Raw genomic sequence first — 264,392 nt, 5'->3', positions numbered from 1 at the left:
GATCATAAACGAAAAATCACGATTTAACGGTTATTTTAACTCCGATTTTGATGATTTTTTAGAGCTACACTCCTTGACCCTATATGAATACAATGACTGAATTTTGAATTATAAAATACAAAGTAATAATAAAAACTCAATTTTGTTCATAGAAAAATCCGATGGAAATGAGAAACCCCTCAAAAATAGTCAAATAATTCCGACGTAATGAGAAGCTCCTCAGAAATAGTCAAACAATTCCGAGGGAAAGAGAAGCTCCTCGGAAATAGTCAAACAATTCCGACAAATTGAGTAGCCCCTCGGAAATAATCATCTTATTTCCGACTAAAATGTTTTTTGTCGTTACTAAAGTTGGCGCAAAGTTTTCCCGCCAAATAAATTACATTTCCGACGACCTTAGAGACTTTTTCCGAGGGTAGTTTCTTTGTCGGAAATAAATTTCAGCCCCGTGACGTATTTCCAACGGACAATATTTTTTGGTCGGAAATATCACTTTTACTGAGGAAATTTCGAGGTCCTCGGAAAAAGTTCGTCGGTAATGACCATTTTTTTTGTAGTGAATAGGGAAGTTCTCTAAGCTTGTAAACACACCCCAAGGGGGGGAGCTCTCAAACACTTCTCTAGAGCTCCCTTCCCTTCTCTCCCTCAAATTCTCTTAGTTTTGCTTTCTAGTTCTCAATTCTAGCTTTCCTTTTGCTTCTTAGTTGTAATTTATTTTTCTTTGTTATGTAAATTCTTTTCTTAAGTTTTCAAGTTGAATTAGTTTCCAAGTTTCAATTATGGTTTTTGTTCTTATTCATTATGCTTATAAGTTAATATGCTAGTTTGAATGATTGATCACCATTTAGGCTTGCATGTTAGCTATCTTGGTTTGAATTAAGAGTGTACACCATGCTTTAATTCGAATTGAACTATGAATAGGAAGAGTATGTATGGACATTCGACAACAGGGATTAGATACATACTTGGTTGTTTAAAATGTTCTTCTATGCTTAATGGGTTCCTAATGCTTAATTTTAGGTTAGACAACAAATGATCAAATTAGGGAATTAGGAACACAAGGTTATGACCACACACCATGGCTTAATCATACTTTAGCTAGAATCAATCCATTAATCTAAATTGAACTTGGGAACTTATTTGCTTGAGTTACTTATTTCTTTCTTCCTTGTTTTATGTTCTTTGTTTTTGTTTCTATTTTGTGTAGGGAAACTAAATTGGATCATTCAATCACCAATCCCTGTGGAATCGACCTCGCACTTACATATGCTATACTACCAACGGTTCGTGCACTTGCGAGTATCACAAGTTGAGGATGCAGCTTAATCCATTTTGGTGGAGCTAAATCTACACAACAAGTTTTTGGCGCCGTTGCCGGGGATCGGTAACATTGTTTGATTCTATTTGGCTTTCCTACTTTATTTTTTTTCTTAACTGGACAATTTCTTGTTTTAAAGTTAATGACGTTAATGGACAAGTTGTGTTTGTAGTCCAACAGAAAAGGACAATTACCCAACAAGCAAGAGAACTGGGTTTAAGTCCCAACTTACACAACTCATTGGTGCTTGTTGCTTTGAAACATGGAATTGGATGTGTGTTGATTTTCCTTTTCATTTTAGTTTTTATTTCCTCATTCTTTTAATTCTATTTCAAATTTTTGTGTGTGTTTGTTTTAGCAATGTAAATAGCTCAATAAAAATGGAGAGAGATGGCAACTTCAAAGATAGGAAGTGTGGAGTAGTGGGAGAAGTCGCGACCTCCAAATGCATCACGCTCGACCTAATCGCTTGAAGGGGGAGCATTTCAATCCTTTCTCTTTACTTGTTATTATTTTAAATTTCTGTTTCTTTTTTTTAAAAAAATTTAAAAAAATAAAAAATTTAAAAATTTAAAAAGATTTTTCATATAAGCTGACTTATGGTAACTCCAGTGAGCACTTCCGTCAATACAGTGTCTAGGAGTTCTTTAGGCGACACCTTCGGTGTCTAAGAAGTTTGGGTTTTAAGCGGGACCATTGTGACACCTCCAACCTTCCCGGATCCCCTGGCTGTGTTTTCTGAGGCCCTTAACTGGTCATCCGTGAGTTGCTTATATATTCGTTTTTTTTTTCTTTCTAAACCTTCTTCTTAACTTTTCCCCTTATCATTTACATGTTCTCAATCATCTTTACTTTGCTTTAACATTGAGGACAATGCTTCATTTAAGTTTGGGGGTGCTGGAAAGTTTTTTAGTTTGTGTGTTTGTGTTTGAAAACGTAGGCTTCTTCATTGCTACAATTTTTTTTTCTGCTACTGTTTTGAAAGTTTGGTCCGCGTTGTGTTCTTCATTTTTTCATGCTGAATCCAACGACATAAAGAACGTTAAATTTGACCAAGTGGTTTGAAAGTTACATGTCAAAACAAATTATATGTTGAAATTGAGCAAAACAGCAATTTGAAACCTCACGTTTTTCTTTTATGTTTCTTTTCTTTGAGTCATTTTCAGTTTTCCTTCCCACACCAATGATAAATCTTGTGTCTAACTTCTAATATGGCTCTTAGGAATTTGATAAGCATTGTGTTAGGTCTGAATCTTATTCTTTTGCTAGCTAAGTCTCACATAATTATGCTTGAGCTTTCTATGCACTTTAGCCATGATTATACAACTCTTGCATGTCTTACCCAATTGTATGCATTTTTGCTTGTGTGATTCACTGGAATGTCAAGTTTATAACTAAGATATGATTTAGGCCATCTTTGTTAAGCCTCTTTCTTTTTCCTCCATCAACCCATACAATACATATTCCATTGTAAACCCTTTTGTGCCCAAACACTTAGCCATTTCTTTCTATCACCTTACCATCCATTAAACATCCTATCATCTAGGGGACATGTAGAGTATGATTGTATTTCAGATTGTATTCAAGGCAATAAATGAGCTATTAAAAAAAAAAAATTCAAAGAAAAAGAGAAAAGAAGTGTGGCCAATGTAGTCACGACCCTAGGGTGATATAAGGAGAAATCAAGGTGATCTAGGGTAAAGAGCCGCAAAATTGGGCCAAATATTATACAAAGTGTGTAAATGTCAAAATCAAATTGTGAAGTGATTCAATTGCAAAATCTGGTATTGTGAGCTTTTCAATTTATGTGCCTTACATTTCAAATGTCAATGATCTTGTTTACATGATATGCTCTACTTTGTTCCTTAGACTTTGTGTTCCAATATCCATTCCTTTTCTAACCATTACATTACATCCATGAGTAAAGTCCTATTGATTTTGGTTTAGCTTGGCAAACTTGTGTTCATTCTTGCAGGAATTCATATCGTTGTTTGAGAAGCATGAGTTGTATCTTCATGGCTATTTCACACACAGACCTTGAGCATGATTTTTGTGAGATTGTGGTAGCACTTGAATAATGTTTAGAACTTCCTTAGTGCTTGTTTTGTTCCTTGTTGAGCCATGTCTCCGAAGTTAAAATTTCTGTCTGGTTGGAAGGTTAACGTTTTTGTATTTTGTTTTGTTTTATTTTGCTTAAGGACTAACAAATCTATTAAGTTTTCTAACCATTTTGTTTTGTAGAGTTAGAAAAACGTTTGTGGGTATCGTATCTGTTAAACCCTCAGGAGACACAACTCCTCCTACTAGGGATGCCTAGAGGTTTAAAGGCTTGTTGCATACGCTCGATGCAATCGAGTTACCTACGAAAGTGGTCTAGTTAACTTCTTGTTTTGTTTTTATTTTTTTTGTTTTTATTTTTATTTTTATTTTTATTTCTTTTGTTTTGCTCGAGGACTAGCAAAATCTAAGTTTGGGGGTGTGTTAAGCTCAAAATTTCATACATATACATGCCCTATTTACTTACTTCTTTTGCTTAGTTTCTTAGATTTCTAAGTTATTTGCCTCCCTTTGTGTGTTTTGTAGGCAAATAGAGCAAAAGAGCATAATTCATGCAATTCAAGCATGTTAAGGCCTAAATTGGATGAATGGATGAAGAGCTTAAAAGACAAACTCATTTTGGCTACAGCCCCCTGCCAGTCCAGTTCCGTAGGTCATATTGCAAGCTTTGTTTCAGCAACCTACACAGCTCGGATGAGGCAGCATTCTTCATGAAAGTTGTTCCAATGGGTGTGTACTATAACATATCCACAATTCAGCCCCATTGGATAAATCCGGAGTCCGTTACCTAGCAAACACAGAACCATGCTCAGGATGGATCTTATCAGCGCGGAAAATGAGTTAGCAATTTGTTTCGGCCTTAACTTCTTCCTCCGACCTTGGATTGGCCCAAATAACATATGGATGGAAAGAAGACATTCTGAACTTCAATTTCGAGTGCTTAAAGTCCTAATTTGATTAAGAGAAGCCCAAGTTGTAAGCCCTTGAAGTTGCTAGTCATGCTGACCTCAGCATGTGCTGGTTGGATGCTTGGTCATGGTGAGCTAGGTATGAGCTATCATTTCTGGTTGGAAGCTTGGTCATGGTGACATGAAGATGAGCTAGGGCTGCTGGTGGGATCTATTGGTGAAGTGCATCAACCAATTCAAGATTTTCTAATACAAGTGCATCACCCAATTTAGATTTTCTAATACAAGTGCATCAACCATTTCAGATTTTATAAAACAAGTGTTGTATGCATTAGCCATATTGAATTCAGATTTTCACTTCCCCTAGGCCTATAAATAGGGAAGTTCTCTAAGCTTGTAAACACACCCCAAGGGGGGGGAGCTCTCAAACACTTCTCTAGAGCTCCCTTCCCTTCTCTCCCTCAAATTCTCTTAGTTTTGCTTTCTAGTTCTCAATTCTAGCTTTCCTTTTGCTTCTTAGTTGTAATTTATTTTTCTTTGTTATGTAAATTCTTTTCTTAAGTTTTCAAGTTGAATTAGTTTCCAAGTTTCAATTATGGTTTTTGTTCTTATTCATTATGCTTATAAGTTAATATGCTAGTTTGAATGATTGATCACCATTTAGGCTTGCATGTTAGCTATCTTGGTTTGAATTAAGAGTATACACCATGCTTTAATTCGAATTGAACTATGAATAGGAAGAGTATGTATGGACATTCGACAACAGGGATTAGATACATACTTGGTTGTTTAAAATGTTCTTCTATGCTTAATGGGTTCCTAATGCTTAATTTTAGGTTAGACAACAAATGATCAAATTAGGGAATTAGGAACACAAGGTTATGACCACACACCATGGCTTAATCATACTTTAGCTAGAATCAATCCATTAATCTAAATTGAACTTGGGAACTTATTTGCTTGAGTTACTTATTTCTTTCTTCCTTGTTTTATGTTCTTTGTTTTTGTTTCTATTTTGTGTAGGGAAACTAAATTGGATCATTCAATCACCAATCCCTGTGGAATCGACCTCGCACTTACATATGCTATACTACCAATGGTTCGTGCACTTGCGAGTATCACAAGTTGAGGATGCAGCTTAATCCATTTTGGTGGAGCTAAATCTACACAACAACCACACCCTCCTTAGAGGTCACAGGGATACCCGGCGGAGGATCCATATATATTTCTTCCTTGAGGTCACCATCGAGGAATGCATTTTTGACATCAAATTGTAGCAGCGGCCAGTCATGGTTAGCAGCTAAGAATAAGAGTACGCATACAGTGTTTAGCTTAGCTACTGGAGCAAAAGTCTCTGTGTAATCCACTCCATATGTCTGAGTATACCCTTTTACTACCAATCTTGCCTTGTAACGGTCAATGGAACCATCAGCCTTGTGCTTCAAAGTAAACACCTATCTGCACCCAATTGCCTTTTTTCCTTTTAGTAAAGGAACTAACTCCCAAGTAGCATTCTTGTTCAAGGCTTCCATCTCAACATGCATTGCATCTACCCAGTTTTGATCAGAAAGAGCATCCTGCAACTTAGTTGGCACACATACACTAAATAATTGACACAAATATGATGCATATGACTTAGATAAACGATGAGTTGACATATAATGGTTAATGGGATATTTAGACTTGGCATGTATATCAGGAGAATATTGCACTTTAGGTTTCCCACGGGTAGTACGTGGGGGTAAAGAATAGGTAGGCACATCACTAGAAAGTACCTCTTTATCACAACTTGATTGAGGCAATGGTAGGGCAGAGGGGGGTCTATTATCAATTTCATGTGTACGAGTGTCGCCAATATCACTGTTATGTCCTTCTGAGAGAGGCTCGAAAACACCAAAAATATTGTCTGGCGACCGGTCGTGACTTTCCTCGCGACCGGTCGCGTCACTCGTATCGGTACTGTCGTCGCTCGTCGAGGAAAGCGACCGGTCGTTTCCTATGTGTGACCGGTCGTTTCCTAGGCAAATTCGTTCGCGACCGGTCGTGAGATCACTGCGACCGGTCGCTTCGATCGTATCGGTACTGTACTGTTTCGTCGAGGCAGGCGACCGGTCGCTTCCTATGTGCGACCGGTCGTTTTCATCACAGATTCGTTAGCAACCGGTCGCGTCTTCCCTGCGACCGGTCACTTCCTGTTCGCCAGAAATTCCTTCTTCAGTTCCAAAAACTTCCATATTTTCCACTCCAAAACTCTTCAATTCACTCCCCCTCTCCCCCTGAATTGGAGAGGAGAGAGAAACATAATAGGGTACTTCTTCATGAAATGTGACATCCAAAGTGACATGTACCTTCTGAGTAGGCGGGTGATAACACTTATAACCCTTCTGAGTAGTAGAATAACCAATGAAGACGCAGCGGAGAGCACAAGGATCAAGTTTACTCCGTTGATGGGAGTAGACATGAACATACGCAACACACCCAAACACCTTTGGAGGTAACTTAGAGACCGAAACCGGAGGAGTAAAAGCACACAACACATCAAGTGGAGTCTTGAAATCAAGAACCCGACTAGGGGTACGGTTAATCAAGTAGGCAGTGGCCAAGACACCATGTCCCCAAAGATGATGGGGAACAGACATATCCAACATCAGAGAGCGAGCAACTTCAAGTAACTGACGATTCTTCCTTTCAGACACACCATTCTGTTGAGGTGTGAATGGAGTGGTAGTTTGGTGAATGATACCTTGATCACGAAAGAACTGGGCCAAGGTATGATTCACATATTCACCGCTATTATCAGTGCGAAAAACTTTAACACGAGCATAGAACTGAGTAGACACCATGGCACAAAAGTCAGGAAGAATAGAGGCAACATCATGTTTATTCTTTATCAAATACACCCATGTTAAGCGAGTGCAGTCATCAATAAACGTAACAAACCAACGGAAACCATGAGAAGTCACACGAGCAGGACCCCAGACATCAGAATGTACTAACTCAAAAGGCACAGCAGCTTTATTATTACTTAAGGGAAAAACAGTACGGTGGCTCTTGGCCATTACACAAGTCTCACATTTGAAACTAGACTCATCACACGAACTAAATAACGAAGGAAACAAATGTCTAAGATAACCAAACGACGGATGTCCTAAGCGACGATGCCATAACCAAAGTTGTTGCTTGTCTTTGACACTGCCACTCAAAGCTTTATTAGCGACACAATCACGAACTGCTGCAGCCGGCAACTGTAAGTAATATAACCCCCCTATCCGTTTACCATGCCCAATCTTCTCGTGAGTTCTGAGATCCTGGAAAAAACAATGGGTAGAATAGAAGGTAGCAGAAGCATTAAGTGTATCAAGTAAACGTCCAACAGATAATAAATTGCAATGAATATTGGGAACCAAGAGGGCATGAGACAGAGGTAAAGAAGGGGTGAGATGAATGGTACCTTCACCAGTAACTGGGGAAGGTAAATCATTAGCACTAGTAATATAGGGGTCACGGGGGTTATGTGACAACTCATCAAACATATTATCATTATAAGTCATATGATCAGAAGCACCAGTGTCAATTATCCATGTAGTAGAACCCATACCTGGCATAGTATCGGAAGCACATAGATTTGAAGATGGAGCCAGAGGACGGGCCTCATCAGGAGTCACAGTGTTAGTGGCCTTGGGGCCATACATACGAGCTTTGTAGTCAGCAAACCAATCAGGATAACCATGCTCCTTAAAACACTTCTCGGAGTAATGATTCCCATTACAATGGCGGCACTTAAGCGGACCTTCAAGAGAGGTAGAGGTAGGGGCGGAAGGGCGAGATCTAGCAGAAGATCCAAACTTCCTAGACGAAGAGCGACCGGTCGCGTCGTGCTGGGCGACCGGTCGTTGACGTGCTGGGTCAACCTTGAGAGCCAGCGATCCCCCTCCAAGCATAGCGGACTGACGAGTATCTTCCTCCATGAACATGGCATAGGCTTCGAGAGGATGTGGAACAGGACTAAGAGCAAGAATACGGCTACGAACACCATCATACGGTGGATCAAGCCCGCCAAGAAAATCATAAACTCGATCGGCTTCAATTTCTTTCAGACGACGAGCCCCATCAGTAGAACAACTATACTCATGCGGACATAGACAATCAATCTCTTGCCAGATAGCATGAAGTTTTTCATAGAACACTTTCACGGATTCACCATTCTGACCTATAAGGATGGATTGTCGTCGGAGTTGAAACAAACGAGAACTATTCTGAGTCATAGTATAGGTCTTCCGAGCAGCCTCCCATATATCATAGGCAGTATCACCATGTTCGAGCAAGGCACGAACTGGTTTAGTCATGGAATTGAGAAGCCATGACTGCACCAGACAATTATCTTCCTCCCATTCAGCATAGGCAGCGGAATTTTGAGACGGAACAGGCTTCTTCCCATTGATCCAACTTGCCATACGACGACTAGTAATCGTAATACGCGCACCACGAGACCAAGAGGCATAATTGGAGCCATCCAATTTGTCAGACGCAATCGGGGTAGAGTAATCACGCGAGGGACGTGACTCCGTCGGTGTAGACGCACTAGTACCAATCACAACCTTGGAATCATCACCCATGATAGCAGCGGAAACAAACACAACACAAAGCAGATACGATAAACACAGCACAGGCACGGGCACAAGAACCCTAAAAGGAAATTAGGGCACAGAGTAGAACACGGCACAAGAACCCTAAAAAGAAATTAGGGCACAGAGTAGAACACGGGTGGGCACAACACACACAGGTCACCAAAAAGTCGGCTCTGATGCCAAGTCAAACAATATGGGTAGAATATTTTCAGATATATTTCATTCTCCAAGAGGAGGTATTTATAATACAGGATGTAAACCCTAGTAGGATTAAACTAGGAAAATAAGTGGTATCCTAATTACATAATATCTATACAAAGAGAAATAAATAAAACAATATCCTAATAGAATAGGGATATCTCGCTAACAATCTCTAATGGAGCAGTGAAACCACAATAGTAATCCAATCTGAGATCAAAAGAATCGTAGCAGCACAGAGGGATTAACAAGAAATTTATATATGTATATATAGAAAGACACATATGCAGACGAAAGACATGCATTACTGGCATTTTGAGAACTACACAGTCAGGCAATGGAGCACACACCAATGGATTGTCTGAGATGTTCATATCGAATATTATCCAGTGGTTTTGTGAAGATATCAGCAAGTTGTTTATCTTGTACTATACCATAGTCACACAACATCTACTTCATCCATAACAGTTGTGTGCAGCAGCTACCAGCAGCTATATATTCAGCCTCGGCGGTGGAGAGTGAGACACAGTTTTGTTTCTTACTATGCCACGCAACTAGGTTGTTTCCTAGATAAAAACAGCCTCCAGAAGTGCTCTTTCTATCATCTATATTACCAGCCCAATCTGCATCTGAAAATCCTGCAATTTCCACATTTGAGTCAAAGGAATAATGAATTCCAAAGTATAAAGTCCCACTTATATATCGTATTATTCTTTTAACAGCAGCCAAATATGATTGTTTAGGACATGCTTGAAATCTTGCACAAACACCAACACTAAAGGAAATGTCAGGACGACTAGCAGTAAGGTATAGTAAACTCTCTATCATGCTTCTGTACAACGTTTGATCAATTGGTTCTCCAGTAGGATCTTTGTGGAGCTTCGCTGTGGTGCTCATGGGATTTCTCACGGGTTTGGCACTTTCCAAACCAAACTTAGTGACAAGATCCTTTGCATATTTTGTTTGGGACAGAAACATTCCATCTTTCAATTGTTGAACCTGCAAGCCAAGAAAGTAATTCAATTCTCCACACATACTCATCTAAAATTCATTACTCATAATATTAGTAAATTCAGAAACTAGAAAATTTGAGGTAGAACCAAACACAATATCATCCACATAAACTTGAGGAACAACGAAATCACTTTTAACCCGTTTGACAAACAAAGTTTTGTCAATTTCTCCTCTGGTGTAGCCATTTTGAAGCAAATAAGATGACAGCCTCTCATACCAAGTCCGAGGTGCTTGTTTCAAACCATACAATGCTTTCTTTAGTCGGTACACATGATCAGGATGAGAATGATCTTTGAATCCAGCTGGCTGTTCCACGTAAACTTCTTCCTGTAAGACCCCATTCAGAAACGCACTTTTGACATCCATCTGGTACAACTTGATCCTGAGATGGCATGCAATTGCTAGCAGTAATCTTACTGATTCCAATCTTGCTACAGGAGCAAAAGTTTCATCAAAGTCAAGTCCTTCCACTTGAGTGTAACCTTGAGCAACCAATCTAGCTTTATTGCGAATTACCTTCCCTTTCTCATCAGTCTTGTTTCTAAAAATCCACTTTGTACCAATAACATTTGCATCCTTGGGCCGTGGAACTAAGTACCAAACATCATTCCTTTCGAACTGGTTTAACTCCTCTTGAATAGCTAAGATCCAATCATTGTCAACTATGGCTTCTTTGACATTTTTTGGCTCAATTTGAGAGACATAACACAAGTAGCTTATTTCTTCAACATCTTGACTTCGAGTTCTCATTTTATCATTAAGCTTCCCAATGATGTTTTCTGGCTTGTGATCTCTTTTTACTTGCTTAGCTCCAATTCTAAGTGTTTGATATGATGTGTCATGGATGTCTTCTGAGTTTGTGATACTTAAAGCGTCATTCGCTGCTTGAACTTGATCACACCTACTTTCTGTTTGTATTCCAGTAAGATCATCATCATCATTTATCTGTTTGACCTGCTTCAAATCAGAATCATTAATCACAACATTTATGGACTCCATTACAGACTTAGTTCGAGTGTTGTAGACCCTATACGCCTTGCTAGTTAAAGAATAACCAAGAAAAATACCAATGTCACTTCTAGAGTCAAATTTTGCGAGATGTTCCCTATCCTTATATATATAACATGTACTCCCAAAAACTCTCAAATGACTCACATTAGGCTTCTTTCCTTTCCAAAGTTCATAAGGAGTTGCTGTTGACTTTGGTCTTAAATAAACTCTGTTAGCAGTATAGCAAGCAGAACTTATTGCCTCAGCCCAAAAATGTTTTGCCAAATTTGCAGAATTAAGCATTACTCTACTCATGTCAAGCAAGACTCTTTTTCCTTTCAACCACCCCATTTTGTTGAGGTGTAATAGGAGCAGAAAACTCATGTGAAATGCCATGTTCATCACAAAATTCAGAAAATAGATGATTCTCAAATTCTATCCCATGATATGTCCTTAGTCTAATGAGGTTATCATGTTTTTCATTCTGAATTTTCATGCATAAAACAGAGAAAGATTTAAATGCTTCAGATTTATCATGCAAGAAAGCAACCCAGGTAAAGCGAGTGAAATCATCCACAAGAACCAGTATATACTTTTTACCTCCCAAACTTAATGTTTGCATTGGACCAACCAAATCCATATGCATAAGTTCCAACGGTTTTGATGTGGATGAGAAGTTGGTGGGATTGTGTGAGCTTTTGGTCTGCTTTCCTATTTGACAATCACCACAAACTCCTTCTTGTTTTCCACTTAATGTGGGCAGCCCCCTTACATATTCTTTCTTTGAAATTTTGAATAGATCTCTGAAATTCATGTGTCCTAATCTTCGATGCCATAGATTAGTGATATTGTTTTCAACCCTGTAGGAAACATTCAAACCATTAGCCATAGCACAATAGCAATTATCATCAGACCTTGGTCCACGAATGACCTTTTCACCTGTTTTTGTACTTACTATGCATTCAATTTCGTCAAATGTAACCTTACCAAAATCATCACATAGTTGACTAATACTCATAAGGTTTGCAGTAACGTTTTCAACAAGTAAAACATTATGCAAAGTAGGTAAACCAGGGGCTGTAATCGTACCTTCACCCGAAACCTTGGCTTTCTTACCATCACCAAAGGTTACTGTGCCTCTTACCTTTTTATCTGAGAACGTTTGAAACCAACGTTTATCACCTATCATATGCCTTGAACAGCCACTGTCAAAATACCACTTGTTAGGGTTGCAAGAATCCAAGGCAGTAAAGGCAACAAAGCATTTGAAATCATTGGACTTAATTGAAGAATGAGCAAGTAAGCAGCAATGTGATTCATTCACTGATTTAGTCCTTTTCTTTTCTCTCCACACAAGTTTCATCTTAGGCAACCATGAATTTGGAATATGAACAAGTTTAGGCAGCCTATTCGCTTCTCTCAAGAGATTTGAGAGATGTGTACGTGCTGCACCAATAGAAAACTTATCAGAATGATTCAAATATTTTTTGTCACAAAAAGGTCGAATATGACCTACCTCACCGCAAGCATGACAGGTAAGAACACAAGTCTTAGGCATAGCACACGTACCTGAAGCTTTCACAAATTTTGTTCCTAAAGAACTATTGGTAGAGCCATCAAAACCCAAACCAGTTTTATCTTCACTAGATTTTCCAATACTGAGCATTTTGTCAATCTTTTCTGTGCCAATGGTTAATCTTATGATTTTTTCTTTAGAAGCCTCAAGTTGTGAAGTCAGTGACTTGTTTTCTTTCTCAAGTTCAGACAATCGAGATTGAAACACAGTTTCGATCTTACTTTTCTCAGTTTCCAGATTTTTCAATTTTTCTTTCATATCAGAATTATGCTTTCTAATTTTGACAGAGACATGATAAAGTTCATTATATTTTTGAAGTATTTCTTCGGCATCAAGCTCCTGACTATCAGATTCCTCTATATCAGCAATATTTGCAAATCCCACAAATGCAACTATCTCACTGTCAGAATCAGAATCTGATTCACTATCACTCCAAGTACTCTTCATGGCTTTGTTTTTTTTTCAGATTTTAATTTCTTCAAGGTATTAGCACATTCTTTTGCCTCATGTCCAAAACCCTGACATTCATAACATTTTCGACCCTCTTGTTTAATAAGTCTGGAACCTTTTTCAGAATTAAAATTGTTGGACTTAAAGGGTTTCGATCCTGAACTTGTTCCTTTTCCCTTAAAGTTTTTACTCTTGAGAAATTTTTGAAACTGTCTAGTGATTAGAGCAAATTCCTCACTTTCTTCACATTCTTCTTTTACAGCTTTTAGAGCAATGTTTTTACTCCTTTTCACAGTAGGAAGCTCCATTTCATAGGTTTTCAAAGACCCAACTAATTCAACAATTTTCATTGTGTTTAAGTCTCTAACTTCTTCAATTGCAGTTTTCTTAGGTTGAAACCTAGAAGGTAGTGATCTAAGTACCTTTTTGACAACTCTAGATTCAGGAATTTTATCTCCAAGATTAGCACAAGCATTGACAATATTATTTAACTTAGCATAGAAATCGGAAAAGGTTTCATCTTCTTCCATTCTAATAATTTCAAATTGAGTGACATACCTTTGAAGCTTTGACTCTTTAACAGCATTTGTTCCTTCATATGTGACCTGCAAGATATCCCAAGCCTCCTTGGAGGTCTCACAATTTGAAATATTAGAGAATTGATCAGGAGATAAGGTAGTAAATAGAGCATTCAATCCTTTTTTATTATTCATGGAGTGAATTTGATCAGCTAGTGTCCATTCTTCATGAGGTTTGAGAACAACTTCCTCAGTGACAACATCACCATCTCCCTTACCTTCTTCAGACATTTTCTTTGATTTGTGTATTATAGTTTTGGTTGGAGGAGAGTAACCAAAAACTACCGTATTCCAAACACAAGCATCTAGTGACCAAAGAAATGCCTTCATCTTTGCTTTCCAAGCACCATAGTTCTCACCATCAAAGTATGGTGGATGTGAGATTGATCCAGCTGCTCGATCCATCACAGTAGTCCCTAGGATCTCTCTAAATAAGTTCAGAGGACCGCTCTGATACCAATTGTAATTGTAAACTTGGATGGATCAATGTTAAAATGCAATATGCAAGATTGATATGTGATTCAATCCTTGTACTACACAGCAAAATAAAAATTAGAACACAACAAACTGAGAAAATAAACGACGACAAAGTATTTGTACGAAATCTCGCACAAGGAAAAAAACCCTCCACACAGGAGAGAAAAACCTCAAGGCACACAGCCAATTTCACTAAAAACTTGAGGACATATACAAGACTCAATTGATACTGTCTTACACCACAAAAGAAGATTGATCAAATACTCTTGTCTTGTACGAACACGTCCACTTCACTTTCTCTTGGATGAACACCAATTCACGCAGGTTGATCTTCCTCACAAGCAAAGCTTCCACGAAGTTCCACGATGAATGAATGATATGTTATGCTCTCAGACTATCACCTAGATAAATCTAAGAACCTAACAACCTTTTACCTCTCTCCCTTGATCTTATAAAACAATCTCACGATTTTGATTAGAGTGCAACAAAGGGAGTAAAGAAAAACGTCCAGCCCAACCCTTTCTATACTAGGTTAACTCTTTTACCTAATAAACAAAGAGATTGGGCTTATTTAAAACTCTTCCTTATTTAAGACTCGTATAGAATTTATACCAAACCAATCTTTAATTAGGAATACAAATCCTATATGAATGCAAATGATTCTTACCAGAAAAGAGCTTTGTCGTGTAACACTAGTCAATCATGCTCCTCATGTGCCGCAAGCTCCAACGTCGTAAGTTACAATTAATTCTAAAACTAGGAATAACCAACTTACAGACTCTTTACATTTGCTAGGAAATAGCTCAAACGTCGTAAGTTACAATCATGCTCCACATGTTGGATTATTGATTCAGGAGCCACAGATCATATGACGTTTGATCCAACTGATTTTCTAAGTACAACTACACCACAACGAACAAGTATTGCCAATGCAAATGGTGTTACTTCTCCTGTGATCGGTGCTGGAACCATTGGCCTCTATCCATCTCTTACTCTTCAAAATACTTTGCTTGTCCCATCGTTGTCTAATAAATTGATGTCTGTTGGCCAAGCTACTGAGCAACTAAATTGTTGTGTACTCATGTATCCCGACTTCTGTTTATTTCAGGATATTCTCACCAAGGAGATCATGGTCGTGGTACTAAGAGAGGGGGGTTGTACTATGTGGATGATTTCAGTATGGGAAAGGCACATAGTGTGAAGCACTCATCGACTTGGAAGGATCGACAACTTTGGCTATGGCACCGACATTTGGGGCATCCGTCTTTTGGCTATATGAGACATCTATTTCCAGATTTGTTTTCGAGTTCCTGTACCACTGATTTCCAATGTGATACTTGTATCTTAGCCAAGAGCCACAGAGTCTCTTATCCATTAAGTACAAATAAAAGTGTTACTCCATTTGCTTTGATACATTCTGATGTTTGGGGTCCTTCACCTATCTCTACAACTTCTGGCTTCCGGTGGTTTATCACCTTTGTAGATGATTGTACCCGCATGACTTGGCTCTTCATGATGAAAAATAAAACTGATGTGTTCCCTATATTTCAGTCATTTCACACGCAAATTGAAACTCAATTCTCTACCAAGATTCAAGTCCTTCGTTCTGACAATGGGGGTGAATATATCAACCATGATTTTCAGACTTACTTCCAAATGCATGGCATCATCCATGAGACCACTTGTCCTCAAACCCCCCAACAGAATGGTGTTGCAAAACGAAAAAACCGACACCTCCTTGAAACAGCACGAGCCCTTTTGATTGGAGCTCATGTTCCTCGCCACCAATGGGATGATGCTGTAGTTACCGCAGTCTACCTCATCAACCGAATGCCTTCCAAAGTTTTAGACTTCCGGACACCATTACAAGCACTTGCCCAACATGGGCCCTTGCCCTCCGTTCAGATGCTTCCTCCCCAAGTCTTTGGTTGTGTGGCATTTATCCACCTCCATAAGAATCAACGTGGCAAACTTGATCCATGTGCTCTCAGATGTGTTTTCGTAGGCTATGCCGCTCATCAGAAAGGATACCGGTGTTATCACTGTTGCATTCCAAAAAGGACACAAATTAATGTGCAAACAACCAATTAAAAATACCCGCAAGTGCACGAATCTATCGAAGTATAAATTATGTAAGTACGGGGTCGATCCCACGAAGAACTTGTCGGCTTCCTATAAGTTCTAATTTGAGTACGTAAAGAACACTTATTTAACACACTACAAATGTACAAATGCAAAATGGAAACTAGAAATGAGTAAAGAAGTGTAAAAGAAATGGAACAACACAAGAAAACTACAGAAAAACACAAACAGCATTTTCTATCACCATTTTATCACCTGTGAACAGTGCCGTGAACAGTGAAAAATGAACAGTGATGACCGGTCGTGAACAGTGACGACCGGTCGTTTTTGGGCAGATTCGTTTCTCTGTTTTTCCAGTTTCGACCTCTGTCCAGTGTTTTGCCTATAACTTTCCAACCGTTTATCCAAATTTTACGTTTTTATACGGTTGGATTCAGCACACAAAAACGAAGAACACAGCGTGGACCAAAAGTCCAAAACAGTTACGACAATAAACAGAATTCAGTAAACAAGACACACAACGTATCAAACACACAACTCACACACACATTGGGGGGGGTTGATTTGGTTCAAGTGACCTATTTCTATTGCATGAAAGTAAATGGACTTTGAATTTAAATGAGAATAGCAGAGATGAATTATCAAATTGTGAAATTAAAATGTAACAAACACTAGGGTTTCGAAATCCACCCTAAACAATTCTACCTATGTTCATGAATACTCAAGTGATGAACTCTAAACGTGTTGATGAAAATGTTCGCAATCAAGACCATGGGTCGTGGCTCAAGACGCATTGATTCTCTCTAATATACGTAAAGTGCATGGTTCGTGCTACAATACTTGTGCCCTCCCCATAACCGAACCTAGGTATGGTTCGTACTTCGATTCAATTACAAGGAGAACCCATTAAGTTCAAAGAGAATATGAACATCACAAGAATCCTAATAGCATGGTGTTTACATTAGGTATTCAAGAAACCAATTCACATGGATGATTCTTACTTCATCCATTTATTGCTTAGGATAACATGAAGATACACATAATCCCAACAATCTCAAGAAGCATGCTTTCAAAGATGGCCAACCAAGGAAAAACACACATCAAGGATAGATTAATTTGGTGAATTGGAATTCATCAACAATATCTAGAAATTCATACACTCAAGTATCAAAACAATAAGGTAATCATGTTTAGGGCTTCAACCTAAGCCCTAGCTATGGAGTTTAGTTGCTCATACTTATTCCAAATACAAACTCAAAATAAAATTAGAAAGAGTTTTACAGATTTTGAGAAAATTGTGAAAGCTTCAAGGTCATCAATGGTGGAAGCTTTCTTCTCCACTTTGCTTGGCTGCACTTTGGCTTTCTCCTAGCTCTCAGCTCTCCAAAATCTGCTCTCAATGTGTAGAATGATGGAATGACTTCATTTCCCACGTTCAAGACCTCTCCCACTTCAGATTGCACTCCCTTTGCTTCCCTCTCTCCTCCTTTCCAGCTTTACTTTTAGTATAAAACTCATTCTTTTCTCTAAAGCCTTTGCCCATTGTCCCCTTTCCATGATGAAGCTTTGACTTCACAAAGATGCCAAAAGCTTCAGAAAATATCTCATTTACAAAGGTAATTCCTTGTTACCAAGAGTTATGGTAACAAGAAATTAAGATGACACAAAGGAGGTAAAAGCTGGCCAAATTCGGATTTCCAGAGCTGTGGTAACATGCTGGATTGGTTGGATAGGCAATACTTGTCCAATGGAGCTCAAATTTGGATATGTTGTAGTTAACATCCATTGGAACAAGTCTCATGAAGATCATGACCTCATCCGAGCACCAGAGCATGTTGATCCCAGGCCAAGAAGTTGACCTACGAAAATGAACAAAAACAAAATTTATAACTAATAATGCACTTTTAGCTCATTTTCATTCCAACCAAGGTAAAATCTAAGAAAACACAAAAAGGAAGTAAAAAGCTATAAAATGTCAAGAACTAACTCAAAATAGTGGGTGAATCACATGAAAAATCATGTGTAAAAATGAACCGAACAATCACCCCTCCAGCCGTCGTACGTATGTCACTTTGGATGTCACCTTTATGGAGTCTGAGATGTTCTCCCATGATCCGATGTCCAACTCTCCGCCTCAAATAGGCACACAAACAGTAACAATGAACAAGGAGGCTTTGGAAATTCAAGGACCTGAAGATTGGAGCAAAACAAACCAAAGCAATGAAGTTGAGTTTCGGAACTGGAGCCAAGCGACCGGTCGCCAGAAAATCCTGAAGCAGAATTAAAACCTGCCCAAAAACGACCGGTCGCCAGGAGCCCATCGACCGGTCTCTAGCATGTCCTGAAGCAGAATTTCGAACCTGTCCAAAAGAGACCGGTCCCCAGGAGCATAATTGTATACATGGATATCTGATCGGTTCATAATTGTATATCATTTTGTACCCTTCTAGCTTATGATTTGGTTATGTTTTTGAGTTAAACTTGTGCTTTTAATCCTTTTTGTGTTTATCTTTCAGTTCATTGAGCTTTAGGTAATAATGATGGCTTTAGAGAGCATAATTCATGCAATTCAAGCATGTTAAGGCCTAATTTGGATGAATGGATGAAGAGCTTAAAAGACAAACTCATTTTGGCTACAGCCCCCTGCCAGTCCAGTTCCGTAGGTCATATTGCAAGCTTTGTTTCAGCAACCTACACAGCTCGGGTGAGGCAGCATTCTTCATGAAAGTTGTTCCAATTGGTGTGTACTATAACATATCCAAAATTCAGCCCCATTGGATAAATATGGAGTCTGTTACCTAGCAAACACAGAGCCATGCTCAGGATGGATTTTATCAGCGCGCAAAATGAGTTAGCAATTTGTTTTGGCCTTAACTTCCTCCTCCGACCTTGGATTGGCCCAAATAACATATGGCTGGAAATAAGACATTCTGAACTTCAATTTCGAGTGCTTAAAGTCCTAATTTGATTAAGAGAAGCCCAAGTTGTAAGCCCTTGAAGTTGCTGGTCATGCTGACCTCAGCATGTGCTGGTTGGATGCTTGGTCATGGTGAGCTAGGTATGAGCTATCATTTCTGGTTGGAAGCTTGGTCATGGTGACATGAAGATGAGCTAGGGCTGCTGGTGGGATCTATTGGTGAAGTGCATCAACCAATTCAAGATTTTCTAATACAAGTGCATCACCCAATTTAGATTTTCTAATACAAGTGCATCAACCATTTCAGATTTTATAAAACAAGTGTTGTATGCATTAGCCATATTGAATTCAGATTTTCACTTCCCCTAGGCCTATAAATAGGGAAGTTCTCTAAGCTTGTAAACACACCCCAAGGGGGGGAGCTCTCAAACACTTCTCTAGAGCTCCCTTCCCTTCTCTCCCTCAAATTCTCTTAGTTACATTTTCTAGTTTTCAATTGTTGTAATGAAATATTTGTGCTGAAATTCTCTTTAAGTCTTTCCAAGTTCTACTTTAATTTTCATTGTTATGTAAATTCTTTTCTTTAGTTTCAAGTTTGATTAGTTTCCAAGTTTCAATTATGGTTCATGTTCTTATTCATTATGCCTATAAGTTAATATGCTAGTTTGAATGATTGATCACCATTTAGGCTTGCATGTTAGCTATCTTGGTTTGAATTAAGAGTATACACCATGCTTTAATTCGAATTGAACTATGAATAGGAAGAGTATGTATGGACATTCGACAACAGGGATTAGATACATGCTTGGTTGTTTAAATTGTTCTTCTATGCTTAATGGGTTCCTAATGCTTAATTTTAGGTTAGACAACAAATGATCAAATTAGGGAATTAGGAACACAAGGTTATGACCACACACCATGGCTTAACCATACTTTAGCTAGAATCAATCCATTAATCTAATTGAACTTGGGAACTTATTTGCTTGAGTTACTTTCTTATTTTCTTTTTTTTCCTTCTTTCATGTTCTTTGTTTTTGTTTTTGTTTTGTATAGAGAAAATGAATTGGATCATTCAACCACCAATCCTCGTGGGATCGACCTCGCACTTACATATGCTATACTACCAAACGGCTCGTGCACTTGCGAGTATCACAAGTTGAGGATGCAACTGAATCCATTTTGATGCAGCTGTATCTACGCAACAAGTTTTTGGCGCCGTTGCCGGGGATTGGCAACATAGTTTGGTTCTATTTCTTTTCCCTACTTGTTTTATTTTTATTTTTCATTTTCATGTTTTTCTAGACAATTTCTTGTTTTAAAGTTAATGACGTTAATGGACCAGTTGTGTTTGTAGTCCAACAGAAAAGGACAATTGCCCAACAAGCAAGAGAACTGGGTTTAAGTCCCAGCTTACACAACCCATTGGTGCTTGTTGCTTTGAAGCATGGAATTGGACTTGTGTTGATTTTCCTTTTCATTTTAGTTTTTAATTCCTAATCATTTTAATTCCATTTCAAGTTTGTGTGGTTGTTTTAGCAATTTATGCCAGCTTAATAAAAATGGAGAGAGATGACAACCTCAATCATAAGAATGGGAAGTGTGGAGCAATGGGAGAAGTCACGACCTCCAAGTGCATCACACTCGACCTAATCGCTTCAAAGGGGAGCATTTCAATCCTTTCTCCTCTTTGAATTCTGTTTATTTCCGTAGTTGTTTTTGCCTTTTGGTCTGGGTTGAGTTCTTTGTTTTTCTATGCTGAATCCAACCATATAAAGAACGTAAAATTTGGACTTACGGTTGGAAAGTTATAGTCTAAAAACTGAACAGAGGTCGAAGCTGAAAAACATAGAAACGAATCTGTCCAAATGGTGATAAATAGGTGATAGAAAATGCTGCTTGTTTTTTTTTCTTTGGTTTCTTGGTTTGTTTCTTTTAGTACAACAATTTATGTTGTTTGTTTGAATTTGTTTACAGTACTTAGTTCATTTTTGTTTATGGTTTGTTGTTTCATTTTATCTTAATTTGTTTTTATTTCTTATCTTAAAAATTTTAAAATTAAAAAAAAAAAAAGATTTTTCATATGAGCCGACTTATGGTAACCCCAGTGAGCACTTCCGTTAATACAGTGTCTAGGAGTTCTTTAGGCGACACCTTCGGTGTCTAAGAAGTTTGGGTTTTAAGCGGGACCATTGTGACCCCTCCAACCTTCCCGGATCCCCTGGCTGTGTTTTCTGAGGCCCTTAACTGGTCATCCGTGAGTTGCTTGTATATTTGTTTGTTTTAAAAACAATAATAATAAATATAAAAAAAAAATTGAAAATTAAAATTTGGGTTTTTATTTTTCCTTGTAAATTGCAATTTGGAACTTCTTTGTTGTTTTTTTTTTCTTTGTGTGGTCAGTTAGTTGTAAATAATAATAACAAAAAAAAACAAAAACAAAAATTTTAAAAAATTCAATTTGGAACTTCTTGGTTTTCTTTTATGTTTTTTTTGTTTTATTAGGTTAGTTTATTTATTTACGTGGTGTGGTTAGTTAGTTTATTTCTGAGTGTTAAAAACACATTTTTATTCAAACATTGCATTCAAAAAGATAAAAAGTTTAAAACAAAAAAACAAAAAAAAACATTCAAGTAAATTAAAAATAAAAACAACTTCTTCATCTTCATGGCATGCCTCTGTTTTCTCTTACTTGCAGAATCTGCAGCAGCTCCACATGGTCCTCATTTTTTCTCTGCAGTGCTTCCACGTGCTGATTGGCACAATAGAGCCGCTTCTGCAAGTCCGCCACCATAGCCTTCAAGGAAGCTATTTCCTCGCTCATCGCGGCACACTCCCGTGTTCTCGCCAGCAATCGCATGCCCAAATTGGTAGGCGAGACCGCGTGGAGTACAGTTAAATTGTGGGACTCCTCCACCGCTGCCTTGTCAGACCTCTGTGCCACATGCAGATGATCTGTCGGTGTGAGCTTGTTACCAATCATGCCTCCCAGCAGCGCTGCTCTGTTCGGCATTGCCTCAGAAAAGTTCGGTATTATCTCAGCAAAGTTTGAGGCCGTACCGTGATGATATGTGGAGTTTGGGAAGACATGGTTTGGAGGAACCCTTATCTACGCATTCGGTGGCGCAAGGGACAATTCAAGGTTAAGATCATCAAGGTGAGTGCATGAGGATGCCATTGTTTTGTTTTTGGATTTTTTGATGTTTTTCTCTGAATTTGCAGGAAGAAATGCGGGGTGCTCTTCTACTTCACCGAGATGAGTTTAAATAGACTTATACAGACGAGGGAGCCGAAAGCACTTCGGATTTCGAGGGTGCTATCCTGTGCTCTTTTCTCTCGGATCCCTTCATTTCCGGCGCAAATTGCGAGCACGTTTTTTTTTTTAAAGGGAGCATGCTTACACTTTCACTTACTTTTGCCTCCCTGTTTTCTGATGTTTGTGTTTTTGCTTTTTTCAGTTGTTATTTTATTTTATTTTTTTTCAATTGTTTTCTTCTTGTTTGTCAGGTTTCTCAAGAATTTAGTTGGAAGAAGAGACAAAATTAAAGATGCGTCTTGGACACCTGGTGCAAGAATCCCATCTCTTCTTTTAAATTCTTGTTTGAATTGCGTGTTTATTTCAGTTTTTATTTATTTATTTATTTATTTTGTTTTTATTAGGTTTTATAATTTAAAACTCATAGGATATTCTTTGAATGAGCTAAATTTTTGGTAACTCCAGTGAGCAACCACAGTCTATACAGTGTCTAGGAGTTCTTTAGGCGGCACCTTCGGTGTCTAAGAAGTTCGGGTTTTAAGCGGGACCATTGTGACCCCTCCAACCTTCCCGGAACCCCTGGCTGTGTTTTCTGAGGCCCTTAACTGGTCATCCTTAAGTTTTTCTCTTAAAAGAAGAAGCAGCTATTTGTGTGTTTACTTAACTAATAAAAATTTCATGTTTGGGTTTTCGTGTTTTTGTTTGATTGTCATTCTTTAAATTTAGGGTCAATCGTCTCTTTGAGATAGCATAACATTTTTATATATATATAAAAAAAAAAAAAAAAAACTTTAAAAATAAATAAAAACTGAAATTATTTCTTCTTGGCGCTCGGTGTCTCGACCATAGGAGCTTTTAGTTTGGCCATCTGGATGTCCACTTCTGGGTTTTCACGCATAGCCTCTTGGGGCTCATCACTTGAGCTCCCAAAGATCGCAATCTTAGCTTGAGCGTAACTACTCTCGTGATCTGCTTTCTTGCGTTTACCCGGTCGGTCTAGGTCCTCCAGTTGCTTTCGCATGTCGCGAGAATACAACTCTACCATCTTTGATAGGTTTTTATTCTCGTCCCGCAATACTTCTAGCTGGTGTCGATTCACCTCCACTATCCTTGACCTTTCCCTTTTCAAGCTTTTTATAGCACTCTGACAATCTTCAACCATACTTCGCTCCGCCGCCAACTGAGCTTTGAGCACCTCCACCTCATGGGACTTCGCAAGTAGGCGATGACCCAAACTTGCGACACATGCTGTACTCTGCACGCTCAGTGCCAGGGCATCACTCGTGACCCGGTTGTCATCCCTTGTCCCGAACACACGTATATCTTTGGGAGTCACTAAATTTCTGCCAACTCCAATAGCAACATCGTTGTCTAGGAGTATTGAGTCATTGACAGACACAGGCCCCCGGGAGGAGCCAAAGTAGGGCATCCATACTGGTGCCGCTGCTTGGCCCAATGTCTGAGTCGGTGGAGCTAGGTTGAGATCCAACGAAAATGGGTAGGAAGAGGCCATTTGATTTCTGATTTTTTTTCTTCTTTTCTCTTTTGTGTTTCTGAGTTTGTGGTTTTGTTTTTATCCCCATCTTTTTCCTTCTTATATACATAGTCTTTGACAAACCCTAGCCATTGCAGCGTCTAAGCATTTCTGAATCTCCAGCATTCCTCGAGTCCCACAACCTTCTCGCTTTCCAACCATACCCAACTCATTTATCACGACATGTCTTTTCTGAACGGACGCGTTCAGTAAAGCCTTCGCGCCTTTCCATGAGCCCGTAATTTCTGCTTGTGAAATCTGCGGCGCTTCTATCTGTCAACACGTGTCTCGCTCAGTCTGCCCATGACTATCCATGAGACGACATCAGGGACCACATTCCCTCTTTTTAGAAATCCCGCTTTGCGCTCATAATTCACGTTTTATCTTTTTAAGAAAAAATTAAAACGTGTGGCCTTTGGATTTCATTGTGGGTCGGGTTTTCACCATTGTTTTGGTTTCAAAGTGAGTTAACTTTCTTTGGGGTTGGGCTTTCAAACGTTTGGGTTTTAGTTTGCGTAAGACTGTCTGTTTAGGGCTTACTGTTTTGAGTGTTTTATTGTTTCGTTATTTATTTATTTGTTTGTTTGTTTGTTTTGTAATTTTTATTTTTATTTTATTTTATTTTATTTTATTTGTGTATTTTAATTCAATTGTGTTTTGTGATTTATATTTACTTTAGTACCTTTCATTTCTTGTTATGACATTGTTTGTGGCTAATTTTTAAACATTGAGGACAATGTTCATTTCTAAGTTTGGGGGTATTGGAGTTTAGCATGTAAATTTGGTTTTTCCTTAATTAATTTTTTTTTTTAATTTTATTTAGTCTTGCTTTTATTTTTTTTATTTTTTTATTTTGATTTTTTTTAGTCACTTTCCGAATACATATGATGAGATTGTGATAAATGTTTGCATGACTTAAATGAAAATTGGATTTCATATAAATAAATAATAATAATAATAAAAAAATTGGCATTGTTCTAGCATGATATGCTTGAAACCTTCTTTACACTTGCCATTTGTTTCATAATTTTCCAATTAAAGGATTTGCATGATCTAAAGAATTGTATGAAGCATAAATTAGACTTATATAACCAACCATATAAAGTGAGCTTTTGAGCCTTGTACTTCAATTCATGAGTGTTATACACATACTCTTAATTTCTTGTCATCTAAGTTGTTGTTTGATCTCATTATTCATTGATTTGGTTGAACACTTAAAAGTCATTCATTCTTATGCAATTTGACTTCACGACATTTAAGAAGTGATATTAAGGCCCTCTTTGGATCGTTTGTGCCTTTCAAGCTAACCTTATGCATGCTTAAGCATGATTTTCCGTTGTTAACCACTTTGAGCCTACATGTAAACCTTTTCTTTCATTTACCAATTATATTTCCTCGCCTTAGCCCGAAAAACAAATATTTACCTTTCTAAGGAACTCATAGGGAATGGGTGTTACATTTCGAAAGAAAATATATATATATATATATATATATATATATATATATATATATATATATATATCACACAATTGGTGAAAGAAAAGAGAAAAGTTGTGATTAAGTGGTGGTTGAATGAAATTTCATTTTTGGGTTTCATTTTTGGGCCTTCAAAATAAATTGGTGGTTGTTCAGGAAAGGAGTGAATCAATGTAAATGAAGGTATAAGGAGTTTTGATCATGTAAAAGAAAAATAAATTCTCATTGTGATGATTCGAAGTCTTGTAAACAATTGTTTTATGCTCTTATATTTTGAGTTCCTTGGACTTTGTTTTATCCATACCTTTCATTTCTTACTCACCTTACACCCTTGGCCCCATTACAACCTATGTTAAGGACCTAAATTGATCTTAAATGTCATGTGGTTGAATTGCATTCATTTTTCTACTTTTAAGTGTTTGGCATCCTTCTTGAGATCATATTAATGCAAGTTCTTCATCTTTCTATTTCGAGTTAAGTCTTTATGGTTTAACTCTAATCTCATGTTTATATGTTGCATTATAGCCCTCTTCCGAGTGATTCATTTGTGAGAGGACAACTTTGGTGAGATTTGAAGTTGAACTTGTGCTTTGTATGATTTTTGAAATTGTGTGAAAACTAAGATTGGGGAATTTGTTGCATTTGGCTATCACACTACCACACTTTGAGCATATTATGTTTTGAACTTTGCCGCTTTGTGAATAATGTTTAAAATTGAGCTTTTATTGTTTAAACTTTTGAGTCATGTGCATGAGTCATTTCTCTTCAGAAAATGTTCGGAAAGATTGTTTTGAGTTCTTTTTATTTTTTTATTTTTTTTGTTTTGTTTTGTTTTGTTTTGTTTTGTTTTGTTTTGTTTTGTTTTTTTTGTTTTGTTTTTGTTAATGTAATTATTTTTTTTTGTTTTTGTTTTTTATTTTGCTTAAGGACTAACAATCTTTTAAGTTTTCTAATTACCTTGTTTTGTAGAGTCAGTAAAACGTTTGTGGGTATCGTATCTGTTAAACCCTCAGGAGACACAACTCCTCCTACTAGGGATGCCTAGAGGTTTAAAGGCTTGTTGCATACGCTCAATGCAATCGAGTTACCTACGAAAGTGGTCTAGTTAACTTCTTATTTTGTTTTATTTTTCTTCGTTTTCCTTTTGTTTTGCTTGAGGACTAGCAAAATCTAGGTTTGGGGGTATTTGATCGGTTCATAATTGTATATCATTTTGTACCCTTCTAGCTTATGATTTGGTTATGTTTTTGAGTTAAACTTGTGCTTTTAATCCTTTTTGTGTTTATCTTTCAGTTCATTGAGCTTTAGGTAATAATGATGGCTTTAGAGAGCATAATTCATGCAATTCAAGCATGTTAAGGCCTAATTTGGATGAATGGATGAAGAGCTTAAAAGACAAACTCATTTTGGCTACAGCCCCCTGCCAGTCCAGTTCCGTAGGTCATATTTCAAGCTTTGTTTCAGAAACCTACACAGCTCGGATGAGGCAGCATTCTTCATGAAAGTTGTTCCAATGGGTGTGTACTATAACATATCCAAAATTCAGCCCCATTGGATAAATATGGAGTCTGTTACCTAGCAAACACAGAGCCATGCTCAGGATGGATTTTATCAGCGCGCAAAATGAGTTAGCAATTTGGTTTGGCCTTAACTTCCTCCTCCGACCTTGGATTGGCCCAAATAACATATGGCTGGAAAGAAGACATTCTGAACTTCAATTTAGAGTGCTTAAAGTCCTAATTTGATTAATAGAAGCCCAAGTTGTAAGCCCTTGAAGTTGCTGGTCATGCTGACCTCAGCATGTGCTGGTTGGATGCTTGGTCATGGTGAGCTAGGTATGAGCTATCATTTCTGGTTGGAAGCTTGGTCATGGTGACATGAAGATGAGCTAGGGCTGCTGGTGGGATCTATTGGTGAAGTGCATCAACCAATTCAAGATTTTCTAATACAAGTGCATCACCCAATTTAGATTTTCTAATACAAGTGCATCAACCATTTCAGATTTTATAAAACAAGTGTTGTATGCATTAGCCATATTGAATTCAGATTTTCACTTCCCCTAGGCCTATAAATAGGAAAGTTCTCTAAGCTTGTAAACACACCCCAAGGGGGGGAGCTCTCAAACACTTCTCTAGAGCTCCCTTCCCTTCTCTCCCTCAAATTCTCTTAGTTACATTTTCTAGTTTTCAATTGTTGTAATGAAATATTTGTGCTGAAATTCTCTTTAAGTCTTTCCAAGTTCTACTTTAATTTTCATTGTTATGTAAATTCTTTTCTTTAGTTTCAAGTTTGATTAGTTTCCAAGTTTCAATTATGGTTCATGTTCTTATTCATTATGCTTATAAGTTAATATGCTAGTTTGAATGATTGATCACCATTTAGGCTTGCATGTTAGCTATCTTGGTTTGAATTAAGAGTATACACCATGCTTTAATTCGAATTGAACTATGAATAGGAAGAGTATGTATGGACATTCGACAACAGGGATTAGATACATGCTTGGTTGTTTAAATTGTTCTTCTATGCTTAATGGGTTCCTAATGCTTAATTTTAGGTTAGACAACAAATGATCAAATTAGGGAATTAGGAACACAAGGTTATGACCACACACCATGGCTTAACCATACTTTAGCTAGAATCAATCCATTAATCTAATTGAACTTGGGAACTTATTTGCTTGAGTTACTTTCTTATTTTCTTTTTTTTCCTTCTTTCATGTTCTTTGTTTTTGTTTTTGTTTTGTATAGAGAAAATGAATTGGATCATTCAACCACCAATCCTCGTGGGATCGACCTCGCACTTACATATGCTATACTACCAAACGGCTCGTGCACTTGCGAGTATCACAAGTTGAGGATGCAACTGAATCCATTTTGATGCAGCTGTATCTACGCAACAATATCCCACCAGGATATGTTACATCTACTCATGCTAATGTGGTGTGTAGATTACGAAATGCATTATATGGATTGAAGCAGTCTCCCTGGGCATGGTTTGGGTGTTTTACCTTGGCAATGAAGACTTATGGTTTTATGCAGAGTAACTCTGACCATACTTTGTTCTTAAAACACCAAGGAGGGAAGGTAACGGCTCTAATCATTTATGTTGATGATATGATTATTACTGGGAATGATACACAGGAAATCTCTCAACTACAAAAATGTTTGGCAAAGGAATTTGAAATGAAGAACCTTGGTGGACTCAAGTACTTCTTGGGCATTGAAGTTGCTCGATCACAGTAAGACATATTTCTCTCCCAAAGAAAGTACGTTCTAGATTTATTGGCAGAAACAGGGATGCTAGATTGCAAACCTGTGGACACTCCAATCGTTCAGAAACAGAAGCCGAATTTAGAGGAATGACCAAAGGAATTTGCGAACTCCTTTGGTTAAAGCAATTGCTTACAGAGATTGGATTTGCACCTACATTAGTGTTCGGTTCATTTTTACACATGATTTTTCATGTTATTCACCCACTATTTTGAGTTAGTTCTTGACATTTTATAGCTTTTTACTTCCTTTTTGTGTTTTCTTAGATTTTACCTTGGTTGTGATGAAAATGAGCTAAAAGTGCATTATTAGTTATAAATTCTGTTTTTGTTCATTTTCGTAGGTCAACTTCTTGGCCTGGTATCAACATGCTCTGGTGCTCGGATGAGGTCATGATCTTCATGAGACTTGTTCCAATGGATGTTAACTACAACATATCCAAATTTGAGCTCCATTGGACAAGTATTGCCTATCCAACCAATCCAGCATGTTACCACAGCTCTGGAAATCCGGATTTGGCCAGCTTTTACCTCCTTTGTGTCATCTTAATTTCTTGTTACCATAACTCTTGGTAACAAGGAATTACCTTTGTAAATGAGATATTTTCTGAAGCTTTTGGCATCTTTGTGAGGACAAAGCTTCATCATGGCAAGGGGACAAGGGCAAAGGCTTTAAGGAAAGTATGAGTTTTATATTATATTTGTGAGCTGGAAATTGATGGGCAATGGAAAGGAAAGTGCAATCAGATTTTGGGAGAGGTTTTGAACGTGGGTAGCCAATTCATTCTATCATTCTACACATTGAGAGCAGATTTTGGAGAGTTTGGAGCTAGGAGAAAGCCAAGGTGCAGCCAAGCAAAGTGGAGAAGAAAGCTTCCACCATTGATGACCTTGAAGCTTTCACAATTTTCTCAAAATCTGTAAACTCTTTCTAATTTTATTTTGAGTTTGTATTTGGAATAAGTATGAGCAACTAAACTCCATAGCTAGGGCTTAGGTTGAAGCCCTAAACATGATTACCTTATTGTTTTGATACTTGAGTGTATGAATTTCTAGATATTGTTGATGAATTCCAATTCACCAAATTAATCTATCCTTGATGTGTGTTTTTCCTTGGTTGGCCATCTTTGAAAGCATGCTTCTTGAGATTGTTGGGATTATGTGTATCTTCATGTTATCCTAAGCAATAAATGGATGAAGTAAGAATCATCCATGTGAATTGGTTTCTTGAATACCTAATGTAAACACCATGCTATTAGGATTCTTGTGATGTTCATATTCTCTTTGAACTTAATGGGTTCTCCTTGTAATTGAATCGAAGTACGAACCATACCTAGGTTCGGTTATGGGGAGGGCACAAGTATTGTAGCACGAACCATGCACTTTACGTATATTAGAGAGAATCAATGCGTCTTGAGCCACGACCCATGGTCTTGATTGCGAACATCTTCATCAACACATTTAGAGTTCATCACTTGAGTATTCATGAACTTTGGTAGAATTGTTTAGGGTGGATTCCGAAACCCTAGTGTTTGTTACATTTTAATTTCACAATTTGATAATTCATCTCTGCTATTCTCATTTAAATTCAAAGTCCATTTACTTTCATGCAATAGAAATAGGTCACTTGAACCAAACCAAAACCCCTCCCCCCCAATGTGTGTGTGAGTTGTGTGTTTGATACGTTGTGTGTCTTGTTTACTGAATTCTGTTTATTTTCGTAACTGTTTTGGACTTTTGGTCTGCGTTGTATTCTTCCATTTTCTGTGCTGATTCCAACCGTATAAAGAACGTGAAATTTGGATAAACGGTTGGAAAGTTATAGGCAAAACACTGGACAGAGGTCGAAACTGGAAAAATAGAAAAACGAATCTGTCCAAATGGTGATAAAAGGGTGATAGAAAGTGCTGTTTGTGTTTTTCTCTAGTTTTCTTGTATTGTTTCATTTCTTTTACACTTCTTTACTCATTTTTAGTTTCCATTTTGCATTTGTGGTGTGTCAATTAAGTGTTCTTTACGTACTCAAATTAGAACTTATAGGAAGCCGACAAGTTCTTCGTGGGATCGACCCCGTACTTACATAATCTATACTTCGATAGATCCGTGCACTTGCGGGTATTTTTAATTGGTTGTTTGCACATTAATTTGTGTCCTCTTAGGAATGCAACAATTAGGAATGCATCTATTGTGTGATAACAAGGCTGCCATAACCATTGCCCATAATCCAGTTCAGCATGATCGCACTAAACATGTTGAAGTGGATCGACACTTCATTAAAGAGAAACTTGAAAACAAAGAAATTCAGCTTCCGTTTGTCAAGTTCGAAGACCAGCTGGCCGATATATTGACAAAAGCAGTTTCTAGCAGAGTATTCCACAACTCACTGGTCAAGTTGGGCATTGGCGACATCTACACACCAACTTGAGGGGCAATGTTAGCCTGTAATAGATTAGTTAGTTGGTTACCTTTTTTACCTTGTCATCTTGTGTGTGAAATACAAAGTCCTTATTTTATGGTTACCTTGTTTTAGGGAACTTTGTTTTCTTGTCTTAGGGAAACTTTGTTTTCTTGTCTTAGGGATGCCTTGTCTACTTCTTGGCTTGTAGTTATAAATGTGTTGTAAGTAATACAAAGGAAAACAAGTTGAAATCTGAAAATATGTTGCAGCTCCAATTCTCTCTATATTTGACAGGTTCTTGACTGACTTATGAAAGCTTGAAAGTAGTATTTATGATTCCCAATTGTTTTCCTTTGGACTTTGGATCCAAATGTTTTGGAAATTTTGACAGGAAAAAGGTCTCTTGTTATTTACAAATCTTATGATTATACGCTTGCTAAATGATGAATGACTGCTTATATATCATCAGCAACTTCTGTTGCGTTTGACAGGAAAACTCTCATGTTCTGAAATTCGAATATGTTGGTGATAAATAATATATTTCTGGGAGCAATTGCAGCGTAACAGGTGATCTTTCTCGACCCGATAGGATTCATTTTGCAATTGTTAGGAGTGGACAGGAAAACTCCTTTTTAGTTTCTTTCCACAAGATTTGGATCTATGACCTTACTATCCATCCGAATCCATCGTTAGCATCACTGGGATATTACCCCATTGAATAACTATTCGATCTAGATGCAATAAATACGATGTTATTGTGTCAAATAATTAAACAAAAGTGGCTGTAATCTGTTGGTTGTGCCTATCATGATTGGGAGAGGAGGTCTAGTGCCAGATGTTTGAATGAAGTGGGAAAGCTGCATAGTGTAAATGCAAAACAAATTGCGTGGATACTATACACAAGTTTATTGCTTTCTGTCAACCCAGTTAACTTTTTGTCTGATTACGTGGTTTAGTTCCCATTACTTTCTGATGACTAAATCAAAGACTTTCATTGCATGTTATATATTTGGCACTAATCTAAATGAAAGATTTTCCACAAATAGAAGATAGTAGACTTTGACTATCATAGGGTAGGCTGTAGACTAAGTGTCAACACTGTTTTGTGGGGTGTCTTTCTTTGTGGTTCTTGTATCTTGCATCGACTGGGCTGAGGGATCTGGGCAAGTTTGTTGTTTTGTGTTAATTTAGTCAGCATTTACTTGGTAATTTGCTCATTGTTTTCTGATGTTTGAATCAAAGACCTGCATCTCAAATTTGAGCAGTTTGTCTAAGCACCCACTTTGCTTAATTCCTTTTAGGGTAGACGCAGTGGACTTGAGTAGTTAGTTAATCCTTAGTTATATTACTTACTGGTAGAAATGAACCGTAAAAATATATACCATCGTTAATCATAATTGAAAGATTTTTTCTTCAAAATTTGTAAGTTCTTGTTCTAACTACCATTCTTCTTCTTTTTTTCCCTTTTTTGTGGGGGTCAAATTCTAACTACCATTCTTAGGCGTAGTTATGCATTTGTAAGGGAGTCGGTCGTACGCGTGTTTGGATTCTTACACCGCTCTCAAATTTGGAAAAGTTTTTTGTTTCAATTGACTCTCAGCTCTCTATCGATGAACACCACAAATCATCCACATCCACATGACAAACATCCCGTGGAGTATTTGACGGGTGTTGTAGACTGACTATATAGAATTTGTACAGAGATTAACTAGAGATGTGAAAGGAAAACAAACTAGGACCACAAACACTACAGTCGATTGAAATAAAATTGATGGGGCAGAGGAATATCTTGGCGAGATATTATTGTGGAACTTGGTTGTGTGTGGGAATTGAGTTACTAGACAGCGGAATGGCTGTCTCGTTTGATATTTTCAATGATTTCAGCGAAATGGCACAAAAGACTTTTAGTTTTAGACTCGTCCAAACAAGCTGCGACCCCCCTCGCATTTGCATGCTTGCTTGCTTCTTCATGTTTGAATGTTTCATGATTTTACGTGCAGGATGCAGCCAGGGAAAAAAGTTAAAAGAAAGACAAAAAAGTTACTAGACTTCTCAGTCAGTCGTTGAAGTCGGTAGTATTCTGGGTCCAAATACCCGAAACTGCCTTTCACCAAGGTGCTGATGTGGGTCTTGGATGTGCCGGTGGTGCCCATTTTCGATAACCCGAAATCTGAAACCTTGGCCACCCATTTCACGTCCAACAAGATGGTGTGTGAGAGCAAAATTTACTCCATAAGCAATAACCTACTACCCATGCATTCTAAACTTGGGAGAGTGGAGAAAATCAAGTAACATGATATCCATTATCCTGAGTCATGGAGAAAAATGAGGAATATGAAAGTTGGAGCCCTAGACTCTACTGACTATAAAAGGCCAATTAACACAACATCCCACGGGATGAGAAAATCAGGTATAATACTATTTTAAACTCTCCTACGATTATACTTTTATGTCAAAAGATCACTTTTGGTCTCTGTAGTTTGTCACTTTTACCACTTTGGTCCCTGTCATTTCAATTTGGTCAATTTTGCCTAGTTTCAATTTGAAGTAATTCAAAGACAATTCTCAATTTCTGTCATTTCTGTCAAATTTGTTTAATTTCTGTTAGTGGTGAAGGGGCAATTCAGTCAACAAATTATTATTTTCTTTAAAAATAATTTTAAAACATTAAAATCAAATATATAAAAATAAAAAATAAAAGCTAACCCCCTCCCCTCCTAACCCCACCCCTTAACCGTCACCCCAACCCAGCCATCCCCATCCCCAGCCAACCTCCCTCTCTGCACATCTCTATCCCCAACAAACAATAACCACTTTCATAGAATATGTATACCGACCCCAGCCATGAACAGTAACCTCATGAATATTCATGGTCCCAACCTTTTAAATTGAAACAGTAACCTCCACATAACCACCATTAATCCCGATTCGAACCACCACTTAAACAGTACAAAGAAAACCCAGCCACCACTGCAACATAAACAAGAAAACCCAGTCGTAGAGTTGACGCCGGCGCCATTTCAGGTGATGTGAAAGTGAAGGTGGTGGTTTGAAGAAGCAGAGAAAAAAAAATATATAAAAAACGAAAAGAAAAATCAAAATATAAAAACATAGAAAGAAGAAGAAGCATATAAATGGTGGGTTGGGTTCATCGGAGGAGGAGGGGGGATGAGGTTAGTTGGGTCTGGGGATGGCGGTGGTGCTGCTGGGTTTGGAGGTGGGGTGGGTGATGGATGGGATGAGATAGGGATTAATGGTGGGTTGGGATTTTTTGGTTTTTTATTCTTTAAAAAAAATGACATGTCATGTCAACACTTATTCTTTAATATTTATTTAATAAATAAATTTTTAATAATTTGTTGGCCGAATTGCCCCTCCAAAATTAACAGAAGCTAAATAAATTTGACAGAAATTGAGGATTGTCCTTAAATTGCTTCAAATTAAAATTACAAGGATAAAATTGACTAAATTGAAATGACATGGACCAAAGTGGTAAAAGTGACAAACTACAGAGATCAAAGTGACTTTTTTTAGGTGAGACCCAAGGGTATCCACCGCTGACAGCAGTGACTAATCCCTTTCGCTGCGGGAGCTCTCCCAATGGAGGTAAACGGCTGGCCACGAAATGCGCTCCATTATCAAAGTGACTTTTTGCATAACAAAGATGAGGTTGATTTCTTTGGTGGATCTTGGCTCTGATGAATCTGGAGGAATTCCTTACAGTCTTATCAGAGATACACTTCGGGTTAGATTGGTTTACCTTTCTGGTTCTAAAGGTTTTCCATTCACGCCTTGGTTAATTATATGCTTATGCACGTGTTTTTGGCAGATTACTGATGAGGAAGTCGAACTTTGGGTGGTCAAAGCGATAACTGCTAAGTTAATGGACTGTAAAATGGACCAGATGAATCAAGTGGTGATTGTGAGGTAAGTTTGTGTTTCATACCTTGTGCGCACACACAAACAAACATATATTTATTTATTCATTCTTTTATGCTTCTTTGTTCTTGAACTGATTTAGCCTTTGATCTGCAGCCGCTGTACTGAGAGAGTATTTGGGCAGCAACAATGGCTTACACTTAGATCAAAGTTAGCAACTTGGAGGGTAAGTAACTGCCTACATCTAGTGCTTCATGCTTTATTTTTCATTCTTGTTTAAGAATTGCCAAAGAAACGAGAATTGATTCATTGTACTGTATGAAGACCCACTCTTTTTGTTGCGCTATCCATAAATCTCATTATTGAATTTGTATATTGACAAAGTTCTCATTGGCAGGGTAATGTTGCAAATGTTATCAGCACAATTCGAGCTAACAGGATAGCTGAAGATGGCTCGCAGGCAGTGCAAGGCTGACTTATGAAAGCTTGAAGTAGTATTTATGATTCCCAATTATTTTCCCTTTTGGACTTTGGATCCAAATGTTTTGGAAATTTTGACAGGAAAAAAGGTCTCTTGTTATTTACAAATCTTATGATTATACGCTTGGTAAATGATGAATGACTGCTTATATATCATCAGCAACTTATGTTGCGTTTGACAGGAAAACTCTCTTCTTCTGAAATTCGAATATGTTGGTGATGAATAATATAATTATGCCAATTATTTTCCTAATAACAAATTTTGTTTTATGTAATTTTTCTTGATTTTTCAAGGTTTTTCATTTTCTCTGAACTGAAAAGTATAAAATGATGTTGATATAAACGCCCTTCTTATTTCGTTTGATTTGAACCTTATTTTCTTAATTAAAACTAGGCTTGGGATCTTGGAGTTGGAGGGTGGATCTTCTTCTCCTTGCGGTTCTTATAACGCAGCCGTCGTGATAAGATAGAGACTTGAGTTAGTTACTTGATAGCGGAATGACTGTCTCGTTTCATATTTTCCATGATTTCAGCTAAATGACACAAAAGGCTTCCAGAATGCAGCCAGGAAAAAAGATTTAGAGAAAGAAAAAAAAAACACCATGAATGGATTAAAAAATGTTTCAAATAGCGTGAGTCACTACACGTAATTTCTTAATTTGCATTCAATATTATTGGTTTCAAATACTACTACATTTCTTGGGTAATTCAAAAATGTTGCCCATTATCTCCCATTTGGATCATTGATCTCAGAAAAGATCGTCTCAGATATACATTGAATGGATTCATTTGTAGCGCAACCTGGCTCAACACTTCTAATTTCTGCAGCTCTGTCATTGTTGAAGGCAACCTCATTGCTCCTTTCAACGCCGTTGCGATGGAGCTTCAATGCAAGCTCAAGTCCCTTCACAACGTCATTCATTGACGGTCGTTCGATTCCACTGTCATTCATGCAACTCATAGCGATCTCAACGAACTTATTCAGAGACTGGATTTCAATCTCACCCCTAATGCTTGGATCAATAATTTGATCAAGTTCCCCATCGCGATGACAGCTCTTGGCCCACTCAGCCAAATTTATTTGCCTCAGCTCCACATTATGCATCACAGCCGGCCTTGCACACAGTACCTCACACAACACTACACCAAATGAATACACGTCTGACTTCTCAGTTAGCCGTTGACGTTTGTAGTATTCGGGGTCCAAATACCCAAAGCTGCCTTTCACAATCGTACTAATGTGGGTCTTGGACGTGTTGATTGTGCTCATTTTTGACAATCCAAAGTCTGAAATTTTGGCCACCCATTTCTCATTCAATAAAATGTTTGTGCTCTTCACGTCACGGTGGATGATGGTACCCTTGGTGCCGCTGTGAAGGTAGTGCAAACCTATTGCAGCGCCGATACAAATTTGGAGACGCTGATCCCAAGAAAGAGGGGGGTTGTCAGTGTGGTAGAGGTGGCTGGCGAGGGTCCCACGTGACATGTAATCGTACACCAAGACCATCTCATTGCCGTCCTTACAATATCCGATGAGAGACACCAAATTGCGGTGGCGGAACTGAGAGAGCAGCTCGATTTCCGTCTTGAACTCGTGGGCGCCTTGTGATGACTCAGATTTTAGCCGTTTGATTGCAACGAGAGTGGCCCCATCATCAATGCATCCTTTGTACACGTTACCAAACCCTCCAACTCCAATAATAAAACTGTCATCTAAGTTTCGAGTGGCGGCTTTGATCTCACCCAGTGTAAAGTAACGACACAAATAAGACGGTCCATATGTTATGTGGGTCGCCGGAAAAGAAAATGGACCCCACTTCATTCCCTGGTTGGAGCTCGAATACTTGTTTTTTCTTCCTCGCCTGAACACCAAGAAAAACCCAAGAACAGAGCCTAAAACAAGCACGCCGGAAACTAGACCAGCAATGATAGCAATTAGAGAAGTTGAACTCTTATTCGAAAATTTACGGCTTTGCGGTGGAGCTATCACTCGTGGGGTTATTAGAAGAGGTGGGTCGGGATTGGGTCCGGCAAGATTCCCTTTTGTGTCACTGACTTTGAAGATCTCGAGCCCATTCAAGATTGCATCGTTGAAGTTGGTCATAAAATCTTTTGGGTTTGCTTGCAGTGCGAGAGAGAGATTAACTTTCTTCTGGCTTGCAGGGCCTGCAGGCATGAACACAACGTAGTCCTTGTAAATTGGTCTTCCATTTCCACCACTCCACGAGATTATGTCCCAGGCTTCTTCAGCTGTTTGATTGGCGATGAAGATCTGAAACTGTTGGTCTCTGGGCTTGGTAATATCAGAATCAAACTCACAAAAATGAAGCCTAACCAGGTACAAAAACTTGGGATCAACAGGGAACTCCCAGGTGAGATTATAACTCTTGTTTATGGTCTTGTTCTCGCCCATTGACCGGCCAGTTTGGTAAAGTTTTTCTGGAGCAGAGTACTTTTCTATTACAGTAAAGTTGAGTTCAATGCTACTGTTTTCCCGTAAAATACTAAACTTTTTACTTGAATAGTCTAAGTACTTGTACTCATCTTGCTCGCCATCCCACTTTCGGTACATACCAGTGTCCTGATCGACAAACAGTGATCTTCCACCGACGTTGAATCGGTACACCATCTCCAGCGCAGTGTTATTTTCGATCCGAAATGGGTTTTCGCTGCCAATATAATTAACTCCATCTGAATTTTGAGCAGAGGTGTGGTAAAGATTGTTGGGCATGGACACAATTTCAATTCCGTTGATAAAAGCATACGTATGTTGGGTTGCTCTGCTTGGAGTGAAAGCGATGGTCAAGCTCTCATCCGACTCAACGTTGAGACAGAACTCTCTGTAAATTGTATCCAACCCAAAAGCATCAGCAGTGACTGAAGCATTGAAGTCTTCGAGAAGGGTGAAACCACCTGCTGTGACTGAGAAGAGGGCTTTGGATCGGTCGAAGTCAGGGCCATATGAAACTGGGTTGAAATACAAACGGACGAACTTTTGGCCGCTGGTGACTGGAAATCTGTAAGTAAATTCAGAGCGAGAAAGCCTCGCGGTGCTGTAAGGTACTTCGCTTACAGAGGAGGAAGAAGGTGCTTGTCTGGATATGGAGGGGCTGCCAGCTGCTTGGTTTTCAAAGGGGGAAAACGTTGAGTTGATATCTCCAGTCCAAAATCTGTCGTCGTCTTGATTGAGTTGGTCACCGGAAAAGCCACATTGAAGGATGAAATAGTCCACCGGAGTGTAGATAGGAGAAATGTCTCCGGCCACTTGTAGGGTGATGATATGCAGAAACAGGGAAAGGAACAGAGGAGTGAGAATGGGTTTCATGGTAATGGACTTATGAAGACGTTTGCTGCCTGCTTGGGTTCTTCATGATTGGAAGAGAAAGATGAGAGGGAGGGTGAGGTGAAGGTGATTGAGAGGAGGGTCGACTCGGAAACAGGGAAAGTTACTGCAACTTATTATTGTAAGCATAAGGAGAGTAAGCTTTGCAAAACTAAGTTTCAGAACTTGGAATTGGAGGGTGATCTTTGTAAGTCCAAAGCTTTTTTGTGTTTAGTTTTTTCTACTGAGAACGGTTCAGTTGAAGGTGCGTGCGTGGTATGTAAGGCTTTGGTTGTCGACGTCATGTCAATTGCATAAGTGAAGGTTTCATTTTATCAAGGACAATGAAACTCAGGATCCAAAAAGGATAGAGAGCACAAGTTGGACAGTGTCAAAGAAGCTAAAGTTGTTGGACAGTGGCAGCCAAGTAATTATACTTCTAATGACTTGTAAAGTCTTTCATTTATGCGAATAAAACACCAGAGTCATTGACTCATTACCATACATAATGACTGATTTACTTTGTTGATACATTAATTTGCAATGTGACTTGCTAGATATGCCTGCCTGCCATTTCTGTAGGGAAATTTATGGGAGAAGATTGTGTAATTAGCATTGTCATATTGGAGATCTTTCCGACTCAAAATCTGGATGATTAATTACTTAGAGTTTCAGGCTGCAAATTCTGGTTTCCTCAAAAGCTTTTTTTTTTTTTTTTTTTTGGGTCAAATGTACTTTCCTTTATACAACAGACAATACATCAAGATGAAACATGGCTACCAACAGCCAGACACAGCAAACATGGTTTTCTCAGAAGCTTTGGTACATAAAATTTTGTTTTCTTTGCTTTCTCTAGTCTATTTTGTTTCCTTTTTCTCCTGGCTGTTTGGTTGCAGGAGGTGTTTCCCGCCTTTCTTTTGGCTTCATGTCTATACTGTTTGTTTGCTTTCATCTTATGGATAATCTCTTTGCCCAAAAAAAAGAGAGACTCAGATGGCTTACCTTCAGATATCTAAACAATAATTTCAGATATGTTGCTTTCAATAGTTGTTCATATTATGCAATATGCATGCATTTTTCTCAATAGATTTTCGGCTCATTTATTTCCTTCGATTTATTTGTCTTTCTTTAGTCAATTTGTGGAATCAATTTGAGTGACAAGTGTTCTGTACTAGTATCATGTCATAGCTGGACCATTTTGACTTGTTTTCAGCTATCTAGTTTCTTATTTGAATTGATTCAATTAACTTGCCTGTTGTAATATTTAAAAGGAAAAAGTACAGTAAACCCCCAACCTATAGGGTCATTTACGAGTACATCCCAACCTATGAGATATTTACGAGTACATACTCAACGTCACAAAAAATTACAAGAGTGCCCCCTCTGTTAGCGAGACTGTTAGTGAGTCTGTTAAATGCTAACGTGTCAAAAGTGGGATCCTTTTTTTGATGATGTGGACTTCCATGTGGGCAAAATATATAATAAAAAATTATATACATTTCAAAAATAATTTTAAATCATTAAAATTATTTCAAAATTGAATTTAAAAACAAACAAACAAACCCAGAAGAACCCACCACCCTCCCCCGTCGCAGCCCTCCCTCAAGACCTCCATGGCAGCCCAAAACAAACAGAAAAAACCCATCTTCTCTAATATCCCCCTCCCTTCTCAACCGTCATCCTCTCTCCCCTCCTGCCACCTTCTCTGACCCAACCCAACCCACAACATGAATCCCGACTAAACCCCTCAGCCATCACCAACTGCACCCCCAAACCCAGCACATGCGAGGCTGCGCCCCCATGCCAACCTGATAAATTGCTACAGGGTGTGCTGATTCATTATCATGGAATTCAAATGGGCTGTGATTCTGACATTTTTGTTGTCAATGCCCTTATATTAATGTATTCCAGGTGTGGTGATATACTTTCTTCTAGATTTTTATTTGATGGCATGTCAAATAGAACTTGTGTTTCATGGATTGCTATGATCAGTGGGTATGCTGATGAAGGAGATTTGAATGAGGCGCTGAGATTGTTTCATGCTACGGAAGCAGCTGGTGAGAAACCTGATTTGGTTACTGTGCTTTCTCTGGTTTCACGTTGCAGCCAAATAGGAGCACTTGAGCTTGGAAAATGGATTCATAACTAAACAGACCCAACAAGGAAAATCATAATAAATAAATAAAATCGATCTGGTTATTTTAATCTGGTTATTTTAATTCAAGCAATCATTCTAGTTTTGGTTCCAGAAAGAAAGAAAGAAGGGGGTTTGAAGAGTGAGAGAGAGAGAGAGAGAGAGAGAGAGAGAGAGAGAGGAACTGATCCTGTAGCATCTGGATCTGTCTCGTCGCTTTTGAATCCCTAAGAATTTTCAGTGAGAAAGGGGAAAAAAAGGTTCGAAGGTGAAACCGAAACATGGGTCAGTTTCATCTCCTTCGAATTCCTCGAACTCCTCTCTAAAAAGGGTAATTTTCTCACCATCCAAACAGAACCCCGATAAGAAGCACCGTCCGAAACCCAGATCAAATTCTCGATCAATTTCTTCTCCATTTGGTTCTTGTAACTCTTAGATAAATTACTCTCACACAAAGAGTAAAGAAAATGGGGTAAGTGAAGGAGGAAGAGAAGGTTTGCAGAGAGGTTGAGAAAATTGTGAAGTCTGTTGGAGACGAAGAAGATGGTGTTTTTTGTTTTTTTGGTTGTTGTGGGTTTTTAGATTTTTTTAAATGTTCTCTTTTATTTTATTACTTTTATTTCTTATGTGGAGTCCATCTCAGTTAAAAAATGGGTCCCAAAAATGCCACATCATCATTTAACAGATTAACTAACGGTTTGGCTAACGAAGGGGGCACTCTTGTAATTTTTCGTGACGTTGAGTATGTACTCATAAATATCCCATATGTTGGGATGTACTCGTAAATGACCCTATAGGTTGGGGGATTTACTGTACTTTTTCCTATTTATAAATTCAATTAATTCAAGATTTTTCCTTCTTGTAGCTTGTTCCTATGTCAATTCCCAGTTCCAGACAAAGTTTTGTATCCAAAACTTAATACCTGCATGGCATGGTTTTAGTTTAATGATAGTTATGTTTGAATTTTGGGACCATTATGGTTTTAGCTCTAGAAGAGGATGATTTGAAGAAAGCCATACATGACAGATAGTAATGATAACTGAGCTAAGATTGGTGTAACTTCAACTTTCTGTTTCTTTAAAGGCTTGGCATCCTTTAACTAATGGAGGGAAGATGGCTAACCCGAATCCAATCCACACTTCAGTGAAATGTACTTTGGAGAATACAAGAAAGTCCCAAGTGAATTAAAATCATAAGAAAAATCATGGAATTATAAATCATGTTGAAATCTATTACATTAAAATCATATAATTAAAATCTATTAAAATTTTAATTGAATAAGGGCCCGTCCATCAAAACCACAAGTCTTCAATAAGGGCCCGTCCATTCACATCCATCCACATCCACTGGAGTATACCATAGTTAATCATGGTTGAAAGATTTTTTCTTCAAAATTTGTAAGTTCTTGTTCTAACTACCTTTTTTTTTTCTTTTTTCGGGGTCAAATTCTAACTACCATTCTTGATAATGAATTTGTCACATCCTGGGATCGCTCCGTCGTAGCACGATATTGTTCTCTTTGGGCCCCCCTCTCTGCCATTACGGTTTTGTTTCTGGGAACTCACGAGCAACTTCCCAGTGGGTCACCCATCTTGGGATTGCTCTAGCCCAAACTCGCTTAACTTCGGAGTTCCTATGACTCCAAAGTCAGTGAGCTCCCAAAAGGCCTCGTGCTAGATGGAGTCGGACATGTACATATAAGGCACATCACCCCTTCTCCGTTGGTCGATGTGGGATGTTACAATCTACCCCCCTTAGGGGCCCGACGTCCTCGTCGGCACACTCGCATCACACGACAGAGTGGCTTTGATACCAAATTATCACATCCCGGGATCGCTCCGTCGTAGCACGATATTGTCCGCTTTGGGCCCCCCTATATGCCCTCACGGTTTTGTTTCTGAGAATTCACGAGCAACTTCCCAGTGGGTCACCCATCTTGGGATTGCTCTAGCCCAAACTCGCTTAACTTCGGAGTTCCTATGACTCCGAAGCCAGTGAGCTCCCAAAAGGCCTCGTGCTAGATGGAGGCGGGCATGTACATATAAGGCACATCACCCCCTATCTGTTGGTCAATGTGGGATGTTACAGAATTTGGAACTCTTGATTCAAAGCTACTAAATAATGTATGTTTTGGAACTCTTGATTTTGGACTTGAGTGTTAAGAAAGAATTGAAGTGAAACTGAGGGATATATACTCAAACTCTTGAGCAGTATATATCGCAATATTCTTCAAACAAGTTGAGGATAGAACAAGTTGTTGACTTTGGAAGTACACTAAGTCAAGTCCGCCGCCAGCTTATGAAATAGGGTGAGGTGGAGGTTAATATGATCTCATCTTTTATTTCTTGTCCTTTTCATGTACACTAAGTCAAGGAGTATTGACTATTCTGTTTCTTAAAAGTCATGAAGAAAACGACATGCAATAAATTCCATCTTTGCAACTTGGAAGGCAAGACTACTCTGTTTCTTAAAAGTCAAGAAGAAAACGACATGCAATAAATTCCATCTTTGCAACTTGCAAGGTAAGACTACTCTGTTTTGAAGAAAACGACATGCAATAATCATGAAGAAAACGACATGCAATAAATTTCATCTTTGCGACTTGCAAGGCAAGACTACTCTGTTTCTTAAAAGTCATGAAGAAAACGACATGCAATAAATTTCATTTTTTTATGTAAGGATGAGCAGAAAATCCAATCTCATTAGTTAGCATCATACAAATAAAAAATCCATGTGGTCCTTCCCAATCTTATAAATTTTTATGATATAAATCTTTAAAATCCAAACATAAAAAAGAGTAAATACCAAACAATCTACAGTCCAGGTACTACCACGCAACCTGCAAAACATAATCACAAACTATTCTCAAAAGAACATTGGACATATTAGCATAAGGAACCAGTAAGCAAAAAGTATCAAAAACCTAAACAATAAAAAATACTTGGAAGGCATGTGCTGCAAACTGACGACAAATTGTGAAATTATGTCAAACGCTTTATTGCTTCTGAGGGCTCAGGTAATATCTATAATATTGAACCCTAATTTGAAATAATTTCAACTCTGCATTGAAAAAGCAATAAATCAGCAAAGATTGGATTGAAAAGAGCATGATTCTTGGGATACGTCTGCTGTATTTGCCGTTTATATTCAATTGCACACATTGTAAATTTCTAATTATTAAGATACAAATCAATCTTACCCGATTTAAATCATAGGGATGCATAATTGGAACAAAAACAATAATTTTAAACATAAAAAATATAATTATATCATAAAATTAAAAAAAGAATGTAATCTTATGTGGCATAAAAATGAAAGGACTTAGATCAAAAACACAAAATCCGAGTATTAAACTCAACTCTTAATTGGAAATTTGGATCGTAACCATCAAGGTATCTCTGATAAGACAATACACAATTGTGGCTCTAATAGCAAAGCAACACAAAATTTCATTTCATTTTTCAGCTGCTGAAAAGGCCACACAACTGTTAACTTGGAGGACTTCAATATGAGCATGCAGCCCTCACTCCTATTAGCATGACCAAAAACCACAAAGAGGCAACACTATTCATTTAACAAAAAAAGCTAGTCATACTACATTTAAATTTAATTTTGTAATTTTTGTGTTGAAATTTTTCTGAGTGTTTGTTTGTCTCACGTTAAAATAAAATGGATTGGGTTTGGGTCTACGGGGACTTGGCCATGCGGGTTAAACCACGGTAGGGAATTGGTTTCAAAGGAACATAAATATAAAGCCCCAACAAACAATTAGGTTTCAAACTCAGAAATTTAGAGTGACCATTAGTAGGACAATGAGGAGGAGAATGGGAAGATTAAGCCAAGTGACCAATAGCACCGCAGCATCATCACTTGCCCTCGATCAATTATCAAGAAGAAGCTAAGCTAAGCTAAGCTAAGCTAGTTTTTCAGAATCGAATTGGATAAGACAGCTAAAGCCAAAAGCGACACTTGGTACGTGCTAGTCTATAATCTCAGGTTTAATTTTAAATGAAACAAGCATCCCCTCCCCTCCTGATTGACAGACATTAATTTATAAATTATTCAATGGGTTGGTCCATCCACTATCCCTTCCTTGGCTCGTTTTACACGGTATATAATATATAATTATGTTATGCAATGTAATTAATTTACGGTGCAATCCATGTTCCGTACAATTATTGGAGAGAGAGAGGGGTTGTTGAAGAAGAAACTAAGAAAAACATATGCAGAAGAATCCGACAGAGAAATCAGAAAGAGATGCAGAAATTGACCATGGAAAGAAGAAGTAAAGTAATGATGGCCTTTATTTTGGTAATTCTTGTTTTGTGGAATAAATTATCAAAAGCAATGATAAATTGAAGGAAGAATTTTACCATTATCACCTCAAATTTAGGCCATTATGGTAAAGAATCTTTGTATTTAGCATCCGTACATTTACACACAATTTAAAGGATGTTAACTGCTTAGTGAGGGGCAGCGGCAATTGGCAGGCAGTTATAGGGGCTGGATGGGGGAGGGAGGTGGTTGTTGCCTAATGGGAGTTTTTTTTTTCTGTTTTTTTTATTTTAAAGGTATTAAATCAGTTTTTTCTCATCATAATTGTATTATACTAAAACTCCACCATAATTTTTTTTGTCTTCAATTATTATTTCTTGAACTAAAATTGTTTGAACAATATTGTGTGATGTATTTTTCTTACAAATGTTTTACTCACTTGTTTTTAGAAGGCATTAATATAAGAAAACTAAACCTAATTGGTTTCGACTTTTATGATGTGATGGTTTTGGCTGTGGCCCCATATACTACGAAAAAAGAAAAAGAAAAAAGTTCAATTATCAGTTCATCAGGTCTCCCACTATCTCACTTTAATTAAGAATATTAAAAGACCATGTGATTCCCCAACTTTTGCACAACGAATAGCATATCGCATGCATAAAAATCCAAAACATTTGGTCATCCTCATCGAAATAAACAATTCATGCATCTTGTACATTCCTTGGAATTTTAAGAAATAACAATCACAAATTGAGTTAAAATTACAAGCTTACAATAATATTAAAACATACCATACAATCCAAATGAAGCTTCTGAGTTTTAGCAAGATATATTGTTCTCTTTAATTTTATTACAAGTGCTGCCCATGATCGTCACGCATCATCTTCCACTGGGATCTTTGATCTCAGAAAAAACTGTCCCGGACATTCCTTTAATGGAATTGTTGGTGGTCGAACAACTTTGGTCACTACTGGTGTTGGTCACCCTACTACTGTTCTTCGAATCCGACGACTCTGTCCAGCTGGAACTAAAACCTCCGTCGCTCTCATTCATAATTGCAGCCTCCTTCGTTTCATCCTTGATTTCATCATCCTTGTCCATCTTATCTCCGTTCTGCTGAAGTTTTAATGCTTGCACAAGCCCCTCCACCACTTCGTTCATCGACGGCCGTTGTTTCCCATTCTCATGCATACAACTCACCGCAATCCCAACGAACACTTTGAAGCCCTCGTCTTCAATTTTACCCTTCAAGCTTGGATCGATGATTTGATCAAGTTCCCCATTCTGATGGCAGGCCTTGAACCACATAGCCAAACTCATTTCCTTCTTCTCCACTGTACGCATCACGGCTGGCCTTGCACATAGCACCTCACACAACACGACGCCGAATGAGTACACATCCGACTTCTCAGTCAATTGATTTCGGAGCATGTATTCTGGGTCCAGATACCCATGACTGCCCTTCACTAATGTGGTAATGTGGGTCTTGGACATGGTCATCGAGCTCATTTTTGACAACCCAAAATCCGAGACTTTGGCCACCCATTTCTCGTCCAATAAAATGTTTGTGCTTTTCACATCACGGTGAATGATGGTGCCTTCCATACCACCAGTGTGAAGGTAGTGCAAACCACGCGCTGCGCCAATACAAATCTTGAGCCGTTTTTCCCAAGAAAGTGGTTGTGCATTTGGATCGGATTTTGGGTTCATTAGATGATCAGAAAGAGTCCTATTTTCCATGTACTCATACACCAAGATCATTTCCCTTTTATCTTTACAGTACCCGATGAGAGACACCAAATGTTGGTGGCGGAGTTGGGAGAGCATATCGATCTCCGCCCTAAACTCCCGGATCCCTTGTTGTGACTCGGGTTTAAGCCGTTTGATTGCAACAAGGGTGCCCTGATCGATGCTCCCTTTGTACACGTGGCCGAACCCACCAACACCGATAATGGAACCCTCGTTGAAGTTTCTGGTGGCGGCTTTGATCTCCGACAATGAAAACTCACGACACAAACCTGAATGTACAAATGGTTCATCATCGGTGTCCTCGTCTCTTCTTCTTCGCCTGAAAACCAAGAATCCGAGGACACAGAATAATACGAGTACGGCGGAAACTGCACCAGCAACGATGGCAAGCATAGGAGTTGACTTCTTCTTCGACTGTTTTGAGGGGGTTTTCGGCTGCACCTGCTTTGGTGGAGGTGGGTCGGGGTTTGGTCCGGCGAGATTTCCATTTGTATCACTGAGCTTTAAGAGTTCAAGGCCGTTCAAGAGTACATCATTGTATTTAGTCATCCAATTATTTGGGTTTGCTTGCAGTGCAAGAATGAGCTTAACTTTCTTCTGATCAGGGCCTGCCGGCATGGACACGACGTAGTCCCTGTAGATTGGAATCCCATTTCCACCACTCCACACGATTATGTCGGCTGGTGACTCAGCAAGTTGGTTATCCACATAGATTAGAAACGATCGGTCCCCGGTGTCCATAATTTCAGGCTCAAACTCACAGAAATGTAGCCTTAGCAGGTAAAGAAACTTGGGATCTACGGGAAATTCCCAGGTCAGGTTCTTGTAGCTCTTGTTTTTGGTGTTGTTGTTGCCCATAGACCGGCCCGTTTGGTAAACTAAGTCTGGAGCAGAGTAGTTTGGTGTTTTCACAAATTTGAGTTGAAGGCTAACGTTTTGTGGAAGAAGGCTCTGCCTGGAACTCAAGTACTTTTTTTGCTCCTCTACAGAACTGTCCCAATTGCGGTACATCCCAGTGTCTTGGTAGAAAGAGAGTGCACTTCCACCGACGTTTATTCGGCACACCATCTCCATCGCGGTGCTGTTTTCGATACGATATTTGCCTTCGTTGCCTACATAATCAACTCCATGGCTTTCGGATGCAGTGTAGTAAAGATTGGTGGGCATGGACACAATCTCAATCCCATTGATAAAGGCATAAGCATCTGGGATTGCTCTGCTCGGAGTGAATTTGATGGTCAAGCTCTGTTCTTCATCAATGTTCAAACAGAACTCTCTTCTTAGCGTCTCAGTCTCACCAGCATCAGCAGTTACAGAAGCATTGAAATCATGGAGAAGTGTAAAGCCACCGGCTTGGACAGAGAAGAGGGCTTTGTATCTGTCGAAGCCAGGGTCATATGAAACTGGGTGGAAGTATAAACGAATAAACTTCTGCCCGGTGGTGAGGGGAACTTCGTAAGAAAATTCGGAGTGAGAAAGCCTAGCCGTGGTGTAAGGCACTGGGCTGACAGAGGAGGAGGGAGGTGCTTTTTTGACTTGGGATGAGGTGTTGGTGCTAGCTTGGTGTAATTTAAAGGGGGAGAATTTTGAGTTGATATCTCCAGTCCAAGTCCGGTTGTCATCCACGTTCAATGAGGTTCCGGAAGAGCCACAGTTGATAGTGATGTCTTCGACCGGAGTGTAGATAGGTGCAGAGAGTAGGGTGGCAATTTGCAGAAACAGGGGAAGGAGGTAAAGAGGCAGAGGAGGGAGAAGGAGTTTCTTCATGGTTATTGTTTTAGAAAGGTGTTTGCTACTAATTGGGTTCTTGATGATATCTAAGAGAATAGGAAGATTAGAGGGTAATTAAGGTGTTGATGAAGAGGAGGATGACGATGATCAAGTGAGAAACGGGGAAGCTGCTGAAACATAACAGAGTGATTGCCCTGTTTAATTTTCAAATGTGAATTTGAAACTTCTGATCAAGAAGTATGCATTCACATGGAGAATAAGCTACACAAGTGGTGTTCTCTGAGCTGCTTCTTTTCCATCTTTTTGGCGGAGGAAAATTAAAAAGCTTTCAGCTTTCTTCTTTTTGGTGTAAACATTTTCTCTGCTTTTTTATTTTTTATTTAAAAAAAAATTAGGTTCGTCATTTGAGAATAATTCAGACATAAGCTTTCTATAGTTTCAGTGCTACCATATCTTTGTCATGTGTTGATGGGTCTGGTAGGTAGGCCTATGGTTGTCATTTCAAATGTGTTAGTGGAGGTCTCCTTTTATCATTGAGATATATATATTTTTCTGAGAAATTGCGTGGAAATGTAAAAGAAAGTTGTTTCTGTTTTCTTTTCTGAAAAGCACAAATCAAAGCACAATCACTCTGATTTCTTTCGAATGGAAGCTTATTTGCCGAAAATTGTTTTAAAAACCTACACTTACACAAGGGGACAAAAGCGTCCTATTATTTTTAATCAGCTAGTCTTCTAGTTGTCGCTGCATTATTGTTTACATGCTTGTATTGAATTTCTTAAGCATAAGTGGGACATGGATCAAAGACTTGCTTTTCTCTGTCTGGTCCAACATCAAAGACTTGCGTTACCAAAAAAAACAAAACATCAAAGACTTGCTTTTGGTTATGCTGATCCTATAATAATAAAAAAAGATATATCACATATGCTTTTCTTTCCTCTTTTAATCTTGACCGTCTGACTTTGTTAAAGTAAATTCAACGGCTGCCAATATTGACCCCACAGTGTATGTACGAAGCAATGTGTTATAAATAGTATTATTGTTTTCTTTTTTTAAGATGATGCTTGATTCAGTTGATATTTGGAGGAGACCATCTTTTTTTACCACCTTATCAGACCACATGAAGAGGAATCTATTAAGCATGATCAGTGAGGAATAAATTTTTATTTAGGCAAAATAAAATAAAATTGAGGAAGTAATTTTTGACAGTAACAAAATTACAAGTAGTGTTGGAATCTTTAATCAACAATTCCAATTTGGTATGCAATAAGAAATTGCAAGACTATATGGAAGTTTTAATTTCGCAGAATATTAAAAACAAGGAGAAAATTACAAATATATTTATATTTGCATCATATGGATATACAACTCCACGCAAGCCCTATACCATATATGATTAAGAATATTAATTTGCACAGATAATCATCATCGTCCATTGGGATCGTTGATCTCAGAGAACACAGTCCCAGACATTCCTTTCATGAATTCGTTAGTAGAAGAATTGTGCTGACTACTAGTTTTTGTGGTCACCCTGCTCTCCTTCATCTCCGATGAGTCTTCCCAGCTACAACTAAACCCTGCATCACTCTCACTCTTTAGCCACACCTCATCTTCACCCTTCATCTCATCGCTCAAAATCGAATCTCCTCCCCCGCTATGTTGCGACTTGGGTTTGTGCCCTGATCGATGCTCCTTTTGTACGCGTGGCCAAACCCACCAACACCGATAATGAAATCCTGGTTGAAGTTTTTGGGGGCGGCTTTGATCTCCGACAATGAAAACTCACGACACAAACCGGACAGTACAAATGAGTCATCATCGGTGTCCTTGGATCTTCTTCTTCGCCTGAAAACCAAGAATCCGAGGACACAGAATAATACGAGTATGGCGGAAACTGAACCAGCAATGATGGCAAGCGTAGGAGTTGACTTCTTCTTCGACTGTTTTGAGGGGGGTTTCTGCTGCATCGGTTTTGGTGGAGGTGGGTCGGGGTTTGGTCCTGCGAGATTTCCATTTGTATCACTGAGTTTGAAGAGTTCAAGGCCGTTCAAGAGTACATCATTGTATTTAGTCATCCAATCTCTTGGGTTTGCTTGCAGTGCAAGAAAGAGCTTAACTTTCTTCTGATCAGGGCCTGCAGGCATGAACACGACGTAGTCCCTGTAGATTGGTCTCCCATTTCCACCACTCCACACGATTATGTCGGCTCGTGGCTCAGCAAGTTGGTTCTCCACATAGATTAGAAACGATCGATCCCCGGTGTCCATAATTTCAGGCTCAAACTCACAGAAATGTAGCCTTAGCAGGTAAAGAAACTTGGGATCTACGGGAAATTCCCAGGTCAGTTTGTAGCTCTTGTTTCGGGTGTGATTGCTGCCCATGGACCGGCCCGTTTGGTAAACTACTTGTGGAGCAGAGTACTCTGGTATTTTCACGAAGTTGAGTTGAAGGCTAACGTTTTGTGGAAGAACAGTCCACCTGGAACTCAAATCATCCAAGTAGTTTTGCTCGTCTACTACACTGTCCCAATTGCGGTACATCCCAGTGTCTTGGTCGAAAGAGAGTGCACTTCCACCGACGTTTATTCGGTACACCATCTCCATCGCCGTGATGTTTTCGATGCGATAATTGACTTCGTTGCCTACATAATCAACTCCATGGCTTTCGGATGCAGTGTAGTAAAGATTGGTGGGCATGGACACAATTTCAATCCCATTGACAAAGGCATAAGCATCTGGGATTGCTCTGCTCGGAGTGAACGTGATGGTCAAGCTTTGTCCTTCATCAATGTTCAAACAGAACTCTCTTATTAGCGTCTCAGTCTCACTAGCATCAGCAGTTACAGAAGCATTGAAATCATGGAGAAGGGTAAAGCCACCTGCTTGGACAGAGAAGAGGGTTTTGGATCGGTCGAAGCCGGGGTCATATGAAACTGGGTGGAAGTATAAACGAATAAACTTCTGCCCGGTGGAGAGGGGAACTTTGTAACTAAATTCGGAAAGAGAAAGCCGAGCTGTGGTGTAGGGTACTTGGCTAACAGAGGAGGAGGGAGGTGCTTCTCTGACTTGGGATGAGGTGTTGGTGTTATCCTGGTGTAATTCAAAGGGGGAGAATTTTGAGTTGATATCTCCAGTCCAATTCCGGTTGTCATATATGTTGGGTGAGGTTCCGGAAGAGCCACAGTTGATGGTGATGTCTTCGACCGGAGTGTAGATAGGTGCAGAGAGTAGGGTGGCGATTTGCAGAAACAGGGGAAGGAGGTAAAGAGACAGAGGAGGGAGAAGGAGTTTCTTCATGTTTATTGTTTTGGAAAGTTGTTTGCTGCTAATTGGGTTCTTGATGATATCTAAGAGAAGAGAAAGATTAGAAGGTAATTAAGGTGTTGATTAAGAGGAGGATGATGATCAAGTGAGAAACAGGGAAGCTGCTGAAACATAACAGAGAGATTGCCCTGTTTAATTTTCAAACGAGAATATGGAAAGTCTTCTTCTGATCAAGTGTTGTTGTATTCATGTGGAGAATAAGCTTACAGAAGTGGTGTTCTCTGAAAGTTCAGAGGTTCTTCTTTTCCATCTTCTTGGTGGAGGAAAGTAAAAAGCTTTCAGCTTTCTTCTTTTCGGTGTATACTTTAAGCTTTCTTTTGCTTTTTAAATTTTTTTCTTTTAAAAAAAATATTTAAATTATAAATTATGTTCGTCAACATAAAATAATTCAGGCATAAGCTTTCTATTGTTTCAGTGCTACCATATCTTTGTCATGTGTTGATGTGTCTGGTAGGTAGGCGTATGGTTGTCGGTCTCCTTTTATCATTGAGATGCATGATATTTTCTAGTTAACAAAAAAAAAAAATATTTAGTCAAATACTAATTTTGTAGCACTAAAACTATAAATAAACACTACACCATTTAATTTCTATAAACAAACCCAAAAAAAATTCAAAAAATGACAATTGGCCCTATTGAATTTAGTTTTGATTATTAAATTACTTTGATGCCTTATTGAGTGTTTTGGACTTTTTATATGTTTTGAGGTTGGGTTTGTTTTAAGAAATCAATGGCAGTTTTGTAATTTAAAAGAAGTTAAAAGCCTTTTTGTTATGTTGTAAATGAGCTTTGGGTGTGTTTCTAAAGTCCATTTCATATAGAATATTTTTATAATTTGGGCTCCTATATTGAGTATAATAGTGAATCTCCCAAAAAATAGAGGCAAAGAGATGCATATTTTTGTGAGAAATTGCGTGGAAATGTAAAAGAAAGTTGGTTTTGTTTTCTTTTCTGAAAAGCACAACTTGACCAAAATGATTTTAATCAGCTGAGCTGGTCTTCTAGTTGTCGTTACATTATTGTTTGCATGCACAACTTGAGTACAAGTGGGATAGTATTATGAATTAAAGACTTGCTTTTTTTTTTAGGGAGATTCACTACTATACTCAATATAAGAGTCCAAGTTATAAAATAAAATAAAATAAAACTACATAAAATGGACTTAAAAAATACACCAAAAGTCCATTTACAACATAATAAAAAAGCTTTTAACTTCTTTTAAATTACAAAACTACCATTGATTTCTTAAAACATACCTAACCTCAAAACCTCATAAATAAAAAACCCAAAACACTCAATAGGGCATCAAAGTAATTTAATAATCAAAATTAAATTCAATAAGGCCAGCTGTCATTTTTCAGTTTTTTTTTTGTTTATTTATAGAAATTAAATGGTGTAGGGTTTATTTATAGGCTTAAATGCAAAAATGATCCCTGTGTTTTACTACATTGGCTAATTTAGTCTCTGTGTTTTTAATTTGGCCAATTCGGTCCTTGTGTTTAGGATCGTTAGCCAATGTTGTCCATTCCATTAAATTTGTTGTTAAATACACATAATAAACATTTTTGTGTCTTTTAAAAACCTATAAAACTTTTTAAAATTAATCTAAAAATATTTAAAATTCATTAAAAGTAAATCATAACATGAGAAAAGATGAAACTTGAAGAAAAAAAATGTTGTCGGGGAGTGGATGGATTGCCCAGCGAATGCAGAGGTGGGAAGGAGAGTGATGAGTTGAGGGGCAAGAACAAGAGGGAGAGAAACAAACGAAACCAGAAACTAATACAAGGAAAACCCCACAGGGCACTACCTACTGAAACATTCGAAAACGTGAAGGTAAGGATTGTTCTTAAGAGAGAGATAGTGAGGTGGATCGGATCGGAGTTGGGGTGGTGGGTTGTTGTTGGGAGAAAGAGAGAAGAGAGAAGGGTGGTGAATTGTGGCTGGGATTGGAGATGGTGGCTGGTGGGTGGGATTGAAGGTGGTGGTGGCGGTTGGGATTAGAGTTGGCGTCTTTCTTTTTTTGATTTTTTTTTTTAGAATTTTAGTTTTTTAAAGTTTTGCTCTTATTTATTTAACTTTGTGGTGAAAACCAAGGTATCCCCCGCGCGATTGCGGGGACTAACCCTCGAGGTACTGTCAGGCGCAAAGCGGGGACCTCTCCCAACAAAGTCTGCTCTATTCGCAAGCGCCTGGGATCGAACCCAGGACCTTATTTAACTTTAAATTGTATTCAAATAGTTATTTTTTTAATTTAGTTTTTAAATGTTTTAACAAAAATTGAACGGAATTGACAACATTGGCTAATGATACTAAACACAGGGACTGAATTGACCAAATTGAAAACACATGGACTAAATTGGCCAACATAATAAAACACATGGACCATTTTTGCATTTAAGCCTTATTTATATTATTAATGTTAAGAATGGGTATAAGACTAAATACCTCTTTTATATCTCTTTTCTTTTTTCATTGCAAGCATCAAAGACTTGCTTTCGGGTATACTGATCCTATAATATTTAAAAAAAAATATCACATCCTTTTCTTTCCTCTTTTAATCTTAGCCGTCTGATTTTGTTAAAGTAAATTCAATGGCTGACAATATAAATTCAATGATGCATGGATATGCTCTTGTCTTGTGGAAGACTTCCATGGTCTAATGGTCCTGGAAGCTGAACTATGGGGGCTATCTTTCCGTCGAGGAAATTACTTCCTCTGAAGAAACATATATAAAATGAGATATCAAACCGTTAAACACAGATAACAAGCAGAATACAATTGTTGTTATACAAACTCCATATCCTTACTAACACTGGTAATAAAATCATTTATGGTGAAAGCAACGACGACATAAAAGACAAATGGCAATTTCTATTAATTGGTTCAAGAAATAAACTTGAAGGAGTGATCGCTCGTTTAGCAACCTTTGACGTACGGGTTTCTACATAGGATCGCATGCTTATTGTCTCTGAGAGGAGCGTTGCATGCTGGATACCTTTTTCTGTCACATGGAAAAACCGGGGGAAAATGTAACGTATTCATAGTATAAGAATTCGGTGACGACAGCATTCTGTTGCTAGTTTCGTAATTCGAATTATCCACCGGCATATGCTTCATGATCATATTCATCGGCTCCAACTCCAAGTCATCAACGCCCTCCTCCTCATCCTGTGGAATAATAAGCTGCTGGCAATATTGGTGGGTGCTACCATTAATGCACCAATTAGAGGAGGCCGTGCTGCTGCTGCTCTTGTTCATCAGGCAATGGCTTGTGCTGGGCAGCTGAGACATCATCGCCGTCGCCAGCATAATCACAAACACACCCACGACGACTGATGAACCCATTAATTCGCGGTGAATTGATTAGAGTGTTTTTCTTCTTCCTCTTATTTCTTGTAATGGATCCTCAACACTCTAGGACTATATATCCAATCCAAGAGTGGTACTCTTCTTCTTGGCCTAGCTAGCTGTTGTAATCAATCTACTTATTTGGAAAATGCAAGTTGCCAGCTATACTTTGTATTGATTGTAGGGATAGTACAAAGCCACTTGAAAAGTTAAAAGCGACTAGCGAATATTGCATGTTCTATGGTTTCAGCTCAGCTTAAAGCATATATAGTCTCTTGGCCCCTTCCTCCTTGGATATGTAATAATATCTGTATATGCCAGTACTCTCTACTTGTGCCCTGGTACCTACGTTTTCTCTCTACCTCTGCACTGCACAAACTTGAAACCACTCATTTATTTGGTTGGTCCATCCACATCATGACTCTGCTTGTGCACAACTTAATTCATCACGATCCACATCATGAGTCTGCTTTTGCACATATAATTCATCACCACACAAGTTAATTTAGTTCAACAATCATACACCTTATCACTATCCACATCATGAGTCTGCTTGTACACATATAATTCATCACCACACAAGTTAATTCATCACTATAGCAGCCCTATGGTGACATCACCTCCACCATCACCATCACCACTAACACACATATCTGTCTACCACTCCATTTCAATTATACATTGATTTCCTTGAAAAAGATAAACATTAAATTAATTATGTGTTTAAATCCCATCTTATTTTAGGTGAGTAAAACAAAAAATTTACAAATTCTAGGGATTAGATGCGAAGTCATATTATAGAAAGATGCTGCTTGTTTGATATATGAGTTCGCATCTAATTCCTTAATGTTGTATAGAATTTGTGTTTATATTTGGAAGTTTAATTAATGAATTTACTGAATATAAGAAACAACCAAATTACTTAATTGTAAGTAAGGCATGCACGTAATTGTAATAATATAGTAACTTGGATTGAAGAGGTTCCTTTTGGCTGGAGCCAATTGTACAAGATGATATTGTTATATCGTCTTAATTGTTATCAATGATTTCCTCTTTCACCCCAAAAAAAAAAAAAAAAAAAAACCAAATTACAAGCACGATGAAAAGAAAAAGGACAAGCTGAGTTGAGATGGTTGGTAACATATATACATATTTTTATTTATTTATTCTCATACTTTTATTTATTTATTCTCATACTAGCAAATACAAATAAATATCATAGTCCAGGCCCTAGCCTGTGATTGTTCTGCCTAAAAATGTTGATCACCAATCATCATCTCCCATCGGAATCGTTGATCCCAGAAAACACTATCCTAGACATCCCTTTAATTGATTCGTTAGTTGTAGAGTTTTGCTCACTACTTGTTTTGGTCAGCCCGCTGTTCAACGTCTCTCCTTCCCAACTACGACTAGTAGTAAACCCTGTAGAATGATTATCATTCATCAACGCAACCTCATCTTCACCCTTGTTTTCAAGGTCTAAATCTTTCTCTCTCTCCTCTCTTTGATGAAGTTGCATTGCATACTCCAGCCCCCACACCACGTCATTCATCGACGGCCGTTCGATCCCATTATCATGCATACAACTTATCGCCATCTCAACAAACTTATTCAAGCACGCGTTTCCAATCTTACCCTTGAGGCTCGGGTCAATGATTTGATCAAGTGTCCCTTTGCGATGACAGCTCTTGACCCACTCGGCTAAACTCATTTGCTTCTTCTCCACAGTTCGTAATAAAGCCGGCCTCGCACATAACACCTCACACAACACCACGCCAAACGAGTACACATCAGACTTCTCAGTCAACTGGTTACGACGGTAGTATTCTGGGTCCAAATACCCGAAACTACCCTTCACCATCGTGCTGATGTGGGTCTTGGACATGGTAATGGTTCCCATTTTTGAAAGCCCAAAATCCGAGACTTTAGCCACCCATTTCTCATCCAACAAGATGTTGGTGCTCTTTACATCACGATGGATGATAGTGTAGTGAGCACCCGTGTGAAGATAGTGCAACCCTCGAGCTGCACCGATACAAATTTGGAGCCGTTGATCCCAAGACAGAGATGGATTATCTGTGTGGTAGAGGTGGTCACAAAGGGTCCCACGTGCCATGTAATCATAGACCAAGATCATCTCACCATCGTCTGTACAGTATCCTACGAGAGACACCAAATGCTGGTGGCGAAGTTGTGAAAGCATTTGGATCTCCGTCTGGAATTCGTGGGCCCCTTGTGATGACTCGGGTTTCAGCCGTTTTATCGCAACGGGGGTGGCCCCATCGTCAAGGTATCCTTTATACACGTTACCAAACCCGCCACGCCCAATAATACAAATTTCGCTGAAGTTTCGGGTGGCGGCTTTAATCTCCGACAAGGAAAAGTAGTGACACAAATCGGACGGTAAGGATGAGCCCCGGCTCTTGGTTGACTTGGTCGCTTTGCAAGTGGAGAGATCATTGTCATTCAGTTTCTTTCGTCGCCTGAAACCCAAGAATAACCCTAGAACAGAGAGCAGTGCGATTGTGGTGGAAACTACACCAGCAACAATGGCAAGCAAAGGAGTACTCCTTGACTTAGGTTTTTCTGGGCCTGCCAACGACGTCTTATTTGCTGGGTCCATAGGAGGTGGATCGGGGTTGGGTCCCGCGAGATTCCCGTCTGAGTTGTTGAGTTTGAAGATTTCCAGACCATTCAACATTGCATCGCTGACTTTAGTACGCAAATTTGGGTCTGCCTGCAGTGCAATGGTGAGATTCACTTTCTTCTTGCTTCCAGCGGAGCCTGTACGCTGCATGAACACCAAGTAGTCTCTGTATGTTGGAATCCCTTTCCCATGAGCCCACATGATTATGTCCGCTCTTTGTTCAGCCACTAGATTATTCATGTAAATTAGAAACACTTGATCTCCCATCTGCGAAATTTCACCCTCAAACTCACAAAAATGAAGCCTAACTAGGTAACGAAAATTGAAATCAACAGGAAATTGCCATGTAAGTTTGTAGCTCTTGTTTATGGTTGTGTTTCTGCCCATTGCTCGAGCGGTTTGGTAAACTTCTTTTGGAGCAGAGTACTGTGGTTTTGTGGTAAAATGGAGTTGAATACTAGAATTTTGTGGCAAAACACTATGCTCAAGACTTAACTCATCCAAGTACCTTTGCTCGTCTACTACACTGTCCCAATTGCGGTACATGCCAGTGTAATGGTCGAAAGAGACTGCGCTTCCGCCCACGTTGATTCGGTAAACCGTCTCCAGAATAGTGCTGTTTTCAATGCGAAAGAGGTTGTTTTCACTGCCTTCGAGTTGAATCCCATGTGTATCTTCAGGTGCAGTGTAGTAAAGGTTGGTAGGCATGGACACAATTTCAATTCCGTTGATAAACGCATACGCATCTGGGATTGCTCTGCTTGGACTGAACGTGATGTTCAAGCTCTCTTCTTCTTCTTCCTCCCCAATGTTCATACAGAATTCTCTGTATACCGTCTCCTCCCCAGAAGCAGCAGCAGTGACTGACGCATTGAAGTCGTGGAGAAGGGTAAAACCACCGGCTTTGACAGAGAAGAGGGCTTTGGAGGGATCGAAGTCAGGGTATGAAGCTGGGCAGAAATACAGACGGACGAACTTTTGGCCGGGGGTGAGGTTAAAAAATCTGTAGGTAAATTCAGAGTGAGAAAGCCTCGCTGTGGTGTAAGGCACTTGTGGGACGGTGTACGAATGAGGTGCTTTTTTGCATATGGATGTGTTGCCAATTGCTTGGTGTTCAGAGGGTGAAAATTTTGAGTTGATATCTCCAGTCCAATTTCGCTGATCATATGCATTGAGTATGTGGCCGGAATAGCCACAATTGACGGTGATATCTTCGACTGCATTGTAGATAGGTGGAGAATCGCCGGCAACGAATATGGTGACAACGATCATGTGCAGAAACAAGGAAAAGTATAGATGAGTGCTGAGAATTGGTTTCATCATGGTAATTGTATCAAGGTGTTTGTTTGATGCTTGGGTTATTATATACATGTTCATGATACATGTATATATATATATACATAGGGAGAGTTAAAGATATGTTATGTGTGGGTGTGTGGATCTCTTATTGGAATTTCTATTGCACAAATGGGGACATACACATAAGATCATCCAAGACTTTTCCAAGTCAAGCTTTTGGCTGCATCTACTCTAAATTCAAGATTCTTGATCAACATCAGTCAATTTAATAGAGACTTTGATAACAACTTAAACTTCGTTTTTGGGTTGGCCGTGGACTTGAAGAATTAACAAGTCTTTGGATTATTGCACAAGATAATAAGGAGAACCAACTAGGGATTGTGAATGTACACGTTGTCTTATTTTCAAGCATGCGCCCATCCAAAACGTGCCTAGTTAGTATTCTTGAGGCATGATCTTGTCTAATTTAATATGTTTGCAAAGTACCAATTAAGCACTTGTATTCGACAAAGAAACATAAAAGCATTTGCATAAGGATCCACAAGGATGGTATTCCCATATATATACTTGGAAATAAATGCACTCATTTCAAACTTTTATTTTTGTTGACCTAAAATCGCAAGCTATGGTTGATAAGAATAAGTTATCCTAATGGTTGATAATTTGAACTCCAAACTAGTGCACTGCAAAATATAATTAATCATATATTTATTCAAAGGACAAAAATCAATATTCTAGTTTAATTAAAATATATATTAATTTTTTTAAAAGCTGAATATCTAACTACCCAAAGAAAATTTAAGTTCAATTCATTTCCAACTATTTAACAAATGCTGATTTTGTTCAAATTGATTTATTTGCCAGAAGCAATTAAATCCCTAGCAGCCATCCGCCCCATTGGCGTGGCAGCCTCCCTTCCCCACTCCAATTCATTACACATGAAGCATGTGTGAGGATATGAAGAATTACCTTATATCGGAAAGTTAAATAAGTTTGTGAGGGCTCATAAGGCGTTGGGTCACTAACCCTCATTATCAATTGGTTCAAAATTCCAACCCCACAACCAATTTGCAATAGTTGGAAGTTGTGGAGTGCAAAAGCACTTTGCTAAAGAGATATCGCACTGCAGACGTACCCAAGTTGGATAGAGCATATGTGCTCCCCACTCTGCACCCGAGTTCGAATTACATTCCTCGTTGTCAATGGCAGAGCCATGAATTGATGTTAGAGGGGGCCCAAAAGAATTCTTTCATAATACTTTCATAATAACATCAAATAAGCCACTTTGGTAAATTATTCAATTGGTCCAAAGAATTTTAAACAGATCAAGTTTGTGTATAACAAACATAATTTCTTTTAATACTTTAAAAGAACATAAAGCCACCAGCCAAAACATTGAATGAGTCAATCAATCCTTGTGTTTGTTAATGTATTAAAAAAAATACAACAATCATCACTTAATTGAATCAAACTCAATAAACAATTTGGCGATGATTTTGTAAACATCTACATTTTCCAATCAGAAAAAACATTGAAAAACAACCTTCAAAAAACTCTTGACCTGTTGGTTAGTACCAGCATGATAATTGTGCAGAACAACAGATTGAAAAATAAAATTTATGCTCTCAATTGAATTGTTTCTTTAAAACAACTAGTTTCCAAGCAGCTGGTTAGACAAAAATAAATAAAAAAATTAATCATGTGATTTCAAGGTTTTAATTGTTAGGCTCTGATACCACATGTAAGCATAACTGAAGTTAAACACAATAAACGCATGAATAAAATCAGAGTTATCGATTGCTTTATACTCAGCGAAGAACATGGCAACTATGGGAATGATCTATCAATAGGTCAAGCACGCTATAGAACTCGTGTATTATGAGAGGAATGACCAATTCTTTTATATTGAACAAACCTTAACACTATCTCTCCTATTATAAATAGAGTAAGAGTTTAAACAAAATTAATATACTTAAGTGATTGATTAGGCCAACTCACATAAGTCATCTTACATAATCATCTCCCATTAATTGTGGCCAGATTATTCTAATTTCATTAAAAATGTTGTTGCTCATCAATCATCTCCCATCCGGATTGTTGATCTCAGAGAAGATTGTCTCATAAATCAATTTAATGGATTCGTCGGTCGCAACCTCATCCTTGTCTCAGAAATCAATTTAATGGATATCGCACTGCAGACGTACCCAAGTTGGATAGAGCATATGTGCTCACTTTTACCAGACCCTTCCTTGTCTTTGATGAAGGCAACCTCATCTTCACAAATATTGGTTTCAACAATATTGAAGTCCATATCGTTGTCAGCACTCCGTTGAAGCTTCAAAGCAAATTCAAGCTCCCTCACAACGTCAGTCATCGACTGCCGTTCAATCCCATTATCATGTTGATGCCCAATGATGATCGCTATCAATTCTAACATTTGTCATGTTGATGCTCTGTTTTTATCAGTTAACACTTATGGGCACATTATGGTTCATTTGGCCACTGAAAATGGAGGATTGAGAAGACAAGATTACGCATATTCTAACTTAGATTATTTTACTTGTTAATAACCACGCTCACTTTAAATAATGTCACAAACTATCATACAAATACATTTAATGTTTTGTATAACCAATTGCAAGAAAGTTTCATTTTCATGGAATTTAGAATTCCAAAGCTGTTGAAGAGGCTGTTGAAAATGCTCTTAGTAGGTCATTCACTGCAAAGTACCAATTAAGCACTTGTATTGTATACGAAAGAGAAACAGAAAATCACGTGCATATGATACAAGAATGGTATTTCTACATATATAGGAAAATGACAACCCAATTGATGCACTTTAGTAAGATCAAAGTTTTATTTTTGTTTACATGTTGTGTCATGTTTTTAACATTTGGGAACCAAAAGGATGGTCATTTTGATAAGATACAAGCATATGCATTCGGTCATGTTTGGTAAGTAAGGCTGGATTAGATTAGTAGTTGGATTGGTATGGGGTCAGGAGTTGAAGTAGCAGGATTAAGTTTTGATGAGATACGTTATCATACAAAATTGCATATAATGGTTAATACTTTTTTAACCAAACCACAAGGGTGTAAAATGTAATTAACCATATATTTAATCAAAACAGAAAATTGAAAATCTGACCACCCTAAGAAAATTGAAGTTCATTTCATATTCAACTATATATATATGTACTTTCTAACAATTCCAAGGAAAAGGAATCTATTACGCTATGATATTGTAAAAAGAAAAAAAAATGAGGAATAAGTTTTTGACAGTAACAAAACCACAAATAGTGCTAGGATCTTAATGCACTCGCAACTTCCAAGTCACATATTGATCGTATGTAAATTTGTACATTTCAATAAAAACGTTGTTGATCATCGATCATCTCCCATATGAATTGTTGATCTCAGAGAAGATTGTCTCGGAAATCCTTATAATGGATTGGTTAGTTGGACAACTTTGCTCACTAACCCCATCCTGGTGGTTGATGAATGGAACCTCATCTTCAATATTGGTTTCAATAATATTGAAGTCCATATCATCCTCAGCACTCTGTTGAAGCTCCAAAGCAAACTCAAGCCCCCTCACAACGTCATCCATGGACGGTCGTTCAATCCCATTATCATGCATGCAACTCATCGCGATCTTAACGAATTTATTAAAGCATAGGGCTGCAATCTTGCCCTTCAAGCATGGATCAATGATTTCATTAAGTGCCCTATCGCGATGACAAGTCTTGGCCCATTCAGCCAGGCTCATCTGCCCCCTCTCCACTGTACGCATTAAAGCTGGCCTCCCACACAATACCTCGCATAATACTACACCGAATGAGTACACATCAGATTTAACAGTTAGTTGCCGACGGCGATAGTATTCTGGGTCCAGGTATCCGAAACTGCCCTTCACCACCGTGCTGATGTGGGCGTTGGACATGGTGGTGGTTCCCATTTTCGACAACCCGAAATCTGAAACCTTAGCCACCCATTTATCGTCCAACAAAATGTTTGTGCTCTTCACGTCACGGTGAATGATGGTGCACATTGCTCCCTTGTGAAGGTAGTGCAGCCCACGCGCTGCCCCGATACAGATCTCAAGTCGTTGCTCCCAGGTAAGAGATGGGTTATCTTTGTGGTAGAGATGGTCGCTGAGAGTCCCATGATCCATGAAGTCATACACTAAGATCATCTCACCTTCATCCGCACAATATCCAATCAGCGATACTAAATTGTTAGCTTGTAATAGATTAGTTAGTTGGTTACTTTTCTATCTTGTCCTACACAAAGTCCTAGTCCTTATTTTATGGTTACCTTGTTTTAGGGAACCTTGTTTTAGGGAGCTTTACTTTACTTTCTTGTCTTAGGGAAACTTTGTTTCCTTGTCTTAGGGATGCCTTGTCTACCTCTTGGCTTGTAGTTATAAATGTATTGTAAGTAATACAAAGAAAAGTAAGTTGAAATCAGAAAACTTGTTGCAGCTCCAATTCTCTCTACATTCTCCACTTCCTTCAATTAATCTTCTCTATGTTTTGACATGGTATCAGAGCAGCGATCTTGGAATTGCTGACTCTTGTTCTGAATCTTTGCTACCTCCATGGGGGAAGATGTTTTTTTCCCTGCTAGAAATAGCACCACCAACTCTTCTCAACCTACCTACCTAGAAGCATTGAAGACACCGATCCCGACCCAGACACCGACCCGACCGATTGGCCTCACTTGGACTAGGTGTTGCCGCCAACCCAACCGAACAACCCCGACTGAAACTACACGATATGAAAAAGATCAAAAAAGATATGAAGCTGCAAGTAGCGACTCTGGCTATGTATTCCATACTTTGGATGATAGAAATTCAACGGGCTGGATAATTGATTCTGGTGCAACCGATCATATGACATTTGATCCTGATGATTTTCTGAGTACCAGTCAACCCAGACGAACTAGTATTGCTAATGCCAATGGAGTTACTTCTCCTGTGACAAGGGCCGGCACTGTGGCTCTCTCATCCTCTCTTTCATTATCTAATACTTTACTTGTTCCATCTCTATCAATTAAGCTAATGTCAGTTAGTCAGATTACTGAACAACTAAATTGTTGTGTACTCATGTATCCCGACTTCTGTTTATTTCAGGATATTCTCACCAAGGAGATCATTGGTCGTGGTACTAAGAGAGGGGGGTCGTACTATGTGGATGATTTCAGTATGGGAAAGGCACATAGTGTGAAGCACTCATCGACTTGGAAGGATCGACAACTTTGGCTATGGCACCGACGTTTGGGGCATCCGTCTTTTGGCTATATGAGACATCTATTTCCAAATTTGTTTTCAAATTCCTATACCACTGATTTCCAATGTGATACTTGTATCTTGGCCAAGAGCCACAGAGCCTCTTATCCATTAAGTACAAATAAAAGTGTTGCTCCATTTGCTTTGATACATTCTGATGTTTGGGGTCCTTCACCTATCTCTACAACTTCTGGCTTTCGGTGGTTTATTACCTTTGTGGATGATTGTACCCGCATGACTTGGCTCTTCATGATGAAAAATAAAACTGATGTGTTCCCTATATTTCAGTCATTTCACAAGCAAATTGAAACTCAATTCTCTACCAAGATTCAAGTCCTTCGTTCTGACAATGGAGGTGAATATATCAACCATGATTTTCAGACCTACTTCCAAATGCATGGCATCATTCATGAGACCACTTGTCCTCAAACTCCTCAACAGAATGGTGTTGAGGAAAAAAAAAATCGACACCTCCTTGAAACAGCACGAGCTCTTTTGATTGGAGCTTATGTTCCTCGCCATCATTGGGATGATGCTATAGTCACTGCAGTCTACCTCATCAACCGAATGCCTTCCAAAGTTTTAGACTTCCGGACTCCATTACAAGCACTTGCCCAACATGGGCCATTGCCCTCTGTTCAGATGCTTCCGCCCCGAGTCTTTGGTTGTGTGGCATTCGTACACCTCCATAAGAATCAACGTGGCAAGCTTGATCCATGTGCTATCAGATGTGTTTTTGTAGGCTATGCTACCCATCAGAAGGGATATCGATGCTATCACCCCTCCAGTCGTCGTACATATGTCACTTTGGATGTCACTTTTATGGAATCGGAAATGTTTTTTCATAATCCGATGTCCAACTCTCCGCCTCACAGAGACATACAAAGAGAACCACTGGGCAAGGAGGCCCTGGAAATTCAAGAACTTGAAGATTGGAGCAAAACGGATCCCAACAGTCCAGAGGAAAATGTAACCTGCCCAAAAGCGACCGGTCGCCAGGAGCCAAGCGACCAGTCGCATAGAAGTCCTGAAGGTGAAATTCGAATCTGTCCAGAAACGACCGGTCGCCAGGAGCTCAGCGACCGGTCGCATCAACGCACTGAAGCTGAAATTCGAATCTGTCCAGAAAAGACTGGTCGCCAGGAGCCCAGCAACCGGTCGCTTCCAAGCACTGAAGCTGAGGATCGAATCTGTCCAGAAACGACCGGTCTCCAGGAGACCAGCGACCGGTCGCTCCACAGCAGAGAGCACAATATTTTTTCATACTTCACTGACGATGATGATGAAGACCCCCCCTCACATCTCAGTACCAGCTGATCAATCTCCTGAGAATACTCCTGAGGTACGTGATTCTACTCCATCTACTGTTTTAGTTGATGAAACTGTTAGATATCAATTACCCAATAGACAGAACCGTGGAAAACCACCAATTCGGTATTCACCGGATAATGGCAAAGCATCGAAGTATCCAATTGCAAACTATGTTTCTGCGGAAAAATTATCTGCACCCCTCCAAGGCTTTGTACACCAGTTATCTGCAATTCATATTCCAACCAAAGTGAGTGAGGCATTGAAGGATCCAAAATGGGTTCACGCAATGAAGGAAGAGATGCATGCTCTGGAGAAAAATCACACATGGACACTGGAGAATTTACCTCGAGGAAAAAGGACTGTCGGATGCAGATGGGTTTACACCTTGAAATACAATGCTGATGGGTCAATTGAACGTTACAAAGCACGACTTGTGGCAAAGGGATACACACAAACATATGGTATTGACTATGAAGAAACCTTTGCCCCGGTTGCAAAACTTAACACTGTTCGTGTGCTATTGTCCCTTGCAGCAAATCTTGATTGGCCTCTCCACCAATTTGATGTGAAGAATGCCTTTCTCCATGGAGAACTCACAAAAGAAGTCTACATGGATATCTGTTGCGTAGATACAGCTTCACCAAAATGGATTCAGTTGCATCCTCAACTTGTGATACTCGCAAGTGCACGAGCCGTTTGGTAGTATAGCATATGTAAGTGCGAGGTCGATCCCATGAGGATTGGTGATTGAATGATCCAATTTATTTTTCCTACACAAAACAGAAATGAAAAAGAAAGGAAATAAATAAAACAAGGAATAAAGAAATAACTAACTCAAGCAGATAAGTTCCCAAGTTCAATTAGATTAACGGATTAATTCTAGCTAATGTATGATTAAGCCATGGTGTTTGGTCATAACCTTGTGTTCCTAATTCCCTAATTTGATCATTTGTTGTCTAACCTAAAATTAAGCATTAGGAACCCATTAAGCATAGAAGAACAATTTAAACAACCAAGCATGTATCTAATCCCTGTTGTCGAATGTCCATACATACTCTTCCTATTCATAGTTCAATTCGAATTAAAGCATGGTGTATACTCTTAATTCAAACCAAGATAGCTAACATGCAAGCCTAAATGGTGATCAATCATTCAAACAAGCATATTAACTTATAAGCATAATGAATAAGAACAAAAACCATAATTGAAACTTGGAAACTAATTCAACTTGAAACTAAAGAAAGAATGTACATAAGGAAAAGTAAAGTAGAACTAAGAAATACTTAAGCAGAATTTCAGCACAAATATTTCATTACAACAATTGAAAACTAGAAAATGAAACTAAGAGAATTTGAGGGAGATAAGGGAAGGGAGCTCTAGAGAAGTGTTTGAGAGCTCCCCCCCTTGGGGTGTGTTTACAAGCTTAGAGAACCTCCCTATTTATAGGCCTAAGGAAGTGAAAAATCTGAATTCAATATGGCTAATGCATACAACACTTGTTTTATAAAATCTGAAATGGTTGATGCACTTGTATTAGAAAATTTGAATTGGTTGATGCACTTCACCAATAAATCCCACCAGCAGCCCTAGCTCATCTTCATGTCACCATGACCAAGCTTCCAACCAGCTCAATAGCTCATGCCTAGCTCACCATGACCAAGCTTCCAACCAGAAACAATAGCTCATCCTGAGGTCAGCATGACCAGCAACTTCAAGGGCTTACGAATTGGGCTTCCCTTAAGCAAATTAAGACTTTAAGCACTCAAACTTGAAGTTCAGAATGTCTTCTTTCCAGCCATATATCATTTGGGCCAATCCAAGGTCGGAGGAGGAAGTTAAGGGCACAACAAATTGCTAACTCATTTTGCGCGCTGATAAAATCCATCCTGAGCATGGCTCTGTGTTTGCTAGGTAACAGACTCCATATTTATCCAATAGGGCTGAAGTTTGGATATGTTATAGTACACACCCATTGGAACAACTTTCATGAAGAATGCGGCCTCATCCGAGCTGTGTAGTTTACTGAAACAAATATTGCAATGTGACCTACGGAACTGGACTGGCAAGGGGCTGTAGCCAAAATGAGTTTGTCTTTAAGCCCTTCATCCATTCATCCAAATTAGGCCTTAACATGCTTGAATTGCATGAATTATGCTCTCTTGCTCTATTTGCCTACAAAACACACAAAGGGAGACAAATAACTTAGAAATCTAGGAAACTAAGCAAAAGAAGTAAGTAAATAGGGCATGTATATGTATGAAATTATGAGCTTAACAATATCCCACCAGGATATGTTACATCTACTCCTGCTAATGTGGTGTGCAGATTACGGAAGGCATTATATGGATTGAAATAGTCTCCCCGGGCATGGTTTGGGCGTTTTACCTTGGCAATGAAGAATTATGGTTTTAAGCAGAGTAATTCTGACCATACTCTGTTCTTAAAACACAAGGGAGGAAAGGTAACAGCTCTTATCATTTATGTCGATGATATGATTATTACTGGGAAAGATAAGCAGGAAATTTCTCAACTCCAACAATGTTTAGCAAAGGAGTTTGAAATGAAAAATCTTGGTGGACTCAAGTACTTCTTGGGCATTGAAGTTGCTCGATCAAAGCAAGGCATTTTTCTCTCACAAAGGAAGTATGTTCTAGATTTATTGGCAGAAACGGGAATGTTAGATTGCAAACCTGTGGACACTCCAATCGTTCAGAATCACCGCCTTGGGGAATATCCCAATCAAGTACCCACTAACAAAGAAAGATATCACAGATTATTGGGACGACTGATCTACCTATCCCATACCCGACCCGACATTGCGTATGCTGTAAGTGTTGCTAGTCAGTTTATGCATTGTCCAAGTGAAGATCATATGGATGCGGTTCTTAGAATTCTTAAATATTTGAAGTCCGCACCGGGTAAAGGACTTCTGTTCTCTAAAAATGGTCATCTAAATATCAGTGGCTATACATATGCAGATTGGGCAGGGAATGTCACTGATAGACGATCAACATCAGGGTACTTCACATTTGTTGGTGGTAACTTGGTTACTTGGAGAAGCAAGAAACAGAATGTTGTTGCTTTGTCTAGTGCAGAAGCCGAATTCAGAGGAATGACCAAAGGAATTTGCGAACTCCTTTGGTTAAAGAAATTGCTTACAGAGATTGGATATGCACCTACATTAGGAATGCATCTACAGTGTGATAACAAGGCTTCAATATCCATTGCACACAATCCAGTCCAACATGATCGTACTAAACATGTTGAAGTGGATCGACACTTCATTAAAGAAAAACTTGACAATAAAGAAATTTAGCTTCCGTTTGTCAAGTCCGAAGACCAGCTGGCCGATATTTTGACAAAAGCAGTTTCTAGCAGAGTATTCCACAACTCACTGATCAAGTTGGGCATTGGTGATATCTATGCACCAACTTGAGGGGGAGTGTTAGCTTGTAATAGATTAGTTAGTTGGTTACTTTTCTATCTTGTCCTACACAAAGTCCTAGACCTTATTTTATGGTTACCTTGTTTTAGGGAACCTTGTTTTAGGGAGCTTTACTTTACTTTCTTGTCTTAGGGAAACTTTGTTTCCTTGTCTTAGGGATGCCTTGTCTACCTCTTGGCTTATAGTTATAAATGTATTGTAAGTAATACAAAGAAAAGTAAGTTGAAATCAGAAAACTTGTTGCAGCTCCAATTCTCTCTACATTCTCCACTTCCTTCAATTAATCTTCTCTATGTTTTGACATAAATGACGGTGCCGTAAGTGGGAGAGCATCTTGATCTCCGTCTTGAATTCGTGGGCCCCCTGTGATGACCCAGGTTTCAGCCGTTTGATTGCGACGGGAGTGGCCTCACCATCAATGTGCCCTTTATACACATTACCGAACCCACCACGCCCAATAATACAAATATCGCTGAAGTTTCGGGTGGCGGCTTTGATCTCCGCCAGGAAAAAGCAGTGACACAAAGCGGACGGTAAGGATGATCCTGGGCACTTGGTTTTGTTGGTCGCTTTGCGGGTTGAGTGGCCATAATTACGTTGTGTCCTGAAAACCAAGAATAAACCCAAAACATATAGCACACTTCCCAAAACAAATAGCACTAAAAGTGTGCTGGAAACAATGGCAACCAAAGGTGTACTCTTTGACTTGGGGTCTCTTGTTCTCGATTGCATCGCCGTATGCGGGGTCGTAGGAGGTGGATTTGGGTTGGGACCAGCGAGATTTCCCATTGTATCATTCACTTTGAAGATTTCAAGCCCATTCAAGATTGCATCCGATGTTCTACTCATCCAAAGTATTGGAATTGCTTGCAGTGTGATGGAGAGATTGATTTCTTCTCGCTTCCTGCAGGCATGAACACAAAGTAGTCTTTGTACATTGGAATTCCATTTCCACGACTCCAACTGATTACGTCCATTAATTCAGCTTTTATATTCGCTATGTAAATTTGAAACTGTCGAGTTCTGGGTTTGGTAATTTCGGATTCGAACTCACAGAAATGAAGCCTAACCAGGTAACTAAAGTTCGGATCAACAGGAAATTGCCAGGTGAGGTTGTAGCGCTGGTTCCTGGTGATGTTGTTGCCCATTGACCTGGCCGTCTGGTAAACTTGTTTTGGAGCAGAGTACTCTGGTATTTGACTTGAATCCCAGTTGAGTTGGATGCTAACATTTTGTGGCAAAACACTCCACCTTAAACTTAACTCCTCCAGGTACCATTTCTCGTATGTATAATCATACCAATTGCGGTACATGCCGGTGTCTTCATAAAAAGGGGCTGTGCTTCCACCCACGTTGATTCGGTACACCATCTCCAGAGCAGAGCTGTTTTCTAGGCGAATCGTATTTTCTTTGCCGATATATATAATTCCATCAGCGCTTTCTAGTGCAGTGTAGTAAAGATTGATGGGCATTGATACAATTTCAATTCCGTTAATAAATGCGTAGGCATCTGGGATTGCTCTGCTTGGAGTGAACGTGATGCTTAGACTCTGTTCTTCTTCTTCCTCAATGTTCATACAAAATTCTCTGTATACCGTCTCCTCCGGCCCAGAAGCAGCGGCAGTGACTGACGCATTGAAGTCGTGGAGAAGGGTAAACCCACCGGCTTTGACAGAGAAAAGGGCTTTGGAGGGATCAAAGTCGGGGTATGAAGCTGGGTAGAAATACAGACGGACGAACTTTTGGCCGGCTGTGAGGTTAAAAAATCTGTAGGTAAATTCAGAGTGAGAAAGCCTCGTTGTGGTGTAAGGCACTTGTTGGACGGTGTACAAATGAGGTGCTTTTTTTAATATGGATGTGTTGCCAATTGCTTGGTGTTCAGAGGGTGAAAATTTTGAGTTGATATCTCTAGTCCAATTTCGCTGATCATAAGCATTGAATATGTGGCCGGAATAGCCACAATTGACGGTGATATCTTCGACTGCATTGTAGATAGGTGGTGAATCGCTGGCAACGAATATGGTGACGACGATCATGTGCAAAAACAAGGAAAAGTGGAGATGAGTGCTGAGAATTGGTTTCATCAATGGTAATTGTATCAAGGTGTTTGTTTGATTGTTGGGTTATTATATGCATGTTCATGATACTTATATATACACCAGGTCCGTTCCTGAGATTTTGAGGGCCTTGTGCGAAACTTGAATTGGGCCTCACATAATCTAATACAAAAATACTATAAATAAAAATTTAACATAACTTAATGTCATAAACAATTTTTTTTTGTAAGTAAAAGTCACCATCAATAAACATGTCATGACAATCCGAAATCAAATTCATAAAAATTTAAATGTTTCCATTTGATAAAGTTAAATATTAGTATATTTGGTACAAAAATAAGCTCCTTGTGCCTCTACAAAGTCCCTTGCTGCCTCCAATAAGCAATCTATGTTTAATAGGAAAAAAAATTGGCAATCACAAATTAAAGAGTAGTTGCACACAAATGTCATTAACAGAGAAAAATTCCAAACCCTTATAACCTGGAAGAAAACCCAGCAAGAAATGAATAAATATTTCTAAAAACTATATTCTCATATAACCAATCACCAACATGATAATAATTTAATAAAATAAGTCATGTAATATATAGAATAGATTGAAATTTTAGATATATACTTGAATTTGAATCGAGATTTGAAGCTGACTATTTGATTTTGATGGTCTTTATGAATTTAGGAATTAGGGTTTTCTTTTTTTGGTGTTGAAATTCCTGAAATTGAAAGAATAACAAAAATTGTCACAGGATTGAAAAAATAACCAAAGAGAGATTGATGAATGATGATGATTACGTACTAGAGAATCAGAAGAAACTATGAAGTTTTTGTTTTTGTTTTTAAATGAAGAGAGTACTTTTCTTGGAGGAGAAAACTTACCTTTTTTTAATTTTTTATAAAAGAATGATAGGCGGAGTAGAAAGTGTTTGGGGTATATATATATAGAGAGATTTTCTATTTAAACCCTACACTTCTCTTAGTTCACCCCAATACTTAAATCATTAAGCTGTAAGTTTTATTATTGTGTAAAAAGACAAAAAGGGTCATCCAACTTAATAATTAACCCTAGTACATCTATACACACACCCCACCACTCTTCATATTAAGTTTTAGAAAAATACAAACTCATCTACATCCTATTGCCAGATTATTATCCCCTACCTTCCCCAACCACAAGCTCCTTCCAACTTCCTGTTTACAAACTCTCTCTCTCTCTCAACAATACCCAAGTGTTGGAATTCCAGTTATAGTTCTTGGAGAGAGGTAAAGTTGTTCTTTTTCTCTAGAAAGTATTAAATTTCAGGTTTTGGGTTCCATTTGTTTGGGTTTTTTTCGGCTAGGAACAAAGAAAATTGTGGGGTTTAAATAGAAAATCTCTTTTATTTCTTATTTTTTCAGTTTATGATGTATTTAAAGGTAGTTTGGGAAGATAGTGGGGTCTTCTTAGAAATTGTGAAAATTTAAATTAAAAGATGGGGTGAACTTAACATGAGGTGAACTAAGAGAAGCATGAGGTTTAAATAGAAAATCTCTCTATATATATACTGCTTATGTGGTTAGCTAAGCTTCGATGTTTCCTTTTTTTCTTTTTTTTTAAGGCTTTTTGTTTTTATTTATCTATATATATATAAAGCAAAAGACAAAGAATGGTGAAACATTCAAAATACCAAAAAATGTCCTTGGTTAATCCAAATATTAAAAATTAAAATTATTAATTAAATAAGCATAATATGGTAAATTCACACTTTTTCATATTTAAAAAAATATAAATTAAAAGAAAATTCAGATAATGAATTCTATTTTAATGGAACACAACTACCCATTATCTTTTTAAATTCTAAAATAGTATTTTTTTTAAAAAGGCAAATAGATGGACTTCGACGAAGTCATGCGCTTTTGTTAAATGAATATGCGTTGCAGCCAACTCCACTATACGCACTCTTGTGCAAATGTTTAGCATGCTGTAATATATATACAATTTATATAATATTAATATATATATATATATATATAATATAAACAATTTTTTTTTTCAGGGGCCCTCAAGAATTCGGGGCCCTGCGGTGACGCCACTTGCGCCACCCCAGGGCCACCCCTAATATACATGTAGGGAGAGTTAAAGATATGATATGTGTGGGTGTGTGGGTGTGTGGGTGTGTGGATCTTTGATCGGAATTTCTATTGCACAAGTGGGGGATTACACATATGATCATCAAAGACTTTTCCAAGTCAAGCTTTTGGCTGCATCTACTCTAAATTCAAGATTCTTGATCAACATCAGTCAATTTAATAGAGACTTCGATAACAACTTAACTTCTTTTATGGGTTGGCCGTGGACTTAAGAATTAACAAAGTCTTTGGATTACAATTTGCACAAGATAATAAGAGAACAAACTGGGGACTGTAATGTACACGTTGTCTTATTTTCAAGCATTCGCCCATCCCAAACGTGCCTAGTTAGTATTCTTGAGACATGATCTTGTCCAAATTAATCTGTTTGCAAAGTACCAATTAAGCACTTGTATACGACAAAGAAACAGAAAAGCATTTGCATACGGATCCACAAGGATGGTATTCCCATATATATACTTGGAAATAAATGCACTCATTTCAAACTTCCTATTTTTGTTGGCCTAAAATCGCAAGTTATGGTTGATAAGAATAAGTTAGCCTACGAAATTGCACATAATGGTTGATAATTTGAAATCCAAACTAGTGCATTGCAAAATATAATTAATCATATATTTATTCAAAGACACAAAATTAAGTTCAGTTCATATTCAACTATATAACAAAGGACACAAAATTAAGTTCAATTCATATTCAACTATATAACAAATGCTGATTTTGTTCAATTTGATCTATTTGCCAGAAGCAATAAAATCCCTAGCAGCCATCCACCCCGTTGGCGGCAGCCTCCCTTCCCCACTCCAATTCACCACACATGTAGCATCGTGTGAGGATAAGAATTATCTTATATCGGAAAGTTGAACAATTTTGTAAAGGCTCATAAGGGGTTGGGTCACTATCCCCCATTATCAATTGGTTCAAAATTCCAACCCCACAACCAATTTGCAATGGTTGGAAGTTGTGGAGTGCAAAAGCACTTTACTAAAGAGATAATGCACTGCAGACGGGGGTTTATCCAAGTTGATTAGAGCATATGTGATCCTCACTCTGCTGCCCTTTCCATATCTCGTCATTGATGACGTGGGTAGAGAGACACAGAGATAGAAAGGTGAAAAGGTTGGGAAGTTTCTCTTGTGGAGCTTGAGATAACAACAAAGTGGGAATTGTAATAATTGTACCCTCCTGTTGTCTTGATTAGTAGAAAAGTCTGCGAGCAGCTGATTCTATCAGCCTCAAATGACTAGGGACAGATGACTTGCAAAGTCTTTGTCTTAGATATATAAAAGGCCAAGAGAGAAGACTTTGTTTGATGGTGTTTGATTAATTCGAACTTGGAATGGAATACATGTATAACAACTTTCATATTTTGATTTGTTGGAAATTTTTTTTTTTAGTTTTTTTTTTTTATTGAATTCAAATAGGGGGCACTTTCTTATTTGTTTTGTAAACTTAAGTAAATAGAGTAATATAAAAATAAATTAAAGTAAAAGGACAAGACATTTACTTAAATGTTTAGAATGAAAATAAGACAATATAAGGGGAAATAAAAAACAACAAGGTAATAAGTGGGCTTACTTGGGCTGGAACATGGGCAAACCTTATCAGGTTAAGCCGAGGGTTGGTCGAAGGTTTCAAAACCTAAGACTAAGCGCTACCCAACCTTAAAACGGGTTAGGTTGAGTGGGTCTAACCAACAGGCCAAACCCAACTTTGGCCCATCCAGCCTCGAGCTACCCACTTCAGCTCGTAGGCCAAATGATGACCCCTTACATTGTCCATGTATAGTTGCAACCAAATAATTTCAAGCATATGCATTTCATCCTCTAGGTAAGTAGCTAATATTGTTGCCCAAGTTGCACTTTCATCAAACTTTTTTTTATTTTGTGTGTGTGGTCGTAATGCACTTCCTTCCAACTTAATTTTTGTTTGTGTTGATGTGAAATAGTGAGTTGCAACTGCCATTCTCAATGATGATCACCATCAATTCGAACATTTGTCAAGTTGATGCCCTGTTTTTATCAGTTGGCTACTGAAAATGGAGGATTGAGAAGACAAGACTACGCTTATCAAATTTAGATTATTTTATTTGTTAAAAACGATGCTCACTTTATATAATGTCACAATACTATCACACAAATACATTAATGTTTTGTATGAATTTTTAAAAAAGAAAAACAGCAATTGCAAGAAAGTTTTAAGTTCACGGAATTTAAGAAACAACAAAAGTTACAAATTGAGTTGCAAATTGTAGCGTATATACTATCATACATATACATGAATTCCATTACAAATTGTTGGGCAATCATCTTCCATTGGGATCGTTAATCTCAGAGAAGACTGTCCCAGACATTCCTTTCATGGACTCGTTGGTTGAAGAATTGTGATCACTACTACTGTTGGTCACCCTACTAACCTTCAACTCCGATGACGAGTCTTCCCAGCTACAACTAAACCCTGCATCACTTGCAGCATTCATTAACGACTCCTCATCTTCACCCTTCTTCTCCTCGCTCAAATTCAGAACTCCTCCTCCGCTCTGTTGAAGCTGCAATGCAAACTCAAGCCCCCACACCACGTCGTTCATCGACGGCCGTTCAATCCCATTATCTTGGAGGCAGCTCACCGCGATCTCAACGTACTTATTTAAACACGCATTTCCAATCTTACCCATCAAGCTCGGATCAATGATCTGATCAATTTTCCCATTCCGATGACAGATTTTGGTCCACTCAGCCAAGCTCATTTGCTTCTTCTCCACCGTACGGATCAAAGCCGGCCTCGCGCACAATACCTCACACAACACTACCCCAAATGAGTACACATCAGACTTCTCCGTCAGCTGTTGACGGCGATAGTATTCTGGGTCCAAATACCCGAAACTACCCTTCACCACCGTGCTGATATGGGTCTTGGACACGGTGGTGGAGCCCATTTTTGAAAGCCCGAAATCTGAAACCTTAGCCACCCATTTCTCGTCCAATAAGATGTTCGTGCTCTTCACGTCACGGTGAATGATCGTGTACTTCGCGCCCGTGTGAAGATAGTGCAGCCCACGTGCCGCGCCAATACAAATCTGGAGCCTTTGATCCCATGCAAGAGGTGGATTATCAGTGTGATAGAGATGGTCGCGGAGGGTCCCACGTGCCATGTAATCATACACCAAGATCATCTCGCCTTCATCCGTACAATACCCGATGAGCGGCACCAAATGGTTGTGGCGGAGCTGCGAAAGCATCTCGATCTCCGTCTTGAACTCGAGAGCCCCTTGCGATGACTCTGGTTTCAGCCGTTTGATCGCAACGGAGGTGGCGCCACCGTCAAAGTTGATGTTCCCTTTGTACACGTGGCCGAACCCACCAACGCCAATAATGAAAACACTATTGAAGTTTTGGGTGGCGGCTTTGATCTCTGCTAGTGAGAAGTAACGATACAGATCCGACGGTAGAGACGAGCTGCGAGTCTTGGTTGACTTGTTCGTCGAAAAAGAAAATGGACCCCACTTTGTTCCGTGGCTGGAGCTTGAGTCCTTGACTTTTCCTCCTCTCCTGAAAGCCAAGAAAATTCCGAGAACAAAGACTAAAACAAGTACGCCGGAAACTACACCGGCGACGATGGCAATCAGAGAAGTCGAACTCTTTTTCGAAATTTTAGGAGACATCTTTGGTGGGGTTAGAGGAGGTGGGTCGGGATTGGGTCCGGCAAGATTCCGATTTGTGTCACTGAGTTTGAAGATCTCGAGCCCATTCAAGATTGCATCGTTGAAGTTGGTCATAGAATCTTTTGGGTTTGCTTGCAGTGCGAGAAAGAGACTAACTTTCTTCTGGCTTCCAGGGCCTGCAGGCATGAACACAACGTAGTCCTTGTAAATTGGTCTTCCATTTCCACGACTCCACGAGATTATGTCCCAGGCTTCTTCAGCTGTTTGATTGGCGATGAAGATCTGAAACTGTCGGTCTCTGGGCTTGGTAATATCAGGTCCAAACTCACAAAAATGAAGCCTAAGCAGGTACAAAAACTTGGGATCGACAGGGAACTCCCAGGTGAGATTATAGCTCTTGTTTATGGTCTTGTTTGTGGTCATTGACCGGCCAGTTCGGTAAAGTTCTTCTGGAGCAGAGTACTTCGCTATTTCAGTAAAGTTGAGTTCAATGCTACTATTTTGCGGTAAAACACTAAACTTTAAACTTAAATTGTCTAAGTACTTGTTCTCATCTTGCTCGCCGTACCAGTTTCGGTACATACCAGTGTCCTGATTGAAAAACAGTGATCTTCCACCGACGTTGAATCGGTACACCATCTCCAGCGCAGTGCCGTTTTCGATCGGAAACGTGTTGTCGCTGCCTATATATTTAACTCCATCTGAATTTTGAGCAGAGGTGTAGTAAAGATTGTCGGGCATGGACACAATTTCAATTCCGTTGATAAACGCATACGCATCTGAAGTTGCTCTGCTTGGGTTGAAGGTGATGTTCAAGCTCTGTTCTGACTCAACGTTGAGGCAGAATTCTCTGTATATTGTAGCAGACCCAGAAGCATCGGCAGTGACTGAAGAGTTGAAGTCTTTGAGAAGGGTGAAGCCACCGGCTTTGACTGAGAAGAGGGCTTCGGATCGGTCGAAGTCAGGGCCATATGAAGCTGGGTTGAAATACAAACGAATGAACTTTGGGCCGGTGGTGACTGGAAATCTGTATGTAAATTCAGAGCGAGAAAGCCTCGCGGTGCTGTAAGGTACTTGGCTTACAGAGGAGGAAGAAGGTGCTTGTCCGGATATGGAGGTGCTGCCAGCTGCTTGGTTTTCAAAGGGGGAAAACTTTGAGTTGATATCTCCAGACCAAGTTCTGGTGTCGTCTGGATTGAGTTTGTCGCCGGAAAAGCCACATTGAAGGGTAATATCATCGACCGGAGTGTAGATAGGAGAAGTGTCACCGGCCACGTGCACGGTGATGATGTGCAGAAACAGGGGAAGGAACAGAGGAGTGAGAAAGGGTTTCATGGTTATTGATTTATGAAGGTGTTTGCTGCTTGGATTCTTCATGATTGTAACAGAAACAAAGGAAGCTGCTGTTTATTATTGTAAGCATAACAGAACTTGCCTGTTTAATTAATTTCTAATTGGAAATGGAAATTCTAACGATGCTGTGTTCTATACTAATTAGCCACAAGGAGAATAAGCTTTGCAAAACTGGGTTTTAGATCTTGGGGTTGGAGAGTGGATGTTTGAAAGATCAGAGTTTTTTCGTAATTTTATTTTCTACGGAGGAAAGTTCAAAGCTTTGTAAGTTGCTTGTGTGTATGGTATGTAAGGCTTTGGTTGTCATGTCAATTGGGAAAGTGAAGATTTCATTTTATCAACGAGATACACATATTTTTTGGAAAAAAAAAAAAAAAAAGTGAGTGAAGAAATTGCTTGGAAATGCAAAAGAAGTTTGTCATCTTCTGCTATTTTCCAAAGTTTTTTCTTTTTCTCTAAATTGAAAAACTATTTCTTAAAACACCCTTGCGATTTCTTTTGAATTGATAGTGTGTTTATTAATCGGAAATTGAAATTCTCATTATGAATTGAATTTCATTTATGGAGGATTCTTGTGTTTATTTCAAGGAATTAAAAAATAAGTGAGACTCACACAAAATTAGGAATTGAATTCCTGATTTTAGAGGGATTCTCATGTTTTTAAGCACTTGTCCTGTGTAACATAAGACTGTTTCAACCATGCAACAGGGCCCAAAATTTCTGATGATTAAATCAGCTTTGTCTTCAACTTTGAGTTGTGATATTATTGAACTTGTTGAGCAGAAGTGAAGGCATGGATCCAAGACTTGCACGTCAAACTTTTGTCTGCATACGTTTTCTAAATTAAAAATTCTCGATCAAAAACAGTAGCAGCAAGGCAGTGGACTTGACGAATTCAGTCGTTTGCAGAAGTCTCCATGCATACTTCACTTTCCAAACAACAAGTAGTGGAGATTCTTTCTTTAGTAGAAAAGTCTCATTCACTACTAGTAAACAACCCGTTAAATGGTCTCCAGCTATGAGTTGGTAAACGTCGTTTTAAACATGCATCTCCCCAATTTGATTTCTTCTATTTTCTTTTGGCGGGTCAGGCGATCTCGGGTTATTAAGTTTGTCATCTCTTACTTTTAAACTGAACAATTTCACAGGGTAAAGAATGTTTGCTTTTCCGTGAGAAGCCAACAATTTCCTTCTTGTTTCAGATTTGATCGCCTGACCGATCAGTCAAATTAGGCCACCCTTTTTCAAATTACAGTTTTGTTTCTCCGTTTTTATACAATGGATTTTTCATCTTTATTATGATTTGGATCTTGTTTTAATGTCTCCAAAATTTGTCAATCATGCTCATCTTTATTATAGAGCACATAAATTGTGTGCTCTGTTGATTTTTGGTTGGGGGTGGTTTGCATTCTTGATACCATCAGGTTCAGACATACTACAGCAGGTTGAGGCCACTAAGCTATAGAGTTGCAAACATATTTGTGTTAGCTTTCTCTTTAATTAGTAGGGCAAGCTATGAGAATTTTCTCAAGAAGGTACTGATTCCATGGCCAATATCATTTCCTTTTTATGATTCCTGTTACCTTTTGGGTTGGGTGGTCTTTCAAATTGGGAAGATGAATAATGTTTCATCAAGTATTGAGTTTTGTTTGTCATATGCTTGGATTTGGTGTTTCACTGACTAAAGTTCATCCACTCTAATATATTTCTCAGTGGATGCCTAAACTTCTTCGATTTTCACCTAATGTCCTAATTGTTCTTATTGGGACAAAGCTAGGTAGGCATCAACTTTGGCAATTTTGTTTCCCCAATAATGCTTTAGGGTGTTCTTAACTCATGATATCATTTTGTGATGATATTGTGTTTATAATCAAAATCACGTTGATCAACTAGCTACTAGTTTAGTGGAACTTTTCTTTTACGTGATGAGGAGTTTGAATGCGTCCTCTTCCGTTAATAAAAGAACAAAAACAAAATCGCATTGTTTTGATAAAATTTATGTTCATCGATTTCGAACTAGAACCTACTAAATGCATGACATTTTTATATAATTTATGATTAAGTGTTTTTATTTGTGAAAATACGAATTAAAAGCAGGTTACCTAGTTCATGAATGGCAAGCGTAATAAAATTGTGTAAAGTTAAATGTTCTGTTGTATTTTCCTTCACCATATCAAGATGTTCATGTGTTGAAGAATACACAATACCAAATCGGAAACTTAACAAAATAGAAAGTCTCATATAATAAATGGTTTCACTCCTAATAACATTGAGGCCTTTTGTATAAAACCTCACACCTGTTAAATATGTGGTTAAGTTTGGAAACAATATCGATGTTATTAGTAGTGGACCAAGAATCCGTCCCTTTGAAATCTTAACATCTTGAACATTACCAAATTTTATTTTTTGTTTTATTATTCGTGCACAATAACTTCTTCTTCTTGTTCCAATTAATAATGGAATGTACAATACATGCATGCATGTACTCTCCTTCTCCTAAGACAGTAGTGTAAATAATTCTCTGTTGTCTTGATTAGTAGAAAAGTCTGCGACCAGCGGATTCTATCCGCCTCAGATGACTAGGGACAGATGACTTGCAAAGTCTTTGTCTTAGATATATAAGAGACCAAGAGAGAAGACTTTGATTTGATGGTGTTTGATTTAATTCGAATTTGAAATGGAATATTCTTTTTTTGAGTGTTGAATTTTCTGAGGGCCAACTAGGCCCAAATGGCGACAAACTTTCTTGCAATTCATGCTTTTACAGTTCAGTCAATTCAAAGTGGTGGAGAGGGACAGGCAATGGGGCGTCCTGAGCTTAGAAGCTACCTCAGGGCCTTTGGATATCTAAACGACGACGGTTTGGAAGACTTAAACATAACCGTTGGATATGATGAGCTTTTAGAATCTGCACTATAAATATTCCAAATAAACTTTCATTTTTGAATGTTACAGGTAAGCTTGAATCAGAGACCATGGATCTAATTACCACTCCAAGGTGTGGTGTGGCTGATAATGTCACCAGTCAACATTTGGTCAACGCAAATGTAATGGTCAACATGGGCATGGGATTCAGATGGATTCTTCACACTATGCCTTCTTTGCTGGAAATCTGAAATGGCCACCCACAAAGCATCATCTCACGTACAAATTTGAGCCTGGACCCCAAACCAAATCTGGGCCGTTGGCTTTGACGCTGGCATGTAACCAAGCATTTGGATCCTACGTGCCATGCTCTAATTGGGTTCTACATCACAATGTTTTAATTTGACTGTTGATGCCTTTATGTATGCAGTTCTTGATCATAGACTAATCAAAGATGGTATTGCCTATTGCCTCATGTGAAAATAGCATGACTTTAATTTCAAAATCCAACCCCAAATTTGTTGGGCTACTTTATGTCTACTTGCCCAAGGGCTAAATTGACCTCATGAAATTAGTCCATATGGCCTCAAATCAACCCAAAACCAAAAACCCCAAATCATTTTCAGGGCAGCCTCCTCCAAACTCACCACGCATGAAGCATCTTGTGAGGATATGAAGAATTACCTTATATCATAAAGTTGAATAATTTTGTGAGGGCTTATAAGGGGTTGGGTCACTAACTCCCCTTACCAATTGGTTCAAAATTCCACAACCAATTTGCAATAGTTGGAAGTTGTGGAGTGCAAAAGCACTTGCTAAAGAGATAACGTACTGCAAACGTGGGCTTATCCAAGTTGGCTAGAGCATATGTGCTCCCCACTCTACACCCGAGTTTGAATTTCCTTCCTTGTTGTCAGTGGCAGAGGGGGCCTTCTTGCAAAATAAAAAAATAAAGGGAATGAGAGCATAAGCATTGCAAGTTCTTGTAGAGCTTCTTCCACATCATTTTTTGACCTCTAGACTTATATCCCCTAAATTAAAAATCAAGAAATAAGCTTTTAGATAACATATTTTACACATCAAGTTCTGATTGTTGTATCATACACACAATTAAATTATTTACACAGAGAAAGAGGGAAAGAAAAAGAGAGTGAAATGGTTGGGAAGAGAGAGAGAGAGAGAGAGAGAGAGAGAGAGAGAGAGAGAGAGAGAGAGAGAGAGAGAGAGAGAGAGAGAGAGAGAGAGAGAGAGAGAGAGTTGAGAAGGGGTCTGGCTCCGCCATTGCATGTAGTTTAGATTAGATTAATATAGAATATTGTTTGTATAAAAAAGAGAAAGTACTTTCATATTTATGTTTTTAGGGTAGGCTCTCATTGTAGCTAGATTGTTCTCATTTCATTAAAAATGATGTTGATCATTAATCATCTCCCATTAATTGTGGCCAGATTATTCTAATAGAAAATTTGGTATAAGTCCAATTATGAGGAGAGACTTTGGGTGCAATCCACGCAGAAATTGTTGTTGATCCAAGTCCTTTGACTTTTGCGCCACATAAGATTACATGCCTATTTCAATTTATTGATATTTACTTTTTTTTATTTTTTATTTTTTGTTCTAGTTATGCACCTAAAACATAAATAAGGTAAATTATGAATTCCTAAAACTGGTAAGTTAGTGATTTGTAGGATATTAATTATCATATTTGATTTGAATTTAATTGCCAATCTATTTATTGAATTCTGAAATTTTCCCAAGGTATACCGACATCAAAATTTGTAATAAGAGTTCATAAAAACTTCTTACCTTAACAATAGGTAAGGTACCTATGCATACACCTCGTATGCTGTATGCAGGTAATTAAACCCATAAATTACCTCTGGTCCAGGTAATTAAATCCATAAATTACCTCTAGTCTATGTAGTTATACCCTCTAGCCCAGCTAATTGAACTCATATAATATCTTGGTATGGATCTTTATGTTAGAAATGTGCCCTAAGAGCCAATACATTTGATGTAATCTCCTTAGAATACATTTCGTATATGATATATAAAAGGGCAAACTAATTTGTTATCTTTTACATCGTGTAAAGAAACAAATGTCCAGGGTATGCTAAATAAGAGATAAAGTAATCTAAAGAGGATTAGATTCAGGAGACCTTTAATCTCTAATTATAGCATCCCAAAATGTTCCTAATCATAGGTTATCAAATGGGCATTGATAAACCGTCAAGATTAGCACATATTATGTATGCTCAATTGGGAGGATGGTTAGTCTCAAACCATTTGTGTAGTTGACACTAATACAAGTATGTGGGTGCTCATTAGTGAATGAGTACACTGAACGCGATCAACTGTAGTTCTCATATGGAGTATTTATCTACATGTCAAATGAGAACTCATAGTTGCAATAATGCAAATTAGTCCTTAGACCTGAGGCATCATGGTTGTCTTGTGATGCGTTATTGATCTTTGATAGCTCTTAAAGGCAAGCCGTAAAAGATTTGTCTTAAGTGTTGTTGGGATCTCTTAATTCATCATAGGGGCATGTGAATGTACAATAAGGAATCTCTACTTTCGATAAAGAAGGAGAATGTTTCAAGATGTGATTCAGTAAATCTTTGGCCAAAGTATTTTGAGCTTGATTTAGAAAGTTGTTCTTAATCATGTTCTTTTGAATCACATGAGGTTATAAATCATATTAGGGGTTTGACATAAACAATCCGTACCCTAATAATATGATTTGAAACATTGTATAAGAGAAGGACCGTATTGCATTGCAATTCCAACTGAATAGGTTCTTCATCTATTCTGGTTAGCTTGGGTAGCCTTGATATATTGCTAGATGTCACTCTTGGCTTGTGGAAGTCCTAGGATTGATTGTGATCGATCCAAATAAAGGAAGAATTAAAAAGGGGTTTTAATTCCAGTTGGTTAGAAAGAGTTCTAATATTTTCCCACTGCCTTGCTAATTAGAACCTAATGGATCGCACACCTTAAATGGTTAACTTTGAGTAATACAAATGAGAATGAGGAAATCAATTTGATTGATTTGATGTGGATGATTTACTACGTGTAAAAACATATTTGGGCCTCGGTAATAGTTAACGGGAAGCCCAAATGGTTGGGTATTAAGCCCAAGGGCTTAAGACAACTAAATATTATGATTTAAGTGTCATAAGGCCCAATTTTGGAAGCCCAATGGGTTTTGGCCGAAAATGCTTAAGTGAATGTGTATGGGAATTGTTTCAATAAGCTCATTAATACACAAACACAATCCAACATCAACCAAATGGGTTTGGGAGATCAAAGAGAGATAAAAGAGAGTTTTCAAAAGTGAAACACTTTCATCTTTCAAAGTGGTTTAGATTGAAACCAATCTTGAGAATCTTGCACTAGCATCCAAGTATTCTCAAGATACTTCTTCTCATCTCAAGGTTCCATTGGTGTGGAGACTTAGAGGCCATATACTTTTGTGGCTCACATGGAGGAGAAAGATCAAGGAGCAAAGATCAAAGATCAAAGAGGAGATCAACAAAGAGGAAATCATCAAGAGAAGACCAAACACAAATTGGTTCATATAATTGCTTCAAGGGTAATTAGATCTTATTCTTTCTCTTGAATTTTCATTTATGAAAAACATATCAATGTTCATGGCTTAAGATACTTGGAAGAAGTTTTGTTTTTGAATTTAAACAACCACCTTAGACTTCCGCTGCAATTAATTTGATTAAATGCATGTTTAATATTCAAATGAACTTTGGAAAAATGTTTTGAAATTCCTACACTTTAAACTCAACTGAGATAAAAATCCATGGAAGACATGTACGTATGTATATAAATATGAACCTTCAGAAAAAACTGCTTAAGAAAACTCAAGAAAAAAACACTTACCTGTAAGGCAGGTACATATATACCTATAAGGTAGGTACATATATACCTATAAGGCAAGTACATATATACCTGTATGTATTAACATTATTTACCTGTATGTCAGGTACATACTTTAATGTGGGTTCTTGTCTGATCGATTGGTATAATATGTGAGTCTTTACTTTTTATTGATTAAATTGTATTTTATCTATATATTAGGAATATTATCAAGGAAAAAAAAATTCAAAATTCAAAATTTGGAATTCAATTTCAAGGAAATAATGCATTAAATTTAGATTTTCAATGTGTTTTCCTTATTTATATTAAAGGGTAAAATCGACACAACAAAAAAGTAATAAATGTCAAAGGACCTATATCTAAAACAAAAAACAGAGGACTATACCTAATGACAACTAATCGTTTTGGATCTAGATCTAAGAATCCCTTATTCTAATTTCATTAAAAATGTTGTTGCTCATCGAGATCATCTCCCATCTGGATTGTTGATCTCAGAGAAGATTGTCTCAGAAATCAATATAATGAATTTTTCCGGAAATAGCATGAACATTCATATTAGTTCATATGCATGTTCTTGGTGTTCTTGATGTTCTTGTTATGGGATCTTTTTGATCCATAAGTTAGGTGGCTAATTTTGATGATTGTGTTTAGTGGAATTTTCCACCAAGATAGGTCAAAAGATGATGATGATGTTTATTATAAAATTAAAAGTTTTTCAAAAAATGTTTCCACTCAATAAACATTTACCCACCACACTAAAATTAATAAGATTACTTTGGTGAGTGTGTGGGGACTATCTAGATGTAAATGATGGTGATTTGATATAAAATGCAAAAGTTGATCAAATTATTCCTATCACTAATTATTTACCTACTACACTAAAATTAATTTTGATTACTTTGGTGAGTGTGGTTGGCCTACCTAGTCACATTCATGATTATTCACTTGTTGGAAAAATCATGATCACCACTTTGTATTTTACAAATGCATGCTTTAACCCCACACCCTAGTGGATCAACTTTGGATCCATTATTAATTGTTGAATAGTTTTAGACCTAGTTGCAATATATGATAAATGTAACTATGCCTAAAAGGTTTCCACAATTACATTTACTATTGTAGTAAAATGTTTTCACTCCATGGTAAATTTATTTTATTTGAATATGGTTACCACTTGAATTAAACCCATATATATGTATGCAACCCAAGAGCATGTTTTTACATTGCTAGTTTAATTATTTAAAGCGTTTAAATAATTAAAGGATGGTTATGGACTTAGACCAAACAATTGAGCTATGTGATTGGCCGCTTATTGGATATGTATTCGATTTTGATTGGCTATGTAATAATGAAATGGCTTTCATGCCTAATTTATTTTTATGCGCGCGTAATTAAAATGAATCACCATCCAAGACCATGATCCAACATGGTGGCTCATGTTGGATCAACAAGAAAGTCCATAATCATCCTACAAGCCCAATGCAATTGGAATGTTCGGTAATGATGATAATTAATCAATTAGTAGTATCATGTATTTCCACTATCTTAAGCAAATGGTTTCTAAAACATTTAGTGGGAGTATTATGTGCTACTAATATATTGCAATGGGAACCATTTAATGAGATTAGATAAGTAATTTTAATAGGATTAAAATTGGATTAAAATGAGACCAATTTAACTACCCTCAAAGCAATATTAAGTTGATAAGCGAAATGGCACTTTGAATGCTATTTTGTGGCCTTCCACCGTGGTAGTCTCTTATTGGGTGGCACATTTACACATTGTTGTACCTCAGTGAGGCAACATCCAGTACTTGTAACCATCCAAGGGAAGCCTATTACACATACTTGATGTAGTGCGGATAGATAACGAGTGTGGCCAACAAACTGTTAGGTTGAGGTCATACTTGAAACCCTATACCCACAAGCATGGTGGGAATAACTTAACTAAGACGAACGAAACCAACAAACTGTTAGGTTGAGGTCTAGTTCTCTAGAGGCCATAGTGATGGGTATTCACATTAATGATGTGATTGGATAAGAGTATCCTCTCATTAGTATCATAGCAATCCAACAAACTGTTAGGTTGAGGAAAACTATGTGAAAGTGAGACTCCCATCCCCACTAAGAGTTTCAACGGAAACTCTCGGATTTCAGGAGGGATATGAAATTTGCCAAAAATAGTGGGAGCTACCATCATGACTTAAAGACCCTAAGTCCTTGGTAGAAGATTAATCTAAATTAAAATCTATTTACGTTTTGCAGAATTTCAAATTAACCATCACAAACCCAATCTCAAAGATACTTGACTCAAACGTCCAAGATGACACGAACTATCCGGTTTGATGCACAAACACCAAGTTGTCCTATAATTGGATAAGATTAGTTGTGTATAAGAAAAACCCCACCATATACCCCTCTTGGTCCATATGCCATTGAGGAGAAGACAAAGGCTTATAAGAAGCATGTGTCGGATGACAACCGAGGTAAAAGTTACATGTTGGCATCCATGAAAAGGTGAAGCTACTCATAGCTTACATTACCATATGTGAACTTGTTATGACAAGAATGGTAAGTGGGTTCCCGGTTAATCAACATGATCTCAATGTAATATCATTACATAAGATATTGGAAAATATGGATTTTTCTTTGATGTTGAAGTTCAACAAGATTCTTTCTTTCATCCCTATCATTAGTTAATCCCAATATGTTATGAACTATAATATGGGAAAGATGAATGATACCATATATGAGCTACTCAATATGGCTATAGTAGCTTAAATGAATATCTCAAAAGATAAAGGGTTAAAAGGATAGTTGCAATTTTAGAAGGGTTCTTCTTCTTCCAAATCCAAACAAAAGGTAAGGATAAAGGAAAGAAGAAGAAAAGTTTTCTAAAAACCCAAGAAAGAAAGAATACAAAAGAAAGACAAGTAACTTAAAGGTACTTGTTTTCACTGAGGCAAGGATGGACATTGGAAGAGAAATTGCAAGAGATGCCTTGCAAGCCTCAAGAGAAAAACCTTCGGAAGGTCACTCTCTTGTTCTAAAATTAGTAATTACAGTTAAAGCTTCTAAACTGAATAGTTGATTCAGGAGCTAGTCAACATATATGCAATTGTGTGCATGGACTAGTGGGAGTAGAAGACTTGGAAAATGAGAAATGGTGCTGACTGTGGGAAGTAGCACTAATGTAGTTGCCAATGCAATAGGCACCTAACATCTCAGACTACCCTCTGAAGAAGACCTGAATTTGAAATAATTGTTATTTCATTTCTGGATGTGTAAAGAACTTAATATCCGTCTCTATATTTTAAGAGATGGAGTTAATGTTTTGTTTGACAAAATTCTTTGTTCTATTTCACATATCAATCATATCGTTGCTTATGCAATTTTGATTGATGGTCTCTTTTCATTTAAGAAATGAATGGTAGCATTAACTGTATATGGATAAAGATGCAACTAGACCTGAGAGGCCTAGAGATGTGGATACATCAACTAAATTGTGACACCTTAAACTTGGAGGCATTAGCCAAGATAGAATTCACCGGATGGCAAAAGATGGAACCTTTTGGATCATTTGATCATGTTCATATGCCTACTTGTGAATCTTGTCTACATGGTAAAATGACCAAGTCTCCTTTCACTGGTAAAGGAGAAAGAGTTACAGAACTGTTGGGATTAATTCACTAAGATGTTTGTGGATTTTTGTATACAAACACAGATGGCGGTTATTCATACTTCATTACCTTTACCGATGATCATTCACGGTTAGGGTATTTATACTTAATGAAGCATAAATATGAATTTTGAAAAGTTTCAGGAATTCAGAAATGAAGTTGAAAACCAAACAAGCAAGAGTATTAAAATCCTTAGATTCGATCTAGGATGTGAATACTTAAGCACATAGTTTCTTGATTACCTCAAGGAACACGGCATCTTATCACGATGGACTCCACCAGGAATTCCACAACATAATGGAGTTTCTAAAATGAGTTCCATGAGCTGTACTAATTTACCTATATCCTTTTAGGGATATGCACTTGAAACTGCAATTCATTTCCTAAATAGAGTGCCTTCCAAATCCATTCCACAAACTCCATTTGAAATGTGTTTTGGGAAGAAACCAAGTCTTGATTAGATCAAGATTTGGGGTTGTCCAGCATATGTAAAGGCAATATGCGGATAAACTAAATGCAAGGTTAGTGAAGTGTAGATTTATAGGGTATCCAAAAGGAAACTATGGGATATCACTTCTATCACATCGACGAGCAAGAGTTGTTTGTCACAAGGTCAGCTACCTTCCTAAAAGGGAATACACTCTTGATGGGAAAAGGGGGACATGAGATAGAACTCAAGGAATTGTCCAATGAGCTAGAAATCAACACTGAACTAAGTGCAATCCCAGATCCACAAACTTGTTGTAACACAGACTCCACGTAGTTCAAGAAGGGTTAGCAGAATGCCTAAAAGGTATTATGGTTTCCTTCATGACAACAAAGGAGAGTTGAATCTCCTAAGTGATTGTAAGGATATCGAAGACCCTTCGAACTACAATGAGACAATGTCAGACATTGACTCATAGAAATGGCTTGGAACCATGAAATCCGAAATGGATTCTATGTATACCAACAAAGTCTAGACTCTAGTTGATCCTCTTCCTGGTATTGTACCAATATGGAATAAATGGATCTTTAAGAGGAGATAGGCTCAGATGGGATAGTAGAAACCTACAAAGCAAGGCTAGTAGCAAAGTGCTACAAGCAAAGAGAAGGGATTGACTATGAAGAAACCTTCTCTCCTGTCACTATGACAAAGTCTATTCGGATTTGGCTTGCAATAGCTGCATACCATGATTATGGGATTTGTCAAAATGGATGTGAAGGCGGCTTTTCTGAATGGCCACCTTCAGGAAGAACTATATATAGATCGACCTGAAGGCTTCATTTCTAAAGTTGATAAGCATAAGGTATGCAAGCTACATAGATCCATTTATGGGTTGATGCAAGGTTCTTGGAGTTGAAACATCCTATTTGATGAAGTTGTCAAAACATTTGACTTCATACAAAACATGGATGCCCAATGAGTGTACAAAAGGTCAGTGGGAGTTTAGTAGTATTCCTAGTGATGTATGTAGATGACATACTACTTATCGGAAATGATATAGGAATGATATCTTCAGTGAAGCTGTGACTCATTAAAATCATTCTTAACGAAAGATTTTAAAGAAGCATCTTACATACTTGAGATAAAGATTTATCTTGATAGATCTAAGAGAATGATTGGATCATCTCAATCCTTGTATGCTGATAAGATACTAAGGAGATTTCATATGGAACAGTCTAAGAAAAGTTTACTTCCAGTATGACATGGACTTCACTTTTCTAAGAGAATGTGTCCAAAAACTCATTATGAGATACATTAGATGAGTAAAAATCTCTTATGCATATGCAATAGGGATTCTCATATATGTCATAGCATGTACAAGACATGATATCGGTTATACGAGTATAACTAGAAGATATAAATCAAGCCCATGATTGGATCAATTGGGAGCAGTCAAGTATGTTCTTAAATACTTAAGAAGGACTAAGGACATGTTCCTCATCTGGGAGGAACATCAGAGTAGCAAGTGGAAGCATTTACTGATTCGGATAATGTATCTAATATCAACAATTGCAAATCCACCTAAGGGTACGTCTTCATTTTGAATGGACACGTAGTTGTTGGAGAACAACTAAAGTTGATTACACTGTCGCTTTAGAAGCTACAATAAAATCTGTTTGGATAAAAGGTTCATTACCGAACTAAATGAGGTTCAAACCATAATGTCACAAGTACCTTTACTGTGTGATGACAATGGGGCGATAGCTCAAGCCAAGGAACCTAGGTCTCATCAGAGATCCAAACACATAGAAAAATGTTACCATTAGATGGGGCATCTGCAAACAACGTAACAGATACACGCACTAAGCCTATGTCACAGTCACAACTGGATAGACATACAGACATAATGGGTATGAGATACATGGCTATGTGGCTCTAGTGCAAGTGGGAGATTGTTAGAAATGTGCCCTAAGAGCCAATACATTTGATGTAATCTCCTTAGAATACATTTCGTATATGATATATAAAAGGGCAAACTAATTTGTTATCTTTTACATCGTGTAAAGAAACAAATGTCCAGGGTATGCTAAATAAGAGATAAAGTAATCTAAAGAGGATTAGATTCAGGAGACCTTTAATCTCTAATTATAGCATCCCAAAATGTTCCTAATCATAGGTTATCAAATGGGCATTGATAAACCGTCAAGATTAGCACATATTATGTATGCTCAATTGGGAGGATGGTTAGTCTCAAACCATTTGTGTAGTTGACACTAATACAAGTATGTGGGTGCTCATTAGTGAATGAGTACACTGAACGCGATCAACTGTAGTTCTCATATGGAGTATTTATCTACATGTCAAATGAGAACTCATAGTTGCAATAATGCAAATTAGTCCTTAGACCTGAGGCATTATGGTTGTCTTGTGATACGTTATTGATCTTTGATAGCTCTTAAAGGCAAGCCGTAAAAGATTTGTCTTAAGTGTTGTTGGGATCTCTTAATTCATCATAGGGGCATGTGAATGTACAATAAGGAATCTCTACTTTCGATAAAGAAGGAGAATGTTTCAAGATGTGATTCAGTAAATCTTTGGCCAAAGTATTTTGAGCTTGATTTAGAAAGTTGTTCTTAATCATGTTCTTTTGAATCACATGAGGTTATAAATCATATTAGGGGTTTGACATAAACAATCCGTACCCTAATAATATGATTTGAAACATTGTATAAGAGAAGGACCGTATTGCATTGCAATTCCAACTGAATAGGTTCTTCATCTATTCTGGTTAGCTTGGGTAGCCTTGATATATTGCTAGATGTCACTCTTGGCTTGTGGAAGTCCTAGGATTTATTGTGATCGATCCAAATAAAGGAAGAATTAAAAAGGGGTTTTAATTCCAGTTGGTTAGAAAGAGTTCTAATATTTTCCCACTGCCTTGCTAATTAGAACCTAATGGATCGCACACCTTAAATGGTTAACTTTGAGTAATACAAATGAGAATGAGGAAATCAATTTGATTGATTTGATGTGGATGATTTACTACGTGTAAAAACATATTTGGGCCTCGGTAATAGTTAACGGGAAGCCCAAATGGTTGGGTATTAAGCCCAAGGGCTTAAGACAACTAAATATTATGATTTAAGTGTCATAAGGCCCAATTTTGGAAGCCCAATGGGTTTTGGCCGAAAATGCTTAAGTGAATGTGTATGGGAATTGTTTCAATAAGCTCATTAATACACAAACACAATCCAACATCAACCAAATGGGTTTGGGAGATCAAAGAGAGATAAAAGAGAGTTTTCAAAAGTGAAACACTTTCATCTTTCAAAGTGGTTTAGATTGAAACCAATCTTGAGAATCTTGCACTAGCATCCAAGTATTCTCAAGATACTTCTTCTCATCTCAAGGTTCCATTGGTGTGGAGACTTAGAGGCCATATACTTTTGTGGCTCACATGGAGGAGAAAGATCAAGGAGCAAAGATCAAAGATCAAAGAGGAGATCAACAAAGAGGAAATCATCAAGAGAAGACCAAACACAAATTGGTTCATATAATTGCTTCAAGGGTAATTAGATCTTATTCTTTCTCTTGAATTTTCATTTATGAAAAACATATCAATGTTCATGGCTTAAGATACTTGGAAGAAGTTTTGTTTTTGAATTTAAACAACCACCTTAGACTTCCGCTGCAATTAATTTGATTAAATGCATGTTTAATATTCAAATGAACTTTGGAAAAATGTTTTGAAATTCCTACACTTTAAACTCAACTGAGATAAAAATCCATGGAAGACATGTACGTATGTATATAAATATGAACCTTCAGAAAAAACTGCTTAAGAAAACTCAAGAAAAAAACACTTACCTGTAAGGCAGGTACATATATACCTATAAGGTAGGTACATATATACCTATAAGGCAAGTACATATATACCTGTATGTATTAACATTATTTACCTGTATGTCAGGTACATACTTTAATGTGGGTTCTTGTCTGATCGATTGGTATAATATGTGAGTCTTTACTTTTTATTGATTAAATTGTATTTTATCTATATATTAGGAATATTATCAAGGAAAAAAAAATTCAAAATTCAAAATTTGGAATTCAATTTCAAGGAAATAATGCATTAAATTTAGATTTTCAATGTGTTTTCCTTATTTATATTAAAGGGTAAAATCGACACAACAAAAAAGTAATAAATGTCAAAGGACCTATATCTAAAACAAAAAACAGAGGACTATACCTAATGACAACTAATCGTTTTTGATCTAGATCTAAGAATCCCTTATTCTAATTTCATTAAAAATGTTGTTGCTCATCGAGATCATCTCCCATCTGGATTGTTGATCTCAGAGAAGATTGTCTCAGAAATCAATATAATGGATTCGTTGGTCGCACAACTTTGCTCACTTTTACCAGACCCTTCCTTGTCTTTGATGAAGGCAACCTCATCTTCACAAATATTGTTTTCAACAATATTGAAGTCCGTATCGTCGTCAGCACTCCGTTGAAGCTTCAAAGCAAATTCAAGCTCCCTCACAACTTCAGCCATCGACGGCCGTTCAATCCCATTATCATGCATGCAACTCATCGCAATCTCAACGAATTTATTAAAGCAAAGGCCTGCAACCTTGCCCTTCAAGCATGGGTCAATGATTTCATTAAGTGTCCCATTGTGATGACAAGTCTTGGCCCATTCAGCCAGGTTCATTTGCCTCCTTTCTACCATACGCACAACCGCTGGCCTTCCACACAATACCTCGCATAGTACTACACCGAAGGAGTACACGTCAGACTTCACACTCAGCTGCTGACGACGATAGTATTCTGGGTCTAGATACCCAAAACTACCCTTCACCACCGTGCTCATATAGGCGTTAGACATGGTGGTGGCGCCCATTTTTGACAACCCGAAATCAGAAACCTTAGCGATCCATTTCTCGTCCAACAAAATGTTGGTGCTCTTCACGTCACGGTGAATGATTGTGCACATTGCTCCCGTGTGAAGGTAATGCAGCCCATGCGCTGCCCCGATACAGATCTCAAGCCTTTGCTCCCAGGGAAGAGATGGTTTATCTTTGTGGTAGAGATGGTCACTGAGGGTCCCACGGTCCATGAAATCATACACTAAGATCATCTCTCTTTCATCCACACAATATCCAATCAGCGACACCAAATGACGGTGGCGTAATTGGGAGAGCATCTCGATCTCTGTCTTGAACTCGTGGGCCCCTTGTGAGGACTCGGGTTTCAGCCGTTTGATTGCAACGGGAGTGGCCCCACCATCGATGTACCCTTTATACACGTTGCCAAACCCGCCGCGCCCAATAATACAAATATCACTAAAGTTTTGGGTGGCGGCTTTGATCTCCGCCAGGGAAAAGTAGTGACACAAAGCGGACGGTAAAGATGAGTTGGTTGTTCTGTTGCTGTTGTGCCAGGAGTCTTTGAGTTTCTGTTGTCGCCTGAAAACCAAGATTAACCCAAGAAACATTACAATTGTGACGGTGGAAACTACACTGGCAAGCATAGAAGTCCGCGTTGAGTTGGTGTTGGTTGTCTCTGGGCTTTGCGGCAATGACTTTTTTGGGGTCGACATAGGAGGTGGGTTTGGGTTGTGTCCGGCGAGATTGCTATTTGTGTCATTTAATTTGAATATTTCGAGCCCATTCAAGATTGCATCGTTGAAAGTCGTCATAAAATCATAAGAGTTTGCTCGCAGTGTTATGGAGAGATTTACTTTCTTCTGGCATTCTGAAGCTGCAAGGCATGTCATGAACACAAGGTAGTCACGGTACACTGGTATCCCATTTCCGCCACTCCACTCGATGATATCTGCATCTTCTTCAACGAGATCGTTGGCTATGTAAATTAGAAAATTTCGGTCTCTGTAATTGACAATGTCAGGTTCAAACTCGCAGAAATGAAGCCTAACCAGGTAATAAAACTTCGGATCAACTGGGAAATTCCAGGTGAGTTTATAGCTCTTGTTTATGGTCTTGTTCTTGCCCATAGACCGGCCCGTTTGGTAAACTTCTTTTGGAGCAGAGTACTCTGCTATTCCGGTAAAGTTGAGTTGAATACTAGCGTTTTGTGGTAAAACACTAAACTCAACGCTTAAATCGTCTAAGTACTTGGGCTCTTCTTGTAGGCCTGCCCAATTGCGATACATGCCTGTGTCTTCATTGAAAGATAATGACTTTCCACCGACGTTTATTCGGTACACCGTCTCCAGAGCAGAGTTGTTTTCGATGTGAAAATTGAATTTGTTTCCTACGAGTCCTACCCCATAGCTTTGGGATGCAGTGAAGTAAAGATTGGTGGGCATGGATACAATTTCAATGCCGTTGATAAACGCATACGCATCTGGGCTTGCTAGGCTCGGACTCGGAGTGAAGGTGATGTTCAAGCTCTGTTCTGATGATTCCATGTTGAGACAAAACTCTCTGTATATCGTCTCTGTTCCGTACGCATCTGCAGTGACTGAAGTGTTGAAGTCGTGGAGAAGGGTAAAGCCACTGGCTTTGACTGAGAAGAGGGCTTTGGATCGGTCAAAGTCAGGACCATATGAAACTGGGTTGAAATACAAGCGGATGAACTTTTGGCCAGAAGTGAGTTTAAAACTGTAAGTAAATTCAGAGAGCGAAAGGCGCGCTGTGGTGTAAGACACTTGGTGGACGGTGTACGAATGAGGTGCTTCTCTGAACATGGATGTGTCACTGCCAATTGTGGGGGAAAAGTTTGAGTTGATATCTCCATGCCAATATCGTTGATCATATTCATTTAATAAGTTGCCGGAATAGCCACATTTAACGGTGATATCTTCCACCGGAGTGTAGATAGGTGGCGAATCTCTAGCAGCCACGAGTAGGCCGGTGATAATGTGGAGAAACAAGGAAAGGTAAAGTTGAGTAGTAAGAATTGGGACGTTCTTATTCATGGTAAGAAAGACAGGGTGGTTTCAGGTGTGTTGTGTTGGTGGTGGATGAAGTGGGAAGGCTGCTGCTCTGCTTTATAGCAAGCTGGATGGGTTGGGTTCTTTTCAATCAAAGAATTATTATTAGGCGGCTAGCTGGCTACGTACTTCAAATTATTAAAGATTATGTTGGATCAACATATCAGTCAAGATATAGTAAGTCTTGTGCATGAAAAATTTGTGTCACTGCTGCTGCCCTTTCCATATCTCGTCATCAATGACGTGGGTGAGACACTCAGAGATAGAAAGGTCAAAAGGTTGGGAAGTTTCTCTGGTGGAGCTTGAGATAACAACATGGTAATTGCATCAAGGTGTTTGTTTGATGCTTGGGTTGTTATATATATATATATATAGGGCTTAAAGATATGTTATGTGTGGGTGTGTGGATCTCTAATTGGAATTTCTATTACACATATGATCATCAAAGACTTTTCCAAGTCACGCTTTTGGCCTCATCTACTCTAAAATTCAGGATTCTTGATCAACATCAGTCAATTTAATAGAGACTTTGACAACAACTTAAACTTCTTTTTTGGGTTGGCCGTGGACTTGAAGAATTAACAAGTCTTTGGATTACATTTTGCACAAGATAATAAAAGAAGAGACTGGGGACTGTAATGTACACGTTGTCTTATTTTCAAGCATGCGCCCATCCAAAATGTGCCTAGTTAGTATTCTTGAGACATGATCTTGTCCAAATTAATCTGTTTGCAAAGTACCAATTAAGCACTTGTATACGACAAAGAAACAGAAAAGCATTTGCATACGAATCCACAAGGACTTGTATTCCCATATATATACTTGGAAATAAATGCACTCATTTCAAACTTTTATTTTTGTTGGTCTAAAATCGCAAGTTATGGTTGATATTAATAAGTTAGCCTACGAAATTGCACATAATGGTTGATAATTTGAAATCCAAACTAGTGCATTGCAAAATATAATTAATCATATATTTATTCAAAGGACAAAAAAAAAAAAGTTCAATTCATATTCAACTATATAACAAATGCTGATTTTGTTCAAATTGATCTATTTGCAGCAATTATATCCCTAGCAGCCATCCAACCCATTGGCGGCAGCCTCCCTTCCCTACTCCAATTCACCACACATGTAGCATCATGTGAGGATAAGAATTATCTTATATCGGAAAGTTGAACAATTTTGTAAAGGCTTATAAGGGGTTGGGTCATTATCTCCCATTATCAATTGGTTCAAAATTCCAACCCCACAACCAATCTTCGATAGTTGGAAGTTGTGGAGTGCAAAAGCACTTTACTAAAGAGATAATGCACTGCAGACGTGGGTTTATCTAAATTGATTAGAGCATATGTGATCCCCACTCTGCTTCCCTTTCCATATCTTGTCATTGATGACGTGAGTAGAGAGACTCAGATATAGAAATGTGAAAGGTTGGGAAGTTTCTATGGTGGAGGTTGGGAAGTTTCTCTAGTGGAGCTTGAGATAACAACAAAGTGGGAATTGTAATAATTGTACCCTCCTGTTGTCTTGATTAGTAGACAAGTCTGCGACCAGCTGATTCTATCAGCCTCAGATGACTAGGGACAGATGGCTTGCAAAGTCTTTGTCTTAGATAAAATACCAAGAGAGAAGACTTTGATTTGATGGTGTTTGATTTAACTCGAATTTGAATGGAATATTCTTTTTTTGAGTGTTGAATTTTCTGAGGGCCAACTAGGCACAAATGGCGACAAACTTTCTTTTCAATCTTGTGAGAGTTTTATTTTCCCTTCTTGCAATTCATGCTCTTAGGGCATTTCCAGCAGTTGCCCCTTGTCATGGCAAGGGGGCACTAGGGCAGCCACTATTCATGTGAATAGTGGCTGCTCTTGCAAAAAGCAATGTTGGTTTCCAGCAGTTGTCATGGCAAAGGGCAAATACTATTCATTTTTTTGTTTTTTTTCACAAATTTGTTTACCTAAAATATTAATTTGGACAATATTTTTGTATAAGATTTTTGGGTTTCTACGCATTGGCGGACCCAGAAATTTTTTAGCGGAGGTGCAATATTGACTAAGTATGAAAAATGATTTTTCAGAATAATCATTTTCTCAAGATAATTTTTGGTAGCTTTTGTTCCTTACACATCAAATAAGAAAACTTGATTTTATGGGATTTTAGTATGAAGTATATATTGACTTAATGAGCCATCATTTTTAGCCTAAATCGTATTTTGCACTAAAACCGATTTTTCATATTTTGATTTGGTGGGAATTTGATTTTCTAGTATTTTTATTTGAATCCAAATGGGAGGTACTTCCTTATTTACATTGTAAACTTAGGGGGGTGTATTCAATTGAGATTTTAAAAGACTATTTATGGATAAATAAGTCCAGTGGATTTTAAAAGACTATTTAGGAACATAATGACTTGGAAGGACTTTTTTAAAGATTTTTTATATTCAGGATTTTTTATGTTTGGATTTTAAAGATTTATATCATAAGAATTTATAAGATTGGGAAGGACCACATGGATTTTTTATTTGTATGATGCTAACTAATGAGATTGGATTTTCTGCTCATCCTTACATAAAAAGATGAAATTTATTGCATGTCGTTTTCTTCATGACTTTTAAGAAACAAAGTAGTCTTGCCTTGCAAGTTGCAAAGATGAAATTTATTGCATGTCGTTTTCTTCAAAACAGAGTAGTCTTGCCTTGCAAGTTGCAAAGATGGAATTTATTGCATGTCGTTTTCTTCATGACTTTTAAGAAACATAATAGTCAGTACTCCTTGACTTAGTGTACATGAAAAGGACAAGAAATAAAAGATGAGATCATATTAACCTCCACCTCACCCCATTTCATAAGCTGGCGGCGGACTTGACTTAGTGTACTTCCAAAGTCAACAACTTGTTCTATCCTTAACTTGTTTGAAGAATATTGCGATATATACTGCTCAAGAGTTTGAGTCTATATCCCTCAGTTTCACTTCAATTCTTTCTTAACACTCAAGTCCAAAATCAAGAGTTCCAAAACATACATTATTTAGTAGCTTTGAATCATGAGCTGAACCCTCCCACCTGCTAAGAACGTACATGAATTCCAAATGAAAATTACAAGCTGCTAATACATTTTGTGATATCTTTCCATGACGATTACGATAACTGCTTACATCTCGTCCCCTCACCATTGCCAGAATATGTGTACCATCAATAGCTCCGATGCAATCCTAAAATTATTCATATATCACAATAACCATATTATGAAAAATACATATTATAATAACAATATTATTATAATTAGATAATTATCACATACCTTGAAATCAGGGTAAAACCTTGTGCTTTCCCTTATTAGACTTGGGTGGGACTAGCAAAGAACAAATTATTCATTATTAATATATTGCAATAATATATTGTACTAAACTAGTAAGCTATTAATATATTTAAAAGATTATGAACTAAGCTCACCTTCAAGTAATCTTTCCACACTTCATCACTAGCAGTGAACGTCTTTGCAATTGGGTCCCACCCAAAGCCAGAGTTGTTACGCATAAGCGTAGACATCTTGTTATATTGCTCCTTAAACCACTTCATTCGGCTCAAGTAATTATTATAAGTTTTTGGGAACGTAATTTTCGCATTAAGACGAGGAAGTATCAGTCTTTCTACATTTTGCTTGCTAAGTGACCCATTAGCATCACGCAATCCACTATTGATAGCATCCACCAAGAGGTGCAACAACTCATTGGTATCGTCCATGGTCCAAGATTCATAGTTCTCTTTCTCTTTGCCCTTTCCTTTGTTATTTCCTTGTTGTGAATCCTCCATTAAATTACTACTACAACATATGTAAGAAATTTATTAGTTATTTCACAAGAATACATATCATACCAAACAAGAAAAGAAAAGAAAAGAATTTCACTCATGTTTTCTATTTTCTATTTTCTTTCTAATTGTCCATATATATGCCGGGTGTTATATTCCTAAACGAAAACTATTGTTTTCAATTTATTTCTAATTGTCCAGAAACTAATCTCTACAACAATAATAAGCATATGAGTTTCAACTAGTTGCTACAATAATAAGCATATGTTGGTCTGGATGAAGGATGATAAAATACACCCCCCTAAAACTCGAAATAAAAATAAAAGACAATCTTGTTGGTCTGCTACAATAATAAGCATATGTTACTGTTGAACTGAAAATACTAACATATGTTGGCAATCCTTGTGGGGGTTAATCTTCGAATTGGAAAATACTGATTTCCTAGAAACTCATGTATTTGTCGATGAGAGTATCAAACTACTGTATTGGTCTGGTCATTCTTGAGTGCTATTATAAAGTCATTGAAGAAATATGAATTCTATTATATTGGACCAGACCTGTTTTGTTCATGCAATAGGTAGCAACAATTGTTGCGAGACACAGACCCACGAAGCATGGAAAAGATAGCAACAAACCCACGAAGGGCCATAGACACAGATCATATACAAACATGGCATCTAACAAATATATAGACAATAAACGCAAGCAGACATAGCACGAGAAGGAAGCAATACCTTGTTGAAGAGCTGTTTATCTTCACGAAGAGCTGTTCGTCTTCTCTAGCAGACAAAAAAAAATCTCACGTGAAAAGTCTGATGGGTTAGGGTGGGATTTTTTTTATAGGGTTTGGTATTTATACCTCCCACTAAAAAGTCACACCAATTCCCTATTTTAAAAAAATCCTTCGAAATTAGCAAGTTTTTGAATACCAAAAGACTTTTTATTACTTGTTTAAAGTCTTGATTGAATACCACTAGATTTGGACACCCTCTTTAAAAAATCCTAATAGTCCTGATTGAATACCACAAGACTTGTTTAGATTATTTAAAAGTCTTAATTGAATACCACAAGACTTATTTATCCCAAAATAGTCTTTTAAAATCCTAATTGAATACACCCCCCCTTAAGTAAATGGAGTAATATAAAAATAAATAAAAGTAAAAGGACAAAGACATTTACTTAAATGTTTAAAATGAAAATAAGGTAATCTGTACACCAGTTGAAAGTGAAGAGTTTTGGTAGGTATTGATAGAAAAAAATTTCGGAATTTTTGGGTATATATATATTTTTTTAAATTTCAATTTTTTTTCAATTTTTTTATTACACAAAAATTGGCTGCCGTTTGATTGGAGGAAATTTTTTTATCGGAGAGCCCAGAACGCGACACTTGGTAGAGAGCCCAGAATGCGGCACTGTAGCACGCTGATGTCCGCCTTGCCCTCAGGTTGGAGCTCGGGCCAGTCTTGCCCTCAGGCCAGCCCAGTCTGCTGGGTCCCACCATCAGCCCTGGCTGCACTGCTGGAAGTGCCCTTACAGTTCAGTCAATTCAAAGAGGTGGAGAGGGACGGGCAATGGGGCCTCGTGAGCTTAGATGCTACCTCAGAGCCTTTGGATATCTAAACGACGACAGTTTGGAAGACTTAAATATAACCGTTGGATATGATGAGCTTTTAGAATCTGCACTAAAAATATTCCAAATAAACTATCATTTGAATGTTACATGTAAGCTTGATTCAGAGACCATGGATCTAATTACCACTCCAAGGTGTGGTGTGGCTGATTTGGTCAACGCAAATGTAATGGTCAACATGGGCATGGGATTCAGATGGATTCTTCACACTATGCTTTCTTTGCTGGAAATCTGAAATGGCCACCCACAAAGCATCATCTCACCTACAAATTTGAGCCTGGAGCCCAAGCCAAATCTGGGCCGTTGGCTTTGACGCTGGCATGTAACCAAGCATTTGGATCCTACGTGCCCTGCTCTAATTGGGTTCTACATCAGAATGTTTTAATTTTACTGTTGATGCCTTTATGCATGCAGTTCTTGATCATAGACTAATCAAAGATGATATTGCCTCATGTGAAAATGGCATGACTTTAATTTCAAAATCCAACCCAAAATTTGTTGGGCTACTTTATTTCTACTTGCCCAAGGGCTAAATTGATCCTATGAAATTAGTGGAGAGGCTAGAATGAGGAGGTTGAATGAGGAGCTTATTTGAGGAGGTGAAATCTCACCATCAACAATTAAAAACAAAGCACATGGGGGGGTGCATTGGGGGGTCCACACCCCTTTTGATGGTGAGATGAGCCTCCTCAAATAAGCTCCTCACTCAACCTCCTCATTATAGAAGCTCCCAGAAATTAGTCCATATGGCCTCAGATCAACCCAAAACCAAAACCCCGAATCATTTTCAGGACAGCCCATATCCAAATCGAATTCGGGTCAGGAAACCCAAATTTTAAATCGGGTTAGTCTTCTCTGCCTTCCCTAAAACCCTAGAGTTTCTTCTCTTTCTTTTGGTTTAGGCATATGAATTGAATTTCTGCAACTCCCAAAACTCAGTTGATTTTGCTTTGCATTTTCAAAATCGTAAACTGTATTTTCTCTGAGAAGTGTAAGGAATTATGATGAACGGTAGGCACCAAAACAAATTCGCATGGAAGCCGAACCTGGGCGTCAAAATCAACGAAACGGAGGTCGGAGGCCGGTTCAGGCCGCTGTCGGAGATAACGGGGGTTTGCCCTCGCTGTAAGGAGCAGATCGAATGGAAACGCCGTTACGGCAAGTACAAGACCCTAACGGAGCCAACCAAGTGCCAACGTTGTACCAAGCGCGCCGTTCGTCAGTCTCACCATAAACTCTGTTCTGCTTGCGCCAAGGAACAAGGTGTTTGTGCAAAGTGCTGTTGCCGTGTCGAACGCATCGTTGGAAAAGACCCTTCGGAAGTGGAAGCTGAGCAAAAAAAGCTTCAGGAGGTTTGTTTTTATTTTTCATTTTTAATTCTCTAAGTGCGTTTGCATTACAAAATGGGATTGATGGGTTTGTTTTGTTTTATCAACTTATAATGTGCAGGCCATAAAAAATGCTCGAGAAAGAGATAGGAGGACACTGATACGTGCGGTATGTTCTCTAAAGGAAACCCATTTGTTTTTTTTTAGCTTCTTGTATTGTCTACGAATAAAGTTACATACTTTGTAAGCTCAAATTGTACTGCAACAGATGAACGCAGGCAAAGCTACTGGTTTAGCGAAAGCGGCAACCGACAAAGATGACAAGGCTGGGGATATGTTCCCCTCTGCATCACTTGAAGAATATGCAGAGGCAAGCAGAGATGATAATGATGATTATGAAGAAGGTGAAGAAGAAGAAGATGAGGACCATGTTTGTAATTAATAGAGGTAGTATTTCAATAGCTTTTGCTGTGTGGATTCTTACATTTACTAATTACAAACAATGATGATGATAAGTTACAGACACTGATTTGTTGTCTTTGTTTTGGGCAGTTTTGATGCATCTCTTTGTGCTATCAGTCGCAATTTTGGACAAAGATATTTTTCCATTACTCTGGAAGTGGAAGTCAGCCATCTTCAACCCCTATGAAGAAGGTCGTGAAGAGTTTAAATGACCAACATCTTTCTTGTTTTCATCTTCTTCTTTCTTTCTTATAGCGGTTGATTCTTCGTTTTTGTACCAAGTGCTTTATGCACAAGAACCCTCAAATGTTGTTTGAGTTTATGTATTAATTGAGTTCCATATGAGAAACTATTATAAAGCGCTCTCGTTCTTCCAAGTTCTATAGTTGAGAAATCAAATGCTAATTCCACCTAATCTGGCCATTACCCCTATTCAATCTGTTTATTATTGAATAAAACCAAAGATTATCTCAATTTATTTCACTTAATATGTAAAAAAACTTCAAATTTTATGCAGATTGTGTACAAAATTCTCTGCATGGGGAAAACTTATGTGAAAGTTGGCAAAAAATTTAGTTTAATATTATCATAGATCAAGATGGTTTGATACGAGGGGTGACTAAGGTTCAAAGAAAACTGACTATAAAGTATGGTACGATGCACCTGGGGATTATTGAAAACGCAATAGAAAATTAAGAGAATTAAATCCAACTTCACTCTTCCAGTCAACAGCTTGAAAGATTGAATGACAGTTCAAATGGTTGTTATCCCCAGAAATGCAAGGAAGAAAAATAACCCATCTTAGAAATGCAGAAGGAAAGCTCCTCTCAGCCAGTCAGATGCCTTCTTGCCGCAATGTTATGTGCTATTCTCCTTGTCAGCCCCCTCACAGTATTCATTTTTGGCTTCAATGTTTCATATCCACAATCCATTTTTGCTACTTCTGCCAGTACTTCCCATGACCAAATTGTTTTGCCTCATTCCCTGCACGGAGATATCTCTCGTTTGCAGATCCAACTGGGGGTTTTACTGGAGCAGCTGCATAATGAAAGTTCAGACTCAAAAGCAATTGCGAAATTTTCGGATCAGGTGCTTCACATTGCCATTTCTTTGGACAAACTTGCAGATAGCTTATCAAGGCTCTACAGGAATTCTCCCCTGGATAAAGCTGAGATGAGCAATGTTGATGAAGATTTCAGTGATCCCGAGGAAGCTGAAGAACAGTTTATGGGTAAGAAGGTCTTCAGTTCAGGTGAGATTCACAATTACACTTCACCAAAACAAAACAGGCTAATTGGGAAGAAGAATTTTCTTGGGGTAGAAGCAGTAACTCCATCAATGGGGTTGGCTTGTGCCAATATGGCCACCAATTTAGACCGGTTTATGAGTTATAAGGTTCACAGTACATGCCCGGATGATTGGGGAATAGCTCAGAAGCTTATAGTTCATGGATGTGATCCATTACCAAGAAGAAGATGCTTCACAAAATCACCCCCACACTACACCAAGCCATTTCCTATAAACTCCTCCCTTTGGACTCAACCTAGTGGTGCTAACATCTTATGGAGCAATTACAAGTGCAAAGACTACTCTTGCCTTGTCTCCAAAGAAACCAAGGACCGAAGAGGCTTCTTCAAATGCTCAGACTGCTTCAACCTTTCAAAAAAAGGGTGGGATACTCCAACAAACGAGTCTGGATCAGCAGAGTTCACCATTGATGAAGTTCTTGCGTTAAAGCCGGAGGAGATAAGAATCGGCCTAGATTTTAGCCCGACAACGGGAACATTTGCTTCTATCATGAGGGAAAAGAATGTTACCATTGCTTCAAGTACCTTAAACTTAGGGGCTCCTTTCAATGAGGTCATTGCCTTAAGAGGCCTTCTTCCTCTTTACACATCAATTGGCTCAAGATTGCCTTTCTTTGACAATACCCTTGACATGATCCACTCTACTTTGTTCTTGGATGGCTGGATAGGAATTGAACTCCTTCAGTTTGTGTTGTTTGATTGGGACCGTGTCCTTCGGCCAAAGGGTCTTCTTTGGATAGACCGCTTCTTCTGTCATAAGGAGGACATTAAGTTGTATTTGGATGAGTTTAACAGGTTAGGCTACAAGCCATTACTATGGAGGGTTGTACCTAAGACTGATAAGCTTGGAGATGAGCTCTTCTTCTCAGCTGTATTGGAGAAACCCGTCAGAGTTTAAGAAAACCAAGACCAAGAATTTGAAGCCACTAGATTTAAATGGTATCTTGAGGTGATTTTCATCCATGTATTGGTGTAAATTCACTCTCACTACTTTATAAAGTTCTGTCATCCTTTTGTTATCTTTGGGTTTTTTTAACTTCACAAAATTCATAAAAAGCTCAATATTGACATCCATGTCAAGTTTACAAAGCATATCTTTTGGTATCTTTGGGTTCTCTCACAAAATTCATAAAAAGCTCAATATGCACACCATCTAAAGTAAATTTGCCAATGATGATGAATCTGAAGTACTTAATTCTACTGCACTCGTTGCAGATGATTCTGCTAAGTTTTCGTAACCAAGTGGGGATTTGTTGAAAGCTTTGGTGTCAATTTCACCATGGGAAGTGGAAACTACTATTTTGCCACACCATGGAGTTTTAAGTTCATTATATCTTTTGATTTACTCCATAACTAGTTTAACAAGTAACAATCATCAATAATTTCAGGGATCAAACATTTCAACTATAAAAAAGTACATTTACAATTACAATCATTTCTGGTGAATGAATTTGGTGTTCTAAATTATTGAGAATTACACCTAAAGGAGACAATATAGCCAAAAAAACAAATTTTATAAAAAGAACTGTGTTAATAAGTTCAAATTCCTTGCTCGGGGTGAAGATACACTTGCTATAGAAGAAAAAATTGGCACTTCCTACAGCTCAAATAAATTCAATTACCCGAAGAATGATATCACTACTATCTAGTAGAGAAATTACTAAAAGAATTTGAGGACTTCTCCAAAATTTAGTAAGTAAAGCATAAAATAATATCAGGACCAATCGCCCAATCAAAACTAACGACAAAAGCTTCAGTGTCCATAATCCCAATTTTGAATTTACCAGTCTAAAGCCTTCATCAGAAATGCTCAATACCAGCCCACGCCAGAACAAAATTCCTATCATTCCATGCTAAGTGGACCGAAAGAAGAATGACCTCTATTCATCTTTTGCACACAAGCGCTCTGAAAGAACACAAGGAAACAACAATAGAAATCAAATTTCAAATTTTGGGTTTTTGCAAGTATCATGAGAAACCACATAGCAGGACTTTTCAAGTCGGGCAAAAATGAAGAAGAAGAAGCCAAATGGGAGGAATTCATCATTCCTGAATATATAGATTGCGTAAGTGTTCTCCCTTCACAGAGTGTTATATATGACTTTTAAAGAAACTTGGGCCTAGAAGTTGAATCTTAGGTAAGGAAAACATGATGTGAAAGAAAGATCATGAAAAGACCCAAAATATACGATAACGAAGCATAATAGGTAAGAGTCCATACTCAGATATTCGTAAGCCAATATCATTGACGTGCCCCAGGCTGACATGCTGAAAAATCTTGGACCTAGCCCTCTGTAGAAACCTTTCCAGCCATCATCTCTTATCAAGCCTTTAACAACTTCTCTTGCAGTGGGTCTCTTTTCGTGTCCCATCACCTATAGTGCAGCAATAATTATTTATTTAAAAAAAACACATATTAACTTGGTCAAATGAAGATGAGCACGCTACAAGCTAGCAAAGTAACCACATACATTAATTGGTTATGTGAATACCTGTAACCGAGTCTTTATGGTATCCAATGGGGTTGTTATGCAGGATGCTGTTGCACCTGCAACAATTCCTCCAGCAGCTTGAACCAACACTATTTTCCCCACGCCAGGAACATCTTCATCAGAACCACTTCCATGGCCTAAGAAACTGCTTAATGAACCAGAATAATGCAACAGTGAGATATTTTGACAAAAGGGTATGATTCACCTAAACTCCTTCACCTTAGTTCTTTCTCTAAAGGGAATGAAGTCCATTGCCCTTAGAAGTAGTAATTATAGAAGTTCATTGGCTTAATGAACTTTAGACTTCCTATACAACTGGATCGTTTATCTAAGAATAAAGCATAACAGCCAACAAAGTCACAGTACCTGATGATTACTTCCAACAACTCGTACTTCCTAATTTTCCCAACATAACTATCATGTTCCACTAACGCACTCAACTGGAAACCACCTAAAACAACCATCAAACTGATGCATCTCCAAAGTTTTAATGTGTTTGTCATGGCCACAGGGCAAAGAAACTCATATCATTAAATGAAGATTGCTGCTTAAGATAAAAATAGAATGTCCAACAGAAAATCTCAATTACACATTGCTGACACTCATTTAAAAGATCTAAATTTACTGAAACTTACTTGGCCTAGTCTTAGAATAAAAGAGCTCTATCAACACAACTAGAGTCAATAGATAACAGATTACCATGTCTCACCTCCAGATTAAGCGCTGGCTTGAACCATAACTAGCCCACCATACAGCGCTAGATGGAGAGTAAGTCATAACAGAAAGTCCAAACCCTCTATACAATCCCCGGATGCCATCTGACTTTATAACCTTACGAGCAACATCCATCCCCCCGCTGTACTTTGCATGGCCCGAATACCCTTGCACCATCAATCTTTGACTAATCTAAAGAAAACTCAAAAATTAGTTATCTCAAACCCCTAACTACAAAAATGCTCAAACAAGACATGTGATAGAGCCTGTTAAGGTATTTACCACATCAATAGGGACAAACACAGCCTGAGAGAAAAGTGAGGCAGTCATCCCAGCTAGTCCATTAGCCAAAGCTGCCTCTGTAGGCTCAGATAACTTGAAGGGCTCAACCATCTTGAAAGCAGCCACCTTGGTGGTCTCCAAAGCAGTGAGAAATATAATCCTAGCAGGAATTGCACCAGTGATTACTGTGCCAAAACCTCTGTACAAACCAGGAATACCATCTGCTTTCAAAATGCCTCTAACGACAGAAAATGTATCCCTCTCTAGAGCATCTTTGGAAGCAACTTGAAGCCTGGTTTTCACAACAGAAACCGGGTACAGTGCCACTGTGACCCCTGTAAACAAGCCAGCTCCAACGACATAAAATTTAGTCTTATCAAGCCTGCATAAGTAGGGATACAAACTTATGAGTTCAACAGCACAGAATATTCACTAAATTGAGAAAAAAATCCATATTAATCAATCTGTGGGTAGGTTTTAGATTTCCTTTCTAATTCCTTAATCAATCCAACATTTCACAGCATAAAATTTAGTCTTATCAAGCCTGCATAAGTAAAGATACAAACTTAATGAGTTCAACAGAGCACAATATTCACTTAATTGAGAATCAAATCCATATTAATAAATATGGGTAGGTAGGTTTTAGATGTCCTTTCTAATTCCATAATCAATTCAACATTTCCCAGCAATACAGTCAATCAATCTACAGCACCAATTTCTCTACAAAATATAACAGTTATAACCCAAAAGATAACAGATAAAAAGCAAGCAATGGGATTTGTCAATGAATCAAACAAAAAGTGAAAATCGAAACAAAGAACATACTTGTCCCAATTGATTTCGGTGTTGCCAATGGAGTTGGGCGCAGCCATGGGGTCGTCGAAATTGAACACAACAAAGAAAGCCGAATCTTGGGGGCGAGTCAAGAACTCATCTTTCGGAAGCTGAAATGTCCCAAATTTTGGGAAACGGGATCCGTTAAGCAAAACGGTGTTTGGTCGAAGCTGTTAACGCGTGAAAACGAAACAGCAAGAAATGACTTTTCCCGAGTTTTGGAATAATTTTTGGGAGAATTTCGATTGCTTGGAGGTGGCGTGAAGTCAATTCGCTGACTTTTCTGTGTTTCGGCGACTCATGCCCTGCGGTCAGGAGGACATAGTTACAGTGTAGATTTGCAGGGTCATAGAATAAATTTTTATTATATTTTCTTTGGTCAAATTAAATTTTTATTATCATTTAACCTAAATTTTGTATGTGTATTTTTTGGGTCAAATTTTTTAATTTTTATTTATGGTCAGTCAATTTCCTCTTTTGTTTTCAGAAGGGAATGCTTTTGTTGGATTTTTCCACGCATGTTTGTCAAAGTAACAGTACACTTTTTGGCAAAAAATATAAATAACAGTAAACATGAAAAATACAAATGTATGTGTACAATACGAGTATTAAACGTGAAAAATATTAAATTTATGGATAATAACTCTGAAAAAGTAAAAACTTAAAAATGGAGAATAGAGACTTGGGTAACGGCCTAATAGTTATGGATAATGTTCTAAACTACTCTTTTATCGATAAACAAAAATGAGGGAAAAACAATTATTAAAAAGATCACAGTATCTAAAGCATATAGCCGTGCGGCTATACTATTTATAAAAAAGAATTAAAAAAAACAACCCCAGTAAAGCCGTGCGGCTATACTATTTATAAAAAAGAATTAAAAAACAACCCCAGTAAAGCCGTGCAGCTATACTCTTTCTATATATAAAAATAATTCGACGTATAGCCGCGCGGCTATACTATTTAGAAAAAAATATAAATAAATAAAAAGAGGACCCGCTTGTAATTAGTTTCAAGGAATTGCTTGCGTAAATATCCTTACAATGAAAAGTTTCCGTGTGGTGTGGGTCACTATGTTGTAAAGGGTAGAAATAAATTTTAATTGTAAAGGCAACTTTGGAAGTTGGAGCACTTGTAGACAAATTGACTACAACAATGATAATGGGTAAAATGTGTCATCCAGTTTCAGTTTCTACATGCTTCTTCAGATTTTGCGAATAATGTAGACTACTTGCTTGTGGGATTTGTCTATTTTGTGGTTCTATACTTGCTGCATGCATACTATATTCAGATGTATTTGTGAATTCTGATTTATGTGTTGCTGCATATGAATCTTTTGAATATTCAGTTCTTTGGGAATGTGCAAGAGATGTGGTAATCTGAGGATGATAGCATGCTCAAGCTCAAGATGCAAAGGAGTTGGATTAATCAAAGAAGGTGGACTGTTTGGTTTAAATCAAATTCATGACCGCTATGAATCAGTTGGAGGTGGTGATTCGAAAGTAAGATCCATTTCTTGCACCAACTCTAAAACATCTGTTAGAATTTGTTGAAGTCATCTAAATTAAAATTTTCTTCAGCTAGTTAATCAATGTCACTTGCTCAGTCACACTACTTGTTTGGTTTGGTCCAATTATATAGGGGAGGGAAGTTTATGAACCAACTTTAGACAGTAGACAGTAGAGATATAGTTTCCATCATATATACATTCCAAAATCTTTTTTATATTTTGATATCGTGGTTCATACTACTTCTGCAATCTACCCATTACCCGCTCTCTAGCCAGATTAATGCCCCAATTGAACCGTATTCATCCTTGGTAAATCTGATGTAATGCTTATGGTCTTGCAAACCCAGAACACATAGGTTTGAAAGTCAAGAAGTCTAAAACCTTCTGATAGATTTCCATGGTATGGAGCCTGGGGTGGGTGGCTCTGTCGTTGAGGGAGGTGGTTACTGGGTATATTTTTTCTTTCAAGTTTTTTTATATTTTTTTAAGATAAAAATTAGGGCTAAATTCAGCTGTAACGAGGCAAATTTTAAATGGAAGTATCATCAGCTGACGTGGGGATACAGTGCCATTCTATAATTTCTTTGTGATTTGCATGCTAATTGATGATGATTTTTTACTTTAAAAAATAAAATTGTTGTATGTCACGGTGTAAGTTTGTGTTAGATTATGTGAGAGCCTCAGTTTAAGTTTTGTATAGGGCAGCCAAAATCTCAAGGCCGGCCCTGGCAGGTACTGACGGTCTACAATACTCCAAGACACGACCCCCAATACATAGGCTCAAGGTCCGCTATGTGCACATTCATAGTCGGATATAGGTCGCTAAGTCACAGAACCATTGCCCAAAAATAATAATCAAAAGTATAGAAAGTATGAAGGTAGAAGAAGAGAAAAATAGATTGTGGCGTATCGTATTGTGGTATTTAGTAGTATCTCAAATATGAAGGAGGAGTGACCTTTTATAGCAAACATACATGTAACGGGGATAACACTGTTTTGCTATCCCCGGCCAATAACACAATGATACGTGGAAAAGTCATCCTACGTGTCATCACATTATTGGCCGGGGATAGCAAAAAGTACCATCCCCGTTACATGAGAGTTTCTCTCCTTTTATAGGCATCCAAGAAGATGTAACCTCCACTACATTAAACTAGAACATTAAAACATTCAATATAGAAATAAAACCTAAAAATTGAATATTTATAACCCCACAATAAATAAAATAAAACAACCAAAATAATTAAACAAATCAAAACAGTAAATTGTTTAAAACCTTTTTTAAAATTCCAACATTAGCAATATGAAATACTGCTACTCTTTCTTATTAAGAAAACCTAAGAGACAAGGGAGAAAGAGAGAGCTTAGTTAATCGATTATAATTTTAACAAAGCAAAGCAATTGTCAATGTTTTTGTTGAGAGTATCCCACAGAACAACAATATAGAAGGGATGAGATGAGGATATCCCACTGAATAACAGATCGAAACATGTATACCAGATGGCAGATATGAAAATTGGAAAATGTGTTGTTCATCCCAGAATCCTAGTTGGAAATGTGCCGTGTTTATATTGACCAAAACGTACCAACACTCTCCCACTATTGTGCGCGGCAGAAGCGGATTTCACAAGATGACTGAATATGAAACATGTCAATTAAAAACAAATATGCAAATATAGAAACCCAATAACCAAAAATGTAATTAACTCTATTTTAAATTGGATTAATTTCAGTAACATTTTGGTATCTTAGAGTTGTACCCTGTTTGTCCATGAAATCATATATTTTTACATTAATAAGTACTGGTCACACTAGCTAGACTGAATCAAATTATTTAAATTGTTTTGTAATGTTAATTTAAAACAATTCGTATCATTTTGACAAATGAAGCAACGTATTAAACGGTAAATCTTCACTCTTCCAATGATTGAAAAAAACACAATGAAAAGAAAAACGATTCATATTCAGAAATTAATACGTCCATGAGAATGCACTAAATATAATAGAATATTATTACTCAGATCAAAATTGATCTTCTTTATTAGTACTACAAGCAGAGAGCTGAAGTGTTTTTGAATTTGAGCAAGTTACAAGCTCATCAATCATTGATGTCTTTTCAGCAAGAACAAAGACAAGCTCCGCCCACACAATTATTGCAGTTAGGAGGATTACAACCAAAGCACTGGCTACTAGATTCACATTCTAGATGATAGACTTCCGACGACGGGGAAGGGGATGAAACCTTCTTCGCATGTTCAAATTTCCCATTTTTAACTCCATCTCGCAAACCTGAATATATGTATATCCAACAATTAATTTGAAGACCGACAACAATATAATATAGTATGCACATTACCAAGATATTTATAAAAGGGATGAGATGAGGATATGCTTACCATGTGCCACAACAAGGAGGAGAAGCAAGCACACTGTTATGGAGGAAGCCTTCACCATTTTTCTAAGTAGAAGTAATTGGTTTCTAATTTAGTACTGAAATTCTCCTCTCTTAGATTAGTGGTGGTATTGGTTGTGAGTCTACAGGTCAATATTTATAGGGGTTTTATATTCATTATATTAATGATCATATCTGTGTCATTCTCTAAATAGCATAATAGTGATTCTCTAACCGTTTGTGCGTATATGCAATTTTTTTTATGGCCACAAATTGTTTTTTTTTTTTCTTCTTTGTCGAGCTGATTTTGTACATGATGACATTAAATTTTCCGTTTTCATTGAAAAATTTTCCGTTTTCATTGAAAAATTTTCCTTTTTTATTGAAAAATTTCCTTCTAATCATAATTCACTATTATTGTAACCGTTGGACATTCCTTTTTCCAATCTTTTTTTCCTCTCATTAAAAAAAAAGTACTAAAATGCACAATCAACAACAAATCCAAATGCTTATGAGTATTTTGATTCATATAAGGATCAACAAATATTTGCGGAAAATGTGCCTATGTGCCTATATATACACGTGAACGCTAATATGCATTTCCTAAAATATGTTTGAAAATATAAGGATGTGTGGCTTTCGGGTCGAGCCTAGTGTAGTGGTATGGTCTTGCAGATTAGTGGTCTTACATTCGAACCTCCGTGACCCCTTGGCAATATGCGTGTAAGAAAACACAATGATTCTATACTCTTTAAATATATTATGTTTTAACTATTATTTAATATAAAACAAAATCTACAAAATAATTTAAATTAATTAATTACTATTTATTCAGTCATTTATGAAATCAGTAACATATTTAAATATTCACTAAAAAATAATAACTAAAACATAATTACTAATTAAAATAATTCAAAAAGGCTAAGATATTATTTAATTACATATATTAAATTAAAGAAGTTGGATGAAAAAACAAAAGTAAAGAAATTAATTTTATTTTTTTGAAATTAAAACAAAAAGACACAAACACTTCCTGACGAAATTTCGTCGGCACATGTCTATGTAGGCAAATATTTGCCGGATTAAACCTCTCTCGATGATAGCAAACTTCACCGAGATAAACATGTCTAGACGCAATTTCGTTGGAGAATTTTTTTTAAAATATATATATATATATACTTAGTATGTTTAGGTTAATTAAATTTTTTTCAATTTTATTTTTAGTGATTAAATAATATCTTTGACTTATTTAATTAGTTAAATTAGTAATTATATTTTAATTATCATTTCTTTAGCGAATAATTAGTATTAAATATTTTAATTAACTTCATGAATTATATTACTTAATAAATAGCAATTAAATTTTTCTATTTTTTCCTTTAATAAAATATATAAATACTAATAATTCACTAAGTAAATAATAAATAAAACATAACTACTAATTAAAGTAATTAAAAAAGAGAAATTCATATTATGCTACTCAAAGGGTACAGCTGTGCTACTATACTTATAAAATATTCTATTTGTGGGGTATAGCCGCGCGGCTATACTTTTAACATATTCTATTTATCGAGTATTGCCGCGTGGCTATACTTTTAAATATTAGATTTTTGGAGTATAGCCGCTTCGCTATACATTTAAAATATTATATTATGGCGTATGGCTACGCAGCTATACATTTAAAATATTATATTTATTGAGTATAGCCGCTCAACTAGACCTTTAAAATATTCTATTTATGGAGTATGGCCGCGCGGCTATAAATACATTTCCACCTTGCACCAACAATAAAAATATGGACTAAATAAATTGATTTAGTGTGACGTAAAATCATGTGCGATAAATCTTCTAAATTTAAAATAAACAGAGAGGGAGGGTGCGACAGAGGGGGACAACGATAGAGGTGGAGGTTGTGGCACAGTTATTTTTTTCTCTTTTATTTTTCTTTTGAAGGGTAAAATTGGAACCCAATGTATAGTTAGAAAAACAATTTAACGATTTTTTTAATTATAAAAGACATATGGCAATATCTGAGTGGAAGTATCACCAGCTAACATGGTGATACCATACCATTCCGTAATTTCTCCATAAAAAATATTAAAATGCAAAATCAACGACAAATCCAAATGCTTAAGGATTAACAAATATTTGCGTTATATGCAATTATATTAGCTTAAGGTTGCAATGCTATTACTTTTAGGATCCCAAACCTCTGCATTTAGCATCCATTCATTTACACACATTTACACGTGGACGCTAATTCGCATTCACAACATATGTTTGAAATATGGACGTGTCAATTTGTCAAATACTAGAATTAGGCAACACTACAGTGCGCGTTTTGTATCTTCTTCTTCTTTTTATTTTTCAACCTTTCCTGGTTTTCAAAAGCTTTACCCGTCCAAGCCCTAGCTAGTCCATGATGAATCTTTTAACTCTCTCAATGATAGAAATCGTAGAACAAAAAGAAATACTATATTCAGTAATTAAATCTCCCGGATTGGATGGGTCTGCCCGTTGTTTCTTTGTTTCTCAAATGGCGGTGCAAAGGGGTATTTCTTATGTTTTGCCTTTTATGTTAAATCTCCACCGCCCATGACATCTAACTGTTCCAACACTACTAGAAAAACGCTCAACAGGGACCCTTTTATTGGAGACTAAAATAAAAACAGTCTCAATAGAATGCTATTAGGGACTGATAATAGAAATGGGTGCATTTTTGCTCACCACCCTTAACCATGGTGTACCCTCACCACCCCTCCTAAAAATTGACACATGTCTAAAAATTGACACATGTTAAAAATATATGATTTTATGGACAAACATGCGTTAAGGGTACAATTCTAAGATACCAAAATGTAATTGAAATTAATTCAATTTAAAATAGAGTTAATTACATTTTTGATTACTGGGGTTTCTATATTTGCATATTTGTTTTTGGTGATTGACATGTTTCATATTTGGTCATCTTGTGAAATCCGCTTCCACCGCACACAATAGTGGGGGAGTGTTGGTACGTTTTGGTCAATAAACGTGGCACATTTCCAACTCTCCCATTGTTGGGATTCTAGGATGAACAACACATTTTCTAACTGTTGGATTTTTCATATCTGTTATGCATGTTTCGATTTGTTGTGGATATCCTCATCTCATCCCTTTTATAAATATCTTGGTAATGTATGCATACTATATTGTTGTTTTGTGGGATAATCTCAACAAAAACATTAACAATTGCTTTGATTTGTTAAAATTATAATCGATTAACAAGCTCTCTCTTTCTCCCTTGTCTCTCAGGTTTTCTTAATAAGAAAGAGTAGCAGTATTTCATATTGCTAATGTTGGAATTTTAAAAAGGTTTTAAAAAATTTACCGTTTTGATTTGTTTAATTATTTTGGTTGTTTTATTTTATTTATTGTGGGGTTATAAATATTTAATTTTCAGGTTTTATTTCTATACTGAATGTTTTAATGTTCTAGTTTAATGTAGTGGAGGTTACATCTTCTTGGATGCCTATAAAAGGCCACTCCTCCTTCACATTTGAGATACCACTAAAATACCACAATACGATACGCCACAATATGTTTTTCTCTTCTTCTACCTTCATACTTTCTATACTTTTGATTATTATTTTTGGGCAATGGTTCTATGACTTGGAGACCTATATCCGGCTGCGAACGTGCTCATAGCGGACCTTGAGCCTGTGTATTGGAGGTCGTGTCTTAGAGTATTGTAGACCGTTAGTACCTGCCAGGGCCGGTCTTAAGATTTTGGGGGCCCTGTGCGAAACTTAAATTAAGGCTCTCACATAATCTAATACAAACTTACACTGTGGCATACAACAATTTTATTTTTTAAAGTAAAAAATAATCATCAATTAGCATGTGTTTGGGCCCAAATTTAGCACGCCAAAAACAAAAGCCCACACCATCTCCTAGGCCGCTTGTATCAGACGACCTCAAGCCCATCAGCACGACCCAGCCTATTAAATGAGTGGACAGGCCAAAAACACGGCCCAAAACATTAAAGGGCTTGTGAACAATAGGAATCAGAAAAAACTTGGGCCTCGAAGAAATCCAAAGTTAGGCTCAAAAGCAAACTAGACTCAAGCTGGCCTTCAAAACGGAACAGCCCCACGTGATCCCTGACTTGGAGGAGTCAATAATTTCGGCTGAAAACTGGAAATAGAACAGGAGCAGGTATGAAAGAAGAAAAAATCTAAAGTAGCTTGCTGCCAGAAGATTAGAACCCGCTTAGTTTATCTAAAAGATATTCTGATATTTTGGAGGAATACCATTTTCGAGGATAAGCAGACTCTGTTTTTATAAAAAGAGAGATAAGCGGGAAACATGAAACTGTCCAAAAGCTGAGAGCCAGCCATCTCCAAGACTCCAGACCCTTTGCAGAAGCAGGTGGAATGGAAGAACAGGCAGGGCACTCCATCAAAAATACAGAAGTGGTCACCTCAGGAACTAATCGTTGAGTGCTTACTCGCAAGAAAATGGATAGAACCCCTGTTTATTTCATTTTAAAAATTAAAAGATCTTTTGATTACTTGCCGCCCATTCCCGGAGGAACACTTCCTATATATACAAGAGAGGGTGAATAGAGCAAAGGCACAATCAATCAACCAAAACTCAGTCAAAAGACAAACACTCAAATGATCACTTGATCACAAAATCCTAAACAAGTTCCAACAGACTTCGAGCCTGAAATATTCAAAAGCTTGCCAACAAGCTTGCAGAATCATCCTGTCTTCTCCCAGCAAAGACAAGTTTAAATCGCTACCTCTGGTTTGAATCCCAGTTCACTAGTCAACAATAACGAGATTTCTCTCGTTACAAATTTGGTTTAGTACAAGCCAAGCTAAGCAGAGTTTCGAGTTTTCTCAAATATGAAAAACTCAACAAATTTGTGAAGAGCCCTGACTAAGCAGCACAGGTATTACAGCCCACTTCCAGCTCGAGTCCAGCCACTTCTGCCCCTTTCAGACTGGAGAAGTCCCAGTTCTGCCCATCCAAAAACCTTCCAGGGTTCGAAATAGATTAAAGCTCTGCCAAACTCAAGCTTTGGTATCGATTTACAGCTGAAGCCTAACAGTTGAAGTTGTTAAAAGTCCAGTCCAGCACAGGCGTATCTAGTCCAGCCCAGAACAGAGGCAACTATCCAGACAGAAATGGAAGCGCAGCCCTCTCCTTGTCCTTGTATAGTCAGTTTTTCCCTTTTTGAGTCTTGTAAAAGGGAGTTCTGCCTGAAATTGGTTCAATCTGTCATCTTTCATTCTGGCCAGAACTGCCGGTTTTTATACTGAGATAAATTGTAAAAGTCCTTACCAGTCTAAGGCATAGAAAAGAACTTACTTGGGAGATATTCCTCACCCAAATTCACAATCGTTTGGTAAAAATTAATAACTTGGGGCGCAAGTTATTTTACCATAAGTCTGTTAGGGTTGAAAAATTGCTAACAGTGGCACGCTCAACACATAAAGAAAGTTAATTCACAGACCAAAACATGGTCTTTGAATTAATGAGGAACTTTGCCCTGTCATCTCAGGAAGTAAATTAAAACGGGTGAACAGCATGCAAATCACAAATCAAATTTATAAAAAATTTGACGTTTCAATTCAAGAAACTTAAATACCAGTATGTTCAGCATAAAGACTTGTATATATATATATAAACTATCAAATATATATGAACTATATGCAGTGCTCGTTATCTTTCATTATATAATCAATCAACGTGATGAGACAGGCGGGCCTCGAACCCACACTCGTCCTCGTGTAAATGTCCTACATGGGCTATATATAATAATATACGTTAAAAAAATTTGGGGGTCCTGTGCGGTGGCACCACTTGCACACTCTCGGGGCCACCTCTACCTACACGTAGGGAGGCGGCAAAGGTTTTAGGATAGCACCATACCAAGCTTGCTTTCTTAATCTTAATTTATTTTTTTATGTGTTTCTTTAGTTTTACTTTACCTTAAAAAGCTTTCTATTTTATTCTATATATTATTTATAACATAAATATTTTTGCATATGGCTTTACAGAAAAAAATAAAAACTATAATTTTTATAACAGCTAACTCCTCCATGTTCTGTTTCCATGCAGTGTAATCAAAATTGGTACATAGTTTTGTTGTGCTAGTTTCCTACTCTCTTTTGCAGTTGTTACGTTTACTTTTGGGATATTTCTTTCCCTCTTTCTAGGAAAGAATGGCAAATTTAAACATGGGTTCTTTGTGCCTTGTATTTTGTAAAGTAAAATACATTATATTTATACGTGCATATTGCTATATAGTAATCAATAATGCTCTAAAATACTCTTATCGATAAAAAATAATATGAATTTCTCTTTTTTAATTACTTTAATTAGTAGTTATGTTTTATTATTATTTACTTAGTGAATATTTAGTATTTAAATATTTAAATATATTTTATTTTTAATCAATAATATGTGAGCATTTTGTGAATAATACTTGAATTTTGTGTGTATTATTGAAAATTTGTAAAAAACAAGTGCATTATACATGAAAAATACATACGTGCGTGTACAATATGAGTATTAAACGTGAAAATGCTAAATTCTTTATACGGGTAATAACTCTGGAAAAGTAAAAACTCGAAATGGGACAATAGAGACTTGAATAATGGGCTAATAGTAATGGATAATGCTCTAAACTACTCTTATCAATAAACAAAATTCTGGGAAAATCAATTATAAAAAAAAGATCACAGTATGTAAAGAGTATAGCCGCCTGGCTATACTATTTTTAAAAAAGTATTTAAAAAAACCGACCCCAGTAACACCGTGCGGCTATACTCTTTTATATAAGAAAATAATTCGGCGTTTAGCTACGCGGCTATACTATTTATAAAAAAAAAATTTGTGAAACGAGTATAGCCGTTCGGCTATACGCTATAAATAGAATATTTCAAACGCATAGCCGCTAGGCTATACTCTATAAATAGATTTTTTTTTAACAGTATAGCCGAGCGGCCTTCAATTAGTAGTTATGTTTTAATTATTATTTATTTAGTAAATAATCAGTATTTAAATATTTAAATATATTTTATTTTTAATCAATATGATGTTAACAATACGTTAATTTTGTGTATATTATTGAAAATTTTGTTAAAAATAAATGTATTAAACATGAAAAAAATATATACATACATGTACAACACGAGTATTAAACGTGAAAATGCTAAATTCTTTATACGGGTAATAACTCTGGAAAAGTAAAAATTCAAAAAGGGAGAATAGAGACTCAGGTAATGGCATAGTAATGGATAATTCTCTAAACTACTCTTATCGATAAGAGTTATATAATAACTACTTTGGTAGTAGGGTGTACTCAGTTTAAAAAATCACATTGCTAATGAATGGGTATAGCCCCACGGCTATATTATATATACAAAAGAATTACAAAAAAAAAAAAACGACTACAGTAAAGCCGTTTGGCTATACCATTTTTATATAAAAAGTAATAATTTGGTGTATAGCCGCGCAGCTATACTATTTACAAATAAAAAAATAAAAAAATAAAAAGAAGGACCCGCCTAGTGCTCGGAGGGTGTTTTTGTGACAAGAGTATAGCCCAGCGGCTATACTATATAAATAGAATATTTCAAACGTAGAGCCGATATTTCAAATGTATAGTTGTGCGACTATACTCTATAAATAGAATTTTTTTTAAAGTATAGCCGTGTGTAGCCTGATTTGAATTTCTTTTTTTTAATTACTTTAATTAGTAGTTATGTTTTAATTATTATTTACTTAGTGAATAATTAGTATTTAAATATATTTTATTTTAAATCAATAATATGTGAATATTTTGTGAATAATACTTGAATTTGGTGTGTATTATTGAAAATTAAAAAGGGGAGAATAGAGACTTTGGTAATGGTTTAATAGTAATAGATAATGCTCTAAACTACTCTTATCTATAAACAAAAATTAAGATTGAGATTTTCGGGGGCCTGTGCGAAACTTAAACTGTGGTACTCACATAATCTATAACACAAACTTACACCGTGGCATACACAATTTTTATTTTTTAAAGTAAAAAATCATCATCAATTAGCATGCAAATCACAAATCAGATTTATAAAAAATTTGACGTTTCAATTTCAGAAACTTAAATACCAGTATGTTCAGTATAAAGACTAGGTTTTCCTTTTAGTGCTTGTTAACTATATGATTATGAAGACTTGTATGTAGTATAATTATATATATATGAAGTATATAAATCAATCATCACCCCACAACCAAATATAATATTATATATATAAACTAGCAAATATATATGAACTATATGCAATGCTTGTTATCTTTCATTATATAATCAATCAGCGTTATGAGATAAGCGAGCCTCGAACCCACACCATAAGTAGAAGTTAAAGTGCAACAAAACAATGTTGCCAAACCCGTCCTTTTGTAAATGTCCTATGCGGGATTTATATATATAATAATTAAAATATTAATATATATAACATATACGTGAAAAAAAAAAATTGGGGGCCTTGTGTGGTGGCACCACTTTCACACTTTCAGGGCCTCCTCTACCTGCACGTAGGGAGCTACAAAGGCTTTAGGATAGTGTCTTTGGCATGCTTCACCGTACAAGGCTTGTTTTCTTAATCTTAATTTGTTTTTTATGTGTTTAGTTTTACTTTACCTTAAAAAGTTTTCCATTTTATTTTAAAAAAAAGAAAATTAAAAAAAAAAAGAAATTAAGGTTAAACGTTCAACCATCTTCTCTCCCCTTGGTCTTCTTCCTGCTTTTGCTGAATATTTCATCAAAATCGTTTTGTGTGTTTATGGTTAGAGGGGATTTTGAATGAAAACAATATATAACTATTGTATTGTAGGGGCCAATTCATTATGGCAACAAATGAACAACAATAGCCCATGAAAATCATTTGATTAACTCGATTCATTAGAGCCTGGGGTTCGGAAGTTAACTCCATGGCGATTCGAACCCTGCACGTCAACTTTGAATTTGAACACGGCCATCAATCAGTCAACAAACACCCCTCCTTGAGATGTGATGGCATTTTAATGTCATCTAACGCTTTAAGTCAGAGTGAAACTATTGTTCACCTTCATCACTTTTGTATTGCATATTGTCAATTTCAATAGCTTTGTGAAAATCTTGAAATGAGTTTCCATTTCCAGGAGAAATCATATAATTATGTATCAATGACTAGAACTGAGATAACATGGACTGTAAGAATGGCATGTGGTTTGTGTCAGATATCAGACACTTTTGTTTCTATTCTCAAGTTCCAAATTATTTGTGTCACTAGACACAACAACAACAACAAAAAACCATTTTGTTTTGTGCCTATCATTAATAATGATGTACTTGTGAGATTCTCATGATGTTTTGTGCCTATTTTATCTTCCTTATTGGGGGTGAGAGAGAGGAGAGGAAGGGCTCTAGCCTCTTCTCTGTGGGGTTTTGTCTCATATTTCTATGGTGAGATAAAATACAGCAAGCAAAAAGAAAATGAAAAGAAACAAGAAAAAAGAAATAGAAATAGAAAAGAAAGACATCCCAGAAACAGCACGAGTTTCTCAATTCGATCCCTGCCCTAGGCCATGAAAGCACAAGCTGTTGTTTCATGTCTTATTCTCTGTTGGAGTTTCTGAAGGAGGGAAAGCCTTGTGTCATTTATCATTTCTGAAGAAGGGAAAACCATTCAAATGGCAACGGTCATGATATCCTGGCCAGACATGCAGCCCCTGAATTATTCATCAACGGCCCAAAATCACTGGCGTGCGGGGTGGTTTGTTGTCAGAAGGGCAGAACAGAGAATAAAATTTATTCAACTTTTTTTCATAAGTGAGATGCACGTGATGCCTTTGATTGAGTGTCTTGTAGCTTAAATGAAACTTTAAATCTAAGCCGTTCAGTTTAATCGTGCGGCTAAAAATACAGATCTCATCTGAGGTCCATATATGGCGGTCCAACGTTATAGAATTTCGCCAGCTGGAGTTGGGCTGTCCACAAAAGGAGTTCGGGCCAAAAACCCCTATGGCCTTATACACGCGTTAAAGATGGCCGGAGAGGACTAAATGAGGAAAACAATTGCCGTATTTGTTTGGGCCACAACCAATAGTAGATTTGTCGCCAACTCCACTGAAGAAATCACCATCTAGATATATATATGCATGCATGCATGTAATGTAATTAACGTAAGCACATGCAATTTCTGATTCTGAAGCACTCAAAAAGGTGCCAAATTTCTCATTTTATTAAAAGATTCCAAATTACTAATTTTGTCAAACCATTTTATTACAACCAAACAAAAAACTGCGGTGCTCTAATGAATCTTGACTCTGTAAATTAAGCTGAATGAATCATGACTTCTCCTATAAATATATCAAACCCCTAGCTGGACTCATCAGACTCATCTTCCTGAGCAAACTCATCAGTCTCATATATATTCCTTCACAGAGACAGAGACAGAGACAGAGACAGAGAGAGAAGGAGATGGCCCTCCAGCAAGTCGCATTGCTTCTTCTCATCCTAGCCACCACCAGCTTGTTCGATGCAGGTCTTCTACTTTTCCCTGTGTCCTCCCCTGTAATTTTGAGCTAAAAGTCGTAACCCAGGGGTTTCTGCGTGTAAGCCTTGCTTAATCTGCTTAATATAACTCCTAACACATGGATGGTTAATGTTCTCCAGAGGGATACGATTCATTGGACCCGGATGCGAATATCACCATCAAATGGGATATTATGGCATGGACTGCTGATGGCTATGTAGTAAGCGTTTTTATCTATTATTAATGTTTTCCTTAGGTTTTTGCTGTGTGATATATACTTACTATTGATTGAGGTTTTTAAGGGGGGTTGGGATTGGAATCTGTCATTTTAATGGTTTAATGAGCCACAGATAATTGGGTTTCTGGATTTCTATTTTGATGGTTTTTCAATTGAGTTTCTGTTATTCAGGCAGAAAAATGCATAAATCAGTCCTCTTACTAAAACCCTGCTCTTATAAACTATAATTTTGTGGGAGATTTGAATGAGTTTCAAATTGGGGAACAGTAATGGGTATGTGGATACGATTTTCTGGAAGAGCTGAATGGTCTTGATGGAGTTGGGGCCGTTACGGAGAGAGGCTGGTGTGGTAGGTTTGGGGGCTGAGGGAGAAGGTCCGGGAAGTGGGGGCGCTGTGGTTTGTTTTTTAAAATTTTATTAAAAGTTTCTCTTTTTGCAAAGAATTTATTAAAAGTTTAATTTCGGAGTTAATGGGTGGACAAGTGTCAAACAACTAGAGAGGAAACATAGAAATGACATCCAATTGGGGACAGCGGATCTGCTCCCCCAAAACAGTGTTTTTTTTTGTTGGATTAGTTTTTGTGGGCCTGGGGTTGGGCTTTAGTTCATTTCAGTTCTTTTTTTTTATCCGCTCACCCAAAACAGTGTTGTTTTTCTGTTGGATTAGATTTTTATGGGCCTGGGTTTGGGCTTTACTTCATTTCAGTTCTCTTTTGTTTTTTATCTGCTCACCCAAAACAGTGTTGTCCTTCTGTTGGATTAGATTTTTGTGGGCCTGGGTTGGGGTTTAGTTCATTTCAGTTCTCTTTTAATCAATTAAAATTTTGTATTAATTTATAATAAAACAAGTTATCTGTATTTCTGTTATTTTAGGATATTTTATTATTGTGTTTTTCTCAATTGGATGCATATAAATTTGACATGGATTTAAATAAATAGGCCTACGTAGCACTATATAATTACCAGCGCTATCGACACATTCGAGCTCCTGGATGGTCAATTGGATGGACCTGGCCGAAGAAGGAAGTCATTTGGTCCATGCTTGGAGCTGAAGCAACGGAGAGAGGGGATTGTTCATCTTTTAAAGATGCAATCCCTCATAACTGTGAGCAGACCCCAACACTTGTTGACCTAATGCCAGGTGCCCCATACAACCAGCAAGTAAGAAGCTGTTGCAAAGGAGGGGTCCTTAGGTCGTGGGTGCAGAATGGAGCCCCAGACGTAGGTTTTTTCACTATGACTGTTGGTCAATCCGAAACCACCGACACAGATGTGAGACTTCCTACAAACTTCACTCTGAAAGCACCTGGTCTTGGCTATACGTGCGGCTCCGCAAGTATTGTGGAACCCACGAAGTTCCCAACTGCAGACAAAAGGAGGGTCACTCAAGCATTCAGTAAGTCGATATTCAACCCTTGTATTTGTGTTTGTGTTAGGGTAGTATGAATTTTACTTTTAATCTCTTTGCTTGTCTTTTGTTGTACCATAGTGACGTGGAACGTGACATGCACGTTTTCACCATTCATTGCTCGTAAAATGCCAACATGTTGCGTCTCTCTCTCCGCATTTTACGATAGCAACATTGTGTCGTGCCCAACTTGTTCATGTGGCTGCCGAAGTAATACAAGCAGCCCACAAATATGTGCAGAGTGAGTTTCATTACTACTTATGTCACTTAATTTGTTGTAACATTTAGTGTTTTTGTGAGTTTAATTTAACATGCCTTTTGTGAATTTGTAGGAGGGATGCCGTGAATAGCTTCGAGCCTTTGGTTCGATGTAGTGATCATATGTGCCCAATCCGAATTCATTGGCACATTATGATGAACTACAAGGAGTACTGGCGGGTAAAAGTTACGATAACTAACTTCCATTACAGAATGAACTATTCTGATTGGAATTTAGTTATCCAACACCCCAACTTCGATGACATGGCTCGAAGTTTCAGCTTCAACTACAAATCTCTGAGTCTCTATGGGACAATAAGTAAGTTCCTTTCACTAACATAACTAAGTTAAGACTATTAATTAATGTGTAAATTATTAATTTGGTTTTTTTCTCTCAACAGATGATACTGTAGTGCTTTGGGGAATTAACTTCTTCAATGACATTCTAATGCAATCTGGGCCAGACGGATACATACAGACAGAGTTTCTCTTCTACAAGGATCGAGCAACATTTACTTTGGAGGACGGTTGGGCGTTTCCTAGGGCTGTATTATTTGATGGAGATTACTGTCAAATGCCACCTCCTGACATCTATCCAAGCTTGCCAAAAATCGAGTCAAAGCTCTACTATACTTCCATCTCTGTAATAGTAGCTGCGATAGTCATATCTGTAGTTATCATCTTTGTGACAGTTTATGTTCACAAATTGACTGTCAAATAGTTTGTGAGCAAGTACATTGTTGAGCAGTTGATATTGGTTGGTTGATGATGCATTGGTATGTATGTAGTTAAGAACTCAATGATATTTGGAGGCAGTTTGGTTGATGATTCAATGGTGTATTGGTATGTATATGTATATATATCTTAGCTCTTTCAATTAGTTTTCAAGGTTAAACTAATTAATTACTCTAATTAAATGGCTTCTGCTACTTATTACTATTGACTGGTCAAGATTTTGTCACTTTAAAAGTCAATCCCGGTCAAAATTGGGAAATCAGATATATAGAATATTTTACACAAAAATTAATATAATGGCTCTCACTGGTCATGCAACTTAGATTTCTCCATTGGTGCATGTATGGTTTCTATCTGTACCAAATGAACATGAGGGCGATATAAAGCCTGTCAATCTGACTATATATACATATGAATCACAGCCATTTTGACTTTGCATATCTAAATCCTTTTGCAATACTCAAAGACCTGCATAAGCATGCTTTCATATGAAACTGTGTTTTCTTCCTGATCTATCCCCTTGGGAGCATATACATACAAATACAAGAAGTGAAGTAAAATATGTGTTTGTTTTTTCCTCATTTCCCACTGACCACTCATCTCAAACAAAAATACATGAGGAACTATAATTTCCTAATCTCGAGCAGATGGTCACAAAACCAGGGCACTTTAACAATAGTACACAAGGGCACTTATAGACCAACATACAAGATAAAGCTTTATTAGCTTCATTTCATTCTGTATGGATATGTTGCTGGAATGATCCTCTCCATAAGATAAACTTAAGTCAGTATTAAATCACAGTTCTTAAGAGTCCCATTCTCTTGATTTAGAAGCATGAGATTCAGATCCACATATAACATTCTTACAAAGTAGAAAACAGTTCAAGCCTTTGAAAGAGTTCTGCATGACGCTTCTTACTGCTTTGGAGATTAGATTCAAGTCTGCTATACAAATTCCTAAGCTGTCAAACACCAAAAAAAATATCAGCATGAATTTACCTGTAGGAATTTCAGCAGAAATCCTACCCTGCAGAAATGAGCTTTAAATGAAACCCATCAAAGGTTGACCTGATTTCCAGTAATGCTAGGAAGACTCCAAAAATACAACTAAAATTTTAAAATGATATACATTACAAAATGCCAATATAAATAAGCATGAGAAATTTTCTTCAATCAAATAAACTTAGAAAAGAAATAAGGCCTCAATTCAAAGCTGTATGTGGAACCATCTACTTACAGAGGTTCCTATCTTGTCTTTGAGAACTAGGTCTTCATCCACTAACTGAAATCATCTACGTATAGAGGTTCCTATCTTGTCTTTGGGCCTGGCATCTCAAGCTCCTTTAGCTGAAATCATCAGCAAAACGTATGAACATAAATGTACAATATAAGCTGAAACAATTGGTAGCGGGAGCCCACATAAATAATAAGCAGCAAAATTTATATAAGCAACAATCAGTGTGGGACGAGGTTATGTTGTTAATAACATGTATGGGAGCTAAATCTCTGAACCCGTTTAAAGGAACTCACTTTATCATAATTTGAAACATCAATTTCGCATATTAAATAATGATAAACTAAAGGACTCTTTTACAAAAGCAAATTCAGGTAAAGCTCTTCAGGAAGGAGGTGGGGCCTTCCGCCAATCGAGATACAAAAACACAGACAAAATACCAGCTTTTACCCTGCACCGATCTCCTTCTCCTTTGCCTTGCACAAGTCCTCTGCTGTCTTGACAAGCCTTCTAGTCAAATCATCAACCTGGAAAATGTAGTTATTTCGAAGAACCAATGAGCAATCAAAGGCTTGCATCATATTAATATAGGGACAGTTAGCTTGTAAATTAGAGCTCACCTCTTTCTCTATTCTTTTTAAATCATCCTTGGGGTAGCTTGAATACAACTTTTTTTTATTGTATCCATTGCCACAATCTATTTAGCCACACAGCCGGGAAGCTGCAAAACATAGAATTCGTACTCAGATATCAAGGGTAATCCTTTTACACCCCTGACATTGTTTTGGTCCCCCGTGATACTACAAATGGCACATTTCTTCATGGGACCACAAGACAAGAGATCAGGAAACTAGAGAATTAACTTATTGTCCAATATCACTGTTAAAATTGCTCATCATAACTAAGGGCAAGTGCCATATCTTTCAAAGGCATCTTTTTTTGCTACTGTTATATGCTTCTAGGATTGAGAGATTCCAGACTGAACGTGTGAAAAGTATATGTGAACATCAAAATAACAAAGTGGAATCGCGCAGTCAACTCAATTACAATAAAAATTTAACCTAGAAATGATTTTAACCAGCTAAATTTGTATTAGCAGAGAAAAAGAAAAAGAAAAACAGAAATTGACTTAAAACAACCACCTTAAAATGTGAAGCAACTGTGGGAACAGAAGATCCTGGAAGCAGAGCCTGCCTCCTCCTCACCATCTCGTCTGCAATTCAAGAATCAAATAGTATCATCATGATCACTCATATTAATTGTTAATTAGTTCTTAATTGAAGTATTAAATCAAACGAAATCAAAGAAATCGTGAGAGCGAGTAAGAAAAAGTACCGAAGATGCATCCGATGGACCACAAGTCGACGCCGGTGGAGTAGTGAGTCAAACCAATCGAAATCCAAATCGAACTCATCAATCTCTCAGTTTTGGAAACCCTAACCCGACCTTCCACACATTAATCCTGGCCTAAGATAACTCACCCATCTCTGCTTCTTTTTTTCAAAACAGAGCTGCAAACTTCTCTTCGTTGTCTTGTTAGACTGTTTTGTATCCAATTTTTCATCTACATAGAATACATGGCGGACTGATATATCTCATAGCTGAAGAGAATGCTTGTCAAGTGCAATGAGAAAAAAGTTTGTAATTGGGTTTAGTTCATAATTACGATAGATACATTTTAAAAAGTAAATTCCCAAACAAGCAATTTTATACTATGAGATTCAACATTCTTTGATCCACAAAATGTTAGCAAATCCTTATTTTTTGTTGTTGTATTTATGGGTTTAACCCGTATTATTTGTTACAAATAAAATACATTTTTTTTATTCTTGCCCAATGGGGTAATAGCTGGAAATCATCAGAATGTGAGTTATCAGAAAGAATTTAAATTTTCATTCCCCAATATCGCTTGTATAAATAAAATAATTGAAGAAATAACTCTAGCCCAATGGGCTAAAGTGGTATTTTAGCCCTAGACCCTAAAATGATAGGACAAAAATGTGTATTTAAAGGGTAAATACATTCAAATATTTTAAACGTATAGCCGAACGGCTATACTCCACCAATATTATCACGAAGCCTACACTCGCGGACGCAGCCATTTCGCTTCTCTATCAAACTCAAAGCTTCGATTGGTTTTCTTCGGTTTCTGCTGCTTCGTCGTCCGGATTCGGCACCAAAAAAGGTCCCAACCCGCTTAGGAGGCCCGCCCAGCCGCCTAGCCGCCTAGCCCCCGCCTAGCCGCCTAGCGCCCGCCTAGCCCCACATCGCCGGCTTGTTGCAGATTTTGACGGAGAAAATTCTGATAGCGGAGACAGGGTCGAGTTCCAGTGCCATAGAATTGGACCATATTCAGGAGGAGATTGAGGAGGTGTCTGCCGTTCCGGAAGTGAAGGAGAAGAAGAAGAGCAGAAATGCTTTGAGGAAGGGGTCGGAAGGTGAAGAGGTCCGAGCTATGCAGGTCTGCTTGCTTTTGAAAGGCGAGTTTTGATTTTTCGGAGTCTATCATTCATTTCTTGTGTTTTGTTTGATGGTGTATATCATGTTCATCTACCAGTTCATTTATATATTAAATTGACTCGTTTGAATTGTTAATTCCCAAACGATTCTTCAGAAAACATCTGGAGCACGGAAAAATTCTGTACAAGAAATGCAGAAAGTGGGAAAGTGGATACCAAAATGAACGGACAAAGCATCCAGCCTGTCTCCAGCAGTGCTCAAATAACATAAATGACTGCAGTTCAAGATCACACTAAGGTGTTAAGAAAAGTGTTTTGTTGCTCCTTTTACTTGATTTTTTGTTGTCGTCATTGAGTTTTCGTTTCTTCTTAGTAACAGGTGAATAAGTAAGATAGACTTGTTTATGAACCTTATTAATTGCTTTTGTCTTTATAGCTTCTTATCAGACTTATATGTTGTGTACTCCTACCATGTTATCTGGACTCAATGGCTTTATCTTCTTATTTGCTTTAAACTTTTATTTATTTCTTTTGCATATGTGTCTTTTAGTCTCTTGAACTAGTCTATATTATGATAATTTTGTAGAGAAATAACACAACTAGGAAGCAAGAGGTGAAGGCATCGGTACAAGAGCTTGCTTCTCGAGCTGCTTCCCGAGTCAAGGCTGTAGCTGCGGAAAAGATCACACCACCAAATTCGGCATATCAATTTGAGGTTTCTTGGCGAGGATTCTCTGGAGATAATGCTCGACAGACTAGCCAGTTGAAGGTCTGCAAAAGTATTCATGTGGTTTACTGTAAAAAAATATAGAGTCTCCCAAAATGCAAGATTCATATGTTCGTTGTCATCCCAAAGTAGGTGACCATGAATGTGTTCTTTTTGCATGGTGGTCATCCGTGCGGTTGACCACTGCAAAGATTCTATTAGTCTCGTTTATTGTCCTCTTTGGATGGTTGCGAGAAGTATACCAGTAATTGCATTGTCAGTCTGCCCATCTGGCTTCTGCATGCTAGGGGCCATCCAAGAAGTTCCCCGTTTGTTGTGTCCCTTTTGAACAATTTCAAATGTCCATAAAGGATTGTGAATGCAGTTGGTATTTGTTTAGGAAATCATCACTCATTCCGACTTTCCATTTATGCTGTTACTTTGTTTCATGTTATTTTTTGTGTTATTTCTATACAGGCTATATCTCCAAGTGCATTGCCGCAGATATTCAAAAATGCTTTGACTGTTCCCATACTTCTTGACATTATCAAGTGAAGTGTGTGGCAACCTTTTTCGTGTAAGTAATGTTTATGTCTGATATGTATGTTTTCTTGTTGAGCTTGATAAAATGCTTATGGCCCCACCTTTGATTTATTTCTTTGGCAGTGAAGAAATGGATTTGGCCGTCAATTATCTGGAGAACATAACCAGGGTTCCAAGATTTGACACACTCATCATGTTTCTTTCATCCTCAAACAACGCTGGTATGCATGCTTCTGTTTTAAATTCCTTGAAATTTTCAAAAGCTTACAGTTGAATTCCTGGATTTCAAATGTTTTTTTAAGTAGAGTATACCTGTATCAATGTGGTATATCAGTCTCAGCGACTGGTAATGCTTGCACTGTGTCTTGATTGAATCATTCCATATTTTCTGATTTGTTAGTCATCCTGCCCATTTTTATAGGGTAAGTTTATGATTCATATTTTCCATTAGTTTCATATCCTATACTAACCCAATAACCTTGCAAACAGATCTTGTTAAGATATGGGACAAAGTGTTTGACAATGAGGCAACTCCGATTGAGTATGCCGAGAAGCTTGATAACCTGCATACAAAGTACTGCCCCAAGCGATGACAAAGCTCAACAAGGTTCTACTTTACCCTCCTCCACCTCTTGTACTGTAAATTCAAGTTGTAAAATTTTGAAATGCTCCAACGACCCCTTTGAATCTCAAATTATATCGTGGACAACTTTTCTATCCATTTATCGAGATGTTAAAAGTACATTGCAACTTTTACTTCACTCCTGTTGGACTTGAATACTTTGAACTCGGAACTGTTGGTAAGAATGTGCTTGTGAGCGATAGCCTACTCTTGTTCAGTCATATTCATTGAGGTCCAGAGGTTAATGGTGGCGATAACCTGTTTCTTCATGCCCTACCTATCATTCACTACCTTATTTTTCAGACAACATATGTATATCTTTGCATACTGAATTGTTTCAAGTCACAATCAATCAATTATGTGGGGGTCTTCCAGATTTTGCACTATGCTTTTCACATGGAGATCATGTGTCATTTACAATCACCTGACTCTTTCATGTTAACCCCACTATATTATGCATCAAAAATAAAAACCCTACTTTATAATACAGAAAATAACCCTACATGCAAGTAGATGCTTTGTAATCTTACAGATCAGAGATATATCATTTTCTGTGAACTCAACCAAATAATGCAAAAACAGAACCAGAACACTGATTGGCTAGGCATATATTATATGCTGCACGTGAAAGATATCTCTTCGAAGCAAAAACGGTTGGAGATAGGAGGTTGAACAGAGTTTGTATGGCCAAGTAACTAGCAAAAAGTAAAGACTTCTCTTCTGGGATGGATGAGCAACTCGCTAAGGAGGCAATAAAAGCAGGTAGACCATTGATCTTGCGTTAATAGTCATGTATATGTTTTGTGATGTACATTTTACAGTGCAGATGGTCTTCAGATAATTTTCTGTTTCTTATAGAGGCCTATCTAGTTGCATTAATACCAAGAATTTCCTCACACTTAAGCGTACAGCCGCGCGGCTATACTATTTATTAAAACATTTTTAAAAATCCCGAGTCTAGCCGCCCGGCTATACGCTTTAAATAGATTATATTTACAAAGCATAGCCGCCCGGCTATACTATTTATTATTATTTATTAAAGAAAAAGCCCGCCAAGCGCCTAGCCGGTAGGCGGCCCATTTTTTATTTTTTAACTCGTATAGCCGCGCGGCTATACTATGAAGAAAATTGAACGGAACACCACAGTACAGCCGCGCGGCTATGCTCTTTAAATACAATGTATTTAAACCGTATAGCTGTGCGGCCATACTATTTATTAAAAAAATAAGAAAAATAGACCCCAGTATATTGAAAAGAGAGTTGGGGCTCCAAGTTTCAACATATCCAAAGTAGATATTGAAAAGATAGAATTTTCACAGTAAATCAATTTGAGAGTCAATTTTTTCTTCTTCTTTTTTGTGTAGGAATATTTGCCTTTGATCTACCTCGTTCTCTTGAGTGATACTAAATTATGTTACTGCACTAATGATTTGTTATAGAGAATTGCACACTAAGTTGGAGTGGTCTTGATAATTGCTTCACTTTCCAAACAACACTTTACATGAAAAATACCCAAAACACTTTGTTTGACATTGTTGTTCTCGTTGGCAAAGAGATTGCAAAATCACCATGTTGCATTTTTCTTACAACAGGTAAGAGATAATCTCAGCATCTCAATTTCTTTCATAGTTAGTAAAATACAGAACGGGAAATTATGAACAAAATACGTACGTGTTTTATTCAGCAAAACTTTGGCAAGTTACAACTAAAAAGTTCGTCCACTATATAATATTTTAATATATATATATATATATATTATTTTTATTCAATAATATGTGAAAATTATGTGTATAATACGTAAATTTTGTGTGTATCATTGAAAATTTTGTAAAAACCACGTGTATTAAAAATGAAAAATACGCACGTATGTGTACAATAAGTGTATTGTATGTTTGCTTTTTTACAAACGTGTATTGTACCAAGTCTTTAAATTACATGTATGGAAAATGGAAGTATTATTGAAAATACATACGTACGTGTATAATACAAGTATTAAACGGGAAAATGCTAAATTCTTTATATTTACAAAGCATAGCCGCGCGGCTATACTATTTTTTATTTTTTATTTTTAAAAAAGGCTGCCTAGCCATTTTTTATTTTTTAACTCGTATAGCCGCGCGGCTATGCTATTCATTTTTTAAAAAAAGTAAAAAAAACCACTTTATAGCCGCGCGGCTATGCTATTTATGAAGGAAATTTACGGAACACCACAGTATAGCCGCGCGGCTATGCTCTTTAAATACAATATATTTAAACTGTATAGCTATGCGGCCATACTATTTATTAAAAAATTAAGAAAAATAGACCCCCAGTATATTGAAAAGAGAGTTGGGGCTCCAAGTTTCAACATATCCAAAGCAGATATTGAAAAGAGAGAATTTTCACAGTAAATCAATCTGAGAGTTCAATTTTTTCTTCTTCTTTTTTGTGTTGGAATATTTGCCTTTGATCTACCTCGTTCTCTTGAGTGATACTGAATTATGTTACTGCACTAATTATTTGTTATAGAGAATTGCACACTAAGTTAGAGTGGTCTTGGTAATTGCTTCACTTTCCAAACAACACTTTACATGAAGAATACTACCACTTCTCTTACTACCATACCTATAACACTTTGTTTGACATTGTTGTTCTCGTTGGCAAAGAGATTGCAAAATCACCATGTTCCATTTTTCTTACAACAAGTAAGAGATAATCTCAGCATCTCAATTTCTTTCATAGTTAGTAAAATACAGAATGGGAAATTATGAACAAAATACGTACGTGTTTTATTCAGCAAAACTTTGGCAAGTTACAACTGAAAAGTTCGGCCACTATATAATATTTTAATATATATTATTTGTATTCAATAATATGGGAAAATTATGTGTATAATACGTGAATTTTGTGTGAATTATTGAAAATTTTGTAAAAACCACGTGTATTAAAAATGAAAAATACGTACGTATGTGTACAATAAGTGTATTGTATGTTTGCTTTTTACAAAACGTGTATTGTACCAAGTCTTTAAAACATGTATGGAAAATGGAAGTATTATTGAAAATACATACGTATGTGTATAATACAAGTATTAAATGTGAAAATGCTAAATTCTTTATATGGGTAAAACTATGGAAAAGTAAAAAATCAAAAGGGGAAAATGGAGACTTGGGTAATGAAGTACTAGTAATGGATAATGCTCTAAACTACTCTTATCAATAAAAGAAAAACAGAGAAATATATATATATATATATATATATATATATTTTTTTTTAAAAGGACCCAGTATAGCTTTAATAAATAAATAAATTTTTTAAAAAGTCCCGAATATAGCCGCCCGGCTATACTGTTTATTGAAAATATATATATATATCCTGGTATAGCAGGCTATACTCTCTGAATATTTTTTTTTTTAAAAGTGTGTTGGCTAAGGTTGTTATCAGATCTTTGGGAAAGGGGCCTATCACTTTACTATCTTGATAGGTACTAGTTCTTTGACGGTTATTGTTTCCATATGATTTTGTTAGGTACTGAGATAATTAAATTTTTGAAAAACAATAATACTTGATGTAGAAAAAATTAAAAAGTGTGTCACTTTAGCCTTAGATATGTCATTGGAATAAAAGTAAAAATTAAGGTTTTTATTTTATTTTTTTATCTGAGGAAGATTATGGATGAAGTAAACTAGGTTTTGAGCTAGTGACTTTTGGCCATATGTAGGAGCAAGCATAACCAAGTATATTTATGAGTGAAGGTATAATTCTAGCTGACACTTTTTTAAGTGCTTTTCACTCTCATGTATTGAGTGTAAAGGTGAATAAAATTCTTATAACCACATACTCGATGAATGCAGATTGGCCAAGATCCGAAACTTGTCATGCGAGACACCTATAACATGTTTAAAGGTGGGGGTGATCCAGAAAAGGTGTTGACTAAGAAATTTTTTATTTGACGAAAACCATTTCTTAGTTGAGCTAGCTAGTTGTGTAGTTCATAAGGTTAGAATTTAGAAAGGCATCTCCTGTATGTGCGTCTCCCAATGTATTCTCATGTGGTGGTGTTGGTTGTGGAGATGGTGGTGGATGTGGAGGTTTTGGAGGAGGTAGTGGTCGTGGTGGTGGTGGAGGTGGTGGTGGTGGTGGAGGAGGAGGAGGAGGAGGAGGAGGAGGAGGAGGATGAGGTGGTGGTGGTGGTGGTGGCGGCGGCGATGGTGGTGGTTGCGGAGGTTGTGAATGTGGTGGTACAAGTGGTGGAGTTGGATGCGGAAGTGAAGGTGGTGTCATTTTTTAAAATGAATGATGGTATTTTGGGAATTTAAAAAATTCATTAAAGGTTCATCTCTGCTTCTTTTGAAAGAAACCTAGAGTTTGCTTTTAAAAGCTATTGTCAAAAGGTCACTTCTTTTAAAATAATTGGGACATTTTATTTCTACCAAACATCTTAAACTGCTTAACTTTAAAGTGAAGCAGGTTTTTGGAGAAAAAAAAAAAGCAATCCCAAGCAATTTTATACAATGAAATTCAACCTTCTTTGATCCACAAAATATTGGCGGATCCCTATTTTTTTTTGTTGTATTTATGGGTTTAACACGTATTATTTGTTATAAATAAAATCCATTTTTTTATTCTTGCTCAATGGACTAATAGTTAGAAATCATTAGAATGGGAGGTATTACAAAGAATTTAAATTTTCATTCCCCAATATCGCTTGTATAAATAAAATATTTGTAGAAATAACTCTAGCCCAATGGGCTAAAGTGGTATTTCAGCCCTAAACCCTAAAACGATATGACAAAGATGTATATTTAAAGGGTATAGCCGTACGGCTATACTTTCTAAATACATTCGAATATTTTAAAAGTATAGCCGACCGGCTAGACTCCTTAAATATTAATATATTCGAATATTTTAAGAGTATAGCCGGTCGGCTATACTCTTTAAATATTAACACGAAGCTTTCACTCGCACTCGCAGTCACAGCCATTTCACTTCTCTATCAAACCCAAAGCTTCGATTGGTTTTCTTCGGTTTCGGCCGCTTCATCCTCTTATTTTGGCATCGAAAAAAGACCCAACCCGCCCAGCCGCTTAGCCCCCCCCACCTAGCGCCCGCCTAGCACCCGCCTAGCGCCCGCCTAGCACCCTCCTAGTGGCCTAGCGCCTGCCTAGCCCCTGCCTAGCTGCCTAGCGCCTGCCTAGCCCCACATCGCCGGCTTGTTGTAGATTTTGACGGAGAAAATTCTAATGACGGAGACAGGGTCGAGTTCCAGAGCCATAGAATTGGGCCATATTCAGGAGGAGATTGAGGATGTGTCTGCCGTTCCTGAAGTGAAGGAGAAGAAGAAGAGTAGAAATGCTTTGAGGAAGGGGTCGGAAGGTGAAGAGGTCCGAGCTATGCAGGTCTGCTTGCTTTTGAAAGGCAAGTTTTGATTTTTCGGAGTCTATCATTCATTTCTTGTGTTTTGTTTATGATTTAGTGTTGTCTTTGAATTATAAAATGGTACTTTTAAATTTGGCAAATTGAAAACTGAGCAGCATACAGTTTTTTACAACTTACAAGGGGGTATTAACTTTCTCTTTAGTATAGAAAGTTGTTAACTTTTGTTTCATTTCTTTTTCTGTAACCGGGTTTGTGTGGTTATTTCCTTTTCTAGTGTTCGCTTCGTTTTTGGATGTAATATTTGTGATTTTGACTTGTTCTAATATAATGTTCCTGTTATTTGACAGGAAGCATTGCAGAAACTAGGATTTTACTCGGTTGAGGAAGACATGGAGTTTTCCAGCTTCTCAAGCGGGACTGAACGTGCTGTCAAGACTTGGCAAGTAAGTTTCAATTATCATTAGATGTTACTATGTATAATGCATGAAGAGTAAAATTTCAGAATCATCAAGTTGAACAAAAATTTCACAACGCAAAATATATATGTTAGTCAACTTGTAATATCTTGTTTGACAGGCCTCCTTAGACGCCCCTCAAGATGGCATAGTGACTGCAGAACTTCTTGAACAATTATATACGGTGGCACAAATTGAGGGTCTAGATAACAAAGGGAGTACTGTGACTGCTGCACAAAAGGTATAGCCTTCTAACGACATACCATTAGGCTTTATTAAGTGGAAGCCGTTGATGTTTTACGTTTCAGTACCAATATATCATTCCTCACTTGGAACTGAACATAATGGTTTGGTAAGTCATTACTTGCATTCCTCAAGAGGAGCCAAAAACTCATTTGATGGTTCAATTTGAAGTGAACTAGCCTTCATTTTCTTCAACCAGATTGTAAAGAATTGTAGCAAACAGTACTAAGTACCAACCAAGAAGCTCTGTTACTTAATTGAGAAACGGACCTGAAGCTCCGACTATTTTCAGTAACTCAGACATCAGGTTTCTTGGTTCCAGTTCACTTAACATGCAAATAAATACGATATGACAGTGACGTAATATCATTACAGTATAAACTAGAAACCAATTACTCCTATTTGAAAAATGGTGAAGGCTTCCTCCATAACAGCGTGCTTGCTTCTCCTGCTTGTTGTGGCACATGGTAAGCATATCCTCATCTCATCCCTTTTATAAATATCTTGGTAATGTGTTGCATTCCTAAAAGGACACAAATTAATGTGCAAACAACCAATTAAAAATACCCGCAAGTGCACGAATCTATCGAAGTATAGATTATGTAAGTACGGGGTCGATCCCACGAAGAACTTGTCGGCTTCCTATAAGTTCTAATTTGAGTACGTAAAGAACACTAATTTAACACACCACAAATGCACAAATGCAAATTGGAAACTAAAAATGAGTAAAGAAATGTAAAAGAAATGAAACAACACAAGAAACCAAAGAAAAACAGAAACAGCACTTTCTATCACCCTTTTATCACCTATTTATCACCTGTGAACAGTGCCATGAAAATGAACAATAGCGACCGGTTGTGAACAGTGATGACCGGTCTTTTTGGGCAGATTCATGTGCGACCGGTCGCCTGAACAGTGACGACCGGTCGTTTTTGGGCAGATTCGTTTCTCTGTTTTTCCAGTTTCGACCTCTGTCCAGTGTTTTGCCTATAACTTTCCAACCGTTTATCCAAATTTCACGTTCTTTATACGGTTGGATTCAGCACACAAAAACGAAGAACACAGCGCGGACCAAAAGTCCAAAACAGTTACGAAAATAAACAGAATGTAGTAAACAAGACACACAACGTATCAAACACACAACTCACACACACATTGGGGGGGGGAGGGGGGGTTTGGTTTGGTTCAAGTGACCTATTTCTATTGCATGAAAGTAAATGGACTTTGAATTTAAATGAGAATAGCAGAGATGAATTATCAAATTGTGAAATTAAAATATAACAAACACTAGGGTTTCGAAATCCACCCTAAACAATTCTACCCAAGTTCATGAATACTCAAGTGACGAACTCTAAACGTGTTGATGAAGATGTTCGCAATCAAGACCAGTACGAGTGGCTCAAGACGCATTGATTCTCTCTAATGTACGTAAAGTGCAGTACGAGTGCTACAATACTTGTGCCTTCCCTATAATCGAATCTAGGTGTGCTTAGTACTTTGATTCAATTACAAGAAAAACCCATTAAGTTCAAAGAGAATATGAACATCACAAGAACCCTAATAGCATGGTGTTTACATTAGGTATTCAAGAAACCAATTCACATGGATGATTCTTACTTCATCCATTTATTGCTTAGGATAACATGAAGATACACATAATCCCAACAATCTCAAGAAGCATGCTTTCAAAGGAGATCAATCAAAGAAGAACATACATCAAGGATAGATTAATTTGGTGAATTGGAATTCATCAACAATATCTAGAAATTCATACACTCAAGCATCAAAACAATAAGGTAATCATGTTTAGGGCTTCAACCTAAGCCCTAGCTATGGAGTTTAGTTCCTCATACTTATTTCAAATACAAACTCAAAACAAAACTAGAAAGAAGTTACAGATTTTGTGAGCATGGGAGCTCAAGGTCTTCAATGGTGGAAATCTCTTCCACTTCTTGCTTTGTTGCCCTTGTCTTCCTCCTTGAGCTCCCTAGCTCCAAGCTTCATCTCCAGCTCCAAAATCTCTGCAAATTGTGGAATGATTCTCATTGCAATGGCTGATGCTCTTTGCACTCCTTTTGCTTCCCTCTCTCCTCCTTTCCAGCTTTTACTTTTAGTATTCTAATGCAAAGTCTTCACCCATTGTCTTCTTGTCCCCTTGCAAATGATGAAGCCTTGTCCTCACAAAGATGCCAAATGCTTCAGAAAATATCTCATCTACTAAGGTAAATTCTTGTTACCAAGTGTTATGGTAACAAGAATAATCAAGATGACACAATAGAGGTAAAAGCTGGCCAACTCCGGATTTCCAGAGCTGTGGTAACATGTTGGATTGGTTGGACAGGCAATACTAGTCCAATGGAGCTCAAATTTGGATATGTTGTAGTTAACATCCATTGGAACAAGTCTCATGAAGATCATGACCTCATCCGAGCACCAGAGCATGTTGATCCTAGGCCAAGAAGTTGACCTACGAAAATGAACAAAAACAAAGTTTATAACCAATAATGCACTTTTAGCTCATTTTCATTCCAACCAAGGTAAAATCTAACAAAACACAAAAAGGAAGTAAAAAGCTATAAAATGTCAAGAACTAACTCAAAATAGTGGGTGAATAACATGAAAAATCATGTGTAAAAATGAACCGAACATAATGTGCATACTATATTGTTGTCGATCTTCAAATTAATTCTTGGATATACATATATTCAGGTTTGCGAGATGGAGTTAAAAATGGGAAATTTGAACATGCGAAGAAGGTTTCGTCCCCTTTCCCGTCCTCGGAAGTCTATCATCTAGAATGTGAATCTAGTAGCCAGTGCTTTGGTTGTAATCCTCCTAACTGCAATAATTGTGTGGGCGGAGCTTGTCTTTGTTCTTGCTGAAAAGACATCAATTGCAATGATGAGCTTGTCTTTGTTCTTGCTCAATATTCAAATAGATCACTTCATCTCTCTGTTTGTAGTACTGAGAGAGGCACAAGTTATCCAGAATAAGATCTATTTTGATCAAGTAATAATATTTTATTCTACTTTGCCCAATGACATTTACTTATTAATTATTAATTACTGAATATTGTATTTCTTTTTGTTCTACGATTTCTATCATTGAGAGAGTTAAAAGATTCATCATGGACTAGCTAGGGCTTGGACAGGTAAAGCTTTTGAGAACCAGGAAAGGTTGAAAAATAAGAAGAAGAAGAAGAAGAAGAAGAAGATACAAAACGCGCACTGTATTGTTGCCTAATTCTAGTATTTGACAAATTGACACGTCCATATTTCAAACATATGTTGGGAATGCGAATTAGCGTCCACATGTAAATGTGTGTAAATGAATGGATGCTAAATGCAAAGGCTTGGGATCCTAAAAGTAATAGCATTGCAACCTTAAGCTAATATAATCGCATATAACGCAAATATTTGTTGATCCTTAAATTAATATATGAATTTAAACTCATAAGCATTTGGATTTGTTGTTGATTTTGCATTTCAATATTTTTCATGGAGAAATTATGGAATGGTATGGTATCACCATGTTAGCTGGTGATACTTCCACTTAGATATTGCCATATGTCTTTTATAAATAAAAAAAATCTTTAAATTGTTTTCTAACTATACATTGGGTTCCAATTTTACCCTTCAAAAGAAAAATAAAAGAGAAAAAAAAAACTGTGCCACAACCTCCACCTCTATCAGTTCGCAGTCCCCCTCTGCCGCACCCTCCCTCTCAGTTTATTTTAAATTTAGAAGATTTATCGCACATGATTTTACGTCACACTAAATCAATTTATTTAGTCCATATGTTTATTGTTGGTGCAAGGTGGAAATGCATTTATAGCCGCGCGGCCATACTCCATAAATAGAATATTTTAAAAGTCTAGTTGAGCGGCTATACTCAATAAATATAATATTTTAAATGTATAGCCGCGCGGCCATACGCCATAATATAATATTTTAAAAGTATAGCCGCGCGGCGATACCCGATAAATAGAATATGTTAAAAGTATAGCCGCGCGGCGATACTTGATGAATAGAATATGTTAAACGTATAGCCGCGCGGCTATACCCCTCAAATAGAATATTTTATAATTATAGTAGCGCGACTATACCCTTTGAGTAGCATAATATGAATTTCTCTTTTTTAATTACTTTAATTAGTAGTTATGTTTTAGTTATTATTTACTTAGTGAATTATTAGTATTTAAATATTTTATTAAAGAAAAAATAGAAAAATTTTAATTACTATTTATTAAGTAATATAATTCATGAAGTTAATTAAAATATTTAATACTAATTAACTAATTATTCACTAAATAAATAATAATTAAAATATAATTACTAATTTAACTAATTAAATAAGTCAAAGATATTATTTAATCACTAAAAATAAAATTGAAAAAAAATTAATTAACCTAAACATACTAAGTATATATATATATTTTTTTAAAACCTCTTCGACGAAATTGCGTCTGGACATGTCTATCTCGATGAAGTTTGCTGTCGTCGAGAGAGGTTTAATCCGGCAAATATTTGTGGCATAGACATGTGCCGACAAAATTTCGTCAGGAAGTGTTTGTGTCTTTTGTTTTAATTTCAAAAAAATAAAATTAATTTCTTTACTTTTGTTTTTTCAGCCAACTTCTTTAATTTAATATATGTAATTAAATAATATCTTAGCTTTTTTGAATTACTTTAATTAGTAATTATGTTTTAGTTATTATTTTTTAGTGAATATTTAAATATGTTATTGATTTCATAAATGACTGAATAAATAGTAATTAATTAATTTAAATTATTTTGTAGATTTTGTTTTATATTAAATAATAGTTAAAACATAATATATTTAAAGAGTATAGAATCACTGTGTTTTCTTACACGCATATTGCCAAGGGGTCACGGAGGTTCGAATGTAAGACCACTAATCTGCAAGGCCATACCACTACACTAGGCTCGACCCGAAAGGCACACATCCTTATATTTTCAAACATATTTTAGGAAATGCATATTAGCGTTCACGTGTATATATAGGCACATAGGCACATTTTCCGCAAATATTTGTTGATCCTTATATGAATCAAAATACTCATAAGCATTTGGATTTGTTGTTGATTGTGCATTTTAGTACTTTTTTTTTAATGAGAGGAAAAAAAGATTGGAAAAAGGAATGTCCAACGGTTACAATAATAGTGAATTATGATTAGAAGGAAATTTTTCAATAAAAACGGAAATTTTTTCAATGAAAACGGAAAATTTTTCAATGAAAACGGAAAATTTAATGTCATCATGTACAAAATCAGCTCGACAAAGAAGAAAAAAAAAAAACAATTTGTGGCCATAAAAAAAATTGCATATACGCACAAACGGTTAGAGAATCACTATTATGCTATTTAGAGAATGACACAGATATGATCATTAATATAATGAATATAAAACCCCTATAAATATTGACCTGTAGACTCACAACCAATACCACCACTAATCTAAGAGAGGAGAATTTCAGTACTAAATTAGAAACCAATTACTTCTACTTAGAAAAATGGTGAAGGCTTCCTCCATAACAGTGTGCTTGCTTCTCCTCCTTGTTGTGGCACATGGTAAGCATATCCTCATCTCATCCCTTTTATAAATATCTTGGTAATGTGCATACTATATTATATTGTTGTCGGTCTTCAAATTAATTGTTGGATATACATATATTCAGGTTTGCGAGATGGAGTTAAAAATGGGAAATTTGAACATGCGAAGAAGGTTTTGTCCCCTTCCCCGTCGTCGGAAGTCTATCATCTAGAATGTGAATCTAGTAGCCAGTGCTTTGGTTGTAATCCTCCTAACTGCAATAATTGTGTGGGCGGAGCTTGTCTTTGTTCTTGCTGAAAAGACATCAATGATTGATGAGCTTGTAACTTGCTCAAATTCAAAAACACTTCAGCTCTCTGCTTGTAGTACTAATAAAGAAGATCAATTTTGATCTGAGTAATAATATTCTATTATATTTAGTGCATTCTCATGGACGTATTAATTTCTGAATATGAATCGTTTTTCTTTTCATTGTGTTTTTTTCAATCATTGGAGGAGTGAAGATTTACCGTTTAATACGTTGCTTCATTTGTCAAAATGATACGAATTGTTTTAAATTAACATTACAAAACAATTTAAATAATTTGATTCAGTCTAGCTAGTGTGACCAGTACTTATTAATGTAAAAATATATGATTTCATGGACAAACATGTGTTTAAGGGTACAAATCTAAGATACCAAAATGTAACTGAAATTAATCCAATTTAAAATAGAGTTAATTACATTTTTAGTTACTGGGGTTTCTCTATATTTGCATATTTATTTTTGGTGATTGACATATTTCATATTTGATCATCTTGTGAAATCCGCTTCCGCGGCGCACAATAGTGGGGGAGTGTTGGTATGTTTTGGTCAATAAACGTGGCACATTTCCAACTCCATCGTTGGGATTCTGGGATGAACAACACATTTTCCAACTGCTGGATTTTTCATATCTGTTATTCTGTGGGATATTCTCATATCATCCCTTTTATAACTATCTTGGTAATGTGCATACTATATTGTTTTTCTGTGGGATACTCACAACAAAAACATTGACAATTGCTTTGCTTTTTTAAAATTATAATCGATTAACAAGCTCTATCTTTCTCCCTTGTCTCTCAGGTTTTCTTAATAAGAAAGAGTAGCGGTATTTCATATTACTAATGTTGGAATTTTAAAAAGGTTTTAAAAATTTTACCGTTTTGATTTGTTGATTGTTTTATTTTATTTATTGTGGTGGTTATAAATATTTAATTTCCAGGTTTTATTTTTATATTGAATGTCTTATGTTCTAGTTTAATGTGGTGGAGGTTACATGTCCTTGGATGCCTATAAAAGGCCACTACATCTTCACATTTGAGATACTACTAAAATACCACAATAAGATACGCCACAATATGTTTTTCTTTTCTTCTACCTTCATACTTTCTATACTTTTGATTATTATTTTTGGGCAATGGTTCTATGACTTGGAGACCTATATCCGACTGTGAATGTGCTCATAGCGGACATTGAGCATGTGTATTGGGGGTCGTGTCTTAAAGTATTGTAGACCGTCAATACCTGTCAGGGCTAGCCTTGAGAGTTTAGGGGCCCTGTGTGAAACTTAATAAACTGAGGCTCTCACATAATCTAACACAAACTTACACTGTGGCATACAACAATTTTATTTTTTAATGTAAAAAATAATCATTAATTAGCATGCAAATCACAAATCAAATTTATAAAAAGTTTGACGTTTCAATTTGAGAAACTTAAATACCAGTATGTTCAGCATAAAGACTAGATTTTCCTTTTAGTGCTTGTTAACTATATGAAGACTTGTATATAGTATAATTATATATATATATATATGAGCGTGATGAGACAGGCGGGCCTCAAACCTATACCATAAGTAGAAGTTAAAGTGCACGTAGGGAGGTGGCAAAGGCTTTAGGATAGCGTCTCTGACATTTTTCACCATATTAGGCTTGCTATCTTAATTTTAATTTATTTTTTATGTGTTTCTTTTACCTTAAACACCTTTCCATTTTGTTTTATATATTATTTATAATATAAATTTTTTTGCATATGACTTTACATAAATAAAAAAAAAAGGAAAATGCAGTGTAATCGAAATTGGTACATAGTTTTGTTGTGCTAGTTTCCTACTCTCTTTTGTTGTTGTTACGTTTACTTTTGGGATATTTCTTTCCCTCTTTCTAGGAAAGAGGGGCAAATTTAAACATGGGTTCTTTGTGCCTTGTATTTTGTAAAGTCAAATACATTATATTTATACAGTCCCGATCTCTTGGACTACAGGGGTCCAAGAGATTTATGGTCACTAACCGTTGGATGTAAATTCAACGATTCACTCACTCTTGCACTCCTTTTAAGAATTTTTTTTTGAACCATTAGATTAATATCCAACGGATAATGCTCTAAACTACTGCCCCGTTTGGGATTGCTTTTTTTCGCCAAAAACCTACTTCACTTTAAAGTTAAGCAGTTTAAGGTGTTTGGTAAAAATAAAATATCCCGATTATTTTAAAAGCAGTGGCCTTTTGACAGCAGCTTTTAAAAGCAGGCTCTAGGTTGCTTTTCAAAACTGCTTTTAAAAGAAGCAGAGATGAACCTTTAATGAATTTTTTAATTCCCAAAATACCATAATTCATTTTAAAAAATGACACCACCTCCACTTCCACATCCAACTCCACCACTTGCACCACCATATTCACTACCTCTACAACCACCGCCACTTCCACCACTGCCGCCACCACCACCACAACCACCACCTCCTCCTCCAAAACCTCCACATCCACCACCATCTCCACAACCAACACCACCACCACCACGACGCTGCCACTGCCACAACCACCTCCACCTCCACCTCCACAACCGTCATCCCCACCACCACCACTACCACAACCACCAACTCCACCTTCATCACCACCACCACCTCCACTCCATCTCCACCACTACCACCACATGATTAGTACATAACACTTTCAACATCATGTCTATTTTAGTCATTATTCACAGTTACAACAATTTTATATTAAAATTTACCAAACGATTTTGACACTGCTTTTTGTACTAACAGCACTTTAAAAATATTATTTACAAAACATGGAACTGCTTTACTTTACAGCTAATTATTTTCAAAGTACAGCAGAAGCAACTTTTTTTAAAAGTGACAGCAATCCCAAACTGGGCCTTATTGATAAATAATAATATGAATTTATCTTTTTTAATGCTCTAAATATTTAAAAATGAATATTTAAAAATTAAAAATTTAAAAAAAAAGGACCAAAGTAAAACCATGCAGCTATACTCTTTTTATATATAAAAAAAAAAAAATCAGAGTAATTGAATTTTTTTAAAGGTATAGCCGCCTGGCTATACCGGCTATTCTCTGATTTTTTTAAATTACTTTAATTAGTAGTTATGTTTCAATTATTATTTACTTAATGAATAATTAGTATTTTAATATTTTAATATATTTTATTTTTAATCAATAATATGTGAGTATTTTGTGAATAATACTTGAATTTTGTGTGTATTGTTGAAAGTTTTGTTAAAAACTAGTGTATTAAACATAAAAAAATACGTACGTATGTGTACAATATGAGTATTAAATGTGAAAATGCTAAATTCTTTATACAGGTAATAACTCTGGAATAATAAAAACTCAAAAGGGGAGAATAGAGACTCGAGTAATGGCCTAATAGTAATAGATAATGCTCTAAACTACTCTTATTGATAAACAAAAACCGAGATTGAGATTTTGGGGGCCCTGTGCGAAACTTAAACTGAGGTTCTCATATAATCTAACACAAACTTACACCGTGGCATACAAAAATTTTATTTTTTAAAGTAAAAAATCATCATCAATTAGCATGCAAATCACAAATCAAATTTATAAAAAAATTTGACGTTTCAATTTGAGAAACTTAAATACTAGTATGTTCAGTATAAAGACTAGGTTTCCTTTCAGTGCTTATTAATTATATGAAGACTTGTATATAGTATAATTATATATGAAGTATATAAATCAATCATCACTCCACAACCAAATATAATATAATATTATATACAGTTATTCTCTTATCCGGATGTCCGCATATTATTATCGTACGGATCCTATTGTAAACATGCAGGAAAACAGAAAGGGGTAATACAAAATACACAGCGTCCGCACGATAATAACGTCCGGATGTCCGCATAAGAGAATTTCTGATATTATATATATATAGGGTTATTCGCAGCAATGGTCCCTCAACTATACCCGTAGTTACAGTTTGGTCACTCAATTCAATTATTAGTTGCAGAGGTCACTCAAGTAGGTGTTGTGTTGCACCATTAGTCCTTCCGTCAAACTCTGTTAAATTTTCTATCAAAAGTGAGGGTAAATTCAGAAATTCATCCATAACCCTCCCCTTCATCCACAACCCTCCATTGTCGCAACCCAATCCTTGCTTCTCCTCCCTTGTACCAAAATCTGGGCAGAAAAAGGCTCCCTTCTCCTTCAAAAGATATAATTTATAGCGGTTGATGTAATACCCTAAGCTAAAGCTTGATTTGGAATCTTGGTTGGCATTTGCAGACCCAGTTACCAGTGTTTTTGCAACAACATCTCGTGACCATCCAATTCATCTTTGGGATGCTTTTACTGGGCTGGTGCTGGCTCATTATTGCAAGTCTTCATTATGCAAAGAAAATTAGTATCTTCGTAAAGTTTACCCCTTGATATGTCATTGCAACATATACAATTCGACTATTCCATGTTTAGATCACTCTGTTTCCTTGTATATGAAGTTCTGATATGTATTTGGGGATTCAATATTTGTGTATTTTTTTAACACCATCTTCTTTGGCTTAAAATTGCAGCTACGTTGCACGTATCGTGCTTATGATGTCGTGGATGAAATCACAGCTGCCTTTTTTTTTGGTGAAAACCAAGGTATCCCCCGCGCGATTGCGGGGACTAACCCTCGAGGTACTGTCGGGCGCAAAGCGGGGACCTCTCCCAACAAAGTCTGCTCTATTCGCCAGCGCTTGGGATCGAACCCAGGACCTCTTGTTTAAAGGATCCAAGCCCCTTCCACTTGGACCAACTCCTGTTGGTATCACAGCTGCCTTTTCAATTGCCTTTAATCCCACTGGAACGAAGTAAGCAAGATCTTCTGCTTTTTTTCTTTCTTTCTTTTTTTGTCCTTTTTCAAAGGTTATACAATTTAATCACATGTTTTGTGCTTCATTTTTTGTATTATTACTTTCATGTTTGAGAGTAGAAATTTTGTGGAGATTTTGGTACGAGGGAGGAGAAGCAAGGATTGGGTTGCAACAATGGAGGGTTGTGGATGAAAGGAGGGTTGTGGATGAATTTCCGAATTTACTCTCACTTTTGACAGAAAATTTAACAGAGTTTGACGGAATGACTAATGGTGCAACACAACACTTACTTAAGTGACCTCTGCAACTAATAATTGAATTGAGTGACCAAACTGTAACTACGGGTATAGTTGAGGGACCATTGCTGGGAATAACCCATATATATATATATATATATATATATATATATATATATATATATATATATATAAACTATCAAATATATATGCAATGCTTGTTATCTTTCGTTATATAATCAATCATGATGAGACAGGCGGGCCTCAAACCCACACCATAAGTAGAAATTAAAGTGCAACAAAACAACGCACACCATAATATTTAAAATATTAATTTATATAACATATACGTATAAAAAATTTGGAGGCCCTGTGCAGTGGCACCACTTGCACACCCTCAGGGCCGCCCCTACCTACAGGTAAGGAGGCTACAAAGAATTTAGGATAGCGTCTCTGACGTGCTTCACCATACCAAGCTTGTTTTCTTAATCTTAATTTTTTTTTTTTATGTGTTTCTTTAGTTTTACTTTACCTCAAAAAGTTTTCCATTTTGTTTTATATATTATTTATAATATAAATATTTTTGCATAACTTTACAGAAAAAAAAAAAAAACTATAATTTTTATAACAGCCTCCATGTTCTGTTTCCATGCAGTGCAATCGAATTTGCATAGTTTTGTTGTGCTAGTTTCCTACTCTCTTTTGTAGTTGTTACGTTTACTTTTGGGATATTTCTTTCCCTCTTTCTAGGAAAGAAGGGCTAAATTTAAACATGGGTTCTTTGCGCCTTGTATTTTGTAAAGTCAAATACATTATATTTATACGTGCATATTGCTATATTATATTCTACTTTCGTATTTCTTCTAAGGTGACAGATAAAAAGCAAGCAATGGGATTTGTCAATGAATCAAACAAAAAGGGAAAACTGAAACAAAGAACATACTTGTCCCAATTGATTTCGGTGTTGCCAATGGAGTTGGGTGTTGGGAAAATGGCTCACCTAAGGATACAAGGTTGGTTTTGGCGCTGAAAGGAAGATTTTGAATCTGCCTAAAAGCGACCGGTCGCTAGGCATTTGCGACCGGTCGTTTTGAAGCAGATTCGAAGTCTGGAGCAACATCAACGAGCGACCGGTCGCCAGTTCTTCGCGACCGGTCGCAGGAAGCTAGCGACCGGTCGCTTAGCATTTGCGACCGGTCGTTTAGAAGCAGATTCAAGGTCTGGAGGAAAAACCAAAAGCGACCGGTCGCCAGTTCCTGGCGACCGGTCGTCCCAGTCGTGCTGTGACGATTTCTTACGCGTTTTCAACAGTGTTTTCAATGGCTATCGCTTTCCACAAGATTTCAGAGGCTTAGTGGGTCACTTCTGAGTTAAATGAACGTTGACTACCTGCTGGATAGTTGGGAGAGCACTCATGGCTAATTGGTTATCTTATTTCAAAGATATCACTCTCCATTTTCTGGTGTAAGTGGGAGGTGGCTGAGTTGGATTCTATTTACCTACTTGATCTGACATTTAGTCTAAGTGGTGACTAAAGGGAAGAACGTGGAGGACAAGCTGATATCTTATCTCTTGTCTATTGGCTTGTGTAGGAAATGGGGTGAAGTAAGATAACACAAGAGGAGAAAACAAGTTGAATAATTGTAAGTGGAAGAAGCTGGTATTCCAAGTTGAGTTAGAGCTGAAGTTTTAGTTGTGTGTTCAGAAAAACTAAGGGGAGAGCAAGAGAGTTCTCTAAGTGTATCAAGGTGTTGAGCAAGGGTGTGAGAGAAACAGATTGTGAGGGTAGTGTTCTAAGGGGGTTTCCTTTGTAAACCAAAGTTGTAACCTATCTTCATTAGTGAAATTTCTCAAGGTGATCACCAAAGAGGATGTAGGCAATTTGCTGAACCTCTATAAACACTTGTGTCATTTGTGCTTGGTTAATTTCTGTGTGTGTGTGTAAGACTCATCCATCATTGAGTTCTTTGTCCAAAGTCCATCAACAACAAGATCTTAAAAGGGCAGTGAGTTAGTCATTAATTCTCAACATTGGGCGCATCCATGGGGCCCTCGAAAACTCCATTGAAGAAATCGCCATATATATGCATTGCACGCATGTAATGTAATTAACGTAAGCACATTTAACTTCTGAAGCTTAAAGATGCCAAATTGCTCATTTTATTCAAAGATTCCAAATTACTAATTATGTCAACCAAAATATTATAGCAAACAAAAATTTGCGGTGCATGTTCTAAGGAATCATGTACTTCATTGAAGTTTTTATATAAAATGTGAAATATGTATGTAATTTCATTTCTTTTTTAGCTATTGCCTCCCCATTGTTTAGACTCTAGCTCCCTCATTGGCTATAAATATCAAACCCCAACTGTGAGCAAACTCATCTGCATTGGAACCATGTGCGGATCTACATGTACTCCAGCCCAGTGCTGAACTTTAAAATTATACAACTCATTCTAAGTTGTCGAAGCCTAAACTAGGTAAATCCAATATTAGCCCACTCCTTTATGTAGAAATAAGCCCACTTCTATATAAATCCCAACCGTTAGATTGACTAGAATCCCTTTGATGCAGAATAAAAAGGAAAAAAAAAAAGAGAAACAGATAGTGGCCCTATTTAGACTTGGCCCAATAGGCCTGGCTAGGGCCTGGCCCATGGGGCCGGCCTGGACTTTGAATTTGTTGTAAAAGCTCAACTTGACTCGTTATTTTCTCTCTCCTTCTTGAAGTCCGGCCCATCTCAAGCCCATTAAATTTGGCCCGGACTGACCAAGCCCGGCCCATTGATGACCTCTAGATAGGAGTGGCAAATGTTGTAATTTTTAAGAAAACTAATCCTAAAATACGTATCTAGCTGGCACATGATCAAGTAAATTGGGCCACAATCATAAGTAGATAATTGTTGGGTTAAAGCCAACACTTTAGTCCTCATACAAAATGGACCTTTATTGAAAGATCCCTTTTAAAAATAAAAATAAAATTCCCCCAAATTCCCACACTTTAGTACAAATACAAAATGTGCCTAAATTGGGCCGCAAACATAGGTTGATAACATTAAAGGCCCATGTTACAAATTTACCCAATGACTTGTTATTTCTTGTAAGTATGTGACCATGTCCAAATATGCGCTCTCTTTGCTTAGATTAGAATCTCACTTTATTATATTCTCTTATTATTTTACTTTAGCCTCTATTGAAATGAGTGTTGTCACCTTTACTTTTATGCGGCCGCATGCAAAGGCGAACCTATGAAGGAGCTCAACTGGGCTTTAGCCCAGTGCTGGTTTTGTACATTAGTATTTCTTTTACAACAAAATCCACTACAATTAAATATTAGCCCACTTATCTTTTAGAATTCAAACTATCCTAGCCAACCAAATCAGATTTTATTTTCTTCTACCCACTGAAATCCTACCATATTTTCTATATATAATCCTACCATATAATATTAATTAGCCCAAAATCTCCTAGTTATAAAAGTTCTACCCAAAAAAAAAAAAATTAGCCCACCTCTAGAAAAATTCATGAGTCCGCCATTGGCCGCATATATTTCATAATTCCACAATTATTTTTGTTATTTTAGGATCTTTTGTTATTGTGTACACTTAGATAGCAATTCATTTCCATGTATATAAGAAAGACATCAACCATCCTGGTTTTCATTCTCCTCTACTGTGTTTGTTAACAGATCGGAAAATGCTATAAGAATAAGATGAGCAATCAGTAAGTAAAGTTCAATGTTCTTTTTCTTTCTTTCTCAATGATTTTTTCTTTCTTTTTATAGTAAAAATTTAACAAAGTTAGTTGCTAAATCAACACCATATCTTACTCTATTTTTTGGTTTGATTTTTTGATGACAGATTTAGCAGCGGCCTAGAATTGGCAAATGTGCTGTTGACCTCTAAACCCCTACACCAGTCATGGGATGCAATTCAGAATGATAAGCAGAAGGTCAATCCAAATGCACAACCAACCTTACAAATTAATACAACCCAACAAGCAAATCTTACCATCACAACTTTTCTTACTTCACCCATGTCTTTGAGAGGACAAGAAGGCTTGATTTTGTCATCATCTTTTTGTTGGCGAGTCCTTACTTAGTTAGGATTTTGGTTCCTTATTTCATTAGAATTTTGGTTACTTACCAATTATTATTTAGTCCTTTTGTAATAGAGATTTACTTCCTATTGTAATTTAGATATATTTCCTATTTTATTTAGGGTTAACACATCTTTGTACTTGTATAAATACCTCCATATTGGAGAAGAATAAAAATATGAGCGACTATGAGCGTATCTAAGCATAACTAAATATTTACCCTACTTTCTTTGACATGGTATAAGAGCCTAGTTTTTCTTGTGACCTGTGTTTGCGTTCTCCTTGCAATTTAAGTGCTCTCCTCCCCTTCAAGGAGGGGAGGGGGAGTGAAAAGAATATGTTTATTGATGTATCCCCATTACCTTGATGTATTCCCATGAAGATATAACATATTTCTTGACTCCGACGACCTCTTCTCTTCATGGGGAGAGGAAGAGTGAAGAGAAGTTGTGTCTGCGTGAATTAGCGAAAGTTGATATGGAAGAACTGTTGCTGTTGCCGTTGCTGTTGCCGTTGCCGTTGCCTTTACTACCGCTGTTGATGTTGCCTTTGTTTGCTTCGCTTTCCGTTGCTATGGTCATTTCTGATGATGTTGCTGTGTTTTGATCTGTCTCTACCCTAACCCTAGACACTACCTATTTCCGCTGCACTATACATCTAGCCTATAATCCTAGTCCATCGCCGCCGCCGTCTACCTTGCTACCGTCGTTGCTGCCTACCTTGCTATTGACACCGCTGCTCATCTATTCCGCTGCGATTTAACCACCCATCTGCCATGGCTGATTCTACTACATCTCAGTGTTAGTCAGATGTTTCTCAAGTACCATTGATCATATGGCTCCATCGACCTCTTCTCTTCAGGGGGAGAGGGGGAGTGAAGAGAAGTTGTCTCTGCTATTGTTGTTGCCAGTGCCTTGTATTGCTGTTGATAATGCATGTTATGTCTCTGCCTTGTTGCTCTTGCTGGTACCAGTGCTTTGTATTGCTCTTGTTGGTGCTAGTATTGTTGCTCATGCCTTTGCTGGTGTGTTTCCATTGTGGTCATGCCCATTGACCTTGCCTTTGCTCTTGACTTTCTTTACCTTGCCTTACCCTATTTGTTAGGGTTTGGCTTTGCCTTGCCATGCCTTACCTTACCCTATTTTTAGGGTAAGGCTTTACCTTTGTCGTGTCTTACCCTATTTTTAGGGTTCTATGCCATGCCTTGCCACCTTGCCTTTGCTTGGCCTTTATTTGCCTTACCTTGCCTTACCCTATTTTTAGGGTTTGGTTGCCTTTGATTTTGCCGTGCTCACAGGGTTTCTGTGTTCTGCCTTATCTATTGCCGTGCTCACAGGGCTTCTGTGTTCTGCCTTACCTACTGCCGTGCTCACAGGGTGTCTGTGTTCTGCCATATCTACTGTCATGCTCACAGGGTGTCTGTGTTCTGCCATATCTACTGCCGTACTCACAGAGTTTCTGTGTTCTGCCTTACCTATTGCCGTACTCACAGGGCTTCTGTGTTCTGCCTTACTGCTGCCGTGCTCACAGGGTTTCTGTGTTCTGCTATGTGCCGTACTCACAGGGTTTCTGTGTTTGCTCTTGTGTTTCCGCTGCGAACTTTGCTTTAGTTTGTTACTTGTTTCACTCGTGGTTGACGAAAAGACCTTCTCTACAATTGGTGCTTCTCAAGTATGGTGTTCTATGACTCGCTTGTCAAGTTGGGCATGCGAAATATCTTTGCCCAACTTGAGGGGGAGTGTTGGCGAGTCCTTACTTAGTTAGGATTTTGGTTCCTTATTTCATTAGAATTTTGGTTACTTACCAATTATTATTTAGTCCTTTTGTAATAGAGATTTACTTCCTATTGTAATTTAGATATATTTCCTATTTTATTTAGGGTTAACACATCTTTGTACTTGTATAAATACCTCCATATTGGAGAAGAATAATAATATGAGCGAATATGAGCATATTTGAGTATAACTAAATATTTGTCCTACTTTGTTTGACACTTTTAAGGAAAGAAATCTCCCTGACTTTGAATTTTTTGTGCAACAAAAGCAACCCAAGTTTCACCATCAATGAAGCTGCAATCAAGCTCTTTACTTCTCGTTTTGATGAGCTCTGTCTTCTGAAAACTGAGGTTCGTACCTTCTCTCTCTTTTCTTTTGTTTTTTGTCTTTCCTTAAACTCATCATTTCGACTTTTGACAACTTGTGAATTTGAAGAAACCTTAGAGAAAGTCTAACTATAGTAATCTGATAGAGTTTCCGATTTTCTTTGTTTGACCATTTAAAGTTGGAAGGAATAATAATATTTACACAAAGTTGTCGGCCATTTGCAGGATTTAGTGGTCTCATCGTGATATAGGATAGATCATTTGGCCAGCGGGCTCATGGACCAATAGAGGCCCACTCGGCCCATCGAGAAAAAACCCAACCCAGCCTAGCTTGTTACGGTCTTTGGGATGGCCCGACCCGCTATTTAATGGGTTGGGGTGTCTAAAGCCCAGTCCTGCCCATAAGCCCGGCTTGTTTGAGCCCATGAAGGCCAGACCTGCAAAGCCCATTAAGGCCCGGCCCACAAGCCCATTTATTATATATATATAAGTTTGGTTGGTTTGCTGGAAGCCCAAGACCAAGCCCAATATCAGTGTTTCATGTATTTTTTGGCCAATTATCAATACCTCTGTATAAAATGAGGCATTACACTAATTTCACTTGATTTGTAATTGAAGAATTTATGGAAAAAGTAGAGAACTATAAACATAGAAAAAAAAAAAGGGAGAAAAAAACAGACACATAAAAAAAGGAAAAAAGATAAGAGAAAAATATAGTAGGCCCATTTAGGCCAGGCCCGGCCCCTGCCCGATGTCCTTTGAATTTGTTGTAAAAGCCCAACGTGGCCTGTTATTTTCTCTCCCCTCCTTAAGGCTCGGCCTAGCCCAAGCCCATTAAATTTGGCCCGAGTTGACCAGGCCCGGCCTATTGACGACCTCTAGATAGGAGTGGCACAAGTTGTAATTTTTAAGAAAATTAATCCTAAATTAAGTGTCTAATTCCAATACATAATGAACTGTTCTGATTCGAACTTAGTTATCCAACACCCCAACTTCGATGGCTCGAAGTTTCAGCTTCAACTACAAATCACTAAATCTCTATTGATTAATGTGTAAATTATTAATTTTGTTCTTCTCTCAACAGATTATACTACAGTGCTTTGTGGAGTTAACTTCTTGATTGACATCTTGATGCAATTTGGGCCAAACGGATATGTACATACAGAGTTGCTCTTCCACAAAGATCGAGCAACATTTACTTTCGAGGATGGTTGGGCATTTCCTAGGGCCGTATTATTTGATGGAGATTACTGTCAAATGCCACAACATGATGTCTATCAAAGCTTGCCAAAAATAGAGTCGAAGCTCCACTTTATTTCCATCTCTGTAATAGTAGTTGCGCTGGTCATGTCTATAGTTATTATATTTGTGACAATTTATGTTCACAAATTGACTATGTCAAATAGTTGTTGAGCAAAGAGACTGGTTGCTTCTTATCAAAGCAAATGTAATGAAAGGATGTGTTTTCTTTATATCTTGCTCAAGTGTGCTTGTTTTGGGCCTTTGCTATGTTGGGCTTTATTTATAACTCTTTCTTCTGAATGAAATGAAAAGTTCAATTTGGCAAAAAATGAAAAAGATACTCCAATACACTTCTCAGTAATTTCGCACAAATAAAAGTGATCAACCATTTCTTAGTAATTTCGCATATGAACTTTTAGATTATTGGATGTTTAACACTCGAGATTCGATGTAAGTAGTAAAAATATAGTAAGCTAAGTTCCATCCAATTGATGAAATCACCATATTGGACGGTGAACACTCGAGACTCGATCCAGCCTGACCCAGCCTGACTTAGCCCGACCCAACATGGCCTGTTTGACACCTTTAAATGGGATCCATGTATTTGTACATTTAGTCATAATAGTTATGGTTCTCAATTAGAACAACTAGTAAATTTATCACCAACTCCACTAAAGAAATCACCATATATATGTATGCATGTAATGTAATTAACGTAAGCACATTTAACTTCTGAAGCTTAAAAATGCCAAATTGCTCATTTTATTCAAAATTTCCAAATTACTAATTTTGTCAACCAAATTATGATAGCAAACAAAAATTTGCAGTGCATGTTCTACTGAATCATGTACTTCATTGAAGTTTTTATATAAAACTTTGGTAGAAGGGAATCAGATGTTGAAAAATATAGTAGGCCCATTTAGGCCCGGCCCAGTGGGCTTTCTCATGCCTAGCCCAAGGGGCGGGTATGGACTTTGACTTTATTGTAAAAGCCCAACTCAGCCTGTTTTTTTCTCTCTCCTCCTGAAGGTCCAATTCAGCCCAAGTCCATTAAATTTGGCCCGGGCTGGCCAGGCTCAGCCTATTGATGATCTCTAGATAGGAGTGGCACAAGTAGTAATTTTTAAGAAAATTAATCCTAAAATAAGTGTCTAGCTGGCACCAATGGCGGAGCCACAGTGGGGTCAGTGGGGTCGCACGACCTCTTGGAAGCCATGGAAATAGGCTTAGAGGTCCCTTGGAGCTGGGGGAGAGACCCCTTGGAGTTGCACACCAGGTGCTCGACGTTTTTGCTGAGAAAGAAAGAAGCTGCGAGGAAGAAGAAGCACTGTTGTTTTTTTAAAAACATCCTGGGCAAAACTACGTCGTTTTGACCCAGGAATTGTCTTTAAAATGGCCTGGCCCAGCAACTCCCCCCAAAGTCCAAACCCACCCAATACCCCATCCCATTGCTTTCAGTCATAAAACTTTACCAAATCTGGAAAATATTGGCTAAAGTTTAATATTGGCCAAATCTGGAAAATATTGCCCAACAACCCTTCATATTTCCCAACAAGATTTATGAAAAACATAAAAATACTAAAATAATTGTAATAAATACCATGTCTCTGCTCAATTCAACTCAAACACTCAAATGGACTCCTAAAATCCCCAAATTCTATTATTTTCTACCCTAAACCCTAAACTAAATCTCCCCCCCAAACCCTCAACATGGCTGAAAATTTTATTCTCTTCCTTCTCCAACTTTGATTTTATAAATTTATTGTTCTTGGTATACTTATGTTACATTCTTTTGTTTGATGATAATGCCTAATATTTTTATTGGATAATGATTTATTGGAATGGATGAATATTGATGATTTTGTGTGTGGATGATTTATTGGATTGGATGACTATATATGATTATTTGATTTGTTGGAATTTAGGGTTTATGATTAATTTTGTGATGGATAACTTATAATAAGATAGGTTTGTTCATTTGTTTCTTTTATAAAAAATAGTTGACTGTTTGGTTTGATTAATTTAGGCTTAGAATTATTGAACGATAAGCGGAAAGTAATATAAAATTATCTTTTAGTGTTATTTTCATCTTAAAAAAAATATCGGAACTTTTACACTAAGACCCCTTGGGGTAACAATCCTGGATCCGCCACTGGCTGGCACCTGATCAAATAAATTGGGCCGCAATCATAAGTAGATAACTGTTGGGTTAAAGCCAACACTTTAGTCCTAATACAAAATGGGCCTCTATTGAAAGATCCCTTTAAAAAAAACAAAAAATCCCCCGAATGCCATCACTTTAGTCCTAATACAAAATGCGCCTAAATTGGACCGTAATCATAGGTAGATAACATTAAAGGCCCATGTTACCAATTTACCTAATGCCTTCTTATTTCTTTTAAATATGTGACCATGTCCAAATATTTGCTCTCTTTGCTTAGATTAGAACCCCACTTTATTATATTCTCTTATTATTTTACTTTAACCTCTATGAAAATGAATGATGACACCTTTACTTTTATCCTTCTGCAGCCGCATATATGTCATAATTCCACAATTATTTTTGTTATTTTAGTATCTTTTGTTATTGTGTTTTTAAAAATCTCTGCTGAGTTTAACTTTTTTTTATTAGTGGAAGAGAGCTATAATTATTTTCTCTCAATTGGATGCATACAAAATTGACATGGATTTAAATAAATAGGCCTACGTAGCATTACATAATTACCGGCACTATCTACACATTCGTGCTCCTGGATGGTCAAATGGATGGACTTGGGTAAAGAAGGAAGCCATTTGGTCCATGCTTGGAGCAGAAGCAACGAAGCGAGGGAATTGTTCATCTCTTAAAGATGCAATCCCTCATAATTGTGAGTAGGGCTCGTCAATGGGCCGGGCCGGGCTAGCCCGGCCCAAATTTAATGGGCTTGGGCCGGGCCGGGCCGGGCTTTAAAGAGGAGAGAGAAAATAGCGGGCCGGGCCGGGCCGGGTTTTTTTAGAAAATTCAAAGCCCAAGCCCGACCCATGAGTCGGGCTTGAGAAAGCCCATCGGGCTGGGCCAAAATGGGCCTACTTCAATTGAAAAAAATCATAAACTTAATCATAAGGGCATTTTAGTCCAAATTTGAGATTAAACTTACTTAATTCCAATATTTTCACATCAAACCAAATTCATAAAACACCTAATAAAGTCATACAACTTAATAAGATTTTCTACAAAAATAATAAAACCAAGTATTGTTTTTTAGGTTATTACATAATTAGACCGTAATACGTTTTAAGAAATAATTTTTAAAAATAATAAGTATAATTTTTTTTTTTTTTAAAGGATGGTATGAATAAATATGCAAATGTTTGGTGATGTGTTCAAAAAGCATGATTATATTTGGTGGTACGATTATGTTTCGTGATATGATTATATTTGGTTATATGATATGTTGTTCATCTTATTTATATATATATAATTGTTGTATTAATAATTGACACAAATTAAATTAATGTGCTAATCATCCAATTATAAAACTAGGAATGAGTAAAGAAAAGTAAATGAAATGAAACAAATTATATATGTGATTTAAGTGATATAATCCTAATCCTAAACTCTTATTTATACATAATTATATATGTATGCGAGCCTAACGGGCCGGGCTTTTGTGGGAGGGCCGGGCCGGACTTTCTTGGGCCTAATCGGGCCGGGCCTATGGGTCGGGCCGGGCTTCAAACACTCAAGCCCAAGCCCGGTCCGGCCCAAGGCGGGCCGGGCCATCTCAAAGCCCATAACGGGCCGGGCCGGGCTTCTTTTCGATGGGCCAGGCGGGCCCCCATCGGCCCATGAGCCCAAGGGCCAAATGATGAGGCCTAATTGTGAGCAGAGCCCAACAATTGTTGACCTAATGCCTGGGGCCTCATACAACCAACAAGTAAGAAATTGTTGCAAATGAGGGGTCCTTAGGTCTTGGGTGCAGAATAGAGCCCCAGATGTAGGCTTTTTCACTATGATTGTTGGTCAATCCAAAACCACCAACAGAGATGTGAGAGTTCCTAAAAATTTCACTTTGAAAGCACCTGGTCCTGGCTATACTTGTGGCTCCACAAGTATTATGGAACCCACAAAGTTCCCAACTGTAGACAAAAGGAGGGTCACTCAAGCATTGAGTAAGTCGATGTTTATTCAACCCTTGTATTTGTGATTGTTTAGGGTAGTATGAATTTTACTTTTAACCTCCTTGTTTGCCCTTTGGTGTATGAAATTGACGTGGAACGTGACATGCACGTTTTCACCATTCATTGCTCATAAAATGCCAACATGTTGAGTCTCTCTCCACATTTTACGATAGCAACATTGTGTCATGCCCAACATCTTCATGTGGCTGCCGAAGTAATACAAGCAGCCCGGAAATGTGTGCAGAGTGAGTTTCATTACTACTTATATCACTTAACTTGTTGTAACATTTAGTGTTTTTGTGAGTTTAATTTAAACATGTCTTTTGTGAAGGGATAACATGGATAGCTTCAAGCCTCTAGTTCGATGTATGAGCATATGCGCCCAATTCAAGTTCATTGGCGCATTATGCTGAACTACAAGGAGTACTGGTAGGTAAAAATTACGGTAACTAACTTCCAGTATAGAATGATCTGTGCAAATTTCTCTGGAAGCCCAAGACCAAGCCCAATATCAGTGTTTCGTGTTTTTTTTCGCCAATTATAAATACCTCTGTATAAAAGGAGGCATTACAGTGATTTCACTTAATTTGTAATTGAAGAATTTATGGAAAAAATAGAGAACTATAAACATAGAAAAAAAAATGGAGAAAAAAATAGACACATAATAAAAAGGAAAAACATAAGAGAAAAATATAGTAGGCCCATTTAGGCCTAGCCCATGGGGCGGGCCTAGGCTTTGAATTTATTGTAAAAGCCCAACCCGGCCTATTATGTTCTCTCTCCTCTTTGAGGCTCGGCCCTGCCCAAGCCCATTAAATTTGACCCGGGATGACCAGGCCTGGCTCATTGACGACCTCTAGATAGGAGTGGCATAGGTTGTAATTTTTAAGAAAATTAATCCTAAAATAAGTGTCTAATTCCAATACATAATGAACTATTCTGATTGGAACTTAGTTATCCAACACCCCAACTTTGATGGCTCGAAATTTCAGCTTCAACTACAAATCACTAAATCTCTATTAATTAATATGTAAAATATTAATTTTGTTTTTCTCTCAACAGATTATACTACAGTGCTTTGGGGAATTAACTTCTTCATTGACATCCTGATGCAATCTGGGTCAAACCGATATGTACATACAGAGTTGCTCTTCCACAAAGATCGAGCAACATTTACTTTGGAGGATGGTTGGGCATTTCCTAGGGCCGTATTATTTGATAGAGATTACTGTCAAATGCCACAACATGATGTCTATCCAAGCTTGCCAAAAATAGAGTCGAAGCTCTACTTTATTTCCATCTCTGTAATAGTAGTTGTGCTGGTCATGTCTATAGTTATTATATTTGTGACAATTTATGTTCACAAATTGACTATGTCAAATGGTTACGAGACTGATTACTTCTTACCAAAGCAAATGTAATGAAAGCATGTGTTTTCTTTATATCTTTCCTGCTTTACTTGCTCGGGTGTGGTTGTTTTGGGCCTTTGCTATGTTGGGCTTTATTTGTAACTCTTCTCTTGTGAATGAAATGAAAAGTTCAGTTTGACAAAAAACGAAAAAGAGACTCCAGTATGCTTCTCAGTAATTTTGCACAAATAAAACTAATAAACCATTTCTTAGTAATTTCTCCTCTGAACTTTCAGATTATTGGACGTTTAACACTCGAGACTCGATGTAAGTAGTAAAAATATAGTAAGCTAAGTTCCATCCAATTGATGAAATCACCATATTGGACAATTAACAATCGAGACCCGACTCGGCCTGACCCTACCTGACTTAGCCCGACCAAACACGTCATGTTTGACACCTTTAAATGGGATCTGTATATTTGTACATTTAGTCATAATAGTTATGGTTCTCAATTAGAACAACTAGTAAATTTATCACCAACTCCACTAAAGAAATCAACATATATATATATATATATGTATGCATGTAATGTGATTAACATAAGCACATTTAACTTCTGAAGCTTAAAGATGCCAAATTGCTCATTTTATTCAAAAATTCCAAATTATTAATTTTGTCAACCAAATTATGATAGCAGACAAAAATTGGCAGTGCATGTTCTAATGAATCATGTACTTCTTTGAAGTTTTTATATAAAACTTGGCAAAAGGGAATCAGATGTTGAAAAATATAGTAGGCCCATTTAGGCCCGGCCTAGTGGGCTTTCTCAGGCCTGGCCCATGGGGCGGGTATGGGTTTTGAATCTATTGTAAAAGCCCAGCACAACATGTTATTTTCTCTCTCCTCCTTAAGGCACAGTCCAGCCCAAGCCCATTAAATTTGGTCCGGGCTGGCCAGGCCCGACCTTTTGACGATCTCTAGATAGGAGTGGTAGGAGTGGCACAAGTAGTAATTTTTAAGAAAATTAATCCTAAAATAAGTGTCTAGCTGGCACCTGATCAGATAAATTGGGTCGCAATCATAAGTAGATAACTATTGGGTTAAAGCCAACACTTTAGTCCTAATACAAAATGGGCCTTTATTGAAAGATCCTTTTAAAAACAAAAACAAAAAATCACCCAAATGCCAACACTTTAGTCCTAATACAAAATGCGCCTAAATTGGACCGTAATCATAGGTAGATAACATTAAAGGCCCATGTCACCAATTTACCTAATGCCTTCTTATTTCTTTTAAGTATGTGACCATGTCCAAATATTTGCTCTCTTTGCTTAGATTAGAATCCCACTTTATTATATTCTCTTATTATTTTACTTTAACCTCTATGAAAATGAATGATGTCACCTTTACTGTTGACCACCGCAAATCTCACGGCCTAGTGCTTTGGGCCGAGGGGATCCGCGCCAACACGGGTCGTCATTCTTTAGTGCGGTGCGGTTGTGCGTGGGTGTGCCAGCACGGTCTACCGTGCATTCGATGATGATGCGAGTGGATGGATGGATGAGTTACGCACCTATTCGAGTCTCACTTCTAATCAGAACGACTGTGGCCGAGAGAGGAACTGATCTCGGCCATCAGGTTCACGGCCTGAGCTACAAGGCCGTTAATGGGGGTGTTAATGGTGGATTTTTAGGCGGTGCTCTGGCGCGTTGCTGGATTGTAACGGTCGTATGATATGTGGGATGGACGGAACAAGTAACAAGGATGGTGCTCCGGTGCCTTGAGAAACCAAGGGTCGTATGATATATTGATGAACAGACTTTCCTACAATCTGACACTACTCCTAAGAAAGCAAGTAAAGGTATTGAAAGTGCGTTACAAGAAGATATATGACAGGAAAATGTAATTTGCTCTGTTGGAGGCTTGTGTTTGGTGTTGACCCTGTTAAATGTAGTTGGAGCTTGGTATTTTTAGAAGAGGCTCTGGGAGGCAGGCGAAGCTGATATCTGCATGACGTGGTGGATCAGAGATAGTAGGTAGTCTGAACAACATTTGGGAACTTGAAGTATGGTGGTGTAACCCCCATAAATCTCGGCCGCCGCCCTGATTGTCGGTTTTGGGTCTTGGGCCTTGGAGGAGCATTTAATGTTCTGGTCTGATGGTTGGTGACTTAGCCTTACAAGTCATAAGATTTCGCGCCTAATCATCCTGATTTTACTCACCATACACTGGCTCCAATCACTTCCCTCATTCCCTTATGCATTAAATGTAAATTCTTCTTTTGCGCGGATCGTGGGTTTTCTGCTGCAGTCAGGAGCATTATCTCATTAAATGAAGCGTGGGACCTTCATGACACGTGGCAACGCCCCTTTACTTTTCCACTTTGGCCGTGTATTTGAGGGGTTACTATTTTCTTCGTTCAAAGTTCACCGTGGTCGTGAAGACCTCGCCTTCATAGATCTCCCTCATTCTACGAGGAAGAGCGAATGACAACTTGTCGTGTTCGGCTTTTGGGCAAGTGCCTTGGCCGAGAGGTTGTTCCTTCGGTCGGCCTCACAAGCCGAGATTTTTAGGCACAAACATTTACTTTTATCCTTCCACAGCTGTATATACGTCATAATTCCACAATTATTTTTGTTATTTTAGTATCTTTTGTTATTGTGCTTTTAAAAATCTTTGCTGAGTTTTTTTTTATTAGTGGAAGAGAGCTATAATTAATTTTCTCTCAATTGGATGCATACAAATTTGACATGGATTTAAATAAATAAGCATGCGTAGCACTACATAATTACTGGCACTATCGACACATTCGAGTTCCTGGATGGTCAATTAGATGGACTTGGGTAAAGAAGAAAGCCATTTGGTCCATGCTTGGAGCAGAAGCAACGAAGCGAGGGAATTGTTCATCTCTTAAGATGCAATCCCTCATAATTGTGAGCGGAGCCCAACAATTGTTGACCTCATGCCAGGGGCCTCATACAACCAACAAGTAAGAAATTGTTGCAAATGAGGGGTCCTTAGGTCTTGGGTGCAGAATGGAGCCCCAGATGTAGGCTTTTTCACTATGATTGTTGGTCAATCCGATAACATCAACAGAGATGTGAGAGTTCCTAAAAATTTCACTTTGAAAGCACCCGATCTTGGCTATACTTTCGGCTCCACAAGTATTGTGGAACCCACAAAGTTCCCAACTGTAGACAAAAGGAGGGTCATTCAAGCATTGAGTAAGGGCCAGTTTGGCATTGCTATGCTGTGAAAATAATCGCTGTCAGATTTGCTGTGAGAGAAATCAGCTGTGAGAGAAAGCAGTTTGGCGTTTGGTAAACTTTTTGTTAAAAGTGTTGTTGGTACGGATTCCCATATAATCAAGAAATGATTGCCGCATAATCATTAAACCCAGCGCCTCTTCGAAACTGATTCCTGCATAATCAGAAAATGAAAGCACCTTATTAGCTGCTTTCCCTTATAGCTTTCTCCCATAGCAATTTTTAACAATAAGTGATTTTCTCATAGTTCACCAAATGGGTTGGGTTTCACAAAATTTTTAAAAAATCACTTATCACCCCAAATAAGCAATACCAAACGGGCACTAAGTCAATGTTTATTCAACTCTTGTATTTGTGTTTATTTAGGGTAGTATAAATTTTACTTTTAACCTCTTTGTTTGCCCTTTGGTGTATGACAGTGACGTGGAACGTGACATGCACATTTTCACCATTAATTGCTCGTAAAATGCCAACATGTTGAGTCTCTCTCTCTGCATTTTACGATAACAACATTGTATCATGCCCAACATCTTCATATGGCTGCCGAAGTAATACAAGCAGCCCAGAAATATGTGCATAGTGAGTTTCATTACTACTTATATCACTTAACTTGTTGTAACATTTAGTGTTTTTGTGAGTTTAATTTAAACATGTCTTTTGTGAATTTGTAGGAGGGATAACATGGATAGCTTTGAACCTCTAGTTCGATGTATGAGCATATGTGCCCAATTCGAGTTCATTGGCGCATTATACTGAACTACAAGGAGTATTGGCGGGTAAAAGTTACGGTAACTAACTTCCAGTACAGAATGAACTATTCTGATTGGAACTTAGTTATCCAACACCCCAACTTCGATGACATGGCTCGAAATTTGAGCTTCAACTACAAATTATTGTTGGAATTTTAAAAGGTTTTAAAAATTTAACCGTTTTATTTAATTAATTATTTTGGCTGTTTTATTTGATTTATTGTGGGGGTTATAAATATTTAATATTCATGTTTTATTTCTGGTTGGTGAATGCCTTAATTTTTGGTTGGTGAACTTTTATGGTTGGTGAAGGTTACTTGTTTTTGGATGCCTATAAAAGGCCACTCCTCCTTCACATTTGAAACACACACATTACACCATCAGAATATCACATACCACAATCACCACCATAAACTGATTCTCTCCTTTTCTACTTTTATATATATTCTCTACTTTATATTATTATTTTGGCAATGGTTCTGTGACTTGGATACCCATATCCGTCTATGAACGTGCTCATAGCGGATCTTGAGTTTGTGTACAAGGGGTCGTATCTTGGAGTCTTGTAGACCGTCAGTACCTGCACGTAGGGAGGCTACAAAGGCTTTAGGACAGCGTCTTTGACGTGCTTCACCGTACCAAACTCACCTTCTTACTTATTATTTATTTTCCTTTTACTTACCTATTATTTTGTTTTCTTCAATTTCATTATACCTTAAAAGCTTTCCTATTTATTTATATGTTATTTATAATATAATATTTTTTTGTGTTTGGCTTTACGGAAAAGGAAAACTATATTTTGTATATTTTTTTATAACAATCTAAAGCCTTTGTAGATTAAAACTACTTTCTTTCCGTACTGTTGTGAAGCCTCAATTAAATACTTGATTGATGAGATTACCACTTGCCGCTTGGTTCAAACTGTAGTAAACAAAGTATTATCTTACATGTATTTCGAATAAATCATATTTGTTAGGTTGTGTCTTTATCATAGCATAAGTTTGATTATATATGTGAAACCATATGTCTATTAAACCTTTGTATGTTAAAATCATTTTCTTTCCGTACTGCTATAGGCTCTTTGTAGTTTACAATTGTTGCAATTCAATATCTATATTTATAATATATATGTAAGCTCTGCACAGTTTAATTTTACAAAATATTTATTAATTGTGTTTGGTAAAAGGCGTGCTGGTTTGAAAATATTAGTGTGATGATTTGAATTTATCGTTTGAACAACCAAATATGTTCTCAACCTTTTGCTCAAAGACCTGTTTATCCATAAGTTTCAAAGTTCTATCAAAATATATTTTTATTAGTTTGTTGGCTAAACATAATTATTGGTTTGTATAATTTTGAGGAAAATTTGTTTTTTTGTTGCATCTTTGTCGTGCAGTGGTATATATATTGCAAAGTTCGTTGTGTACATTTGAAACCTTATATATTGTACAGTTTGTTTTGTTGTTTGAGATATTTTAATTTCTGACTTTATTTCAATAGTGTTAATATATTAATGTTCTAATCATATTATTGCTGATTTGGATATCAATTATCTTTGGTTTTGGAAAATGGATCAAATTATGTTATGTGTGGTGTCTTTTGAGTATTTGATATAAATATACATATATATTGCACTAACGATTGTGTTCAAGGTTTATCTTATTTATGGGAACAGAGATTTGTGTGATTTTCAAGTGGGAGTTATAATGGAATCGATATATCAGAGGTCAAATATCATATACCGCGAGTTAAGTTCTATCAACTAATACTTTATCTTATGCAGGTGTGAGCATTGCTATAAATGTATGTGATTCCAAGAAATTAACTTAGTTTGAATTTTGTGAAATGAGACAATACAGAAACTTATCATTTTCCACTTGTTTAGTTTTGTCAAATTTTAAATAAATAAATAACCTGAAATGGAAATGGAAAATGAAAATCTATTTCATGATCTTATCTACATGGTCCTTTTGTTCTTTACAAATCAGAGGTTGTATTGTGTCTGTTTATTATTTTACTTAATCTAGAAATGTCAATCCATGAGAATACTTTTTCTTGATTGCATACACTTATACCATTTCTTTTCTCTATGGAATTTCTTTATATTGGTGTGAATGCCCATTTAATCTTGTCAAACTTTAATTTGCTGAGTTTTCTACGATTACTTGTTTTGAAACCAACCTCAATCTACTGAGAATTAGAATTTTTACATTTATGGAGAAATTAATTTTGACTATTCTGTTTTGTGCATATATGCATATATTTTCAAAAATTTCATTACTCCCATATAATGTGCTATATTGAACTTAAATGTGGTACAATTTATTTTGGACGTTAGCTTTAGAGATCCATTGTTGTCATTAACTTTAATTAGAAGCTTTGCAACGGCCATTTCATTTATATAATTGTTTTGTACTTTGGTATTGCTTTAAATCATTGTTTTAGTGGCTTCATTTCAATTGGTCTTTCAAATATGAGAATTTCTTAATGTGGTGATTATTTTGATTTGTTGAAAGTTGATTACAATTTTTTTTTACTGAAGCAATCAAAGTATTCATTTTTTTTTCTCCCAAACCGTGTAATATTCCAAGGAAATTCTTCATTCAACAAAATCTAATTGTTTCTGGTGAAGGAATTAATGGATATTAATGGTGCTTCTCCATTACTTTTGTAAACGTATAATTATACAATATTTCAGTGAGTATGAATTAGCATGCCTTCTTTATTTTGTCGAATTGAAAAGGCGTGCACGCATAATTAAATTTTCCATAAATTCTTTTCTTTCTTAATTGTTATATTAAGTCTTTAGTATTCAATTGCGTCAGTTTTGGTATTAATTCTTTGAATATAAAATCTAAGAGCCTTATTTTTGGCAATAAAGTTGTTGATATTGTTAGGTGATCATTGCCTTTAATGTTCTGAACATTTATGCAATTAATTACATTTTGTTTAAATGTCTTGGATTCATTTTAAAGTTGCCAACGCCTATATATTTCAATTGTGCAATCCTTCATATTAGTTACTTGAGTTAATCTTGATAAAATATATTGAGTGAACTAATGTTCTTTTGAATGTGAAGTCTTGATAGCTGCCACATTGAGTTAATTGCCAGGAAGTGTACATTGTGAAACCTTCTGGAGAAAACTGAAATAAAATGATAAATTATATCACTGTAAGTGGCATTTAATTTTGAGTTTTGGTGTAAGGTTTTCAACCCGTAAATCCTCTAAGGTATTATGGCATATCTTATGAATTTAAAATTAAATAAGGATTTGGTACAATGTTCACATAGGTTGAAATTTTCCTTAAAATGTGGGGGTTGCCTTAATTTCATAACCTTGATATTATCTTTAAGTAATTATAAAATAAGTATTTTTGGAGAACTTGGTGTGAGTGAAATTTTACTATGAGACAACTTGTCTTCAATTTCGATATGAAAATGTGTGCAACTAATGATTACCTTGGTATAAAATTTTGGTAGAGACTTCTTATTGTCTAATAGGTTCATATTGAGAATCGACAAGATACAATTTCAACTTGGATATGTGATCATGATTTCAGCCACTTTGAGTGCATAAAAGGGAGTAAGAGTATCCTAAAATACTCAGTGTTTATAGTTAAATTTATTTAATGAATTAATTGTTGTATTGTTGTTCATAAGTGGTAGCAGGTGTACTCAATGTATCATGGACTTGAGAGGTACTCTTAATCATAAGATTTAATGTATGATATTTTTTCGTTATACTTAAATGTATACCAATCCGTATCTAATTTCCGATTATACTGAGGTGAAATCCACTAATCGTTTGTGTGCAAGATTGTGTAGGAAATATTTTCAATAACATGCAGGTTTAAAGAGCGCTAAAATGGAGAACAAAGACATGACCTACATTATATATGCCTTGTGAAGGCTAGTCTTGATATGCATGCCTCGTTGAGGAGGCTATTAATGCAAAATGTCGAGGGGGATGTGCTTAAGCCCATAAGGGAGTCATCTAGGGAGGTAACCCAACTTCTGTGATTGGAGATCCCATGAAGGAAGTTCAATGTGGTAGAAACAATCCATACTGCGTGACTCATATAGCACTGATAAAATTATGGAGATATCCTTGAGATATTCTTCTGCTCATCCCTAAGGCAAAAGTGCTATTTTATGTGACGTCAGGAAGGGATTTATCCCTGAATGAGTTTCGAGGCGGGCAAACTCCCGCAGGGTGCAGGTCACATGTACTCTTGGAGAACTCACCTAAGTGAAAGACGTCGTGAGGCCGCGACTATGAGAATTGGGCTATTCTCTAGTAACTCTCATGAGAATCAAGATGAGCGCATGGCCATAAATAGCGCTAACCCGCATCCAAGTCTCAACTAATACTATGTGTGGGATATGTTGAAGTTTGGTCAAAGGTGCCGAGTTCAATACTGTGTACACTCAGGTTCCTCAAATGGAGACTATCATCACTAAGTGAAGGTTCAAGCCCGGAAGGCACCTACACCTATTACATAGTATTATATTGCCATATATATTATATATTTTTCACTGTTTTTTTGTCACGGTAAAATTTTAAAAACCTTGTGGGGGATTGTTGGAATTTTAAAAGGTTTTAAAAATTTAACCGTTTTATTTAATTAATTATTTTGGCTGTTTTATTTGATTTATTGTGGGGGTTATAAATATTTAATATTCATGTTTTATTTCTGGTTGGTGAATGCCTTAATTTTTGGTTGGTGAACTTTTATGGTTGGTGAAGGTTACTTGTTTTTGGATGCCTATAAAAGGCCACTCCTCCTTCACATTTGAAACACACACATTACACCATCAGAATATCACATACCACAATCACCACCATAAACTGATTCTCTCCTTTTCTACTTTTATATATATTCTCTACTTTATATTATTATTTTGGCAATGGTTCTGTGACTTGGATACCCATATCCGTCTATGAACGTGCTCATAGCGGATCTTGAGTTTGTGTACAAGGGGTCGTATCTTGGAGTCTTGTAGACCGTCAGTACCTGCACGTAGGGAGGCTACAAAGGCTTTAGGACATCGTCTTTGACGTGCTTCACCGTACCAAACTCACCTTCTTACTTATTATTATTTTCCTTTTACTTACCTATTATTTTGTTTTCTTCAATTTCATTATACCTTAAAAGCTTTCCTATTTATTTATATGTTATTTATAATATAATATTTTTTTGTGTTTGGCTTTACGGAAAAGGAAAACTATATTTTGTATATTTTTTTATAACACAAATCACTAAATTTGTATTAATTAATATGTAAAAAAAAAAAAGACACAGAATAAAATGGGAAAAAAAAGAGAAAAATATAGTAGGCCCATTTATGCCTGGCACAATAGGCCTAGTCCGGCCCGGTGGGCTTTCTCAGGCCTGGCCCATGGGGCGGGCCTGGGCTTTGAATTTGTTGTAAAAGCCCAACTCGGCCCGTTATTTTCTCTCTCCTCTTTGTGGCCCTGCCCGACCCAAGCCCATTAAATTTGGCCCGAGCTGGCCAGACCTAGCCCATTGACGACCTATAAATAGGAGTGGCACATGTTGTAACTTTTGAAATAATTAATCCTTAAATAAGTGTCTAGATGGCACTGATCAGGTAAATTGGGCCGCAATCATAGGTTGATAACGGTTGGGTTAAAGCCAAAACTTTAGTCCTAATACAAAATGGGTCTTTATTGAAAGATCCATTCATTAAAAATAAATTAATAAAAAAATAAGCCCCCAAATGAAAACACTTTAGCCCTAATACAAAATGCGCCTAAATATGGCCGCTGGGCCAAGAGGAGGAGCTTCTACGGCTGCGGCCTGAACCATAACGACGATGGTGAAGCGTAGGGGATGGCTCGACGTCGTGCCTTCTTGGTGGCTTGGACTAGTTACAGCAGTCTTGCTTCTCGTGAGCTTGCTTCCAACCATGGTTGTTTGGAAGGCTTCAGTTGAGCGATGAAAATGAGGAAATAGATTCCTTTGATTCAAGAGCACGCGTTGAATATAACTCGTGCTCTCAATGAAAGCACCAATTTGTTTATGCAAATTTCTCACATGAGAATATTCACGTGTAGATTCTTCACCCTTCAAGCCTCCTTCTCTCTCTTCCTCTATTCATGCGAAACAAATATGAGTAAAAGACCACATTCGGGGGGTGTTGGCCAAAGGCCCTCCAATGCCTAAGTTAGTTCAATCGGATCTTTGAGAAAAGATATGACAATAGCTAAATTGAACTGAGTTTTCTCTCACGTGGATAGTCGGGTGGCTGGAGCCGTGTGTGGTGGCACTTAGCCGTGTGAGGAGAGTAGGAAAAAGGGGCGGCGAGAGAGAGAGGGAGAAAGAGTTTGCGTAGGGTTTTGAGTGTGAGTTTAGAATTACCTTAAATATTTTGTGTAGCTATGTATTTATAGCTTCCTTGTGTGCTAGGGTTTTGGGAGAATAATCCTAAATAATTCTTATTTGGTTATGATTATTCTTCCTCAAAAAGATGATAGGAATTACTCCAAGAGATTTGGTGGAGTTGTAATAACCCCGTCCTAAATTAATATTTAATTATTAAATTATTCAAGAAAAAGATGATTTTACTCATGGAATATTTTAATAGGTTTAAAAGTTAACTTTTTGATCGGCAAAGAATTTGGAAATTTTAATGGTATTGTTGCATAGAGCACGTCGAGATGAGTCTGTAGACACGTAGTGGGCTCAAATTGGAGTTGTAACGAAGAAGTTACGATCAAAAGTAGTCCAGTGGTAAAACCATAATTATTTCAAAAACTCAGAAATTTCTCTCTCTCTCTCTCTCTCTCTCTCTCTCTCTCTCTCTCTCTCTCTCTCTCTCTCTCTCTCTCCCCCCCCTTTGGTTCGCATGACACCCACCCCCCTCCCTCCGTCTCTCCAGCCGATCAATTTTTGGGCTGCTGTGGCCACGTCTGGCCACCATCCGGGCTAGGACCGATCCCAAAATGACCGGCTAGCCTCCCCCTTCCTACCCCAGCTCTCCACCTCCTTTGCCGCCAGTCTAGGTCGCTGGAATATCGAGAAAAGTCGCCAGTTTTACATGAATTTTCACGGAGCTTGTTTGGATAATTTCGGCTACCAATTTCTTCGATCTAGGTATGCTTTCTCATCCTCTCGAGGTGTTCTAGCTGCTAGTTGTGTTATTTAGGAGAAATTTCTGCATTTTGAAACGAAAATAAGCGATGGAAGTTTTGGCCAGTTTCGATCCCCAATTTCGGCCACTTCCGGTGACTTTTTGGGGTTGGTCCAAGAACAAAAGTTGCTCCACTCTAGGTGCTCTTTGTATCGGTATAAGTATTAACCGATGGTTGGTAGATTTTCCGATAGCCAAAAATCGCTTTGGACACCCACGCCCTGCCGGCGTGTGGGCCACTTTTTGGCCAGTCCTTGAGTCCTAAATTAATTCTCATGTCGTCCCAAGCATGACGGTATACTCGGATATGAATTTGATTATCGTTTGATTGTCGATCGGATATCGCATATTAGACATTATCTGAGTTTGATATGTTCGGACCGTTGGTTGACGTCATTTTCAAATATGTTGATCTCGGCACTTCTAGAATCGTATAGGAATTGCGGATTGAGAATCGAAGTCCCGGATACTCCAATTCAATAATTCAAAGTTTAAATAAACGATAACCGTCCGATTGTGCGATCGTGAGTGATCTGATCGTTCGATTCGGACCAAACTTGCAGGACAAGTATAGGAAATCTTGTTGAACCCTAGGAACTCTCGGATTGAAAATGGGAGGTTGTGAACCCTGCGGGCCCTGTTGACCCGATGTAGGAAGGTTGACCATCGGTTGACCATGAGTCTTCCGAGGTAGTTTCACCTTTGAGAAATGCTAGACAACCGTGTAAATGAGGTTTGACTTTTGTGGAATAAGGGAAAAGTTATGATAAGTTACGGAAAATAGTTTTCAAACCCACCACAGGAGTACCTCCCCCCCCCCCCCCCCCCTAGTTGCCTTTGAAACAGTTTTGTTATTTACAACAATGCCTCATGAGTTTCGGGGATGCCTGAACCGTGTGGTGCGAGGATGTGCGTTCTCAGATTGACTATATGTCCCTCGAGTTCTGCGATGATTGCAGCTTGGGTTGACTTTGTGTCGCTGAGGCCTGCGAGGAATACGGCTCGGGTTGACTTTGTGTTCCGAGGCCCGCGAGGATGTGTCATATTATGTGACACAAGGAATTGACGGATTTATTATGGGTACACCTAGGTCAAGCTATTTTATTAATTTTCTCATTTTCCTACCTATAATTAATAACTTATATATAAATATATATTTATTTATTTGATTAAGTTACCATGTTTACTTACAAATTATTTGGAAAGAACTATGTGTGGCTTGATCCCTCAGTAAGGGTACGTTGGCAACCTAGGTTAATCTAGGTGCAGCTGCAAAATAAACTACTGAACTATGTTTGGAATGGGTTTAGTTGCAATCTATTATGATTGAGCAAAGTATGGACTACCGTTAATTCTCATTTATTACAAGGTGAAGGCCGGTGTTTCGTTTATGTTGTGAATCACTGTTGAATTGAGTATGGATAAAATTCTTGTATGCTGAACGTTTGGGATTATAAAATCAAGTTTTATACGGGTAAAAGTTTTGGGAAACGAGCAATTTACAGGGGAGACTCTGCCGAATTTTCGGCAGAAGTCAAACCCTAAAGAAACTCTGATTTTTGTTAGAAGGGCAATTTGGTCAAGTGTGCTCGGCACCTGCCATGTGTCAGACACGCACAGGGTTCGGCGCAAATTCCAAAGTGGAATTTGGGTTGGGTCCTGTCAGGAGATGTGTTCCTTGATTTAGGGAGATATTCCTATATTTGTGAAAAGTGATAATCTGATGTATATTGCTTGTGTATTCAGTCATAACAATTACAAAGATATATAACAAATTATACAGAAACATATATGGAAAGAAGTAATAACTACAACCTAAACTACATGGATTGTTGGACTAGAGAAGGAAACAGAATCAGTCAAAGGTCTGCAACAATCTACTCCTATGATTGAGATTTGATATCCCCCTCAAGTTGGAGAGTGAAGGTTCAGAACTCCCAACTTGTGAATAATCATATTGAAGAAATCTCTTTCAAGTGGTTTTGTGAAGATGTCTACCAACTGGTGGGAAGAAGGCGTGTATGCAGCAGTAATCATCCCAACGGGCTCTTGAATATTAACTTGAAAATCTTGTTACAAGTATCTCAACCAAGTTGTCTCACAAGTTGCATGCGGCATGGCTCGATATTCGGCTTCGGCTGAAGAGCGTGAGACAACATTCTGCTTTGTTTTCCATGATATTAGTGTGTCCCCTAGAAAGGTACAATACCCGGTGGTAGATCTTCTCGTAGTTGGGCAGCTAGCCCAATCAGAGTCACAAAAGGCTGTTAGCTTTAGGTTGTTTTCTGAAGGAAACAAAAGTCCTTGGCAGGGTGAACCCTTTAGATATCGCAAAACTCGAAGTATTGCCTCAATGTGTGGCTTGCGTGGCTGGTGCATGAATTGGATAAGTATATGTACTGAGTAAACAATGTCTGGCCTGGTTATAGTAAGGTATATGAGGCGCCCAACAAGTCTCCTATAGTGAGCAGGGTCATGTAACAGATCACCATCAGTTGGAGTCAACTTTAGCTTTTGCTCCATGAGAAAATCATATGGGCGTGCTCTGAGAAGACCAGTATCTTTCAGAATATCCAAGGTGTATTTTCATTGAGAGATGACAATTTTACGCTTGGATCTTGACACTTCAATGCCCAAAAAGTATTTGAGGTCACCTAGGTCCTTGATACGAAATTTTCCATGAAGGACTCCCATGAGAGATTTAATGGAGGTTGGATCATTGCCTGTAATTATAATGTCGTCAACATAAATCAATAAAGCAATGAAAGATGAGCCATGTGACCTGGTGAATAGAGAGTAGTCTGCCTTGGATTGATTAAATCCTGCCATTTTTATAGCATTGGAAAATTTGGAAAATCAGTTTCGTGATGCTTGTTTAAGTCTATATAGTGACTTGTTGAGTCAACACACAAGATTCTCCCCCTGTCGACGAAAGCCCGGTGGAGGAAGCATATATACTTCCTCATCAAGATGTCCGTGGAGGAATGCATTTTGGACGTCGAGTTGGTGAAGAGGCCAATGTCGAGCAGCAACAATAGCAAGCAAGCATCGGACAGTTACAATTTTGGCGGTGAGGGAGAAGGTCTCATGATAGTCAAGGCCTTTTTGTTGGGTGTAGCCTTTAGCCACTAAGCGAGCTTTGTAACGCTCAATGGTGCCATCCGAACGATGTTTGATTTTATACACCCATTTGCAACCAATGGGCTTGTGACCATGAGGCAGGGACGTGAGGGTCCATGTGTTATTTTGCTCCAAAGCAGTAATCTCAGCAGTCATGGCTTGTTACCAATTGGGCTCATGTGTAGCTTGATCATAAGAAGTGGGCTTTGTTTGACCTGAAATAACAACTAAGAAATAACGTTGTGCGGGCGATAGACGTGCATAAGAAACAAAATTTGAAAAGGGATAACGAGTACCTTTTAGAGAACTTGGCATAGAGTCGGACAATGGAACCTAGGTATGCAACATAGCATAAGAGGTCGTGTAGGACGAGTGGAGTGACGTGCTGGTTCCAAATAGGGAGATGGGTGAGCCGTCACCGAGGAATCCGGTTCTGTGGGGGAGGAAGCAATAGGAAGAGTTGGAGGAAGAAAAACTTACTCCGGTGAGGCAAGAGGAGCGAAGTTATGGTGGTCCGCATGAATGGTGGAAGAATTATTAGATTCATCCACAGGGATAACAGAAGGTGACTCCTCCACTGAAGGATGGGATTGGTCAAGATGCTGTGAAACATATGGTTGATGAGGAAGTGTGAAGGATGGATTCATACATGGCTCATGAGAAGAGTCTATGCACGGAAAAACAATTGGGTTTGGTCGTGTGTTACCTGCAGAGTTTGAGTAAGGAAAAACATCCTCATAAAAAATGACATCATGACTAGAGAAAAATTGTTTTGTGGTGAGATCATAAAGGCGATATGCCTTTTGCCCTACAGGGTAGCCGGTGAAGATATAACGACAGGCACGTGAGTCAAATTTCTGGACATGATGGACATTTGTGGCATAGGAAAGACACCTAAAGACTCACAAGTGATCCAATGAGGGTGCACGATCATAGAGTAGTTCATAAGGGGACTTTCCTGACAATAAAGGAGTGGGCATGCAATTAATTAGATAGGTAGCAGTAAGGACACATTCACCTCAAAAGATTAAAGGAACTGTTCACACCACTTTGAAAAATCCAAGGGAGGTGTCGTATAGTAGTGTAGCTCGGAAGTCCAAGTGTCGTATCCACAGAGAGCAGTGTAAAGAAAATAACAGAGATGAAAAAGAACAAGTGTGATTGAGAGGTTGATTTATGCAAGATTTGATTTAGAGAAAATTTAATTGATTAAAACACTAAGTCATTGGGGTTCCACTTTTAACATAAGCATGCAACTCTTAATAATTTGATCCACAAAATATTTTCCATTGTAGTTGTTCAAAATAATTAAAGCTCTTTTTAATTTCCTTTAGAAGTATTCTAAGCATAACTTGTACCATTGGCAACAAACTATCAAAAAATAATCTTCATCAAAATTCTATTAATCTTTAGTAATTCTCTTCTCTTTTAAAAGCATGAAAGTTTTTACTACACAATGGGAAAAACATGATTGAACCCATGAAATAGATTATCAAACATTCATCAATTAATTAAAAAGAAAACTACAAATTCCATTTGAACAAAAACTACAAATTCACATTAAAGCTTAAGTTTGGATCAAACTAATAAAAATTACACACTTATATTAAAAGCTTTCCCCCTAGCCTTAGCTAGGGAGTTAGTTCCCCATAATAAAATAAAACTAAAAACAGAAATTAAAACTTAGAAAGATGGAGGGAAGAGAGAAAGCTCAAGAGTTGTGGAGCTTCGGGGTGTGTTTTGAAGGCTTGTAGAGCTTCCTATTTATAGCCTTAAATCTCAACAACTAGGGAAATATTAAAATCTAAAATTCTCATCTCATTCAATGCACAACCGTAACCCTCATCTTAATATTTCTTCTTTTCTTCAATTGTTGCTCCACTTCTACTTGCTTTTGTTATTCAATCCATTCTTTTGGTTAAGTGTTGCACCTTTTATCATCATCCTTCATTTCATTTGCTTAACTCACAATTTTAATATAGTTCATGATTCCACATCTTCAAGCCACCATCTTGTTTGTTGCTTCATCCACTCCATGCATGAATTGAATATGTCTTCCACCATTCTTCTTTCCTTGTTCTTGCAATCTGACTAAGAACCTACTAAGAGAAAATAGTTATTTAAATTCCAATACTTTTATTAGCATAATGCCCAAATTTATAAAAACCAAACTTTAACCTAAATAGCTCAAAATCAAATAAATTACAGCACTAACAAATATATATTTAGGGATAAAACTTGTAATAATTATGTGCTCATCAGGAACATTTGAATGAAATCGTAAAGCACAAGCAACATTTAAAATGTGGTGATGTTTACGCTCAACCACTCCATTTTGTTGAGGAGTATAGACACATGTAGTTTGATAAAGGATGCCATGCTCCATAAAAAATGGGCGCATAGAAGCGAACTCGCTGCCATTGTCAACACATATTGCTTTTATATCGCAATTAAATTGAGTACGAACAAAAGATTTTAATAATGGCTGAGTTTCATATTTGAAGCGCATCAAATATAACCAAGTGCAACAAGTATAGTCATCTACAATGGTTAAAAAGTACCGTGCACCAGAATGAGAAGTAACTTTATGAGGTCCCCAAATATCACAATGAATTAAAGAAAAAGGTTCAGTAGAAGAAATTGAACTTCTACCAAAAGGCAATCTAGTTTGTCGTGCATAATGACATGCATCACATTGATGAGAAGAGTTAGAAGAAATAGTTGGATTTATTTTAGTAAGTAATTGTAGGCGAGCAGGTGAAGGGTGACTGAGACGTTGATGCCAAAAATTTGATGAATTGGAGACGTGATTTGAGAATGGGTGAGTAAGAACAAGGTGAATAGAATAGAGTCCGCCATGTTGTTTACCCAAGTCAATTGTCTTCTTCATTGCCAAATCCTGCAAAAGACAAAAATCAGGAAAAAAGAGGACACAACAATTCAGAGATTTGGTAAGCTTGCTAATAGACATTAAATTGATCCTAAAAGAAGGGACACAAAGAACATTGTGTAAAGAAATATTGGAATCAAAAGATATGGACCCAATGGAATGTATTGGAGCGTTAGCACCAGTAGGTAGTTTAACAGATGAAGGAGTCGATGAAGACGACGATTGAGAAAAAATTGAAGGTCGGGATGTGATGTGATCCGTTGCACCACTATCAAGAATCCAAACTTGTGAAAAATTATTGGAAAAAACTGAATTTTGAAAATCAAAAAAATAAGAACTTGCCAGACCTGTAATGTTTGTTTCCACGTGATTGGCAAAGGTGGAACAAAACTGATCCATGATAAAGAGTAGAATTTTGAGATACAAAGAGCTCTCAAACAAAGTAATAAAAACGACCATAAGGCTAAGAAGAACTCAAATCGTGGTGAAGGTCCCAGAGCCTATTGCTCTGATACCATGTGAAAAGTGATAATCTGATGTATATTGCTTGTGTATTCAGTCATAACAATTACAAAGATATATAGTAAATTATACAGAAACATATATGGAGAGAAGTAATAACTACAACCTAAACTGCAGGGATTGCTAGACTAGAGAAGGAAACAGAATTAGTCAAAGGTCTGCAGCAATCTACTCCTATGATTGAGATTTCATATTGTAACAATATTAAATCAAAGATAATTTCCCTAATTAAATAGAAATTAATTAGGGTAATTAGTTTAATCTAAAAAATATTCCTTTTTTACGTGTTGTGTTCTTATTGGCCGGTGAAATATATGTTCCACCCGGATCGGGCATTTAAGAATATAAAAAATAATCCTTCCTGATTGATCTATAAAAATAGTATATTCAATAATATTGAAGAGTACTGATGATGGCTGGGACTGGTGAAGCTTTTGAGAACCAGGAAAGGTTGCAAAACTGAAAGAGACAAAACGTGTAGCCCAGTTCATGCATTACAAATCTAGGTTGGAGACCAGATTTTAGGGAATGCTTATTGGCGTCCACGTGTGACATATGAATTGGATGTACACTGTATACCTCCCTGCAATACAAATTTGGTATAATTTACATTTAAATAATAAAAATTGGGTTCTATTTAGGACAAGGTCTTTGCCTTCTATTCTCCAAAAAGGGTTTATAAAATCTTGGAATAAAAATGAATAAATCCGGTATTACCCACAGAAAGATTTGATCAAAACTATATAATAAAAAAGAAGATGCATATGAAATGTAACTTTGCATTTAAACTTTTCAATAAAGCTTTTGCTGCTAGGCTACAAATTATCATTTTCCAATTGAAAATATGACTTAAGTTTAGCCTAATGGTGAATGCCAACCAACCTTGGACTGTGAACATACTCCAAACCACAATGACAATCAAGCTTCAAACCAAGACCATTAGTAACCACTAGAAGATGCCAATTTCGTTTTCGGTCTGCAAGAAAATGCCAATTACCAAAGACCAATTGCCAAACCTTTTGATTATGATTTGTGATCATCACAACTGTCAAGCATTTACTTTGAAACAGTCAATTAAGTATTCTGTTGTTTTCTTTTTAATAAATAACCCGTTAATACAATATTAGTTTTTTGGAAAATTCACTACATTTTAAACTGGGGGACTTGGCAGGCGGACTGGCAAAGTGAGCACACACGCTACCGCGTTCTTCCCACTCTCTCTCCTCCCTTTACGCCTTTTTCTATGTGAAAAAACGAAACTTGTGCCACCCTCTTGACCAAGAAGAAAGAAACTTTCTGCCACCCAAGAAATAGAACTCAGACATTCGGACCAGAACACAATCTTTTAACAAAAAATGGGGCCTCTGTTCCTACGCATGATTCGATCAGTCTCAAAATTGATCAGTTTCACCATTTTGCTTCTCTTTGGACTTGCTTGCACCAGCTTCACTGCTACAGGTATCCTCAGTCTTCCTCTTTCTCATTCAATCTTTCTAAAGTTAGTATTTTTTTTCTTGGAATTTGATTATATTCATGGGTTTATTCCTTTTTAAGTCTACAGTGGCCTAATGTAGTGTCTCATATTTGTTGAATTCTGTTCCTTGAAGGTGTAGTTGACTGTTTGATTGGAGAACTGTTTGTGAGGTTTTGGCAACTTTTGGGTTTTGGGTTTAGAGTTTGACAAATGAGGAAATCAATTTTTGTTTAATATCAGAACGTTTAATTCTCTGATGTTGATGTAAATGAGTTTTGATGGAAAATATGGACCTTAGCTCTTGTTTTTCCATTTTTGAGTTCTGTTTTGGAATTCGAACTCTTTTTTTCTTTCACAAAGAATTCGAACTTGTTAATTTAAACAGATGAGATACTGAAGAAAGAAAATTTAATCAGTTAAACTAATTCAGCTATCAAATACTTTCTATTACAAGGAAAATGAGAACAAGACTCCAAAATGATTATTTTTGCGTAATCTCTAATTGATTCAGCTCATCACAATGTTCATTGTTTTGCTTATTTCTTACCAGAAGCATATGATCCGCTTGACCCCAATGGAAATATCACAATCAAATGGGATATTATAAGCTGGACTCCTGATGGCTATGTTGTAAGTGTTATTTGAATTTTGAGCCTGCGATAGTCGAGAAGTGTTTATTTATCGTTTATTTTTTACCTTAGTTGCGCAGCTTTTCTAATGTGGTTGACTTCAAAGAAAGAAATAAACATGCAATGAACATAGATAATACAGAAACATGTTTCTGAATTCCAAGGAATAACAAGAGCTGCTCATCAAGTTCTTCAAGCGTTAGTTGCCTAACCTGAACAACATCTGAACTTCATGCTTCCATTTGGCTTCTTGCTTGCACAGATTAGAGGGCACTCAGCCTTGGCATGAGCATAAGAAAGTTTAGTGAATCTTTCATAGCCTACATAGTGACTCTGATTCAGATATTTTTTCCCATAGAGTAGGATTGGGGTTTTTTGGTATGTTTGTCACTTGCAATGTTCATTCCTACTGGGGATATTCGGCAATTAAACTTAGTCACTAGAATGAGTCTTAGACACAAGTTGAGCTTAAATCTACATGTTTCTCTTTTGGTTGAGTAAATTAAATCTTTGTTAGTTGTGAAAGCAGTATTTTAACATGGATTCATTTTACCTTCCACTTAAGAATAGTTGAATAGGGTAAATATCTAATCAACATTCTTTTTGAATAAACAGGCTGTTGTTACCATCTATAACTTCCAGAAATATCGGCACATTCAAGCACCAGGCTGGTCACTGGGATGGACATGGGCAAAGCAGGAGGTTATATGGAACATGGTGGGAGGACAAGCCACAGAGCAAGGGGATTGTTCAAAATTTAAAACAACAATCCCCCACTGCTGTAAAAAGAACCCAACTGTTGTTGATTTATTGCCAGGAACTCCTTACAATCAACAAATTACAAATTGTTGCAAAGGAGGAGTACTTACTTCATGGGTGCAGGATCCAGCCAATGCTGTGGGGTCTTTTCAACTAAGTGTTGGTCACGCAGGAACCACTAACAAGACGGTCAGAGTTCCTAAAAATTTCACCCTGAATGCACCAGGGCCTGGGTATACTTGTGGTCGCGCAAATGTCGTCAAACCAACTAAATTTGTCACTCCAGATAAACGGAGAGTCACTCAAGCTATGAGTAAGTTATAATAATATTATGAATGTTTTTAAAGACAAGTGTTTGTGCTAAGAAAACATCGGTTTAATCTTACCTCTTGTTCATGACAGTGACATGGAATGTTACGTGCACATATTCGCAATTCCTGGCTCAGAGAACTCCCACTTGCTGTGTCTCACTCTCATCCTTCTACAATGACACGGTAGTGCCCTGCCCAGCATGTTCATGTGGCTGCCAAAGTAATGCAACTCATCCAGGAAGCTGTGTAGAGTGAGCTCTCTTCCAGAATCACCTTTTTAAACTTCTTTTTCCTGATTTTAAGATGGAATGTTTCTTATTTTTCTGTAAGACATTTATGTTCTCTGTGAATTTGCAGGCCAGATTCTCCCTATTTGGCTTCAGTTGTCTCAGCCTCTAGCAAGAATAGCTACATGCCTCTGGTTCGATGCACTAACCATATGTGCCCAATCCGAGTTCACTGGCATGTCAAGCTAAACTACAAGGAATATTGGCGAGTGAAAGTTACAGTTACAAACTTCAATTACAGGATGAATTACTCGGATTGGAATTTAGTTGTCCAACACCCAAACTTTGACAATCTGACCCAGATTTTCAGCTTTAACTACAAGTCAATAACTCCTTATGCGACAATAAGTATGCTAATCCTGACTTATTAGTTATTATTTTTTCATATGTTCTTTAATTGTAGTGTTATTATGTGATTTGACCTGTACTTCAAGTTTTCCAAGATTTCTAAAAGACCTGCATATGTTAATCTTCATTATTATGCATGCACATTGAAAGTTGGGAATGTGTAATCTGGTTTTCTTTCAAACAGATGATACAGCCATGCTATGGGGACTAAAGTTCTACAACGATTTCCTGATGCAAGCTGGGCCTCTTGGTAATGTACAGTCAGAGCTGCTTTTCCAGAAGGATCAAGCAACTTTCACATTTGATAAGGGTTGGGCTTTCCCTCGAAGGATCTATTTCAATGGCGATAACTGTGTCATGCCACCTCCTGATGCCTATCCATGGTTGCCAAATTCTGGTTTCCGACAGTATACCTCTCTGCTTACTCTAATCATGACTTCTCTATCAACCGCTGCACTCATGTATGTTCATGCTTAACCTGACCTTGCAAGTGTTCAAATCTTAGATTTTCAAAGGGCTTAGTTGACCTCAAAATTTATGGAAGCCACTCAAAATTTTCCATGCGTTTTGGTGAAATGCTTCCACCATGAAGTTAGATGGATTCAAGTATGCTGCTGGTGTCCATTTTTGTTTCTTGATACTACATAAGAGTGGGTTACTTCTGGCTATTGTGTTGCGTGTATATTCGTGTAGTCAACCCCTTTCGCTTGTAGAGTGACCAGGGTTTTGTAATCGTGATTGTAAATCAACAAGAATGATTAACTAGCAATTGGATCTGATCATAGTATCGATCTTATAGTTGTTTTTCGTTCTCACATCTCATATGACCGTATTGATTCAATCAAATCATGGCAGTTCTGCATTAAATTGAAGATGTCATTTGCCAAGCATTGACTCATATAGTTTTACTTAGAAGCACATAATAGTCATTCTCTAATACCTTCCCTATTGAGAAGGTTAGTTGTAACTTGTAAGCATTAACTTGTTAGGTGCAAATGCATATATAATTTTTCGAGATTGGAATTGATCTTCAAGTTGCCGGCCGTATACAAAAATATCACCAGCATTAATTTAAATTCAAATTGCAGCACAAAGCAGAATTTAATAGATCTACTTACATCTCTCAAAAAAAACAAAGATCTACTTACATGATACTATATTCCTGATGATGATAGAACATAGAAACTCAAATACTAGACTCACTCTATTCACAAGATACATATGAGTAAGACTGGTATTTGAGTGAGTCTGATATTTGAGGCTTGTAAGGAGATACAAGCCTCTTGTTCCTTACGAGTCTATAAGTGAGTTCCAATGCTTCACAAAGAAAGAGCCCTTGGAATTTTAGTGCCTATGCTTCATTTCTATGTGCAAAATATCCTTTAGACCTTTGCTTCAAAAAACTTATTAGCCATATCGCCACAATTCTGAAACTATGCAGCCAAATCACCAAATGGCTATCAAGAAGAAAATGAATAATGAAATGAATGTTGAGAAGGAAAGTAGATTTTGATAGGCAGAGTTGGGCAGAAAGGGGTAGGCATCAGGACGGGGTAACTGGCACTCATCACCATTGAAGTAGACTTTGCGAGGAAATGCCCACCCTTCCTTCAAAGTGAATGTGTTCTTGTCCTTTCGAAGCAGCATCTCCGACTGAACGTTCCCAAATGGCCCAGCTTCCATTAATTGGTCGTTGAAGAATTTCAAGCCATTGAACATACCAGTGTCATCTGCATATAACATAACATGACAGCTATGTTAGCCCCTGACTATGAGAACAATGTGGAAGAGGAGATTGTTTGGAACTCACTTATAGACTCGTAAGGAACAAGAGGCTTGTAATCAAAGCTGAACACTTGTGTGACATTGTTGAGATTAGGATGCTGAACAACCAGAGTCCAAAGCGTGTAGTTCATCCGATAGTTGAAGTTTGTGATCGAAACCTTCACACGCCAATAATCCTTATAGTTACGCTGCACATGCCAGTGCACTCTAACCGGGCACATGTGCCTTGTGCACTGCAGCAGCGGCTTATTGTCTTTCTTCGGAGTGTTAACTCCCACCATGCTCAGAATTTTGGAGTCACTTCTGTAACACAATCAACATGGATCATGTTATTATTTATGCATACATCTCTGCACAACTTATGTAATATATAGTTACTTTAGACTATTTTTGAAAATGTCCAAAAGGGTCTCATGACTTACTTGACACAATTGTCCTTGGTTTGGCAACCGCAAGTACAAGGTGGACAAGGAACAACTGTGTCATTGTAGAAAGATGAGAGAGATACACAAGAGCTTGGGTATTTTCTGGCCAGAATTTGTGAGTAAGTGCAGGTCACATTCCAGGTCACTGCATAAAAACATGATGATGTTAAGCTAACCAGAGTATACTTACATAACAAATCAAATATTAGAATGAAGCACTTTATAAATCTCTAGATCATCATGTCAGCTAGCAGGCAGAGGAACTTACTCAAAGCCTGAGTCTTTCTGCGTCGATCAGGTGTCAAGAAAATTGTGGGAGGCACAACTCTTGCCCTGCCACAGGTGTATCCTGGTCCTGGGCCTAGCAAAGTGAAGTTCCTGGGAAGCCTCACTGTCCTGTTTGAAGTACCAGCTGATCCAACACTGAGCTGGAAGGCGGAGACAGCAGCTGAGGGGTCTTGGCCCCATGCACCTAGCACTCCACCTTTGCAACAATTTGTGAATTGCTGGTTGTAAGGAACACCAGGAAGCAAGTCCACAAATGTGGGGTTTCTCTTGCAGCAATGAGGTATGTTCCCTTTGAACCTAGAGCAGTCACCTTGCTCCGTGGCTTGAGCTCCCACCGCAGACCATATCACTTCTCTTCTAGCCCATGTCCATCCTAAAGTCCACCCCGGGCTCATGATGTGCCGATACATTTGAAAGTTGTTCAGAGTCACAACTGCCTGCAAAATACAATTCAGTGGAGGCATAGTCATTGACACACATTTTATTATGTGATGACCAAGTTCATATGCCCTCTAAATCTTTTTACAACAAATTTCTTTCAACTATAGATAAGTAACATACTCACCACATAGCCATCTGGTGTCCAAGACATGATATCCCATTTTATTGTTATGTTTCCATTTGGATCCAAGGGATCAAATGCAGCTGCATCAAACCACAAAACATGCATGAACAACAAAATTCATAAGCAGAGAGAAGTGATTTTGTTTCATTCCAAGTTCAAGTGTTCTAAGGTGGAAGAGTTTACCTGCATATGAAAAGATGACAAGAAAGAAGAGAGCTGAGACAAAGAATCTCATCTCTGGTTCAAAAGCCTAATTACCAACTTGCCAATGATTGAATTTGGATTGTAAGCTTGAGCAATTTTGTTGAGCTGGGTTCACAGGCTTGTTAGACAAAGGCTCTGAAATCAATCACGAGCTTCTTAGTGGGCAATGGATGTGTATGTATTTAATAAAGATAGAGACTGTGGAAAGAAAAATTTATTAGCTCTCTACACAGATGGGTTACCAAATTGTTGTTAGAGACTTATAACATCTTCAATTCTCTTAGTCTCTCTCATCTGAAGACTTCTGTTTAGCTTTCCATGTCTTAAAGCAACTTCTAATGAGACCAGGCAGGGTAAAAAAATCTGCAGTGAGCACAACATCTCAACGGTCCGGATTGCAGCTGAAGGTGACAGATAATGAGGTTTGAAGTTGAAGCTAAGAAATTGGCCATACATATGTTACAGAAAATATTTAATCAAACCAGACATGTTATAATTTTGTTGTAATATATAAAATCCCACTATATTATTATACAAGCTGGTTGCTTCTGCATGGTAAGCTCGACCCATCCATAGTAATCATTTTAGCATGTATGCCATTAGAATAATTTATGTCTTGTCTGAAATCTTGCTCTTGTCTCCAGGGTTTAAGTCAGAAGCATGAGTTTGAAAATAAGCAAAACACCAAAGTAGGGACAAGTGATGAGTCCCTTTCTGCTAGAAAGGCCACTCAACTGCTTTGCATTTAACAGACTTGAATTGGATTTGCTTCAACAGTAAAATGTCTCTCGTTTTGGCTTTTGCAGTATTTTCCCACTCATTTCCATGAATCATTCAATTTGAGAAGGGATTCATAGCCAAACTATTGATGAACTAGTAATTTAGGTTAGATGTAAGCATCAATTGGTCATGCAAAAAGCATAATTTATTGCATTTGGTCATAAATCAAATTCATTTATTCAGTTTTATTGCTAAATTGTTAGCTTAAAACAAGAACAGCCCAAGTGCTTCTGTAACGATGGGGTTATGTTGAGGGGTTCAACTCATCCGTACGATAATACCTCTGCAATTAATCGGATGACTATTAAGGGCCGGTTCATTATAACCCAGATTCTCATATTTCTCAATTAGTGATAGGGCAAGGATCTAGCAAGAACCTCTAAATGAGGACTTAATATGAGAACACCGTTGGATTATATCCAACGGCTTTCCAAAAAGCAGTTGCAACTGAAATTATTGCACTGAAACACTCCCTTCATCCGCATGCTTTCTCCTCTCTCCCTCCAAAAATATCACTCCCTCCAAAATCACTCCCTCCAAAAATATCACTCCCTCCAAACAGATGCTCTCTTGAAGAACACAATTTTTATTTTCTGGTTTGATATTCTCCTCCCTCCCTCCATACGGTCTACCCCTCTAATTCTCTATTATCCTTCTTCTTTCGCATGCTATGTTCTCTCTCCCTCCAAAAATATCCATTCCTCCAAAAAACAGATGCTCTGTTGAAGAACACCATTTTTTTTTTTGGTTTGATATTATCCTCCCTCCCTCCCTACGGTCTACCCCTCTAATTCTCTCTTTTTTCTTCTTCCTCTCTCCCTCCAAAAATATCCCTTCCTCCAAAAAAACAAATACTCTCTTGAAGAACACCATTTTTTTTTCCTGGTTTAATCTTCTCCTCCCTCCCTCCCCCGCGGTGTACCCCTGCAATTCTCTTTTCTTTTTTCTTCTTGTTTGGTCATTCATACCATACAAAGGAAGTTACATCTACCTCTGTAATTCAATTTTATGTTTTCATTTGGCCAGTTTGGTGACTCTGGTCTGCTTCATCAAAGTGGCCTTGAGTTCATTACTTGATGATTGGAGACCACAAGTGAGCACTTGGCTCTGGTTCTATACTGTTGGTTTTCAAATCTTTGAGTTTGTTGGCATATTGGTCCAGCCCATGATGGAAGAAGAAAGTAGTCTCCCACAACTTTCTGGCTCCTTCTCAAGCTTCACGTGATGAGTTTTGGAAGAGTGCTTTTGAGATGTTCTTTTTATAATTAAAGGGAATATGGCTGGTGGCTAATAATATTGCATGGAATGATGATGTCTTTGGTGGGAGACAATGCATGGTCCAATGATAAAGAATGTTCTTTCTCTTTGGCTGGCCATCACGTGGGTTGGTATGCGGTTTCCCTCATTAGGAGAGTTGCTGCATGGGTTTATATAAGGAGGCAGCAACCAAAGCTGGAGCAGAGAGAGCGTATTGCACCAGAGAAGATGTCGTGAGACAGAGAGAGAAGGGTGAGAACACCATCCGAAAGCCATCAGTCTTCCACTCTAATATTGTGAGAGTGAAAGAGTTAATTGTGTACCACTCTAAGTGTTTAAGTGAGGTAAAAGTGGGAGAGTATAGTGTGATGTCATTATACTTTCTCTGTGTGTATCATCAAGCCCTGGGCATTGGCTTGGTAGGATCTCTTTGTGTGTGTATGGACTATAGCGTTAGTATCATTTATGTATCTTAATGTATTGACAATAGCGTTAGTATGTATCATCTGTATCTTAATGGGTCGACAATAGAATTAGTAGATATCATTTTTGTATCATAATGTGTTGGCAATAGTGTTAGTAAATATCATTTTTGTATCTTATGTGTTAATGATAGTGTGAGTAGTATGGGTATGGGTATCAGTATTTAAACTTTGTATGTTGCAGGTATAAAATGGAATATGAGTTTGAACTTTGTTTCACATAGGCGAGTACGGTCTTATAATCAAGCAATTTCTTGTGATATCAAATGAGAAAAGCGACCTTTGGATAGTCCTTTGGTAAAAACATAATTGAAACCAGAAACATTTCTTGTGATACTCTAAACCTTTCTTCTGATACTCTTCTCATACTCTGTTTAGCAAGTTTAAAAGAAATTAAAAAACCAAACAGATGAGCCATCAACATAACACAAGCAAATGAATCGATGAGTTCGAATAAAATTGAACAAGAAAATTATTTTAATTTCTGTAAGTGGTTGCTAACCTCCAATGTCCCAACATCAACAATAAAAACCATTTTAAAAAACCTCTTAATGGAAATCCTCTTCTAAACAAAAAACAAAAAAACTGCATTCCTGCTGCTAATAAACAAATTACCATTTCTTGAAGAAGCAATGATTGATCTTGGTTCCACAGGTATGACCAATCTTTTCACTTCATTTAAAAAAATATAAACATATCATCAATTTCATCCCCAACTTCATTTATAATAATTACCAAATTTGCAGGGCAACCAGAGCCATCAATGCATAGCTGGAAATGTATCATCTCACTGCAATAGCAAGATTAATACCAAGTTCGGCAGCTATGATAGAAACAGTGGAAGCAATGGCTTAAGTGCTTTTGGTGAACAAAACATGAAATAACAGAACATGAAATGCAATATTATACGCTTGAAGTCAATAACAGAACATGAAATACTTGAAAAACAGGGATGATGATTATGTGAAAACAGAAACTGAAAAGGGATATTTGATACATTTCTGAAACGTAACCAAAGCTAATTAAACTCTACATGGTGCAAAAAGAGATGTAATCAAAGCTACTAAAAGATATAATCAATCAAAAACACTCTCTTGAATGTTCCAGTGAGAGAGAAGCCATAGATTGTGAGAGAGGGAGACAGAGAAGAAGCCACAGAAAGAGAGGGAGGGTTTCGATGGGATTTGATGTGAGAGAGAGAGAGAGAGAGAGAGAGAGAGAGAGAGAGAGAAATTTGCAAAGTCTGAGAAGGAAGAGATCTGAGAGAGCATTTGGGACTAAAGAATGAATTAGAGATTGGAGATAGAATATGACGCTTCTGTAAGGGAGAGAGAATGTGACCCCGAAAAGCGTGAATTTTTTTAGGATGAGGGAACGAGAGGGTTAGCGCGAAAGAATTTCCCCCAAAAAAAAGAGCGCCAGCGAAAAAAAATGGGGAGAAGAAATCAATGTCTATGACGCACATGCCATGTCATAGAAATCAATGTACAAGACTCTGCCACGTGTCAATCTATTATATTTCATATTATTTCTCTATAATTTAATTTCTAAAATTCATAATAAATAATGTATCTTTCTCATTTCTTTCAGCAGTCATTTATTTGAATTTTTGTTCCTATATGTTCCCAATGCAGTGAAGTTAGGGATGATGAAGCTAGGAATTTTCTGGTCAAATCAGAGCCAAAGATGGAATGAGTGCTTGAGTGCTTTAATTGGTGTCTTGTGGCTATTTGCCGAGAGTTACATCACATTATGATACAATAAACACATATCTATATGAGTATCATAATGTGTTTATTGTAATGTGGTTTTGTATCATAATGTGTTTACATCAATGCTACAATATATAGATATATGATTATGGTTGAATGTTTAACTGCCTCAGTTTTGAACTTGAGAGGTATTACCAATCGTGTGAACACACATGCAACACTGTTTTGTTTTGATTATGGTGATGTGAATATATTAGCAATTCAGTCTGAACACAGAGGTGCATGTTGTTTAATTAGAAAGGTTTATTTTTTTTAACTTGAGGAGCCGAAAAAAATATGTACATACAATATTGTCATACAATAACCGTGATACAATATGAGAAGGGTGGATAAAAGGATGTTATGCCATATTGTCATACAATAACCTGAAAGCACTTCCCAATGTACATATGTGAAAACAAAATGTAGTAGTCGTTTGGGTTTTACCCCTTACTAGTTGATCAGTTTACAAACAGAATATTGAAAGCTATTCCCCATGTATCCCAGTGGTGGGTTTGGGGTTGGTTTCGGTTTCTTTATCCTTGGTTTCGGTTTCTTTATCCTTGGTTTCGGTTTAATCGTGAGACTCAAGACGACATGGTTGATTTCAAGTTTCAACATATCTTCTTGTTGCTTTGGTTTATTTTCTTGTCCTTACTGTTTGACTAGTTTTGTCCTCTTGCTGGTTTTTTGTCCTCTTGTTGCTTTTGTTTAACCACATATAGTATTAGCATTAACTTGGTTTTTGAAGACGGCACATGCATAATATCATTTAATACCCATCCCAAGTTATTATTTGTTGATAGCATAAAAACATACCCATCCCAAGTTATTATTTGTTGATAGCATAAAAACATACACATCCCAAGTAATTATTTAGTACCTAAATTCCTCAATAGAGGAATGTTATTCACAATCCCATTACTTGCTAGACATGTGGACACACAAACGCTTGCTACATGTCTCTCCTTTGTGTAATTATGATATCACTTTCTTCTCTCGGTTGCCACTCTTTATTTTTTTATTTATTCTTTTCTCTCTCTCTCTCTCTCTCTCTCTTCTCCTTCTCACATCCTTAGCCTCGTCCTCCTCTGTTTTTTCCCTTGTTTTATCATCTGGGTAGCTCTAGTTTTTAGTTTTCTTATTCATTCATTACTGGTTTTGGGTTCAAATTTGCTTTTTATTTTTCATGACCCCTCTTTGTTATGCTCATGTTCATAAAGTGGTCACCTTTGATGTTTGAAATCTGTGCCTTTTGTGTGTTATGGATCGGTTTGTGTTTTTTTGGTATGTCAATGGGCACTTCTATGAATAAGAAGAAATAAAGAGGAGAGAAGAGACGGAGGGCGATGGAAAATTTATAGAGATGGAAAGAAGATAGGAACGAGAGAGAGAGAGAGAAACTGATGGAGAAAAAAAAATTAAAAAAGAGAAAGAGAGAGCCAATTGAGAGAAGAAAGAGAAAATATTTTTAAAATAAGAGATAGAGAGAGAGAGAGAGAGAGAGAGAGAGAGAGAGAGAGAGAGAGAGATATGCAAAATCGAGAGACAAAAGAGAAACAATTTTTTAAAAATAGAAACACGATGCAGCAAGCGTTCGTCTGTCCTCGTGTCTTGCAAGCAATGGGACAATCGGTTTTGAGTGCTTGTGAATAGCATTCCTCCACGCGTCTAACAAGTAATGGGATAATCGCTATTGAGCAATTGTGAATATCATTTCTCTATGCCTCCTCATTTAACCTTCCCCATGAAAAGTCTCTTGCATGAATAAGTTTTCCATAATACCCCTAACCCTAAACCCTAACCCTTAACCCCAAACATCTATACCCTAAACCCTAAACCCTAAACCCTAACCCTTAACCCCAAACCTGTAAACCCTAAACCCTACAACATAAACCCTACAACCTAAACCCTAACCCTTAACCCTAAACCTCTAAACCCCCAACCGCTAAAACCTAAACCCTGAACTCTACCAATTTAAACCCTACATACGTATTTCTTAGCACCAATTATTTGTATCCCAAGTCCAAAAAGAAAAAGAAATTCCTAAGCTATTGTTTGTTTGATCACATAAAGACGGCTTCGATATTTGTTGTTAGTTGTATCATTTATCAAATTTGCCATCTGTTATGGCTTGTGTATTTTTCTAATTGGTAATTTATTTATTGTGAATTTTAGAAGTTAAATCGTATAAAAATAAAATGAAATAGTCGAAGATTGACATGTCATTTTTTTTGTTATTTATTGTCTTTTTCTTTATCAAATTCATAAGAAATTAAATACAAATAAGAAAAATACACCAAAAATTGCTACAAATAAGAAAAATACACCAAAAATCATGATTCTACATATTTGAATTAATGGAAATCATTGAATCAAAGAAATAAGAGTGTATGTGATAGAATGTTTTGATTTGTCTATGAACAAAGTTGACTTTTTATTATTGATTTGTATTTTTATAATTTAGAATTAGCATTTTGGAGCTTTAAAGAAAAGATAATATCACAAGATGTTTATAGGAATTTTCTGGGTATTTTTATGATTTTAAATTTATATATTATGAATTTTAGAAATTAAATTTTTGATAAAAAGCCTTTATAATTTTTTCCCCCAAAAATTTTCGCGTGCCGCCCTTTTTTCACCAAATTTAAGTTTGGTGCGTCTTTTTTTTGGGGTCAAATTCTCTCTCCCTTACAGAAGCGTCATATTCTATCTCCAATCTCTAATTCATTCTTTAATCCCAAATGCTCTCTCAGATCTCTTCCTTCTCAGACTTTGCTCTCTCTCTCTCTCTCTCTCTCTCTCTCTCTCTCTCACATCAAATCCCATCGAAACCCTCCCTCTCTTTCTGTGGCTTCTTCTCTGTCTCCCTCTCTCACAATCTATGGCTTCTTTCTCACTGGAACATTCAAGAGCTTCAACTCCTCATCAGCTACAAGACAATTGCTCGAGGCCAATTGCTTCGAAGGTGAAGGCTGCGTGACAATTCCCAAGGTGTGATTTTGTAAAGCTCTAAACTCCATGCTTGATACAAAGTTTTGGTATCAGTTTAGGATTGATTTGAATTCTAGATGTATGTAGCTTGCTTTAATTGTGGATTCCATGTGAATGTTTGTTTTTATTTGGATTCTATATGTATGTGATTTTATTTGATTGAATCCAAGATCCTACTTGCATTTGTGATTTAATTTGATTGAATTTGGGTTCTAGTTGTGCGTTAGTATTTAGAATTTTTATTTTTGTTTTATTTTCAGAGAGTAATTACGATTTTGTGAAAATTTCTCCTCCTGGTTATTATTTGGGTATTATCAGTAGCTTAAGAATACAACACTTCAAACTTAATTTTCTTTGGTGGGCACTTCAATCATCGTTTTGTACTGGTTGGGCATGTGTGCTGGAATTTTAGTTCTTGCTTGAAATTTTAATTTGATATCTTATTCCCTCACATTTTATTCTTTGATGCAGCTCCTAATAAAGATGAGTCACTTCAAATGGTGAGATTTGGTGCTGAAATGGTGTTGCTCATATGCTTGCACAATTGTCTAAGGCCTTTTAGATAAATGTTATGGCTTAATATCTATGTTTGCACCAAAGCAGGTGGAACTTTCATGAAAGTGTTTTTGATTGATTATATCTTTTAGTAGCTTTGATTACATCTCTTTTTGCACCATGTAGAGTTTAATTAGCTTTGGTTACGTTTCAGAAATGTATCAAATATCCCTTTATGACAGTGATAGGTATTAATCGTGCACTGAGATGATACATTTCCAGCTATGCATTGATGGCTCTGGTTGCCCTGCAAATTTGGTAATTATTATAAATGAAGTTGGGGATGAAATTGATGATATGTTTATATTTTTTAAATGAAGTGAAAAGATTGGTCATACTTGTGGAACCAAGATCAGCCATTGCCTCTTCAAGAAATGGTAATTTGTTTATTAGCAGCAGGAATGCAGTTTTTTTGTTTTGTTTTTTAAGAAGAGGATTTCCATTAAGAGAAGAAATGGTAATTTGTTTATTAGCAGCAGGAATGCAGTTTTTTTGTTTTGTTTTTTAAGAAGAGGATTTCCATTAAGAGGTTTTTTAAAATGGTTTTTATTGTTGGTGTTGGGACATTGGAGGTTAGCAACCACTTATAGAAATTAAAATAATTTTCTTGTTCAATTTTATTCGAACTCATCGTTTCATATTTGCTTGTGTTATGTTGCTGGCTCATCTGTTTGGTTTTTTAATTTTTTTTAAACTTGCTAAACAGAGTATGAGAAGAGTATCAGAAGAAAGGTTTAGAGTATCACAAGAAATGTTTCTGGTTTCAATTATGTTTTTACCAAAGGACTATCCAAAGGTCGCTTTTCTCATTTGGTATCCAAACTTGTCTCCCGGGAGCCAAGTTTGCAGGGGAGTGTTGAGAAGAAGACATGACATAATCACTAAGTAGACAACACAATATTCTGGTGCATGTACACAGAGCTGGACTAACGGTAGTGTAGGTGTGGGACCAAGACAACTGCATGTGGTCTTGACTAGTACAGAATATTTATCAGATTAGTGATATGTTATTTTATTCTTAAAGTCTCTACCCACATGCAGAATACTTGTATATAAATATAGTCAGCATCTTGTAAACGAGTGCAAGCAATGATAAATTAGTTTCCTCAGTATTTTATTGTGAATTTTAATACTGACGTTTATCCATAGAAGTTGCTTGATTTGATTATAAGACCGTACTCGCCTATGTGAAACAAAGTTCAAACTCATATTCCATTTTATACTTCCAACATATAAAGTTTAAATAAGATATACTGAAACCATAACGAAAACATGAAGATATAGATCTAACACCCATACCCATACTACACACACTATCAACACATAAGATACAAAAATGATATTTACTAACACTATTGTCAACATATTAAGATACAAAAATGATATCTGCTACTGCTAATACTAACGCTATTGTCAATACATTAAGATACATAAATGATACTAACGCTATAGTCCATACACACAGAGAGATCCTACCAAGCCAATGCCCAGGGCTTGATGATACACACAGAGAAAGTACAATGACACCACACTATACTCTCCCACTTTTACCTCACTTAAACACTTAGAGTGGTACACAATTAACTCTCTCACTCTCACAATATTAGAGTGGAAGACTGATGGCTTTCGGATGGTGTTCTCACCCTTCTCTCTCTGTCTCACGATGTCTTCTCTGGTGCAACACGCTCTCTCTGCTCTAGCTTTGGTTGCTGCCTCCTTATATAAACCCATGCAGCAACTCTCCTAATGAGGGAAACCGCATATCAACCCACGTGATGGCCAGCCAAAGAGAAAGAACATTCTTTATCATTGGACCGTGCATTGTCTCCCACCAAAGACATCATCATTCCATGCAATATTATTAGCCACCAGCCATATTCCCTTTAATTATAAAAAGAACATCTCAAAAGCAATCATCCAAAACTCATCACGTGAAGCTTGAGAAGGAGCCAGAAAGTTGTGGGAGACTACTTTCTTCTTCCATCATGGGCTGGACCAATATGCCAACAAACTCAAAGATTTGAAAACCAACAGTATAAAACCAGAGCCAAGTGCTCACTTGTGGTCTCCAATCATCAAGTAATGAACTCAAGGCCACTTTGATGAAGCAGACCAGAATCACCAAACTAGCCAAATGAAAATAGAAAATTGAATTACAAAGGTAGATGTAACTTGCTTTGTATGGTATGAATGACCAAACAAGAAGAAAAAAAGAAAAGAGAATTGCAGGGGTACACCATGGGGGAGGGAGGGAGGAGAAGATTAAACCAGGAAAAAAAAATGGTGTTCTTCAAGAGAGTATCTGTTTTTTTGGAGGAAGGGATATTTTTGGAGGGAGAGAGGATAGAGCATGCTCAAGAAGAAGAAGAAGAAAAAAAAGAGAATTAGAGGGGTAGACCGTAGGGATGGAGGGAGGATAATATCAAACCAAAAAAAAATGGTGTTCTTCAACAGAGTATCTGTTTTTTAGAGGAATGGATATTTTTGGAGGGAGAGAGAACATAGCATGCGAAAGAAGAGGATAATAGAGAATTAGAGGGGTAGACCGTAGGGAGGGAGGGAGGAGAATATCAAACCAGAAAATACAAATTGTGTTCTTCAAGAGAGCATCTGTTTGGAGGGAGTGATATTTTTGGAGGGAGTGATTTTGGAGGGAGTGATATTTTTGGAGGGAGAGAGGAGAAAGCATGCGGATGAAGGGAGTGTTTCAGTGCAATAATTTCAGTTGCAACTGCTTTTTGGAAAGCCGTTGGATATATCCAACGGTGTTCTCATATTAAGTCCTCATTTAGAGGTTCTTGCTAGAGCCTTGCCCATTAGTGATAATCTTTATGAAGATTTGGCTGGGGCATCTAGGCCCAGAATAGTTTTTTCTGTTTCTGGTAGACTCTAGGCCCATATTTTTATTTTTAACTTTTTGATCTGTCACGGAATTAATATTATTCTTTTAATGTTTATCTTTTGCAAATATTTGATTGCCACCGCAGAAGAACATTCTAGTGATTGGATCAAAGACTTAAATTGTCAACCCACAGGCGAAGGCTATTGCCAAATGGCCATTGAAAAGTTACGAGTTTTAGAAATCCAGAGGCTAAGCCGCTGGTTTTAGGTGGTCAAAATAGATGCAGCCCACAGTAAGTAGGATAGAGTTTCCATCTAGGACCCCTTCCTTGTTGGTGACCCCAAGTCCACATGACACTATATATACTAGGCGCACATAGAATTCCAATGTAACAGTAAAAAGCAAGAAGATAGGTTGGTGATCATCTCATTCTCATTTGAGCAACAAAGCTAGACAAGGAAGGAGATCTTTATTTCTGATGGGGCGTTGGGTTAAGCCTGAGGTGAGCGAGCTTCGGTTTGGTTTTAATTTTTTTAATAAAAAAACTTCCGTTAAATTTTCAGTGAGTTGTTTGTTTAGACCAATTGATCAGGACAGTGAGCTCGTTAAAAAAATAAATTAATTTATAGATATAAAAAAATCCCATCTGTGGGATTTTGTTTTGTTTAGGTGTACCCTCTAATGGCTGCGATGACATTTGTGACAAGCTTGTGCGCATTTCAGCTTACAAGGAACGTGTTCCTCAACCCAGATGTCAGGTACAAAATATACTTATTATTATATGCATGTATAATTAAAGGGTCCTCCTAATTACATTAAACTTGTGATTAATGAATGAATTTAATTAACTTGCAGAATCGACAAAGCTAGGCGTGGAATGGGAGTGCTGGAAAACAAGGAAGAGGGAGAGAAGTACGCAGAGCATGGGCTGCGCAGGTTCCTCCGCACCCGCCGGCCTGAGATCATGCCTACCATCAACAAATTCTTCTCTCAAGACGAATGATATATCTATAATCTATTCTATTCTGTATGATTACTTGTGAAAAGTTTACTTACTTGGGTTGGGATTTGTAACGTTATGGGTTCTTTTGTTTTAATTTGCTTTGGGCCAATTTAATTATGTTTTGGTGATATTCTGTAGTTATGTTTATCAACTATACTTTAAAGTTAATTCTTATTTTTTAAAGAATAACCATCCCCTAATTCAATTCATGATTCTTCTTCTTAAATAAATATTTCTTGACTAATAAGAGTTGGTTAAACCAGTTGGCTAAAGCAATGAGCTCGTCTCTCTACACCTAAGTTTGAATACTCTACACGTAGATTAGACTAAATTAACTTACAGTATTTTAGGCTATCGCTTATATAACATAAATATAAAAAATATATATTACATGCCAAAAATTGCGTCAACGATGGGCTCGGTTTGGGCTATAATATTTTGTTATTTTGGGTTGCTGCCCAACACTCAAACCTCTTGCACATTAGCCTCTAAAATTCTTCTTAAATTAAATACTTGAGCTATGGACTCGGTTTTTTGTGGATCGGCCCAGGACTATTGCTTTCTAGGCCTTTTGTTAATTTCTAAAGAACATTAATCTTGTTCAGTTGAATTGTATTAGAATTTACAGGGATGCCGATAGTCATGTAATTGATTGTAATGGGATGGGAAGGATGCTAAGTATATCCTCATATATATTAATATATGGTCTAAAAATATATTTGCATTACCATATATGGTAACTGCTGATTAACATGGATTTGTTTCCTTATCCTACATTTCCATTTTTTCTTTTTTTTTCTTTGAGTGCTGTTATTTCCACCACCCTGTTATATTTATTCACTCATCTTATCTTCTCACTCACCATGTAAATTTGAAAAAACACACTCATATCTTTCCACCCACCATTATTCTTAAAATACTCTTTAATTATTAATTCAAGTAATCATTAGTTTGAGACATATGGAGATGATCAAGTTGTGTTTGCAGGACTGGATCAAATTCACGAGTCGTACGCTTTCCTTTTTCTTTTTTTCTTTTTATCAAACAGTAGAATAGGTGGGTTATATGAGTTGAGGTTTTTCCCCTAAATTCTTAGAAGTCATTTTACATAAAGATTAAAATTATCTTTAAAATTTTGAAGATAAAGTGAATAGAAAAAGAGGACGAGTGGTGAAAATAGCAGCACTCTTTTCTTTTTTTCTCCTTAGCCATGAGTCAATTTTTCACGGAGATTGAGTGACGTGTCAAACTAATGAATTATGGGAGCGAAAGTTAAATGATCCGTTACGGTTCGAATGATTTTGGCCTAAACCATAATTTTTAATCTATTTTCATCTTCGTCTCACCAACGTCTTTGTTGTGAATTGTGATTGGATTTAATCATATACAGCCAATTTACCATTTTAATAATTTGGATTTCAGCATTTGTATCCAAATCCAATCCATATAATTATGTATCCCCAGCCTCAGTTTTAATTCCTAGCAAAAGTTCTGCCGAGTTCTTCGTTTTCTCAGCCGAAACTGAGAAACCCAAGCTGCTCACCAAAACCCAACAAACAGATACATTATTTCCTTTCTTCTTCTTTGTTTTGTTTTACAAATATGAAGGCTCGGCAGAACTTGCTTTTGATGATCATAGCTAGTGCAGCGGTTTTCAGCGTTGCCACAGCTTGCTCCAATGGGCAGTGCAAGGTTTGTGCCTGCCTACCCTTTTTCATTATGAATGAATGTTTGTGACAGGAAAAAGAAAGAGTAAAGCTTTATGTTTTTGTGGTTTGAATGTGTAGCTTTTAGAAGCATGCTCGTCAGACGGAGATTGTGAGGCAGGGCTTTTCTGCTCCTCTTGCCCAGAAGCCTTTTCCGGCTCTAGATGTATAAGATCAACCATTACAGACCAATTCAAGCTTTTGGTATGTCTATCTCTCTCTCTCTCTCTCTCATACACACTCACATACAGAGACTTTGTGAAGTTTCTCTCTCTCTCTCTCTCTCTCTCTCTCTCTCTCTCTCATGCACACTCACATACAGAGATTCTCATACACACTCACATACAGAGACTTTGTGAAGTTTCCAACTTTACAAGACAATACCATGAAAGGAAAAAAAACAGAGATTTTGGAGGACATGGGTCCACCATATTGATGCCATGGAATCCATCCAATCCAAGCATGACTTTTGCCGGCTCTTTCGGATGTCACAACAACTGAACAGAACACAATGGCCCTACCAAACCCATTCCTTGGGCTTTAGAACATTAGTTTGGGCCTTCACATGGCCCATTTGGACCCAATAAGGTGTAATATTTTGATTTGTTTGTTGTCTTTTTGTTATTTGCTGCAATGCAACAGAACAATTCTCTGCCATTCAACAAGTATGCGTTTTTGACAACCCACAATGCTTTCGCTATTGAGGGAGAGCCTTCTCATACTGGAATTCCTCGCGTTACCTTCACAAATCAAGAAGATACTATCACTCAACAGCTAAATGTATATATGCCTTGTGCCTTTCTCAATTCTATTTAATTTGCTGCTTAATTTATAACATGACTTGTTTCACTGAACTTTCTGAACATCATTTTGTGTGTCATCTTCATGGAAAATTTACAGAACGGGGTTCGAGCCTTAATGCTCGATACGTATGATTTCAAAGGAGATGTGTGGTTGTGCCACTCTTTCAATGGAAAATGCCATGACATTACTGCATTTGTAAGCAAACCCAGTTGCCCCATTTCATTCTTTTTTGTAACATATGTTTGTTTGTTTGTTTTTTTTTTGGATTAAGAAAGTTGCTACTTAATTAATAGGAACCAGCTATAGATACCCTCGAGGAGATTGAAGCATTTTTATCTGCCAACCCAGCAGAAATTGTCACATTGATATTAGAGGACTATGTTGAAGCTCCAAATGGATTGACAAATGTCTTCAAAGCTTCTGGGTTGATGAAATACTGGTTTCCATTGACAAGCATGCCCAAAAATGGTCAGGACTGGCCACTGGTTAGTGACATGGTTGCTAAGAACCAAAGACTACTTGTATTTACTTCAAAAAGTGCCAAGGAACAATCTGAAGGGATTGCATACCAATGGAACTACATGGTTGAAAACCAATGTAAGAACCCATCAACCAACTTCAAATTTTTTACTTCTTTACTTCTTCTGAGTCTTACTTTGAACACAGATGGGGATGGTGGAATGAAGCCAGGAAATTGTCCAAATAGAGGAGAATCAGCACCTCTAAATGACATGACTAAATCATTGGTGTTGGTTAATTATTTTACTTCCATTCCCATCAAGCAAATCAGCTGTGCAATTAACTCTGGGGATCTGATTAAAATGCTCTACACTTGTTATGGTGCGGCTGGCAACCGATGGGCTAACTTCGTCGCTGTCGATTTTTACAAGGCATGCCTTTTTTTTCCCACTGTTTAATTTTTTGGTTTTGAATGAAACCAGAGAAATTTTATTCACACAATGCTTGGTTTCTGATGCAGAGGAGTGAAGGAGGAGGGTCGTTTCAAGCTTTAGACAATCTGAATGGGGAGCTCTTGTGTGGATGCAATGATGTCCATGCATGTGTGGTAAGCTATAACAAATTTTGATTGCATGAAGATAGTTTTTTTATATTATTTTGTTTTATTTTATAACAATTTATGTGTTTGATTGCAGCCAGGATCACCTCCTGGGTCTTGCCAGCCATAGCAGAGACGATAGAAATTCATGTAATAAGCTTAAATCCTCATCATGAGAATTGTATTAATCTCGGGGAACTAGCATGATTTGTAATTGATTTCTATAAACAGATGTGTTAAAAATCATTGTCGTTTCATCGCTTCATAGAGGAAAACAATATGTTGTGTCGTCTGTCGTAGGCCTTGAAAATGCTTGGCCCATGGGTCTAAAAACGTGGGCTTCTCCAAACTCGAAAACGTTAGCATCCAATACGAATGTTCCTTAAAAAGATGGTTTCATTTCATGTGCATTGCACCAAGATGAGAAATTTTAAGGTGTCTTCTGATTCCTTATTTCCGGCGACCGTTTATGAAATTTGAACTCAGGAACTCTTTCAACAGAATAAAGACTAACTCGAATTTTATTAACCTGCACAGTTTAGTACCATTAATTTGAAGTTTGAAGTAAATATAGCAATATTCTAAACATTTGTGGAAAGGAAACCTGTAATGATTTCCAACTGTCTTTTGGAGAGAGAACATTCTGAGAAGAAAAAGAAAAGCCCCTAGTGATTATGTTTCTAAATGGAATCCTTCGCTATATATATTATATATATATATATATATTTGCTGCTTGAACATCGAATCAAAATCCCAAAATTTTGGCTTTTATTAGTGTATTTCCATGCTGTGTTGTGAGAAGAAAGGGGCACAATGATAGAAAGTGGGAGTAATTAGATAATAGAAAGGAAAATCCTGAATTATCCTTTGATGCATATTATTTGTAATGGGAACCAACCAACCACTACTGATAGTAAATGGGATCGCACCTTATTTAGTCCAGGTTTTGTCTCTTCCAATAATTGAGTAGTACTACATCCGTCTATATCCAAAACCACTTTTGGTTTTGTTCCACTTAATTCCCTCTCTTTTATGACAAGATTGCCGGATTTAAGATGTTCCCATAAATTCAAATTACAATCTAACAATTTCAGACCAAAGTAAGTTTTAGAAATGATCCGTGACCGTCACGTCGTGTTTTTATTATATAGGTGGATTGGTAACATCCCGTGACGGTCATAACTTGTTTGAAGTGGATGTCACCTTCACTGAATGATTAGTTTCATATGGGGCAGTATTTCCACACATAGCAACAAAATGATGGATAATCGAACCTTAACCCGTGTTTGAATACATGTACTTTGACCTACGTACCCAAAGGGAAGAAAAAGAAAGAAAAGAACGTGCCTATAAAGTTTGATAAAAGAAAAAAGAAAAAAAAAAAAGGTAACTTCTCTATCATTTCATTATAAGTAATTAGATTTTCTCTATTTCTTTTTTGGTCAAAACTATTATTAACAGACTATTGGATTGTACAATTTGTGGTCAGATCATCAGCTAAATTTGGGGAAAGGGTTGTCTCTACCTTTGAATTTTTGAGTCGGTCAAATTCGTGACCAAGTTTTTAGACTTATAGCTAGCTAGTTATTAGTCACTAGTCAAATTTAACTTATTAGAAATCAGGGCTTAATTTTATTCAGAATTTTAGTCATCCAAGATCTAACATTTCTGGCACCACCAACTGGTATTGGGTAATCGTGAAATAAACAAAGAGATTATTGCAAGGGAAAAAAGATCATGATCTGATGGATCCAGAGTCAAACAGTGGATGCATCCCAGTGGTTTGATTAGAATCGAGTAGCTAATTAAACTTATAATTATGTACCTAATTAAATGTTAATTAGTGTGGAGCATGTGAGTTGGTAGGTTAGGAGGCATCCATACACATGCTAGCAATCTTGAAGAAGGAATAAAAATAAATTTATAGTATTTATAAAATCAATGTCATTAGGTTGAATTATACAAATGGATTTAGGAATAATAGGATATCAGATCTACTTGATTACCTAATTAGTATTACTTTCACACCAGTAACATGCTAGCTTCGATGATATTGGTTCATCATGCATGAATGGAACATTAGAAAAATGAGAGAGAGAGAGAGAGAGAGAGAGAGAGAGAGAGAGAGAGAGAGAAAGAAAGAGAGAAGTGTGTTTTTTTTATTTCACATTTTCATGGGCATGTTGTGGATTTGTTTGTTTAATACTATATTCATGTATTTTATGTCATTTTGACTATTGTGTTCGTGGAGTACTCTTGTCGTCAACGCACTACTCAATGGCAAAATTGATTGAAGAATTCCTCAAACTCTTATTATATATATTACCTCAAAGCATATGTGTTTCTTAAGCTTCTTTTTCTCACTCTCTCTCTCTCTCCTTCTCCTTCCTTTTGAGTTTAAAAATAAAGAGTGAAAAACCATATGAGATTAATTAGCATTCTATATTGGACCCGTAACTTATCTTAATCCTAACTATTTTCCTCATTGCGTAACATGGCAGTGTAGGTCCAATACTACATCGATCGATGCGTACCTAACAATACAACAAAGAACAAACAAGTTGTATACTATTACTAATAGATGTTCGTTTTTGTGAATGAAATTGAAAGAATTTGTAACGAAATGAAGTGATGGTTAGGCAATGTGGGTAGGGGAAAGGGGGGTTTGGTTGGGGGGGTGATGGATGATATGGATGGATCATTCACTAGGACAGGAGCTAACTGTGTGGTACTTGTCAATGTGTGTAATGTATATATATTTTTCCACAAAGGTACCAAGGACGATTACGATACACCCACGAGGGGGTAACATGCAAATGGGGATATCTATATCTCGTTTCCATAATTCCATTGTTGTTTGTTAATGCATATAACTACACCACAAACACTAGACAACCCAGCCCCAGCCCCCTCCTGTCTGCCTCTGGTGTTGTGTGGGGGAAGAGAAAAGCCCCACGCCACAAATTTCATCCTCCTTGTGGCCAAGCAGCCACCCGATCACGTGGGTTTGGGCACCCATGCCCACAAATAAGAAACCCTAATAAGCTTACCTAATCTCCCCTCTCAACTCAACTCACTCACTTGTATTTGCTAGCAAGCTCAACGCTATTTCGTTTCACACAAGTTTTTTTTCGATGCAAGAACTCAACGAGCCTGATAGTCTCTCTCTAGAGATTATGATAGTATTGAAAAGAATCATATATATATGTAGATATATTGAAATACATAAGATATATATACATGCAACATATATAAATAATTTATTTAAAATATGATGACAAAGTGGGAGGGAAAGGTCGAATGAAAGAAACAACAGCAAAGACAAGCAATTATGCATCACTCACAACAAATTGGCTATGGGGGACCCCCTTCACACATGGGGTGGGGGTGCGCACCCTTCTGCTGTGGAGCCAACCTAGCTACCTAAAGTTTTCTCAGAATCTTTTTCCAAATTGTTGCTTGGATATGGAAGTTGGAACTTGCAAAACCACATATAATACATTAATTCCTCTGTTTGATCATCAGTTTTCATCATTAATTAACAATATTAATTTCTGAATAAAGATCGAGCTGGCAGCTTTGATATCTAAGTTTTATAGCTTGACAGATTTGTCTGTCTAGAGCGGCAGAGATCGGTGCACGTACAAATTAAAGAGAAAGGAACGCACGAGTTTGCATGCAGTACAAATTTATTTTCTTTCTTTTCTGAAACAATGTAGTAGTTAGGCTTTTATTGTGGGCATTTAAGTAGCCGAAAGTTTATTGAAGTAGGATAGAAAAAGCAAGCTCGAGTTTATATCAGCGCAGGTACGTCCATGGCCGTAGATCAGCACGCGTGACTGCTTCTCTGCAACCCAAAGGACTTCAATTCTCATCCCTTCTAGTCCATGCGTGACTGCTTCTCTGCAACCCAAAGGACTTCAATTCTCGTCCCTTCTAGTCCATGCGTGACTGCTTCTCTGCAACCCAAAGGACTTCAATTCTCGTCCTTCTAGTAACTAGAAACTAACATTATATCATGATTAATTATGCGTTAAACCATAATTGCATTTGATTAAACTATATTTTTTCTTCTTAACAATGTGAAGTTATCTGTATAATTTTGCAAGTGTTTGTTTTCGTTAAAGAAAATGCTAGACTTACCACATTTTATACCATATTGTGTACCCACCTCTATAGCATTACCCGTTGGTTTGTGAGTTTTTAATGAACCCCATGTCATGTACGTATATTACGTAGAATCCACCAGACAATGGTGGGTTCCAAATTCATAGGAACGATTGAATCTCTTTGTTGGGTAGAATGAGAAATAATCAAGTTTGGTTAGGTGGATCTTGCTCCTAGGGGAAAGACACGTGTTGTGATCCCAATAAGGTAGCTTGCTTTCGCCTAATCACTCACTTACCATAAAGGAATATTAATAGTATTTACAGTCTAAGCACGTATATTAGAGGAGTTAATTACATTGACATCTGATTTCCCTCGTTGAAAAATGAAGCAAACTCAAACCCATTAAGATAGCCAAACAGGAGGTATGTACCAAGCCCTAATCCTTTTATGCATGTACCCAAACACAAAGATACGTGACTTGTCCAAACTCCAAACAGATTTGTTATTGTCGACGACAGAATTCAAAATATTGCTGCAATTAATGAGCAACTTATGGCTTCTTCTGGTTCTCACATATTTATCGACGGTAACTTAGTAAGATACCGTATTATGACCATGTGGTATAATTAATGAATATGCAATAATACAAGTGGATATATTTTTTAATATTAATACTCTAAAAGTGAGATATATCAATCATGTTGTCCATCCATTTTATAATACGTGAATAAGTTATACAATAAGAACGTACTACGATATTATTATATTTCTCCGGAGTAACAAATGGAAGGTTAATAACAATTATTGGCATTAACCCGGAAGTAAAGCAGTAAAGAGGTAAAAGAAGTGAGAAGTATGTGGTATGTGTGGTGGGTGAAGGAGGTGACAGTTTGCAAAGAGACAAGAGAAAAGAGGGGGTGAAAAAAAAATATCAGAAGTTCAGGCGGGCAGGCAGGCAGGCAGGAGGAGGGTGGGAGAGGGAGAGAAAGAGAAGCAAGCAAAGAACAAATCAATCAATTCAGGATTCAGCGAATAAAACAGGTGCACGTGGATAGACCTACCACACGTGCACACAATCATCATATGGGAATGGGAATGGGTTTTGTTTTGTGGTTCTGGATAAAGACGTCAAGAACTACAAAACAAACACAGAAACAAACACACATCATTTTACTCTCTCTTTCTTTCTTCTGTATCCTTTGGTCTTTTGAGGACCCGTGTACTTCTGCAGCTGCACAATTTATTTATTTTATTAATTTTTTTTTATTTATATATTTGAGTTGGGAAATGAGATTGTGAGTCTCAAGACGCTTTCCAGTCACATTGGCATATGTAGTTGACACTCGACACTTTACACCGTCCGTTGTAATTTTGACTTTACCATTTCACTTTTTCTTTTTCAGAGTTCTTCTTTCACATTTACTCTCTTTTAAATCATTTCATCCAAATACACAAATTGAAAAGTTTCTGGATACTATTTCTCTCTTTTCTTATTTGTAAATCACCGTTCACACTAAATACTAGTCTCTCCGTACGCACTTTCACGTTTAGAAGAGGCTTTTTTTTAAAAAAAATTAAATTTATTTTAGAATTAAAAAAGATAATGGGTAGTTGTGTTCCATAAAAAAATTGATTTCTCTTTTTCTTTTAATTTTTTTTAATATGAAAAAGTGTGAATTTACTATATTATCTTCATTTAATTAATAATTTTAATTCTTAATGTTTGCATTAACCAGTAGCATATTATGGTATTTTAAATATTTTGTCATTCTCTGCCTTTTGCTTTATATATATAGATACAAAAATAATTCATGAAAAACATAAAAAGAAAAATTTCTACGTATATGTCACACTGCTATTAGCAGGAATATAGAAACTCATACTTGCATGATAAAGAAGAAAGTATTTACTTCCCAACAGGGTTTAAAGAAACTTCCTATAAAGAACGAGGTCTCGCGAAACTTTACTATATGTAATTGTACTACCTACCAATATTTGTAATATATAGTAAGCATGAATTGGCCAATTTGTTAATTTGCTTCACTTGAGAGCAACGAATCTGAAAGATACATGCTTATATGCAAACAAAAAAACTGCAATTAGTAACAAAATCTGCAGAAATGGCTTAGCTATTTATTCAGTAGATTTTTAATTCTCCTTTTGGTGCATGTGGGCGTATATATATTATTCCCTGTATCATATGGATCTGTGGCCAGTTCGAGTCACAAAACCAAAGTCAAAATTGGACTGCGCAAGCTGAATTCTATTGTCTTGAGGTATGATCTCCACCTCTTCTTAATTAATAATAATTTCAATTTCAGTGTCTGCGCATGCATATTATTATGATTTGATCTTCGTTTTTGTGAAGCCAAATACTTTGATGTGTTCATGAAATTTGATATAATAATAAATAAAAAAACAAATTAAAGCTAGGGTTTACAAGTTAATTTGCGTAGAGCTTCCAGACTGCGAGCGAGAAGATCAATCATTCAGAGGAAATAATGGTTGTGTGTGCCCATGTCTGCTGCTCTGGCATGGAAAAAAAAGTAGAAGAAAACAAAATAGAGGCCCTCGTGCAACTGGATGCGTCAATGTACATCACAACTTTATATCATAAATTATTCAAACATTAATATTAATGTAATCAAAAAAGCAAAGAACTTTGCATGAAGTGCATGTGTGCGTCTGTGTGGGTAGACATTCTTCCATCTCTCTCTTCTGCCCTCTGTAATGGCCCCCCTCTGGCCCCCCTATGGCCCCTCTCTCTCCTCTTTCTCTCTCTCTCTCTCTCTCTCTCTTCATAATATATAAAACCTTTTGCAGCCTACCAGTACCGTATGTATTCTATCTGGAATTTCCGTGCAACTTCTTTTTGATTCACATATAAGTCCTACTCCTATCATTCACATATCGCTTTCTCTTATTCTCTCCTTAAGTTTCCTCTCGTATTATTATTATTTTCTTGATAATCAAGTTTCTTTGGCCCCCTTTCTTCTTCCTTTTCTGGATTTTAGCTTGTTCTAATCAATCTATACCATGTCGGCAATCTTCCTCTAAATCATGCCATGTTAATTCTTAGCAAAATTCCTTGGAGTTTGGATAACAAGTTGGAAAATTTAAAGGGTGTCTACATGCCATTTGTCATATGCTAAACAAGACATCCGTGTGTACTAGAAAACTCCAAATGGGGATGCTATGGAACAAATTCTCCTTCCAATTTTTGAAATTTCTTTTCTATTTATGGATCAAATACATCAGAAAACAATATGTCACTAAATATCGATTTCTTTTCATATCACAGTATATAACTAAAACACGTATGTACTTACTTATGAAATATACTTTTAAAGAAAAAATACAAAATATACCGTAATTTTGTGAGCGTATGAATGTACGATCATCATAAATAACGTTATCCTTACTATCCTCTTTAATTTAGAAATTAGTTAGTAAAATGGTAAATGCAACTTTTGTGTCAAATCCCTTTCCAAGGATCTCCTTAAGGATCCACACCTTTCTTCAAGTCGCCATCCGATCCACCTTTTGTGGCCACTTGAAGACAAGCCATCAGCTTCAAAGCAAAGTCAAAAAACAAAATGAGAGAAGAAGAGATAAACGGAAATTACAGGACGAACCCTGTGTCTCATTAGAATCATATAACATGTTGATTAGACTGATGAACATCGACACCTACTGTACGGAGCCGCCCCAAAGATGTATTTGTGTGGTGTGTGTTCTGATCTTTGCGATAAACCCTAGTAACACACTTGCAGCATTGATTGAGCCCTTTCACTGTTCCTTTTTGTCAATATTTTGGACAAGAAATCAAACCAAAAAAAGATAGAAAATCAACCAAATCCATTCGTTAAGAATCTTTATTCACTTAAACAAAAGAAGAGATTACAACAAGGCTAGGTCGAGTTATCTACCATGGCTTCCCTAGTGAGAAGAACACGTTAGAGACATAACTTGCTCCTACTTTAAATGTCTTAAATTCCAACTTCAATAGCAAAAGACAATCGTCTTCACACCAACCAATGTACCATAGTTATACTACTTGATCCTGCTAAGATGATATATTAATGTTGGCTGCCATTAAAGCTTTTTAAAGAACACTGGTATATCGTTATCGATCGACCAAAAGATAAGGAAAAAGGAGTGCTCGTGATGCATAGTCAATGTTAGTAATGGTCGGCGGTGGCATGTTAAATGCTTGTGGCAATTTTTTTTGCTTTCTTTTCAATTATTGTAGCAACAAGGTCAAGGCCTTCATTATATGATAAGTGTAATTTCTGAATCGAATATTAAACCCGAAACAATACACCAAATTTCCAGTTATAAACTTCTGTTACTTCACAAATACTTATATTGTTGTATTGTCAGATTGTGAATTTAGACGCGAAGATTGTTAAAAGGGGAAAATAGGGATATGTTATACCATACTCATACATGACTCATGAGGCAAGATTCTATTGTGTTGTCTTGTGACATCATTTGAAACTTCATTTCCCTTTGAAAGTCCATATTAACAGTCAAAAAGTCAATAGTAGGGCGGATTCTAGGAATTTACAGTCTACTACAGCTTCAAACTACTAGGGACAGCCCAAAGTTTCAAACTAGCAGTTAGAATGAAACCAAAATACTCTCTCTCTCTCTCTCTCCACTTATTCACATGGTAACCAAGCTCCTGTCTTCTTCTGGTTTTTGTAATTCCATTAACAGATATTGTTGAGGGGCATGTGAAGGATATTCACTTTTCTATTAGGCCCTAGAGTGCGGTGTGCATGTGCCTCGTCACATATGCATTCAAATTTTACTACTTAGAGTTAGAGCCCTCTCTAGTTTTCTACCAAAGAAATAAATACAAAACAAAAAAATAACCAATTCATTTCTTGAAACCCTGTACCCTCCAAAATAAAATATTATAGCAGTAAATGTTTCTCAGTATCTACCCACTTTTGAGCAAATCATTGTTAATCTTTGTTGGGTCTAAGTTAAAAACTTTGGAAAGAGCTAAGAACAATTTATTTAGTCATTTAATTATTTTTCTGAGTGTGCTTTTACTTCTGGAGGTCATCGATTAGGGTCCCTCAATTTGTATAGGGTGCATGGATTGGCCTATCTGGCCTTTTTCTCTAATGCATATGGTGGTTGAGACTTGAGAGAGGCCTATATATATATATATGCACACTTTTGACTCTCTCATAAACTAGAGCATGCCCATACCATTGAATGCTCTCTGTCTGGGGGTTTTGCAGCTTCTAGGGAGCATCAATGGCTGTGTTCATGGTGATACTTTGTTTTCTCTTTGTCCTCTGTATCTGCTCTGCTTTGCTGAGATGGAATGAAGTGAGGTACAGGAAGAAAGGCCTCCCTCCAGGCACAATGGGTTGGCCAGTTTTTGGGGAGACTACTGAGTTTCTCAAACAAGGCCCTAACTTCATGAAAAACCAGAGAGCAAGGTGATTTTCTATTCAAGTTTTGCTTTTTTTTGGCATACATGTTAATGGTTGTTCCTCTGTTTTGTTCTGTTTTGAACACTCCAGTTGGGTTTTTTATAATTTTGATTTTCTGGTAACAGGTATGGTAGTTTTTTCAAATCCCACATACTGGGGTGCCCTACAGTTGTTTCCATGGATCCGGAGCTGAACAGATACATCCTAATGAATGAAGCCAAAGGGCTTGTTCCTGGCTATCCTCAGTCCATGTTGGATATATTGGGAAAATGTAACATTGCAGCAGTTCATGGCTCCACTCACAAGTACATGAGAGGCTCATTGCTTGCCCTCATTAACCCAACCATGATCAGAGACCAGATTTTGCCTAAAATTGATGACTTCATGAGATCCCACCTCAGTGGTTGGGCTAACCAAGTCATCAACATTCAAGAAAAGACCAAAGAGGTTTGTGTAATAATATTCCTTTTAAATAAATAAATAAAAGCCAAATTCATATTATTTTTTGTGTAGTTATTTTTCACCTTTCTAATCAATTTTCCTTCGACTGTTTTATGCAGATGGCACTTCTCTCATCACTTAAGCAGATTGCAGGCATTGAGTCAAGCTCAATTTCTGAAGCATTCAAGACTGAGTTCTTCAAGCTTGTTTTAGGCACCCTTTCATTGCCTATTGACCTTCCTGGCACAAATTACCGCCGTGGATTCCAGGTATAAATCCAGTTTATTTTCTCATTATCATATCTAATCTCTCATTAGAGTTATGAAAGATCTAATACTTGAGATTGTGAACCATGTTATGACTTATGCAGGGAAGGAAGAACATCATATGCATGCTGGAACAGCTCATAGAGGAGAGAAGGGCTTCCCAAGAAGTCCATCAAGACATGCTTGGTTGCTTACTGAGTGATGAAAACAGATACAAACTCAGTGATGAAGAAATAATTGATCACATAATCACAATCTTATATTCGGGTTATGAGACCGTTTCGACTACTTCAATGATGGCTGTGAAGTACCTCCATGATCATCCCAAAGCGCTTGAAGAACTCAGAGTAAGTTTAAGATGTATATGATTCTTAAAACAAAAAACAAAAGAACTTGTTCTTGTTCATGTTGTTGTGTTGCATTCTCATGCTTGCAGTTCTGACTTTAACTGCATAATTTGTAGAAAGAACATTTGGCAATCAGAGAAAAGAAAAGGCCAGAGGATCCAATTGACTGGAATGACTTGAAATCCATGCGGTTTACTCGTGCGGTAAGAGATTTCTCAGCTTTAATTAGATGCATCATTTGCATTTTTTCTTATTATAACAGCAGGGTTTGCTAATATATATATGCTCTCTTTTCTTTCCCCTGCAGGTGATATTTGAGACCTCAAGATTAGCTACCATTGTCAATGGGGTGCTGAGGAAAACCACTCAAGATATGGAGCTAAATGGTGAGCCAGGAATTTTTTTAAAGGCATATATGATATTCAAGAAACTGTTATGCAACTTCCAATACATTATTGGCAAAAAAAGAGAGTGAAACAGTGCATAGATATGACTCACAAGAGTGATGTGAACACACCCATGATTATTTTTCACAACAAATATACCAACACAGCTAGACAATCAGGATTTTTTTTAATGACATGGGGAAATTTAGGGTGCATAATATTTAAGATGGTTTTTAATGGCTAGGGTTTTAGATAAGATAGTGGTGGACCAGGGCTTAAAATTAAGCTTCATCATCAACAAAGGCAGAGCTAAGAAATGTTTCAAGTAGCTAACCACAGCTTTTTTCTTCAATCCTTCAACAGGTTATCTGATTCCAAAGGGGTGGAGAATTTATGTTTACACCAGAGAGATTAATTATGACTCCTTTCTGTATCCTGATCCATTAACCTTCAATCCATGGAGATGGCTGGTTAGTGACACTCTTTATTTATTTATTTATTTATTTTCCTGTGAGATTAAGATTAGTAATTTTTTCATAAAAAATGTGACTAAATTGGGTCTGAATGAAAAATGCAGGACAAGAGCTTGGAATCTCACAACTACTGCCTTATATTTGGAGGGGGCACAAGGCAGTGTCCAGGAAAGGAACTTGGAATTGCAGAGATTTCAACTTTCCTGCACTACTTTGTAACTAGATACAGGTGACTAAAAACCCACATCAAAACACATAAATTTTCAAAAAATTTATTTATTTAAAAACTTTCTCAGTTAAGATGAAATTCTAATACTTGTTTTGATGGTATATATTTGTGTTCCTCGCAGGTGGGAAGAAGTTGGGGGAGACAAACTGACGAAATTTCCAAGAGTAGAGGCACCAAATGGACTGCACCTTAGGGTGTCTCATCTTGCTAACTGAATTATGTACATGGAAAAGAATATATATATATATATATATAGAGAGAGAGAGAGAGAGAGAGAGAGAGAGAGCATATGAAAGAAAATATTTATGATGTATGATAACGTGCTAACACATTAGAGAATCAATGAAATTGAGCAATTTCCTTTTGTCGGCTAATGTTATGTTCTGGAATGCAGAGAGAAGAAAACTCTAAACTGACAAATGATATGCATTTCCCTAGGCCCTGTGTGTAGCAGACTTTACAGTTTAATATGAGGCCGCTTTGAAATCAATTCTACACATATTTCTATGAAAAATTGAGCTTGGTTGGTAACCATAATTGTAGGGCATTCTGCCCTGTAAGCTTCTGCAACTCATTGGCTTGATAAGATGCAAAACTCTAAAAATCCCTTTTGGGCTAAGCAATCAAGATGCCCATAATTAGAAATTTCACATTCTTGAATATTATTAGACTGAGAAGCAATTGGCAATTTCAATAGATGAACAAGCAATGCAAATGTTTTTCTTGTAGAAATGGGTTTTGGATCGTGGATCTGATGGGTTTCTTATGAACATCCTAAGATACGCATGGATTCTGTAATGAAGGAGTCCTTAATAGCCATCCGATTAATTACAGAGCTATTATTAGACGACTTAATGAAACCTCTCAACACACCCTCTAATTGTAATAGTCTCATGGGCCATGTCGTACCAGGTTGTAATTCTGGGCTCTGGGTTTTGTTTTTTGGGTCATTAAAGTTTCTATTGACTTTGAAGAAACGTAAAAGGAGGAGGGAGGAGTTGCTTAAGATGAAGCCCAATGTGTTTTAGGAGAGTGTGCTGCGCACGTGAGGTGATGCCTAAAGCTCCGAAATCAATAGCGGGAATTAAGGCAGTCCCGTCTTTCACTGAGTAAGTTAATTTGACGCAAAGAGAAACACAACACAGGCTCCTATGCTCAATGCACGTTCAACTTTCTGAACCCGCACGCTTTTCTTCTTCTTTTTCACCTTTTCTCTTCAACCTTTCTCTCCCCATCCCATGTTTCTTTCTTTTGTTTACCTTTCAAATTGTCGGGTACTCAAAATTCCCATGTTCCAATTTTAAAAGAAGTTTTTTTAATTAAAAGAAAATTTTGGGTTCTTTTGGTTTTTTAATTAGCTACTATACCTTGGACTATGAAGTTAATAAAGACATAATATTTGGATGATCCTCAAGAGGTTTTGTTTGTATGAAAAACACTGTTCCAGTATTACTAACAACAAACTTGAACATTGTAACTTGGTTTATTGTAAATGGAGAGATAAATTTGCTCCTCCCAAATCTCCGGAGTTACCACCTTCTCTGCGAGTTCACTTGATAGCACTGTTTTGCTTTCCCAATCAATCACGATATGTCACGTGATAATTTTTCCACGTAATAGTGTATGATTGACTCCCCGTTTCACACAAGTTTTTCTGCTAATTTAGCCAACCAATTACAAAACCTGTGTGACACTGACAAAACGAATGTACCATCAAACTCTCACAAATCACGTGGACGGTTCATAATGCATGATGGTATTAGAAGCTATTTTTTTGCTAAGAACAGCCTCAGAAAACCAATCAAATCATATATTCTTCTGGTCTTTGCAAATCTCTCAATCGACTGCCTTTTGGTTTGAACAATTCTCTTTCACCTTTAAATCTCCGACACGTCTCCTCCTAACCCCACACTCGTGCCGCTTTCTCCGTCTCCTCACGTGCGACCACGTCCTCCTCCATTTATATTTCTATACAAACTCCCTCTCTTCCTTCATACCCCTCTCACTCTGTCCCTCCTTCTCTGTCTCTCTCAAGGCTTCAATCTTTTGTTTCTGCAATGGCTTCTGCAACTCACCTTTTGACAGATGAGCTTGACATTGTCATCCCCACCATCAGAAACCTCGACTTCCTCGAGATGTGGAGGCCATTCCTTCAGCCCTACCACCTCATCATCGTCCAAGATGGTGACCCATCAAAGACCATCAAGGTCCCTGATGGCTTTGACTATGAGCTCTACAATCGTAACGACATTAACAGGATTCTGGGTCCTAGGTCCTCCTGCATTTCCTTCAAGGACTCTGCCTGCCGCTGCTTCGGCTACATGGTCTCCAAGAAGAAGTACATCTTCACTATTGACGATGACTGCTTCGTAAGTCCGCTGTTTCCTCTGTTTTTCCCATCTTGGCTTTGTTTTGTTTTTATTTATTCTTTTTGGGTTTTTAAAGTCTAGATCTTGTTGTTATTTGATATTCTGTTTCATGGTTTTGCATGAAATTTCGATGATTTCATTTGGTACGTTCTGTCTCTTTTATTTTTATTTTAATGCCTCTAATGTCGCAATGTTTGAATGTATATATGTGTGCTTGATGTCTAGACTGGATCTTATGTAGACCTCAAATCTGATTAACAGATTTTCAGTAGTGAGAGTGTGTATATTTGGATTGAACAATGTCTGCAATTCCAAATAAAACTTGATTGACTGAGACCAATTGTACCATTCCATTCCAGGGATGCAAAAGCCAGAGCCTTTTTATAAGTTTTCTACATTTAGCTTGTTTTAACTTCTTTATTGGAATAGAAGAAAGAATGACGTTACCAGATTTGTTTCTTTTTGTATGCGAGATAAGATATAGTTTTGGTGTTTGTTTTATCTGCAACTTGCTTCTGTCCTTTCCTCTCTCAGGGCATGCATCTGCTTGGCATATTTTCTCTTTTCTTTACTATTTTATTTTATTATTTGATGTTATAAAAGGGGTGACGTCTTAATTGTAGTTTATTAGCATCTAATTTAACTGCTCATGGTTTTTTTATACGTATGCTTAGGTTGCACAAGACCCAGCTGGCAAACCCGTCAATGCACTGGAGCAGCACATCAAGAACCTTCTTTCACCATCCACCCCCTTTTTCTTCAACACTCTGTATGATCCTTACAGGGATGGCGCTGATTTCGTTCGTGGATACCCTTTCAGTCTCCGGGAGGGTGTCCCAACTGCTGTTTCTCATGGTCTGTGGCTAAACATCCCAGATTATGATGCACCTACACAGCTTGTGAAGCCTCTTGAGAGGAACACCAGGTAGACACTTCCTTAGTCTTGCGTCTCACATTGTATGCTACATTATGCAATATGGTTTTTAACACTCTGCTTGTGCTTCTTCACAAGGTTTGTGGATGCTGTTCTGACAATTCCAAAGGGTACCTTGTTCCCCATGTGTGGTATGAATTTGGGTTTCGACCGTGACCTCATTGGCCCTGCAATGTACTTCGGGCTCATGGGTGATGGTCAGCCAATTGGACGCTACGACGATATGTGGGCTGGCTGGTGCATCAAGGTCCCCTTTCTTTTTCTGTTTCTTCGATACCATATGCCAATATGACTTGTAATTCTAGTCTTCTTTCTTTCATGTGAATATATATTAACAATAATGTGGTATGTTAATGAATGCATAGGTGATATGTGACCACTTGGGACTGGGAGTGAAGACAGGCCTGCCTTATATCTATCACAGCAAAGCCAGCAACCCATTTGTGAACCTGAGGAAGGAGTACAAAGGCATCTTCTGGCAGGAAGAGATCATCCCATTCTTCCAAGCTGCGGTTCTTCCCAAAGACTGCACCACTGTTCAAGCTTGCTATGTTGAACTGTCCAAGCAGGTCAAGGAAAAGCTCGGCAAGGTGGATCCCTACTTCGACAAGCTTGCCGAAGCCATGGTCACATGGATTGAAGCTTGGGATGAGCTTAACCCAACTGGACCTGGTGCCAAACTGGCCAACGGCAAGGCTAATTAAAACAAGAACTTAAACAAAGTTGAATATTCAACTGCAATTTGCTCTTATATTTACTGTACTTTCTTGGAGCTGTCATTAGTTTAGTCACTGTATCTTTTTTATCCTCCTGAGCCATTTTGGTCATCGCTTTGATTTGCATATCGGCAGATGTAATTTTATTTATTTACTTTGTCCAATGAGCTTAGTGCAATAAAATATGTAGTTCATTTAGCATTTTAATCCAAGGATAAACGTTTGCCTCATAAATAATTGGCAGATAAACAGACTCGTGTTGGCATATTTTTGTATCTCAATACTTTTGTTGTTAATCGTCAAGCCTTTTCTATCTTGGTGGGTGTTTCAAAATCTTTTTTCATTCATCTTGTTAAACGAGAACCTGGGTGAGGTTGATGCGTCCAATTTGTATGGTTTGGCATCTCTACTGGGCTCCTCTTTCTTCCATATTAGAATTCTGCATTTACTTCAGGTACTGGGTATATAACAAAATTAATTTCAGACAAAAATAAAACTTACTTCTCGACCTCTTGCATAAATAAAATAAAAATCCAAGAAAATTGCTTACAAACTCAAAAGTATGCAAATAAATATGGTCTAATCAAACTCAAAATTGCTGAAAATGACTTCTAATTCACTAGAAAGTGGCCGCTCCGGTTAATTTTACTGCGGCTTCATTACTGGCTCGTGAGAAGCCTCTCTCTCTCTCTCTCATCTTGCTGTCTCCAAATAAAAATGAAGAGGAAGGAGGATTATGTATGTTCTCTTTGCAACGGTTGTATGGAGCTCCAGGTCAACTTGGTTGACATACTTAAAACGTTCATTTCATCAATTTGGAGTGGGATGATCTTCAATCTTTTGACGCTTGGCATTATGTTCCTCATCCTCTTCATGGTTAAGAACTCCGTTGACAGCGTCTGGACCCAAGAGAGAGATGTGTTTGCTGGTGATTTGACGACCTGCCCTAAGCTTTGGGCCCCAGTGCCTTTCCGGATTTGGAAGGAAGCGTGCTACCTTCTTGGTTTGTGCCTTGCTTAGAGACGCAACGGCTCGAGCAAAATTAGCCTGCCAAAATAAAAAACATGTCAGTAAGAGAATTTTCAGTCACAAATATATGCAAAAGCATATCCAAGAATGGGAGAAACATACTTGGAGAACAGGTTCCTTAGCAAGTATCACGGTTCCTGACTGTTCTGGAGGCTGAGGTTTCACTGGGTGATTCTTCACCTACACAGAATCAAGGCATAAGATGATCCCACAACCAATTAGTGAACAGCAGTAACCTCATGGAAAGTCTAATGCAGTTAACAAGTAATATACAGTGTAGAGACATGATAAACAACAGAACCATACTGTCTAATGCGGGGCCGAGAGGGATCAGAAGCAGGGACCGTAACAGATTGTCAACTAGTTATATATATATATATACATGCATGACAAAAGAAACAAGCGAGAATGGAGAGACTGCTCACCCAACAGCGCATTATGTCCCAAATGACATTCATGGGAGCATCTGATTTTAACCCCAAGGGGTTTACATGAGTTCCAGATATACGATATCCTGCATTGATCACAGCAGAACGGAAAATCACTGCAGATGGGGAAGTGCACTTCAGTGTAGCACAGAGATTGTGCAGACTCAAGAACAAAGGAACATCAGGCAACTCCTGCAAACAATAAACTCAGATTACTAAAACTGCATAAGACATAAATATTATACACATGCACACCTATATTTTTCGGTTGCCCAAAACATAAGTTATCATTTTTATTTCTTAGAAGAAAGGCAAACTTTTCAGTAGCATCTAATGCTAGCCGTGCTTAAACACAATAGCACATCTAATTTATATCTAATATTATAAATAACAAACAAAAGGCACACCTCTGAGATTGTTGTTAGTACAGCAGAGATGCGATCATAAGCAGGATACCGCTCCTTCATAGATTTCACATCTGATAGTATGGAAGTTACCCACTCTTGATCATGGATAGGAGCAGACCATATGGGCCCACCCATATTGAATTTCTTCCCACAATCATTGCATTCTTGAGGAACAACAGGACCAAAACCCGGTAGATATCTTACACTGCTGTTCTGAAAAAGCAGAGGGATGCCTTATCAGAAAACTATTGAAATAAACTATAAAATAAAATTCCATTAAAATAAAACCACAAGCCTTCAACGCACGCACAACTCTTTGTAATAAATCAGAGGGGTGAAACATATTCTAAACACATACTCACAGAGACATGCATATGAAGATATTGTACAGTTGCACAAAGCTTGCTAATACGTAGGATAAGAACTATGAAAGATCAATGCCCTATGAATGAAGGTAACTGTCCTAAAAGGTTGTTTATAACATCAACCCTTATAACTTTCCATTTAGCTTTTTAAGGTCATTGTTACAAATATAATTTAGACGGTACACATAGTTGGGGATAAGCAAGAGAATCAACATTCTTGAGATGATTTTTGTCATCAATACATAAAGCACGTGTTAACACCGTATATCAGCATTATACCTTGGCGACAGTCCTTCCAATAGGCTGAAGATGAAAAGAATCGCAACCAATGCACTGATAAACATACGAGAGCTTAAGGGGAGTGTTCTTCATTGCACTTGCAGAACTGCAACCAATTGTTTGAACTATCAGTCAACAACAAAAGAAAGAAATGTTATTTAGCCTAATAGCTGACATTGAACTAATTTAAAGTAGATAGGCCACATACGAGTAGATACGGACGAAAACTCGAACATAGAAGTCCATCTGAACAGATAGCACAGGAACAATGTATCGTTTGTAACGATTCGCATGACTCTGCATTGTATAAAGAGGAAATTAACTATGCATCAGAATGAAATATATACGTAGAGTAACATTAATCAAACTATAAATCATGATCTAACGGGGTACTCTTCATGTTTATAGTCATTTGCCTGCCTTGAGTTGGGATAACAATCAAACTTCAATTTAAACTTAATCGAAAACATTTAATCGTTATCTAGATCATCATTACACAAAAATGGCACAACCCAGGATAAATCAAAGAAGTGAGAAACTCAAAATAATCATTGTAAATAGTTGCTTCAGAAAAGACATGTGCCAAAAACTATATTACCAACAGAATTGCAATATCAATTCTACTTCCCTTCTGGCTAAATAACAACCTTCAAATAGTTTGCACGTTCAAGGTAAAGGCTATAATCAAAGACATAATGATACCTCAATGCAGGCTAGGAGGATCCTCAAAGCCATTTCATGGCAATATTTCCCTCTCAATGGATAGGAACCATATCTAATACCACAAAACAGTTCTTGATAGATAAGTCAATGAATCAGAAAACATGTTCAAGCAAAAGTAGAGCAGCAGAAAGGTATGACTACTTACTTTGAATAGCAAACCTCCCCATTACCACCACATAGCACTGCCATATCAGTTGCTGTACACATTAACAATCCTCCATCAACAACAGATTGAACCGCTGAGTCCAAGAAGACAGAGGGAGAACCATAAGGATCAAGATCAACCTGGAACACCAATAACAAACAAAGAGTATGTTAGTGGTTCATGTCAAGAATATAAATTTAAAAGGAATAAGGATAATCACTATGAAGCCTCCTTGTGATGAAACCAACCAGTCTAGGCTTTATTGCTTATTTTATTTTATTCAACATAGGGGTATTATGGCACTTGCAAACCATATTCAGATAAACTATTCTAAATGAAAATTCCTTGAGAATTAACATAAACATATGAAACAACATATGCATACCACATCAAATTCTTTTGGGTGGGTGAGCATATGCACACGAGCATCAGCAAGATGTGATTCCACCTTTGAACATGCAACTGAACCATTGAACTTGATGTTTCTCCTACAAGCTTCAACAGAAACTGCAGGAAGGAAAATAATAGTGATCACTGTTATGAAGCTTACGATTAATCAGAAAACCTAATATGCAGCTACATCTAAGATATGCCACCATGTATTTACGTAGGAAATAGAATCTTATCTACTTCTTTGGGTCCATATTTTCATTAATTATTCATTCTTTTTAAGGTTATCACAAAAATGGCTTTATACATTTGTAGACAATTATTGATGCAATATATTGAGACAGCCTGAAATTTACCCTTATCATTGTCTAGAGCCACAACTTGACCAATCCCTTCCACTTCACGAGCATACCTAAGAGCTCTTAAACCAGAAGCCGACAAGGCCTGTGAACACAAATGGTACAAAAGAGAAATGTCGATTACATCTTCAATAACAAAACTTTGAATATGAAAGAAACTAATTAATTGATTAAAATTGAAATTCATGCAAAAACCTCAAGAACTCTTGGTGGCTTCAGTTCCACTTGTCCTTTTCCCTCTGTGACCTTGTTCGGTTCTTGTGAAATGCTGCATGGTTCCTCTTGAGATATCTCTGCTGCCACTTCACAATCTCCATTCGTTTTTTCATCAATAATATCAGACTCATTAGATACTTCTTCTACAACAGAATTTGAAGCATCTTTCTCAGACACCTTTGGTGCTGTTTTTGTTTTCTTGGACAATCTTGCTTCATGCTCCTCCTTGCGTTTTTCAATAAATGCCCTCAGAACCGCAATTGATATGTCTCTGTTGTTAACCTAAATTTTACAGAATGAAACAATCAAGATCCTTCTATATTATGAAATCTAAAAGCCAACCAGCAAAATTGGAGGCTTTAATGTAACCAACAAATACTAATAGTTAAAGCTTAACAGTCGCCTATATTGCAAAGCATAGGCTACATCATTTTTACCATACTAAAAAAGGTTCAAATAATATAATGGACAAGGGATGTTAAACGTTGGAAATATGTCAACGTTGAAAGCAATGGATGACAAACACGTTTTTATTTGAGAACAAAGAACTTTGGGCTGCAGACAAGTTAAAACTGGAAAGAGAACTATAATGCGCAAAATTATAAAATTCTAAGAAAGTGATCAACAACTTGAATGCCCAAAAGTATCATATGTGCGGATGGCTAGAGCTTCTCGCTTCATCCATGAGCATTCACTTTTGATATTTCATTTTCTTTATTCTTTTCTCCCATGGTTAGGGAGACACACATTTTATATCTGGTAATAATTTTATACAGTTCTCAAACAAAAACAAAAAGCACAAAAGAAACCCACTTAAGGCAACAATCATCAACATCATTATTGTTTGGGGTTTGATACATACCTCTGATGTTCCATTCTATTCCATTAGACAAAAAAATACTCAACCTAAATGATAAGCCAATTGAGATACATACATGTGAATTGGCTTTGCTTCACCTAAACGCTCTCAAATGTGAGACATCTATAATATTTCATCTCCAAGGCCCCCTCACAGACATTCCTCAACGAATATTAATCACACAAATACCACCTTAACATCTCGGACTTCTTCAATTCAAAACTTTAATTTCTTTTCTTGTCCTACATTGTTTTCCCAGCAACCAAACGCAACTTTTCAACAACTAACATTGACCCAGCAAACTTCCAATTCATAACCAACTCAAAAAACACAAAACCCCTAACATTGCATCTCAAAAACCCATCAAAACCAATAATCCAATGCAAAAATCATCGAAAAGAGAAGATTTTGGCACCTGAGTTTTGTTGTAAAAGACTTGGTTTTTAGCATGCATGAGAATCTCAGCCTCTCCTTCCTTGATGATGGCGTAATCACTGAGATCGGTCGTCATTGTTCCTTCACTTTCATGCAAAAACAAGCTCTGGGTATCTTCCTTGGGTGGCCCTCTAGCTTATTCCGGGTTGGCAACAAACGTAACACTGTAAAAGCAAGAGACTTTCTCTTCCCCTTCTTCTTCCTATGAAGCTCTGGTTTGGAGTCGGAGAATTTGTGCAAGAAGTCTGAGAGTTTGTGCAAGTAGCATCAAACTAACGACTTTTATATGTACACAGCACACAAGCTTGTTATTTTGAAAACCCTATCACTGCTGCTGCTAATCGCTATTAGAATATTTTGATTTTCGGATAAATTGAACGTTTCTTTTTCTCTTTTCTGCTTAAACCCTAACCCTCACTCCTCGGCACACTATAGCAGCTGTTAGTGGATTTTTGCTAACATGAGCTTGGAAGTTATGGACGACGGGTGGGTTAGAATGTCGGGTCAGCCCGAATCCGGGACGCTTCGCTAAGATCCAATAGAAAAAAGAGAATTTACTTGTTTTTAGATCTTTTATATTGGAAGTTACTTCCCCACTCCATCCACATTCCTCTTTTAACTCCCCACTCCTCCCACATTCTTTTTTTTTGTTTTTTTTATCATTATTATTATTATTTATATTTGTAAATATCTATATAGTTACCTGATGTAAAAAACAAATTATATTTGCATATGGAAATTTTTTTAACACACTAATGACAAGAGGTTAGTATTTAATTAAGCATGTAAGGTAATAAATTCCGTGACAAACCGCAATAATTTATTAAAAAGTAAATGTGATATCATGCGCCAAGTACATTATGTTATGCCATGGAGGTTCTTTCCCTGGTAGATTGATGACTCAATTATTAACATGTGAATTCTATTAAACTAGCTTCTTTGCACGCGCTTCCATCTCGGAAGAGTTTTTTTTTATTTTATTTATAAATTAAATTTGTTTTAGAGTTAAAAATAATAATGGGTAGTTGTGTTCTATAAAAATGGGATCCATTATTTGATTTTTCTTTTGATTTTAATTTTTTTAATTAATAATTTCAATTCTTAATGTTTGCATTAACCAATGGCATTTTCTGGTATATTAAATGTTTAACTTATTTCAAAACTAAAATAAAGCATATATGTGTTTAACAAAGTTGGCTAGAGCGGATGTGCTCCCCACTCTGCACCCGAATTTGAATCCATCTCCCTATAGTTTAGATTAATTTAAAGTAGAATATCACTTATATAAGAAAAAAAAAACAAAAAAAATGAAATAGAATAAACTGAATCTCCAAACAAAACCTCTTTGACCAACAAAAAAAAACCTCGTGCACAAATAAATAAACATCACTTGGAGCAACACAACAAAAGCCTTGAATTGCTAATTTTAACTCCAAATTTGATCTTTGAGAACTTGTATTCATATGATTAATGACAACAACAAAAAGAAATTATGATGCTACGCTAGCTAACAAGTCCAAGCAGAAACAGCATAGAGAGGCCTTTCGTTCCAACAAATCATCAAACTTGTTCTCTGGCTAATAATCTTGTAACCCTTCTTTGAATCCTCCATAGAATCCAACCACAAGCGCACAGGTTTGAACCCAACTTCACAAAACCTAACCATCCACCATGCATATCTCTCATGCCTCTCTTCTCTCTCCACACCCTCCCAAGCCACAATGTTTTCAATCTCTCTCCCAAACATCTCCTCCAAAACGAAGCGTTCTTCACTTGATGAAGACAAGCCCCCAAAGCTGGCCTCTAATGAATCAAACATTGCGCTATAATAGTGCAAGCCCTCAATGAATCTGTCCACCAAATGGTTCGAATTATGGTGAGCTTCTTGTTCTACCAACAACACCACTTTTGGGTACATTGACCTTACCATGCCTAAAAACTCACCCATTTGCTTACAATCCTTGACATCGATATTGCTCTTTTTGGGCCTAAATTGTGTGTCCGCTTGGTCATCTTGGGCCAACAAGACATGTAGATTGAGAATTGAGACAAAACCCAATGCTTCTCCTAACCTTACCTTAAGCATGTCTTTTGTCAACTCTCTCAGGCTAACATTTAGTGGGTTGTATTGGAATGGCATGTCTAAGGCCTCTGCCTCTTTTACAAGCTTTAGACCCAACTTCTCCAAGACAGCTTTATTGCTATGTACACAAGTAATTTTCAAATGGGGAGGCCCATCTGGCAAAGCTGCGAAGCTCTGCAAAAGTGGAGCCCATAGTTTTGGGTCGGCGGAACCCAAGTCCACAATGTGGATTACTCGCTCGGCAGACATGGCTTGGAGCAAGGTTCGGGCGATGATGGCATAGGCAAAACCGAGATAAGGGAAGGCCTTTGTGAAGATGACACGAGCCGGGTCCAACTCTAGTTTGGGCCGTTTGGTGTCATAGTTTAGGGCCTTCTGGATGCCAGGCCAATTCTTGACAAGACGGACCGCGAGAGCAGAGGCAAACTGGGCCGCGAGCCTTTGCATGGAATCACCATGCAAGGACGCAAGTCGTGAGATTTGGCAAAGACATTCATCAGCTAGATTGAGGTCGCCGGATGCTGTGTGGTTAGCACACTTGATGAGGAGTTGGATTAGATGTAACCCTCTTTCTTCTGGCTTTAAGGCTTCAAGAGGCGGTGACGACGATGACAAAGAAGAAGAAGATGATGATGGATACATGAAGGTGGACTTGTGTATGCTTAATTTAGAGAAAATTGTGCTTGTTGCATGTTAATTGATAAAGTTTGAGGAGGCTTTGAGCTTGGGTTGGTTTTAAAGGTTGTATGGGAATCTAGAAGAGGAGTGGGCGGGGATTCAAGGGATGCTTTACTCTTGGACACATATGGGAGAGCTCCAAATGGGAGAGCTCCAAATGTATTCTTTGCTAATTGGAAGTTTATGTGAGAGCTCCAAATGAAAGAGTACAAGCAAGTTTTGGTTGAGACATAGAATATTTTTGTTTTCCCAAATGTTGCATTTCTTAGCATCTTTCTTCGTATAATTTTGTTGTATGAATATTTGCATGTCGATATTAATTAAGTCTAAGTACTTAGTTAAGACAAAAGAGCTCTTCCAATGGCTTTGGCAGTATGCATATGCCCGCCACTTGTTCATTACTCCATTATATAAAAAAGATTCATATACATTCACACTCTCACATTAACATTTTTTGTATTATCGTCTCCTTTCAACCAGAACCAGCGAAGACGACAACCCTCCATCTCATCATCATCTTCACTTGTGAATTTGCTTCTCCCTGCGTATACCAGAGAGAGAGAAAAAATAAAGACAAAAATATAAACAAAAAAAGAAGAAGAAGAAAACAAGTTAATAAGCGAAGGCAAATTAGCTTATTCATTATTGGTAATCATCCATGGAGATAATAACAAAGGTAATTAGAAAAATAGAAACGGGACAATTGGTGCACCATTTTGGATTTATCTTATGTACAGATATATATTCATGTGAGTGAGTCGATGCACAAATATTATTTTTTTGTTTTATATACATTGTACCGTAAATTGGTGTTCCTCATTTTGTCTCTTTTCTTTTGTTGCATATTTGTTCATACTAATTTAATTAGTCAACCAAAGGTGCATAATATACAAGTAGAGAGAGCTCCTTGTCCCTGGGCTTACAGCTGCTTTCGAACCTCACCATGGCGACAGACAAAATTCTAACTTTCTGTTTTTAAGTACAAGTGATAGTCTATAATACATGGGCGGGAGATTTCTCATACACATACTATCAAGATGTCATTAGGTTCAAACTCAAGATCCCTGGTTTGAAAGTTAAGACTCTGAACCCAAGATTACTGGTTTGCAAGTCAATACCCTTTTTTCCATAAAGCTAGATCTCGTTTGCAACAAAGCCCGAACTTTATTGTAAATATAAATCCATATAAGCCAAAGTGGTCCACATCGAACCCACCTAAGTCCCATTATTTCACATTGAAAAGTTGATAAACACTAGGCTGTTTGGACCGCCCATTTTTAATAGGCCTCTGAACTTCAATGCAGACGTGAACAAAACATTATCTTAGATTCGGTTTTGGGCTTTGGGATTCAAAATTGTGACCCAAGAAAAAGCCCATATAATCTAAATATTAATTTTGATTGGTTCGGGCTTCATATTCTGCCTTTCTGACCCATAATAATACTAATTATAGTAAAAATAATATACAAGATACAACAACGGCGGGAAAAATTATAGTTTAACTTCAAGAAAAGGTTATCAGAAAACTTATGGGCATGTAGAACTTCAAAAAAGTTTGCCACCGGGATGACTCCATATGCTTTAACTTATGATGCAATCCTTCTTATGAGTTCTAAAAGTCTTATTGTTTGTACCTTTTAGGATGCATTGTTAATCCTCCACACATTGTAGTGGAGTTTCTTTAACCATTGGACTCTTGTACAAAATATATCAATATGCCAAAATGGGCAGTGGGGGACCATTTCTTCATTTAGTTCTTAGCCATCATCAAAAGGAGGAAAAAGAAATTAGATCAAATTTAATCAACAGAGTTCAATTAGTTTAACAATAAAGAAAAGAGATTTTCTATTTAAACCCCGCACTTCTCTTTGTTCATCTCAATACTTAAATCATTAAGCTGTAAATTTTATTATTGTGTAAAAAGACAAAAAAAGTCATCCAACTTAATAATTAACCCTAGTACATCTATACACACACCCCACACACCACCACTCTTCATATCAAGTTTTAGAAAAATACAAACTCCTCTACATCCTGTTGCTAGATTACTCTTCTCTTTTAAAGACATGGAAAATTGACGAGCCTACCTCTTTAAATATGCGTGGGAGTTGATGGAAAGGCTTGTTGATTATCAACTCAACAATACCCAAGTGTTGGAATTCCAGTTACAGTTCTTGGAGAGAGGTAAAATTGTTCTCTTTCTCTAGAAAGTATTAAATTTCGGGTTTAGGGTTCTATTTGTTTGTGTTTTTTTTTTCTGGGAACAAAGAAAATTGTGGGGTTTAAATAGAAAATCTCTTTTATTTTTTATTTTTTCAGTTTGGGGTGTATTTAAGGGTAGTTTGGGAAGATAGTGGGGTTTTCTTAGAAATTGTGAAAATTTAAATTAGAACATGGGGTGAACTAAGAGAAATGTAGGGTTTAAATAGAAAATCTCTAAAGAAAATACCACTCATTAGCTGCTACATTATTTTGCTCAATATTTGGTACATTACGTACCTAATCATTAACTAATTCTGAAATCTTCATATGTACATCTGCTCTCTGCTATGTGGAAAGAAATATAAATTCCACAAAATTGTGCCCAAAATGAAATTATTGGAACCCTTTATAATATCTTTTAGGTTGTAACTAGATCCTTCTAGAAACCATATAATATCATCCACTTTAGCACAAAGATCATCATATCATATATATAGAGATGAAAATTAATTCGAAATGTTTTTTTTTTCTTCTTCTTTTTCAGTAGATGCATGAACAAATACATAGGTTGTGTAGATTGAAAGGGATAGTTCCCAGTTTGTCCAAAGTAAAGTTGGGTTTCGTGGTCATTGATGAAGTAACATTACTCAAAAGGGGTTAGGAGAGAAGCAAAAGCTATCTTCATTTTGGCCCCATCAAATCAAGCATTTCTTTCTGTAAAATCTTTAAGCTTGACAAGATCTTGAACCTTATGTAATCTTTTCCAAAGCTCAAATACTAATATATAGTTTCTGTAACCATCATTACCTACTATATATAGGCATAGATTGCTTTTGAAAAAATCAGTTAAACCAATTAAGCACTTCCCAACTTTCCAAATAAGCTAATTAGATACAGTCCAAGAGCCAGGTGTAGGATAGGTGACTCATCAAAGACCTTTCAAAACTTTATGTGGCCCATTACCCTAAATAGCATCCTAGAAACTTCTCTGTGCTTAAAAAATTTAATTAATAGATGTCATTAACCATAAACAATGCTAATTAATCGTGCAATACTTTTGCCACAGATGTTACACACCAGTTGGGTCAAAGGCACTTTCGAAGGAGACATCAACAATCCACTAATCTCAACAATGACAGATTAATTTCATCATCAAGAAAAATAAAACAATGGAATACAATGTGGCTTGTGTTGTGTTTTATGCAGAGGGAATTATATTGGTGGTGATGTCATCATGTACGGTGACTAGGAGTGAGAAGGCACACCTGTTGTGGTCTGATTGGTTGAAAGTATATTGAGCTGGTTGACACACCATGTCTGAACACTTGGACTCAGATTTGTAGATTGAAGGGTCAATTTCTTGGTATGGTGAGAGACTGAAGCATAGATTCGATTCAAAGATCTTGACTGAGATCATCAAAGAAAACAATATTGAAGTCACTGATTCAGAGGTAGGAGGAGATATATATGTCATGCTCATGCATATATATATATATAGAGGGAAGGTAGCTAGCCATGCATTGTGCAATAAGTGTCACAGAGACAACAAACAGCTGGGTTGAATTGAAGTGAAACCAAGGAAAGGAAGGATGGTAGCAATGATGGGTTGGGGGGTTGCAGAACAACAAGGATGGAGGAAAGGTCCTTGGACACCAGAGGAAGACAAGCTGCTCAATGCATATGTCAACTTCCATGGAGAGGGAAGATGGAGTTGTGTGGCTAAGTGTGCAGGTAATTAAATTAACTTAAATTAAACTCTCTTAATTAACTTCTAATAATTTCATGTTGTTTTTTTTAAGCTCAGTTGGGGTTAATTTTGATTTTTCAGGTTTGAACAGGAGTGGCAAAAGTTGCAGACTTAGATGGGTGAATTATCTTAGGCCTGGATTAAAGAGAGGCCACATAACACCTCAGGAACAAGGCATCATTATTGAATTGCATGCTTTATGGGGTAACAAGTAAGCAATATAATGATGCCCTATGCTTTGTCTGTCTGTCTGTCTGTGCAGTTTAGCTAGATTAAATAATTATCAAGTGCACTCATTTTTATGTGAAATTAATATTGTATACAGATGGTCTACCATTGCTAGATACTTGCCAGGAAGAACAGACAATGAGATAAAGAACTTCTGGAGAACTCATTTCAAAAAGAAAGAGAAATGCACTCTGAAGCAAGAGAAACGAAAAGCTCAAATTCTTCTTGCAAAACAACAACAACAACAGGAGCAGCAGCAACAACAACAACTGCAGGAAGATCAAAACCTGAAAATACGAGCCACCCCACAATCGGAAGCAAGCCAAGGAGATAACATTAACATGATTACTGATCATGAGGCACAAGCAAGGCAAGAGAATAATATGGATCTTATTAGTAGCAGCTACCCCAACTTGGAGGGGGACCAATATTGCTTGCCTGCGTTGATGAACCAAGGAAGTGTAGGGTCTTGGGCAGATATATTAGGAGAAGAAGGGTTATATATGGGGCGCCTCTGGAACTTAGATGATGAGCATGTAAACGGTCGAAACACAAGCTTAAGCCAGTGCAACAAATCAGCAATGCAGAATCAAGCAGCAGTTACAGCTTTCTCTTCTGGAGGGGATTACTCTAACACATTCTATAATGGAGGCTACATCTTCTAAGAATCCAAGAGGGCTGATTTATTATCTATTAATTGGTACCAGATTATTATATATATCCTAATTAATTATTCCTATGAACTTCTGTATGTTGGTTTATTATTGTTGTACTTGCACTATTGCTAATTTTGATTTACATATAATAAATAAGATTTGTGTAACCAAATGCTCATCCTTCTTTTCTATTCTTTATATTATTATTATTCATTACCACTGTCATTCCCATTGCATTTGCCATGTATTCTACAAAGATATCCATTAAGTTGGTTCGGGATGAGTGATCAACAAAGCTGTTTTGTAATTTTTTTTCTCTGCATAAGAAAAAAAATGTTCCCAAAGAGAAAGAAAACACAGTTTCATGAATCGATCAGCAGACAATTTTACATGAACTTTTCCTACATATGAAATCATGCTTCTGCAGATCTTTGAGAATTTCAAAAGGATTTAGATATGCAAAGTCAAAATGGCTGTCATTCATATGTATAGTCAGATTGACAGGCTTTATGTTGCCCTCATGTTCATTTCATACATGCAACAATGGAGAAATTAAAATTGCATGAGCAATGAGAGCCATTAAAATAATTTTTGTGTCAAATATTTGTATACCTAATTTCCCAATTTTGACCGGGATTGACTTTTAAAGTGTCCAAATCTTGACCAGTCAATGACCAAGTTGAAAGCTGATGGCGGGAGATGATTGACAAGAGGTAAGCTAATAAATAGGCCACAAGAACATCTTCTGATTGATCGATGAAGCGAAAGAGAGGCGTCTAGTCAATAGTAATATGTATGTAGCCAGAGCCGGTCCATTAGATATGGAGGCCTGTGGGAAGAAAGCTGATGAGGTCCTATATGTATAAGTAAAATAACAATTTTTAAAATTTTAAAATTCATAAATCATAAATTAAACCGAAATCATTATGTGGCATCAATTAAATTAGAACCCACAAATAGAATCAAGATCATCCTTCCTCTATTTTCACATACTCACATCTATTCAATTTTCTTTTGCATACAAAAGAACTACACCTAGCAAAATGAAGCAAAATACTATAAAACCAGCAACACTCAAGATGCACACTTCTTGCAATCATATGATGGCTAATTCCAAATGCAACATATAATTTCTAAATTCTAATATGAGAGAGAGAGAGAGAGAGAGAGAGAGAGCACGCCTTTTGACTTGCCAAAGAGTAAAGAAGACTTTGTGTTTGGACGGAAGACGGAAGAATCAAGAAGGAACAAATATCTGCTCGTTAGGAAATAATAATAATATTTTTGGAATAAAAAATATATAATATAATACTGGACTTTTAAAAACATTTGGAGGCTCCTAAATTTTGGGGGCCCTATGCGGTCGCACAGCCCGCACATGCTATGGGCCAACTCTGTATGTAGCAGAAGATGTTTAAACCTGAAACTAATTGAAAGAGCTGAGCCTAAGATTTATATTCATGCATATCCATGAAAAGGCACTTGAAAGTTGAATAAAATTAAAGTGATAACGTTTCATTAATTGGATGGAACTTATGGTGTGTTTACTAATTAGGAATTGAATTACACCTGTGAAGGATTCCTGCTTTTACTTCACATCAAGGAATTGAAAAGTAAGCGGGGCTCACACAAAATTAGAAATTGAATTCTTGATTTTGGAGGAATTTAATTTTTAGATGAGAGGAGGTATTCTAATTCATGGAGAACTAACCTATTAGGAATTCATATTTTTAAACCATTATATCCTCACATAATTTTCAAATTTTCAATTTTGCCATCTACTTTAATCAAACAATGAGGATATTTTAGTAATTAGCACCACTCATAGCCCAATTCCATATGATTTAGTAAACAACTTCAATATGAATATGGAATCTAATTCTCCTCAATCCAACTCCTCCTCCATTCAATTCATCCTCAATTCAATTCCTGTTAATCCAATTACAGATTAGTAAACATGTCATTAGTATATTTTAACAACTTACGTCTAGTGTGCTATATGTGTCATGGCCTCTTTTTTTTTTTTTACATTTTCTTTTCGCTACCATCAACCAAAGAGAGAGATATGCATGCAAATGGTTGGTTCCTAAAATTTCAAAGCCACCCAAAATCTTACTGCTTCTTAGAGTTTTTTATTATTATTATTTTTATATTTTTTAAGTGAACAAAAGTTCAGGGGAAGATTGGCTACTCTTACTGCCACCGGTATGAATTTATATAGGAAATTATAAATCATGCACCAACAAGAACTGTTGGCTGTGGGACTCAAACATTTGTGAAGCTACACAAAGTGCAAGGACCTTACCAACTGATGGTGATGACAAGAATTGATAAAAAGATAGATGGTGATGAAATTAAATCATAATTACCAATCAATGACATAAAAACAAATAGTTCTCATGGAAACAAAAATCAAACGTAAGTGGGTTACATGTTTTTTTTATTTTTAACAAAACGATGTTCTAACTAGTGGGTTTCATGTTTTTTTTTCCTTTTTGACAAAATCATATTCAAATTACTCTAATATATGAATAGGAAGATCGAGCTCATATGTAAAGAGGACATATACACTTCCTTTTTCTTAGCCAACTGAACGAAGACACAAATGCAAGTGGGTTTCATGTTAATTAGTGAATTAAAAGTAAGTTTTGGGTTCCCAAAATGCCAAGAGACAAAAAATGGGCCATTTAACACAACAAAAGATGGGACTTGGGATGTGTAGGTCAAGCCCCCTAGGACTCAATATGACAAAGCCTAGGACATGGGGAAATGACCAATATGACACGAAGAAAAACAAAACAAAAAGTTGGCCCATGCAGGTCTCGAACCTGCGACCTTCGCGTTATTAGCACGACGCTCTAACCAGCTGAGCTAATAGGCCGTTGATGCTTTCTCGAGCCCCGATAAGAATATTAACCGACAAATAATCTGAAAATTCAGATAAGGTGGTTAGTATCAGTTATCAGCAAGAGCTGGGACAGGAAAACAGAGACACAGAGAGAGAGAGAGAGAGAGAGAGAGAGAGAGAGAGGAAAAATGGATAACATAACGGCCAGCGAGCTGGCGGGCTTTGGAGTTGGGGCTCTGCTCCTCTGCGCCACCATTGCTGCCCCAAAGGTCGACGCTTTCATCTCTGCCTCTCAGCGCAGGTAATTACCCATTTCCAAAATTCATCACAAAAGGCTTGTCTTTGACTCTTTCTAATGTTTGAGTTCGTTTCAGCTCCATTATCTTCATCAAGTTGTAATTAGTTTCAAAGAATTGGATAAATATCCTTGTAATGAATTTTTTTCCTGTGGGTTAAAAATCAATTTCAATTATAAAGTATACTGTCAATTCAATAAAACTCGAAGGTTTTTAAATGTGGAGGCAAACTTGGAGCACTTATAAACAAATTCACTAGAACAAAAATCATGAGTAAAATTTGTCATCCAGTTTCAATTTCTACTTGCTTGTGGGATTTGTGTATTATGTATTTGTACATTCTGATTTATGTGTGCTGCGTATGAATGAATCCTTTGAATATTCAGTTCTTTGGGAATGTGCAAGAGATGTGGCAATCTGAGGATGATAGCATGCTCAAGATGCAAAGGAGTTGGATTAATCAAAGAAGGTGGAGTGTTTGGTTTAAATCTCATTGATGACTTCTATGAATCGGTTGGGGGTAGTGATTCGAAAGTAAGATCCATTTCTTGCACCAACTGTAACGCTAGAGGTCATTTTAGCTGCCCTGATTGCTCTAAAACATCTGTTTGAGTTTGTTTAAGTCATCTAAATTAAAATGTTCTTACGCTAGTTGCGCTATCTTAAAATGATTTATCAATGTCCAATGATATAGAGCAAGGAAGTTTATGAACCCACTTTAGACAGTAGAGATATATACATTACAAAATCGTTTTTATGTTGATATCACAGATAATGTAATACATGGATAGTTTGCCATCCATGTCAATTCTAGAGACTGCATATTTAATTAATTTTGATTATATTACATATGCAATCTAGCTATTACCTTGCTCCCTAGCAAGATGAATCCCCCAATTGAATCATATTCATCCTTGGTAAATCTGATGTAATGCTTATGCTTGAATTTGATTTGATACCCTATACACAAGAAGTGAGGGGGCCTTATACAGAATTCATCTAAGGGTCAGACGAAAAGCACCCCCTCTCCCCTCCGGCGGTCTCTGTTATTGATTTCTTATGTGGTCAGTAGATATAGTGGCTTATATTTGCCGAAGGTGTTCCTTTTGTTGCATGTTTAATGTGATATGAGTTTTCCAGTCAATTTGGTTTTTGATCAGGAGTAAGCATCGTACGTCTCTTGAGTTTGAGCTAGGAAATATCTGCTTAACTTTAGGCTATAAGATGTGCTGTGTTGTAAGAAGAAATGGTAGATAACTTTTGTTGGATATTTATGCGAAATTACTAAGAAGCGGCTTGCGAGCTGGAAGAGAACTAGATCAGTCAGTGGTCCTTATTGGAGTCGTAGTAAAAAGGAAGCTTTTGCCAAAGATAGCAACTCAGTAGGAAAGTATATATAACCCTTTGAAATTCATACAAAGGTTCTTTGAATGGATACCAGGTTAGCACGCGTTATCCATTTCTCATACAAACTTTATAGCACTTAGTATATGTATTGAATGTGAGCATTATTTGGAAGAAATAGAAAAAATGATCTCAAAACTGGTAGTGATTTCCCCTCCTACCATGGTAAGTGGACACCATTTTTACTTCCACACATTATAGGCAGAGTAGAAGTAAAAATGTGGCTGAGCTTTCGGGGGCGGCAGGTGGTTCATATTTCTGAAACCTACCCTCTGTAACAAACTTATACTACATGTGGCTGGGGTTTGAAAAATGCCTTCTAAGATTCTGAAATTTGCACGCACATAGCAACAACCCTTGCTTGAACTTGAAGTGGACTTGTGAGACATGCATATCCCCAAAAGAAAGCCTCTTATCTTATACTTGTATCTACTGAGTTGTATTGTGGCAAAGCTTTAAAGCACAGCACCATTTGTTAGTTGGAAAAATCAAATCTCAATCTCATTTGTGCTATGCTGCATTTCGAAACGAGGGACCCTGTAGGAACTCAGAGATGTTGCGAAGTGACAAGGCACCTGTTGATTGGTGCATGGAGCAGCTGTGAATTCAATTCATTGGATTGCCCAATTTGACAATTCACTGATATGATAATCCTGCACTAGTTGAATGCATTTGGTAAGCCCCTGCTATATGCAATGTTTCTTGATCAGGTTCAGGTGCAAAGTCTTGATCGGAGAAAGCTACTATTCCACCGATATCGGAACAAAATTACATATTTCTTTTGTAAATTTTGTTCAGGAAATAAATACCCTAACCCTTGAAATCTCTATGAGGAGGAGGTGAAGGTGAAATAAATCTCTATGATGAGGTGAAGGTTAAATCCAAATGAATTACTAAATAAATGGGATAAAAAAGAAAAGAAATCAAAGTTCTTCTAATGTCATCCTTTATCTTATTCACCCCATACACCTTCATTAACTTTCTAGTACAAATTTATCTTGGTATGAAATTACTTCAAAAGACTATGGAAATAAAATCTAGAGTCTTACTTACTGCCATGGCCATGGCAATGTAGTGCTCCTCAATTAATGAAAACTACTCGATTGCATCTAAAGTATTATGAAATTGAAGGGAGTTCCAAGATTCTAATTCGAATTCTCAAGAAACAAATCCCAGCTCCTTGGGCGTTTCGAATAATCAATCATACACGATATTGGTACTTGCTGCAAAATTATACTCGAGTCTCTTTTTTTTTTTTGGGTAATTACCATGAGGTGTCCGGGCCAGTTTGCGCTCACCTCGACTAATCCCCACTTGCGGAACTGAGTCTGCCGCTGGCCACCAGGTATTGCAACTGCTGGGACTTGAACTAGGGATGGTAGCAGATTTCTTGGCCAATAAGAGACATTCTACTCATAAGTTATAGAGTTAACTTTGATTTGTACGGTCATCACATCCATCGCGCATCTTCTGAGTTCCATAATAATCAAACGGGCAAAGGAGTAGCTTTTCCCAGCTCGCGTCCGATATGACGTCCGACAGCCAAAACATCCATTAGTCTGTATTTCCGTTGTCATTTCGCGACACGTGTACTTGCAGGGCATTTCACTATTCCAGGTAAACGCCGTTGGGAGTGTACGGACGCCTGGCCAAGATTTGGCAATCAATCATGTCCGTCACCTGGCACTGTTCTGACCCCCAATCCCTGATCGACACGTAGGTGGAAGAGTGCTGTTTTGACACTCCAGCAGTAACTTTGGACTTGGAAAACAGCGTTTCTCCGCTAAAACTGACAAACACTCGAAACATAAAACGATCTTCCTATGGAAACGCGTGTTTAACCGGTTTAAGTTCGATTTGGCTTTTGCTTGGGCGCATCATCACTGTCTTTTAGGAACTCAATTTCTTTTCTCAAATAATAAACTTTACGCACAAAATTCACAACTTCAATTTAATTGCATTTGTTTATTGTTTGTTTGCATTAACGACTAATTTAAAATTATAAGGGACTTATAACTTAAGCTGTTAAAGAGCATTTACGTTTATGTTTGAGATTGTGTGCTCGAATACCCTTCTATGAATATCGCTTATATGAAAAAAACGATTAAGTAAAAATGCATTAACATGTGAGCTAACTTAAAAACTGGATTAACAATCCAACAACACATGTTTACAAAATATTAGGTTATATTTGACCAATATTTTACTCTTAACTGGATTAATGCTTATTATTAGGTTTAGGGTCTAAGTTTTGAAGCAATGGTGGACATAAATATATGCTTTGGAGGAGGGGGTCAAATCATTCATATATTCCACGACAAATTAATGAGGAATAATTGCTGTAACCATATGATACATATACCCATGGCCAAGCATGGAACTTCAAATCTCCTCCTTCTAGCTTACCAAACACTAGCCTTTCTTTAATTCCATATCTACGATGGATTCTATTATTCCTTACAAAACAAACATTGAGTCATGTCACCAACTTTTATAAATATAACTCTATTGCTGATATTTTAGCTCATTTAGGTTAATTTTTTTCTTAATTAGTTGCTAATATTGTGCTTATTATGTATCCTATGAAAATACGTACATTATGTGAAAGATGACGTATTTCTAGAAGAGTTAGATGTGGAATATATATATTTTTTTATACAAGCAATAGTCGGGAAGGGGAATTTAAACATATAATTTCAGTTGCAGAGGCTTGAGACGAAGATAATATATTTCCTATGACATTTTTGCCCATTGTGATAGGGAGTGGTGGGGACTCATGAACCTCTCAAAATGCGAATATTATTAATCTTGATTCCAAAAACTGATCTAATCTAATTTCTCAAACCTACCCGTCGCAAGAAAAATATATCTCTCCCACCTGCCCCCTATTTTTTTTTTTTCTTCCATTTCTTCTTTGTTGTGGCCGCAGAAATTGCCTCGCATTGAACACATATGCCTTATATGTTCCATCAGTTGGCGCAGTGCTTGATAGAAAATCACACATCTTTTTCCAGTTTTGGTATTGGATTATTATTCTACCCCCCCCCCCCCCCCCCCATATGGGTTGTATTGCTCATAGGGCAATATGGTGGTGAATTGACCAAACCACCCATTCTCGAGTACATGCTTTTTCTTCCTTGACCACACAATGTGAATATACCCTCTTGTTTTTGTATCAGCAGAAGTGGTTTGCCCTCTGGTCCAAGCAATGCAACATTTATGGCTTTGTAGCAACACAACTAAACTAATCCTTGGCATTCTATTTATGCATCTTGTTGACTCTTCATCTTGATCGTACTTTTTAATTTCATACAATCAATGCCAGTCCTTGGATGAGGATCTGCCATAACTATATATATATATATACATAAGATAAGGCTAATGGTTAGGTTAAGTACGATTTTGAAGACTTTTTTTCTTTTGTTTCTCTTGAAATGGATCTTTCAATATCTAAACATGTTGGTTCAAACTGTTTCTTGTCCTTTACATTTGTGTAGTTAAACTTTGTTTGGGGTATTTCATTGATCTTCTCAGACCAAAAACATTACAACTATAAATTTATAATCTTCACTTGAAACGAGGATCCCTAGGTATAAATCTATTTATCTGAAAGCTGCTTGCTTAAACTCATGGACAATTCGTAATTTGTATTATACACACGTCAACCTTGATCACTTTAATCATATTGAGGGAAGTGGGATTCCGAACACAATACCTCGGGTGCAAAGGTAACGACTCTTGTACGACTTGAACTACAAACCCATACTTTTTATATTATTTATAATTAAGCGGGTAAGGTTTTTTTCACTGAACTATATAATGTTGCAAGAACTTTTACTCTCACAAATATTTTTCTATTTTTTTTTAGGGTTTTCTTTTTGTCAAAAAGAAAGATTAAGCCAGTGAAGAACAAACACGTGGAGATCTGTTTTAAGGTAGGTGAGGACGTTCTGCTACTTACGAGGACAGTAAATCATACAAGCCTTTTATTTATTAATTATTTATGTCAAACAATTACAAATTATTACCACGCGCCAGACTGCGCGCAATATTAGATATTTGATGAAATGAATTTAGCTTGAATATGACGTGATGCATATAATTTGGCAAAAAGTGGACGTGAATTTCACTTTCAGAAAAAAAGTCTTGTTGAGTTGGAAAGACACAGTGAGTAATAAATGGAGATATGGGGACATACAGACAGAGCCGAACGCGCTCAAGCTGTGATTGGTTGTTGAGTTCTCTCTAAGCCCAAAGAAACAGTACAAAAGAAAGAAAAGAAGAGATTTTATACGAAACTAGAAAGAACACCAACCCTAAATTTCATTTCAGAGTTTCTGGGTGTAGATTTAGAACCTCAGGTTAAAAGCCAAAACTCAAGAGAGAGAACTCAAACTCTAAGCTACAAGACAAGCTCTGATCTTTCTCTTTCTCTCTCTTTCTCTCTCTCTTATCTTTCTTTAGGGTTTTCCACTGAGTGAGTATCTAACTTTCTCTTGTTTTACACAAATTTGGTTACAGTTTGGTACTGACCTACAAAAGGAGGATCAGCTTGTACCAAAGAGAGAGAGAAGAACAAGAAAAGGGAAAGAAAATATTGTGGAGATCAAAACTTCTGATATATAGAAAAAAAAAATTAAAATATATAAAAAAAGGGAAATAAAATTAAGGGGGGTGTGTGTGTGGTTGATTGGGTGGATAATATTTTAGCTGGCAAGGACATGGGGAGGGGAAGAGTGGAACTCAAGAGGATAGAGAACAAGATAAACAGGCAAGTCACATTTGCAAAGAGAAGAAATGGGCTTCTGAAGAAAGCCTATGAGCTCTCTATTCTCTGTGATGCTGAGGTTGCTCTCATCATCTTCTCTAACCGTGGCAAGCTCTATGAGTTCTGTAGCAGCTCTAGGTAAATTTTAATTACTCAACACACATCATTCATTCACTCACTCACTCACTCTCTCTCATCTCATTTCTTCCTTCTAGATTTATATGAGTTGGATCTGTTTAATTATACTCTCTAGTTTCTTTGATTTCTTCATGGGGTTTTTGGGATCCATATGATCTTGCTTTTACAAGTTCAAGCTTGCATCTTTCATATACAAAGTTTCTATCTTTTTGGTTTGATTAATTCATTTCATAAGGCTGATGATACAAATTCTTTTATTTCTTCATGGGTTTCATTGGGATCCAATGAGATCTTTGCTTCCACAAGTGCAAAAGCTTATCACAAAGTTTCTCTCTTTTTTGTTCAATTTAATTTTTAAAGCTATGTTGGAAATATTAATTACTCATGATGATGCATATTTTAATTTCCATTTCCTGAAAACATTCCATTTCTTCTTCTTTTCCTCTTGTGATTTATTGAAGCTTAAAAAAAAAAAAAAAATTGGATGTTCATCTAATTCTATTATCTGATTTCACAAAGTAATATTTTGTTCAAATTTTTTGGGTACTAAATCTTGCATTTCTGGATCTGAATCACAAGGATTCCCTATTCCTTTTCTCTTCGGAGTATTTTTTTTCCTAGTATGGTTCCTCTTGTTTTTGGTAGCTAAAAAAACATTGCCTTTGATTTCTCCCCTTTGCCTACCTTAGAATTAAAATTTATATAATTAGATAAAAATTAGAGTTAAACTTAATTATCTTTTGCACTAACTTGTTCTGGTCCCCTTTGTGTGAATGGATTGAGTGAAAGAGAGAATTGGTGGATTGGCTGCAAAGGTGTGTGTGAGTATCAAAAGCTTGAGATCATGATGATCCTATATTTCTTTTGGTATAGAATTTCGGACTCAGAGTTCAATGGTATGTAATTGACACATCTATCAATGAGGAAAACCCTATCTATTATACAGCGGACAACCAGTGACTTCTTTCAAATCATGCACTACTTGGAAAAAAGTTTTTTTCTTTTTGCTTGGCCACTTCTTAAAGAAAAGTGTGTAGTGAACCATTTGTTGCATTCAAGATTTGTTCAGTTTTTTTCCTTTGTTTATTGTCATATGTAAATTATACTTTTGATTGTGCATATGAGCAAACATTCTAGGGTTTTGACATGTTTGATATGTGATAAGCATAAGCCAACCATAACCACGAAGTTGGGATTGAACAGGTCTAATATTTAATGCAACAGGTCGTTTACAAATTTGAAATGCAAAATATTGAAGTTTCTTGAGAATTAGTTAACTTTTGTTGCATCATACATATGAAAAGGAAATCATGAATTGTTAGAGTTGTCAGAGTCATAGACTTGGTTCAAGGAAAGAGGTTCACGAATATACGAGTGACAAGCATAGCTGTGGTGATGTTTACAATCAATTAATTTGCTTGTCATTATCTTTTTCTTTTAATATAATTCTTTTGTTTGGCTTCACTGAAATGACGACTACTAACAGAAATCCATTTACTCTAATACTAAAAAAATAAGATTTTTTGGGTTTATGTTTTCATGTAATTAGTATGTAGAGAAAAAAGTTATCGTCAAATTGTTTGCTGGGAGATTCTTCAATATGTATTTTATATTAATGATTGGTTATATATTTCTAATCTCGATCTTTGGATTGCATGTATGTTGCATATTAAATCTAATGCAATCCAACAGCTGAGATTAAAAATACGTAACTAATCCTTAACTTAAATACTTATTGGAGAATTCCCCTTGTTTGATATGTCAATTTTAATTCATCGATCATGTACAATCTTGCTTGAATGCATCCAGAAGCAATTAGACAACATAATACATAAAATTGTCTATCATGACACCTCTTCTTGTTTGACATGGAATGGTTTATGTGATGGAGTACTCTACTCTCTATAATATGACCTCTTCTTGTTTAATGTACAAAAAACGTGTTGAAAATCGATTCTTTATCACTAGTTGCTTCCATCGAAGCATGGAAATCAACTAGCTTGTTCTTATTGTGTCATTTCGAAACTTTTCTTTTTAGAGTATCATTTTTCAAAACTTTTAATTCTCTTCAGCTGTTGCTTGTAAGTATAAATTGGAGTATAAATGTTTATTTTAGTGAATATATATACTTTATGCAATCATTTGTCAAATGGCCAGTGGTATTTTGGCTATAGGTGTCTTTTGGTGGGAAAATAGTTCTACAACATGGCTATAGATGTTCCTAAAGTGCCATATAGGGTATAGGGTTTCCTAATTTTAAAGCAACAACCATAGATCGAGTAGGCTTCACAAATAGGTCAGCCTTCAGAATTTAAGGTCTGCAGATTCTGCAAAGTAAAGTGCAAGGCAGAAAGAAGAAGTTTAATAATGTTCTTCTCACACATAAAATTTTGAATCTTTAATTCATTTTCAGTAGTATCCTAATTGGCTCTTTTTTCTTTTTTCTTTTTCTTTTGCCCTGCGCCTTCTTCTTTAGCAGCATACTCAAAACACTGGAAAGGTACCAGAAGTGCAGTTATGGTCAAGTGGAAGTCAACAAACCTGCCAAGGAACTTGAGGTAGCACCTAAATTGCAACTTTGCCATATTGTGTATATATATATATGAAGTTAAAAAACTTTTACTTTGCTTTTGGAATGTGGCTTATAGATGATCATCTAATAGAATGCGTCTAATACATTTTCGTTTCGGTTCATGTGTAGCAGAGCAGCTACCGCGAGTACTTGAAACTGAAAGGTCGATTTGAGTCCCTACAACGAACTCAGAGGTACTTGCTTTGTGAATGATAGAATTAGCTGACTTGATTAGTTAACTCATTAATCATTTCTCCTTATAAATTCTGTAGAAACCTTCTTGGAGAAGACTTGGGTCCCTTAAACACAAAGGAGCTTGAGCAGCTTGAGCGTCAACTTGAGTCCTCCTTGAAGCAAGTTAGGTCCACTAAGGTAACATATCAACTTCAATAATTTACATTTACAGACTCAGAAAGTTGCTGCATTGATTGTTATCTCATCTTGTTATGCAGACTCAGTATATGCTGGACCAACTTTCTGACCTTCAAAATAAGGTACACATATATATATTTGCCTCCATGTTTTGAAGATATCATCAAGGCATTGCAATTTCATGTGGTTATAATATTAATTAGCTTGTTCTAATTACAGGAACAGATGTTAATAGAAGCAAACAGGGATTTGACATTGAAGGTAATTTCAAAACAAAACCAGGAAAACATAGAACCAATTTACATAATACATTGAATTTTATTACCATATTGCAGTTGGATGACATTAGTTCAAGAAACCAAATTAGACAATCATGGGAAGGTGGAAACCAGGGGGGTATGGCATATGGGACCCAGCATGCTCAATCTCAAGGGTTCTTCCAGCCCTTGGATTGCAATCCCACCTTGCAAATAGGGTAAAGATGTAATTTTTAATTAATTAATCTTAATTAGTGTGTTTTAAACTTGATTAATAACCATATATATATATATATATATATATATCCTAATTGATAAACTTTTATTTTGCAGGTACTCTAATGTGGGGTCAGAGCAGATGAGTGCCACAACTCATGCCCAACAAGTCAACGGTTTCATCCCTGGATGGATGCTGTGAGATAAATCCTCATATCAGTCATAAAAGCTTGCCAAGTATATGCTTCTTTTGCTGGCAGTATAAAATTTCATGTAACTTATTTTTACATAAAATCAGCAGTGGCTGAATTTCAGGGGACCTTTGAAAGGCCTAATATCCTTTTAACTTGTTTCACAAAGGGCTTTCAAGAAATTTACAATATTGGGAACTTATTTCTTGCTTTAACTATGCTTTGCTTTGCTTGTATAATATTCTTTTCTCAAAGAAGAGCTTGTTCTTTTCTCATCCGGGTCCAATGTCACTCAGAGCTAAAACAAAACATAATTTGAAAGAAAAGAAAAGAGAAATTGTTTGGGAATGGAAAAAAAACCCATTTTAGGGATTTTAAAATCAGAATGGGCCTTGGGCTGTTCGAATTCATAGAATTAAATACCCAGAGGTATAGGCCCAAGGTCAAGCAGACCTAATATTTCTAATTTTCCGAAATAAAGCCGTTGTTTATAACTCAAAATTGATTTTACCCGGTTAATGGCGTGATTATTCAGGTAAAAACTCAAAGTTGACTTCGACAGCTGGGAAAAGTCAAACAATGAAGGGAAAGGTTGAGCAACCGCATTAAATGCGATTTGAACCATGAAGGTATACTACATTAACTGGTTGAAGAAAAGGCCATGTTGGGACAAGCCACTATCGACGGTGCAGAAATCAATGTATTGGTTCACCATTTTAAACCGCAAAGAAAGAACTGACACATACTCAACCATCTTTTCACCAAGCGTGCAAATTCAAGAACCAAGGAGCCTATAAATAGATGCAGAGCACAACTCTCAACACACAGCTTCTCTCTCAGAAACAAACTTCACACTCGATCAAGACTTGATCTCGTTGAACTAAACAAACCTCTCTTGCTCCAAGAGATCCAGTTGACAACTCCTGAGTTATCTTTTTTAGTTTATTGTTTTGCCAACATTTGGTATCGATTCCTAGTTGCTAGGCTTTGTTCATTTTCAGCACCAGTACTTCAATTTATCAGATTTACTTGTTCGTTTACATTCAAATTTATGACTGCAATGAATTGAATCAAGAAATCCTCAGTTCTGAGTTGTGTTCCTGTCATTTTACTTTAAGTTTATATTGATAATGAAATGAGTAGAGAAATCTTAAGTTCAAAATCATTTCTTTCAATTGAATTTAAGTTTGAAAGTGTTCATTTAGCATTTATTACTTGTTTTCCCTTATATCCAATTGGAAAAAGCCAGAAATTAGCTCTAGACTTTGCAGTTTGATATGCTTATATCCAGCCCGATTAGTGCATTTCTAGCCTAATCAAGGGCTAATCCTTCAGGATTTCACCTATACCAGCACATAAAAGTATAATTTAAAAAGTACTTAAGTCATACAAGGCATAGAACAAAACTAATATGAGCTAGTTTCCCATTCAGAGCACAATGACTTGATTAGAAGTTAGAATATAATGCGTAAATCACTAAATACATATTCTTGATCAAATAATCTCTTTCTATTGGGCTAAGCCAAGCTCCAACAGTGTTACACCTATCACAAATACAAATTGGATCATTTCAAGGCCTATTACTTGGGCCTTAAACAAACTTTTGTCAACTTCATCCAACAAAGGAGAGGCCAGAACATTGTTCCTTGTGCTTGGTCCCATTCTCTCCTCCTGGGGTGAACAAAAATAAAGAGGAAATAGTTCATCAAAAAAAATAAAGAGGAAATATTATGCCAATTGATTAGAGTTTAGCATCCACCCCAGTGTACCCAAATAAAAATTTGCGTCTTAATATATATATATAGCATCAGGATTGGAGGACACACGAAAACCACACATTTATACACACTTTTTTAACCCTCATATGATTCACCATTCAATGGCTCAAAATGCATATCATATTATTTAAAAAGGAAAACAATATTTTTTCATTACTTTCTTGGAACATAAGTCAACCACATAATTACCTTTTCCAACTCTCTCTCCTCTTTAATTACATTCCTGAAAACACAAAGACATTTTTTTTTCCATCTAAAACTCTTCGGTACTTTAGCTGGGCTTTCACAAAACCCATACTTTTATTCTTCTATTCAGTTACTCTTTTTGCTACGCAGTTATCTTAGTCTTTTTTTTTTTTTTTTTTTTTTTTTTTCCGGTTACTAGCTAGCCAGTGATTACTTTTTTTTTTTCCGTTTCTCTTCAATAATCTCTCTACTCTTTTGACACAAAAAAAAAGTAAAATAATAGTACTAAAATCTCTCCACTATGCTTTCTTTTACTTCTTTTTTGTTTCGATCCATCGAACCTTTTACTAATTCTTCCATTTTGTAGTTTCATTTCTTCTATCTTCACCATTTTAATTATTTAATTTGGTAATTTCTCATCACACTTTTTCATGATTGTTTTTCTTTTTGTTTCTTTACAATGTTTTTCAATCTCACTCCAATGATCTCCCTTTTCTCCTTACTTTAGGCTCTTCTAATGAACTTATTTGTTCACCAAAACACAATATATATTTTTGGGTTAATTGTCGTCAAAAACTTCGTTAAACGTTGACGTGTCCTTGCTATGGCCCACCACTCATCACCAACGTATCCTTGTTGTGGCCCATCTGACACATTAATGATTAAAATATTAAAAGTAAATAATAATAAAATCTCTATCCATCTTTCTCTCTCTTTGCCAATCTCTCTCTTAGAATTATCCATACCAAAAAAAAAAAAAAAAAAAAATCTATCGCAAAAGGAAAAAACACCTAGCATTGGAATATCAAAGCAGAAACCCAGAAATCAAAAAGGGATTAAACCAAATAATCCTAACGCGCCCTCTCCCCAGGGACCCAATCAATTATCCTTCAAACACAGCCCTAACTTAGAACTTAAAAAGGGAGATTCACTATTATACCTAATATAGGAACCCAAAATATATTTAAAAAAACCCTATATGAAATGGACTTTAGAAAAACACCCAAAACCCATTTACAACCTAACAAAAAGGCTTTTAACTTCTTTTAAATTACAAAACTGCGATTAATTTCTTAAAACAAATCTAACCCCAAAACCTCATAAAAAAACCTAAAACAATCAATAGGGCATCAAAGTAATTTAATAATCAAAATTAAATTCAATAGGACCAGCTGTCATTTTTTGGGTTTTTTTTTTGGTTTGTTTATAGAAATTAAATGGTGTAGGGTTTATCTATATTATCAGTGCTAAGAATAGGTATATGACTAAATATCTCCTAAAAAAAATCCCAACCTCCGCCACCCCACCCCTATCCCTCTGTTCATGTCTCTCTCTCTGGCCCCAAATCTATTATCGGCACCCAATATTCGAGCCCTCCCTCTATTGTTGCTTCCACCGCCAACCTCAACCAAACAGAAACCAATATTATAGATTACAATTAAGGTTTGGAGCAGCCAATGAAAAAGGGAGAGGGAGCAGTCACCAACCTCTCTCTCAGTTTGTTGCAGTCGCTGGAGACGAAAAAAGAAAATTAATTTAAAAGGGAAAACTGAGTTTGATTAACAAGAAATCTTTTATCCTTTTTATTTTTTTTTATTTTTTTTTTAAAGATTTGATTAATTGAAGGAGAAGAAAAATATGTGATTCCCTAATATTGATTGACTTAATCGATGGGTGGGGAGGTGAGCAATGGAAAAAAGAGAGAGGATAGAGAGACTGAGGTCATCTTTCGTCATAGGGCTAAATGTAGTCCAGGGCTATAAATTTAGCCCTCCAAAATATTAATTTTTTAAGAGCAGCTCTAGCGCTGCTTCAAACCAGGGCAAAAGGCCCCCCGAGCAAGCCCAAGGGAGCTCCAGCGCGCAGCCTCAAGCCCTGGGTCCCACCATCCCGGGTAGGTTTCGCCTGGGCTTCAGCCCGAGGGCGGTGACGTCACGCTGATGTCATCGCGGGGTAATTCAATTTTTTTTTACCGTTGGTGCGTGAATTACACACGCCAACGGTAAAAAAATTTGACTTTCGCGCGCTGACGTCGCCCCTGACAGACTCCAACGGGCATGTGACACGTGTCGCAACCGGGACTCTCCGATCGGTTTTTTTCCAGAAATCTGATGGTCCTCTTTTTTTGGCTTAAAAAATTGCAAAAAAAATCGAAAAAATTCTGATTTTTTATATAAAAAAATACAATTAAATTATGTATTTTTTCCCTATAAATACCTAACCATTTTATTTACTTTCCACACCAAATCTTCATATAATTTCTTCTCCATCCAATATTTTTTACTCTCCACTCACATTATTCACTTTCCACACCAATTCTCCATACAAACTCTTCTCCTTCCAATATTTTTTACTTTCCACTCACATTTTTCTATTACAGAATTCCATTTGTGCAAAAATATAAATGGCCTCTTCCATCAAAGCTGGAGGGTCGTGGACAAACTTTCGAAGAGGTCAAAATCTTGGCGATGAGGTAAAAAATAATAATTTCTGTTTTATTCAATTTAATGTCATATATATATTTTTTTTTTTTCTTTCTTGCATTTCTAATTTCATTTTTTAAAAATAGATTATTCAAGGCAAAACCAAAAAGAGGAAAACCATTACACATGGCTCCTCAAGTGAGCAATGCCCGCAATCGGTTCCAGTGGTACGTTCCGTGTCGGAAATAATGGCACTATTACGTCCTCCGAAGGAAAATACTCCCCCATGTCGTGATCCGGTGGAACCGCCTCCGCCAATGATTGATTCGTCCTTGTACTCGATTATGTCAAACTATGAAGACCGGGAGTATTTCAATTGTATGATGAGTGAGTAGGTATTTCAATTGTATGATGAGTGAGTAGGTATTTCAATTGTATGATAAGTGAGATGTGAATTTTATAATAAAAATGGACATGTGGCAACCAAAAATTTTATTCGAAAATCTTATCCAAAAATGTTATCTCAAATTTTAGGTGAGAATTTTATAATAAATAGTGACACATGACAACCGAAAATATTATCTGAAAATTTTATCTGGAATAAGACACGTGGCAACCGAGATTCTCATCCGAAAATCTTTTCTGAAAAATAATGGACACGTGACAACCAAAAATCTTATCCGAAAATTTAATTACAAAAGATTATCAAAATTAATGGTTTAAAGTATAAAAAAAAAAAGGAAATAAAGTACAATGAATAGTATTTGCCTTAGACTTGCCCTAGACTTAGCCCTCATGGGTCGAACCACAAATGGCAAGGCTGACACTATTTACATGAATAGTGGCAGCCCTTGCTTGCCCTTGCCCTAGACTTAGCCCTTATGAGTGGAGATGCTCTTAAAGAATAGTGTACGGCTAAATTTTTCCATCTCCAGTCATATAGGGCTATATTTTAAGGTCTTTCATATTTTATTATCTTGAGAAAAACTATGGTACAACACTCGTACATTCCACAACTATGTATTGTTTAATTTAATTAAACTACTATTTAGAGACAATATTCCATATATGACACATATACATTGATAACATTTAAAAAGGCTATTCAAAAATAAAAAAATCCTAACAGCTAGCTAATATCATCAATGACATCAGCGCACCTTTAATATTGGCTATTGGATATGCATTTGTACTAGATGTTTCGTGCTCTTGCCCACACTTGATAATTTCTCTTCTTGAAAAGCACATGCATGAGGCCCACAAAAAAATTTGGCTAAGACAAAGCTGGGCTACAATTGGCCTGGTTGGAGAGCTAAAGGGCCAAATGTGGCCCTCCAAATTTGTCTAAATTTTTTTTAACCCATGGCTAGAGATGGGTTATGCATTCTTTTAGGGTATATTTGGCCTATGGCCCATGGCTGAAGAAGGCCTGAGCTTGAGAAAAAAAAAGTAAATTGTAATTCGAAGAGATAGGGAGGGCAAGAGAGAGAAAATGGAGAGATATTTTATTACTATTTACTTTTAGATGGACAATTTACCTCATCAGGTTTTTGTGGGAGTTTATAAAGTCTAGGACCCACTTGGGACTATTTTGGTGATGAGTGGTGGGCCACAGAAAGAACACATCAGCGTTTAAAGGAGATCTTTATGGCAACACGGACGAATGTATGAAATTGATAGTAAAAGTAAACATTGGGAATGAGAGTAAGAGGAAAAAACCTTTGGATATCAAAATCAGAATTTGGAAAACTTGCGGGTAGTAAAGTGAAATTTACCCTATATTTTTTTTTTTATAGTTGAAACAATTGTTTTTTAGTCATATTCATCAGAGTTGACAAGATTAATAAACATATAGATTGCATACATTAGCAAAGTCAAACGATGTTAAAAATTTCATTTTTCATTCCCTGAACAACACTAGAGCTTGATGAATGCAACAAACCATCAATCATTAACCAAAAGGAATTGTTCACAACATTCTTCTTTCTTTTTCAGCATGGATACTCAGTACTCAAAGAATAAGTAGTCCCAACAACCATAAAATACTCCACAAAAATATCCAATACAACCCTTCAATCATAACTCAAACCATTAAGTATCCCTCCAACCATCTACATATGAAGAAATCAAACCAAATTCAGTCATAACTCAAAGAATAATTATATAATTATTCATCTGTTGCTCCAGACTATTTGTTTTTTTTTCCATCTCCCTGATTAGTAATTTAAGAGTACCACTAATTTAACTATAGACTTAAATTTAATAATACCAATTCATAATGAATTGATGCAATAAATGAAAGGCTGGATAGGTATCCTACATCTGAACTGAATTCTTTATGGTTAAAGAATCTCTTTCTAGTTCCTTGGGAACAATTAGGAGATTCTCTAGAAGAAATACGGGGTTCTGCTTCTATCGGCAACATGCTATGGGGGGGTGGTCCCGCTTATGGAGGACACCAATTCAAGTGGTGTTGTGTTGGTGTAATTTATGTGATTCAAATTAAAAATAAAATAAAGAAGAAGACAATATGCATGGAAAAGAGCTATTGACATTAAACATGTAATGGTTCTGACTTGATGGAGATGAGGGCTAGAGGTGCGTGATGACTCCACAACTGATGGTGAAGAAGCTTCCCACAGTGCAATGGTTTCACTTTTCCAACAAATCCAACAAGAAATGATGAAGAAACTTAAGGAAGAGATGAAGACAAAAGAGAATAATGGAGTGGGAAAGAGTTGTTTGTGGAAGGAAGAAATCTGTGCAAGTAAGAGCAATAGAAACTAAGAGGCAAAGAAACGCCCTTTGCCTCTTAGATTGAATTATAATTTACAACCATGGATATGGATGCAAATAAACGCCCTTTGCACAAAACACAATTGTTGACGACAATTTCCTTTAATTAATATATATATATATATATTTCAAACTGAAAGGGTTTAGAAATTGTAGGTGATTAACTAAAACAAAACAAAACTTCACCACAATCGCCGCCTTAACCCACCCCGACTACCCTTACAGATTTAATACTGGATATAGGGAAATTCTTGCATCCAATCTAATCAAAATGCCCCTAACATACTATGTTCCCATTAATCCTTACATGCTTCATTTATACCTCTAAATCTTGAAGTTCTTTTGGATTTAGAGGATGTCTGCATTAATGATCTCTACCAATTTAAAACCAATGGAATTAAACATGAGGAGATTTAGTTGGTGTTCCCTGTGCCTATATACTCATTTTCTCTTTATACCAGATTTTCAAATACTAGATCCACCTACACTCCATCAAACTTAAACACAACCCACCACCCAGAAAATACCCAAAATATTGCCACAGAGATCCTATTTCCACCCACAGCCAGTCCCTAGAACAAATCATGAGTGAAATGAGAAGAAGCGGACCAGGTAGTAGGGAGCATACACGTTTAACAGAAGACCAACTCACTGAGCAATTGAAGGAGTCACTAGGGATATCTAATCTGGAGGAGGGCCTAGAATTGGTTGGTGTGGTAATCGCTTAGAAGCTCCCAAACAAAAGGGCAATCAAGACCATCCTCAAAACTGCTTGGAAAAAGTATGGTGAAGCAAAGATTGTTTGGGTCAAAGAGAACCTATTTGCCATTACGGTAAGTGACGAAGAGATGGCAAGAAAAATAATCGATTGTGGCCCTTAGTTAGTCATGAAGTGATGCTTCGTGATTAAGAGATGGCGACAAACGTTGGTGATTGAGGAGGTGCTGATGGATCTGGTACCACATTGGATCCACATTTGTGGGGTCCCTTTGAATTTATGTCATAAGGAAAATATGATAAAACTAGGAAGCAAAGTTGGCGAGGTTATGGAGTATGAAGATTCATGCAAGCATAGAGGTTTTCTCAAGATTAAAGTGGAGGTGGACATCAATCTCCCCATTGTTGCTAGGTTTTGGCTCCCTAGAGTGGATATGCCTGAAACCTGGATGGAATATCAATACCGAGAGGCTTGTTGATTTTCGGTATCAATGTAGGGGGTTTAGACATTGTATAGAGGTGTGTAATTTTGAGATATCCCATGAAAACGAGTCAAACTAAGGTGAATGGACGAGAGACAAAACTATCTGGGAGTTTCACAACCCCAAGCCACCTACAAAAGCTCTAGGGGTCAAAAGAAGGGCGACCACAATTCGGAGCTGCTCTGAATGGGAGAATGAGACGCGTGAAACTTATGAGGTAGATGAAGAGAATGGGTTAATGGTGAGGTCTGAATTGGGTCAATCTAGGCTAATCAAATTGATAGAAGCTCAAAGAGGGATGGAAAATAGATTGTAACCTGTTCCTCCCGCAAATTATTCATTTACTCAAAATGCCTTTGTCTCTACTCGTTAAATTCAAGATAACCTCCTTATTGCTCATGAGGCTTTACATATCCTCAAACTTAGGAAATCCTCCAAAACCTATGACTTGGGCATTAAGTTGGACATGAACAAAGCGAATGATCTGGTTGAATAGGGTTTCCTTGAAGCGGTGATGTTGCGAATGAGCTTTGATAGAAAATGGGTCAACCTTGTTACGAGCTTAGTTAAGACTGTTTAGTTTCGGTTGTGCTCTCGTGGAATCCAACATGGAGATCCTCTATCTCCATACCTCTTGCTCATTGTAAATGAGGTTTTATACCTGTTAATCCAAAAGGCTTGTGATGATAACTTTATGCAGGGTCTCAAATTTAGCATAAATTGCCCAGTGTTATCTCATCTTTTGTTTGTAGACAATGCATTTCTTTTCCTTAAGGCAATTATCCAAAATTGCATAAATATGAGGTACCTCTGGATGGTTATTGCAAAATGTCGGGCTAGCTTTTAACTTTTGGTAAGTCAAGTATCTTTTTCTTCCCAAACACATCGAAGGCTCTTAAGTGTTATTTGGGATCTATTATTGGAATGCCCAAACATAATTTGTTAAAGAGAAACTTCTTCACATTATAAGAGGATGGAAGCAAACTCTCCTATCCAATGTTGGAAGAGAAGTCTTGATAAAGCCGGGCCAACATATCCAATGGGAATATTCATATTCCCCAAGACTTTTTGTAAAATCTGGAAATGGAAATCTCCAATTTCTGGTGGGGTCTGAGGCATGAGGAGAGATGAATTCACTAGGTGTGCTGGGCTCAGCTTGGCCTACCAAAACAGAAGGGCGACATGGGCTTTCGTGACTTTCATGATTTCAACTTGGCATTAATTGCTAGGTAAAGCTAGAGATTATTCATTGAACCAGACACTTTGTGGGCTCAACTGATCAGTGCTAGGTATTTCTCGGAGTGCAATTTCCTTTAGGCAAAAAAGAGAGGTAAGGCTTTGTGGGCTTGGGCAAGCCTCATTGAAGGGAGGAATTGTGAAGACCGTATTTTTTAAAAGTATATATATTAATAATTTGAAGAAATAAATATTTACATCTTATTTTATTATATATATATATATCTTATTATATTATATGTGTGTGTATTGCATAAATATCTTATTCTATATATATATATATATATATATATATATGGATATATATTAAATGGTTCTTGTTAGTGTAGCTTTGCCAATTCAATACGCGTCAAAGTAAAAACCATGCTAAGTAGCAAGGTTAGCCAACTCATCAAAAAGTTGTATAGGATTGGAGGTTTTGCATGCGTTCTTAATTAGTAATAGAAGTTTGGTGAAAGCAACACGTAGGAAGTCATCTTAAGCTTGAGATGGCTAGTGTAAATTCATCCTATTGACACATGCACACACATGCAAATACTTAGTCTTTAAATATAGTAGATATTTGTATTTCCTTGGAGAATAAGTAGGTTATATTCCTTGGAGAACAAGTACGTAGGTTCTCCTTTAATTGTTTAATAGTTGCTTCTAGTTATTAGACCAATAAGGAGCTAGTAGCAACCGACTTCTTCTTAGTATAAATAGGAATAGATGTTCATTCATTTCAAGCAAGAATTATTTGAGAAGAAGATGATAGTTCTTTTAGTGAGAGAGAGAGAGTGAGAGAGAGAGAGAGAGAGAGAGAGAGAGAGAGGTGATTATTGGAGGATATAGAGAGGTTTACTTGTGTTTTACTAATTTGGAGTTATGCTTTGGAATCGAGGTAGGGATTTCTTGGGGGCCTTTTACAAAGATTGATTTAATTAAATTTCGTGAGCATTATATTATGCATGATATTATTATTATTGATATTGGATGTTGAAGTGTTGTTAATGATCTATATTATTTTATTAATATTGACATGATCATATGTTATCGGTGATGGCTGGAATTCTTGGGTTGATGGAAAAGAGGGTAATGGAAATAGTCTTTTGTGTAGTTGAGTCTAACTCTTGGCAGGTACCAGGTCTCAGGGATCCCACAGTGCACATGGTTTTTATTGGGTGATTCGGGACTGGCGAAAGGGAGTTAGACAAGATGACTAACAAAAGGGGAAATTATGGGATGATTGAAATGGGTGTTAGTTCATATAAATGGGCATTCGGGACCAAGTGGTATAAGCATGGTATGGGACGTGCAGGTCTGCTTGTCCAGTTATATGAATTAACGGGATTAGATGAAGGGCATTCATTCATGCATTAATATTGTTAATATGATATTTGGCTGTATGATTGCATGTCACTTAATTTAGTTATATCAATCTACTGTGGTAAGGTCTCATATCCCTACTGAGCGGTGGTTGCTCATCCCTCACTCTGTTTAATTTTTTCAGATGAATTAGTGGGCAAGACAAGGACTAAACCGGTTCAGGCTGAATTAGATGAGAGTGTTAGAGCTTTATTTATTTATTGTAAAGTTATAAGATTTTGGGATCTATTTTTATAAGAAAAGTTTATTTTATGTTTCGGATTTATTTTTATTTTTATTTTATTTTACTTTTTATTTTCTCACGCACCGGGCGCGGGGTTTCCACCTACCCCCGGGTCCGGGGCGTGACATGTATGTTATTTTATAAGGTGCTAGGTGGGATATTATGGATGGTACTCGGGCTAGACTTTAGATCAACAAGTGGATTACGATGCTTCAAGATGGTCGCATTCATTCATCCATGAAGACGGACATGACTTTAAATATAAGGGTTGAAATTAAAATTGATTGGAGCTCGCAAACATGGAATCTGGAACCTATTTTCTCTCTTATTTCAGAGGAGAAAGCACGAGCAGTACAACTCCTTCCTCTGGTTAATAACCTTGAAAAGGATCATATCATTTGGCCTGAGGAAAGGTATGAAGTTTACTCACTGAAAACTGGCTACCATTGCATTCACAACACCCACGTTAGAAACATCATGAGAAGGTCATTTGTTTCCTCTATTATCAATCCTGAGGTTTGTAAACTTATTTGGCATGCTGAGGTCCCTCCAAAAGTAAGTTACTTTCTTTGGCGGCCATTGAATGGTCATATGAATACTGCCTAAAATATCTATAAACACAAAATCCCAACAACTCCCTTATGTCCCATTCACAATGATTAGGAGGAAACAATTGAGCATCTTTTTCTTTAGTGCCCATGGGTGGAGCTTGTGTGGTTTGGTGGCCAACTAAATTATAGGATTGACCAACAAAGTCTTACAACACTACATAACTTGTTCTAGGATAGTGTGACAAAAAGGATCGGCAGGTTCATGTTCTTTGTTAAATTTCACTGACTTGTTGAACAATTTGTAAGGACATGAATAAATTGGTTTTTTAGGGATGTTCCCCTGTTCCTCATGTAACGATCCAAACCATTGTTCATCAAGCTGTAGAACTCGCCCCCTGAAGAATTCTTAGTTTTGACAAAACCAAACACCTGGGCAACATCAAAAAATTATCAACTGGAAAGCTCCCACCTCTCAAACAGTCAAAATCAACATTGATGTTGCATGGCATCGAAACTTGAATAGAGCAGGACCTGGAATTATCATTCGAAATTATGTGTGAGATTTTTTGGGGGCAAAGGCAATACCTTGTCATCAGTGGCGGATGAGTGCTTAGGCTTGCAAGGGCCTTGACCCTCCCAAAATTCTGAAATACTATATATATTGGCTTTGCATTGTACAACTTAGGATAATATATATATTAAAATAATACTTGTGGCCCCCCACAATAAAGAGAATAAGGGATTTACATTTCCCCCTCCAACTAAATGGCTCTTTCATTAGCAATATGGCAAAGTTACTCCTAGATCCCACCAACATAGTTAATAAAAATTAAAAGAACAGCCAATCAAATCTTTCTTTCACAAGTATATTTAAGAAAATAGGAAATTAAAGATAATCGGTTATTTATTTATTTACAAGCTTAAGACTGGGAAAGGAATCAACCTTAAACCCTAATATATTGGCCCCTCCACACATAAAATCCAGGCTCTGCCACTGCTTGTCATACTGAGTCTACGATCATGGCGGAGGTTACTGCAACTTTAGAGGGCTATAAATGCGCTAGAAGTAGCAAAAAGTATTAATGGCATGCAGCATAGATTTTTGCTTAGAAGTCTTGTTGAAATTTTGGCAGCGTATACCTTGTTTTTAAGGCTAGCCAACATGTTAGAAAAATCTCAAGAAGTTCACAATAACAAATTTTCCCAACCAAGCAATATGTATATGTAAGACATATGGATTACAACATGCCTTAAGCATTCAGAAATTAATACAAGTTCCAGCTGTTCAGTGTTACATTACAAAGTCATAATGACGTGGTCGTTAGATTATCCAAAAGTACACAACTATAGCAAAAAATAAAGTTGCACGTGCTGAAGGTTAGTACATCTTATGGTCTCAAGAAAGATGGAAACTGTGCACCAAGCCAACTGACCCCAAGCCAAAGAAAACAACCTTAAGAAATGTGCCCTAAGAGCCAATACATTTGATGTAATCTCCTTAGAATACATTTCGTATATGATATATAAAGGGCAAACTTATTTGTTATCTTTTACATCGTGTAAAGAAACAAATGTCCCGGGTATGCTAAATAAGAGATAAAGTAATCTAAAGAAGATTAGATTCGGGAGACCTTTAATCTCTAACTGTAGCATCCCAAAATGTTCCTAATCATAGGTTATCAAATGGGCATTGATAAACCGTCAAGATTAGCACATATTATGTATGCTCAATTGGGAGGATGGTTAGTCTCAAACCATTTGTGTAGTTGACACTAATACAAGTATGTGGGTGCTCATTAGTGAATGAGTACACTGAACGCGGTCAACCGTAGTTCTCATATGGAGTATTTATCTATATGTCAAATGAGAACTCATAGTTGCAATAATGCAAATTAGTCCTTAGACCTGAGGCATCATGGTTGTCCTGTGATGCGTTATTGATCTTTGATAGCTCTTAAAGGCAAGCCGTAAAAGATTTGTCTTAAGTATTGTTGGGATCTCTTAATTCATCATAGGGGCATGTGAATGTACAATAAGGAATCTCTACTTTCGATAAAGAAGGAGAATGTTTCAAGATGTGATTCAGTAAATCTTTGGCCAAAGTATTTTGAGCTTGATTTAGAAAGTTGTTCTTAATCATGTTCTTTTGAATCACATGAGGTTATAAATCATATTAGGGGTTTGACATAAACAATCCGTACCCTAATAATATGATTTGAAACATTGTATAAGAGAAGGATCGTATTGCATTGCAATTCCAACTGAATAGGTTCTTCATCTATTCTGGTTAGCTTGGGTAGCCTTGATATATTGCTAGATGTCACTCTTGGCTTGTGGAAGTCCTAGGATTGATTGTGATCGATCCAAATAAAGGAAGAATTAAAAAGGGGTTTTAATTCCAGTTGGTTAGAAAGAGTTCTAATATTTTCCCACTTCCTTGCTAATTAGAACCTAATGGATCGCACACCTTAAATGGTTAACTTTGAGTAATACAAATGAGAATGAGGAAATCAATTTGATTGATTTGATGTGGATGATTTACTACGTGTAAAAACGTATTTGGGCCTCGATAATAGTTAGAGGGAAGTCCAAATGGTTGGGTATCAAGCCCAAGGGCTTAAGACACCTATAAATTATGGTTTAAGTGTCATAAGGCCCAATTTTGGAAGCCCAATGGGATTTGGCCGAAAATGGTTAAGTGAATGTGTATGGGAATTGTTTCCATAAGCTCATTAACACACAAACACAATCCAACATCAACCAAATAGGTTTGGGAGATCAAAGAGAGAAAAAGGAGAGTTTTCAAGAGTGAAATACTTTCATTTTTCAAAGTGGTTTAGATTGAAACCAATCTTGAGAATCTTGCACTAGCATCCAAGTATTCTCAAGATACTTCTTCTCATCTCAAGGTTCCATTGGTGTGGAGACTTAGAGGCCATATACTTTTGTGGCTCACATGGAGGAGAAAGATTAAGGAGCAAAGATCAAAGAGGAGATCAACAAAGAGGAAATCATCAAGAGAAGACCAAACACAAATTGGTTCATATAATTGCTTCAAGGGTAATTAGATCTTATCCTTTCTCTTGAATTTTCATTTATGAAAAACATATCAATGTTCATGGCTTAAGATACTTGGAAGAAGTTTTGTTTTTGAATTTAAACAACCACCTTAGACTTCCGCTGCGATTAATTTGATTAAATGCATGTTTAATATTCAAATGAACTTTGAAAAAATGTTTTGAAAATCCTACAATTGGTATCAGAGCCATAGGTCATGAACTTGATATGTTTTTGGGGTTTAGAGATGCATATATGGGTTGTGAATTCATTTAAAAGTATAATAGTTATACTTGATTTATTTTGATATGATTGAATAAAAATCAAATGGAGTGAAAGGGGTTGTTTGGGATTTTGGATTTCCGGATTTGTGTTTTGATGATTGATGCTCTCTTTGTGTTCATATATGTATATGAATATTAGAGCATAGTTGCATTAAAACTCCCATGATTTTAACTTCATGAAATATATGATATTAAGAGCATGAGATGGTTAAAATGGAATATGGATTTTTCCGGAAATAGCATGAACATTCATATAAGTTCATATGCATGTTCTTGGTGTTCTTGATGTTCTTGTTATGGGATCTTTTTGATCCATAAGTTAGGTGGCTAATCTTGATGATTTTGTTTAGTGGAATTTTCCACCAAAATAGGTCAAAAGTTGATGATGGTGTTTTATTATAAAATTAAAAGTTTTTCAAAAATGTTTCCACTCAATAAACATTTACCCACCACACTAAAATTAATAAGATTACTTTGGTGAGTGTGTGGGGCTTTCTAGGTATAAATGTTGGTGATTTGATATAAAATGCAAAAGTTGATCAATTTATTCATATCACTAATTCTTTACCTACCACACTAAAATTAATTTTGATTACTTTGGTGAGTGTGGTTGGCCTACCTAGTCACATTCATGATTATTCACTTAGTTGAAAAAATTATGATCACCACTTTGTATTATACAAATGCATGCTTTAACCCCACACCCTAGTGGATCAACTTTGGATCCATTATTAATTGTTGAATAGTTTTAGACCTAGTTGCAATATATGATAAATGTAACTATGCCTAAAAGGTTTCTACAATTACATTTACTATTGTAGTAAAATGTTTTCACTCCATGGTAAATTTATTTTATTTGAATATAGTTACCACTTGAATTAAACCCATATATATGTATGCAACCCAAGAGCATGTATTTACATTGCTAGTTTAATTGTTTAAAGCGTTTAAATAATTAAAGGATGGTTATGGACTTAGACCAAACAATTGAGCTATGTGATTGGCCGCTTATTGGATATGTATTCGATTTTGATTGGCTATGTAATAATGAAATGGCTTTCATGCCTAATTTATTTTTATGCGCGCGTAATTAAAATGAATCACCTTCCAAGACCATGATCCAACATGGTGGCTCGTGTTGGATCAACAAGAAAGTCCATAATCATCCTATAAGCCCAATGCAATTGGAATGTTCGGTAATGATGATAATTAATCAATTAGTAGTATCATGTATTCCCACTATCTCAAGCAAATGGTTTCTAAAACATTTAGTGGGAGTATTATGTGCTACTAATATATTGCACTGGGAACCATTTAATGAGATTAGATAGGTAATTTTAACAGGATTAAAATTGGATTAAAATGAGACCAATTTAACTACCCTCAAAGCAATATTAAGTTGATAAGCGAAATGGCACTTCGAATGCTATTTTGTGGCCTTCCACCGTGGTAGTCTCTTATTGGGTGGCACATTTACACCTTGTTGGACCTCAGTGAGGCAACATCCAGTACTTGTAACCATCCAAGGGAAGCCTATTACACATACTTGATGTAGTGCGGATAGATAACGAGTGTGGCCAACAAACTGTTAGGTTGAGGTCATACTTGAAACCCTATACCCACAAGCATGGTGGGAATAACTTAACTAAGACGAACGAAACCAACAAACTGTTAGGTTGAGGTCTAGTTCTCTAGAGGCCATAGTGATGGGTATTCACATTAATGATGTGATTGGATAAGAGTATCCTCTCATTAGTATCATAGCAATCCAACAAACTGTTAGGTTGAGGAAAACTATGTGAAAGTGAGACTCCCATCCCCACTAAGAGTTTCAACGGAAACTCTCGGATTTCAGGAGGGATATGAAATTTGCCAAAAATAGTGGGAGCTACCATCATGACTTAAAGACCCTAAGTCCTTGGTAGAAGATTAATCTAAATTAAAATCTATTTACGTTTTGCAGAATTTCAAATTAACCATCACAAACCCAATCTCAAAGATACTTGACTCAAACGTCCAAGATGACACGAACTATCCGGTTTGATGCACAAACACCAACTTGTCCTATAATTGGATGAAATTAGTTGTGTATAAGAAAACCCCACCACATACCCCTCTTGGTCCATATGCCATTGAGGAGGAGACAAAGGCTTATAAGAAGCATGTGTCAGATGACAACCGAGGTAAAAGTTACATGTTGGCATCCATGAAAAGGTGAAGCTACTCCTAGCTTACAATACCATATGTGAACTTGTTGTGACAAGAATGGTAAGTGGGTTCCCGGTTAATCAACATGATCTCAATGTAATATCATTACATAAGATATTGGAAAATATGGATTTTTCTTTGATGTTGAAGTTCAACAAGATTCTTTCTTTCATCCCTATCATTAGTTAATCCCAATATGTTATGAACTATAATATGGGAAAGATGAATGATACCCTATATGAGCTACTCAATATGGCTATAGTAGCTTAAATGAATATCTCAAAAGATAAAGGGTTAAAAGGATAGTTGCAATTTTAGAAGGGTTCTTCTTCTTCCAAATCCAAACAAAAGGTAAGGATAAAGGAAAGAAGAAGAAAAGTTTTCTAAAAACCCAAGGAAGAAAGAATACAAAAGAAAGACAAGTAACTTAAAGGTACTTGTTTTCACTAAGGCAAGGATGGACATTGGAAGAGAAATTGCAAGAGATGCCTTGCAAGCCTCAAGAGAAAAACCTTCGGAAGGTCACTCTCTTGTTCTAAAATTAGTAATTACAGTTAAAGCTTCTAAACTGAATAGTTGATTCAGGAGCTAGTCAACATAAATGCAATTGTGTGCATGGACTAGTGGGAGTAGAAGACTTGGAAAATGAGAAATGGTGCTGACTGTGGGAAGTAGCACTAATGTAGTTGCCAATGCAATAGGCACCTAACATCTCAGACTACCCTCTGAAGAAGACCTGAATTTGAAATAATTGTTATTTCATTTCTGGATGTGTAAAGAACTTAATATCCGTCTCTATATTTTAAGAGATGGAGTTAATGTTTTGTTTGACAAAATTCTTTGTTCTATTTCACATATCAATCATATCGTTGCTTATGCAATTTTGATTGATGGTCTCTTTTCATTTAAGAAATGAATGGTAGCATTAACTGTATATGGATAAAGATGCAACTAGACCTGAGAGGCCTAGAGATGTGGATACATCAACTAAATTGTGACACCTTAAACTTGGAGGCATTAGCCAAGATAGAATTCACCGGATGGCAAAAGATGGAACCTTTTGGATCATTTGATCATGTTCATATGCCTACTTGTGAATCTTGTCTACATGGTAAAATGACCAAGTCTCCTTTCACTAGTAAAGGAGAAAGAGTTACAGAACTGTTGGGATTAATTCACTAAGATGTTTGTGGATTTTTGTATACAAACACAGATGGCGGTTATTCATACTTCATTACCTTTACCGATGATCATTCACGGTTAGGGTATTTATACTTAATGAAGCATAAATATGAATTTTGAAAAGTTTCAGGAATTCAGAAATGAAGTTGAAAACCAAACAAGCAAGAGTATTAAAATCCTTAGATTCGATCTAGGATGTGAATACTTAAGCACATAGTTTCTTGATTACCTCAAGGAACACGGCATCTTATCACGATGAACTCCACCAGGAATTCCACAACATAATGGAGTTTCTAAAATGAGTTCCATGAGCTGTACTAATTTACCTATATCCTTTTAGGGATATGCACTTGAAACTGCAATTCATTTGCTAAATAGAGTGCCTTCCAAATCCATTCCACAAACTCCATTTGAAATGTGTTTTGGGAAGAAACCAAGTCTTGATTAGATCAAGATTTGGGGTTGTCCAGCATATGTAAAGGCAATATGCGGATAAACTAAATGCAAGGTTAGTGAAGTGTAGATTTATAGGGTATCCAAAAGGAAACTATGGGATATCACTTCTATCACATTGACGAGCAAGAGTTGTTTGTCACAAGGTCAGCTACCTTCCTAAAAGGGAATACACTCTTGATGGGAAAAGGGGGACATGAGATAGAACTCAAGGAATTGTCCAATGAGCTAGAAATCAACACTGAACTAAGTGCAATCCCAGATCCACAAACTTGTTGTAACACAGACTCCACGTAGTTCAAGAAGGGTTAGCAGAATGCCTAAAAGGTATTATGGTTTCCTTCATGACAACAAAGGAGAGTTGAATCTCCTAAGTGATTGTAAGGATATCGAAGACCCTTCGAACTACAATGAGACAATGTCAGACATTGACTCATAGAAATGGCTTGGAACCATGAAATCCGAAATGGATTCTACGTATACCAACAAAGTCTAGACTCTAGTTGATCCTCCTCCTGGTATTGTACCAATAGGGAATAAATGGATCTTTAAGAGGAAGATAGGCTCAGATGGGATAGTAGAAACCTACAAAGCAAGGCTAGTAGCAAAGTGCTACAAGCAAAGAGAAGGGATTGACTATGAAGAAACCTTCTCTCCTGTCACTATGACAAAGTCTATTCGGATTTGGCTTGCAATAGCTGCATACCATGATTATGGGATTTGTCAAAATGGATGTGAAGGCGGCTTTTCTGAATGGCCACCTTCAGGAAGAACTATATATAGATCGACCTGAAGGCTTCATTTCTAAAGTTGATAAGCATAAGGTATGCAAGCTACATAGATCCATTTATGGGTTGATGCAAGGTTCTTGGAGTTGAAACATCCTATTTGATGAAGTTGTCAAAACATTTGACTTCGTACAAAAACATGGATGACTAATGAGTGTACAAAAGGTCAGTGGGAGTTTGGTAGCATTCCTAGTGATGTATGTAGATGACATACTACTTATCGGAAACGATATAGGAATGATATCTTCAGTGAAGCTGTGACTCATTAAAATCATTCTTAATGAAAGATTTTAAAGAAGCATCTTACATACTTGAGATAAAGATTTATCCTGATAGATCTAAGAGAATAATTGGATTATCTCAATCCTTGTATGTTGATAAGATGCTAAGGAGATTTCATATGGAACAGTCTAAGAAAAGTTTACTTCCAGTATGACATGGACTTCACTTTTCTAAGAGCATGTGTCCAAAAACTCATTATGAGATACAGTAGATGAGTAAAAATCTCTTATGCATATGCAATTGGGATTCTCATATATGTCATAGCATGTACGAGACATGATATCGGTTATACGAGTATAACTAGAAGATATAAATCAAGCCCATGATTGGATCAATTGGGAGCAGTCAAGTATGTTCTTAAATACTTAAGAAGGACTAAGGACATGTTCCTCATCTGAGAGAAACATCAGAGTAGCAAGTGGAAGCATTTACTGATTTGGGTAATATATCTATTATCAATTATTGCAAATCCACCTAAGGGTACGTCTTCATTTTGAATGAACACGT

The 264,392-nt window shown here is 37.0% G+C and overlaps 17 protein-coding genes, 1 long non-coding RNA gene, 1 other non-coding gene and 14 pseudogenes across 27 annotated transcripts; 16 read left to right on the top strand and 17 right to left on the bottom strand.

Moving 5' to 3' along the window:
* Positions 1–7,060: 7,060 nt before the first annotated feature.
* LOC148296078 (uncharacterized) lies at positions 7,061–8,630 on the bottom strand. Its single transcript, XM_088250694.1, has 2 exons — positions 7,883–8,630; positions 7,061–7,074 (listed from the first exon to the last, which is right to left on the bottom strand). Exons 1-2 carry the CDS (start codon positions 8,628–8,630, stop codon positions 7,061–7,063), a joined length of 762 nt encoding a protein of 253 aa, XP_088106820.1.
* Positions 8,631–9,440: 810 nt separating this feature from the next.
* Positions 9,441–10,184, bottom strand: LOC148296077 (secreted RxLR effector protein 161 pseudogene; annotated as a pseudogene).
* Positions 10,185–13,133: 2,949 nt separating this feature from the next.
* On the bottom strand, positions 13,134–14,123 carry LOC148296076 (uncharacterized). Its single transcript, XM_088250693.1, has one exon. It carries the CDS (start codon positions 14,121–14,123, stop codon positions 13,134–13,136), a length of 990 nt encoding a protein of 329 aa, XP_088106819.1.
* A 20,617-nt stretch (positions 14,124–34,740) lies between these two features.
* Positions 34,741–35,644, top strand: LOC110745776 (uncharacterized). Its single transcript, XM_021945913.2, has 4 exons — positions 34,741–34,868; positions 34,953–35,050; positions 35,159–35,228; positions 35,400–35,644. The coding sequence occupies exons 1-4, from the start codon at positions 34,749–34,751 to the stop codon at positions 35,475–35,477; spliced, it is 366 nt and encodes a 121-aa protein (XP_021801605.2). The 5' UTR covers positions 34,741–34,748; the 3' UTR covers positions 35,478–35,644.
* Positions 35,645–36,132: 488 nt separating this feature from the next.
* On the bottom strand, positions 36,133–39,144 carry LOC110745774 (receptor-like protein kinase FERONIA pseudogene; annotated as a pseudogene).
* A 6,752-nt stretch (positions 39,145–45,896) lies between these two features.
* LOC148296075 (receptor-like protein kinase FERONIA pseudogene) lies at positions 45,897–49,038 on the bottom strand (annotated as a pseudogene).
* Positions 49,039–49,980: 942 nt separating this feature from the next.
* On the bottom strand, positions 49,981–52,331 carry LOC110759397 (receptor-like protein kinase FERONIA pseudogene; annotated as a pseudogene).
* A 4,136-nt stretch (positions 52,332–56,467) lies between these two features.
* On the bottom strand, positions 56,468–59,412 carry LOC110745122 (receptor-like protein kinase FERONIA pseudogene; annotated as a pseudogene).
* Positions 59,413–62,703: 3,291 nt separating this feature from the next.
* LOC110747059 (receptor-like protein kinase FERONIA) lies at positions 62,704–71,478 on the bottom strand (annotated as a pseudogene).
* Positions 71,479–75,720: 4,242 nt separating this feature from the next.
* Positions 75,721–78,858, bottom strand: LOC148296074 (putative receptor-like protein kinase At5g39000 pseudogene; annotated as a pseudogene).
* Positions 78,859–93,675: 14,817 nt separating this feature from the next.
* On the bottom strand, positions 93,676–96,702 carry LOC110759395 (receptor-like protein kinase FERONIA). Of its 2 annotated transcripts, XM_088250759.1 has the most exons (2): positions 96,673–96,702; positions 93,676–96,346 (listed from the first exon to the last, which is right to left on the bottom strand). In XM_088250759.1, the coding sequence occupies exons 1-2, from the start codon at positions 96,685–96,687 to the stop codon at positions 93,740–93,742; spliced, it is 2,622 nt and encodes an 873-aa protein (XP_088106885.1). In that variant the 5' UTR covers positions 96,688–96,702; the 3' UTR covers positions 93,676–93,739. The 2 variants fall into 2 exon arrangements, with proteins under 2 accessions (XP_088106885.1, XP_021817137.2); XM_021961445.2 differs by lacking the exon at positions 96,673–96,702 and having other exon boundaries at positions 93,676–96,481.
* A 3,076-nt stretch (positions 96,703–99,778) lies between these two features.
* On the bottom strand, positions 99,779–100,183 carry LOC148296073 (uncharacterized protein At2g29880 pseudogene; annotated as a pseudogene).
* A 2,458-nt stretch (positions 100,184–102,641) lies between these two features.
* On the top strand, positions 102,642–103,977 carry LOC110747058 (small acidic-like protein). Its single transcript, XM_021947267.2, has 4 exons — positions 102,642–103,162; positions 103,260–103,307; positions 103,407–103,585; positions 103,691–103,977. Exons 1-3 carry the CDS (start codon positions 102,812–102,814, stop codon positions 103,578–103,580), a joined length of 573 nt encoding a protein of 190 aa, XP_021802959.1. The 5' UTR covers positions 102,642–102,811; the 3' UTR covers positions 103,581–103,585; positions 103,691–103,977.
* A 241-nt stretch (positions 103,978–104,218) lies between these two features.
* LOC110747060 (putative methyltransferase At1g29790) lies at positions 104,219–105,903 on the top strand. The gene has a single exon (XM_021947269.2). The coding sequence runs from the start codon at positions 104,408–104,410 to the stop codon at positions 105,803–105,805; it is 1,398 nt and encodes a 465-aa protein (XP_021802961.2). The 5' UTR covers positions 104,219–104,407; the 3' UTR covers positions 105,806–105,903.
* A 499-nt stretch (positions 105,904–106,402) lies between these two features.
* On the bottom strand, positions 106,403–109,574 carry LOC110759042 (Mitochondrial substrate carrier family protein). The gene is made up of 6 exons (XM_021961066.2): positions 109,221–109,574; positions 108,396–108,777; positions 108,109–108,305; positions 107,400–107,544; positions 107,129–107,282; positions 106,403–106,813 (listed from the first exon to the last, which is right to left on the bottom strand). Exons 1-6 carry the CDS (start codon positions 109,265–109,267, stop codon positions 106,788–106,790), a joined length of 951 nt encoding a protein of 316 aa, XP_021816758.2. The 5' UTR covers positions 109,268–109,574; the 3' UTR covers positions 106,403–106,787.
* Positions 109,575–124,229: 14,655 nt separating this feature from the next.
* Positions 124,230–126,389, top strand: LOC110759083 (COBRA-like protein 1; annotated as a pseudogene). The gene is made up of 5 exons (XR_015834560.1): positions 124,230–124,322; positions 124,865–125,321; positions 125,415–125,607; positions 125,669–125,910; positions 125,993–126,389. The product of XR_015834560.1 is annotated as a COBRA-like protein 1 (transcript).
* Positions 126,390–126,707: 318 nt separating this feature from the next.
* Positions 126,708–129,258, bottom strand: LOC110759048 (uncharacterized). Of its 2 annotated transcripts, XR_002527048.2 has the most exons (6): positions 128,898–129,241; positions 128,705–128,775; positions 128,183–128,283; positions 128,003–128,089; positions 127,566–127,675; positions 126,708–127,290 (listed from the first exon to the last, which is right to left on the bottom strand). It is a non-coding gene; the product is annotated as an uncharacterized LOC110759048 (long non-coding RNA). The 2 variants fall into 2 exon arrangements; XR_002527046.2 differs by having other exon boundaries at positions 127,566–128,089; positions 128,898–129,258.
* Positions 129,259–129,828: 570 nt separating this feature from the next.
* LOC110759044 (protein disulfide isomerase pTAC5, chloroplastic pseudogene) lies at positions 129,829–137,952 on the top strand (annotated as a pseudogene).
* On the top strand, positions 130,168–132,037 carry LOC110759098 (uncharacterized; annotated as a pseudogene). Its single transcript, XR_002527052.2, has 5 exons — positions 130,168–130,319; positions 130,608–130,790; positions 131,205–131,304; positions 131,394–131,491; positions 131,760–132,037. The product of XR_002527052.2 is annotated as an uncharacterized LOC110759098 (transcript).
* A 5,528-nt stretch (positions 137,953–143,480) lies between the features above and the next one.
* Positions 143,481–161,916, top strand: LOC110759065 (COBRA-like protein 1; annotated as a pseudogene).
* Positions 161,917–163,237: 1,321 nt separating this feature from the next.
* LOC110759064 (COBRA-like protein 1) lies at positions 163,238–166,021 on the top strand (annotated as a pseudogene).
* A 14,698-nt stretch (positions 166,022–180,719) lies between these two features.
* LOC110759080 (protein COBRA-like) lies at positions 180,720–184,177 on the top strand. Its single transcript, XM_021961108.2, has 6 exons — positions 180,720–181,008; positions 181,575–181,654; positions 182,269–182,725; positions 182,815–182,974; positions 183,081–183,358; positions 183,543–184,177. Exons 1-6 carry the CDS (start codon positions 180,906–180,908, stop codon positions 183,833–183,835), a joined length of 1,371 nt encoding a protein of 456 aa, XP_021816800.2. The 5' UTR covers positions 180,720–180,905; the 3' UTR covers positions 183,836–184,177.
* A 142-nt stretch (positions 184,178–184,319) lies between these two features.
* On the bottom strand, positions 184,320–186,874 carry LOC110759081 (COBRA-like protein 4). Its single transcript, XM_021961109.2, has 6 exons — positions 186,605–186,874; positions 186,422–186,501; positions 185,837–186,293; positions 185,566–185,713; positions 185,169–185,446; positions 184,320–185,088 (listed from the first exon to the last, which is right to left on the bottom strand). The coding sequence occupies exons 1-6, from the start codon at positions 186,654–186,656 to the stop codon at positions 184,805–184,807; spliced, it is 1,299 nt and encodes a 432-aa protein (XP_021816801.2). The 5' UTR covers positions 186,657–186,874; the 3' UTR covers positions 184,320–184,804.
* A 10,757-nt stretch (positions 186,875–197,631) lies between these two features.
* On the top strand, positions 197,632–198,494 carry LOC110759079 (B12D protein). The gene is made up of 3 exons (XM_021961107.2): positions 197,632–197,788; positions 197,956–198,044; positions 198,142–198,494. Exons 1-3 carry the CDS (start codon positions 197,765–197,767, stop codon positions 198,287–198,289), a joined length of 261 nt encoding a protein of 86 aa, XP_021816799.1. The 5' UTR covers positions 197,632–197,764; the 3' UTR covers positions 198,290–198,494.
* A 1,125-nt stretch (positions 198,495–199,619) lies between these two features.
* Positions 199,620–202,146, top strand: LOC110759084 (PLC-like phosphodiesterases superfamily protein). The gene is made up of 8 exons (XM_021961112.2): positions 199,620–199,981; positions 200,077–200,199; positions 200,638–200,775; positions 200,896–200,994; positions 201,093–201,396; positions 201,466–201,689; positions 201,779–201,865; positions 201,954–202,146. The coding sequence occupies exons 1-8, from the start codon at positions 199,892–199,894 to the stop codon at positions 201,984–201,986; spliced, it is 1,098 nt and encodes a 365-aa protein (XP_021816804.1). The 5' UTR covers positions 199,620–199,891; the 3' UTR covers positions 201,987–202,146.
* Positions 202,147–208,030: 5,884 nt separating this feature from the next.
* BR6OX2 (brassinosteroid-6-oxidase 2) lies at positions 208,031–214,019 on the top strand. 2 transcript variants are annotated; one of them, XM_088250177.1, is made up of 10 exons: positions 208,031–208,242; positions 211,225–211,428; positions 211,548–211,869; positions 211,983–212,132; positions 212,234–212,476; positions 212,593–212,679; positions 212,784–212,862; positions 213,226–213,332; positions 213,440–213,564; positions 213,686–214,019. In XM_088250177.1, the coding sequence occupies exons 2-10, from the start codon at positions 211,241–211,243 to the stop codon at positions 213,777–213,779; spliced, it is 1,395 nt and encodes a 464-aa protein (XP_088106303.1). In that variant the 5' UTR covers positions 208,031–208,242; positions 211,225–211,240; the 3' UTR covers positions 213,780–214,019. The 2 variants fall into 2 exon arrangements, with proteins under 2 accessions (XP_088106303.1, XP_021816764.1); XM_021961072.2 differs by lacking the exon at positions 208,031–208,242 and having other exon boundaries at positions 210,987–211,428; positions 213,686–214,018.
* Positions 214,020–215,542: 1,523 nt separating this feature from the next.
* On the top strand, positions 215,543–217,790 carry RGP1 (reversibly glycosylated polypeptide 1). The gene is made up of 4 exons (XM_021961074.2): positions 215,543–215,933; positions 216,608–216,858; positions 216,946–217,114; positions 217,233–217,790. Exons 1-4 carry the CDS (start codon positions 215,622–215,624, stop codon positions 217,569–217,571), a joined length of 1,071 nt encoding a protein of 356 aa, XP_021816766.1. The 5' UTR covers positions 215,543–215,621; the 3' UTR covers positions 217,572–217,790.
* A 284-nt stretch (positions 217,791–218,074) lies between these two features.
* Positions 218,075–223,632, bottom strand: LOC110759076 (tRNA (guanine(26)-N(2))-dimethyltransferase 2-like). The gene is made up of 12 exons (XM_021961103.2): positions 223,199–223,632; positions 221,904–222,206; positions 221,706–221,793; positions 221,345–221,466; positions 220,960–221,099; positions 220,794–220,866; positions 220,300–220,388; positions 220,092–220,197; positions 219,448–219,660; positions 219,038–219,232; positions 218,715–218,792; positions 218,075–218,630 (listed from the first exon to the last, which is right to left on the bottom strand). Exons 1-12 carry the CDS (start codon positions 223,292–223,294, stop codon positions 218,394–218,396), a joined length of 1,740 nt encoding a protein of 579 aa, XP_021816795.1. The 5' UTR covers positions 223,295–223,632; the 3' UTR covers positions 218,075–218,393.
* A 1,038-nt stretch (positions 223,633–224,670) lies between these two features.
* On the bottom strand, positions 224,671–225,977 carry LOC110759063 (scarecrow-like protein 3 pseudogene; annotated as a pseudogene).
* Positions 225,978–229,703: 3,726 nt separating this feature from the next.
* On the top strand, positions 229,704–230,929 carry MYB121 (myb domain protein 121). The gene is made up of 3 exons (XM_021961116.2): positions 229,704–229,912; positions 230,010–230,139; positions 230,254–230,929. Exons 1-3 carry the CDS (start codon positions 229,771–229,773, stop codon positions 230,819–230,821), a joined length of 840 nt encoding a protein of 279 aa, XP_021816808.1. The 5' UTR covers positions 229,704–229,770; the 3' UTR covers positions 230,822–230,929.
* Positions 230,930–233,619: 2,690 nt separating this feature from the next.
* TRNAI-AAU (transfer RNA isoleucine (anticodon AAU)) lies at positions 233,620–233,693 on the bottom strand. Its single transcript has one exon. It is a non-coding gene; the product is annotated as a tRNA-Ile (tRNA).
* An 82-nt stretch (positions 233,694–233,775) lies between these two features.
* LOC110759073 (chaperone) lies at positions 233,776–234,820 on the top strand. The gene is made up of 2 exons (XM_021961100.2): positions 233,776–233,961; positions 234,343–234,820. The coding sequence occupies exons 1-2, from the start codon at positions 233,849–233,851 to the stop codon at positions 234,566–234,568; spliced, it is 339 nt and encodes a 112-aa protein (XP_021816792.1). The 5' UTR covers positions 233,776–233,848; the 3' UTR covers positions 234,569–234,820.
* A 4,753-nt stretch (positions 234,821–239,573) lies between these two features.
* LOC110759068 (agamous-like MADS-box protein MADS2) lies at positions 239,574–244,089 on the top strand. Of its 4 annotated transcripts, none has more exons than XM_021961090.2 (8): positions 239,574–240,266; positions 242,743–242,824; positions 242,968–243,032; positions 243,111–243,210; positions 243,291–243,332; positions 243,430–243,471; positions 243,546–243,685; positions 243,801–244,089. In XM_021961090.2, exons 1-8 carry the CDS (start codon positions 240,082–240,084, stop codon positions 243,883–243,885), a joined length of 741 nt encoding a protein of 246 aa, XP_021816782.1. In that variant the 5' UTR covers positions 239,574–240,081; the 3' UTR covers positions 243,886–244,089. The 4 variants fall into 4 exon arrangements, with proteins under 4 accessions (XP_021816782.1, XP_021816784.1, XP_021816783.1 ...); XM_021961092.2 differs by having other exon boundaries at positions 239,575–240,266; positions 242,746–242,824; XM_021961091.2 differs by having other exon boundaries at positions 239,575–240,266; positions 242,971–243,032.
* The last annotated feature ends 20,303 nt before the right edge of the window (positions 244,090–264,392 follow it).

This window comes from Prunus avium, chromosome 3 (genome assembly GCF_965620075.1).
Source record: "Prunus avium chromosome 3, drPruAviu1.hap1.1, whole genome shotgun sequence".
In the NCBI taxonomy this organism is placed as follows: Eukaryota; Viridiplantae; Streptophyta; class Magnoliopsida; order Rosales; family Rosaceae; genus Prunus; species Prunus avium.
The sequence above is the reverse complement of the archived record's forward strand: the minus strand, read 5'-3'. Positions and strand labels throughout refer to the sequence as shown.

Excerpts from the sequence above, each read along its gene's own strand:
- LOC148296078 (XM_088250694.1), bottom strand. The coding sequence starts at position 8,630 with ATGACTAAACCAGTTCGTGCCTTGCTCGAACATGGTGATACTGCCTAT.
- LOC148296076 (XM_088250693.1), bottom strand. The coding sequence starts at position 14,123 with ATGGATCGAGCAGCTGGATCAATCTCACATCCACCATACTTTGATGGT.
- LOC110745776 (XM_021945913.2), top strand. The coding sequence starts at position 34,749 with ATGCGCTCCATTATCAAAGTGACTTTTTGCATAACAAAGATGAGGTTG. Across the intron at positions 34,869-34,952 it reads TTATCAGAGATACACTTCGG|ATTACTGATGAGGAAGTCGA; the intron begins GTTAGATTGGTT and ends TGTTTTTGGCAG. Across the intron at positions 35,229-35,399 it reads CAAAGTTAGCAACTTGGAGG|GGTAATGTTGCAAATGTTAT; the intron begins GTAAGTAACTGC and ends TCTCATTGGCAG.
- LOC110747058 (XM_021947267.2), top strand. The coding sequence starts at position 102,812 with ATGATGAACGGTAGGCACCAAAACAAATTCGCATGGAAGCCGAACCTG. Across the intron at positions 103,163-103,259 it reads AGCAAAAAAAGCTTCAGGAG|GCCATAAAAAATGCTCGAGA; the intron begins GTTTGTTTTTAT and ends TATAATGTGCAG. Across the intron at positions 103,308-103,406 it reads GGAGGACACTGATACGTGCG|ATGAACGCAGGCAAAGCTAC; the intron begins GTATGTTCTCTA and ends GTACTGCAACAG.
- LOC110747060 (XM_021947269.2), top strand. The coding sequence starts at position 104,408 with ATGCAGAAGGAAAGCTCCTCTCAGCCAGTCAGATGCCTTCTTGCCGCA.
- LOC110759042 (XM_021961066.2), bottom strand. The coding sequence starts at position 109,267 with ATGGCTGCGCCCAACTCCATTGGCAACACCGAAATCAATTGGGACAA. Across the intron at positions 107,545-108,108 it reads AGCCAGCGCTTAATCTGGAG|TTTCTTAGGCCATGGAAGTG; the intron begins GTGAGACATGGT and ends TTCATTAAGCAG. Across the intron at positions 107,283-107,399 it reads CCATAAAGACTCGGTTACAG|GTGATGGGACACGAAAAGAG; the intron begins GTATTCACATAA and ends GCTGCACTATAG.
- LOC110759080 (XM_021961108.2), top strand. The coding sequence starts at position 180,906 with ATGGGGCCTCTGTTCCTACGCATGATTCGATCAGTCTCAAAATTGATC. Across the intron at positions 182,726-182,814 it reads GAGAGTCACTCAAGCTATGA|TGACATGGAATGTTACGTGC; the intron begins GTAAGTTATAAT and ends TGTTCATGACAG. Across the intron at positions 182,975-183,080 it reads CATCCAGGAAGCTGTGTAGA|GCCAGATTCTCCCTATTTGG; the intron begins GTGAGCTCTCTT and ends GTGAATTTGCAG.
- LOC110759081 (XM_021961109.2), bottom strand. The coding sequence starts at position 186,656 with ATGAGATTCTTTGTCTCAGCTCTCTTCTTTCTTGTCATCTTTTCATAT. Across the intron at positions 186,502-186,604 it reads TGTCATCTTTTCATATGCAG|CTGCATTTGATCCCTTGGAT; the intron begins GTAAACTCTTCC and ends GGTTTGATGCAG. Across the intron at positions 185,714-185,836 it reads CAGAAAGACTCAGGCTTTGA|TGACCTGGAATGTGACCTGC; the intron begins GTAAGTTCCTCT and ends GTTTTTATGCAG.
- LOC110759079 (XM_021961107.2), top strand. The coding sequence starts at position 197,765 with ATGGGGCGTTGGGTTAAGCCTGAG. Across the intron at positions 197,789-197,955 it reads GGCGTTGGGTTAAGCCTGAG|GTGTACCCTCTAATGGCTGC; the intron begins GTGAGCGAGCTT and ends TGTTTTGTTTAG. Across the intron at positions 198,045-198,141 it reads TTCCTCAACCCAGATGTCAG|AATCGACAAAGCTAGGCGTG; the intron begins GTACAAAATATA and ends ATTAACTTGCAG.
- LOC110759084 (XM_021961112.2), top strand. The coding sequence starts at position 199,892 with ATGAAGGCTCGGCAGAACTTGCTTTTGATGATCATAGCTAGTGCAGCG. Across the intron at positions 200,200-200,637 it reads CAGACCAATTCAAGCTTTTG|AACAATTCTCTGCCATTCAA; the intron begins GTATGTCTATCT and ends GCAATGCAACAG. Across the intron at positions 201,397-201,465 it reads CTACATGGTTGAAAACCAAT|ATGGGGATGGTGGAATGAAG; the intron begins GTAAGAACCCAT and ends CTTTGAACACAG.
- BR6OX2 (XM_088250177.1), top strand. The coding sequence starts at position 211,241 with ATGGCTGTGTTCATGGTGATACTTTGTTTTCTCTTTGTCCTCTGTATC. Across the intron at positions 211,870-211,982 it reads TTCAAGAAAAGACCAAAGAG|ATGGCACTTCTCTCATCACT; the intron begins GTTTGTGTAATA and ends TGTTTTATGCAG. Across the intron at positions 212,477-212,592 it reads AAGCGCTTGAAGAACTCAGA|AAAGAACATTTGGCAATCAG; the intron begins GTAAGTTTAAGA and ends CATAATTTGTAG.
- RGP1 (XM_021961074.2), top strand. The coding sequence starts at position 215,622 with ATGGCTTCTGCAACTCACCTTTTGACAGATGAGCTTGACATTGTCATC. Across the intron at positions 215,934-216,607 it reads CTATTGACGATGACTGCTTC|GTTGCACAAGACCCAGCTGG; the intron begins GTAAGTCCGCTG and ends ACGTATGCTTAG. Across the intron at positions 216,859-216,945 it reads CCTCTTGAGAGGAACACCAG|GTTTGTGGATGCTGTTCTGA; the intron begins GTAGACACTTCC and ends CTTCTTCACAAG.
- LOC110759076 (XM_021961103.2), bottom strand. The coding sequence starts at position 223,294 with ATGACGACCGATCTCAGTGATTACGCCATCATCAAGGAAGGAGAGGCT. Across the intron at positions 221,100-221,344 it reads ACCCAAAAGAATTTGATGTG|GTTGATCTTGATCCTTATGG; the intron begins GTATGCATATGT and ends TTGGTGTTCCAG. Across the intron at positions 219,661-220,091 it reads TTGGAAGGACTGTCGCCAAG|AACAGCAGTGTAAGATATCT; the intron begins GTATAATGCTGA and ends CTGCTTTTTCAG.
- MYB121 (XM_021961116.2), top strand. The coding sequence starts at position 229,771 with ATGGTAGCAATGATGGGTTGGGGGGTTGCAGAACAACAAGGATGGAGG. Across the intron at positions 229,913-230,009 it reads TTGTGTGGCTAAGTGTGCAG|GTTTGAACAGGAGTGGCAAA; the intron begins GTAATTAAATTA and ends TTGATTTTTCAG. Across the intron at positions 230,140-230,253 it reads CATGCTTTATGGGGTAACAA|ATGGTCTACCATTGCTAGAT; the intron begins GTAAGCAATATA and ends TATTGTATACAG.
- LOC110759073 (XM_021961100.2), top strand. The coding sequence starts at position 233,849 with ATGGATAACATAACGGCCAGCGAGCTGGCGGGCTTTGGAGTTGGGGCT. Across the intron at positions 233,962-234,342 it reads ATCTCTGCCTCTCAGCGCAG|TTCTTTGGGAATGTGCAAGA; the intron begins GTAATTACCCAT and ends TTGAATATTCAG.
- LOC110759068 (XM_021961090.2), top strand. The coding sequence starts at position 240,082 with ATGGGGAGGGGAAGAGTGGAACTCAAGAGGATAGAGAACAAGATAAAC. Across the intron at positions 240,267-242,742 it reads GAGTTCTGTAGCAGCTCTAG|CAGCATACTCAAAACACTGG; the intron begins GTAAATTTTAAT and ends CTTCTTCTTTAG. Across the intron at positions 243,686-243,800 it reads AATCCCACCTTGCAAATAGG|GTACTCTAATGTGGGGTCAG; the intron begins GTAAAGATGTAA and ends TTTATTTTGCAG.